The following is a 288,358-nucleotide window of genomic DNA, read 5'->3' on the forward strand; positions in this document are numbered from 1 at the left end:
CTCTACTCAATGATTCTGATACACATGAACAGCTCAAGAAAAATCATACTAATAGTTACAAAAAGGTTATAGACTGCTTGAAACAACTTTAAAAGGCTTTGCATTGTTGCCTCTACCCAAGGAAAGCTACTCCATGCCTAAATGGACTCCCTAAGATAAGGAGAAAGGACAACTGTCAGTAGCATCAGATCTGTAGCTTATTACTTGACCCCTTTAGTTTGTAACAAAGTACACCACATCCATGAACTCCATGTCAACTCCTTTGTCAACAAAGTGAATGAAGTAAAACTGGACTGACTGATGAGACATGTTATTGGTATTCTCCCTTTAAATGGTGTCCAATGATGTGACATCCCTATTCACATGCATATACATGAAGGAAGCAATCAGAGATCACCCTCTGCAGCAGAATAAAGCTGAACCTAAATTAAGTTTTTCAGACCTATGTCTTAAGGTATAAATCCCTTAGACCAATTCGGCAGCTTATCGGCCCGTGTATGGGCACTAATGAGAGGCCTTCCCGACTGACATCTGGCCTGAAATTGGCTAGATATAAATCAAAATTTGCTGGATCGGGGACCGCATCGGCTCGTTGATGCAGTCTCCAAAACAACAGACGTCTATACCCATCGTTATAATTCAATATCACCCACCCACCATCTTAGCATGTATGGCCACCATTAATGCCACTTACTTCAAGCACAAGGAAGTTTTTTTATAGACAAAAAAATAGTTGTGCCTTTGGTTCACCTGTGTCTCCCATCGTAACAAACCTTTATATGGAAGAAGTGCTTGTAATAAAATACACCACTGGGACAAACCATGGTGCCACAGCAAAGCTAGCTCATTGGATGAGACTTTCTTCTCTCTGTGAGTTCCTTGTCTGATAAGTTCTTTATCCACAAATTCATAATGTTTTGAGATATCTTGTTCTGATCTTTCCATCTCCCTGTTCCCATGTCTGTTCTCTCTGGCTCCTTGCCCTTGGTGTGTTGTGCTAGCTATGTCTGCTCTGTGAAATCAACCACTCATAACAAGTAGTTGGGCTGCCAGCTCCTGCCGACATTGAGCTTCTGATTTAAGGTCTCAAGTCAGTCTCACACATTCATTATCCAGTAGATTCTGTAGGATCAATTTGGCCCCTTGGCCTTTTACCGAAGAACCTAGGTGTAGGCTGCAAGGAGTGATTCCCTGATGTTGGCATCACAGGTTAAATTGTAGATGGTTTCTGTCATCTGCAAGATTTCTTGTTAAATGATTCTCAATATGTCTACAAAGATTCTCATTAATCCAGGTCTTGATAAAGAGTATATAGTAGAATGAGGTCACACCCAATACTGTTTGCCTTTTCATCCACTTCAGCAGCAGTATAAACATCTGTCCCTCTGTAGGCGCCATCTAGTGGCCATGCCACCACCTTCAAGCACACGCTAGCCTACCTCATATTTGATCCTCTTCTAAAATTGGAAAGCTCCCTACACATTTCTCTGATCACTTCTTCAGAGCTCATGTGTGATTTCTATGGTTTCTAACTCCTGTCTCCTGGGTGAAGTTTTCCTGATTTTGTCCTTTTTCTTACTTCTACTTTGAATCGATCTTCCTAAGTCTTTAGCGTGATAAAGAATGTCCGTGCTAGCTTATTTCTCTAGAAGAGTAATATCTGCATATATCCACTAGATGTCGCTGCCAGCATATAAATGGAAAAATGCATTGCTAAACTATCTCAGTGACAAGGGAATGATATGGAAGAAATATCTGATAAACATTTCATATATGGGCAGACTTGTTTATTATATTATATTTTCAATACATACTTCCATAATCCAAAAAAAGAGTAGTCGTCTATTGCTGGTATAGTTTATCTCTGTATCCATAACACTTAAAAGAAATGGCATGTTTTGTATTTTTCATTTCTGAGACATTTATAAATCTGGCGCTAAGGACAGGGTCCTGAAGTGGGCTGTGCCTCCTGCTGCACCGTAGTACCTTGCACTTTAAGATGTCTTTTGACATCTGCACTGATTGTGGCTACAGACTGACAGAGGAAGCTGACCCTAGGGTTGCAGAGGGCCCAGGAGAGTAGAAGGTCCTAATTAAAGGGATGATTAACCTTTATGTTAACTTTTAGTTAATGTAGAATGTCCTATTCCTTTACAACTGTGCATTTGGTCTTCATTTAGCTTCCACTTCTACATCTTTCCAGCTTTCCAATGGGGGTCACTGACCCCAGCATCCAGAAAACAATTCTTTCTCTTCAGTCCCTTTCCTATTCATATTCCAGTCTCTCATGTAAACCACTACCTGGTTGCTAGGATAAACAAAACCCTAGCAACCAGATAGCTGCTTAAATTCCAAACTAGAGAGCTGCTGATCAAAAAGCTAAATAACTGAAAAACCACAAAAAATTAAACATACAAGCCAGTTGCAAATTGTCTCAAAATATCACTGTCCACATTATACTAAAAGTTTATTTAAAGCTTATCAACCCCTTTAATGAGCAATTTCAATATATATTGGTGAAATCGGTCAACTTATTAATGATTTTGGACCTTAAATTGAATTTGTTGTGGGGCCCATTAATATCTCTTTGTGAGTCTGTGGGTGTCTACATTCTGATACGGATAGCCTGCACACTGCATGAAGCCTACACATATACAGATTACAGATTATAACAAACAAAATATAAGGCCTTTACTTTACCTTTACTTACCTTTGTCATACACAAACTCTACACTACAATGCAGCGGTTTGAAATAATTTTATTGGAAAATGAAGCAACAATGGCCATTTTTTCCCTTTCTTGCACATGGTAGCTGTATATGTTACATTTCATTGTCGCCATATGCTACTGACAATCACAAATGACATGAATTTAGATATTTTGTCTCAACAACAAAAAGTTTGTGTTTTAGGACTTTTATCTACAGAAGAGCAAAACAAATGAATTACATTTTATTAACATAGGGAACAGGTTAATTTGTGCTCAGGGTACATTTGACTGAATGACTGCAGATTTTTATGCTACAGTTATGTTATTCCAGCTTTTTGGTTCTTTCGATCGCTTCTTTCACGGCTTTTAATCCCCACGCAGCGGTGCAGATGGAAAATGTGACCTAGAAAATTAAGCATTTCAATATCCAATATTAGATTCAGTGTTTACTGCATTATCAGTCTGAGTACAAAACTTATCTTTTTATATTCCACATTTCAGATTTAATATATAAAGCAGCAACATATTCCGCAGGGCAGAACATTGGGGAATACAAGGAACATATATTGGTTACAGAGCAGGTTTATAATTTGAGATAAAAGATAATATTGACTGAAAAACTGAAAAATCAGACTCAATACTTCCAGTCAGGGTCACCATCAGATTGAAATCACCATAGCTGAAGACTGCTAAAAATGATTTTACATTTATTTGATTAAAATGGAGTCTATGGGGGATGGCCTTCCTGTAATTCAGAGCTTTCTAGATAATGGATTTCCGGATAACAGATCCCATACCTGTATAAAGGGTACAGCAGTCAGAGGTCCCAAGCATTAATAAACATGATTTGCGATTCCCAAAAGGTGTGGGGATTACAAGGGAGTTGGTTGGGCTTCCGTGGATGCTGGGCAGAGTTGGGGAATGGCTGGGGAGGATATGGGTCATGGCAATGCTTTTCAGGATTTTTTCTTTGAGGCTCCATTTTACTTGTTGCAGGGCTGCCAATCAAGGACACATATTACCAGTAGGCCAATAACTGCGGCCCCATTGGGGGAAGCACTGGCAACTGTAGGGGGCTTATAATTTCTGATGGCTTCCAGTTTCAGTAGGCATATAAACCATTCTAAAGACTTAAGGCTGTTTCCATGACCATGAAACACTGTAATGTTTTGCTACATTGTGCATAAAACCAGTAATCACCCCTACACCCCCCAACAAAAAGCCCTTTTAGAAGAGTTTTGTTGATATTCTATCAATACCGAACGCACACACCGAATATATTCCCATGTAATTACCCTTAGCAATACATGTATTACTGCATCGGTCTCAATGCCATTATAAATCTAGCAGTTTTCCCCAGTACTGCACCCAATGTACCCAGAGCCAGTGGCTACCAGCATGCAAAACTACACTATTGTCCAATATGAATCATTTCACTCAAATGTATGTTACTTAGTCTAGAGAACTTAATTGTGTATTTCAAAATACACTTAAGTATTAATCGGCATATGGTGCACAAGTATCTGCCGTGTATTGCACACCCTCATGTGAGACTGGGGGCAGGAAGAGAAGGGAGGTGTCCTGCCTCACCCACTGCCATAGCATTTACAGTGTAAGGATTATGGCACCTTTTTGTCTGCAAAAGTATCAGCAACAAAAAACAGGTATGGGACTTGTTATTCAGAATTCTTTGGACCTAATGTTACCCCTTAGGGGGCTTTCCATAATTTAGATCTCCATACCTTAAGTCCACTAAAATCATTTTAACATTAAATAAACCAATAGGATTGTGTTGCTTCCAATAAGGCTTAATCATATCTGAGATCAGCGAGGTACTGTTTTATTACAGAGAAAAGGGAAATATGTTTTAAAATTTTGAATTATTTGATTAAAATGGCCTCTATGGGAGATGGCTGTCCTGTAATTTGGAACTTTCTGGATGACAGGTTTCTGGATAATGGATCCCATACCTGTAGGAAGCTATTTAAAAGAGCAATGCAGTCTCCTTCAATCATGGCTGTGTTTTCCTTCCCTGGTACTCATGTGAGGTGATGTTGAACTATATTTATTTCTCTAATGATGTGTTTTTATCTTTACTGTCACAGCTTTATTTGATGGAACTGCGCACGGAGTAGAGCAAAATGGTGGGTTATATGGCTGGGGGCCTGATAGCCAATGGCTTGGGATCCGTCACGCTGATAGAGACCCTTTGGGATCGATTGTATTTCGCACCAACAGTCACATGGTTGCAGCAGGCGTAATGTTGTAATATGGTGTCAAGAAAATTGCATATATTATTAATAAAGCTGTGGTCAATTTGTTATCCACTCTAATTAAAATGCGTTTGTGCCATTACTGTGTGAGTGGGGCCACAGCTGATTCCTAATTGGTTCAATCGCAGCCATATTGTAACTCAGCACTTTCCAAGGCAGCAAAAGCATTTGTATATCACAGCCTTATATTTTGGTGCCTGGAATTAAGAAAGAGGGTCAATAGTGAATTCCAGTCAGGGCCTGAAGGCCACAATATGATAACAGAATGAAAATCTCACGTACCCTAAGCCAAATTCCAGAGACTTGATTCACTGTTTTTCCCAAATCTGAACCCACAGACTTAGTCACTAAAATCTGCTGCCTAAGGACTCTGGTTTGACCCGTTCTGACTGTAAAAAAAAATCTATTCCCCAGAATTTTTTTGATTGTTTAATTATTTCATGATACTTTTCTATCAAAGAGGATCTATAATTTCTTTCACAGAGTAAGACAGTAAGTTGGGTTGAAAAAAGTCGTGCGTCCATCACGTTCAACCATAATGCTGATATATAACCTGCCTAACTTCTAGTTGATCCAGAGGAAGGCAAAAAATCCCATCTAAAGTCTCTCTAATTTGCCGCAGAGGGGAAAAAATTCCTTCCTGACTCCACAACGTGTGCAAATATTTCATATTTATCACATCAAACATTATATCTTCTTATATCTTGAATATCTTATATTCAAAATATTCAGTGGTCATTTATGAGGAAGTAAGCCAAGCAATGGCGTAGAAATGGGAGCAAAACTGTGTTTGTCCACATACCAAGGCCCATACATTGGAGCTTACCTGTGGGTAGTCTGGATCCTGTAAACTGCAGTGCTTTGGAGCACAAGGAAACACAGGGAGAATAGGGCTCCCTATGTGCCCCGTCCCCCAGGTTTATGTGCCGCCTTTGTGGGAGTGCACTGCTTACTGTCAGTAACAAATCTTTGCACTCAGACATTTATATTATTATCATGTTAGGATGTCCTATAGGGATTCCAGATTTCCCTGCCCACAGAGCTGAATGAAATTATATGGTGATGCTTCAACAATTCAATTTAGAAATGTTTTAGATTCGAGGTCAAAGTATTGCAAACAGTGACATAAAGACGCATAGGGCTACATTTTAGTATGTTATAGAATGTCCCATTCTAGTAATTTTGCAATTGGTATTTGCCTTCTTGTTCTACATTTTCCAAGATTTCAAATGGGGGTCAAAAAACTATTTGCTATTTATTATTGTAACCTTATAACTTATCTTGCTATTCAGTCCCTCCCCTATTCATATTCCAGTCTATCATTCAAACCACTGCCTGGCTGCTAAGGTAAACAAACCCTAGAAACCAGCTGCTGAAATTCCAAACTGGAGAGCTGCTAGATAGTGATGAGCAAATTTTTTCGCCAGGCATGGACTTGCAGCGGATTTCCGCATTTCGCCATTGGCGAATTGTTTCACAAAACTTCCGCTGAAATTTTTTGCACTTATAAAGGATATCATTGATTTTTTTACAAAGTCCTGTGAGTGCTGTGTACAACTGATGTCTACATTTTGCTACTTACACTTGGCACCCAGGCATTTTTTGTTCTAGGAGTGTACCCTTTTTTACTATGGTATATATATATATATATATATAGCATTCAAGAAATAGACTTCCAGTAATGTCAGAATAATGCAGGTCACACAAGTCCGCAGGGAAGCTCTCAGGCTATACCAGAAGTGCTGGTCGGTGCACCAGTGATGTTATCAGCAGAAACAATGGCTGTGCCGCTGAATGAAGCATAATAATATGACTTAAGTTACAGTAAAGACAACGCCTTGTCAAAAAAGGACAATAATAATAATAAGTGACCGGCTGAATTGAGAGCTGACATACAGATGGAACAAGTCATGCAGGTCATTTTCTTACTATACTGACACACACAACAATTCCTTGTCACGCAACTCAGCACATTTACTGCTGTGACACTACTCACGTTTAACGCTTACAACTAAGTAAAACATTTTAAAAAGCCATGGAGATGTGTAGCAATAGATATGCAAACATATGCTTGTTTTTCTTTTTTACAAGGTGGCATTTGTGTGTGGGGGTTTGTTTTCTGGAAGGCAGGCTTTGTGTAGATTATATGGACTGATGTGCAGCAAACTGTATTAACACTCTATGAATCCTGTGATGGAGCAGTAAAGGAAATATGGGAAAGGGGCTCTAATTGGCTAAAAGTGACACAGAGGCTGTGACATGTGTTTCTACTGTGAACTGTTACTGATGTCCTGATTTATGCAGTCTATAGAAATAAAATGGCCTTTGACCTTATCCTTGTCCTCCCAATGCTAATGCATGCCAGCTCTTGCTGAACATTCTTATATGGCCGGTATTGCCAAACATAGAAAAGTTTCCCCAAGAGCAGTTTTTCAATATTGTTAGTCGCTTACCCAAAGTAAAATCATTAAAACACTAAATGCTTGTTTTCTAAGCCCCTGGGCGCAAGTTCAAGAGCACTCAAGCCCAGGGGTGTGCTGCAGAGAGTACTGGATCAAAAATCCAGAGTTTCCTGTCCTGTCTTTACCTCCTCCTTAGAGAAGCTGGTAAGTACCAAGCCCTGATTCAGTCTTGTCACTCCATACATCTGAATGACGTGCAAGGTATGGGGCACACAGGGGAGAACACTTATGTGCCACCCCCTGCCTGCCTATTTTTAATGTAGCGCAGCCTAATGTAGCTCTTGTCAGGTTAAATGGCCACTATTCCTATCAGCCCCATGGACATATATAAAGACCACCCTCAGCTGTTTAGCCATCATTTAGGCTTGTTGCTGGTTGCCTCTGGATCAGGTGTTAAATCTGATGCAGTCTTTTTATCTAACTTAAGTGTCTACTGTTTCATTTCTTCCACTTACTTGTGCCTTATCAGTATGCAATACTTGCCATCCAAATGATATTTAAATCTGTCCTTACTGTCACCTTCTCCAACCTATGCTACTTGTAGATAATTCTGTCAACTGCAAATATTATTCTTGTTAAATATTAATGTTACAGAGAGTATGACTGGTCACAAATCTCACTCTAACTAAAAAGCCCCAGTAACAGTATTACTAAATCCTAAATAACATAGAAATTTGCTATTGTACGTGCGTAATTATGTGCATTTTACATAAGCAAATACACAATGATGTTAGCACATATTTTAATGACCTGACATTGTCTTATAATTATTTTATTTACCAAGAGTTAACATGTTATTGATATACATGTGAACTACAGTATAAGCTCTGTCTTTGGTATAATGGATGTGCACTAGGTGATTCTCTACATTTCGACTACATTCTGACCAATTTTAAAAACACTCATCACTTAAAATCTAATTTGTGTCTAAATGTTTAATGCTTGTGTAGGGAAATGGAGAAATTGTATTTTTTAATGCTTATCCCAATTAGATCAAGGTTACTTACTATAGATATTGTGCCTGCACATTTAAAGAGATCTGCCATGTTCCTACTTTAGACAACAAATCAGTTTACTGGATGCTTAAAACAGGAATACACATTTGCAGGCTGGCACAATCTGGCCAATAGTTGAAGCCAGAAGCCAGAAGTTTGTTTACAAGAAATTGGGATTTACTTAAGAAAAACATTTCGCATTTCGTGTGCTTTGGTGACACAAACCATGTAAGGCTTTTTTCTGTCTTTATATATATTGTTACATAGTTACATAGGGTTGAAAAAAAGACCAGAGTCCATCAAATTCAACCCTTCCAAGTAAACCCAGCACACACAACCTATACTGACCTATCTATACACTCACATACATAAACTATATATACAACCACTAATACTCACTGAAAAAAACCACCTACGCTGCTTCAAATGGAAGTTCATTTCCTCTAATCTAAAAGGGGGGCCTCTGGTGCGTTGAACGTTTTTATGGGAAAACGTCCCCTTGACCAGTTTAGTTGCAGTCTCTGCACTCTGTCCAGCTCATTAATATCTTTCTTAAGGACTGGAGCCCAAAACTGCACTGCATACTCAAGATGAGGCCTTACCAGGGACCTATAGAGGCAAAATTATGTTTTCATCCCTTGAGTCAATGCCCTTTTTTTTATACAAGACAGCACTTTATTTGCTTTAGTAGCCACAGAATGACACTGCCTAGAATTACACAACTAATTATCTACAAAAATCCCCAGATCCTTCTCAATTAAGGAACCCCCCCAACTCACTATCATTTTAGTATATAACTTGCATTTATATTATTTCTACCAAAACGTATATTGTTTCTATAATCATATTAATATTCTTCCCAGGTTTCAAATGGGGGGTCACCGACCCTGGCAGCCAAAACACGACTGCTCTGTGAAGGCTACAGTCACCTATTCATATTCTAGTCTCTCATTTGAACCATTGCCTGGTTGCTAGGGTAAACCCAATTAAATTATTGAAGGCTTGTTCAACACAGAAAATATGACTATAATTAGTTACTATTCTCTTCTTTCCTTCATTAACAGTTTATATATCTAATTTTGCATTAAGCTCTCATGCCAGTTATTCCTGGGGATGAGATAACATTTATGCCTGGTTATCCGGTCTGTTTTGTTTTATTTCCTCTTCACTTGGAAACCTGGCAGAAGGTCTCAAAAATGCCTTTAGTTCATCACTATCACCCTAAAGATACAGGGTTGATTAATATTTCGTAGACTATACATTTTACATTGGGTTTCTATGGAAACATGAGCAACTCAGGTCATAGGCGATTTCCAAGGGTAACAGAGCTTCATCATCCATTGATTTGGAATGGAAAATGTTTTAATTCAATCCATGCAGTGAGTTTTTGATTTTGTTTGTAAAAATAAAAGGAAAAACTTTGCATTTTGCGTCTCGAGATCTGGATCATTACTACAGTCTCCCCTATGCAAATTTGTAAAGAGAAAAACATCTGTGCTCTTTTCCAATTCAAAAATGACCTCTAAATATGTTTTATAGAAATAGGAATGAATTATTTGCTGTAGGATCAACAGGATAACCTGGTCATGTTCTTATTTTGGATAATGAAAACATGGAAATGATTCAAACATAATTCCTGCACTCATTTTTCATTCTCACATGATGGAGAAAAAGTGGAGGCATCTAATCATCAAATAGGAAAAAAAATCCCCTATATCCCCTATTGAATATATATCCCCATTTGTTATCATCTTATTGCTGTCTCTTTTAATGATATATCAAATTTGTCATAGACAACATGAAAATTCATAGCTTTAACATTATATTTTCTGATTCTCAAACATTTCCTACAGGAAGAAATGCCAAAAGATATCATGCACACAGAATAAAAATATAGAGAAGCGTGGAGGGCTAAAACATGTGCAAGGAACCAGGTGTGTGCATTTACACATGTACAGAGAAAAATATGTTTGTAATGACCAATGTCATATGATGGTAACTTGATATACTAAAAAAAACTTCTAGCAAAGTTTCAGCCATTCACTTATAGGGGTGGTTCACCTTTAAAGTGATACTGACCCTAAAAAAAAAATACTCTTCAATGTACTTTACTACTACTGTACTACTCTTTAATGCACTTTAAAAGTTGCCTATAGGTCATGTTGATCATTTTTCACTGATAGGGCATTTTTCACTAATTGTTACTTGAAGTTCCTAAACCTGACTGTTTTGCCAACCTGACTGTCCCTTCCCAACCTGTCAGTTATAGCTTCTAATGCTAACGGCCTCCTGCTGCACAAATATGGCAGCCCCCTCATAAAGGAACAGGAGGATCTGATAGGTAATGTAAAAGTATTAGGCAAACACTTTTATGGCAAAATTATAAATAGTATGCTAAGACAATTATTATGATAGCTGTAAAAAAAGGTTTACATTTTGGAGACAATTTGCAATTTTAATTGTGATTTCATGGAGTCTCTGCCCAAATGGCCACTGCAATGTTATCAGGTGACACATAAAGCCTTAGTAGTGACCTAGTAGTCACTCCTCACAAGGGTTTTTCAGGAACTCTTTTTGTGGAAATCCAAGGGGGTTTAGGGACAATGGAGCTGGTTATTCCTCATTTGTGAATAAATAACAGAATAGTAGCTATACATAAGTAGAATCCTTTGATAGATTGCCTGTAGTAGTTGGCAAAACCAAAAGGCTCATTTATCAAGATTCTCATTTTTAGTGGTTTTAGAGTCTTTGGAAAACTCAAATAAACTTATTTTCTCTGAAACCACAAATTCCGAGTAATATATCAAAATATCTGAATAGAAAAAGCACAAACAGAAAATATACTATGTGGGCAATTTTAGGCCAGATGTCGTTTGGGTAGGCCCATCGGGGTGCCCATTCACAGGCAGATAAGCAGCCAAATGGGTCTGAAGGACCCGAATCGGCAGCTGAAATCTGCCCATGTATGGCCACCTTAAGGGGATTTGTAGTCAAGGTTCAGCCACAAGACAAAGCAAGCAGAGATAAGGATTGTCAGGAGTCAATAAATCAAGATATCAGATAAGATATCAGATAGGATAGTAATATAGAGCAAAGACCTTAGCAATACAATCAGACATTGAACACTTTTTACTTTTAATCAGTCACCAGTTTAGGGGATAGCCTCTAGGCCACTCAGCAACAAGATTGTTTAAAACTTTTTTATTCATTGGAAACAAGACGGGTAGTTTTAGAGATTTTTCTTCTTATAATTTTAAAGAAATCTTATCTAGTTTACACCTTGTCTGGCAAAAAAAACTATTTTATATGTAATGTTGTCGGAATTATCTAATACATAATATATAATTCCCTGTGCTTTACATAATAGCTCTGTGGCAATATACCTAAAATAACACATTTGTCTGTTGTAATGTTCCTTAGAGGTCTAATGTTGATGTTTGGGCTTTCAGTATAAAAAACCATCAACTTTGATTCATACTAATCCGTAAAATCTATGTCGTACTATATATTAACTTTAGACATTAACCTTGTTTTGCCAAAAATGTGCTCAACAACCTAATAAAACATGACTTATTTTTAAGATATAATTTTGAATCTGAGCCCTTATTGCAAAAATGTCTGTTTTTTTTTTTTTACCATGGATGTTTTTCAACAGTGAAACCAAAGTGAATCATACATTTAAATTATTGTTCATTTTCATATCTTGACAAATAAAAATTACCTTCGACCAGTCAGTTCTATTCATTTTCCTACCCTTGAAACTAAAGGTGGCCATACACATTAAGATCTGCCCATTTGGAGAGGGCACCAATCAAGCAGATTTTCTCCTGACATGCCCACCTAAGGGGAGTGATATGTGGCTAGGGACAAATAATTGAATTACAACAACGGACATAGGAGGTGTCATACCGAGAACCACATCAATGAGCTGATTTGGTTCCAGATCTGATGGGAAAATCAAACCTGCCCAATTGACACCTGGACAATTTTCAGCCAGATATCAGGCAGGCCTGTCAGGGGGGCCCCATACATGGGCAGATGAGCTGCTGAATCACTCTTAAGGACTTGATTCAGCAGCTTAAATCTGCCTATGTATGGCCACCTTAACTGTGACCAAACTAAGCTTCTTGCCATTGTGACTTAAGAGACTCATATATCTCATCCTTCCTACCTAAATCCCATATATGCAATGAATGTGACCATTACATTGCTTGTTCACTAAACTATCCCATGGGGTGAATGGTATCATATGCCAATTAGTTATTGGTTTAATCTTTGGTCTATATCAACAGGAAGCTTGGTTTCCCCTGTGTTTGGTAAACAGGCTAGTTTTGATTCAGCAATGCACTTATGTATACAGTTTCATAGTAGCTGTGGATCAAAAATGACATTAATATCGAGTTCTGTTTGTCTAAGTAAATACTGCGTAACTTTAGTTGATTTGGAAGAAGGCAAACAATTCAAAGATAAAAATATCTGATGCCATTTCCAATTTGCCTCAGTGGCAGAGAAAAATTCCAGCTACAAAATATCAGACTACTACCTGGATTAACCTTACACCAACAGTGTAAACTGCAGCAACCTTGTGTTTTATCACTTTCTAATAAGGCTTCTAAACCATTCTTGGAAGTATCTAAGTACAGCTGCTTTACATTGGGAATTATATAACTTTACACCTGTCACTGTCAAAAAACCTTTTTTTAAACACTTTCAATTGGCCCTGACACCTAAAATGACTATGCATCATTGTGCAAGACTAAGGGGCATATTTATTATGCTGTGTAAAAAACGGCGAGAAAATTCGCCACACATCACCAGGCTTCGCTGTGTAAAAATCAGTGTAATTTTTTTTATGCATTTCTTTCTTCCGCCGGAACTTACGGAAAATAACAGTGTAAAATCTGGCATTCTCCATTTATTTTACACAGCTTTTTATGCCGTTTTTTTGGCGAACTCATTTTACACAGCATAATAAATATGCCCCTAAAAGTGTACAAAACTGTCTGTTACTATTATTATTAGTAATAATTCATCAGTAAAGCGCCAGCATATTGTGAAGTACTGTACAATTAATGGCCATATATATTGAACATGCAGATTACATACAAAAATGCCCATATAAGAAGAAAACAGGGCCCTGCGAAAGTTTCCTCTCAAGGCAACTTCCTCGACTTCGGCAAATTGCAGCGTTGCATATGCCATCCCACCAGCGATTTACATTTTAGTCCGTGTGATGGCATTTTGGGAAGATTAGTCGCCCGCAACAAGGGATATTTGTCACGTGGCAACTAATCTCACAGCCCTTAAGCTGGTTGGGAAGCTCCAGCTATCAAACTAATCCAGTTTCTCCTTTGTTGTGTCAGTTTGTTTATTATTATTATTCTTAAACTTAATCTTTGATAAATCTGCCCCCATGTGTTTGTTCATTGTAAGACGTTGAATTGTGATGGTTTTAATATAACAAGTGTTACATTTTAAGTGTGCGTGTGGGTTAACATCAATATCAATATTGATATATCAATAAATATAATTTACTGCCTCCCAGTATTTATATTTCAAAATGTTCATGCTTGATTTAATCTGGACCCTATAATTACTTTGATTGTGACCTATGTCTCTATTGGAATTTCCAGATTGGGGGTCATATCCTCTGGGCCAGAAGGTTTTTGCAGCAAGAATAAACAATAATAGGAAGTTTAGACTAACAGGACCTCGTTTCTGTGCGGTGGGCAATACCTGGGTGATGTTTTCTGGTGGGAAAGTGCTCTATATGGATTCACTTCACTTAATAAACAATTCCTGCTTCTCTATTTATTCATCTCTCTCTGTCTCTCTCACACATACACACAAACTCACATTCACAATAAGAGAAAGATCTCACTAATTATTTACTTGTTTATTTTCCTTTTTAACTATGCTCTGCACAAAAGCAGTATTCAAATGTAAGCAAATTACAAACATTTACAATTATTCTACGCCTCCTTCCTACTGAATTCCCACACCAGAGCTTAGAGTAGAGAATTTTCTGAGCCACTGAGTAAAGATGTTCTATTATGCTGAAAGTCCCTATGGTAAACTAAGGAAATGATGATGAAGTTTGGAGTTTCTCATGCTCCTTGTTTGGGCACTGAAATTCCACCTCTGCATTAGACATTAGTATACACATTTGCAATACTTAGAAAAAAATAATATTTCTACTGCTGCATATATACTTCCAAAATGCACGTGTTTGCCCAGTTGGAAGGTATACCCTAGCAACAATGTGCATACTGATGGACCGCCAAACTGTCAGATTCACAAACTGACAAATTCATCTGTATGACCATTGTATGGTCATTAGTTTGTGTTTTTTTAATTAATTACCAATGTCCCATGTATCACCCTCCCTGAATTATCTTGCCTGACCAAGCATGTCACTCAAACCAGAACAGTCCCTTTTTATATGCAGTGTGTGTGCAGCATTTAACCAGAATAAAACACTGGAACTGCTGTTCTTCTCAGGGTGACTGGAGTTCATACGTTGCTAATACTGATCCGAAACCTCTGCACTGGTTAATCCTAATAAGGGTAAACTCAGTCTATAGTTTGGCTTCTCATCAGCAACAAACAGGTCTGTGTTTAAAACTAGGGATGAGTATATTCTTTCAGATGCTACAGATTTGTGGCAAAATTTGATGTTGAAAAATTTGCGAATCTAAACGGTGAAAAATTTGCGAAACAGTGAAAATGACTAGAGATGTAGCGAACTGTTTGCCGGCGAACTAATTCGCGCGAACATCGGGTGTTCGCAAGTTCGCGGACTTTTCGCGCATTTTGGGTTCATGTGGCGTTTTTCCGCTGCGTTTTTTCTCGGCCTAAAAACGCCGCACAAGCCACACATGGCGTTTTTCAGCCTAGTACTGGTGACATAAGCAAATCCCGTTTCCATGGTGCTAATAGTGCGAAATAGCAAAAAAACGCAGAGTATTTCCGCTAGGTCTGCCAGCTGCCTTTGTGTATACATAGGAATAGCTTGCGTTTTTACGCAACACTGTGTCAACAACGTATTTTTCAGAGAAATTTTTGCCCTTGATCCCCCTCCTGCATGCCACTGTCCAGGTCGTGGCACCCTTTAAACAACTTTAAAATCAGTTTTCTGGCCAGAAATGGCTTTTCTAGGTTTTAAAGTTTGCCTTCCCATTGAAGTCTATGGGGTTCGCAAAGTTCGCAAACTTTCACACTTTTTGGCGTAAGTTCGCGAACGGGTTTGCGAACTTTTTTTTTGAGGTTCGCTACATCCCTAAAAATTACGCACGTCAAAAAAAAATTGTCGCCCGTGGCTATTCTTTTGTCACGCAGCTATTCTTTTGTCGCGCGGCTACTATTTTGACGCCCGCGGCTATTATTTAGTTGCACGGCTATTATTTCAATGCCCGCGGCTATTCTTTTGTCGTGCGGCTACTATTTTGACGCCTCCATAACCAGCTCTCTAGAAATCATTACTGTCAGCTTTATGTGATATTTTTTTTTCTTGCCTTTAAATGCATTCAGAAATCTGAGCGTGTTTCTCTCACAGCTACTTATGACTGACGCCAAATTTATCAGCCAACATAATATTTTGTGGATACAACATTTAAAAAAAAAAAAATGTTCTTTTGGTGCAATGCTAAACTCTTTGGGATGCCACCATTGAATAATCTATCAATATATAAATGCATGTATATTCATGACTATAGATCTCAGCTTAGCTTTGTATTTACTACTATCCATAACAACATTTATTACTCATGAAAAGGGGGCAGGTCTTTGACATCAGTGGGCAGGTTGGTGACATCAGAGGGCTGTCCAGTAACATTTATGGGCAGGCCAGTGATATTTGGGGATGGGTTATGATATTGGGGGCTGCGCTATGACATCATGCCCATGCCGATGGTAGGATTTTGAGCTGGGGCGTTTTGAATTGGAATTTGCTGATTTTTTGCTACTGTGCAAACCCAAGTGTAAGTATTGAGGCTATGTGTTCGTTTTTTCCATTTTTTCTTAAATGAGCACCGGAAAAAATGTACCAACTAAATTCACTGGGGGCACCCCTTCCCTCAGTGATTTGGGCTTTATTTGTCCCTTAATCAATCGTTCTGCTGAGCTACAATAAGTTCTGTTGTACAGAACTGTGCGATACATTGGCGCTTTATAATTAGGGGTTATTAGTCAGAGCCTGCCTGGCTTTGGAACATACTAACTGCCTGCAGGTACTCGCACAATACTGGGCATCCCTGGGCAGGAAGCTGGCCAATATTGTAAAATACCTGTCACGATAATACCCTTTTGTAATAAACATGCTTAAAACAAACACACAGATGCTAAAATGAGAATTTATTTTCATTAAAACACATTTAACTAGATATAAACACTGATGTGGTTAAAAAAAAATATTTACATGCAATCAGCACATAATAGGTCTCTTTTCAAAACTTTGCAGGCCTGTGGTGTGTCTAAAGCATATCAGGGTGATAAATTGACCACTGCAGCTGTACAAAATGCAGCCATGTGTCTAGATGTTACTATGCTATGCTACTTGGCGTCTGGGGCCTCTATATTGTTGCTCTTGTAAGCACTCATTAGAGTCCTTTCCAAACACTTTATACTTGCATGCAAAGAAAGAGATTCTGTTTTGTTTTTGTTTCTAGATAGCAGATATCATACCAGTACTACTACTAAAAATAATATTGGAAAGACAGGTATTTACTTGGTTATTTATTTAATAAATGATGAGCCATTGAGCTACTAATAGTTTTTGTGTATGGTGTATATGGTTATCATATACAAAACATGTATGGGAGGGTAAAGGTTTCTCTCACCTTTACTTGGAAAAGTCCTCTTAAGAGTTTTCCCCGACATTGGGCTTGTTCTGTTCAGAGCTGGGAGGGATAAACTGTTTCCCTTTCCAGATAATGGCATGGCCATGGCTCTCCAGTGGCCTTATAGGTTAAACCTCCATGAGGTTCTGTCTTTTTAAACCCCACTTTCTGAAGGTTCTGAAAAGTCTCTATAGAAAAAAAGTACAACTAGCAAGTGTGAGGTTAGATCCTGTAATAGCGCAAAAGATTGTACAGTGCTGCGTACCCTTGTGGCGCTTTATAAATAAAATTATACATACATACATACATACATATTCTAGGATTGAAGAGTCAGGTTGAGGATAGTTAACAAAGGAGTCAGAAACTACAGAGGAAAGACAAAATAATGAACTATTTCTGTGAAGTCAATGCGGAAAAACTTTCCTTTATTTATACAGCAAGGGCCCATCTAAGAGAGAGAGTCCGGTGGAATGGATGCTCTGCTGGGTGTTACAGGGAGTTATAATTTACCAGGCCTGTGCAAGAAATAAAAAGGCAGTGCCCTCCTTAGCTCCAAAATAGCATTATGCATTTGTATAGGGCACATAGAAACTGGCACATAGCTCCCTGTTATTCTACACCAGTGATCCCCAAACAGTGGCTCAGGAGCTCACCAACCCCTTGGATGTTGCTCCCAGTGGCCTCAAAGCAGGTGCTTATTTTTGAATTCCAGGCTTGGTGGCAAATTTTGGTTGCATAAAAAACCCAGAGTACTGCCAAACAGTCCACATAGGGGCTACCAAATAAGCAATTATAGCTCTTATTTGGCACCCCTGGAACTTTTTTTCATTCTTGTGATGCTCCCCAACACTTTTTTCATTTGAATGTGGCTCACATCTATAAAAGGTTGGGGATCCCTGTTCTACACCATATCCAGAGACACAATTCTCTGCATAGCCAAAACAAGATCATCAATAAACTCTGGGGAACTGAATCCATAGAAAGACACAAATAAACTCCAATTGACTTTTGCTTTTTTCATTTAACAAAATCATTATGAATTGAGCTAAGTAATAGGTAAGTTGCTTATTTGTTTCCTCTTTTATTCAAAACCCTTTATTAGCAGGATAAGTGTACCATAAGATGTTGTTTAGCAAACTGTTTAAAACTGAACCAAGTAGCAACTCTCAACAGTTTTATTTTATTTTTTTCTAAGATTTTATAAACTATTGCCGAAAACAACACTTTTAAAAAGATCATCTGGTTGGCTCTCTGTAACTTTGGTTCAATGAGTTTCCAAGGAAAGAAGGAAAATTCATTGGTCCCCTGAGCTTAGTAAGTATATTTTTTCTTTTTAGACATTATAAAAAGACTGGAGCTTTCCATGCTCTGGGATTCTCCTATGAGCTGAGAATGCACATTCTTTCCTTTAATTTCCCACAACAGGAAGACAATCATAGGCCAACAAATCAAAGTAGGTAGGCCAAAGTAAAATTAAGCATGTGTGCATATAATGTTCATTTTGGTTTCAGTCTAGACTTACTTCACCAAAACCTTTCACATCTCGCAATTTGTGAGTCATCTCAGGAAACAGAAACATTTAATTTGCTAATTGCTAAGGGGTTTGTTAGCATACTAATTTATCATTAAACGATATTAAATAAAGAATGGAGCTTTAAATGGATTTAAAGATATGTTTTCATATTATAATGTAAGGAAAAACTCTAGCAGAAATGCTTTCAACAGGTTAATAAAGTCCAGGAAAAGACAATAAACCAACTGTTAATTCAGTCCTAGTAAGATAATGGGGAGTAGGTGTTTTGGAAAGGAAGAGAAAGCTCCAGAGAGTGAAACTTTGGAAAGTACTTATTGCAAGAAATGGCTCTTTGACAAATCAGGTAGGTGGGAAGAAATATGTCTAGAGGGTGGGGAGCATTCAAGAAGGTCACAAGTTAAAATGCTTTTGTTAGCCAAAAGGACAATAAGAAGCTGGGAAAAGCAGAATTATGATGAAGGAGTGGGATGCGGAAATATTATGGTTTCATGAAAACTAAGCCATATTTTTTTACTACTTATCTGGAGTGTTTTAACCGCAGTATTTAATGCTATATGACAGGAAAATAATATAAATGCCTTATTTGGGAGAGCTCTTCTTTGCCTCTTGCAGCATACTGTGCCTCAAATAATAGCATCGAAATGGAAAGCGATGTCATAGTAATATAATATAGCAATATGTAATCTATCTTTCTATCATCTATCTATCTATCTATCTATCTATCTATCTATCTATCTATCTAGCATCTATCTAGCATCTATCTATCTATCATCTATCTATCTATCTATCTATCTATCTATTTATCTATCTATCTAGCATCTATCTATCTATCTATCTATCTATCATCTATCCTCTATCTTTCTCATCTATCTATTTATCCACAGAGATATGCTTAATAATGGGTAAACTATAAATGGCTAATTAAATGTCCCATTTATGGTTAAAGAGAAAGAAAACATGAGAAATCTGTCTATAAAAATGTTTTTAACAATTTGACATTCAGTACAACTTTGAAACTGAATCCCAGTGGAGAGAGGAAACTCTCTGTTCTGAATATATGGTTTGGACTGCATCTTTCCCAAAGGACTTAATGCTCATTTTTCTCAAATTGCTTCCTACCGGAAGAGTGAAAATATTTCATAACATCATTTGGGATTTTGGCCATGAGCTTGTATGACTATGGGCATATATGAATATGTTGCAAAGGTTTTCATAGGGCTAAGTATACACTTGAGTGGAGTGACCTGATATAATACAGATGCAATGGCATTTATATTGTGAAGGCAAATACATGTATATGTTACCTGCTTTTGGAATATTCTTAAAACTGAAGGGTTTTGCAATATGCAGTGATAAAAGCTAGAGGCCACACTAAGGAGTGCTCACCTATTAGCAAACTTATAGTATAGCTCAGTCAAATAGTACTAAAGAAAAAGAAAAAAGTGATCAACAGTTCTTAGACTTCCTCACAGAAATGTTAAAACTTAGTAACTTAGCTTTGCCTTTATTTTAGTTTACTAGACATACACTTTTAATCTTAACTCACTAAGTTTTAACATATTGCACCATTTCCAGCAGAAAATTTCACTAAAAGTAAATAGACCTAATTTTTGGGTGCAGACGCATGCTTTTGGATTTGTTTCATATGCTTACAGTTACTATGACAGACACCGTGGGTCACCTTTAAGTTAACTTTTTGTATGTTATAGAATAGCAAATTCTTAGCAACTTTTCAATTGGTCTTCATTCCTAATTTTTTTATACTTTACCTAATGTCAATACAGCCCTTAAATAGCCTTGGCCTTCTTAATGATTCTGACCCACTGTTCTCTATCTTGTTTCTTCATCCACTTACTTGAAGCTACCTCAGTTCAGCCTCTACCTACTCCAGCCACCATTTTCTTGGTTGGTTGTCCAGCACTTCAACTACCTTGTGGGTTGTTATTTATTAGTTCCCTAAAGGTCCTGCTGCTATCTAACCTTCCCATATGTCCTAACCACTGCAGTCTGTGACTTTTCACTTCCTTCACTATATCTATGTTGTTCTATGGCTCTAGAACCTCAGCATTAGTCCTTATTCTCCATATACCATCTTCATATACAGCAGTACCATATATATTTCTCAAAACCTTTCTGTCCCAGGTTTGCAGAAGGTTTTCTTCATTTTTGTTATGTCCGACATTCTGCTCCAAGCATAATTACGGGATTCAGTACCACTTTATAAATCTGCACCTTTAATTTTGTGGTCAGTATTCTTTTTATAGTTTTTGAATGATTTTGACTCATTCCAACTGCAAAATGGGGGTCACTGACCCCGGCAGCCAAAATGCTACGATTTTACTGTTATTGTTACTTTAGTAGCAAACACTACAGCATATTAGCAAATAAAGTACAGGTATGGGATCCATTATTTGGAGACCCATTATCCAGAAAGCTACAAATTACTGTAAGGCCATGCCCCATAGATTCAATTTTAATCAAATAACTCACATTTCTAAAAATTATTTCCTTTTTCTCTGTAATAATAAAACAGTACCTTGTACTTGATCCCAACTAAGAGAAATGAATCCATATTGGTGATTCCAGTTATGGAAAGATCCCTTAAAAAACAATATAGCATCAATCTACAGGTTAACTGTCATCAATGTGTCAACAAAAATTGTTGCTTTAAAAAATCAGACAATTAAATGCTGCCTGCTAATTGGTACCTATGGGTTACTAGAGCTGGTATGCAAACATTGCACCTTTTATTAGATGGTCCCTAATAATTCTGCAATAAGTTACTTTTTCTAAAAATTCTCCTTCATACTACCAAGTTACCAGTGTTAAGCTTGTACATCCCAATGGACAGTATGGGCATCCACAAGCTTGTAATGTAATGTAGTAATCAAAGGGAGTTGTATTAGCAAAATTCAAGCTATTTTTCAATTCAAGATTTTGAGACTAATTTGAAATTTGGGTATGATGGGTAGAATGTGTTTTCACTGCATTTAAGTATTTTTCACATATATTTTTATCAAGTTTTTGAAATGTGAGATTTTTTAATAAACAAGCGCACATTCACGACTTTCAAGTTTGAGATTTTTCGAATGAGAAAAATAGAAAAAATAGTATTACAATATTTATATTCAATTGTAATAAAGAGTAAAATTGTTATAAAAGTAATATAGACCTCCACAAAGCAGTGCAGATTAAGTCTATTAAAATCATTTAAATATTGAATAAACCCAATAGGATTGTTTTGACTCCAATAAAGATTAATTATATCTTAGTTGGGATCAAGTACAGATATGGAATCCATTATCTGGAAACCCATTATCCAGAAATCTCTGAATTATGTAACCCCCGTCTCCCATAGACTCCATTTTAATCAAATCATTCAGCTTTTTAAAATGTATATCCTTTTTCTCTGTAATAATAAAACAGTACCTTGTATTTGATCCCAACTAAGATATAATCCTTATTGGAGCCAAAGCAAGCCTATTGGGTTTATTTAATATTTCAGTAATTTTTAGTAGATTTAAGGTATAGAGATCCAAATTACAGAAAGACCCCTTATCTGGAATACCCTTGGTCCCAAGCATTCTGGATAATGGGTCCTATACCTGTACAAGGTAATATTTTATAATTACAGAGAAAAAGAAAATCATTTTCAAAAATTAGAATGATTTGCTTATAATGGAGTCTATGGGAGATGGCCTCTCTGTAATTCGGAATATTATGGATAACGGGTTTCCATATAATGGATCCCATACCTGTACCAATATGTTCACTGAGATGCAATAGAAAATTAAATCAGTTTTCAATAAATTGGAGAAACATACAGTTTTAGGGGATGATTAATCATGGCATGACTAATAATGCTCTCCCACTGTCCCAACATGTTTAAAGGAGCTTGGAGCATTCAACTTCCTGTCACAGGAATATGGGAAATTATATATCCCCCTTCCCACATTCCCTCCTCTTATTTCAGTTTCAAAGTCTTTTTTTTTTTTTTTTATAATTTCTGAGTAGCATGCATCCCCATACTTTCTTTGCCTCCCTCCATGCTCTATCTTTTATTGCAAAAGGGGCCACCAATAATACTTCTGTGTTATACATACAATGGCAAAAATACATTTACTAGCAAGGCAGTTGCCCTTTTGAATTATCTGATACATAGTTTAATATGCTTGGCAAAGTTCATTATTGGTGTTTTGTAATCCTAGCTCTGTTCTATTAAAATTCTGCATGACATAATTTCTGTTATTGCTGGATCATGGCAGTATAGCAGAAGCTATGTAGGTGTGTGAAGTAGTCTGATCCTTGACTAGTAGCACAGATGTTTTATACATCTTCTGATCACTGCTGTGGAGAATGTTCCCTTTGTTTGGTTTATTATTTTCTTAAATTGGTTGAATATTTCTTCCCTTAGTTGAGAAAAATAAGTCCTTGAATAATAACATTAATACATTATGCAAAATGCAAATCAAATGTAACATATGTTATATATATAAGAGATGATACTGCTGCACTATTATATAATATAGTACGACAAAAGAAAATACATTTGTGGAGAGATGGAATGTGGCAGTTGGCTGTGGCTGAAATCTTGTACTGTGTGGTGTTGCTAGCGCTGGAGGTGTCTGGAATCATTGTAGTGCCTGCATATGGAAGAAGAGTGGAGACTACTTTCCAGAGAATCATGGAAAGAAGAGAGACATGAAATTTCAGAATCCATCACTTGAAAACACATTAAAAATGGGGTTGTGGGCTGCCTCTCTGTAATGCTTTTTAAGGCATATATTCTTTGCTACAGGAACTTGCCTTTTGACTTCGATGTTTAGGGTGGTTTAAATGAATGGTGTTATTTTCAGCATCTGCCATAAACACACCTTTATAAATAAGCTTATTAGCAGTAACCAACGTTTCCATCATGTTTGTGCTGTAAACTATTTACCCCTAATCGTGATGAGCACATTTTTTTGCCAGGCATGGATTTGCAGTGAAATTCTGCATTTCCCCATAAGCAAAAAAAATTTTGCAGAGAGAAAATGCCCACTGACTTCAATGCATTTGGAGTAAGAAAAAAGTTGCATTTGTAAAAATTGTTGCACATGTAAAAAAGTCACTTGGCAGCCGTGACAAATGCATTTTGCACAGTGACAGATTCACTTATCACTGTCTCCTAAATATGCCCCTAAATGTTAACACCCCATTGCTTATCACACTAGTAATATTTGAATGTTAAGACCAGCGTCTGGTCACAGTCAGTGTTTATTATCAAATGAAAAACATAAACATGAAAGGACTGCAACTTAATTCTGTAACATGCGCAAAGGTAGGTATACGGCTGAGAATGCCATTGCAGAAACACTGATAGGATAAAATTCAAACAAACCCACTGATCCCCCTATGAGAAGAATTGAGTTTTAAAAAGGGCTGCACATCAATATTGGTCATTATAATTGGCCCATAGAGCTTATGAATTAGAGTAATATAAGTGGCTGTCTGTGTGTGTATAGCTAGCTATCTTCAACTTTGTCTACTCTGTACCTCTAATATCACAGATAAGCAGAGTTCATTTTAAAGAGTATTAACAGAGAAGGATCTAATGTTGATCCCTAAAATTAATAGTGACGGACAAATGTGTTCCATTATGCTTCGCAGGAATATTTTATTTCAGCACACACTACATTGAAGACTGTACATTTTTTTGCCGCAAAAACGATGCATTATATATTGGTGGCACCTTATAAAATACAGTGTAAAATGCAGAAAAACCTAAAATCAGGGTGTGTATAATTGAGGTTTCACTGTATATAAATTTGGCCAATACTCCAGCTGAGAGGTAAGGGTTAACTCTTTTCTTTTTTTCCTTTACAAAGATGAGTTGCCCTGTTATACCATTGATAATATGAAAATAAATCATTAGGTTTGCAGGCTTTTAAAAAATGGGAACACATACCATATTTAGTTGTGGAACCTGCACCCATATTTTTCCTTTTTTGTAGCATTATTATTTCTCATATATAATATCATTCAGACTGTATTTTTTCCCATTCGGTACAGTTTTTTGGCAGCTGCCACTCTGCCACACGGAACCATTTCTGTTCCAGGCTACTGACGCATAAAAACTAGGGCTGTATAAAATAACATCAGTAACGTTCCCCTTGACCCAAGCAAATAACTACACATTGCCTTTCACATTTGTTTAACTGAATTGACCTCTGTGTCTCTCACATTCTGTCACATTCTCATACAGACGTACTGTACTGTCCCTGAATGTTTAAAGTCAAAAACATTTTGACTTAATATAACACTGTGCAAACAAATGTTTAATACTATTTGTTGACCAACATTACTCCACTACCACTCAGAGGAGGCATTAGGCATCATTTGTATTCAGTCACAGTTCATAGACGTGGGATTGCGTTTTTTTTTTTCCACAATTTAATAAAGATTTCTCTTATAAACCCCTACAATGTCCCAAGTTCTAATATGGCTGCTATAATGAGAAATACCTGGAAATGCTGAACTTTCTTTGACTATGAAAAGTGATATTTATGAGGAAGTACAGCATTTTTTGTTGATAAACGTGATGAATAAAGAAAGGGCTAATGTAAATGAGTACATCAATAATGACACTAAGCAAAACATGTTTTTATAATTGTAGGCTGGTTACTAAATGAACAGCCATTTCAGGAATAGGCCAGCTTTTGTAAATCAACAGTGCCTCACTGTTGTAATGTACTAGATAGTTTTATGTTTCAAGCAGTGCACATTAAAAGTTCATTAGCTGTAATTAAAATGTTCAGCTATTTGTTAAGTTAAACATCATTTAGGTCCCATCTTGTAAAAAAAAAAAATCGACTTATACCTGCTTAAAAATCCAACCAATCTAAAGCAGGCTGTGAATTTTTCATGTTTTTCTAATTTATTTAATCCAGTACTATAATTACTGGTACAGGTTTCTAAATACAGTGAAACATTAACTTATAATGGATGAAACGACTCCACTCGTAAACTACTCATAGTTGTTCATCAAACTTAGCGGGTAACAATGCTTTCTCATGAATTTAGCTATTAAAAAGACAAATGAAATGAAAAAAAGAATAAAACTTGGAAAAAATGAAACAGTGGAACTGATTAGAATTAGCTAGCTAACTATATTTACTGCATTGTCAGTATAAAAATCATTCCCTTTATTTGTGTTTATTGCTGACATTTTACATTAGCATTACAGAAACAGGGCACAAAAGCAGTTGTGGTAATGTTAAAACAATAAATCTATTGTATTTACTCATAGAGGGTCCCCCAAACCAAGTTGTCACTTTTTATAGTACCTGCCTTTATGTCCCCTGCCTGTCACTGGACTTTTTGTATATCCATATGGTTTATATGGTCTGAGCCAGTGATGCACTGTGTAATATTGTGAGCTTACTATTTGCTTGCCTTGGCGCTCTCCACCTCTCTATTCATGAGTGAAGCACATAGACGGGAGGCTTTGACAGGCTTATTGACAGCAGATGAGAGGATCCTTTTAAAATAAGTAACACATGTAAAAGGTGCAATTTTTAATTTTCTGAAAAAAATAAATAAATAACTGGGTGCTGTATTCATGATTTCTTGTTTTTGTGTCAGTTGAACAAACTGCATTTCCACGGAAAAAAAGGACAAGATAACTGAATGGGAGAAGGTTAGAATAAGAACAAGGTAAGAATGGAGGACAAAAAAAATGACATCTAATGGGGGCATTTATTAATGTTCATTAAAACTTTTTTTGCCATTCATTATGCATCAAAACTGCAACAAATCCGAAAGTAAAAATAAGCCACCTAAAAGCTGTTGAGGCCATGTATAGGTCAATGCAAACCTTAATAACAAACAAAAACAGCTACAGTATATAGTGATACAAGGTAAATATTTTACCTTTACTCATGGTGGGTTCAGGTGCTCAAGCCCCAGACCTTCAGCTTAGGGAGTCACCTGGAAAAACATACTGGAAAAGCAGGCTGGCACTCCGGAACACTCAAAAGTATAGTTCAAAGCAGCTCAAATTATATTAAGATATATATTAAGCATTCTTAATTTACTGAATCCATACACAGACAAAGCCTTACGCGTTTCGTACCACAAGGGGCACTTAATTATAGGCTTTGGACTTCTATACTTTTGGGTGATCCAGCCTGCTTTTCCAGTATGTTTTTCCATAAATAAGTCAATGACAGATATCCTTGATTCCAACTGAAAGATCTTTCTTTGCTTTATAGTATTAGAGGTTTTTCAGATTTTTCAGACACTTCATTAGTTTAAATTAGTGATGAGCGAATCTGTCCTGTTTTGCTGTGCTGAAAAATTTGCAAATCTTTTAAAAGATTCACAAAATGGCAAAAATGGCGCAAGTCAAAAAAAAACGTCTGCGTGTCAAAAAAATTATTCTGCGTCTTTTTTTTACTATACTAACGCTTTACAAAAGAAGAATAAAAAGAGGCTCTATTACTATGAATCTGATAATTGTGTTGGATTAAAGTAATATCATATCTTATCATATCATATCTTTAAATAGTGTAATGCCACATATTTGATTTCATTTTTATCATTGTGTAAAGGTCCTATTGTCATGCACTTTGAACTGCAGTAAAATAATGTTGCCTTTAGACACGTTGCCTTTAGAATATGTCTGTTGCACAGAATTATAGCATGCAGGTTATTCGAACAAATTGTGAGGGTAAAAAAACAATTGTTCCCAAAGAGTTTCGGTGCTCTTATATATATGTATTATGTTGCAGTGCCTGTACAACCAACTTTTTAATTGACAAAATAAATATTGTAGTGCTATGTTTTACAACACTACAGAAGCCCACTTACTTCTTGGCTCTAAAATGAGTCTAAAATACTTTTTATTTCTTGGGGGGTTTCATAGGTTCAGTCTTAAATAATGTATGATGTGACTGTAAAATATCGGAAATGGGTAAAGAGAGTAACATAAACACAAAAAGGTACTTTATTAATAAATAATGAAACATCCAATCAGGCTGCTTCTAATGACCTTGCCAGTTAGTACATTGTCGGGTTAAATAACAGATTAATTCAAGCCTTCATTTTCAAGGGTTTTACCTTGAGATGTAATCTTTGTGTTTAATTCCATATGCCTCTAGTCTGAGAATTTTGGAGCATGGGGTAAAATGAAATAATTTAGCATGTAATGCAATTTTCTTTTCAGTTTGTTTCTATACAAGATTTAGACAACATCGAAATAAAGAAAACACTTTCAATGGGTTATGTTTGTGTCCCCCGCCCTTCTTGCTAAACATGGATGTGTGGTCAAAATCTGCTACTGCTTTTTCTGCAACATTGCCAAAATTATATTCATGGGAAGCCATGATGAGGATTTTAGAAGGGGGGGAGCCTGTACCCTCTTGGATAAGAGGAGGAGAATTCTGGAAGCAGTATTTAATACAGACTGTAGTGGGGAGAGATGGGTGTTGAAGAGGCCAGTTAGTATCAATTCACAGTAGTCCAGTTGGGATAGGATGAAAGCATGCATGAGCTGTTCCAGTTGAAAGAAAGGGGCAGAGTTTGGTAATATGGCATAAGAAACAGTTTCCCTTTCATGCTTTCATGCCCATTTAACATGCAACATTTTACTAACTGACATAACTTTCTTACTTAAACTCTACAATCATTTGTAAACTTAAATTTTAGAATAGCATTGCTTTCTATAAACTTCAAACACATTCACACATTTTCTGGCTCCCCATCTACAGCAGTGGTTCTTAAAACATTGAGCTTCTCCCTACCCCAAGGGCTACAGAGCAGTGGCTATAAGGGCCCAGCCTAAAATCCAGCTGGGGAAGGCATTTGGACAAGGTGCCTATTTGGTCCCATAAATACTACTAGAAGCCCAGTTTGAAAGTCAGCTTTCCTAGGAATTCCTATCCCTAGCTTCCCTATTGCTGAATAGCTGATGTAGCAATGATTTCATATGTCTGTACCTTGTCCCTAACTAAATGCTGGTCCTCAACCACTGATCTTCAGTATCATTTTCCTATTACACTAAACTGTTTCAGTCTTACAACATATCCCACTCACAACTCACATCTCAAACCGATGCTCCTATTAGGAGAAAACTGCACAGGGTGTATGTGAGCTAGTGATCCTTTTTCCTGCTTCAGTGAACAGCCGACTTTAACAAAAAATCCAGCTTTTCACTCAACTGCACATGCGTTGGCCTTGGGATTCAGAAGAAAAAAGGCAAGAAGAAGATGAATGCTCGCTCTTATATACCCCGGGCCATTCTACGTGCTTTTGTTGACCTTCGGTTTTAACAGTACAATGCAATGTTTTGGATTATTCTGACTACATACAAATACATGTGGTAACAACCCTTTTGTAGGTGTTTCTGTGTGTAAGATACCAAAGGCTTAAACTTTGTCTTAGCAAATAGCTCTGGTATAGCTCCCAGAAAAGTAAAGGGTAAAAACAGCAAAGACAGGACTGACTTTATATGAATAGACGTTGTTTTGGATTAAGATACTGGAAAGGCATGTGTACATGTAGTTTATATGTATTTAATTTATAAATGGGTTGCTTGGAATACTACATGGTCAAAATACTCAAAACAATCTTGCAAGTTTTGTAATTCTGCCAAATAAGCTCTTTCAGAGTTTATGAACCAGCTTGTAAATGCAGATTTGGGGGGATAGAAAAAAGCTTTCCCTTTATTCACTTAGAATAGTGGGTCAAGAGGGATGTAGCAAAATCTTGTGAAACACATCTAGCCCCCTGGATATAAAACACTACTACTGTAGGTTTGATTGACTATTTTCTGTTGCTGGAAATTATTGCTGCTGAATAATTAACAGATTAAATAGCTCTGTTCCCATTGTTGAGGGTCCAGGGCTAAGTGCACCTGGAGCCCCTACATAACTTCAAAGTTTTTATTTGCCTAGTGCAACACCAAGCAATTTTACCATGAGTTTTGTTTCACCAGAAAGTGTGAAAAACACAAACAAAATGCCCCTTGACCCCAATGCGTTAGATGAGGTTAAAAAAAAGTAAAAAACTGGCCAGTGACTCCAATGAATTTGATAGGAGAAAAAATGTCCATTGACTCCAATGCATTTGGCAAAATTTCAGTAAAATTTTGCCATTTCACAAATTTGTCCCTGGTTTTGCAAAATGCTCATCACTACTCATAGCCTGTAACTTATTATGCATCTCAACTTGAATCACTTTGAATTCCATATTTTGGAGTGGGTCAGAGCACACTGATTGATTAATCTTTACCTAGTTTTTATAGCTGTTTAATGTTTCTAATTTATTTCACTTGGAAAAAGGTGATAGAAATAAAGAAATGCATCCTTCCCATAAACTAAGCAAAAGTGAAATGCAGCAGGTCAAGATGAACATACTAGGCTAACTTATACAGAGATAGTTACAAGCACCAAGTACATACACCCTAGTCTTGATTTGCTCTGCTTAGGCTTTTAAATATTAGTTCAAAATTTCCAACTTTTTATTTTCTTTATAACATTTGTATTACTACTAATCACATGTTGATTGTGTTTTTTTAAAAACTTCAACTCTACTATATCCTCCCCCGACATGCCATTGCTTTAGAGGCAAATTCAGCCTATGTTGCGCTTTGATTTTTTACCCTTATCCTGATAACTGTTCAAGAATCAGTATAAAAGTTTTTTGCTATTAACTCATTCATAAAATCAACTTAGTTCAATACCTGATCTCTTCTGTCTCTACACATATAAATTCTCTACAGAGCTTATGAGCCTCACTATGCAGCTAGGCTAGGTTTGATTAGGGAACACACTTACAAAGAAAAAATTATCATAGTTGATAATAAAAGTGGGCATCTCCATGGACGTCAGTGGAATTGAAGATACCATTCCAAGTGTGACTGGTTGGATTCAACTGATATACTGATAGTCAACAACTCTTTTTGGCACTAACAGTATTCCTGCAAGGTTGCCATAAAGAGATGGGATAATAATTTTAAAACAAATACAGGTATGGGACCCCTTATCCAGAAACCCATTATCCAGAAGTTCTGGATTACAGAAAGGCCATCTCCCATAGACTAAATTTTAAGTAAATAATTCACATTTTTAAAAAATATTTCCTTTTTCTCTGTAATAATAAAACAGTAGCTTGTACTTGATCCCAACTAAGATATAATTAATCCTTATTGGAGACAAACTATCCAATTGGGTTTAATTAATGTTTAAATTATTTTTAGCAGACTTAAGGTATGGAGATCCAAATTACAGAAAGATCCCTTATCTCGAAACCCCCAGGTCCTGAGCATTCTGGATAATGGGTCCTATACCTGTAGTTTGTTCTAAATGAAGAGAACAATGTGTTGTTCATAAGGACATAGGCAGAAGAGAAACCTGCAGTTCTTTTAATTTACTTATGATATAATATATGTATGCTGGCTTTTATATATGAGCCTTAGAAAATTCCACTCAATGTATAAATATTTTTATCTGATTTCTTATTGTCAAGATGTAATCTCAGATTTCTGTGTTCTGTTTTTTTGCAATTGTCATTATTTATATAAATTTTTTTGTTTGTACATTCTGGCAGAAAGTCTATTTAATAGAGGCAGCACATGTATTGACTATGTCTGTTATAGGGTAAATGCTTTTATTTTGCTTTACTATATAAATGTGAAAACGCAAATTTGTATCTTCTTCCAGCCCACATCATTTGCTTACTGTTTCCTATATTTGATCTTCATCATTTGGAAATCTGAATTCCCTCTGGTAAATTGTTGTCTCATGAACTTTATTCTTCTACCCCACCCATGGTTTATTAAAAACACATACTTGCTAGAAATCATTTTAAATATGACATTTCTTTTCACGAATTCGTTGAACAAAAACTTAGACTCTGCCACCTGAATCTGCAGCTGCTGGCTGAGTTTTCCAAAGTCTCACATTTCCACATTCACGTGCAAATCACATCAATGGAAGATATGTCTAATAGATTCCAGAGTTTTTCTCTCTTCAGCTAAAATCAGGAGGCAGGAAGAGGATAATGAGCAGATTTACCTAAGGTGGCGTGTCAGGCTAGCAGTAGGGGAGGGGGTTGAGAAACTGTGAAAGCTTTAGGTGGGCTGCCTTGCCAGAAATGCACAGCAATTTTACAGTCAATTGGCTAAAGCATCTGGACTCATACATCATTGCCTCTAACTGTGAGTGAAGCCAGCTCACTCATTCGCATAAGCTCTAGTAAAGAATGACTGTGCTGTCATGCCTGAGGAAAGATGGAAACAAACGTAATTTTAGCCCAAACTGCATAGTGGCACTTTATTCAGAATACTTTCTTTAGTTGTTTTTTTTAACAAATGGAAGAATGAAAAGTAAATGTAAATACAATGAGAAATGTTGATTAGACAGTGTGAACGCTATACAATGCATTGTTTAAAGTGTCTCTTAAAATCAGAATACGGGCAACTTGGATAATGTCAACTCGGAACCAGCTTAGAGTGACTATTGGCTATCATAGCTGTAAACTTTACATGTACTGATAAACAGAGCCAGACCAAGTAGTATTTTCATGAGGCAAATGGCAACTTGGCTCAGAATATTTGACTAATTTGCACCCCCTGCCCCAATCCCATCCAATTCTCCCCTTTGTTTGTTTAAACCCCCACCTCCCCCCACTAGATCCCCTCAACATTGCACACATGTCTATGCTCTGCCATAATTTAATTTATGGTGTCCACATTTATTCACTGTTGTGCATGCATTTCATGGATTGAGTATCTGCCATTGTGTTGTGTACATAATATACACTTTATTTTTGTGACACTGTATTTTGGTCCCAAACAAATTCTAATATTATATCACCATGATTAACTATTTTATTTCAATTTCAAAGAATTTACCTATAGAACACTTATCTTATTTTGTGGTAAAGGTAGAAAATTATGAGAATTGAGAATTATGTCTAATTTCTGTTATTCCTTTTATACAGTCCACGTGGTAGATCAATTTAAATCAACCTAATTATATAGCATGTTAGTTTACCAAACCGCTTTCCCCCAAATGGACACCTTTTGGTTATCACGGATGTTTCTGATGGTCAGGTGTTCAACATACACACAGACATCTGGTGTCTGTTAAGAGGCTTCTAAATATGCACAAAATACTTAATAGACATTATTTTGAACTTCATTTTGAACTTCCCATAAAAAGTGTTAAGTTTCTGTGTCATCCATCTGTTAATAGTTAGTCCATTCTGCCTGGTTCACTACTCATGCCATGCTGTAGCATTTCCTTAATAAGATCACCTTCACACTCCATCATCAGAGGATGCACAGTGTAACCCCTAAGTGCTGGCTTTGTAGATCATTTTCTAAATAAAACACATCTCACAAATGTGAGATCAAGAATTCACATAAAAAGGGGAAATTTGATTAACACCTATTTTGTAATGGAAGAAAAAAAGTGCAGAAATAAATATGCAATGCCTTAATGATAGGTAAGTAATACTGCACATGTATGTTCTTAAATTGTATTTGTTCTGGCCCAAAACTCGAAACTCGAGAAATAAATTTGTCAGCTGCCTATTATGTTATATCATACACCACCACTTGTCTGTAAGCATTTTACAATTGATGATAGTGGGGCTTTAAATTGGAGTTGCCCAACTAATTACATGTTTTGGACTGATTATTTCTCATATAGCCTGTTTGAGGGCTGGATTAAATTGAAATGATGATGTAATACAGTAAAGTCTATGGAACCTTCTAGCAGTCTGAGGGGGTATAAAAATCCTTTGGAGGAGCACATTGGGCCCATGGGCCTCCAGTTGGCAGCCCTGCTTTACATTATCACTGAGGAGCATGTGGATTTTGTATGCCCCAATGTTGGTCCTGTAGAATATTATGAATAAAAATATGGAATGTAAACACACAAAAAAAGGATGAGCAGCCAAAATAAACAATAAACAATAAACACTAGAATGTTTACAAACATACTATTTCAAAATAAAATGCATTGGTGCTTTAAACTCTGAATTTGGATATCTACTGTAGTTCACTAGATGTCAGTCATAAAAGTGAGCATGAAATTAGGTTCTTCATTGCCAGCCTGATTCATTGTTCCCTAAAGAGAAAAACTTTCCATGGCAAATAACACTCATTTCTTTTTTTCTCTTTAAACATAATCCAGGATACAAAGGACTTATTGTAGTAGGGAAAGTGTTTTATTGCGAAGGAAAGAGTATTTCCTTAAATCACACCGTTTACATTACAAACGCCATAAGACAGGGTGAGCTCATCAAATGCATTATTTGAATGTTAATTAATTCATTGTTGTATAATTGCAGGCATTTTTAGAAGACATTGCAAACAAGCTTTTCTTAAAGCAGTCATCCAGCTGAAATAATAGATGTCAATTGATGTCAATTGTACTAAGAAAATTGTACCACAATATAAATAATTCCACGGGCCCTTAATTCTTTTATATTTATAATAAATAACCCTAAGGAGCAGATTTACTAACCCACGAATCCGAATTGGAAAAATTCCGATTGGAAAACGAACATTTTGCGACTTTTTCGTATTTTTTGCGATATTTTCGTCGCCGTTACGACTTTTCGTAAATTGTCGCGACTTTTTCGTAACCATTACGACTTGCATGAAAAGTCGTGACTTTTTCGTAGCCATTACGATTCGCTCGTATCTTGTCGCGACTTTTTCGTATTGAGCGCTCGTAAGCGGCGGGCGAAACTTTCAGACTTAGCATGATTTTGGAAGCCTCCCATAGGACTCAATGGCACTCTGCAGCTCCAACCTGGCCCAAGAAAAGTCTCCATACTGAAGCTTGAATGAATCCGAAACTTTCATACTCGGCGTGAAAGCTGCAAAAAAGTCGCGACTTTTCGCGCAAGTCGTAGCGCTACGAAAAAGTCGCGACATTTTGTGAGCAATTCGGAATGGCTACGAAAAAGTTGCGTCAATTTCCGAAAAAATCGCAAAATACTGATCATTACGAAAAAAACGCATTCGGACGCTTTTCGGACGTTTGTGGATTAGTAAATGTGCCCCTTAGTCTGTTTGAGAGATGTCATCCATTGGATGATAACACCATCTAAATACAATAAATGGCATTTGAACATTAGGGTAGATTTGTCTTTAGATAAACTGAGCAATTCACTTTTTATATTCTACAAATATTAATAGACAATATTTGGGCAAAAAATTAGATATTCAACCCACTAAAGGATATAGTACATGGCTTTGTTATTAGAAAAAAAATACATATTCAGATTAAGCTGAAGTTGTGATGTACCAGAAGATGGGTTTGAACCCCTGGCCATTTTAGTATTTTTATGTATGTATGTATTAGTATGGTTGAAATAAAGGGAAAAGCCTATACCATGGTTAATCACATGAAAACTCCATTGAAGTCAATGGGAAAGTCTGAATTAGGAGTTTTTTCCTCATCTAATTGAATCTTACCTAGTATGTCCATTTACAGATGAATATGAGTGATGTAGATTTATAGGACCTTGAGCCATTCAGATGGGGCAGTTTGGCACTCCTTAGTGCTCAAGCACTTTTGTATGGGGTTATGGTAAATGATCCCTTTTTCCCTAGTACAGAAGGGCTTAAAAAGGCTTGAAAAACTGGCAATAAAATGTAGATAAGATTTAATGTAGGTAAATTTAAGATTAAAAAACCTAAACCATGGTAATATTTATTCTGTTTACACAGTGAATTGGATACCTTTGAGGAAAATCGAATTTGAAGGGGATTTCAGATCTGTAGTAGAGAGGAAGCTGAATAGCAGTAGCCAGTACCAGGAAGCAGTTGCAAGCCAATAAATGGAATGTGTAAATAAATTAAACATCAGACGCAAGTAGTTTTACTACTATATAGGTCACTTGTCAGACCATATATCAAAAATGCAATGAAAATTTGTGTGCCGTCTACAGGAAAAATATAAAAAAATTTGAAAATATTTAGAGGTGAGCTGAGGTTCATAATTATGTCATGTAATACAGATATGACTTGAATAACTTGCCAGTGTATTCCACCTACTCTGTAAGCCAACTTTAATTATATTCTGAATTATGTAATGTAGAACTTAATCCCTTAAAAAATGGCAAAACCGATAGGTTTCTAAATAGTATCCTGGTGTGAAAGAAAGGGAATAACATGCCAAAAGGGTCGAAGGGTCAGGGGAGGAGGGTAAAATGAGTGTCTTCAGAGGATACCATAGCATGGAAGAACTGTATGGTTATATTAAACAGTGGGTCTCTTTTTGGTGAGCCTAAGCTTCTATAAGCTTCATTATCCCTCTGCATATAAAAAGGGTCACTCTATAATTCAGATAATGAGTAAAATTAATATTCCATGCCACATACCACCACCACTACCACACCTCAAGAACCAAAATGTTATTTAGGAATGTCTATTTAGGACTGAAGTAAAGTTCCTTCACACTACACGGTGTAAGAACTACAAGACCACTGGTAAATTGCAGTTCAAATGGTTAGAGTAGTGAAATAACTCCCCTGAAGCATGCCTTGTAGGGTAATAGCGGACAAATAAATGGTTTACTGAAATGGTTTTCAAAACATGTTGGTAGGTGGATTGCTGACTGTGAGTAATAAAGTTTACTGGATATACCAGTAATATAGACTGTAAGATTTTGTTTGGGGGCCAGTAGATGTGTCACTACTGTGTGCAAATATTAGTGTTTGAAAGTCTTCATTATCCCAGATAATCGCAATATTTGTAATAGCATCCTAACAACATATGTACAATACACATTTTATACATTTTTAGGAACATCTGTCTATAGAATAGACATAAATGTAAATGTGTTCAAGAGTCTCTAAATATGTATACATAAATCAAAGCCTTCCCTATAGTGATAGGGAGTAAGCAGGTAATAATAACAGAATGTTAGACTAAAGTTAAATGGTTAGCTTGACTAAAGCTTGAGTAATTAACTTTTCTCATAAGACAAAATAAGGTTTTCTTTATTAAATAGAGCAGTGCTGTCCAAGATTTTCCAGGCAAAGGGCCAGTTATGCACTATTTCACATGTTTAGGGGCAGATGATTATAAAACCATGAAGTCATATAAAGATGTATATGTAAATACTGGACATAAAATCTCTCGGAGGATACTAAACTAGAATTAGCTTATTGCATGGTTTGGTTGGAAGCCACTTTGAATAGAGAATGCCAGGTTATGGCTTTTTTCATGACATGGACTAAATATGTGCAGACCCCCCACACGATAACAAGAAATCTTCTTTTAAATCTTCGTTTTACCATCTGGTATATGCCAGTAGCTAGCAGGGAGAAATCCTCTAGCAATAACAACTACAATGTAGAAGGATACTTACAAATGCCCTGATCAGTCTATATGTGAGATAATTCAGGGAGAGTGAATGGGGCCCCAGGGGAGGAAAGTACACATTTCTTAATGTTAAGGCTAATTTGATGTTTGATAACTCAATTATAAATACTGGGGGGGGGGAGGTCAAAGAATGTGTGTAGATCAACTCCAAGTTACTTTTGTAACCCAAGTTATGATTGGAATTGCATGTCTTCTTGTATGATGTATGTACTATTGGTGCAAATAACATTTAAAAAAAAAACTCTTGAAGGGTACATACAGCATAGGGTGCCTCCAGATAGACAGCTTTGGAATAGGGCATGTATTGAAAATGTATGCTACCTATTCTCTAAGTCATATCATCCATGGATTTTTTAGTTTTTATAATGCTGCCTTTCCTGCCCGTCTGTTCCTCCCCTGATGCGTTAAATTTATGTTCACTCAAGGAGGACGTCAGATGGGGGACCCTGCAGGGGTTAGGGGACGCGGCCAGCGGGGGCACCTGCAGGGCCTCTGGGGCGGGAGCCACGGTGGGTCCTGCAACCCCCAGTCTGACCCTGCCTATAATTGTCTTTTCATTAAAACAGTATATTAAAAGGTATAATGGGCCTAAATACAATACTGATGATACTAAAGGTTATATTATCTGCCTTCTGCAACTCAGAGTTACCACCGCTTCCAGTGAAAGAACTGCAGCAAAGACAAAGGTGCAAGGGGCTATTGAATTGTTGCAATTTTCCCCAGTAGAAAAAAATGGAATAATGGATTTGAAACATTAAATACAGTTTAGCAAAAGAAGAGTAATCAAAACAAAGCTATGTTTTAACTATACAATTTTACATCTCATATAGTAAAGGGCTGGTAAAGATGCTCATGGAAATACTTGCTTTGGTTCAAGGAGTAGCGCTTACCCCAACCAAACTCTTGAGGAAAACTGTTTAAGTGAATTTATGGGATACTTGTCTTGCTAATGATTTCCAGTTGAATGGCCTTTTTTTCCTACTGGTTCAGATGAGCACTGCTGATACCATCAGTGACGTTAATAAAAGAATGTGACGTTGCCTTACACTGGTAAAACTGGCGCATTTGCTTCAGGAGCACTGCTATATCTTATATAAATAAGCAGTTCTGTAGCCACAGAACTTATCTGCTATCTGTAACGTGGATTAGTACCCCTCCTGTTTGCATACCTATACTGTCTCAGTGTATAGCCTTTATTATTTTCTTATGTTTCCTATGCCCATTTAAATTGCTGGTAATCATGGTGAGCCTTTAAAAACTGTTTTTGTATATTGACTTTTCTCATTCAGTATTTAAAATACAGAAAATACTATTCCAAAAATGGAAAATGTACTATAGCACAGAGTCCCATTCTCATTAACATAAGAAGGAAATCAACCCTGACATTTTTATCCTGTTTATTCTCTTTGCTGTCAATTGGCATTAGCAAGAGAAAATAGTCCAGTTTCCATTGCTCTTTATTTAGACACAAGACTGAAGGTGCAACAAGTATGAGTAAGTTTAGTCTACGAACTAATTCAAATAATCATATGCTAAAAGATCTGAAGTTTTAACCAAATCTAGCCATTTTCTCTAAACTGCAAATATTCCCAGAAAAAAACTCATGTTGCATTAATTAGAAATTACAGGGTGTTTTGACTGAAAATAATGAAAATTTGCCTGCAGCATGGAAAAGTATGCACATTGTGACAAAAATATTAAGCAGTGACTAGACATTAACTGTACAGTAGGTGTCATTTATGACTGCAAGATAAGTTATGTTTGCACAAATCTCCCCTCAGTCAGTTTTGAAAGGTACTTGCATCAAAATGCACTTACACTTCCATATGGTTTGCTTGCAGCTGTGTCATTCTGCCTGCCTGATTCAAGTGCTGCTGCACCTAATGATGCAGAGGAACTTTGAGGCTACTACTTTCGCCTCCAGGCCTAACAGAAGCTCCAAGTTTCCCTCAGGTCCATGTATTAATAGGTGCAGTGCATACTTTTCATGCTGAACACTGGAAATTAAGTCAACCAGACTTTCCGCTATATGACTTTCAGCCAATAGCAACACCGCTGGAATTCTGGGGGAAAATGTTTTATTATGGGGGGGGGGAAATGGTGATTGCATATAAAATTGCACTTTTCTCACTGCACTTGTAAATGACCCCTTAAGAAAACCAAGTTTTTATGGCAGTCGGGAATGGTACTGGTATTGTACTGAATATTAATTTTCTTCTTTTTTTGTCTTTGACTATGTTGTAGTCAATCATTTTTGTGTTCATGATTGTTCCTGAGACTCTCTAAATTAATATTTCCTGCTCTAAATTAATATTTACATGAATACATTCTATAATAACATTGTGATACAAAAAGAACATCATATGATAAAAACACTGGGATATGACACATATGAAAGGATTTTTTGGGGTATGACAACACCATCTTTGTTGCTCTTGATTACCTATTTAAGGCTACTGTTAAGGAAGCTATATATATATATATATATATATATATATATATACTGTATAGTGTGTTCAAGGGTAGAGAAATTGGCATTAATTTGTTCATATATTTGTTTCACAATATTGATTTCATTTTACGCCATGCAATTTTTAGAAGCATCCTGTGGTTTGGGGGAAAATTGTTGGAAAGAATTCTTTGAAACAGGCACACGTATCCTATACAACTCAGAATTTATTCCACATACGGCTGAAAACAATTGGTTTCCACTTTATAGCTTGCTCTGCATTCATATGACACTTCATAAACTTCTCCAAACTCCATCTTGAAAACCACTATCCTTATACCTGGTAAACACTAGGAGAACACCTAAGAAAGCTACGATGGAGTTTAGACTAGTTTATGAAGTGCCAGGAGAATCTGGAGCGGATCTGTGCAGTGGAAACCAAGTGCAGACTAAAGCAAAGGCTCAGTGAACATAAACATGCCATAAATAGTGGGATAAAAATGGGTCAAAGCAAGCCAAACACTGCAGTAATAACGCACAGCTAATGCATGTTGTTAAGGGAATATTTTAACATTTTAACATTTTGACTCAGTAAAAAGAAAGAACAATGAAGAAATCACAGGCACGGCACCAAAGCAAAATATGACTTTGAATAACAGGCAGCATGAAAACAAAGCATGCATTGTGTTGGAACTAGGCTTACATAACCAGCAAATGTGTCAAACATGTTGGCCTATTCTACTGAGTTCCAAAGGTGATCATCCCTTTGTATAATCACTGTATGAGAAAAATGGGTAGCATTGTTCCAGTATAGTTATACTGAAATAAAATCGGGTTTATACAAAAGACACATTTCTTACCTCGTTTATAATTCTCAAATATGGAACGTCTGTTGTCATATAATCATATTTTTGAAGGAAGAGGAAAAGAAGGCATCGTATAGTCTCCAAAAGGGCAGCTTTAGGTCTATGGGGAAACAGAAACACTTTATAATGTGCAAACTGTTTTGTACAATGATGAGTGCATGTAGTTGTCCTAAATAATGGAATTTAGAGTGGAGCTTAGTAAATAAATGTTAAGAACTTCCTTGTTATCAGTGATGCTTTAGTAAACCTGACTTAGTATATTAAACAGATCTACATATCTTGTAAGCTAGATACATTGTGACAAAATTAATAGCACAAACATGTTCCACTTACAATTATTTAACTGAAAAAGCACTTACCTCTTATCAAAAATAAAACCAAGAGATGTCAGTGTTAGCAGAATGTACCCAATCCTCAATAGAAGTGTTGCAGGTGTTAATATCTAGTACAACAAAAGTAAAATATATAAAACTATCAGGGGCATGTTGTTCAAAGTAGAAAATACTAAACCATTCATCTATTTAGATAACAAAAACTCAAAAAGTGATAATTATTTTTTTGCACATACAATCTGACAGCATATCTCTAACCATAGCAATTATAAAATGAGAGCAGATGTATTTAATGACGTATTTGGATTTATTCAATATAACATTTTCACTGCTGCAAACAACTAACTCATGCTGACAACCTGCTCTAACAAACTGAGAGCAAAATGGAGTTGTAGCTGATGCAACTGACTTCTGGTCAAGGGGGCACTGTAATGGATGTTCATCAGTGAAAAAAAATTGTTATCAAATATCGACTACAATGCAGCTAAATATGTATAACTGTAGCAGGGTAAAGGTTTTGTCGACCTTTAATTCTTTAGTTTTCACAGGAGGGTTCTGGGCCAGCTAAGTATGGGCCTGTATTATTGTTGGGGGCACGGGAGTTGTTTTCTTATCCTGGATAAAGGTCTCCTGGCAGTGCAGTAACTGGCACCATGTGATCTGTCTATTTTGGTTCCCACTTGCTGGAGGAATTGGTGCTGGAGTACCTGGGCAGAGGTAGACCCAGTAGGACGCAGTATGTGCAGGATAGATTTGTAACAGCTCTATCTAGGAGTGAGAGGCAGAATCAGGGTATTTAGTAGAGCAGGCAAAGTATCCAACAAGGAGGCCACGAGTTAGTACCCTAGCCACCAGTACAGGGAGTTAGGAGTTAGGCTCAGGGATAGAATGATCCTTGGAGTGTGGGGCCACTGTGAGCTTCACCTAGCACTGGGAATTGTTTCAACAAGGGAGTGAGCACTACAGCTGTGATTGTGAGAATAACAACTGAGGTGAGAAAGTACTTAAAGCAGGTATTGATCTGATCTTGTACCATCAAAGTCAGCACCACTAAGAGAGAGATTGTGGCCCAAGTTATTTGTAAGATCAAGATCTGTGTGTGTAATCAGCGTAGGATTATCCCTTCCTCCAACAGTGCACAGCAAGGGCCCACTTGAAATAGAGTCTGGGACCAGAAAGGAGCAACTAATTTATACAAAGGAACCACACTGGAAAAGGTGTTCATTTGATACTAAACAGGGTAAAGATGGTTTTGGCGATCATCATCATTATTATAATTGTTTAAGAACAATGTGTGCAGCTATCAATCCTTGGCCACAATATCTTGATTTTCTTTTATCAGTGCTTGCAATTGTTTTATTGGATAGGTAGGGGTAGGGGGAGGAAATAAGGTCCTTAAAGGAGAACTAAAGCCTAACTAAATGAAGTAGGGCAGAAATGTTGTACATTATGCTTTGGGTTTCTGTACCAGCCCAAGGTGACCACAACCTTTTAGCATAGAAGATCTGTGCCCCCAAAGATTAGGGACCGACTCAAAATATACTGTATATATAGAATATAAATGTAATGTCACAGTAAAAAGCTGATTAGTAATTCATTCAGATTCACATTACATGACAGATCTAAAACTTGCATCAGAATTTAATTTAGGGTTTAGTTCTCCTTTAACTGACCCTCCCTTTTCCCCATACCAGCTCCCACACTCATTGAAAGTAAATTTAAAGGTAAACAACCCCTTAAAGACAAAAGGAATATTAAGAGACTAATACATTTGCAGAGTCTTTTCAAAAGCCATCACTTTGAATTGTAGAGAAGGTAAAATGGGATACATCAGACATACACTTTCCCCCTTGGCATAGAAGTGCTTTTCACAGAGGCATAGTAAGGCAATGATGACTACTTTTCTATTAAGACTCTGGACTGACTTGGAGACATGAAGCTATCATCCAAAGAAAACAGCTACAAACAAATGTCATACCTAATAAATCAGATACTGTTACTTTATTGTGATATTGTTATATTCCGGCCAACATAGGGATTTAATGAACTAATGAATCTATTTTACAGTTGCAGGTGCATCATACATTCCCCCAGTGTAAGCAGAAAGATTAAGATTATGCTGTAAATCTACATATTGTAGCAGAGCATGTATTCTAAATCTCCCAGACTGTCACTTCCAGAGGGGTGTCCGGCACTATGCATATTGTAAATAAGCTGCACAATATCAGTTTGGGGTACAATTGAGTTAAACAAGAGCTGTTTAGACAAATTACTGTGATAGTGTTTGTAGCACAAGAAAGTCTTATAAAGGGTCCAACTTCGAGGAAGTATCTGATAAAAATGAATCAAAAGAAATTGCCTTTATAAAACAGCAGGCCACTTACATGCTTATAGCTCAAAGACTGGGAACAAGGGTCAAACTGACCTGCAAAGTTCATACATTACTAATGTCAAATAGTACTTACCAGTTTGGCCTCAAACATGTGCACGTAGACAGCAAGCAAGAGTAGGAAGTGCATCATCCCATAGCACTGCAGATATCCTGCTGACTTGGGGTCATAAGGTTTTTCTTCACCCGTGAGCTAAAAGATAGAAATTTACTGTAACTGCTATGTATGTACTTTTCTAATACAATATAAAACCTATATTTTTAAATTTTTTGCTAATGATGAGAATTTTCACATAAAACCTTTAACAGTGCTGTTAATGTTTTCTTATTTAATCTGCAAAAGATCCTAGACCATCTGCATGGTCCTAGTCTGTTCTTTAGTATATGAGCAGGGCCAGAGCTAGGGGTAGGTAGAAGAGGCACCTGCCTAGGGAGCAACGGTGGGGGGGCACTGAGCAGGTACTTTTTCTGCCTACCACGCCACCACTTGGCGCTGCAACCTCCCCCCATGCAGTGGATTGATTAGGGCTGCTCGGCTGGCTTGGCCCACCTCTGTATATGAGAATCTGCACACTGCTGCATTGTGGGAATGAATGTGTTGCATGGACTAAGTTATAGCTGTGTACACAAGTTATATCTGAGGAGGCAGCACCACAGCAAACTCTACAGAGTACAGTATGAGCAACATGTGTTCACATGGCCAATTCCTTCTTGCATTGTATAATTAGGTCATATTTAATGCATTTTAACTTAAAACTTTTTCAATACGCCCTCTATTCCTAATGCACTTTTTGGAACAAACTCAAATGTTTTTCTGCAGCTATTTATTTATTGTAGTAAATAAAAAATAACAACCCTTTCCAAAAAAAAGGTGTTAGGGACATAAAAATGGCACCTAATTTACTGTATTTATGCAAGCAGAGAAATCATGACTAGTGATGAGCAAATTTGTCCCTTTTCTCAAAAAATTCACGAAACTGCTGAAAAATTTTGCTACAACTGAGACTTTTTTTGATGCAACTTTTTTTGTGTGACCATGAGCTTTTGCGACACAACTGCAACTTTTTTGATGTGACCTTTTCCTTCACTCAGCAAATTTTTATTTGCAGTTACTTTTTATGACAAAAAAATGGAATTTCACAGCGAATCCATGTCTGCTGAAAAAATGTGCTCATCGCTAAACATGACCACTGCATTCTGCCCTGTTTCTGCAAATGCACAGCACTGTCAATACAGATGGGGTGGATTTATTGTGAAAATGCATATTTTCATGGAAGACAGAGTATCATGTGTGCCACATGAAGTAGAGCAATGCAGTAGTAGTAGCAAAGAAACATGGAGCAGTTTAAGTACGTGCCATGCAGGGCTGGAACTAGGGGTAGGCAGAAGAGGCAGCTGCCTAGGGCGCAACGATTGAGGGGCGCCAGCAGGTACCTCTCCTGCCTACCCCTAGTGCTACTTTGTCATTTCCTCCTCCCCTTGTCATTAGCGGCGGAGGCAATGACCGATCTAATCGCACCGCCCCCCCCCCCCCCCCTGCGCTTTGGCGCGCATGCGCCGTTCAGGGGTGTAGGTGGGCGGAGTTGGCCGACCGGGTTTCCTAGGGCGCCCGGTCGGCTTGGCCCGCCCCTGGTGCCATGACAGGATGTTTTGTCACCTGCAACTAGACTACAGTGGGTGACAAAATGCCCCTTGTTCCCTGTCCACCAGCTAAGATGCAAATTGAAGCAGGGGAAACATACACGACGTATTGTAGTGCATATGTTTCTCCAGCATTGATTCACATGTTAGCCAGTGTAGTCATTGCCCTAAGAGCTGTTTATGCTGTTGTTGTTACTTGCCAACTGTTCTGCTAATAAGCTAGCCAGATTTGCCTCTGTTTGCATGATATCAGCTTCAGGCAGGAAAAGGGGTTCATATGACTATGAAGATTTTCACTCATCCAGGTCATGGTATATCTAGTATAAATAAATCTAAAGCAAGTGGATTTGTTAAGTAAGAAGAGGGGTTCAGCATCTCTTCATCTTACATTGCAGCAGTAAAAAGAAACTAAGGGTCATTTATAAAAACTTGGCAAATTTGCACATGGGCAATAACTCATAGCAATCAGTGAATAGTTTATTCTCAGAATGCTGCAGAGATGGAACACTGAAGAAGAAGATATGATTGAAAAAAAGATAGGATTGGTTGCACAAAAGTGCAAATTTGTCCAGTGTTTCTAAATGACCTGAAGCTTATTAGAGGGCAAGTCACATGGCTGAGGGCACTTGGGAATGTCAGAAAATATCTGGCCTTATATGAAATTTAAATTAACTTCAATGTGGTGCATTTCAGTACAGGATGTTTGTTGAGGAGCACTATAAACTGATATGTTTGAAGAAGACAAAAATATATTTCCCCATGACATTGTGTCCTCTGTCTGTACAGCTTCAGAAACATGGTAATTGAGAAATGTAATGGTGAGTGCTACAGCTGAAACACATTAGAAAAGTAACATCTGTATGCCCCAGTTTAAAGGCTCAAGCAGCACCTGTCCTGGTGGTATGCCATATTTTAATGTTCTCCAAAAATTCCCACAATTTTATTTGACCTTACAAAGGTTTTAAATGTTAACTGTACCTGTGGAATTTCCTCAGGGAGGCCAAGTCGAGGTTTTCCCGGTCCCCACCCTGGTCCTTTAAATATAACAGATAATTTATTGGAGAATCCAGGGGTCGCCCAGAAAGTGTTCCAAATGTGGACACAGTGCTGTATCTATGGAAAGACACATAATGTTACATCTTACTGCTGCTCATACAAACACTGTGTCTTTTCTCTTGTAAGAGGTCTCTATTAATGTTTATAAACATCAAGCATATGGAACCATGTGTAGAAAGCCAGCATGAAATGTAATTTATCAAATTCCCCAAAGTAAATGAGGCAGTTTACAAGGCAAGGCATTAGTATTCCAGCCAAATCTACGATAAAATCAACAGGGAGAGTGATGAATCGACATAAGAGAAGTGCACAGAAACTCGTATGAAAATTTGAAAGGGCAATTAAGATGTACTAAATACTTATTTTACACTGCGGTACACAACGCAACCAATGTTGTGCAATTATTTATGATTATCTAATAGTTCCTGTGGTATTGTATGGGGTGGATATTGTCACATGTTTTGGCATTGCTTGGTTATAAATAAGTAACATAGTAGATCATCAATTCATACTAATGCTTTTGTAAGAGATAATACATTCTAATATGTTACTGTGTACTTGACTGGAGAGTGTATGGATTTACTAATACATCCCCTCCATTCCTTCATTAGCAGCTATCAAGAGCATGGTAAACTCGCGCAATGTCTATTCAAGTTGCTAAGGGTATACCAATCTTTATCTGCCTGTACAGGTATTTAGTTTATACTCTTTTTTCATATATGTTTTATTCTTGAGTAAATAAATGTTACCATAAACACCAAGAGAACTATATATATATAATTTTCCCACTCAATGCACCCAGTGTTTTTTGGCACTGCCACAACAATAGACCCTCATATAGCTATCATTAAGCCAGGGCAGAGGGTGAGTGGAAATAATTTCATGAACCTTGGCACTCAGTGTCTCTGCGCTGTTTCCTCACACTTACAAACTCTTTTCTTTATAACAATGGCCCAGTTTTCCTTCGATGTGGGAGTCATTGTTCATGTCTAAGCAAATCCACTTTAAATTTGCTCTCAATCAATAGATTCAAGTGAGAGGGCCCCTCCACACTTAATAATGCCATGTTTACCGTACCTGGACTTGAAAAGGTTCAAATGTGTTTATTGGATGTGTAAGGCCATACAAAACTTTCTCTTTTTCTGGCACAAAAGTTCCTTTAAGAGAGAAAATGAAAACATAAATCATTAAAACAGCTCAAAAGCTCCCTGATGGCACGCTCTTAATTTTAGTAATTAATTTTCCACTCAGAGTCATTTATCCAACTGTAGAATCTCATTTACGGAACTTTTTATTTGCCCTGTGCAAGTGTTGTTACATAAACAAAAAGGTATAAATAGTTACTTTCAAATATATTTATAGGATAAAGTAATCTATCACTTGTATATATAATTTCAGCTTGCTGATTGCAGCTCAGTCAGTCAGGAGCCAGAGGGAAATTCTCGAGCTCTAGATGTGGTAATGCCAAGTATCAGAATCCCAGTGCTTTACAAATGGCTGCTGTTTGTGTTCTGTAAATTGATTAGCTCTTGCATGAGTAATCATATAACTGCACAGAAGTCTTGCATTAAATTGCAACTTAATAGCACATAATTACACCGTGTGCTACTTTTAACGGGGCAAAATTAAAATTCTGTTATTAAATACTAAGTTGCCAAAAGAATGTTGCTATGCAAGGCAGTTAATTGCTCCGGAGAGTTTAACAGTATAATATAAAACTGCTAAGCATTGAATTTCTTTCAAGAGGCATTTAAGATGTTTAACTATCGGCCAGTAAATTAGTAAAGGAATATATAACAGGAGAAATAATGCATTATACACTGCTTAGAAATTGTTTTATACAGTATATTATATCTTAGTTGTTTTATGACTGAAAATATAAAAATGAGATTTTTTTTTGACTAAGGGTTTTAAACTGCAGTTTAAATAATATGTTTTTCGCTTACGGAGGCTATTCCTGGGCCTCACAAATGAAGCACAAATATGTGCCGTAGGGTCAGGGAGACATTCTGTGTCAGGCCAAGTCTGCGTGCCTCCTTTAATGTCAAACTTTGCATGATACAGAAAATAGTGCACTGAGTAGGTTCAACTGGGGTGCATTTTGGGCAAAAGCGTGTTATTTTATGCCTGTTTTTTTTGCACTTTTCAGCTTGTCCTTTTTAGTTAATGAGCCCTTATAAAACTATTTTTCCTCTCTCCAAGCAATTTGCTTGCTGTTGTGAAATATATGGGTATTCAAAGTTACCGTAACTATACAAATGCACAATGCACAAGGCAGCCAGAGGCACATTATTTCTTACATATTTAAAACCTCAGTTATGCAGCTTGTGTTATTCTGTCCTAATAGTAAAAATGCAGAAGTTTAAACAGTTTAAGAGGATTAAGAAAAAACAGTTTATCTTCTAGTGCCTATTAATGAAGGATAATCCACTATATAAAGGTGAACATGTTGACCTTACATGGACTGTAGGTCAAAAAATATAGATATACAGTATAATATTTGTGTTTGTGTTTGTAGCAGTTTAGTAACTGTGGGGCATCTATATGTTGGTTTTGCATAGGGTTTAAATAAAACTGAACTGGGGTAACATATAGCCTATATCAAAAGAGAGATGTTATTGAAATAGATGTAATACAAATGTGCATTCTAGTGATAAGTTAAATTTTTTACCAGTTTTTGCCATGAAAACAAGGCCAGTACTCCAATGGGTACAAAAAAAAGTCACACAGTAAAAGAAAACGTTGTGTGGTATTGAAAAAGTCACCGTGAAAAAACACCCATTGACTTCAATACATTTTGCAAATATTTCCGTTCTACAATTTTGTTTTGGCAATGCAAAATAAGACACATACAGTACACACACAAACGGTAATACTAATAATGAGACACATAAACATTTATATTTAGTTAGAATATAAGCTAATTTTACATAATATTTGCCTGTATATATATTTTATAATATATAGTTTTCCCCTTGTAATGGCCTATTACCTTTTAATCAAATGGCTGTTAATAGCAGCATGTATCTCTTCCAAAAAAGCCACAGCAGAGGCAATTTTGGCACTATTTGTACAATTACAGCTGAAATACAATGTGTGCCTTGGCTGTAATTGCAAATTGGATTCCAGATGGAGTACAATAAATTTCATATTCTAGGTGGTCAGTTTCAACACATTTTTGGTTGGTTTTGTAAATGGGTAAATAAAAGGGTCCTTATTTATTATTTTACTCAGACTATGTCAAGACTGGGAGCGATTATATTCCATAATCAATGTACACGTTTAGCCAAAGAAAGAGTGAGGAACTGGACTCCTTAACCACTCTGACAGAGTTCCATTTTTTTCTACCCTAAAATTATTTATATCTGAAGCTGCATAAAACCTGCTCCAGGTTTTAGCAAATTCTTCTAGCTAAATAGTAAGAAGATGTGGGTGTTCTAATGTGAACCTGTGGATTTTGGGTGACACACCATTACTACTTTGTATGGTATTAATAAGAACAAAAGTTAGAGTCTTCAGTTAAATTCTATAAGTGTTTTGACTAAAAGGCCTTTCTAATTCCCAATGGTATTAATTGCCTTTTTATAGTGCCCTTTTCCAAAATCTGCCTTGAAAAGCTCCGCTATTCTGGATAGAACAGAATAGTTAAACTGTGTATTGGCCAAGTGACCATGTTTCATACTTCTAAAATGTTGGAAGTTCTTTATCCAGGTAATGTATAGAGACACAAGAAAGGCATCATTGTGCCTGAATTACCTTACAATAATACAAGCTCACTTCAGTCTCCAACAATTTCAAGTCTTATTAGGAATTGTTGCAAAGATATAGGGGCCCAATCATTAAAGCACGATGACCACGATTTTTTCTAAAGTTTGGAACTTTTCGTAACGACAACGAAAGTTTTGTTATTCATTCCAGCTTTGGTATTGTGACTTTCTTTTGGCCAGGTTGGAGCTGCAGAGTGCCATTGAGCCCTATGGGAGGCTTCCAAAATCATGCATTGAAGTTTCAAAGTCAGAAAAGTTTTAGCGCCATTTACGATCGTTCGGATACGAAAATTTCATAACTTTCGGAATGCTACCAGAATTTTTCATACGTCCAAGAAAAGAATTTTCGTTACAATTTAGAACATCAGAACTTATCGTGGTTACTACAAATTTTTTCCAATTGTACTTATAACAATCCAATTTAATAAATGGGCCCCATAGTCTCTATATAGTCATATTCTAGCTTGACCCCTGGAACTTTCCTCTTGGTCAATGTGCAGCAAGACACCTCAAAATAAAGATATATTTCCATCACCCTGGACTTCATCCATACACGCTGCATGCACTCACAGCATGTTGTGTTTGGCACTATGTGGGGCCCGCAGAGATGCCTTCCATGAGCATAGGGTAACTTGTACTACTACATGAGCCTTCTGTATATAAGAAAGCTGTCACTGGTATCATAAATATTACTTACCAAACATCCTATCCCAAATGATAAGAGTACCTGCATAGTTGGAATCGATACAATATGGATTTCTGCCTGTAAAAATAACATTGACTGCTAAAAATAAGGAACTATACAGCAATAATATAGCATTCATGCAGGAAATATTAGTGTGTATGTATATATATATATATATATATATATATATATATATATATACAGTATATATATATAAAATAGTCAATAGGGTGCACACCATTTGCAGCAACAAAACCTGGGTGCTAGTACCAAAAACAATTCACTGGAACAAGGACAGCATTCCTAGGATTTCAAGAATTGTGAGCAAAATGTAAATGCAAAAATAGAAAGGTTTATTACTCAATGTTTCTGTCTCATACAGAAAAAGAGTGGGTTTCCCAGTTTCTGGGTGCTAGTACTTTCAAAGATTAATACAGGGTATATAGAAGCCCATTTAAAAAGATGTGTAAACACGGGTGTTAAAAAACACCAAGCCACTCTATGACTGTATAAAGTATAATATAATTACAAAACTGTGATATGCTTTTATGCAAATATGTAGCCTTGGGCAGAAGGTAGATTCAAATAGCTGTCAAATCTCCTGCTTAGTCCCCAGTGCAGCTCCCTCTACAAACGCTATGGAGGGGGGATTGTTGGTGCAAGCAGATCTGGGAGGGTGCAGGCAACTTGGCCTAGGGGTGCACCAAATGGAAATCCACCCCTGTTGATACTCATCTCAAACTAAATAATGTCACAGTAGCAGTAAGCAAAATGCCTCTCTTCACATAGCACTGGGTCATATTTATATTCAAGACTGCATTCTATCTTCAATGTATATGCCTTAAATAGTGAATTTCAAGAAAATGCAAATGTATTAAAATATGCAGATAAATGTTGTGAATAGGTCCTTTGAAGCATTTTACCTTTTGACACAATCTATCTTTATGATCACATTTTATATTTTTGATAAGAAGATTTCACTCTGCAAGATTTTACAATAACCTAGAATTCTTTAACACTCTATGGATATGTCATTGTTACCTTAATAGACATTATCCCACGTTTTATTATTTGGTAAGTAAAGAGTGGCTATGTCTTACAAGAAGATAAAGTAGACAGGAATGATGTTTAGGATCAGTGGAGAGATACTAAGGGGTCTATTTATTATGTTGTGTAAAAAAACAGTGACAAAATGTGGCACACATTGGCAGGTTTTGCCGTCTAAAAAATGGTGTATTTTTTTAACATGTTTTTCTTCCGCCACCAGTAATGCTGAATAACACATATTAGGGTTGATTCACTAAAGTGCGTTAAAACGAGCGCTATTTATAGCATGTGTTAAAAATTTTATCGCGTCTAATTTTTCGTGTTTTAACGCACGATTCACTAGAAGTATATTTGCGTTAATTTAGACGCGATGCTGTTTGCGGTATTTAAGTTGTGAAGACCATTTTCATGCAGTATTTGATGGAATGCACGCTAATCAACGTATCGCGCATAAATAGTCGCCGCGTGCGAAAAAATGCACGCCATATAAGCCATACACGGCATTACTTTAGTAAAACTACTTTTATGAAAATGCCCATTTCCCTGCAAACTGGAGGCTGCATCACTCTAGGGCCAACACATACTTGAATAAATCCCACTGCAAAGTCCATATTGTGTTGCCAAAAGCTCATTAACTGTACTTTTCTATAATTACCGCCTGCCTCAAGTAGGTGTTAATTTTTGCACAGACAAATGCGATATTTAGCGCATCTAAGTGTTTGTGAATCGTGTGTTAGTATTATTTTGGCGCACAAATTAACGCATGCGGTAGTGCGAAATTTAACGCACGTGATATGCGACTTAACGGATGCGTTAATACTTTAGCGAATTGCGCATTTTTTCCATGGCAATTTTAACGCAAAAAAGCGTGCAATAAAACTTATCGACCTTTTAGCGAATCAACCCTATTTAATTTTACACAGTGTAATAAATAGGCCCCTAAAGAGTAGAAGTGGCAGGACAGAGATTTCTAGCATGGTGGAAAGCATTGGCACAAAGAGGGGTCCTGAAGCTTCTGCAAGTAACAAGTAAATGCAGTCAAAGTCTTATCAAAGACTCTTATCAGAAAAATGAGTGCAGATTTGTGACATACCATGATGAACTCTGTGATGACTTGGAGTGTTTAGAATCCATTCTAATGGGCCAAGATTGTTTATTAACTAGAAAGAAAAAGAGGATATTTTATTACAGACTAAATCTATATTAGCTAAAGGTGCACTTAGATGTGGATGTCAGGAGCTCAATTTGTCAGTAGTTAGCTGGCAACCACTTGGCAAACATATGGGCTAAAATGTGTTCAGAGAAACCTTATTTCATATGGCAAAAAAAAACAACAAATAAACACAATATTTATAATTGTTTAAAAAAGAAACTTAAACATAGTCCCAAAATTAAGGTTGCAAATTGCTATGGAAGTTTCTATCATAAAAACCCACTAACACCAGAGCAGTAAGATGACAGTTGTTTTGTTTGGGGACAGCTACCTTACATATGTCAACCAGTCTTTTTGGGGAGGTATTCATTATTCATTAATCTATACCTATAGTTAGCACTTCATTTTATTTTGGTATTATACATGGTCATTTCTATGTTGGTATTATACATGGTGCAATACTGCTGCCTAGAATGTGCCCAAAGCATGTGAGTTTTTTCCTTTCAAACATTATGCAGAAGTCAATAATCTATTATTCTGTCTAGAAAGGTGGCACATACAGTATATAGCTATAATTGGGATAACTAAAAAGTAGTGATTAAGCCATGGAACATTGAGATTTCCACTTTAAAGGGATAGTTTCATTCCAGTGAGACTGAATTGCTGGCTTGTTTGGTGAAAGGATTGATTCACTGCATCAAAGTTTGAAAAGTGTTTTGGCACAGCTGAACTTGGATCTGTTTTGCACTACAGGATGTTTGGATAGAAAGGTTAACTGCAGACCTATACTTAAAGGCAATGACACAAGCACCTTCTTGGAGCACTTTAAGTTCTGTATTTTTTAGTAGCCTATTATATTACTGATGTAAAGTTCTGGATTTTGATTGATTATAGAATGACTTAACTTGTGTCAGGTGCCCCTACAAGATATTACCAATGCACTGTAACTCTCCCCTGTCATAAAAAAAAGTTCTTAACCCATTCCAAGGAAGCTTTGTTATTATTAACACTTGAAAAGAAACATTTACCATATAGTGATTGCTTAAATGAATTCCCATATTCCTTGGTTTTAATGAATTATCTGAATTATAGGGCTTTTTCCCAAAAAGTAACAGACTGCCATGTGAATGGGGTTATATTTGCCCAGTCCCCTGCAGAAAGGGTTGGCTACAGTTATAAGTCAGGCAAGTGAACCAATTGAGCTTATGCTATTTTTCTAGGATTCTTTCAGTTGATTGATTACACTCTTAAAGCAGAGTTTTAGAACTTCCATCACACAATTAAAACAAGAATTACAGTGTTTCCCATAGACAAGCAAAAGATGTGAGAAGAGAGATTATTTAATCACATTACTCTTCCCAGTTAAGGTTGATGTCCCACAGAGCATGTTAGACGCCCGTGACAAAGTTTTCTCCTGCAGGCGACTTAGGAAAACCGAAGTGTTGGAAAGGCTTTGCCACCCGTGACTTCTATCGTTGCCTCTGGAAAGGTATTTTTGAAGTAGTTAGTTGCCTGCGATGATCTAACATGGGCAACTAACTTGCTCCGTGGGGCATCAGCCTAAGAGTCCTTGAATACTAAATCCTTTCTTGTCTGTAAACCTGAGACAAAGGCAACAAATTGGGGAAGGGTGGGGCATGTTTATACATTGCTTAGTACCTCTTTTAAACCAACAGTGCTGATTCCAGAGGGAGTGAGGAGAAGGTAGTATTGGTTAAAATTAAACATCCATTAGTAATGTATAGCAGCGCAGATTGAATATAGATTTACTGTATATTTCCCCTTAATTGAACTGCCAAAACAAATCTGCCAAGCTATGATTGTTATTTTACTTGAATAAAAAACTCTTAAATCAGAGTACCATAAGTGTAGTGTAGACAATATAACTGAATTGGCCTAAGAGGAAAATTGTGAAAAATGAAAAATAGCAGAAATCTGTATTTATATTGGGCCTTTCAAGAGACCAGTCCCAATCACAGAGAGACAGAAACACACACATACATATACACACAGACATTTCTGTATGCAGTAATATATATATATATATATATATATATATATATATATTTATATAGACCTAATACATGCAGACAGAGATAATAGTACTAATACAGTTTGTTTATTTATTACTTCACTACAAACTTTTCCACAGGTAGTGATGCCAGATAAACCCGGATTATAACTGTACATGGTAACTGATTCCAGCTCTTACAGAGTATAATATTTAGTACAGGAAACCAAAAAAAGGCAACAGGAACATTTACATAAGTTTAAACAAAAAGTTATATTAATCCCAAAACTTCCAAGTGGTTAGAATCCCAAGGAAAATGGTCACCCAGGTGAACCAATCAGCTGTGTTTTTTTAATGGTATAAAAAATTAGAATGACTAAAGGCCCCCATACACGGGCCGATTTTTTACTGTCAAACGACCAATTCCCGAACGATCTGATACTATTGTTAAGTTATCGTATAGTTGATGGTGTGCGAATGATCGCCGGCCCACTAATCAACCCGACATTATCGTCCCCAAAATCAATCGGCCAGGTTTAAAAATTTTAGTCGTTTAACGATAAAATCTGCCAGTTGGTGTGAGTGTCAGACATTTGTCTTCGAACGATTGTTCTCTGTGCATGTCATGATTGCCAGCAGCGGAAGTCAACAAACATAAATAAATAAACACCGCTTCCGCCACGACATTGGATCGTACGTAGATGTACGATCGTACGTATTGTACGATAATGATACGATGAAATCTTTTGCAAATTATCGTTGCCCGTGGATGGCATATCTATTGGAAACCCAATCGCCATACGATCGTTTGTCGACATAATCGCTTGTCGCACAACGAGTGAAATCGCCTCGTGTATGGGGACCTTAACACGTAAACCTATAGCTTAGATTAGCTATAGGTTCCAGAGATATTTATCTTGGTTAGTACATTACAGCCATAGAGATTCACAAGAATACAAAATGACACCAAAGTATTTCCTTCACATCCAAAAACTGAATTAGTTCATACTATACAAGCCTAGAGGGTCCAAAAAGCCTGAAGTTCCTAAAAGAGCACAGTTATAGTCTTGCCTATCTAGTAGTGGCAACTACTTTCCAATATGAATATTTGGATCTTCTGCCTTGAATAATTCATTTATGGTTTGCTTGATGCTTTGACTGAAGTATTTGCATTGGTCTTCAAACGTTGTGCATACACAGAGAGCAAATTCATTAGTAAGTAGATGAGTTTAAATCTTCAATATCTAACTCTCATAACTATATAGCAGAAAGCGGGTCATAGTAAGCCTTGACAATCTTGTACAATCTGATCTGTACACCTTTGTTACAGACAGGCATCATGTGGAACAGAAAAGAGCATAAGGAATTATGGTTCTCTTTAATTTCAGAGAGGGTTGAGCCAGGAGACCCTTTAAGAAACCTAATCCAACATTTAACTGGGCATTTAAACAAGTGTAGTAGTAGACTGTATGAAAAGTATGTTAAGTCGGTTCTTGTAGAAGACTCGTGCAAGTCACCATGTGTTGAAAATTGTTACAGTCACTGGACAAATAAATCAATGCAAGAGGGAAAAGGTGGGATTTACTAAATGTTATCTTTTAAGATCAGCATATCCCTAGCAGTTAGCATTAGGACGTACTGTTCTCATTCTGTACAAGACACATTCTTACATTCTTATTCTTATTAATGTAGAAAATGTCAGAAATGCCTTGTGGAGGCTTTAATGCTAGCAATCCACACTAACAAATGCATCTACAGCCAAGGTCAGGTCACATAACTTCTTTTAGGGTTAACTCATTATGGCTCATTTATGTCTTAAGTAAAGTGCAATTTTGAGTACAATCGCCATGTTTTTTCCCCCGTATTCCAACGTCAGTGTGGTTTGGAAGGAGCTTTGAATCTGATGCAATTGCGCTGCACCTGGTCAGCGCTGGATTCATGTTCCGGGCGCCCCTAGGCCGCCCCCGCTGGTCGCCGCCCCCGCTGGTCGCCCCTCCCCTCAACTAGTTTGCATGCGCGAACTAGTGAACCCCCAGCCGCGGCAGAGAGTGCGAGCATGCATGTGCATACCATACATTTAAACTCCCATACGGAGCAGTGGGGAGAGGTCCCCATTGCTCCGTATGGGAGCAAAAGTCAAAAATTCCGTTGCGGCGGGGCGGCATGCCACCAGTAAATTTCTGCCGCCCGTACAATTCTGCCGCTCTAGGCCCGGGCCTTTGTGGCCTTTCCACAAATCCGGGCCTGCACCTGGTGCAACTACTCCTGTTTTGCCTTAATTAACACAACTGCACACACATTTTTTAGCAAATCGGTTGCAGTTGTGCCAACTATTTCTAAAGTTTGCATAATTTCTAGTGTTTGATGTGGGAGTGACATGTACACCCTATTCTTTGGTGCAATTGTGCTGCCGTAATTGTAGCAGGGCACTGTGGGGTCCCTGGGGCTACTGCCTGACCAGGAGGTGTACTGTGTCAATAGGTGCCTGGTCCCTTGTCAACAGGTGCAGCAGGACCTGGATCAGAACAAGTAGGAAGGCCTAAGTGGTGCTGAGTGCAGCTGTACAGAAGTAGCTTTAATGACAGTGGTTTTATGCACAAATCACTGGGGGGAAAGTACAAGTTTCCCACTGAACTTGTGGTGGTAAATAAGCCATAGTGTCTGGTAATTGATGTAGGCTTCTCTAAAGTTCTGAAGAAAAACTATGACTGCCAGATACCCATATCAGCAAATTTCTGATTATATTGTGAGGATCAGGCATAGTCTATAAAGCCTTTACTGTAATCAAGGATCAAGTGGTGTTTAATTATAACAGAGAGAAAGGAAATTCTGAGCTTTCTGAATAACAAGTTTCTGAATAAGGCATCCCATACCTGTACAATTATATGTTGTTTAACTGCAGTACTATCAATACACTTTTTATACTTTATGTATCTATGCATGTAGCTTTAAAGCTAAAGCAATATTGAACATTAAAAATAAAGCAGTGTCCAGTTTGTAAACCTCCCTTTAATATCACATACAAGGGTAAAACATGAAACAGGTGGTGCTGACAAGTGTGGGTGTTAGTAGGGTTCATAACAGTTCTCGTCTTGATTACTGGGCAAGCCTGGGACCTTATATTTCTGGGCAATCAGAATCAGCAGCTGCTCAGTTTGTATGTCTTCATCTTCAAAGTCCTGCTTCTCAAATGTTCTCACTAGCCTCTTTGCTGCTGCACCAGAACTGACAAAGACACACGTCCAGATATTTAAGAGTTATAGTGCTTCAATGAAAAAAAGAATCTCTCAGCATATCCATGAAGTTGGCCTTATATTTGTCAAGTGTTCCGGAAGAAGAAGAGGCTGGCAGGCGTGCAGAATGTGTCAATATGTACAGAAAGCTATTCAGGAAAGTGTTGACTTTATCTCTCTCATCACTAATTTGTTAAAAATGTAAATTATAGCAGTAGCAGGTTGTCAGCTGGAACGTAGGCTAATTATGAGTGTGGGTGCAAGTGAATGGTCGTGGTGATTAGTATGTAGGTCAGATGGCATTGCTATCAACTCAGTCAGCAGCAGCTGACCTTATAATATGTCTCATTCAAGGTCTCAGCTCTCACTGAATTTGTTTAAGCAGACTCAGGTGTTGCTAGGTTAATGCAGTCTAATGGGCTAATTTATCAATTTTCAAGTTTGTGAATTTGAGAGTTTTTCTCTCAAATAAAAAAAACCTAAAATGCTTGCTTATTTATTAATATTAATATAAAAAAACTTGACTACTTCCAATTTTTCAAGTTTACAAATAAACTGATTGAAACTGACCTATAGCACTTACATTTGCCCATTTGTGTCTGTTAGTTACCCCTCCCATATAGATTGTAAGCTCTACGGGGCAGGGACCTCCTTCATCTTGTGTTTCTGACTCTTATTGCAACTGCACCTTGTATTTATTGTATTTATTGTTGTACTTTGTATTTATCCATTATCTTTTGTATTTATCCATTATCTTTAACCCCCTGTCTGTATTAATGAATTCTACTGTACAGCGCTGCGTACATAAGTAGCGCTTTATACATAAAGATATACATACATACAACTATGGCTTGACTTTGCCTAGGGCAACTCCTATTGACTTCTACATAAACTCACAAACTTTTAGCTGCCAAAGTTTTACATATGAGTTTTCTGTTTTTGCACTTAATAAATATCAGACCTTAGAGTTTTTGAACCATAATTTGTACTTTGTGAGTTTCAGCACAAATGTGGTTTTTATGTAGTTTCTTGCAAGTGAACTATTAATACTGCGCCATTTCATGTAAATTTGCGGTAACAACAAAAGCATTCATCTATGAATGACTAGAAATGCTGAAGAAGAGCGGGCTGCAAAATTCTAAAAGAATTTGCAATTTTGTTATTACTTGTGGTTTTTGAATTTGCTTTGTTGAATTCCAGTTTGGAATTTCAATGGCTCTGTGTTTGCTAGGGTCCAAATTTCCCTAGCAACCAAGCTGTGGTGTGAATGGGAGACTGGATTATGAATAGGAAAGGCCTGAATAGAAAGATAAATAAAATGTACCAAAAATAATAAAATTGTAGCCTCACAGAGCAATAGTATTTTGACTGCTGGGACAACACAAATTATTGTCAACTTTTGAAACACCATTTTTATAAAGCTGCTTAAAAAACAAAAGTAATGTCATAATTTTACATCACTCCAGACCTGGCATAAGCCACTGAAATCAATGGGACAAATTCAGGCAGGAAAGAATTTCTGGCATATAATACTGTGTAAGCAGCCGTGACATTCAGTGGCAGTTTGTACTGAGCTTTTTTTTTAAGCTAACACCTCTTTTTATGCCAACATTTCACACTCAGCTACATATTCACTTACTAATCATTAAGCAACTTTATAAAGGTATACTTTTACACAGCATTTCATGGCAATTAATTGGCAGTGTTTCGTGTAGTTCTATGTCTTTTTCTGAACACCTTTATGTCAATATGATTGAGAGATATTAAAGAATATCTATTTTCTTTCTATTTATCTATCTATCATCTATCCCTATCTATCTAATTAATATACATAGGGATAGATTCACATATTGGTAAATTAGTTGGGCATGTCACTGCATACTTATTAAAATAAAATCTATGCCATTGTTTTACTGGATAATTGCAGCTTTTTGTATTCATATTCCTTATACATTATATATCAATGGAGAGCTTCATGGAGTACAATTTTTATGAGACACTTTTGAATCAATCAATTAGTAGCCACTAACAGTACAAAAATCAGTGTCGGACTGGGCCACCAGAGCACCAGAAAACTCCCCAGGACGCTCCCACGATCCACCGTGGATCAAGGGACCCTCGGGGGAGGGGTTCGGAGGGTGTTGGGGGCCTCTGTGGGGGTTGGGAGTGGGCCCTTGTATTTTTTGTCAGTAACTTGTAGGGTCATTTATAAACACTGGGCGAATTTGCACCTGGACAATAACCCATGGCAACCAGTCAGAAGTCTGCTTTTATTGTTATAGCTGCAACTAGCTGGAAAATGTAATTACTGATTGGTTGCTATGGGTTACTGCAAATTTTGCTCCAAAGTTGCTCCAAATTTGTCCATTTTTTTTATAAATAAGCCCCAGTAGTGTGCTGGCATGCAGGATAAATGGGTATATTACCTGGTATCCCTGAGCTGCCACAGGAGGCAAGCCGGGTGCAACATTTGATAATTTAGCCACAAATGGGGTGTACTCAGTAAAGGTAAAGTAAAACTTACATAGAAAAGGCCCCTAGCCCCTATTATTTAGTCCAGTTCAGTGCAGTATTTTATACACTTTTTAGATTGTAGCCATGATACTGTTTGAAAGAATGCTTTCTTTGCTTTATAGGGCAACAACATGAATGTGACCATATTTTGTATTGCAACTAGTTTCAAAGTTTATGTGCGCACAGACCTTTGATTCCTGTATTTTTATTTGTTCTGACATAAATATTGAGCTAGTTAAGCAATAAAAAGCATAGCGCTGCACACAAGAACTGTTGTGTTAAATTTAAGACGCCATGTCAAAATATTTACACAGATGGCGTTTGTGGTCGTATTTTCTATGTAAAGTCTCTACAGGGATTCTGGGTAGCAGAAGAACAAGTGGGATTAATGGCTATTTCCCCAGTTTTACACACTGTAATGCTTCGGATATCCTGATTTATACCATGCCAACTGTTTTTCTATCTGATGAGGCAGTTTTCTACTTCAGTAAGCATGTAACATAGAGGTAGCCAAATTTCTACAGTATACACCAAAATGAAAATATTTTAAGATAGGAAATAAAACACGTTGAAGCAGTCAGTCATCTTATAATAATATCTGACTCCAGAGGGGGGGAAGCTCAAAGCAGCTTGCAATTTATGAATTAAGGGCTTTAATTTTAACATTTTATTAGACCAAATAGCATATGTGTAACGTGGTGTACCATGGGTACTAATACCTTTATTAGTAATGGGCAAATTAACCCTTTAGGGCACACACCACTGTTACAAGGAAAATGAGATTTGCAGTTAAAAATTTACAATAGCATAAACTAGAGTTCACAGGGTCTTGCAAATAAACTTTAGTTCTCATTAATGCACACATTTCACAAGTATTTTATCATAGTAAATCAGTGCAAGGATTCCAAGGCTACTTGGCCCTCTCCTGGTGTCTACCTTCCTGATACTCTTCATTTAGATCTGGTAGTCTTAGAGGCTACCAGGTTTCCAGCACAACATATGGCTCGTATTTAGGGGTGCCTTCTATGCAGCAATAGGGCCTTTCTAGCTCCCTATGCACCTGATCCCAGACTGGCATTAAAGCGATACCGACACATTCCTATAAAATATATAGTGATGCGTCAGTTTTATTTATTAGTGATGAATATGAAATATATATAATGCAGAAATGCATGTTTTTCAACATTGCCCTACATATTGAACCTGTGTGCAATGTGTAACTGTAAAGAGGATGCTGATGTTATCTCATTGTGTTTGTAGACACCACTCAGCTCTGAGGAGCATCCTGCATTCCAAAAAATACCCTTCCAAAGTACTTACCTTCTTAACAAGCAGGTAAGTAGGAGTCGATAGGGAGTCGATATCACAATAGCCTTGGATATTCTGCTTGTTCAAAAACTCATCCAGGCCCCTCTTAAAGGCATTAACAGAATCTGCCATTACCACATCACTAGGAAGGGCATTCCCCAACCTCACTGCCCTCACCGTGAAAAACCACCTACGCTGCTTCAAATGGAAGCTCCGTTCCTCTAATCTATAGGGGTGATCTCTGGTGCGTTGATTGTTTTTATGGGAAAAAAGAACATCCCCCAACTGCCTATAATCCCCTCTAATGTACTTGTACAGAGTAATCATGTCCCCTCGCAAGCGCCTCTTTTCCAGAGAAAACAACCCCAACCTCGACAGTCTAACCTCATAGCTTAAATCTTCCATCCCCTTTACCAGTTTAGTTGCACGTCTCTGCACTCTCTCCAGCTCATTAATATCCTTCTTAAGGACTGGAGCCCAAAACTGCACCGCATACTCAAGGTGAGGCCTTACCAGGGACCTATAAAGCGGCAAAAATATGTTCTCATCCCTTGAGTCAATGCCCTTTTTTATACAAGACAGCACTTTATTTGCTGTAGTAGCCACAGAATGACACTGCCTGGAATTAGACAACTTGTGATCTACAAAAACCCCTAGATCCTTCTCCATTAAGGAAACCCCCAACACACTACCATTCAGTAGATAGTTCGCGTTTATATTATTCCTACCAAAGTGCATAACTTTGCACTTATCAACATTGAACCTCATTTTCTAGTTTGCTGCCCAGTTTTCCAATTTTGTCAAATCGCTCTGCAAAGCGGCAGCATCCTGCATGGAACTTATAGTTTTGCACAATTTAGTGTCATCAGCAAAAATAGAAACAGTACTGTCTATGCCCACCTCCAGGTCATTAATAAACAAGTTAAAAAGCAAGGGACCAAGGACTGACCCCTGCGGTACTCCACTAACCACACTGGCCCAATTAGAAAATGTTCCATTTACCACCACTCTTTGTACTCTATCCTTCAGCCAGTTTTCTATCCAATTACAAAGGATAAGCATAGCTTATTGGCATAATTTAAATACATGTCCAACTGTCATGTATCTCCCCAAGATTGCTGTGTTCCTCTGTGTTAGTCGTACTGTAAGTATTTTCAAATTACTTCCCAAGGCTCTTTAGATTTAGAATTCAAGAATAGCTAAGAATTGCCTATAAGTAATAGGTAAATATAGGTTAAAGCACAGTAGAATGATTTAAACATTGTTGTCCAATGGTCATGTCAGTATCTCCCAAAAGATTTCTGAAGATTTCCGACTTTCTCAGCATCTATTCATGCCCCTGCCTATTGCCCTGTGTTAGTCATACTATAAATATTTTCATATCACTTCCCAGGGCTCTTGAGAGTTTAAATTTATGAATAGCTGGAGGGCTTCAGATTTGCACACCATGCACGTTATAGTAAAAGAGTGCAAGCTTTAAGGGCATCCCGCAACACCCACTGATTGTATTTTGTGAGCTCCAGAATCAGCGAAACAAATGACAGATACAGTATGTATAAGTAAAGAGAGAACCGAGGTGAGCTTAGAAAAAGAACATTTAAGGCTTGAAAATCTCCATTCATAGAAAGCTTTAAAATTATTTTCTTTGGATGACTTTTATAGGTATTACCAGACAAGAACAAATAGATTCAGTTTGCTTAGGGTTAACATGATACTAATAAATAGTGATGGGCAAATTCACCAGGCATGGATTTGCAATGAAATCAGCATTTTGCCATTGACACAATTGTTTGGCAAAACTTTTGCAAAATTTTGCTGCGAAAAATTCACCGTCATGTCAAAAGAGGTGCAGCCATGTCAAAAAAAGTTGAGCACGTCAAAAAGGTCACACGGTTCTCACATTTCGCAAATTTTTAGCTGTTTCGCAAAGCGAAATGGGACAAATTCGCTCTTCACTACTGAAAAGCATAAATGCTAGAGAACAAAAAGGGTAATTTACAATGCACCACGTCGTGCGCAAAGTGCAAATAAAGGTTGCAATCCATTTTGGATGGCACATACCTGCGGCTCCACCACAAATACAGCACTGATTACGTTATTCAGAGCTTTTTTCATGTATTGGCTCATATGACCTAACGTGTATGTGTGTCTTTGGTTTGGTGTGCATCGTAATTGTATGATCCCAGGCAGTGGCGTACCTAGACTGCGCTGGGCCCCCCCACAAAAAAAATGCTTGGAGAGGCCTGGCGTGTAATGCAAGTGCTGACCCACCTGCCCCTACCATTCCCCACCAGCCCCTCCTATTCCCTACCAACCCATATGTGTCCCATCCCCCCGCCTGCTCTTAGGTAGGAGAGTGTTGGGGAGGAGGGTTTCTCTAAAAGAGGAATTACACCCTGCAGTCCAAGTCCCCGGTCCCTCATGCCCATGGTACAGAAAATGGCAATTTTCTATGTAGGAGTACCCAATGGTGCATACTACCAAAAAGTATATTTTTATGAAAATTGTTTATTTAGATGACACAGGGTTTTACATATGAGCTGTTTTCTGTGACATATTTTTATAGAGACCTACATTTTTCTGGGGATTTTAACATATTCTAAAGAAAAAATACATCATCCCCGCTATACAGGCAACCACTCTGTGTTGTTTAGGTTATGATTTCTCTCATGTATGATAATATGAAATATTACACTACTGAAGCACACATTTGTAAACCCATTCATGTAACTGATTTCATTGTCTTGGATCCTTTAAGGTCATATCATGATATTCTAAGATTCCATTGATAACAAAAAGGATGAAAAGTGAGAGATAAGTTAGCTAAGAAAATTAAAGAATTGGTATGAATAATTAGTATTTAACAATTAATGTAATCATTATGTGAATGCAAATATATCATCAAATGACAACTCAAACTATTAAACCAAAAACTAATTGACATCCTAAAATATTATATAGTTAAGATCATAATGCTATTTTATAAAGTTTTTTGGACTTTTTTTGTAGAGAAATAAAAATATTCTCCTATCAAGGTATAAAAAGTTACAAGATACAGACATATGTTACATAAAATAGAAAAGGGTTTGATACTATACAGATTTAACAAAAGAATGTTATCTAATTGAGACCAACTGGTCTCATTGTTTCTTATAAACTCAGCAATATATTCAGTAAAAGAACTAAAAATGAACAGATGGTTTTCTTTAAAGAAGTCAGACAAAGATTTTTCATACACAATAAATCAGTTCCTAGCGGATTTCCAAGACAGTGCCCGAGGCAGAGAGTTAAGGTATGATTTTAAGCATTGTTTACCTCAGTGTGGATCCAGAACTGGTAAAGGAGGTTGAATTGAATGTGGACAGCAAACACTGAAGGGGGAATACAAAATGCCATTGGCCAGTAGAACATCTGAAATGAAAACAAACATTATTCATAAAGGTGTTTAAAAGAAAATAAGAAATGCATAGCATCCATGGCAAAATGTGTTAAATAAGCAGTTTCATTGCTGGTTTCAAAAATATCACTAAGGCTCTCTATGAGACACGACAGAACATAAAAATCAACAAAAGGTGACAGATGAAGAGATGAAATGTATAAAATGACAAATAAAATGAAGGTTTTCAACCTGTTGTACATGTTACAGTTGTTATCTGTTGTTATTGTTGACCTATAAAATGCATTCTAGGGGGCTAAAAAGTTATTGTGTTTTAGCTGCAGTGCCTGGCAGTGGCCACGAAATGTTATGCTACACTATGGGCCAGATTCAGTTAAATGAAAAAAACGTTATTTTATAGTTTATCACTAGTGAAGAGCGTTTTTTTTTTTCGCCATGCATGGATGCACGGCAAAATTCCACATTTCACCATCAGCAAATATTTTCGTAAAAATTTGCAGCAAAAAAATATTTGCCTATACAAAATAGTTGCCTATTGACTTCAACGCGTTTCACAAATTTTTCAAAATTTTGCTAATTTTTTAGCAGTTTCGTGAGTTTTTCAGCTAAGTGACATGGGACAGAATCGCTCATCACTATTTATCACATGAAAACTAATGGTCAAGACTCAATTCTCTTAACTTAGTTCTAGTTTTTCCCATAGACTTCAATAGATTTTTCATGTGATAAAGCGTTAGATTAGTTTTTGTCATTGAATTGCATCTGGATCTATGGGGAAATCAGGAATTGAATTAGGAGATACATTTTCTCATCAAATGAAATCTGGCCTTATGTACTGTATTTTAAATGTAATACATATATTTTTAAAAAGCGCTCAGAACATATCATACTTTAATTCAAGCATTCTGATAAACAATATTTTTAGTTTTTAAATAAAATACAAAGATGAACAAATTATTTACAGTTCCAACTCTAAAACATGCCAGTTTGTAGGTGGACAGAACTGGAAATTGTTTTTACTCCCCAAAGATTTGTGTACTCTGATACAATAGAATTCTGCTATATTATTGGTCAGAGAGGTAGGAATGCCAGTACCCAGCACTGCCAAGTTAATGGACTTCAGAGCAAGTTCATCACTCTTAAAAACTCTGCAATATAAGTCTTTTCCTATGATACAACGCATGAATAAGTAATTCCACAATACTACTGAACAGCATAATGTCACGATCATGTAGGCATTAACCATTAGCACTTTGTCACAATGGGTTTCTGTGTAGTTCTCCAGTGCTATGAAATGGTGTGATATCATTGGTCAGATGAAAAAAAGGGGTGTATTGAAGGCAGGAGTTTGTCTTTTACCTCATTCAGCAAAAGAGGATGGTTCCTTAAAAGTCTTTTCAATTTGGCCACACCCTATGTTCATATAGCATGCAAATAAGAACCCCACGACTCACACAAAAGTTCAGTTTGTGACCAATAAAGTTACTCCTCCCAGTAAATCACACATCATAAGGTGAATCATTTAAGCATATATATGGCCCATTAAAGTAGATCCACCTCTGAAGTCATTATGGGCAGCTCTCAGACACACATCTCTTTATAAGCAGGGTCTGACTGGGATGTTCGGGGCTCACTAGGACTGCCGCCTGGGGGCACCCCACCCCAGTTGCGAGGTCAAACGCTCTCCTCCCCCACCGTGTATCACACTTTCTCCTTGCAAATGCAATCAAGGGGAAATAATCCTGCATCTGCAGTTGGCTAGGCTAGGTCGGTGGGGGCTGTGGGCCTGCCAGGTTTTTTCCCAGTGCCGTCCCCACCCCCAGCCCAGTATGACCCTGTTTATAAGGGTATATTGTTGTGGAGTGAGACCTAGTACAGCATTCGGACATATAGTTGATATGGCAAGTTATTCATGTATCAAGTTGGAACAAAGCTTACAGTCACATGGCAACCACTGTGTAGGGGCCACATACATGCAAATATACAGTATGTATATATATGTGTGGGCGCATGTGTGCACACGTGTATAAGTAAGTGTAAAAGACTTGTAAGTGTAAAAGACTTTTGAGTCTCATAAAACGGCTTAATTAAATTATTTCGAAGGTTCATCAAATGGATATATACTAAATGCTGGGAAACAGATTTAAAAAAAAATTCCCTTGAATTAAGCTCTATTACAAAGAACAGTAGTGATCAAAACATGTTATCTTTGCACAAAGAAAGCCTACATGCACTACACACATCTGGAATATATCCCTAGTGACTACAGATCTTTAGTTGTATACAGTAACCATGTGTTTTGGGCACAAACTACCCTTTAAATATGTCAGATCACATATCAGATCATCAGTCTGTCTGTGATAGTACCAAGGTAGACAGAAGTTCAGGGATATTCAAAAGAAGTATCTAATGTATACACAAATAAGAATATCCTGGCCTGTGAATTTACATGGTTGCACCCTTTAGGAGAGACAAAGGGATTAAAAAGGGTGGAAGGGTGTGTCTTTATCTAAAGCCAGATTTAAAGAAATTACCAAAGACAGCAATGGGTAGGGTGTGGAATCCCTTTGGGTAGAGACTTCAGAAGGGCTAAGGGTTACAGGAGGACCCAGCTACTACTGGAGGATGAGACCAGGCTACTAATGTAAATGGAGGACTAGGTCAAGTTGTTATTATGGGGGACTTTAATTATCCTGACATTGACTGGAGTAATGGGGTGGAAAAACTTAGAAAAAGCTTTTATTTGTCAATATGCTAAATTACAACTTTTTATTTCAGGCAGTTCAAGAACCTACAGTATTTGGAATGATTCTCTTCTAGGCCTGGTGATAACTAAAATACTAAATTCATCTCTAACATTTGTGTCAGTGAGCATTTAGGGAATAGTGATCATACATGGTCTCCTTTAAGATAATGTTGCAGAGACAGCTCTATAAGGGAGTAACTAAAACACTAAATTGTGCACGTGCACTTTGCTGGGATAGGGGGGATGTATCAAATGGGAAAGGCTTTTCACAGGGTTTAATACTGAAGAAAAATTGAATACCTTTAAAATGTTGCTTAACAAGTATACATGTCAGTATATTCCCCTTGTAAACAAGGAAAGACATCACAAAGCAAAACCTTTATGGTTGGATAAAAGTGTCGAGGTTGGTAAGAAAAAAAGTTGGTTGATGAGAACAAGGAAAAACAGAAATTCTAAACACCTATTTTTTATCTGTCTACACAACTGAGCTCTAGTAATATAACTACTGCTGCATGGGTCACTCAGGAGGATTCAAAAGAGATCTGAACATGTAAAGGTAAACAAAAGTTATATGGTTTTATGCATAAAAGATCTGAATTAACTGCCTTTTATGAGGAGGTGAGCAGGAACCTGGACCCTGGAATGGCAGTGGATGTCATCTACTTGTGCTAAAGTATTTCATACAGTACCACAAAGAAAGTTAACAACACAATTAAGGAATATTGGCCTGAAACATAATATTTGTACTTGGATAGAGAACTGGCTAAAGGATAGATTACAGAGAGTGGTGGTAAAAGGACCATTTTCTAATTGGCCCAGTGTGGTTAGTGGAGTACCGCAGGGGTCAGTCCTAGGTTCTTTGCTTTTTAACTTGTTTATTAATGACTTGGAGGTGGGCACTGAAAGTTTACATTTTTTGCCAAAGATACTAAATTGAGCAATACTATAAGTCTGATGCAGGATTCTGCCACTTTGCAGAGTGATTAGAGCAAAGTTATGCACTTTGGTAGAAATAATTTAAATGCAAGTTACACACTAGTGTGTTGGGGGTATCCTTAATTGAGAAGGATGTGGGGATTTTTGAAGATAACAAGTTGTCTAATTCCAGGCAATGTCAACGTGCTTGCATAAAAAAGGGCATTGACTTAAGGGATGAAAATATAATTTTGCCCCTTTATAGGTCCCTGGTAAGGCCTCACCTTGAGTATGCAGTGCAGTTTTGGGCTCCAGTCCTTAAGAAGGATATTAATGAGCTGGAGAGAGTGCAGAGACTGCAACTAAACTGGTAAAGGGGATGGAAGATTTAAACTATGAGGTGAGACAAGGTTATGGTTGTTTTCTCTGGAAAGAAGGAGCTTGCAAGGGGACATTAGAGGGGATTATAGGCAGATAGGGGATGTTCTTTTTTCCCATAAAAACAATCAACGCACCAGAGGTCACCCCTTTAGATTAGAGGAACGGAGCTTCCATTTGAAGCAGCGTAGGTGGTTTTTTCACAGTGAGGACAGTGAGGTTGTGGAATGCCCTTCCTAGTGATGTTGTAATGGCTGATTCTGTTAATGCCTATAAGAGGGGCTTGGATGAGTTCTTGAGCAAGCATAGTATCCAAGGCTATTGTGATATTAAAATCTACAATTATATTGAGGTTGGTATATATAGTTTATGTATGTTAGTGTATAGATAGGTCAGTATAGGTTTATGTGTGTGCTGGGTTCACTTGGAAGGGTTGAACTTGATGGTCTTTTTCAACCCTACTTAACTATGTAACTATCCTATTCATTAAAAACTCAATTTATTTAAATTATTTCTCTACAGGGGACACTGAGACCTGTAGTTTCACAAATTAAGGGGGACAAAGGTTGCCTAGTCAGAATTATGGCTTTAGATATGTCTGTATTTTTTAAACTATTTTACTTCACAGTTCTGCACTGCAATCTATATTTTTAAATAGCCCCTTTACATAAAATACACCACTGTGGTCCAATATGCTCCACGCAGTACACTCATAACCTGCCTACCACATGTTTGGGGACCAGAAAACAACAAAACAACAACAAAATAAAATTTTTGTACATATTACACTGTAAACTTAGTGACTAAAATAACTCCACAGAGAGGAGGAAGGAAAGTATTTAAAAACATAGCAGAATATGTGAAAAAAGGGGTGTGAGCAAGTAGAGAGGAGTTGTCTTTAGAAGTCACACGTAGATTTCTCAGATGGCATGTCTGACTGGTATAATAATCATGTTCACTCAGTAATGCTAGTATTGCAGACCATCTAGTGCGTTGGGTTGTGAGGTTGTTAGCACACTTGAAAATCCTTTTGTAGTGGTTCTTTTGCATTGATTATATATCAGTGTATTATGTGAGGTGGGAATTGGAGTTTTTTCTCTTTTCTATTTTTCAGTGTTATTTTATTACTTGCAAATTTTGTTTTTAAAACTAATTTATATAGCAATATCAGTTTGAATAGCAATATCCTTGAACATCTAATCTGGACACCTGAGGGGTCATTTACAAAAGCACCCTCAAGGTGTTCTAAAAAGCAAGCAATGGGAGTAAGGTACTGTGTCTAAACATGATCCTGCCTTATCACATGGCTGCCAGTGCACTTGCATTCATAAATTGTTGATCTCTTTTACACACAAACACTTTCCAGTTTAGTGTGATAGTTAATGATATAAATGTGCTTACATAGGTGCATTCTGTTCTTGGGTCAAACTTGAGTCCAATATAGTGGAAGTAAACACTCTCTAGAACAGTGATCCCCGACCAGTGGCTGGTGAGCAACATGTTGCTCACCAACTTCTTGGATGTTGCTCCCAGTGGCCTCAAAGCAAGTGCTTATTTTTGAATTTTTAGCTTGGAGTCAATTTTTGGTTGCATAAAAGCCAGGTGTACTGACCAATAGAACTTCCTGTAGGTTGCAGCCCTTATTTGACACCCCAGAAACTTTTTTTATGAATGTGTTGTTTCCCATCTCTTTTGACATTTGAATGTGGCAGGTAAAAAAAGGTTGGGTACCCCTGCTCTAGAAAGTATGAACAATATGTATACAAATGTATGTGGAACATTTTATGTTAGCAGCTTTCAATACGATAGGAACTGGAGGGAGCTTTATTTTCATGGCTTTGAATATATATGGTTTACATATGTCTGCACTTCTGCAATACAAAATGCCAGGTGCCTCGAGGATAATGGTTGCTGCACACAATCAAACATCAATAGGTACTCCCAGACATGCTTGCACAAGCAAGGGGAAGGTATATTTCAAAAGATTTTCTTTGTCCTGCAAGGCTGCATGTATCCTTTCTCATCATTATACATTTTCACTGAGATCGCCGACCTGAGTCTTGTAGAAGGTCACACTTATATCTACAGACATTGTTACGCAGGTTTAAGAATATATGGTGTAAAGCAGTATCGTTAAGATGTTTTGTATCGAGGTGCCTGCGGAGCACAGGGTTCTAACCAAGTTTAAAGTGTTTCCAGGTGTACAGTGTCAAAACAGATATTACTATAAACTATAGGCACAGTTTCCCTGTTTACGTTTTAACCTAAGCTGAAAGAAATAATGGGTTTGGGTATGTGCAGATGAACCCATAGTGAGGTTTCAGATACATTATGCACACTCCAGGTTTAGATACATGAATTCTCTGGGGAAAACAAATTGCTTGTGTAATATTTTACATGTAGCTAAAATGCTACTAATGGTCTACAGGTGCAACGTAACCTGCGATCATTGGTAACATTTGGCCACTTTAAAATGACTTTATGCTTTGCTACCTCTGCATCCAATTTACATGGTTTGCAAGGGATCTATTACTGGTTTCAGGTGTTTTTCTAAAACTATTGAAATTCAATACAATATGCCACTACAGGAGAAAGGCTACAAATCAAAATGCATTAAGATCTCATTTTCAAATTCCTCGATTGGCTAATTATATTGGCTCCCACTGTTCAAATCTGCTTGTGTTTTATCAGTCATATATTTCCTTTTATATTTGGCATATTGTTTGATTTATGATTAAGGAAGTGGCTCACAAATCAACCCCATGGGTTCGGCAGTCAGATATAACCAATGATATAGATAATTCGAATTGCCACAAAGTATGTGGAGTTGGAATACTGACTGATTCCTTGACTACACAGTATATATTTGTTGAGTCATTTCTAAAGATGCTGTCAAGAAGAACTGAGTTTAGTTTCTAAATTTACTAAATAATTATATAAATAAATGTGATTATGATGTAAAAAAAAGGGGCAACTACAAACAAAGAATTGTAAACTTTGAGAAGGCAGTGACTTAGATATGATCAGTTCCGTAGCTTCAAGATTTATCTACTGTAGCCTGTTTGTTAAAGACAGGAAATAAGGACATAAAGTACATTTGTTTTTGGTTACAGTAACAAAATGGGATCCTAAAGCACTCATTTACTCTTGTTAGGAGTAAACATATGCTGTACATCAGGATACATGGGAGTGACTGTTATGCCAGGAGGCATGACTGAATATTGATGGGAAGAAAAAGTAATCCCTAGAAATGTTTTGCTGATACAGGTAAAGGACCTGTTATGCAGAATGCTCTGGATAAGGGTTTTTTCTATAATTTGGATCTCTATAATTTATGGTTACAAAAAATTATTTAAACATTAATAAACCTAATAGGATTGTTTTACCTCTTCTAAAGATTAAATATATTTTAGCAGGTACAAGGTACTGTTTTATTATTACAGAATTAAAGGAAATCACTTTTAAAATTAGAATTATTTGCTTATAATGGAGTCTATGGGAGATGGCCTTCCTGTAATTCTGAACTTTCTGGAAAACAAATTTCTTTATAACGGATCCCATACAGATAAGTAACTAATCCACTATTTGACAATGTGTGTTACCTTTTCCAAAAAACGCACCAAATAAGTATTATTAAAAAAAAAATAATTGCAAGCCAATGGGGCCTAAAAGTCCAATACCCAAAACTCCTTTTGTGGTCAGGTGTTTAATAATTATAATAATGAATATGGCAATGTCCCTACCACCTGTTAGTAAGAGGGGTGCAAAAGTTTTGGGTTTGTTACCTTACCTATTCCCAGATATTCATCTAGATGTGAATGCCACAAATTGCTGCCTATGCACGCTGTGCAGCAGAAGATTTGAGGCTTGTTCTTTCAGGGAGCTTGGGCACAGATGCATTCATCTGATTGTTAGGGATCATTTCTGTAGTTACAAGCATTAAGCTTGTATTATATGCAATGCCAAGTACATGGGCATTAAGAAATTATTCCATGGAAGATTTGGGTTAACACAAAAATGCTGAACCATTAAAATTAATATAGCAATAGCCATACATCACATTACTGGATGAAAGTTAGTGCAGTATAGTTCTTAGATGTATGTTAGTAGAGACTGTAAAAGCATCAACCAGTTCCCTGTGTAACATTCACAAGCAGTAGAAAATATGAAGAAAAGAGGGGAAAAATGAGGGAAAGAAAACCCAACCTGCAAACCCTATAGCCCCGTAACTGTTATTACATATGGGGGCCGATTCACCAAAGGTCGATAAAACGAGTGATATTTATAGCAAAATTTTATCAATTCTTTATCACTTTTTAACGCAAAAAAACATGTGTTATCGACCTTTAGTGAATCAGCCCCATGGTTGTTATGGTGCCTATTTTTACTGCAGTTTGGTGTGTTTTGCCAGAATGCCAGGGCTATGTGCCACCTATATCTTAAATGATACCAGAAAAATTATGGCTAGTTGTCTGGCTTCATGTTTTAAAACTGAGGCAGCTGCAGGTACTGTAGCCAGCTTTCCATTCCCTGTAGGTACCTTGAATAGCCCTACATACCCTGTACAGCCCTAATTACCCTGTATAGCCACTGATAGTTGTCACTGCTGACAAGCGCACTGGAACAGAAACAAGCACATAATATACATTCATCATGAATACACAACAAGTAATGCCATTGTGTCACATCATTTGTGTAGCACATAGCCAGGGAGCTACTTTTTTCAGCAATTGTTCAGTTGTTTCTTTCTTCTACTTCTTTAACAGTGTGGTAAACATAAGGCTGCAAGTGCTGTGCTTGCTAATTGATGTAAATTGCACAAAAGAACCCTATACTTTAAACCTGCCTTGTGTAGGCAGTAAGTACAGGGCTCCCACTGCAGCTTCTAACCACAAATGCCTTTACTAGCACATAATCTGTAGTGCTCTAGTTATGTGGGCATGCATGCCCATGGGACACCCCTAAATGCTGTCCCTTACATAGTCAACTTGAGTTCTACTAGATTGTGAACAATTGACTGTCAGAAGCAAATTTCTGGGTTCAAATATAGGGGAGCATGGTGCATTGAGGAGAAAAACATGGCACTTTTGCACCCTTTTGTAAATAAGCCCTAAAATGTGCGTGCATTTAACATGTGCAGTGCAAGTGACCATCTAATTCATCCCTTTTGCACTTACTTACTAGTTGTTATTTTGTTTGTTTCCATTCTCAACTTTGCCATCTGTATAAAGTTAACGATATAAGGGGAAAAAGCGGATTTTTACCAAATACAATATTGATGCTCTTTTTGGCGCACAGATGTTTATAGCATGTATCACTTTCAACAGTCTGAACTATTATAAAACTTAAAAATGTTTTTCATTCCAGAAGCTTTATTAATTTTCCATTCCCTTCCAACTGATACACATACTTTCCCAGTTGTAGTGCTGCATTTTCACTATGTGCTCATGCTTTTCCTTACACCTTTCCCCATATGTGAAAATAACCTGCTTTGAGTCTGCTCACTTGGAGCATTTGACTTTTACACTGCATATTTTTATTTTAGGCTTACAACTGGTTCCAGCTTACTTGCTGATTACCCTTTTGCTGCCAAATCAAAAGCGGGCAACATTTAGATCAAACTGATGCCATGGACAAATTCAACACTAAAACTTCTTTTAGACTGGTCAACAACTTTATACAGTCTACAGAATGTCTTATTCACAACACGGGTGCACTTTTTACTTATAATTTATTAGGTTTTCTTAATCAATGCCAACCATGCTCTGCCTGCAACTTCATGTAGGTGCTAAACCAACTGACTATTGAATTGTATGGAAAAAATGCCCTTTCTGAGGGCCTTCTTGGTACAACTTAGGTCACAATAGGAGGAAAGCATGTTGGATTCAAAAGCATCATATAATATATATTTAACAACAAGGATATTTATTTTATCTGCATAGTTTTTTTAGTGATCCTGGGATGGAATAACTGGAGGCAGAGATGCCAAGATGCAAAGTAGGTAATACAAGCATATGTCACAACTCATTACATACCATTATATTTTATTTATTTATTTTTCCCTTCCTCTCAACAATGTCAAGCAGTGCTGAGAAATGCTGACATTTCTGGACAAATATTTTCAATCTAAATAACTATGTAATAACTAAAGATAATCTGGTGAGACATTCTTTCTTTGAAAGAAGAGCTGCTTCAGCTAAAAATTCAAAGAAAATAGACTTGGCAACAGTTGCCCCTGTCATGTTTTAACTATGCTCTTTTTGCTATCTGCTTCAATGTGAAAATGCAATCTTCAATAAACAAGTATACTGCGTGATTGATATTTCCACAAAACCTAAAATGCTCCCAGTGCTTCATTGGGAAATTCGGTTTTAGCTACATTCATTGTCTGAAAAAAGCAAAGCAAGCAGTGATGGTTTTGCAAATATGTCCACAAGCGATGACTTTGCAAGTATTGTTTATTAGCTAAATATATGTTGTCCATTAATTGTCAGAGCAGTCACAAAGCTTTAAAAATACTGTAATTTGTGAACAGGGGCAAACAAGGATGTTAAGGAAAGGAAAGAATTTATCTCAAGCAGTTTTAATGTGTGTGTTGAGACACACAACTTAGCATGTTGTAAGATCAGGAAGTGTTTGGAAGCAGACATTCCCATTTCAACACAGAAGGGGGGAGGGGGTTTATCAAAGGTCAAATTGGGAATTGCTGAATGTTTCTTGGCATATTCCCATCAGTTCAACTTAATTCTGCAAGAAATTCTATAAGATAACCAATTTTATTTTTTCAATTAAAAAACAGTGACTGTCTTCATTTTAAGCCATTTCAGGTCAAGGGGTAAAAGAATTGGTAAAATGTTTTCCACATTATTTTATTTTCATCCTAAATATTTTTTTTTTCATTTTCCCAGTGGAAACCACCATTAAAAAAAGAATAGGGATTTTATATCACAAAAGACATTATGGGTCATTTACGTATGCACTAAAGGGCTCAAGATTACTCATTAGTGCTCATTCTAAAAGCAATATGGAAATTCTGGCATAGGTATTTATTTGCTCTGAACCTCATGCTGCATAAAAAAAGCCACAGCCATGTGCAAAGCATAGTGTGGGTTGTTGCAACACAACACTGTACTTACTGTGTGCCATAGGGCAGCCCATAGGGATAGGGCTCCATAGAGTGATGCACTCATGAATGACTTGTATGTTATTGGGCAGGTAGGGGGTGGGAGAAAAACACCTATGTACTTATGTGCAATTGTCAAAGGCTAGCCTATATTTATGGGCAAGACTAAGGTAGAGACCTCCATTTTGGAGCTCACAGACCTGCAGCCAATTAACAACAAGAGTGCAGAAAACATGGCGACTTGCACCCATTTTTTTGTACTTTGCATCCATTTTTCGCACTTTGCACCCTATCCTGCACTTGGTAAATGAGCCCTATTAAACTTAGGCACACTTTTAAAAATAGAGTTTGCACTGGACCCACATTTGTCAATCACTATAATATACAATATTTTTTGTCAACTTAACCTTAAATACTTGCTACTAATTATTATTAATTTAAAATCTACAGTGAATTTCATCAAATATTTTAGTATATATTTGATACATTTTCTAATATTACTGTATATGGGTTGTTTTATAATCCTGTTTCAAAGAAACTTTGAAGTAATGAGAACTGAAATGCACACATAGATCATAGAGAAATAAACAAGAACTTGTTGGGTAGTTCCTAGAGAAAAGGTATATTTTATGCTGTTTGGTTTCATCAAAACACTGGAAGCTACTCATGGCGGAGAGGGTCTGTAAGCAGTCTTTTCCTGTTTTAAATACTAGCACTGATGAAATGACCTTATAGGATTCCAAGGCACCTGCTGCAACACAAACTGTTACAGGCCATAAGAGATGCCGATGAATCTAATCTTCCTTTTCTATGTGGTTCAGATTTTTTTTTTTTGGCACATGAACTTGAACAGGTGTAATTAAGTACAGCTCAGCTTGTTTATGCTTTGCTTAAAGAGATATGCTGTGGTAAGCTAACCCAGAGTTATTACTTTTAAAAATAGAAATTAATTTTGCAGTCGAATAAGGTGATGCTGCAAGAAGTAATACATCAAGTATTTTTTTTTCATCCAAATGAAGGGTTTGTTTTGTATAAAAATTATTTTTTTTATTCTATAAGTTAAAATGCAACTTGTGCATTACTTCTTTTGGACTTGAATATCTATTAACCTCTGTTGAAATTGGTATATTCCTGTACTGTAAAAAATCAGTACAGGTATGGGATCCGTTATCCGGAAACCTGTTATTCAGAAAGATCCTTTTTCTCTGTCATAATAAAACAGATCATTGTATTTGATCAAATCTAAGATATAATCAATCCTTATTGGATGCAAAATAATTATAGTGGGTGTAATTAATGTTTTATTGATTTTTTAGTAGACTTAAAATATGTAGATCCAAATTACAGAAAGACCCCTTATCCAGAATATCTTTGATCTTGAGAATTCTGGATAGCGGGTTCTGTACCTGTACATATATTTTAAATTATGTTCTATTAAAAGAAACCCTTTATAATAAATACTTAACCAACAGATCATTTGTATCATAATAAGTGACCCTATTATAGAATCTTTCCATATTGGCATTTATATCAGTAAATATTGCTCTTAGGCTGATGCCACACGCGGCGTAGGGCTGATTTTTTCGGCAAGCGAAAACACAAGAGAATGCAAAGTCTCGCGTTTTCATGCGTATATCGGCTACATGTGCCTGCACCCTATCTCTACCTGAATCTTTATGCTAAAGAATGATTGGTTGCTATAGGTTACTGCCAAGGTGCAGATTTGCCCAGTGCTGGTAAATGAGCCCCACTCTGAACACCTCAGTTAGGAATAAATAGGCATGATTATAAAGTGTAGATTTTTATTCAGTTTTATAATTGACTACAATTGAATGCCCAGGTGGATCAGATCAGTTTAAAACAAGTACTTTACATTGACTCTGATCATATAAACATGCAAATTACCATAAATAAGCAGCAAATAGTTACAGGTGCACTGAATTAAACAACCTTTTGAAGAATTCCAGCCTACTGTCTGGCACTAATGGTTAAAATTGTGCAAAAACTATATATTGCATTTCAGACCCATAGGAATTAGTTAATTTTTAAGAAATGGGGGCACACACATTTAATTATTGTTAAAAATAATTAAAAAAAAAACACAAATACACAAGTATTGTAGAAATGATACCTATATTGGCTAAGCTTTCGGAGCTCTAAGGCCCCTTCGTCAGGCAAAATATATTGATGTTAAAAGCTTTTCAAAATGAGCATTTGATTACTTACCCAAGAGAAGTATTTTTGAATAAAAGATTGCCTTAAAGCTGTGGTTAAATTATAATCCTCTGAGCTGTGATGGGTTTGATGCCCGGCCCACATGATATTAACCTCTGTGGAAAGAAAACAGTAAATGAATCAACAATAGCAAATAACATAACGGAGCAGAGACAAAAACAACAAAATCAATTTTAAAGTATACAGGTGCTAAGGTGATATGAAATCTTTGAGGATACTTGCTGTCATTCCTTTGGACCTTAAAACTGGGAAAACAGATCTACCTTGCACATGTGCATATGGAGGTCAAGCTATTCCCATGGTTGACAATGAGAGCCGCTGCCTCGATCTAGCATTCTTATGCTTCTAAATTCTAGGCTGAGCACATAATTAGAATAGATGTCCAGCTGGAAAATATGTCCTGAATTCACTTGACCCTGTAATATACAGTAGAATCTCTCTATTTCATTATTTATAAAAAATATTTATAGAGCAAATGCCTTTTCCAAAAGATGGATTAATGGGATTTGCAGTTGCCTTACACCTTTCGGGCATTAGTGTCACTAAATTGATGATCATCAATATAAAAACACATGGGTTATTAACTTAGATGTGAGAAAATGTCCTATCTTTCAGTTCATTAAATAAAAACTATACCCCCAGAATATATACTTAATATAAGCTGTTTTATGCAATATTTTTTTATAGAGACCTACATTGTTTGGGGGGTATAGTTTTCCTTTAATTCTGTACCATGTGACTTATTTCTATGAGGTAGAGCCCTGCAATGAGTCATGTTGCAATATAAGTTTCTTTTCTATTTTTTCATCTCCTCCAGCTTTGCCTGATCTCACTTATGGTCTTCAGTGGCAATACTTCTAGAAGTTATGTCATTGACCATTTTGTGGTGGTCAGCAAATAATAGCATGGGTTGCAGATGCTGTTGCTTGTCTTATTGAATATGAGATCCAAGCAGGTGGCTTTGTGTGTCTGGGGATTAAGTATGGGTCTACTTGAGTCAGGCAGGTCTTTATTATGAGATTTAATCTTCAGTCAGATACTAATTTGTGAGATATTTTCCCATAAAATGTTACTATGGCCTATTAGCCTAGTAAAATAATGCAAATAATGTATATTACAACATATTACTTTAATAATACTATAAAATGGTATAACTAGACCTTTCTGTTTAAACACAAGTACAGCTTATTTAGTGTTTTACCTATTCCTTACTTATGTACTTTTGGATTTGTACACATACTGTAGGCTGCTAATCACAAATAATGTGCTAATGATCAAATGTAATTAAACTGAAATAGTCCTTAAATCAAGTTTTGTGAAACAATACAAAAACAGAAATCAATAAGACCACTCTCTGGTAACTGGAACTTGGACAATGGAGAAATCCCTTAAAAATAGGCAAGACTTTGAGAGTAAAGCTTGTGTTGGGTAAGAAAACTGTGTTTGTGGGAACTGTCTGTGCACTGAGGGAAGCAGGGTCCCTGCACAAAGCACAAAGTTGGAAGGTAGAAGCACAGGACCAGTGAATACCAGACATTAATATTGCCTTTGGCAAATAAATAAACAAATTAGATGGAGGTCTAGCTGCAACAAGTTTTTTAAAGCATGGATCAAAATATTTTCATACTTAAAATAATAAAAGGACTGCTGTTAGCTATCTATCAGCAAGTAGTGCTGTGGAATGATACAAGCTAAACCTCATTAGTAGTCTGTCCACGGCATCCAGAACTAGCTGCAGAGACCAGCTGAGTTTCCAGTGAAGCTTAAAATAAAATGTGCTGCAATAACATAGCCCAGGTACTCTCCAAGTGGGAGTTTGACTTGGAAACAAACAGGATATGACTGCTAGGTGTCGTGAAGGTGAAAGAATTTAAAGTATAAACTAAACCATGAGAAGTATAAAATCAAAGGTTTGCACAAAGTGTGGATACAAAACCACTTTCTGTAAATGATTAAAGCCAAAACAAGCAGATTATCCACTAGCCATTCTCATTTACAACTACCAATCATTTCTGTCTTAGAAATGGTGGGAAAGGGATCAAGTTTGATGGAAATGAATTAGATGAGTAAAGAATTCTCAAAAGACATGAGCAGTCATTTACCATGACCCCAAATGCAAGTTATAGAGCACTAAAGGGTGCAAAAGCACTCCTCATAGTACTCTCTCAAAAAGCAGTTACATCTACAGTCTGGATAATGGTTTTGCAGATAATAGATCTTAAATGTATTTGTGTATTTTATGCATTACAGGTACTGATGTAAAATGTTCAGAGAATATAGATGAGCACAAGAAGAATTACTTATTCTTAGTACAGGTACGAGACATGTTATCCAGAATACTTGGATCCTGGGGTCTTTTTGTAATTTGGATCATTAAATGTCTACTAAAAAATGTTTTTAAACATTAAATAAACCCAATATGATTGTTTTGCCCCCAATATGGATTCATTCAGCTTAGTTATTATCAAGTACAAGGTACTGTTTCATTATTACAGAAAGAAAAGAAAATAATTTAAAGGGGCCATATACACCTAATAAACCTTTAAAATTAACACAATAAAAAGTGCTTTATATTCTTGTTTAGTACCAAAAATAACAGAAACCAGAGGTATTTCTTAATTAAAACAAAAGACAAAAAAGCCCTATTAATTGAGCTAATTTTAAAAGGAGTGTATGCTTCCCCTTTAAACTAATATGCTGCTTTCTGGATAATAGGTTTCCGGATAATGGATTCTATACCTGTATAGATATTGTAATAGGTTATTCATACAGTGATCTTCATTTATCTTAACATCAGGTAAATGAAAGTCTGAACGTTATTCATTCCCTCTGTAAAGGTACAGTGAACCTATACAGACCTATTACTTTCAGAGTTTATATATGATCAATATAATATGTCTTTTTAGCACAGAAAATAACATCTGTGTATGGAACTGGAATCAAACTATTTACTTTTTGCAAATGTTATCATCCTGACAAAGTTACAGTACTATGGTTCTTTAGTGCTTAGTGCACTCAAATGTTCACCAGCACTGGTTGGAAATCGATATGCCTACTACCTGTGGGTGGTGTTTTATTCAAATTATCAAGGCAGCAAGTAAAGCAAATCACCCATTCACAAAAACGTATTTCAATATAAGCATTTGCTGCTGTACTGTAGATGTGGAGACCTTCTGTGTGCAGAAGTTGGAGAGCATTCCGTTTGCAAATGTGTAACAGGAGATGTGAACTGGAAAATTATACAGGTATCCAGTGGCGTCCAAGAGGTCTCTGCTACTGATGAAATATTAAATCAGTGTCTTTTTTTTTTTTGGCGAGCAAGTATAATCCCATGGTATGTGTTCTGCAGTTACCACTTTCCTTAGGGCTGGAAGCAGTGGCTTTGGAAAGTATTTGGGGAAGGAAAACATATCCAGATGCTCTCTTTTGACTACTAAAACTTTACAAATGTCTTATGAACTTAGGTTTTTTTCCAGTGCTAAATGCCGTATCCTTCTTTTATATTACAGGTATATTCATTTTTGTTCCATTCTTTGTATAAAGAACAGAGTAGTATAGATCACTATTGTGACCAGGTGTTAGCAATCTGCTGAGTAATTTACTGCAGTGTCCCCCTGAACTGCAAAAAATGTGGGTGAGTGGCTGAAATCACTCCTTGACTTGAGACACTGGCATGTGAACTTAAGTTTGACTTTTACCTATTCTGTCCAGCGTGTGCCTGTATGTGTTGGGGTGTGTGTATGTGTGTTACAAAATGTTTCTATGCAATATTTTTAAATAAAAAAAACTTACAAAAGATTATTTGAATTAACTATAACAGAGTATACCAAGTGAATACAAGTTTAACTCACCAAGTACACCTGAACATAAGGGGTACCCCATATAACCTACTTGTCTCTATTAGCTAGTTATACAGTATGTATCTAAAGCCAAGTAATTTATAACTGTAACACAAAACCTTTTCACAGCTTTCAACTCATGCAGTGATTGCTTTTAGCAGGCGACCTTGACATAAGTGCGTATCCTTTAAAAACAGCAAATATTATATAGGTAAGTATGCACAAACAATCTCAAAAACATGGGAAAACATCAAGAAATAATGTTATAATAACTCAGAGAAACATTCTTTTTTCCATGATTTTTCAAGGGTTACAAAATTAAATTATATCATTGATTTATAAAATGTCATTGTATCCCATGCTCAGCATTCGGTCATTCATTGTATCTATATAATTATTGCTGATGTACCTCTGTAAGAATATGAATACCTAATAGTAATTAACATATATGAGACAGGTGAGATATCCATGAAATGCCAATTGTATATTTTATTTGAGCTACAACAACAGCATGACATTTGTTGAGGGACTCCATTATGCAGGTGTTTAAAGGAGAAGGAAAGTCATTTTGGCAATTTACTGCCAATAGATTTGCCACATTAGTGCCATCTAGAACAATATATTTATTCTGCAGAAACCATTACTGTACCTGAGTAAGCAGCTTTAGAAGCTTTGTCCATTTGCTTAAGATAGCAGCTGCCATTTTAGAGCAGAGACAAACAGGGAGATTAGTCGCTGCGCGACAAATCTTCGTTGTCGCAGGTGACTAATCTCCTCACAATGCTATCCCACTGGCTAGAATGTAAATTGCCGGTGGGATGGCATACGCGATGCCACGATTTGTTGAAGTCGCGGAAGTTGCCTTGAGAGGAAACTTGGGGCGACTTCGGCAAAGAGAGGAGAGAACTGCGCAGACTCTGGCCATGGAAATTAAGGATGTTTCTGAGAGAGGCAGTCAGACACTAGAAAATCATGTTTACAAAAAAGAGACAAGAAATCCTGTGTTTCTTTTGATAGAGGACTCAGTGCAGCATTACTATAAGTGCTTGTATTTACATGACTGTATTTACATAGACCTTTCTGATAAAGCTTATTAGTTTTTAGTTTTTCCTTCTCTTTTAACCCCCTGCACTGGATACTCAGCCTGTCCTGTGTTAGCCTCTCTTCAGGTTTCTCTACCCTCATGGAAATAGAAAGGGCTATAGTAAATCTGCCACTACCAGATGTTATCTAGTACACAAGCTGCAAAAAAAGGCACAGAAAGGAATTTTAAAAAACATAATATCTTGAAAAACTGAAAAAAAAAGAAAAGTTTCACACAGTCAATGGTTACTCAGTCCTAATATATCACAGTAATATGATAGGATATCAAATATGATATGATCATCTGGCAGAGAAATTTGAATTGTGGAACTGATGAGAGTCCCTGTAACTAAAAGATAAACACATCCATCAGTAGCTGATAAAATAAATCTAGACTGCTTACTGGAAGGATTAATAGCCAAAGATCAGATATTTGGCTGGATAATGCAAAGAGACATAACAAGCTGAACTCGCTAGAGAAGACCTTGATGATAGGTAAAATTGAAGACAAACCGAAAGCTGTGATTATTTTTAGAAGCATGCAGGAGCTAAGGAGCGCAGCTGCTAATGGGCTTAAATTAGAATTGATTGAACAACTGAACAAGCAGAATTAAATAAAAAACGGAACAATCATAGTTTAATAAGTTTTTGTTCATTTTTATAGGGGCCATGGACTTTGGATTAAATTACTGACGGGTGAAACATACACTTAGGAAAATGATTTAGCTACTTACATGTGATCCTTTGTTGGAAATCCCAGGAAAAGTGCACTAAAATAGTGCAACAAAAATGTATTGTACCCTTCAAACAGGACCACTTGTTGCTGGGCAACATGCTTTTCCCATAGAATACATCAGAACCTTGAAACCTGGAATCTTGTGCCTTCCCTTGTAACTGTAACACTGTTTATTTATAATGCTTTATTTAAGTAAACTTCTGCTGTTTATATATCCAGTGTGTATGTATGTCCCATCTCTTCCCACAGCACTGTGGAAATTTTCTGTGTTTGCCTAATAAACATACAGACAAACAGTATGGTCTTTCCCCCCCCCCATGGATAAAACCCTGTTTTACTTAGTTAGGACTGACACAAGGACACTGTCTTGACGAAGAGCATCAGCTTATGCCCACTTTGTATACACAAACCATGTAATCGAACATATTTCACCTTTAACTTGTGGAAGTTTAGATTTTCTTTCCTTTTTGAATCATATAAGTGTCTTGGTTTATTAAGTGACATGCATACAAAGTTATATAGAAAGGCAAGTGCCATCCTGGCATTATGCATAGGGACAAGGGCCATTTACACCATAATAAGAATGGGAAGACATGACAGTCCTTCTGTAGGTGTGTCTGAGATGTCAGGGAGTTTTTTTATTTCCCCATAGGCAGGGTAGCATTTATCTCTGTGGTATATAGGGTATCTTCACAATTCTTAGTTCTAGGCTCTGAGGTTTAATTGAGTATGACATTTCCTATAAATCCTCTGTCTCTGTATATTCACCTTCACTGAGTAATGTGTGCAGCTGTTTGTGCTCCTCTGCCTGTTCATGTTACATTTGCTCTGTGGGAGGCTTTTTTATACTGCGGTTAAACAGAGCTAGCCACATCCTCATATCAATTCTTTATTTCAAAAGTCTCCTTTACATTTCCCATAAGCATCTAATACAAATGTAGGTTGTAGCTTATTCCACATAAACATGATAATTCAGCAGCACTTTTATTATATATTTTGTCTAATGTAATGTGTTGCAGAACACAGAGTACCTAATGGCTCTGTACTAAAGTTGCCACATTGGCCCTGTACTTGCCTTTCTTATCTGTGTTATCTTTCTTCCCTATTAATAACATAGGTTTAAAGTATCAAGCATAAAATACCAGCCAAGTGGAAATATTACCCTGTAATAAGTATTAGGATATACTGAATACCTTGGCAAGCTCAGCGAAAGATAAGGGAAAGCACCTCAGGTGCATTCAGAAATGAATTACCGTACATGCAAGAAGCTCGGCAGATTCTATAATTTAGTGCTTTACTATTCCTAAAAACCTATCCATTTAAAAGTTCTTTTTGTAATGAATTTCCCTTTATCTGAAAGCCTAATGGGCTGTAGCTGGGGGAAGGATTTTTTTTTAAGGCAAAAAGTAGTTTATATGCAAGGCCTATTCATTGATTTAATGTTAAGAAAGGGGGTATACCCTTTAAAAAAAATAACATAATTGTTTTGCCAACAATATGAATTTTTGCAGCTTTGTCACCATCAAGCAATTATTACAGAGAAAAAGGAAATCATAAAATAATAATTGTTTGCTTACAAAAATGGCCTTCCTCTATTTTGAGGCCTTCTGGATAATGTGAATCCAAAAATTAAATCCTATACCTGTACTTCTGCTAATTACTAATGATTCTGACGCTAATCCACATACCAAAAAAGGCGCTAAGTTTGCCCAGGAACTGTAACCCATAGCAACTAATTAAATGTTTACTTTCTAACAGGTGACCAGTAAATAACTCATTAAACCATAATTTTAAATGGGTCTACAAATGCTCAAGACAATTATAAAAACCAGAATTAAAAAAAAAGAAGCACATAAATTTTGCTGGGAAAACTGCCATAGACTTTTTTGATTTTTATGTACTTTCGAGTTTTGGAAACCATCAATTGAATTTGGAAATTTTTGCACAAGAAAAATGTGAACCGCAGAAAAAATTTGAAATCGAACGTTGATAAATCAGGCCCTATGTTTCTTGTAAAGATCATCATATTTAAAACATTGTTCTGCCGATGTCAACTATCATTTTGAGGCTATGAGGAACAAGGATAAAGACATATGTTAAAGACATATGTTTACATTATGGCTGGAGGAAAGGAATAAGGAATTTGGAGAGGAATAGTAGCTAGTGATGAGCAAATTTTTTCACCAGGCATGGATTTGCAGCAAATTTCCGCATTTCACCATTGGCAAATTGTATTGTGAAACTTCTGTGAAAAACATTGCGGTTGCGTCAAAATAGGCACGGTCGCAACAAAAAAATGACATTCGTGACAAAAAACAGATACGTGTAACAAACGCTTTTCACAGATTTTTTTGCCGTTTCACAAATTATCCCTTCGTTTCGCAAATGTTTCGAAAAAGGGGCCCTAATTGGCTGATACACAGTTGCAATATGTATGGGATCATTTTCTATTCCTGCTCAGGTTCCCAGGACTAAAACTAGCCCTACATGCTGCATTCTTATTGGCTTTACCATGTGGTCATGGGGTACCAGGGCTGCCCTTTCTGTCTAGAATAGCTAACTCTAGCATCCACTCCACTAAATCTACCCTGTGCTAGCCATGCAGATGTTAGCAGCCCAAAGAAGTCCTATCTCCATCGCCAGGCCTATGGACCTTCCTAGAAACTTCTAGAATAGGCCTAAGCAGGGCCCAACTTTAGGGGTTGCTGCCACCTATTGACCACTTGGAAATTACACTTTACTATATGTTTAGAAAATACGTTACCTCCTTACTTCTGCAAGTATGTGTTCCATTCAGGTATGGAGCAAAAACTGGCATCCCTTTCAGAAGCAATTTTCAACCTCTGAAATGTCAAAATTATAGGATTTTGAACATTGCAGAAGTTCTCACTTAGTTTCCAGCGCCAGGTGTAGGCGGATAATTGCAAACTGTATAAATGAGGAGAAATTATCCCATCTTACCATTTCTTGCCATAATGCATTGCTATAGCAAAATTGTTCAGAATAACAAATGAATCTCTTATGGGCACTGAGCACAGGGGAAACTACTGCTCAGTGTACTCACCATGAACTCCAATGATCATACTGTACTTTCACTTTGTTTTTTTTAACTGTTGTATAAAATATTACATTCTTTACTTTTCACTAGTAATATCCTTACGTGCCTTGTGATTGTCCAAGACAGGAAACAGTGAAGCTGTGACTGAAATAGTATCTATCTGCTTGTAGATGGCAGCTAAGAGCAATATCCACAGCACAGGAAAATGGTACTTATATCAAATTAAGCATGCTGTGTCTTTGCTCTCCAGCTTGCTTGCTAGCTTTATTTTGCTGTAAGCATTTTAAGGCTCATAAATTTCTCATCATTCTCCTTTAATAACAGAAAAATGTAAGAGCCACTGAAGTGCCCGCATTTGTAATCTGAGCCCTTTGTAATCCTAAAGGAATTAAGGAGGAAATCACTTGTAAAAATAAAAAGACAGAAATACATGGCATAATGCATTCTTTGTTTTTTATTTTATGAGTTATTTTGATTCAGCTGTAATTTGTATTGATGAAAGACTGATATTTATTATCTATAGAATGGAAACCGATTTACGCAGAGCTGCTTTTGAGAAAAACAAAAACTTTGGTTTTCCACTAACTGACATTTAATTTTCCCCAAAGGTCTGCACTTATATCCAGAAATGCTTCTTTATTTGCTGTCTGAGCAATGCAGTACTGGTTGCTAATATGTAGAAGCTGGCATGGGCCAGTGTTAATTAACAATATATAGTGATAAACAACATTTTTTGCCAGGCATTGATTCGCTGCGAAACTCCGCGTTTTGATATCAGCAATTTTTTTTGCAAAACACCCGTTCGCCATTTTGCCGTTTCACGTATTTTTTTGCAGTTTTCCAAATTTTTCGGTGAAGCAAAACAGGACAGATTCGCTTATCACTAGCAACATACAGTTGGTGTCAGTAGGAGCACTAGGCTTTTTGTTGCAGCAATAATCTCTTATGTGAGTCATAGCTGTAGTAAGTGTAATTTCGTAGCGCTTGACTGCAATGGAAACAAATTACAGGACGATAATACTGATTTCATATATAAACTGGCATTTAATCACAAGATTAAGCGTTATTCCAGCAGCAGATGGAGTGTGTTTCCAAGCTGTTGCTTGAATAAAGTGTTCCAATTCCATGTATAGAAGTAGTAGTGTATGAGATTTCATTATCAATATGGGTAAAGTGATTTAATTATCTGTACAGGCATAACAATGTAGAAGACTTCTATAGCCCATCCTGGGTGTTTTGATGCACCCTTGTTAATTCCATTAATATTGTTCTCACCCTAGAGAAGGAAACAGCCTTTTTCCTAGGACATCCTGTATAGAATCAAACACAAAAGGGTAGGGGGCACAAAGGGGCACAAAAGTAAGACTTTTAAAGGACATTTAAACCCTACATTTTTCTACCATGTATATAAGTTGGCACATCTCCCCCACCCACACTGCATCATTTGTACTGCATATATCCCCTGCACCATCAGATTTCCATAAAACAAATAGCAGCTTTCACCTGGTGGCCAATTTCCCTCTGACATCATCAGTGACATTTACATCGGCAAACAGCACATTTGCATTGTAAAGTTCATGCAGTGAAGAATGCAGGCTTACACAGGCAGAATTTACACTGATAAAATGTCCTGTTTTAAATAAGCACTGTAACGGTTAAGTTGAGCTCGGGAGAAAAGGATACGAGAAAAAAACATGTTTCTCCAACAGAGTGCACAGCTAGAGTTTTTATGGAAACCAGCATTGCCACTCTTCTGGAGGGTATGTTTAGTAACCTGAGTTGAGAAGAACTAAGTATGCCCAGTAGCCAAGAGCCAAAGTTAATTCCTAAGGGAGGGGGCCAAGTGGGTTGAGAATTAATCCCAAATGATTAAGGGGATGCTGCAGACTTAAACTTTGAACAACTGGAGTGGCAGGTTTTTAGAGATTTCAAAGAAGCTGTTCCCTGATTACATCTTTTGTGGTGGAGTCTGGCCACACGCCATCTGTAGTGGCAGACTGGAAATTTGAAGCTAGGTGCAGCACTGCCAGTGAGCAAGAAGGAGCCTTAGTCTCAATGACTGAGCCCACTCAAGTGCTCTCTAATTTGCACATCTACCTGTTATGCAAGTTAAGGGACGGATGGGAGACAGTGGGGTGCTTTAACACTGTATTAGCACAGATCTCTGAGTTCTGTTTCTGAGCACAGAGACCTGCAGCAAACATGGTGGATTGTACCCTGTTGGTGCACTAAGAAAAACCCCTTTTATAACTATAAAGAGGAAAAAAGTAATAGAGAACTAGGCAAAGTGTTTGATTTCACCACAATGTATTTTGTATGCTATGGAACATATTGTATGTCCACTCAATAAGAATTCAATGTTCATGTGATTTTATGAGCCCTATATACAGTATGGATTTTATATGCTGAACACATGCTCTAATGAGTATAAAAAACAGCACTTATTCCTGGTACCCACAGCTTCGAAATGTTACAATGGGACTACTTACATTTTAGGATACTCTGTTTATGTAATAGAAGCATGAATATCGATATATATTTCAAATCATTATTGCCATGCACTAGCTTCTGCTCATAGTCATACAGTAAGTGAAATTGTGCTAGGCTTTAGCACTCTTAAGCCTTAGCATTCATATGCCGGAGAAGGCTATACTAAACCTTTGCACCCTTTAAAGTCTATCAGATGTGCCATCCAGAGCTGGAAGGTGTCAGAAATATCATAGTGCTGCCATAATCCTTCTAAAGAAAATTGTATCTAAATCATATTCCAACCAACACCAATAAATGCCACTTCCTTAATGGGAAAATACGAGGTAATCCCTTGACTGTAGCTTGTTATGTCTTTGATATGGTAGAACAGTATTGATTTTGTGGCATAACACTATTTCATTGCCACCTCTCAAAAACCCTCTATATTTACATACCATATAACCACATTTTACCTGTGCCAAACAGCACGAGACAATATTACATTTATAAAGTACCAATATTTCTGCACAGCTGGGTTCTTCTGCTGCCTTTTTTTTATTTTATTTTTGGCGCATTTTTAATTCATTTAAGTATGTAATATTCCTGGCAGGAACAGACAGACTGCAATATAGTTTTTCCATCCATTAATATTATATAAATATGACAGTCTTGGAGCAAAAGCAAGGGCATACCCAGGATTTCTAGAGAGGAAATTCCATGGTATGAATTGCTAATGCTACATTTCAGGGTTATACCTAGAATAAGCGGACCTATTCTATTAATATGACTTTTCTATTTATATGTGCTTCTGTATGTACAGCTCTTGTGATATCACTGCACTGAAGAGAGACTGTATGTAGTAGTGCAACTAGCACTTACTGGACCAAATAGCAAAATCATTTTACCTGCTCCCACTCACACGGGCAGGGACCTCCATCCTCTTGTGTCTTTGACTCTTAACTTATTGCAACTGTATTTATCTTGTATTTATTGTTATACTTTACATTTATCTATTATTATCTTAATAATCCCCTGTTTGTATTAATGTATTCTACTGTACAGCACTGCGTACATAAGTAGCGCTTTATAAATAAAGATATACATACATACATACATACTTACACACACCCTTCAACTATATTGAAGTTACAGATCCCTAATAGGACTTTTTTCTGCTAGAATTAGAAGGCAGGTTTCATATCAGCTGAATATCTAACCTGATCTGTTATGAGACAAACATGAACCTGTCCTTTTGATACTGGAGGATACAGTACTGGTCAGTCTGTGTGCAGAAAAATAATTGTTACTATACTGTTGGTACAAAGAATACCCAAGCCAACAATGGAGGAGTATTGTAACAGAAACTCCCTATGAGTTTGGATTATGAGTTCTAAGTTAAGATGCCTACACATCTATAGTTTTGGTACATTTTTCTTTTCTTTTTTTTTTTTTGCACAACTTTCCATCTGAAAGTTGATTATGTGTTGTGTGTCAGTTTAATATCATCTTCTCTAACTGCATTAGAAAAAGACCTTGAACCACATTCTGTTAACTACAGCTAGGAAAGCTGGGAGGGCCACAAAAAAGTAAAATTGGGGAAAGTGTAAAATGGAGGAATTAAAACTGAAATTTGACTATAGAACTGCACGTAAATATTTTGAAAAAGTAACATTTGCAAACAGGCATTTTTAAGGTAAATGGAACAAAATTTGGGGAATTGCACTCACTGAAATGCATTTGAATTGGAGGGGACTGCAAGAAAAAAACACAGAGTAATATGCAATATGCTGGTATGTAAAGTAAAGGTTTCATTGTAGGTTTTCATTAATTGCCTATTTTTTTAATATTCCCATTTCTATGTAAACAAGCACAAGATGAGTCTGCGCAAGGGTTTCCGATACCCTTAAATTATTTGTAAATATTCAGCTGATCTGAGCTTTAGTTCCCTTCCACCCGAATGTGTCTCCTCAACTATTCCCAGTCTCTATCTAGTCCAGCACTAACCCTGTTTCTATTTTTACAATATTGTGTGATTGGACTTTACACAGCTGCATAGGGATAAACAAAATTGGTAATGGCTAATTTATTGTGCTCAGTGTTTGAGTTTCCCGGCTCTCCATCTTCCGCAGACATAAGGTTGTTGCCAGTCACCCATGCTTGCATCCTCTGCCTGCAGTGATGAGATGTGTATCCTGCCCTAAGCAGGAAGACAGTTTGCTGTTCTCTTTTATGAATTGTGGCTTCTAGGAAGGGCAGGCTCCAATCCTACTAATCATGTAAAACACCTTTTAATAGTTATCCTGCTGTAGCACTAAAGAAAATGGGGAAATTATGAAATGGGAGAAATGTTCTCCTTTCAAACTAGCAATATATAACAATTCAAGATGCAAGTCTTGGCCGATGCCAAAGGCGCAAATACATGTGAATGGAATGTGGACATTGCCCTTTGTTATGTATTGCATTTTTTTCATTATTTATTTCTGTCTTTGAAGTAGCGTTTCTAGATTTTGTTATAATATGAACAAAATACAAACATGATCCTAATTCTTAGCAAATTATTTTCTGATTTTCACCCTGTCTATTAGTCTATTATCCATAAAATGTGATCTGTTCCACTGGGGTTTCTGCTCCTATTAATTTAACTTTGTTGAAACTCTCTAAATTGTTCAAGGTCACAAAAGAACAAGACATTTAAGGGAGCAGTTTTGCCCTTCTTCACTTGAACCTCTAAGTTTAACATTGCACTCAAAGACAAATTATCATGCGTAATCCAGTGAACTGGCCAGGAAAGGATCTCAGCTGTGAAATGAACTGAACCTTAACTTAAAAACTAATGAACTAGAACTTTTCATTTCCTACCACTGTACAAAGGCATTTAGAATAATAACCTTATGTTATAACAACTTTTCAAGTCAAGTTCAGTTACTCATAGGTACTTTTTATAGTATAGAACAGATCTACTGATACATAATTAAAATAGATGGAGGTTCATTAATAAGAACAGCACTGTGGCTTAAACAAACCTTATTATGGGGTAAACAACTGTATCTCAGTTATTTTTCTATGGTAGGGCTAGCTATATTATAATGGTAGGTGTGTTTGTGTCTGTACAGAAGTGCGTATATATTTATTATGTAGTGTCAGTAGACAAGAAATTTTAAGAGAATTGGTTAATAGTTTCTCTGGCCATTAAGTTAAAAATGACTTCTGGATTTTGGAATTGTTATTAATAAGGTAGAGTGTGGAGCCTGCTTTACCATGTGGGTGGCTTAGAGCAAGAAGTGAGCTAAAGGCTTAGGAATGAGGTGGTGGGGAGTCATAAAATGTTTTTTTATGAGGGTGCAAACTTAATTTTATGTGTTTTAGCTCCTGGAAAGATGAAGCAGCTGTCTGTGGTCTGAGGTGCTTTCTATAAGTTATCCACGTTGTTCCAGACCTTGTTAGCAATAGCATACAGTAAACACCCTCTGATCATATATGCATATAGATAACGATAACCTAAGTCATTTTCAGATAGCTGTAAAGACATCAGTGGCATTTTTATATGGTTAAACAATTTTTCCTCATTAAACTTATCAGTCAAAATTTGTTTTTATCGGTCTGCTAGGAAAGTAACAGCCATTCAGAAGCTGACAAATCTCTTATGGTGGCTGAAATGTAGCAATTTTTCTGTCTGTCTATCGAGGAAAGACAGACAGACAATAGTTTTTTTTTATTGGACACCACCTACCATCATTTGAAGATAACTATCAGTGTCATGTTATATAAAAGAAACACAAGATTTATTTTTTTCTTTTTTGGACACATGTTCTTCAGTATCAGACTTCCTGCACTAAGAAAAATCCTTTAGGGCACAGATAAGAGTCTGCTCAGTTTGCTCCTCTCTCTGTCACCCCTTCCCTTCTCCTGCTCCCCCTCCCATCAGAATTTGCTCCCCACTCCTGTCAGAATTGACTTTCCATCCCTAATGTGCTGTAGCATGGAAGTTACTGAGACCAAACTAAAATGGCAGCTGCTCTCTTAAACAAACAGAGGGAGCTTCTAGGGCTGTTAACTCAGGTTTGGTAAAGCTTTATGCAGAATAAATATAGCTCTCTAGCTTGCACTATTGTGGCTAATCTATTGGCAATAAAATGCCAAGATGCCTTTCCTTCTCCTTTAAAATAAAGCATAGTTATAAGATCCATTTTCTCTGTATTTTTGAGACTATGTTGCAACTTTTAAAAACACTTGTTACTGCAGATGATGATAATAATAATAATAATACTGCTCATGAAGGTATTCAACTTTTGAAACAGTGTAAACATCATGGAAATAACTAATGAACAGATGTAAGGTCTCCATTGCGAACTCAATGCAGCGTCATGTAAATTTTTCTCAGAAGCTTGCATTCTTACATATATCAGTTAGCAAATAAATGGGATACCATTACCACAAAAGAATCTTTTTCTCTTCATCTAAAATATGGCTAACACTGTACAACTTCTCTACTACCAAGATAGTTAAAGCAATAGCTCCAAAGAGGAGACAAGAAGTAGAAGTGGTTAGTACCTAGGCATCACCTGCCAGTGTAGAGACTCAAGGGGACTGGCAAATTGATAGAGAGATTGCAAGAGAAGCACCATTTTGAGTGCCTTGTACTTTGGGAAGTGGACACCTGTTGAGCTAGTACTACTAATAGATGTAACTAACACACTGACTTTATACATGTCATTATGACAGTAAATATAATAAGTGAATCTATGAAGTGAATGTACTGTGTTTAATACTGACATAATATCTGTGATTGTTAATAAGATTCTGTCATCATGTTCCAGCAAATAAAAAGTTAACTGAGTTTCTAACACCCATTTGTACAATGTCTGTTAAGTTTAAAAAGTCAGTGGGGAAACCCTTCCTATATCAAGAGCCCACCATAGAGAGAGTAATGATGTATTACTCATGCACCACTGGGAGTTGCAGCTTGCCAGGCCCATGACAAATGACAAAGGGCTGAGGAAAAGGATAGGGTATCAAAAGCATGAACAAGTCTAATGTGCTAAATATCATTACATTAAGATAGTCGTAGAATACAGCTTTTCAAAATAGATGAGAAACAGGGAAGCAGCAACAACTGATTATAATAATGTAGAGTTTAAACGTACAAATCTGTAAAACTAATATTGCAGTTTTATAGCCCTGGACTGTATCTGCTTTCTTTTAATTGGATATGCAGTTTAAAAAACAGTACCTGCAATGCTTTTGGAATACAGCTTTCATTTATTCACAGAATATTCCATAGAGCATTGCTGGCACATTTTCTCCTGGACGGACGTTTCTGCAGACCTTGCTAACACAAGATCACTTTACATTGTCAATATTGAAATACATCTCACAGTCACCCATCCTTATGCTCTAGGTTACTAGCTCCAAACAAATTAAGGCAGAAGGTCACAAGTATCAGCAGAGTGATTTTAGTGAAGATGTATTTAGGTTTCATGCATGCTTGGTCTGTTGATTTTTGTCAACACTGGTAATAACTCTATAGTAATAAGGATTCTAAGGCTACTGAAGACTGCTTGGCAGATAATAAAGACCTGTGGCAATTCTTTAAACAGGAAAGGGAGTGTGCAAATTGCAAAAAAAGTAAAGACTTGCAAACTTGTCCCCCTAAATAAAATACTGTCTGTGTTTGGCAGCTCTGTATTCATGAGGGAAGGGGAGCATGTAGTCCCTTCCCTGAAATGGCATGAAAGTTAGGGAGCAGAACCAGATACAGGCTGCAATGGGGCTTTGTAATTACCACCTGCCCTATGTGGAATTTTTTTAAAGGGAAAGAAATTATTTCAAGTATGCACTAAACTAGTAATACAGACAGGAAAAGCTGGGTCTTAATAAATAACAGAAAATCCCAAATATAATAATAGTAGCATTGAAAATAAAACATGAGTTTTTAAGAAGTAGCACATTTTTCAGCATGAATTTTGTACATTTGCAAGTTTAAAAAAAAGCAGCGTCCTGGAGTAATGTAAAGCTGAATGGGAACCAAAGTTTCTAATCCTGGCTATTGTTATATTATTGTTGCGTCCCTCAGGCAATCCTCACATGTACACTACTGGAAAAAAATCACATCCTGCTTTTTGATTCTTTTGTCCATTCTCCAACCTGCATTGCCAGAAACTTTCAGTCAGAAAAAGATTTATGATGTTCCTACTAACAAGGTCAACAACATTTTATCACCAGAGGGTTTCTTCTCAGAAAATAGTAACATCCATCCACAGCTCTATAGGGTAGTAGATTTGGCTCAGATATTTAGTATTTGTCATAATTACCAATGCACACAAAAGCCTGGGGTTCCATTGGGCTCATTTATCAATTTTGTGAGACACAGTAGCCCTGACTTCTGTTCCATGTGCGATGTGTGACATTTATACTAACAGCTGTACAGAATTAGAGCCTACAGATTTTCAAGTGTGTCTAAAATTCGTTGGGTGGCATGTAAAATACAAAAATCTTGAAAAGAGCTTTTTACAGACAAGTGGAGACTTTGTGTTACAGGACATTATAAATTATATTTAGCAAAATGTTATAGTACTCTGTAGCACAGCCTAGATATATGAAGGGTTAGCTATGATGGCATGGCAATACAGTATAATAATAGTATATGCTGCTCATGGCTTTAAAAGAAAATGACATTCAAACTGAGGATTATTATTATGGAATATTTCAAATACTTAGGTGCTTCACTTGATTTTGTGCCAGTAGCACTTGATTTTGTACCAAGATTTACTTGCACAGCTTGTATATTAACAAAATAATGAAAACCCCTGAGTTAAGAAGTAAGGTCTTAGATCTTAGGAAAATTCTTAGGCAACCTATTAAATATTCCGATGACTTGTGTAAAGGGAGTAAATAGGGTAGGTCGTGCGCTGATTATTGTTCACCTTAGGAACATGAGTCAGTAATCTCGGAGTAAGAATGAGGGGTATTGACAGCTGGTTACTAAATTAGATATTTTTCCATTGGTTCCTCTTTGTTCCCTTGCTTTCCCGTGTGGTGAATATACACCAGAAAAAAGCAAAACAACTTGGCAACTATTAGACAACCACTCCATGAAACATTTGGTAAAAAAACATATCACATCAGACACTCTAAAGATGGAACCCATAACCATAAAAGCTTTCTTAGACACAGTGCTTTAAACCTACAGATACAAGTGATAAACAACATGTAGAAATGACACACTGTGACAGAGAGACCCAGTAGAATGTAGATAATGTAGATAATGACACTGACAGTTTGGTTAGCTGAGCTTTCAAGTTGGCAAACAACAAAATGTTTGGCGTCGCACCATTCATTGAGATACTTTTTTTAGGGAATGATAGAGCCTAGTTCTCTGTTTATTTCCTTAAGGAAGTCATGGAAATATGACATAAAACAATGGGTAACTATACTGCAAAGCACAATAGCATAGTTCCAAACATCTTGATACTTTCACAATTAAAAGTTTTTCCTAATTTTTTTCTACATAATTTAGTGACATAACCTGGGGTTAAATTGTGTATTGCCCCCTTGCCTCGGAGTTCTATTCGTGGGGATAAACAAGATGGCACAGATGGGAATCATTCCATTGAAAAACATGTATTCTATTTTTGCCATGGTTCACAATCCACCTTTCCCAACTGAAATGCTTTTTGGCACATAACATGGCAAAGGGACTACAGACCTCTTATTAAGTATCAAGGCAGTGAGGTGCCAATTTTTGTACAGGTTGTTTGCTATGTATATGTTAGCTCTTTCTGGTCTGTGCATTATCCTTTATAAGTTATAATAATTATTAGCAACATTACAGACATTTTAACGTTATATGGGGACATTTTAACGTTATATGAGGAATTATGTTGTTTTTTTTACTACGTCCAGGTCAGCTTGCATTATCTTGTACTGCATACACTTATGGACACTACCAATGCATTACATTTAATCATCAAGTTGTTATTGGATTATTATGATACATTTAATATGCCCTATTAGAGGTTACATTTTAAGGTTTATAACTTCTGGTAGTGTTGATTGACGGTCAGACTTTTTAATCTTTGCCTAAAAAAGTTTGTTACTTCTAAAGGAGAAGGAAAAGTAGAATAATTGCCAAATATTGGGCACCTCCCAGTGGTTGTAATCACTTACCTGATAACCTGGGCTTGTGCTTGTTAGCAGAAAACTACACTGGCACAGGGTACATGTGAGCGAGCAATTCTCTTTTTCCCTTCTTCTTTCTTCACACTCTTGGGGCTGATACATGCACAGTAAGCAAAAGCCAACAAAGTGGAAGGATTGTACCTTTCCTTTCTTAAAAACTTTTCCTTCTCAAAAACTAAACACAACTCCACCAATATGCACACTATTATATTTGCAAGATATGTTATGTGGTTAAAGGCTTGTGTTTTCTTTTTTTTACACATTTGAGAGCCAATAATATTTTAGTTGGAGCTTTTGATCATAGTAATATTGCCGTTAACTGTGGCAATTAACTACATCAAGTTTAATGTATATGTCTTTACTGTTCTTCATTAAGTCAGTGGTTTTTTTTTACCATTTTTTGACCACTGAGGTCAATCATTTGGCCCTTACCCCCTTAAGTCATACATGGTTACAAATATATAAAAACATTGCTCTATTTAGCAATTCAGCCATAGTTCCAAGAATATCAAGTACAGCAGATCTGGGTTTCTTTTCCAAAAGTATTTAACAAAGCAAAGAGGTATTCTTCCCAAATCTCTTTTTTCTGACCAGGAGGATTGACCCCCAGACGCTTCTCCACCCTTAAATATGCTGACACCACAGTTTTGGAAACACTAAGGGGCACATTTACTAACCCACGAACGGGCCGAATGCGTCCGATTGCGTTTTTTTCGTAATGATCGGTAATTTTGCGATTTTTTTCGTATCTTTTGCGATTTTTTCGGCGTCTTTACGATTTTTGCGTAAAAACGCGAGTTTTTCATAGCCATTACGAAAGTTGCGCAAAGTCGCAATTTTTTCGTAGCGTTAAAACTTGCGCCTTTTAAGTGTTAACGCTACGAAAAAATTGCAACTTTGCGCAACTTTCGTAATGGCTACGAAAAACTCGCGTTTTTACGCAAAAATCGTAAAGATGCCGAAAAAATCGCAAAAGATACGAAAAAATCGCAAAATTACCAAAAAAGTTGCAAAATGTTCGTTTCCAATCGGAATTTTTCCAATTCGGATTCGAAATCGTGTCTTAGTAAATCAGCCCCTAAGCTAACCACTTAACACGTAGACACTAACACAAGAGAGACCTTAAGGGGCTGATATTTTTCTCCTAGGTTCACAAATATATATTTTTTGATACTGCAACCATTTTGTTAAAAAAGTTTTCACCTGGTAAAAACTTATAATGAAAAAATGTTACAGGAAAAAACTGTCAAAAAGCCACTGACCCCAACTGCACTTAGAAGTCATAAACAACCCCTTGCGTTGGAAACGTTTGAAAAAAAATAAGTCTTAACAAAAGTACATGCCATAAAACAAAGGTTTTTAATACAAAAAATATATAATTTTTGTGAATTTGCATTCCACACTTGCAGAATAAAAAACACAGATTAATCAATAATTTGTTTGTTTTTAAAAATTCAGAGATAAAAGCTGAGTTTTCCTACTCTAATCAGCTTTATAAATGTTAGAATTACATTACCAGGTATAATGAAAGTTTAATTCAGTGTCAACAAACATACATTCAGTTGATTTATTCACAAAAAAGCTCGTCCCCACCCTGGGAAGGGAAATATACTGTACTCGTCTTCTGTGTATTTTCCCAGTGGCTCTCTAGAGTAATTCATCCCACTCTTTTTTTGTGGGTGTCATGGGATTGCAAACATCCGCAAACTGACAGGAACTTGGTAACATGCCTTGGGCTGCTAACAATTCTTTAATATTGCAGTTATCCAAAGGAAGCATCAGATTTATAAAATAAAACATTTGCTGGGAAAGAAAGTGGATTGGAACTTCACACATAATTACAAGTTACAATCTTGTATGCCCTAAATATTTTTTTACAGTTACTGAAACAATCAATACAGAGGGTAGATGAGGTCTGAAACGTGGTGGTAGAAATATAATAAATCCAGCTTTTTTATTTTATCTACTTCCATTAAAGTTTTGTAAAAGTCACATCATTACAACATTGAGCCAAAGGTCATTCCCAAAGAGTAACTCTTTCCATTTAGCTAGAGGATTCAAAAAGTGTTAGGTTATAGAAAAACTTAAAACTGTCATACCATTTACAGTATTATTTTAAACCATTACATCTATTTGGAATGTATAGGGGATGGGTGAGCTTCCAGTCTTCTTCAGTTGTACAAGAGGTAATGTTGAACCATTTTCACAACACTTTGTAAGAATAGAAAACTTATGTGTTTGCAACAACGGGTATGGGATCCCATATCTGGAAACCCGATATCTAGCAAGCTCCGAATTACGGTAAGCCTGTCTCCCATAGACCCCATTTTAATCAAATAATTCAGATTTTTAAAACTGATTTCCTTTTTCTCTGTAAAAATAAAACAGTGCTTTGTATTTGATCCCAACTAAGATATAATGAATCCTAACTGGATGTAAAATAACCCTATTGGGTTTAATTAATGTTTTATTGATATCTTAGTAGACTTAAGGTATGAAGATCCAAATTACGGAAAGACCCCTTATCCAGAATACCCTTGGTCCCGAGCATTATGGATAACAGGTCCCATACCATATACTGTACGTACAACATGACATAACATGCCATTTCTCTTAGCTTAAACAATATTATATTATTTTCATGTAATCTAATATTTGAAATCGCCAAAATACTTTGTTTTCTTTTAATTTTAGTGAATGCCTACTGAATTTGTTTAAAACATATGACCATTTTAGTCTTTCCTGTTGATTTTTGTATGATATAAATCATGAAACAATACATATCTGGCAAATAAGTTTCCTTTTCCTTGTGTATTGGGTGCCCTTTTAACTAGAGATGAGCAAATCTGTCCTGTTTTACGTCACCAAATCAAAATCTGCAAAACTGCTGAAAAATTCATGAAATGGCAAAAAGTTTGCCAAATGTATTGAAGTCAATAGGTGACAATTTTTTTTTACGCGCGTCAATTTTTGCTGCGTGACAAATTTTTTTTTACACGTGCAACTTTTTTTTATGCATTTTTTTCTCAATCCAAATGCATTCAAGTCAATAGGCTTTTTTTCCAGTGAAACTGCACCAAAAATTCACAGATGGCAAAATGCGGAATTTTGCCGCAAATCCATGCCTGCCAAAAATCATCACTAGTCACTATGTTTACTTCACCCTTGGTCACTGAAGGTTTATTTTTCATTGTTGTCATCATATCATGAGCATCTTTTTAAAAGATCATGATGCTATCTTTTTAAAAGATATGGAGGACGCTGATAAGAAGGTAATTTGTATGCATTTAAAAAAAAATTTGTGTATATGTAAAGAACCAAAACACCAAAACTATAACACAGCAAGGACTCAAAAACTACAAATTAGTAGACACGTGAATGAGCAAAGCCAGGGCAGCCTGCATCTGGGCCACTTGCTACTGTTTGTGCTCTATTCTGCAAGATCAATTGTGCCTATATTTATCATGTGCAAATGTGCAAAGCCAAATATTATGGTACTTTGTCAAGTGAAAATGTCAGAGTTACAAGGCGCAAAGCCAAATAACATGGTACTTTGTACAATTTTTTAAAATTTGCACTTCTTGCTATGGTTATACAAAAGTTTGTGTATATTCTGGAATTTAACTTTGATCCCATTTTGGAACAGAAGATGGCTATAGAGAATTGTTTAGATCAGGAAATCAAGTTTTGCAGACTAATCTAAATATTATCTTATGGGTTTTCACATTTATTTGACTAGCATCTAGTGTTCTAGATAGGGATTGTGAAAATGACTAACTACTGGTACCAAGGTCTTTCTATAATTCCTCCAAGTAAATATGGTGTAAGTTGTATTTTCAAATTTGGCTCAAATGTAACCCTCCCGTATGTCTTGGTTTCCCCAGAACTGTTCTGGATATTGTTGATTATTATTGATACTTCTTAAAAGAACATGGGCACACATCCCTGTGTTCTAGTATTTAGCATAAGAGAATAAGCAAAGGTTTTTGTGGCCTAAACAATAAGTGAGTGTTTCTGTTTCTTCTCCATGGAGCCGCATCCATTTATTGTATACAATTAAAAAAAACACACAAAGTAAACACCAACATTCTTATAAATCAATGCTGATCCTTGCTGTTCTTTTGGTACTTCATCATATTGCTCACTTATATGGTGGCATGTACTCAGGTCTCACCCATCATAGTCATGAATTTTGCAGGGAATGTTCAACAAAGAGGTCCAACAAACATACGTTTTGTGTAGAACACTACAATTTATGGGTTTTTAATAATTTATATACATTTAACAGTTACTGAATATTAATCCAATTTATATAGTGCTTTTCTCGTTGGAGGAAATTCAATGTGAATTTAATTTTGAAACTCAAAAGCAGAAAAGCTGATATATATACGTGTTTTTGAAAAGTCTTTTAAATGTATTTCCAATTTTCCTTTTTACACCCACTATTTCCCCCAAGACATGAACTCAGTTTCACATTGTTAGCAATTCCTTTTCCGGAAAAGGGATTTGTCTAGTGGGGGGAAATGGGAAGCATACAATAAGAGATCCTTTTCAGCCTTCTGACTTTCCATTTTTCTCTGCCAAGATGTAATAAAGTACACCTCTCATCTCCCGACTAGCTATACTGCATCAGTCCCATCTTCTGTAATAATTCCATTTTATACAAATTCTAATAACCACATATTTCTTTCTTTCTTTTACTTTCTTTTTTTTTTTTTTTTACTGTTGGTTTAGAGAAGAACACCTGGAATTTCTTCTGCATTGCTAGTAATAAAGTTGCTTTAGTTGTGTCCTTTTTAAAACTTTAAGAACTGAAAAGAGCTTCCTAACAACTGTTTTTTCAGTTATAGATAATTGCAGGCAAATAACCTACTGTAAAAAGGCAAGACATTTTTCTTTTTCCACTAAGAGATGAGGTTAACAGAAAACATCCTGTAATTGCCCCCGAAGGAATAGACTGTACCTGCAGTCAAACAGGAAATGATTTTCTACAATATTAAAACAAATACATCTAGAGCGACTATACAAAAAATGGCAAAATTAAATAGTACCTTTCTAGTTTAATATGTGCTTTTAAAGGGAATACTTGTTCCTCCTTTCCTACCTCCTTTATTCATGACACTTATTTTTGGCATTTCACTACACGTTGTTCTATTAAAAGTCATGGCACATGTTCAGCTTCCCACTCGTCTCACGTAATGGGCAATGGTTTTCCTTGATCCAAAGGCTACTCAAGTTTCACAGAATGAGTGAGTCTTTCCTGATGAACTATTATATGTTTTTTCCATAAAAACATTATTAGATTGCAATGAATGTATTTTTTATTGTACTAGTGAAACAGTAGAAGAGATAATTGTGCCTTGAGAAAAATGCCAAGTGAAAGTTTGGCCATCAAAAAATATTTGTACTTATCCTTAGGTTATGTAATTATGTAATTCTGCAATTCTTTTTATTTCAATACTATTATCTTTATTTATTATTCTGTATTTATATAGTGCCAACATATTCTGCAGCACTTTACAGAGATTATAAATCACTGACATTAGTCCTTGCTAAAGTGGAGTAAAAAATGGGAGAGAAAAATGGGAAGAACCCAATCGCATTTACACACTATAATCAATCAAGTTCATCTGTCTGTATTCTTTTGGAGTGCAGGAGGAACATGGAATGCCAGAGTATGAGACAAAACCCACACAAGCAAAGGGAGAAGATATAATTCCTTGCAGATAGTGCCCTGGTTAGAATCAAACAGAGGGCCCTAGGTGCTGCAAGTCAGCATCTATCTATCAATCATGTTATTTATGTTTACAATATTGTTCATTTAAAATCTAGGTTGAAATGTCAGGTTGTGGACAAAGTAAAGAAACACACTCTGTCAGAAGTTCTATGTCTAAATATAAATAAATATTCAACTAATGTTTATTGCTACTTTTTCATTATGTATTTGTAGGAACTTAGTTATGACAACGTTCAGGAAAGGTTGGAAGACATATTGATGCAGGTGCTTTGGGGGAGATGATGGCTAGAGGGTTAGAGGAGATTTTAAACTAGGCGTGGGCGGGGGGTTCAGCGAGTAATTCTGTGGTAGACAGGTTAGATGAGGTAGTGGACAAAGTAAGGGAAAAAGAGAGAGATGGAAACTTGCTTGGGGATACTGATAATGGCAGGGATGACCATAAGTTGTATATGCAAAATTCTCACACTGGTATCAGTATTAAATGTATGGTTACAAATGCAAGGAGTCTGACTGGTACAATTGGAGAGCTGGAGGTGTTGGTGCTGGAGAGGAAATATTATGTGATTGGTGTTGCTGAAACGTGGTTGAATGGCTGGGCAGTCAGTACTGGAGGCCATACGTTGTTTCGGAAGAAAAGAGGCAAAAGAAAAGGAAGGGAGTCTGTCTGTTCATTAAGCAGGAAATAAAAGCAAATATTAAGGAGGAAGATGATGGTAAATGAGGGAGCTGAAGCCTTATGGGTTGAGCTTTTCACAGATAATAAAGGGTCCACCAAATTAATGGTAGGGGTATGCTATAGACCCCCTAATGTAAGCAAAGAGGAAGAGGCTCAGCTTCTGATGCAAATAGAAAAGGCTGCTAGTTTGGGGCAAGTGATAATAATGGGGGATTTTAACTACCTGATATTGACTGGATCAATAGTACTGCTGGGACAGTAAATGGGAACAAGTTTATAAACTTGTTGCATTACAACTTTATGTCACAGGTTGTTTAGGAGCCGACCAGAAACCATGCTATCCTGGATCTAGTGATCTCTAAAGACCCAGAATTTATAGAAAATGTGCAAGTAGTTGAACCCCTGGCTAATAGTGATCATAATGTTATTTAATTTTATTTTTGGTGCAAAAAACAAATATACACTGGGGCAACAAAGACCCTGAATCTTAGAAAAGCTAAATTTAGCTCCATAAGGGTTATGCTTCAGAGCATAGATTGCGGCATGTGTTTTCTGCTTAAAACACAGAACAGAAACAGTTGTCATTTAAGATTATATTAAATCCCTACTGTTCTTAGTTTATTCCATTTAGAAGTTAATTCAGAGGTAAAGAAGTTAATAGGGAAAAAAAAGGAAAGCATTTAAGAAAAAAGTCAGAAGGGACAGTTTGCATCTGTGGTGGGCAAGTCATTTGAAGGCTTGTTAAGGGATCACATACAAAATTATGTACTGGAGAATACCATTATGAGCAGTAATCAGCATGGTTTTATGAAGGACAGGTCATGTCAGACAAATGTAACTGCTTTTTATTATGAGGTTAGTAAGAAACTGGACAGTGGACAGTGGAAACTGGCAGTAGATGTGATCTATTTGGATTTTGCTAAACAATTTGATACCATTCCCCACAAACGACTGCTTTCTATATTAAGGGCTATTGGTCTAAGTGAAGTCGTTTGCACACTGGTTACAGGATCGGGTACAGAGGGTGGCTCTTAATGGTAAATTCTCTACTTGGAGTAGAGAAGGACCTTGGAGTCCTTGTAGATAATAAACTTTGCTGTAGCAAGCAATGCCAGGCAGCAGCTGCAAGGGCAAACAGAGTTATGAGCTGTATTAAAAGTGGCATAGATTTGGGGGAGGGGCTATTCTTCCACTTTACAGAGTGCTGGTAAAACCCAATCTAAATTATGCCATTCAGTTTTGTTCCCCAATGCTCAAATGGGACATTAATTAGTTAGAGAGGGTACAGAGAAGGGTAAATAAGCTGGTAAAGGACGTGGAAAGTCTTAGTTATAAAGAAAGACTGGGGTTGTTTACACTGGAGAAGAGGTGCTTAAGGGGTGATATGATAACTATGTATACATAAATATGGGGATCTCTAAGGCTTTATTTACCAGTAGGTCCTTACATGTAACACAAGGTCCATTCCGATTAGAAGAAAGAGCTATGAAGTTGTGGAATTCTCTCCCCGAATCAGTCGTACTGGCTGATACATTAGATAGCTTTAAGAAGGGGCTGTATGGCTTTTGAGGCAAGTGAGGAAATACAGGATTATGGGGGATAGCTCTTAGTACAAGTTGATCCAGGAACTGGTTTGATTGCCATCTTGGAGTCAGGAAGGAATTTAGGAAATTAGAGAGGCTTCAGCTGGGGTTTTTGCCTTCCTCTGGATACTCTAGCAGTTATATATAGGCATTAAGGTTGAACTTGATGGTCAGGAGTCTTTTTTTCAACCTAACTTACTATGTTACTATGTAAGAACTCTAATTAAAAAGCTGAATTAAGTGAATATATAATTCAGCTTTGTAAATAATTTATAGATTGTAATCTCCTAGTATTTAATAGGAGAGACTGTATAATGAACACTTTCTTCCCTGACAGAGTCTCTGTATATCATATCTGTGATATTTCCTATGTTCCCAAAGTACCTTTGAATGAAAGCTATCTAAGCTTAGTTAAGCTAAACTATTTTCCCTTGAAACTCTTTGTAATTGGGAGCCAAAATCTTACTATTTACAGCTTTTTAAATTCATTCATAAAATATGAAACAGGTTTTGAGAGGCTAAATATAACAAAGGTGGCATTACTCATACAGACACATTGAAGTTCTCTTTTAATCCAGAGCCAATCACAGTTTGTGTTAAATGCATCTTTGATTGACTGTGGTTTAAACTGTTTAATTACAGCAAGCAATCAAACCTTTGTTTTAATTTTCTAACTTGTAGTACACTGATCAAAGCTCAGTGCTGATTGGTTGCTCAAGTAACCAAACTGGAAAGATTATGCACCTATGTTACCAAATAAACCCTATTTTTGTGAACAATGCAAATGATAATACAGGTATGAGACCCGTTATCCAGAATGATTGGGACCTGGGGTTTTCCGTATAAGGGGTCTTTCCATAATACAGATCTCCTACCTTAAGTTTGCTAAAAAAAATTATTTAAACAGTAATTAATCCTTATTGGAGCCAAAACAATCCTAGTGGATTTAATTATAGCTTAGTTGGGGTCATGTACAAGGTACTGTTTAATTATTACAGAGAAAAAGGAAACCCTTTATAAAAATGTGAATTATATGATTAGAATGGAGTCTATGGGAGATAGCCTTTCCGTAATTCGGAACTTTCTGGATAATGGGTTTCTGGATAAGGGGTCCGATACCTGCATATAGATTAATCAAGTAGATTTGAGCAGGACATGAGATAGTGAAGATGCTCTCAGGCTATTTGTGCATTTAAATCATTCACTTACAAATGGTCATTTTGTTTGTAATGCACAATGTTTGCTGCACTTAGTTTTAGAAGGCATAAACAGTATGCAGTGGGTCATACTATGAACACATTAAAAGATGCCCCAAGTTGCAAGAGCACTAACGGTTACAAGAACCCATCCCTTAGTGCTTATTCTAAGAGCACTTGCACCCAGGGGTGTGCTACTCTTTGCAGAGAGTGCCAGCTTCAAAACCAGGTGGTGCGCTTCAGCCTTGTTCTTTTAATTTTTGAAATTTTTATTGGGTTTTATAAACAATCCAGCTTTTGAATGACAAGAATATCAAAACAGTGTTTCAATCATGACAGAGTAACATATTGAGCATAGATGCAGAGTAAAATTGCAGTGCTCCTTGTCATTTATAGTACTAAGCCAGGGGTGGGTAAACTATGGCCCGCAGGCCACGTCCGGCCCCTTGGCCTTTTTAATCCGGGCCCACCGACGACGCCAAGTCTCATCACGCGAGACTTGGTGTCATTGGCGGGCCGGAATTAAACAGACTAAGGGGGCGTAACGCTGGCCTGGCCCTGCCCGCCCTGGCCCGGTCTGGCCCGGGGGTAAGTAAATGTGGCCCGTGAGCCAAAAAAGTGAAAGGGAAAATCAAATTGTCCGTTTTTCAGAACTGCTTGTGATTAATGGATTGGATTTTAATAACCGGGGGAAAGGGGGGAAGGGAATGTTCCAGGCGGTAAGATGTCTAAAATTAAATAAAAAAACAATAGCCAATAGGACACAACTGACAATATTTTCTGTTTGGCGAGGGCCTGATCAACATCAGCCCTGTTCTTACCATGTGCCTTAAAGAAGGTGGTAAGGATGGGGCCCTGATGTGGCAAAAGCACAAACGCTCGAGCGTTCATGGGAACGCTCCGAGCGTATTTTCGCCGATTTTTCGGGGCGTCCGCACAACTTTTTCGTACGGCGCACGACTTTTTCGGACGTTTGCACGAAAAAATCGGAAAGGTTTTACCGCTGTTTACAATTGTTCGGTACGAAAATTTCATGACTTTCGGATCGCCAATACGATATTATCGTGACTAATACGATTTTTTCGTAAGCATTTTCATGATATTTGCGATCTTACGAAATTTTCGTTTCCAATACGATTTTTTCCCATTCGTGATTCGGATTCGTGGATTAGTAAATGTGCCACTTTGCATCTGAATGTAATGATTTCTGTATGTTCATATACAAGAAACACAATTCTATTCTTTATTTGACATTAAATAAATCTATTATTCCTAAAGAACCACTGGCCACCTAATGATGCCAATAATTGAGTTACAGTTCAGCTACAATAATCTTACTCCATTCATACTCCATTAACCCAGTGAAAGCACAGCTAAGAAAGAGGGTCACGTGTAACAGATGTTCTACTCAAGCAGCTGTGGCAAGAATTGATATCATTTTACACCCCCCTTTAAGGTTGTTACATTGTTTTTTGATTTAATGTTTAAAATGTGTTAAGTTTTTTCCCCAACATGTTGCAGGACTTCTTCATGATTTTAAGACTTCATAGCTTTGCATTATGTTTTCCTAATTGTGTCTGATGTCCCAAAGCACACAAATAATAATTAGGAGCTGCTCAGTCATTATAAAGGAGCACTACACCCCCCCCCCCCCCAGGTATAAAAGCCCCCCTCACCTCTCCCTTTTTTGGTTGGGTTTTTCTATAGAGCCAGTTTTTAGAGTTATAGACTAGGTGAGAACGGAGAGGTGAGGGGGGTCGATACAGGCCAGTTAAGGGGGCTTTTATACCTGGGGGAGGGGGGGGCTGTAGTTCTCTTTTGATGAATGAGAAATTAAGTTCATACTCCCTATCTTCCTATCCTTTTTATTTCTGCTGACTTCTATATATTGTCTTTTTGTTCTGACAGTGTAGCCTTCATGCTTCTTGCAAAGGGATATAACACAATAGGAGGGCTATCGGTGTTTATAAGGAAGCGGTGGCCAGCCAGCTTTTAACAATGATCATTTTTACATTTAAAATTGCATAGAAATTAGGAAAAGTTTAAATAATTATGCAATGCAATGAAATTAAAAAATAAAAATTGGTAATAATATATAAGATATTTTATAAGCATTTTGTTGTAACATTCCCTGCAATAAGGGGGTCAGCCAAATATCATAGAACTTGTTTCCCTTACCATATCCCAGTTGGTTAGATGGATTTAAATTGAGATGAACAAAGAAAAAAGTCTACAAAATACCTAAAAAATACTGTAAAAGAATTGCCTTTTTTCCAACACCAGTAATAAGTCAGGATTCCCCATGTTAAAAAAAAATCTTTATAGATACACATCCCATTTGAAAGGCACAGTTAATATTTTATGTATTTCTGAAAATCTAACAATAATACATCTGGCTTCATTCCATGCGGATACTTAATCTAACTCATCATTTCCTTTCAATACGTCCAGAAACCATCCGTTATTTCAGCTGAAAACCCAAGAGAGCTTGGAAAAAGATACATTGCTGTTTTCTTTGTTATTGTACTACTTCTTATGGTTTCCATAGAGTTGTAGGCATGCAAAATATATTCTTTAAATATATTTCCTATACATTGTAATTTTATGTATATGTAAGAAAGTATATTTTTATATAGCAATACAGGAGGAAGGAGGTGCCAGTGCTATAGAGCTCATAAGCGAGTCAAAGTACTAGGTTACATTGATGTACCTAATTCATAAGGATTTCTGTATAAGCCCCCGGGTACACCACTGTTGAAATAACTTTTACCAAAGATTTTTTCTGAGGCAACAAGCTGGTGACAGTTCTATACCAAATCTTGTTAAGTCCTGCACTGGGTTGCTGGCTTGAATAGAAGCAAAACTGGCAAATGTTTTATGAGGATTATTTCAATTGAACTGATTACATTTCCCAGAATTTGCAGAGGTAGACACCTAAAAGCATTTAATATCAAATGAATGGCAGTTTTGCATTTAAGCATTCTTAAAAACCATGCTGTGAAGCACAAAGTACTAAGTAATGCTCACATTATTATATTATTATTAACATTTATTTATAAAGCACCAACATATTCTGCATTACTTAGTACCGTGTGTTATTCATATGGAACAAACCCACAATTTGGAATATTTCCTACCATGAGCCATGCGATGAAACCAGTAGTATCCAAAGTCTACGCCAAGGAACGTCAACCACCATGTCCATGGAGAATCCCAAGGCAGCTCAATCAGTCTGTAGTTGTTCCATATGTAGATGTAAGAGGCCACTTCAACTCCTCTAAATGCAACACTGTATTAATAGAATATAAACACTCTATTAAACATAATCACTTTATTTCAGAAATGTAGCATTTAGTGGTCAGCTTTTTAAAAGCAAACATCTTATTTGTTGCTATGGGTTACTAAACATTTGAAATCTTTGTGCCTTTTATAACATATGGGGTATACACAATGTATTTGAAGAAAGCAAAAATAACCATCACAAGCTACTAGTGGTTGTTTATTATATAAAGGGACATAATGCTTTTTATACAAACGCATTTGAACAACCTTTTCACATATACTCTAAGGGGCACATTTACTAACCCACGAATCCGAATTGGAAAAATTCCGATTGGAAAACGAACATTTTGCGACTTTTTCGTATTTTTTGCGATTTTTTCGGCGCCTTTACGACTTTTCGGAAATTGTCACGACTTTTTCGTTACCAATACGATTTGCGCGAAAAAACACGAGTTTTTTGTAGCCATTACGATGCGCTCGTATCTTGTCGCGACTTTTTCGTATTGAGCACTCGTAAGCAGCGGGCGAAACTTTCAGACTTAGCATGATTTTGGAAGCCTCCCATAATACTCAATGGCACCCTGCAGCTCCAACCTGGCCCAAGGAAAGTCTCCCATAGGGCTCAATGGCACTCTGCAGCTCCAACCTGGCCCAAGGAAAGTCTCCCATAGGGCTCAATGGCACTCTGCAGCTCCAACCTGGCCCAAGGAAAGTCTCCCATAGGGCTCAATGGCACTCTGCAGCTCCAACCCGGCCCAAGGAAAGTCTCCCATAGGGCTCAATGGCACTCTGCAGCTCCAACCTGACCCAAGGAAAGTCTCCCATTGGGCTCAATGGCACTCTGCAGCTCCAACCTGGCCCAAGGAAAGTCTCCCATAGGGCTCAATGGCACTCTGCAGCTCCAACCTGGCCCAAGGAAAGTCTCCCATAGGGCTCAATGGCACTCTGCAGCTCCAACCTGGCCCAAGGAAAGTCTCCCATAGGGCTCAATGGCACTCTGCAGCTCCAACCTGGCCCAAGGAAAGTCTCCCATAGGGCTCAATGGCACTCTGCAGCTCCAACCTGGCCCAAGGAAAGTCTCCCATAGGGCTCAATGGCACTCTGCAGCTCCAACCTGGCCCAAGGAAAGTCTCCCATAGGACTCAATGGCACTCTGCAGCTCCAACCCGGCCCAAGGAAAGTCTCCCATAGGGCTCAATGGCACTCTGCAGCTCCAACCCGGCCCAAGGAAAGCCTCCCATAGGGCTCAATGGCACTCTGCAGCTCCAACCTGGCCCAAGAAAAGTCACCGTACTGAAGCTTGAATGAATCCGAATCTTTCCTACTCGGCGCGGAGGCTACGAAAAAGTCGCGACTTTTCGCGCAAGGTGTAATGCTACGAAAAAGTTGCCAGATTTTGCGCAACATTCGGAATGGCAACGAAAAAGTCGCGACAATTTTCCGAAAAATCGCCAAATACTGATCATTACGAAAAAAACACAATCGGATGCATTCGGCCCGTTCGTGAGTAAGTAAATGTGCCCCTAAGACCGCCACAACAGTGGTATTAAGTCAAAAATACTTTTGTTTTTCTAAATGAATTAAACTTGCATATCGAGTGTTCGCTTATTTATTAGTGGTAAACTTGTGCAACTAAAAGTAACTTGAATACATGAATTGTCAAGTTTTAAACTTGAATACAACTCTTAAACTTGAATACCAAACTCATAGACTCGAATTGACAATATGGCTTGACTTTGCCTAGGACAGCTCCCATTGACTTCTATAAAAACTTGCAAGCTTTTAGATGGCAAAGTTTTACATTTGAGTTTTCGGATTGTTTGTAGTGATGAGCAAATTTTTTCACCAGGCATGGATTCACAGCGAATTTCCACATTTCACCATTGGCGATTTGTTTTGCAAAACTTCTGTGAAAATTCAGCGGAAAAAAATAGCTGCGTGTAAAATTGGGCACAGTCATGTGAAAATAGGCAAAGTTGCATCAAGATGGGGACAAAAAAGTCACACGACAAACGCATTTCTCAAATTTTTCACTTTTTTACCAATTTTTCTGCCATTTTGCGAAGTTTGTCGGCTGAGCGAAATGGGACAGATTTGCTCATCACTAATTGTTTGCTCTTAATACATACAAGACATTTGAGTTTTCTAACCATAACTCGAATTCAAGTTTTTTAAACACAAAAAAATGAAGTGCAGTGTGCAGCAAAACCCTGGATCCCAGTGCTTCTTGAACGAGTACTAAGCAGCATGATTTTTCACCCTAGTATTTGTGTCTGGGGCATCATAAACAGACTCTGATACCTTCTGTTTCAATCACTTTATTTTAAAATAAATATTTAATGAAAATATATTGACATTAAACCTTCTTCTCAGGGAGCCCCAAACCTCTCTAAAATGTTTGTGATATATAAAAGCCGCTCAAAGAGTTAAAAATAACAATTTAACAGAAAAAAAAGGTTGCTTTAGAAAAGAAGTGGCTATAGAGGTAGTCACCATATTTCACAGGTGCTAAAAATACAGTGTGCTTTATCTGGCTCTCGCTTGCGAGTTTAGATTTTTTGCAAACAGCCAAAGCATTAGAAAAAAATGCACAAAAGCTGCAGAAAGGGGAAGAGTCAAGAAAACTACCTATACATTGGCTTATCGAATAATATACAGCTATGGGATCTATTATACAGAAACCTGCCATCCACAAAGCTCTGAAATAGGCATTGCCATTTCCCCTACAGTCCTTTTAAACATGCAAATTATATTTTTTATGGATTTGCTATTTTCTGTAATAATTAGACAGTACCCTTGTGTATTTGATAAAAACTAAGCTTGTACATATACATACTTATAGTAAAACAATCCTCATCCTTTTTTTTATATTTTGATGTAATCATATAGCTTTAAAGACATGGTTCTCCAAATTACAGAAAAAACCCTCATATATGGAAAACCCCAGATAACAAGTATTCCAGCTAACACATTTCATGCACTGTATATTCAGCTTTGCTTCTCATTAACTGGTCAAAATATGCTGGAAAATACTGTTATTCAATGTTGTTAGACAAAATTCTGATCATTAGCAAATGTAGATATCACAACTCATAACAAAAAGAACTACAAAGCCTTTATACCAGAGGAAAATCTGGTTGCAGACAGGGGGAAAGGGTTTTTATAGTATGGTTTCAATTGGCATGAGGGGATAATAGGTAGACATAAGTTTTGCCATTTACAAAATAAAGTAAAACTGCCAGTAACTAAAATCTCCTATTTCCTGCACAGGTGCCAGGCTTTAAACAGACCTTCAATTTACAGCCTTGTCACCGAACATAATAGTGCTGACACAAATCGATCTGAAACATGCCTAACACGCACCAGCTACAGGCTCTGTTTTATCTTGTATTTGCCTTCGGTGGTATGTCATTTTATTGCGCTCAGTAAGTCATGCACTCAAGAAAAACTGGCTTTAAGTAAAACATAAAAGTCAGCTAAATTTTTTTGAGAGGCAATTAAACATCATGATGAAACCTTTTTTTGTGCTTATCTGCTAAAATGAGACATATACATGCACACATACTGCATAGGTAGCATTAAATACAATTTGATCAAGGTTTTAAGATGAATATGCAATATGATGTTCAAAAACTCATCTCATATAGGCACATAGATATTTTAGGGACCTTGTCGCTTTTCAGACAGATATGGACAGATATGAATAGGAAATCCAAATTAATTACACCAGTTAATCTACTGTACATTTACTGGCATCCCACCAACACTTACAAGCACATGTCAACAAAAAAAATATTACCAGGCATGCATCATAGCTTATATCTTTTACAACGTATGTGACTGTCTTTCCTGGGTATCAGTAAGCAAGAATTTAATACCAGGATCACTGTTAAGTGAATGGACATACTTTCCCTTTGTGCTAAGAGTTCTCTATTACATTGTCTGATGGAACTTTGTAAGCTTCACTGGGGTAGGAGAAATGTTTGTGTGGCGCAGCTGTATATATTGGTACTATATAAATAAATAATAACCCTTTTCACCCCTTTATTGATTAGATCTTGCTAAATGGTGCTAGTCAAAACCCCCTGCCCCCAAATAGCCACCTACTATTCTTATAAAGGGGAAATGCACTACTTATGATAAAGCTACCAAGGCCTTTGCCATTGGTGTGAGACTTTGTTACCAGATGCAGTAAACAGTTTGCAAATTTGCTTGCTGCTTTCACAACAGGAAGCCATTTAAACACTATTCACATGTTGAATCTTTATTACAGATCTGTTAGTTAGTTATGTTATACAGAATACTACAGTTCCCAGAATGCACATGCCATATGTTACTATGCAATTTCCTGTGTGTGATGTAAGTGATTGCTATTGGTTCTGGGGGTGGTATGATCTTGATCTTTAGTTCCTGTTCCTGTTACTGTGTGAGAGCTCTCTCTGTAGCTGCATGTTTCTGTGTTTTACTGATTAACATTGCTGATATGCATCTCTCCTAAATAAAGTTTTTAAAAGCAAGGGATTGTGTGGAACTACACAGTGTCGGACTGGCCCATCAGGATACCAGGAAAACTCCCGGTGGGCCCAGGTGTCAGTGGGCCCTCCTGCTCCTGACCATTTGGCCTATTTCTAGTCATTCCCTATTTGTGAATGGGAACAAAGAGGAGAAATAGATAGAAGAATAGATGCTAGCGTGTAAATAAAAGAGACTGGGAGAATGAAGTGGTTGGGTGAGGAAAGGAGGAAAAATAGATTGGAGAGTGGGTCTGTGGTCTAAGGTTTTCTGGTGGGTCCCTGGGGTCCCAGTCCTGGACATTGAAGCTCTGATAAACTCTGCAGAGGAGATTGAGGCAGAGTATGAAACAGTCCAGATCGCATTGTTATGTGGAAAAGCAGAATTACACGTGCAATACAAAGAGACAGGGAGGAAGTGAATAATGCAGCCAGCTATGCTGTCCCCCAATCCAGATCAGCATCTCAGAATAACACAGTGAAACTTCCAACGTTGATTATTGGGACATTTTCAGGAGAGATCAGTCACTGGCAGGAATTCTGGAGACAGTTTGAAACAGCAATTCACAAAAACAGCAGCCTGTCAGAAATTGATAAATTTAACTATTTGAAATCATACATGCGTGGTGCTGCTGCAACTGCTATTTCTGGGCTGCCCGTATCCAAGGAAAATTACACTGAGGCAATAGAAATACTGCAAACCAGATTTGGTCACAAGGACTTAATAATAAGCCAAGGCCTTTGCCATTGGTGTGGGAATTTGTTACCAGATGCAGTCAACAGTTTGCAAATGTGCTTGCTGCTTCCACAACAGGAAGCCATTTAAACACTACCCACATAGGTCAGTTTGTAATTACAGGCAATAAGACTCTTTCTGCAGCAGAAATATCAATCTATTCAATCTTATTCAAAAACCCTTCTCGGCATACGGAAATAGGGATCTGAGACAAACTAGTTATATTGCTGCTAAATACCATTAAGTTGATGGAGGTGGATGTAATCCAAGGTACATCTTTGTCTATAATTACATTTAGCTCTGGATTGTATTTTACAAAAACTGTATTGCAATGACTAGCTTGTCCTACTAAAAACTTTGTAAATAATTGGGTAAATAATTGGTATGATGTGGTTCATACTTTTAATTGTCATTAAATGTGACAATTGCGTTGCCTGCAGTAAGCTGTCTTCAAATTTTAATTAAAGTATTGCTTTTAAAAGTAACTTTTATTCACTTTTTTGAGTGGCATTGGATAAGAGATTACATAGCTATCCAACTTCCAGCCTGATTCGCGCCTAGGCATTTTGCATTCCAGGAGGCTACTGACATTCTACTCTACTGTATCTTCTACAAATATTCCTAACTGTCAGGAACATGAAACCAAAGCAGAAACTGTGGTGTTGGTTGGTATGGAGGATGAATGATATACTGACCTTGTGTGATGAGGTAAATGAATTCCGCTTGCAGTCAGGCTTATATGACAAAGAAGTGTCTCTCAATAAATAACTTGAAAGGGAAATCAGTTACCTTGGCCAAGGCAATAAAATGGAAAAATATACCCAGGAGTATTTCTTTAGAAAATTGCTGGCCAGCTCTGTAGGACATGAACACGGCTACACATTATTAAAACTCTGTATTACTATGCTGCACATATATTGGGGCCATTGTAAAGAAACAAAAAAAAAATCCTAGTACAGTCCTATTTTGACTGATTTCTCTGAATTACTTATAATAACTAAGCCAGTATAAACCCATGGTGATGGTAAAATAATTCCATTGTTTTGTTTTAAATTATTACATTTTGTTTAGAAACCTAAAGGCATGGTGCTCCCATTGTGGAAAAAATCTTTATCCAGAAAACCCCAATTCCCATTCTGGAAAATAAATCTCAGATCTGTAATACAATTTTTACATTAACATTATAATTTACAGACTAAACATCAACTAACATCAAATAATGACATTATGAATTATGACTACATTTATTACATGTATTTGTGTCCCCGTTAGCAAATGGGTATTTTAAATGACTGAATGGAAGAAAGAGCTGAGTGCCTCTTATAGGTGTCATTGCTTCATTGGGCTATAACAGTTCATCTAACAGAGTAACTAAACATGTACCAATGATGTAAAACTGTAAAATATAAAGTACTGATATAATCCACAGAACTGGGTATTACTGATAAACAGAAATAGTGGTGGGTAATGTGGCAGAAAGACCTTCTAATGATAACTCAAACTAAACCCAAAAGAACAGGTTTAAAGGGGTAGTTCACCTTTAAAATACCTTTTAGTATGATGTAGACATTGATATTCTAAGACAAATTGCAATTGGCCACATCATTTGTTTTTTAAAGTATGTAGATGTATTGTTCATCAGATTTTCAGTTTGGTATTTCAGCAGCTATCTTGTAGCTAGGGTGATACTTACCCTAACAACCAGGCAGTGGTTTAAATGAGTGATGGGAATGTAAGGAGGAAAGGGCCTGCATAGAAAGATAAGTAATTCAATGTAATAATAACAATAAAATTGCAGACTCAAAGAGTAATAGTTTTTAGCTTCTGGAGTCCCCAGACCCCCATTTAAACTCAGAAAATGGAGACAAAAAAATTAAAAAACTATCAAAAATAAGTAACGAAGACCACGTGCATAGCTGCTAGGAACAGGTCATTCTATAACATACTAAAAGTTGACTTAAAGTTGAACCACCCCTTTAAGTAGTAAAGCTTAGATATAAAAAAGACATAAGTTCACCAGGTTCAAAATTTATAATGTCCAGAAAGGTCTGGGTGTCTTTTACACTCATAAAATGTGGCCGTCTGGCAGATTTCCTATAAAGAAAAAAAAAACATCAACAGAGTTATCTACTCTGTTACTGGAAAACAGTCAAATTAAGTGTGTCCTTCTGAATGTTCCTGAAGTATAGTCTATAATTCTGTGTTTAGGACTTAGCTATCAAAAGATGTGCTGTCAATTCTCTCATTATTTGGGAGTATGGAGTATGTGAACTTGCTTGGGTAGATCAGATTTAACAGATGTGTACACTAGATAGAAGAAGTGGAGAAAATGTTTTCAATAGTCTGACTTCCAGACGGCTGGTTGCAAGTTCCGGATTTTTTTTACAGTGCTTCCAGATTTCGGTTGATACCATTTTTTTCTAGTTGTTGCCTGTCTGCAAGAAGCTGCCCTCTTTCTATTTGGACTGCTCTGTGGATCTGGTTTTCTATTATTCAAGGATGGTAACCTTTCTGTAAAAACATCCTTCTTAATGACATAATTTGACCTTAAGGTTTGTGTTTGAAAAACACTGATCTAATGGACATGTGCATGCAATTAGTGGTTTAAGGTCTTCACATTTTTCTTCTCTACATTTACATCCTTTACACATGCAATATGCAGGTCTAATGTTCCATATATATATATATATATATATATATTGCAGACTACAGCATTATTGTTGTAATATTTGCAAGGGATGTACTGAAATTAGCTCAGCATACAGTATATATTTTTGTTCTTGATAAATGTCATGAATTATAAATCAGAGACCAAAACATTAACCTTTAAATAGTTTTTTTTTTTTTCAAAGTATTTCCATATTATACCTAGCACATGTTTTTGAAAGTGAACCCCGTGTGTGGGGAAAGTTTTGCTTTTAGCATTCAAAAGTGTACAAAATAAATTTACTGTTAGGCAGCTAGGGAAATTATCTAAATATAAAATAGGGGAAATGTTTCTTTATCTTAATCATTGAAGATATGTTTGCAAAATAAGGTGATCCAAGGGGTCAGTGAATAGACTATTATTGAATCATTATGAGGAATAATTAAGGAAATTTAAACAGCACACAGAAAAGCATGCAAAATTTTAAAAAACTTAATTAATTTATCACCTTTTAAAGAGAAGAAAAGGCTGCAGAACTAGACAAGTCCCAAGGGAAGTTAAAAATAAGCAAGCCAAGTGTGGTTCCCCAATACATTAAAGTGATTGTTTACCTTTTAGTATAATGTAGAAAGTGCTATTCTGCAACAATTTGTGTTTTTTTTTATTTAGCTGCTCTCCAGTTTGGAATTTCAGAAATCAGGTTACTAGGGCCCAATGTAACATAGTAACCAGGTGGTGGTTTGAATAAAGGACTGGCATATAAATTGGATAGGGACTGAATAGAAAGACAAGTAATTGTGTAGCCTCATGGAGCAATAGTTTATTGGCTGCTGTGGGCAGTGACCCCCGATTTGAAAGCTGGAAAGAGTGAGACGAATAAGACAAATAGTTCAAAAACAATAAGAAATGAAGACCAAATAAAAAGACCCTGAGAACTGACCATTCTATTACTAAAAGTTACCTTAAGTGAAATACACCTTTAATTTTCTGTCTGGAACAATGGATTTCAAATTTTTTTCTTGGGGCTTGGAATACAATGCCATGTTCAGTTAATGTGACATCATGTGGAACATTTCCCATTGTTCCAAATGTAAACATGAAATTAACAAAGCAATTCAAAAGTTCGGAATAACCTCAGTTTGGCAAAGTTTTAAAGTTTAATTGTCCAGATGATGGCTTAGCATATGAAACTAACAATACATTGAAGTGAAAAGGGTTCTAATATTACGTGGCTGAAATTAAAAACAGAATAGGTGATTTTAAGATATACAGTGGTGTGAAAAACTATTTGCCCCCTTCCTGATTTCTTATTCTTTTGCATGTTTGTCACACTTAAATGTTTCTGCTCATCAAAAACCGTTAACTATTAGTCAAAGATAACATAATTGAACACAAAATGCAGTTTTTAAATGAAGGTTTACGTTATTAAGGGAGAAAAAAGACTCCAAATCTACATGGCCCTGTGTGAAAAAGTGATTGCCCCCCTTGTTAAAAAATAACTTAACTGTAGTTTATCACACCTGAGTTCAATTTCTGTAGTCACCCCCAGGCCTGATTACTGCCACACCTGTTTCAATCAAGAAATCACTTAAATAAGAGCTACCTGACACAGAGAAGTAGACCAAAAGCACCTCAAAAGCTAGACATCATGCCAAGATCCAAAGAAATTCAGGAACAAATGAGAACAAAAGTAATTGAGATCTATCAGTCTGGTAAAGGTTATAAAGCCATTTCTAAAGCTTTGGGACTCCAGCGAACCACAGTGAGAGCCATTATCCACAAATGGCAAAACATGGAACAGTGGTGAACCTTCCCAGGAGTGGCCGGCCGACCAAAATTACCCCAAGAGCACAGAGACAACTCATCCGAGAGGCCACATAGGACCCCAGGACAACATCTAAAGAACTGCAGGCCTCACTTGCCTCAATTAAGGTCAGTGTTCACGACTCCACCATAAGAAAGAGACTGGGCAAAAACGGCCTGCATGGCAGATTTCCAAGGCGCAAACCACTTTTAAGCAAAAAGAACATTATGGCTCGTCTCAATTTTGCTAAAAAACATCTCAATGATTGCCAAGACTTTTGGGAAAATACCTTGTGGACCGACGAGACAAAAGTTGAACTTTTTGGAAGGTGCGTGTCCCATTACATCTGGCATAAAAGTAACACAGCATTTCAGAAAAAGAACATCATACCAACAGTAAAATATGGTGGTGGTAGTGTGATGGTCTGGGGTTGTTTTGCTGCTTCAGGACCTGGAAGGCTTGCTGTGATAGATGGAACCATGAATTCTACTGTCTACCAAAAAATCCTGAAGGAGAATGTCCGGCCATCTGTTCGTCAACTCAAGCTGAAGCGATCTTGGGTGCTGCAGCAGGGCAATGACCCAAAACACACCAGCAAATCCACCTCTGAATGGCTGAAGAAAAACAAAATGAAGACTTTGGAGTGGCCTAGTCAAAGTCCTGACCTGAATCCTATTGAGATGTTGTGGCATGACCTTAAAAAGGCGGTTCATGCTAGAAAACCCTCAAATAAAGCTGAATTACAACAATTCTGCAAAGATGAGTGGGCCAAAATTCCTCCAGAGCGCTGTAAAAGACTCGTTGCAAGTTATCGCAAACGCTTGATTGCAGTTATTGCTGCTAAGGGTGGCCCAACCAGTTATTAGGTTCAGGGGGCAATTACTTTTTCACACAGGGCCATGTAGGTTTGGATTTATTTTCTCCCTAAATAATAAAAACCCTCATTTAAAAACTGCACTTTGTGTTTACTTGTGTTATCTTTGACTAATAGTTAAATGTGTTGATGATCAGAAACATTTTGTGTGACAAACATGCAAAAGAATAAGAAATCAGGAAGGGGGCAAATATTTTTTCACACCACTGTATATACAATATACAATATATATAGAATGGAATTCACTTATGAAAAAAGCATTTGCACAGTAGCATCGTCTTTTATCTTTGTGGGCTATTTACCAAATCTCCACAAGGACACAGAGCAATACAAGAAGCCCTTAATTACAAAATACTTGAAGTAGCCAATAACTATAGAATTTGAGCTGCCAACTGTTACAACCCCAGGTTGTACCAGAAGGCACAAGGTAGTAGTGTTTCTATCCGTAAAAAAACACCTGTATTATACCCTCTATATTGTATTACATTTTATTATTAGACTCCTGAAACTTAATACTTACAGGCATTCCAATCTGCCACCTTTCACAACTTTAGACTTCTCTAAACAATAGCTACCATTCATACTCAAATGCATTTATTTTAAAACTCACACTCTTTCCAGCCTGTGTGTATTTATACATCCAAGCTCACAACCTAGACTTTGTCTACAAAGCTAAAGGACCGCCCCCCACTTCACCCCAGAACCCAACTCTCACATCCAACTTCCCATAAAAAATTTTTGAACACTGTGTAAGTGTACATCATTTCTGTTGGGGACCTTCAATGCTAGGAGGAATGTATCTGTATCCTCTAGGTGATTTTGTGCATGCACCTTGCTCCAACTTTTAGCATTAGGTCATCAGGGTGACCTCTGCTATAGGCTCTAAACCTCGGGTTTTTCCTATCCATAGGTCCAACACAGTGGCATAACAATAGGGAAAGCAAACCCTGTAACTTGAAAGTGGCCCAGGAATACACAGCCAGGGTTGGACTGGGGAGTGCAGGGCACCTTTGGGGCCCCGCACCCCCCAATGGGCCTCAGCCAGCTGCGTCCAACACTGCAGACCCCTAACCCTCCACACGGCCCCACTCCAGATTATTCCCCTGACCGCATATATGTGAAACACCTCAGGGGCGGACATCGGTGGCCAGGGGAAGCGGCAACAGGGTGGGGCTGGGGCCCACTGGGTATTTTCCTGGAGTCCCCACGCAGGGCAAAGTTGGGCTCTGACAGATAGAGCTCAGTAATATATAGTTAAGGTCCTAATTTAGCATATACCCTTTTTATGTTACAGGCTTGAAATAATAGCTAGCATGCATATTGTAATTAGGGATTTCACTTTGGGTCTCATTAGTCTTAGGGGCACATTTACTAATCCACGAACGTCCGAAAAGAGTCCGAATGCGTAATTATCGATATTTCGCGACTTTTTTGAGCGCTCAATATGAAAAAGTTGCGTCAATTCGCGAAAGTCGTAATGGCTATGAAAAAGTTGCGACAATTCCCGAAAGTCATAATGGCTATGAAAAAGTCGCAACAATTCACGAAAGTCATAATGGCTATGAAAAAGTCGCGACAATTCACGATATTTGTAATGGCTATGAAAAAGTCACGACAATTCGCGCAAGTCGTAACGGCTACGAAAAAGTCGCCAAAAAATACGAAAAAGTCGCTAAATGTTCGTTTTCCAATCCGAAATTTTCCCATTCGGATTCGTGGATTAGTAAAGGGCCATTGAGCCCTATGGGAGACTTTCCTTGGGCCAGGTTGGAACTGCAGAGTGCCATTGAGCCCTATGGGAGGCTTTCCTTGGGCCGGGTTGGAGCTGCAGAGTGCCACTGAGCCCCATGGGAGACTTTCCTTGGGCCAGGTTGGAGCTGCAGAGTGCCATTGAGCCCTATGGGAGACTTTCCTTGGGCCAGGTTGGAGCTGCAGAGTGCCATTGAGCCCTATGGGAGACTTTCCTTGGGCCGGGTTGGAGCTGCAGAGTGCCATTGAGCCCTATGGGAGACTTTCCTTGGGCCAGGTTGGAGCTGCAGAGTGCCACTGAGCCCCATGGGAGACTTTCCTTGGGCCAGGTTGGAGCTGCAGAGTGCCATTGAGCCCTATGGGAGACTTTCCTTGGGCCGGGTTGGAGCTGCAGAGTGCCATTGAGCCCTATGGGAGACTTTCCTTGGGCCGGGTTGGAGCTGCAGAGTGCCATTGAGCCCTATGGGAGACTTTCCTTGGGCCAGGTTGGAGCTGCAGAGTGCCATTGAGCCCTATGGGAGACTTTCCTTGGGCCTGGGTTGGAGCTGCAGAGTGCCATTGAGTCCTATGGGAGGCTTCCAAAATCATGCACAGAAGGATCAAAGTCAGAAAGGTTTTCCCACCGTTTACGATCATTCGGATACGAAAATTTTGTGACTTTCGGATCACCAATACAATATTATTGTGACTAATACCATTTTTTCGTAAGCATATTCTTGATATTTGTGATCTTAAGAAATTATCGTATCCAATCCGAATTTATCCCATTTGGGATTCAAACTCGTGTTTTCATGAATGTGCCCCATAAGGTCCCCATACACCTACCTACGGGTGGGCGATATTGGGTAGCAAGTAGCTAAAAAAAAAAAAAATCTGATTGTTTGGCCCTGGGGCCAAACAATCGAATTACATTTGCCGCCATGGGGCAGTCGGTTCGGGGACCGTATCAACAAGCTTATGCGGTCCCCGATCCGACTGGATAGAATAGAGTTTCCATGTGTTAACTAGTAGCATATATTTTTCTCAGTGAATTATATATCTGGCTCTATGAGAAAACCTAGAAATTGAATTAGGAGATAAGCTTTCTCATCGAGTTGAATCTGGCCCATAGTTGGAACTTAAGTTAGCAAAAGACGGACTCCTGAGATTTAAATTTGCCCTGGTCTAGTTACTGTACATAGCTTTTTATAAGTCACCCCAAATGCATTTTATGCAGGATGTTCAAAGCTGCAATACCTCCTGATTTAAAACAGATTAAAAGGAAATTTTATGATGAAGAGTATTTTACTGATTAATGAGCTAGTAATCTGAAAGATATATAGTATATGCCATAGATTTTAAGGATGTGGCAAACCATTTCTACAAATAGGTAAAATAAAAATGAGTCCCTAAGAGAGGATGCAATCAATGGTGTGTTAATCTAACTTTCAGCTGCTAATGATTTTCACCAGGATTTCCCCTGATGCTGTGGCTTCGGCCAAGATATTGTTTTAACAATTTCTGTCAGGTTTCTCTTATTTTTCTTCATACTGAAATTAGTTTGACTGTGGAAGAAACCTGAGCAGCAGATATTACTAGCAGTTTCTGACAAGATTTCCTCACACCTATGATGGAAAAAAGGTTCTTTTTTCACCTTCTGTCTATTTTCCACTCCATTCTTTCCATTTTCCACAGTTTGTATCATAATGAGGAAGGAAAATGTGTTGAATATAAAGCTCAGCGTTCAAGTTAATTGGTGTTCATGAAACTGGCAGATCTACAATTTGTACTAGCTGCTGTGCACTGCTTCAAAAACTCAAAGGCTTCGAAGGAGTTATGCAATATGACAAAATATAGTACCTGCGGGGTGTTCATCTGCTATAAAATGATTTTCACAGCTAATCAATTAGAAAAAAAGTCATTGTTTTAGTAGAGTCAGTGCAGCAAGGAGAATGAATGCACTTCATTCCATCTCAAGTAATGAAGTGATATTACACACAGTGCATTTTAATAGCTTCAGCAGTCCCCCATCTGAGTGCATTCTTAATAGATGGTCTGTGCACACTGCCAAGTTGGCTGCTTGGATGAAATATCAATGAGTGTCATGTAAGAGCTTTTGTTAGTCTATCCGATGATACTTTCGGTGAAGAAGAGAGCAACATATGTGTTAATAAGTCCACTGTGCATAATGAAGAGCATATATAAAGTATGGGGGAATCTAGCACACCTTGATTTACTGTTATGAATACAGATAAGTCTTTAATAAGACTCTGGTCAAGCCAATATTAACTTTTATTTATGGTGCTATATACAGAATGTTTTCTCAATCCATAAAAAAAAAATAAAGTCTAATACAGTAGCTAATATTATTAAAATGCTCAAAAACTATGAATAGCCTGTAAATTATATACTTATAAACACTTCTTCGTGATGTCATCAATTATAATCAATGCTTAGTGATGTCACTTGTATGCCTGCAGCCTTGTGCTTTAGATTTTGATGGAACTCCTTGGTGTTATTATTACAGAGAAAAAGGAACTTATTTTTAAAAATTAGAATTATTTGCTTATAATGGAGTCTATGGGATGGAACTTTCTGGATAATTGTATCTGGATAAGGGATCCCATACCTGTATCCCAATATTTTTAATTGGGGGTTCAATAGTCTCTATATTGTTTTTTTCTTTTTTTGTAGAACAGACCATTTAAAAACCCAACATGGCTCTGAAACCATTTGAAAAAAAAAAAAAGACTTGGTAAAAAAGCAAATATGCTAAGTACTGGAAAGACATCCACATGTAAAGTAATATATTCCTGCATTTTACAAAACTGTCATATGGGATCAAAACATACTTTAGATACCTTTACAAAACGTGCAAAACTCATCAACCTATCAATTAAACTTCCTTTGGACATCAAGAGCAAAACAATCAAAGCCCATCAGCATCAGGTTCCTGACACTAATTTCCCAGTTTCCCTTCACCCTGCCCAGCAAACCTCAGAGGTCATAATAATAGCACTCAGTATATCATCTCCATAATTGAATGTAGCAGGGCTGTCATGCTGGATATGCAGTTGGGTACTACACTGGCAAACCTTTCAAAATATTTTAACACAAGCATTTAAAATAAATCTTCCCATTCTGGTAATAAAGTTGGACAGTTCCACAAAGCAAGAATGGAAATGGAATATTTTCTAAAAAACAATATTTGCACAACTTGTGTTAACAACAAATGCACTCTTACTTCAGTAGCAACATATATTTGTATTTAAAAAACAAAAAGTTCTGTTCTACTACATTTGAATACTCTAACATCTATTCAAAGCAACAAACATTATTTAAATTCGGAGAGGGAGAAATTATGCATTGAAATAATAAAATGAAGTGGTAAGACTTGGAAATACCAATACCCAGGAGCAGTAACCAATATCAACCAATATCAGTTTCCTGATGATTGGTTGATATGAGTTACTTTTCCTGGGCTAACTTAGTATCTTTTATTACATAACCCCAAATGTCCATATGAGTGAATGAAAATATAATTAAAAAATATTAAAATACTGGCCCATATCAAGCAGTCATAAAAAATATACATTCTCTATTATCGACAGTTCAAGATCTCTTTTTTCTTCTTAGGAAACTTGAAAAAATTTGCCTTCAATTGGCCTATTAAGGCACTAACAAAACTCATTACCGACACCTTTCATTATGGTCAATGACATGTTGAGTTGTACTTGGGGAATACCCCAAGAGCACATTTCAATGCACCAAAAAGTTAATTTAGCTGTGTTTTATTTTTATTTTTTACTGCAATTCAAAAAAAAAACTTTTAATTGTATGTGTTCATTTGCCAGATTGTAATTTATTTATTTATAAAGCTCCATGCAAAACCTTTAATTTCCTGTATTGTCACATAAATGAGTCATGGAAGTAAACAGAGGTAATTTTTTTTTCTTCACAATGGGAAAAATTGCACATGTCCATATTACTTTCTGTAAAAAGCAATTTTTTTGGCTGTCTTTATAAAATTGCATAGATAAAGGAATGTGTATTTTATAAGCAAGTACTGTGTCAAAATTGCCATAGCAAAATAGTCGGCTAAAGTTTATTTATTATTTTGCTCTATATTAATAAATTGATGAGCTGAGAGACCATGTGAATGATGTCATATGACTTGATACATGCAGATATTTTCCTAAGCCAAAGGGAATTTCCAGCAATGGCTTTCTGTCCATCACATGTACAGTGCACTGGCCAGAGCCGTTCCAATTGTGTCTGATTCTGTCTCAATATAAACAACGGGCTTCTTTGGAAAATAGCACAGTGTATATTCTCAGCCCCATAGGATGTCCAGCACAGAGGCTCCTATTTTATAAAATGTTTGGCAGAGAGAGTGGTGATGTCAGAATCAGGTGGTTAGAAGGGATTAAGTCTCAATATTTTCTTTTCAAATATATCTGTTAACAATTTGGTTAGGCTGATGCGGATGAAGGTTTTAATTAAGTTTACAAATAGTGATTTTAAATTTTAACATATGATAGATATATTTTGGAGTAGAGTATATATAAGTTTGATATACAACTGAGAACTGCTTAATTATGTTAAATATTGTCTGACTAGGTTTTTATTGCTCTACAAAGAAGCGTCTTTGGCACTGAAGATTTGCAGTTCTTCCAGTCCACTAACTGAAGTAAGATTTTTCCAACCACAAACCAATTTAACTTACTCTGGCAGACGAGAAAAAACTCCTGCAGAAAGGGAAGTCAGTCCATCATTAATACGAAGTGGTTGCCCCTTCCAAGCCCAGCTGATGATCATTTCGAGTATCAACATAATGAAGAAATAAACTGTGGCCTGCAATATAAAATTTTATATTAAATTCAGCTCTGACAGTAAAAGACTTCAGAAACATATGCACTAATAAACAGCTTACTGTCCTCTACAAGCCAATGGATGGCTAAAATAAGAAAAAAAATATATATATAACTTTTACAGGTTAAATAAGGTCAGAGTATAAAGTATAGAAAATAATTACATTTTGTACCTTGTATGTCTGTATTGAAATGAGTAGGGCCTTCATGGTTAAGCTAATAACGTTTTCAGTATTAGCAGGTTAGGGCCCTTTTTACAACATTAGTTAAAACCTTATGGGGTCATGTAATAAAAGGCATAAGTTTGCCCAGGAGCATTAACCGCAACAACCAATCAGCAAGGAGAGTTTCACATCTCATTGGTTGCTATGGGTTACTACTACTGGGCAAACTTAGTGCCTTTTATTACATATGGGGGTTAGTGTCCAGAACTGACCCCATTATTGCACATGCAAACAGTAGTTCATCAGTTAAGTATCAATAGGCATTATGTAATAAAAGTGTTAAGAATCACCCTATGTGGCTTAACTCTGAGGTAAAGAAGTTAATAGGGAGAAAAAGGAAAGCTTTTAAGAAATATAAGTCAGAGGGGACAGTAGCTGCGTTTAATGAATATAAACACTGTGTTGTAAAACAGCAATCCGGAACGCAAAGATAGAAAATGAGGAGCGCATCGCGGCCGAGGCCAAGACTAACCCCAAAAAGTTTTTTAAGTATATTAATAGTAAAAAGATGCAGGTTGAGGGTGTGGCCCCATTGAGTTATAGTAACAATATGGTTACAGCGGATACAGAAAAGGCAGATGTGCTTAACCAGTTCTTTTCTTCTGTGTATACAGTAGAGGAGCCAGTGGGCCAAGTCCCACCCAATAGCTTCACTGTTGCCTCAGCTCCAACTACACAGTGGTTGGCACAGGATATGGTGCTTAAAGGGTTACACACGATAAATATAAACAAGGCACCTGGGCCAGATGGAATACACCCTCGGGTACTGAGAGAGCTAGGGGCAGAATTACAGTGGCCCTTGTTTCTGATATTCTCAGACTCTCTTTCATCAGGTATGGTACCTAGTGATTGGAAGAAGGCGAATGTCATTCCTATATTTAAAAAGGGAGTAAGATCTCAGCCTGGCAATTATAGGCCTGTAAGTTTGACATCCGTGGTGGGCAAGTTATTTGAAAGCTTGTTAAGGGATCACATACAAAATTATGTAGTGGAGAATGGTATTATGTGCAGTAATCAGCATGGCTTTATGAAGGACAGGTCATGTCAGACCAATTTAATTGCTTTTTATGATGAGGTAAGTAAGAAGCTGGACAGTGGGGATGCAGTAGATATAATCTATTTGGATTTTGCCAAAGCATTTGATACCGTTCCCCACAAACGACTGCTTTCTAAACTAAGGTCTATTGGTCTTAGTGAAGTCGTTTGCACATGGATTGAAAACTGGCTACAGGATCGGGTACAGAGGGTGGTTGTTAATGGCACATTCTCTACTTGGAATAAGGTTCTCAGTGGGGTCCCTCAGGGTTCTGTACTGGGTCCACTTTTGTTTAACTTGTTCATAAATGACTTGGGGGAGGGTATTATGAGTAATGTATCAGTGTTTGCAGATGACACAAAACTCTGCAGGCCAGTCAATTCTATCCAGGATGTGACATCCCTGCAGCAGGATCTTGACCAACTGGCAATCTGGGCAGCTAAGTGGCAGATGAGATTTAATGTGGATAAATGTAAGGTCATGCACCTGGGATGTAAAAATATGCAAGCCCCGTATACCCTTAATGGGACTGCACTAGGCAAATCCATAATGGAGAAGGACCTTGGAGTCCTTGTAGATAATAAACTTGGCTGTAGCAAGCAATGCCAGGCAGCAGCTGCAAGGGCAAACAGGGTTTTGAGCTGTATTAAAAGGGGTATAGATTCACGGGAGGAGGGGGTTATTCTTCCCCTTTACAGAGCGCTGGTAAGGCCCCATCTAGAATATGCTGTTCAGTTTTGGTCTCCAGTGCTCAAACGGGACATTATTGAGTTAGAGAGGGTCCAGAGAAGGGCAACGAAGCTGGTAAAGGGTATGGAAAGTCTCAGTTATGAAGAAAGACTGGCCAAGTTGGGTCTGTTTACACTGGAGAAGAGGCGCTTAAGAGGTGACATGATAACTATGTATAAATATATAAGGGGATCATATAATAACCTTTCTAATGTTTTATTTACCAGTAGGTCCTTCCAACGGACACGAGGGCACCCACTCCGTTTAGAAGAAGGGAGGTTCCATTTAAATATTCGGAAAGGATTTTTTACAGTGAGAGCTGTGAAGTTGTGGAATTCCCTCCACGAATCAGTCGTGCTGGCTGATACATTATATAACTTTAAGAAGGGACTGGATGGATTCTTAGCAAGTGAGGGAATACAGGGTTATGGGAGATAGCTCTTAGTACAAGTTGATCCAGGGACTGGTCCGATTGCCATCTTGGAGTCAGGAAGGAATTTTTTCCCCTCTGCGGCAAATTAGAGAGGCTTCAGATGGGGTTTTTTGCCTTCCTCTGGATCAACTTGTAGTTAGGCAGGTTATATATAGGCATTATGGTTGAACGTGATGGACGTATGTCTTTATTCAACCCAACTTACTATGTTACTATGTTACTATAAACAGAGTACAAATTTGCAAAATTTACAAATATAAATGACTGCTCACATTTTAATTGCTTATTGGGCATTTTTAATACCCCCTTAAAGGTAATGTAATTTTTTTTTGGCACAAAGTAGCTACTTTTTCATTAATGAAAATGCCCTAGCACAAAGGACAAAACAAGCAATCTTTTTTTTTTTTTTGGCGATTGAGTTGCTGGGTGCTCCCAAACATTTATTAAAGGAATACTGCCAATGGGAAAACATGTTTTTTTTCAAAATGCATCAGTTAATAAAGCTTCTCCAGCAGAATCCTGCTTTGAAATCCTTTTTTAAAAAACAAACAGATTTTTTATATTTAGTTTTAATTTCACATGGAGCTAACCATATTCTTCATTTCCCAGGGTGCTACAGCCATGTGACCTGTGCTTTGATAAACTTCACACTGAGCTGAGCTGCAAGTGGAGTGATATCACCTCCCTTCCTTTCCCTCTCAGCAACCAATCAGCAGAACAATGGGAAGGGAGCAAGATAGCAGCTCCCAGTATCAGCACTAAATAGTAAAAAATCAAAGTCCGGCTTGCGACTCCTCCAGTTACATAGAAGTAGGAGAAACAATAGGTTACCTGAAAGCAGTTCTAATGTGTAGCGCTGGCTCCTTCTGAAAGCTCAGACTCAGGCACAATGTACTGAGATGGCGCCTACACACCAATATTACAACTAAAAAAATACATTGGTTGGTTCAAGAATAACATTTTAAATGGTAGAGTGAATTATTTGCTATGTAAACAGTGTAATTAAGAAATAAAAAGAACACCATAAAAATCATGAGCAAAGGAAACAATATGCACATATTGCAAATATTGCTTGTATATTCACTAGAATATTTGTTTTTAACCTTTGAATGCTCATCCGAACCTAATTCAACGGCAGAGATCTTAAATAGCAAACAGAAGCCTATTTAATTTTTGAGTAGTGAAGGTCTAGGGGTACTTTTTAGCTAATTTTAAGCTAAAGTCCCATTCTGTCGATATAGGGTACATCGATGACAATGCCACGAGTACCTATCAACTACAAACCACTGCACTCTTAAGGATTATGCGTAAGGAACTGAGCCCACAAGTGAATTTCCACCCTGCTATCCCAGATACTGTGAAGGTTGTCTGACTAGGCCTGGGGGAAAATAAGGGGGCAGTTCTTGTGAACTCTACCTGGGAACATTCAAATCATTTAAAGTAACTAAATGTGCTTTGTCAATTTTTTGACATGCCACCCATCATTTTTTTAAACAAAAACTATTTCCATTGATAAATGATATGTGTCAAGTTGGCTTGTTCTAATAAGAAGCCCTATGTAGCCCTATGTGAAAATAAAATGCCTTGTTTCTGTGGAATTACCTTTCACTGTTATGCTATGCAGTGTAGCTAATGAGATTGAGAGGACTACAGCTCCCAGAAGGCCTTGCCCTGAAGAGGAAGTGGGAAAAGGTGTACCAGGAAGTGCTTGTGAGGAGAGTGCTGCTGTTTATAAAAAGACTGATCCTAAAGGCATGTGTGTGTGTGTGCAGAGAAAGTTTGGAAGTGAGAGTTTCTGCCTCCAAGCAAGTTGTTAAGCATCAGATTTTCCTGCCAATAGTAAGTGTGCAGCAATACTGGGATACATATAACTTTGTGTAACAGCAGCATCCTAAGATTGACAGTGTAGTTCCCTCAGAGAGACACTAGTTGGAACATTCTGTGCGTCCCACTGGGAGCCAGCTGCTGCTACAAGCACACACAACACCCACAAGTCACTGTGGAATCATTGTTTTTGGTCTGCACAAACCGGAGTGCTCTAAAGGTATCACTTATAGTTACACAACATGGGTCCTTTATATGAAATGGTCATATCACCTCTTTAGGGCTGTCCTACTTGTATGTAAGTATGTATGTATAACTTTATTTTTAAAGTGCCACAAGGGTACGCAGCACTGTACAATCCTACAGAATACAAAATTACACAACCTCATGTAATTAGAGTTAAAATGATCCAATTGTGGATTTATTAAACCTTAATGCCTCTGCTCACTAAATGGTAGTGTAACCCTACACCATTTCCTGGGGAACTGCCCTGCACTAAGTCTCCTTTGTTGGGTCAAAGCTGTTCTTACTTGCTCACCCTATGTAACTCGCTGCTCTCAAGACTGTGCTGTGACAGAAGCTGCTATCCACTGTCTTTACCTAGCTCACTACCCCTGGCCTATAGAAACACATCCTTCCCCAGGGAATAGCTACACTTCCACACACTAGGGATGAATAACTTCTTACATCCGCAACAGTATCATAAATAAGGTCTCGAAAATGCCCAGAGTGAATTATTTTCACCAATGGAATGGGGTTGGTTAACATCTTTACAAAAGCAACTTTCTGACTACTGAAAAAATGAAAATTGATTTTAAATGATATTGGGGAAGTCTGGTTTGAAATTGGCAATGTTTCCATCATAATTTAATGTGCCTCATGTATTTGCATTAGACTATATCGGGATACTTAGATAATACATTCTGGGTGTCACGGTCGGCACCCTAAACCAGAACAGATGCCAAGTTCCCTTGTCTCGGCTCGGCTTCACCAGTAATGTGACCGCCTTTGGCTTCGGGAGGAGCCCTCAGCTACTCAGATGCCACCTGGACTTAACGAGAGGAACTAGGCAGGAGTTCTGGCAAGCAAAGGGGCACGACTGTAGATAGAGTCAGTTAGGCCGAAGATCACGGTACAAATAGGGTTAAACAAGTTCGTAGTCAGGCAGGCTGGGTCGAGGCAGGCTGAAACCAGGGATCGTCAGACAGGCAAGGGTCAACCAGATAATCAAGCAGCGGGGTTAGGCAAAATTGGAGTCAAAAGGTACAAGCCGAGGTCAGGTTACGGATTTCAGAATAGTCAGGAACAGGCCGGGTCAAAACAGGAAAAATACCAACAGGAACAAAGGCACAAAGCTCAGGAAGGCACCAGAATCAAATTCTATCACGGGCAATGATTCTAAAGCAAATGGCCCTTTAAATATTTTGAATTTCGCGCCTTTGCGCGCTGACGTCATGACGTCAGCGCGCATGCGCCTTTAAAATGCGGAAGTGCGCGCGCGCGCGCACCTAGGAGAGAGCCAGGACAGGGAGCAGACGGCGCGGCGGGTGTCCCCGCCGATGGCAGCGCGGCAGGCGTCCCCGCCGTGCCAGTAAGGCACTTTTTGTTACACTGGGGTACCAGTTCTGTAGATCCAGGCAGCAGCAGCTGCTTTCTAGTTGTTTCTTTTTGAAGAGCTAATCAACTTAACATAGTTTTTTTTAGACATCCAGTTTTGTCAAACAGTTGGTTTGCCTTTATTTTCTAGCCCCACCTCATCCCTTTAAAATGAAATATGCCAGAATAAACTAATTAGATTATCCCTTTGTGTAATACACATTTAATGAATTCTGCAGGTTGGCAGAGAGCAAATGTTAAAGTCCCCATAATATGAGAATAATGGGTCAGGTAATTCATTACTCCTTTTTGGGTACTCTAAGGTAGGGCTGCAGAGATTTAAGCATACTGTAAGCAGAACAGCTTTTTTCTGCTTAAAAATGGATCATATGAAGGGTTAAGGGGCATAAAAATATTATCAGAGGTTGTCACATTATCCCCTTAACTCTTTAAAGTGTATAGGTGCAAAACATGTGCAGTAGTGAGGTAGAGAAATAAGCAGTGTCCTACAAGATGCAATTTGTATAAGCAACCTTGCTGAAATTTGCATTAGGTTTATATAGTATCTCACCTGAAATCCACAGATTTAAAGACTGATTAGGAAATAGGTCAAATTCATCATAGGATAGTATAGGTGTCTTTTAAAATGCACCCCAGAGAGGTATTGATCAAACAAGGACACTTTAATTCCAATTATTTGTGGGGGTTTGTTGTTGATCTTTAGAATATGTTTTTTATGTTATTATAATAATTCTGAGAAACAGCTCAACCCTGAACTTTGTGGACTCATCAGTCTAAGTATAACTGATAATAAAGATGATTTCACAGCACAAGGAATTACTGAAAAACACAGTGACAAGCATAATATCATTAACATGAACACAAAGATAACATTTTTGGACTCATTTCAGGTGAGCAACATTTCTCCTGGGATATATGACAGTAGCATAACAGTGAGAATTGCTAGTGGTAAAGTCCCAGCAGGTTGGACATAGGTAGGATGACTGGGCAATCACACGGGAGGGGGGGGGGGTAGGTGTTATTTATATACTTTCTTAACTTAACCTTGTCAGTCATTTTATAGATCATACAGTTAGAAAGCTCTCAGTAGATAATACCAGCCCTCTCTTCTTGCTATGGATGACCAAACTTTTTGGCCAGTACAGTTTTGCAGCGCAATTCACAGTTTGCCAGTGGCAATAATATTGGGGAAACTGCACAAAAATTTGCATGCATTTTGTTTAACTAGTAAAAAAAAATCCAGCCTTTTGCTTCAGAAAAACACTGACATCATTATGCCCCCTTGGACTTCTTTATCAACCGTTTAGAGCCCTCCACCGTGCTCCCCCTGTCTATCTCAGGAGCTGCCTATGCTCCATGTTTGGATGAAATTGGCAACGTGATCTTTTATTGTACTGTAGCCTACTGGAACAAGATTAGCAATGTATATGCTATTGCAGAGCTAAAAACATTGAATGGAAATGGGCCAGGTTCGCTCATTACTAATTCTTGCCATTCCCTACAAGATATGTGACAACACCTTATATTGTCTCCATTAGCTCATGTCACATGTAGTGTTTAAGAAATGGTGTATTTCAGCCAATGGATAAATTCCTTATAGCCCTTCCCATGCCTCAAATCATGCATGTGAATTAATCTGCATGTCACCACTCATGGCAAACACACATTTGACCTTGCACTCTGCCCCACCAATAAAATTAAAAAGGACCTGCAAGGACCTATTCTTGGCAGCCCTGTAGCTTTAAGGTCAGGCTGGCCAGGGCACATAGACACACTCTCTTCTGCCTCTACCAGGCTCAGGGTGTAATGGAACCCTGTACTTACAGCTGGCCCTATCTGATGTGAGGTGCAGCAAGACTCTGGATGCAAGTAATGTTTGAATAATCACTGAGGGGGCCTTTAGTGTTCTAGAACTTATAAACAGTCTTCATATTTAACCCCCTCTTTAGATTCAGTTAAGCAACTTATAATTCCTGACAAGCACTGACACAAAACTCTTTTAATATAAGTCGGTGATGATGTTTCAGGCACTTCAGTGCCATGTTTTTGGGCTACTTAAAATGCAACACTCCATACTAATTTCCCTTAAAGGGAACCTGTCACCCTAAGAAATAATTTCAAATTGTTTTCTCTTGTGTTTGTCAAGAAACTTCACTTACACTAGAAATTTAAAAAAAAAATTTGTTTCTTTCAGTCATTTTGTGGACACTGTTATCAAGATAAGCTTTGCATCATGCCAACATTTTGATTAAGTGCCAGAATGGAAGAGCTGATACACAGGGCATGCACAGGCTACACAATTAGATTGTTAGGAGGGAGGTGGAATGTGAAGAGTGCAGTGACATCTAGGAAGTGCTAAATAGAATATGAAAGTAATTGTCTGCCCCCCAGACAGAGCAGGCAATATATGATTGACAGCTGGGATTTTAAATGCCTTTCTAATAGTTATAGATATGTTAATAAAACATGAATTTGGGTTTAGTTTTGGGTTTAATTTGAAAATCAGAAGTGTCCAGTGTGTGGTCCTTGTGCTTGTTTAATTAATAATCCTGTCAGACTTCTATTGCTGGACAATCTGCAGGTAATTATTTAACTGCACATAGGGTAACACATATTGTTGTATTCACAGGTTACACAGTGCTGTTATTTATAATTTATACCTGACGCCTTCTTTACTGCATGAAACCTGTAAGTGCTCAATTTAAGATTTTGTTAATCAAGATGACTGAAGATTTTGATTCCTCCAGGTCATGGTATATCTAGTATAAGTAAATCTAAAGCAACTGGACTTGTTAACATTGAAGATGTTTTTCACTGAATTCTTCAGTTCAACTGACTGGTATGGGAAGTCCTCAGCATATAAACTCTTCCACTAATCCAGTCACAATAGCACATTGTAACCTTTCAAAAAGGTGACGACTGAAACTCACAGAAGTGTGAATGCTGTGGGGTTACTTTGATAGGATTACCAAAGTATTTTGATCAAACCCCCTGGGGTCATTGGGAAGAGACTTGTGGCAACCTCAGTCTTTTGATACTAACTGTAAGAGCAGAAATAAAAATGTTTGGTGTGCCAAAGCCAAAATGTAATTCTTTTACACAGTAGGAACCTTGATTTTAATAGAAGGGAAAATACATTCAGCCCTAGATTCACAGTTATCTTGTAGGCAGAATTTCTAATTATGATTAAATTGGAATGGAACACATGTAAGTACACCCTTCTTTATATATTAGTACAGGTTTTGTACTAAATCATAGGTGTTTTTTTTGTAGATTCCACAACCATCAAAAACCCACAGACACTCTAATTGTGTATCTTGTACTTAACAAGTGTCTTTTTTTCTGACAATTAAATACAGTTGCTCTTGTTTTTAGGCAGACTATCCAGATTTTAAATACGTTTCCCTAAATGAAACATAGCATTTATATAACTATCATTTATAATTATTTAATACTTTGTATCCGAAATTCTATTTATTTTGCCATTTTGCATATTTTATATACTGTACTGTATTACATTAAAACATTTAACCCACAGCATGCAAGTAATTTCGTTTACCAATAAACTAATTTTTATGGGCTGAAAAAAAAAATCCAAAGATGCTACAAGGCCTACATTGCCTCGCAATAGTAAATGAACTGCTGACAGGAGGAATATTTATTCAACTCTTAATAAACACTATTAGGTGCATAGCAAACTAGCCTTTAGCCTGTAGATTGTATAACAAACAAACCACAGAGTCAACATAAGCATGCACCAAGTGCAAATTCTGCTAAACACATAAACACGTGCAAAGCCATGTAGAATGTGCTAAAAGCATGTGGAGTGCAAAATAGCAAATAAATCTCAGACTCAAACAAATGCTTTGTAAATGTATAAAACAGTAATACAGAATAATATGGTTATTATTATTTATATGTGTATGTTGAGTGTAAGAGTGATTTGTTTGTATATCACCCACACTCACAACAGAGGCAGAAGACACACAGATAGACAATACATTGCTGACCACTTGGAATATAAGAGGTTAACTTCACATCTGCTTATGCAGATCCTGTACATAATGGTTATGGATGATTCTGATGCTTGGGTAGAACTATAGTAACACATTTAGTAATCTGCTCTGTTTAAAACTAGCCACCTGAAAATGATTAGGCAGTTTCTCACCTTTTCCACGTAATCTGGTACATCCTCTACGTTTTTAAAGGAGGTTTCATTCGGATGGAGGACATAAAACATCATCCGGATTCCCTGTGACACAGACACTTCACTTTGGCCTGTGAAACCCCCCATGTTTGCTGGGAGTTTTAAAAAAAGCTAAAAACAAATATGAATATGTTTAGGCAGGTTCCCAGTTCACTCTGATTTATTGTGTATGTGACTTTGTAAAAGCTGAGTATGGAGACTGGTCTGAGACCTATCTAAGGGGGTTCAAGCTGAGACATAAGGCATTGGGATCTCAGTGTGCTGTACGCTCTCTGCTCTTCCTGCTCCAATACACACAGTGAAATCTGATACAGAATGACACTGAGAAACAGCCAACCACGTGACGTGGGTAAAAGTTCAAATACAACAAAGCAGTTCACAAGCAGGCAACAGATTCAGATATCACTTGCTGCATAGAACAAAGATAAGATACTGCAAATTCAGATAAAGCCAAAGAGCAGTAAGTCCAAAGATAGAAAAAAATCTGGGCCTTCCCTTGTAACTATGTAAAATAAGGCTGAAACAAATAACAAGGGCAGAACCCATTCTGTGCCAGTACCTGCAGAGAAGTCACAGAACAGATCGATGTAGGGTGGAAGCTGTTCCAGCACATACTGAAAAATTATCTAAACAGAATGAAAATATTCAAGAGAAATAAATTGGAACATTGTATGACTAAAAAAGTAAAATAAGCAAAGATATTTACTTATTACCAATGCAAGTATAATGTGCAAAGGCAATTTTAGGTGCAAAGTGCTAAATGTTTGGCCACATTGCAGCTTTTTCACAAAAATCCTAGCAAACTATGGGCACCCTCTTAGTACCATGCACCACAACTTGTGCAAGATATCCCAGTGCTGATGCAGAATAACATCCACAGTTGTCTTTGTCTGCTGACCCCAATGAGTGTGTGGTGTAATGTAATTACATCTAGCATAGTGCACAGCAAAGGAATTGGTAGTAAGGACAGGGTTGGCTTGCACCCCAATGCTGTACTGTGAACTTTACACAAGGGTTTTTTATCTGGTGCAAGGGCCACAGTGCAGCTATTCCCCTTGTGGAAGTGCTCCATGGATGAGCACTGCATGTTCTTGCCCGCCTTGGTCTGCTCTTGCACTTTTGCCTAGGGATAAGTAAATGACCCCTATGGTGTTTCGCTCCAGTATTTCCCAGTGCCCTCTTGGCACCACCAACATTGACTTAGGCAATGTGTTTTCAATTCTTGCCAAAAGGCAATAAAAGGTATTTTGACCTCTGTAGCTGTCCCTGAGAGCACCACAGAAGTAAAAAAAACAGAACTTGTGACATAAATTAGAAGAAATAAATTATGAAATTGTTAAAAATAATAGGATGGCGATAAAGAGGTTAATACGTAGAGCTAAACTATTGTTATAGGTATTATTATAATCACTATTTATATTCATATTTATGGACAAACGTATTCTGCAGAGCAGTCTGTCTGCCCCTCCTCTAGGGTGTGAAATGAAATAACAAGATCTTTGACCTTTTTAAGTTACATTTTTGAGTTGTTTTCATTAAAAAATAAGCAATTTTAATAGACTATCATATATAAACTTTTTACTCAACATACTTATGTTCATTTTGACTATAATATAATTTTCTTAAATATCCAAGAATGAATTGTTCTTACAAATTACAAAAACAAGTGATCTTAAACTGGCAAATAATGTAAAATTAACATTAGTTCATGGTAAATGACTTTTTTCTGTTGTTTTAAGAGGCACTGCCTTATATCTAAGATTTAAGCAGTGCGGAAAAAAAAGCAAAATATAAAAATAAAATAACTTTATACCACTCCCTGAATGAATACAGAAAGCCAAGAATTCCACTGCATACTATACCAATCGTAAATCAGCAGCAATAAGTTCACAAAAGTCTCTTTGGTATTTGCTTTGGAATAACTAGACTACTCATTGCCAACGAAATAAAAATATTTGAAATATACCACTATTGGAGGGCTTCTCCTCAATATATAATTTCTGACTGAATATCAGTTCTAAAATTAGTATCTTCTGTACCTATAAAATAAATGTGCCTTCAAGTATACATATTATAGTTGTATGATGTATGTGTCTTTATTTGTATATATACAGGTATGGGGCCTGTTTTCCAGAATGCTCAGAATCTGGGGTTTTCCTAATAAGGGATCTGCAGTTTGAATCACCATACCTTTAAGGTGCCCATACACTATATATATATGGCGATGTCGCCAAGCGAGCGGATCTTCACCCGATATCCCCACCTACGGGTGGGCGATATCGGGTAGCAAGGGACTTAAAAGAAAAATAATCCGATCATTTGGCTCTGGGGCCAAATGATTGGATTACATTTGAGCTTATGGGGCAGTCGGTTCGGGGACCGCATCAACGAGCCGATGCGGTCCCCGATCCGACCGGATTTTCTAACCTGGCCGATCGAGATCTGGCCAATTTCAGGCCAGATATCGGTCGGCCAGGCAGCTTTCTGCCGATATCGGCAGCTATAGTCGGCCCGTGTATGGGCACCTTAATTCTATTATACAATAATTTAAATATTAGTTAATCCAATAGGATTGTTTTGCCTCCAATGAGGAATAATTATATTTTAGGATAAACGGTATTGTTTTATTATTACAGAGAGAAAGGATATCATTTTTAAAAATTTGAATTATTTGATTAAAATAGAGTCTGTGGGCCCTCCCTTAATTCGTATGTTTTGGGTTAACAGGCTATCTGATAAGGGATCCCATACTTGTATATTAGAGAGAGAGACAGAAAGACAGAGGGGGCATAGGGTGGAAACAGTTGTCTAGAGAGGAACTCCATAGCATTTTTATACTTTCTTATGATTTTTAGGGACATATTTAAGAAAGGGTAATGTTTGATAAATATTCCCCTAAAAAAACCTATATCCTTATACCAGTGATTAGACAACTATTAGGTTCCCCTTAGCAATCCGTGGTGAAATCTGCTTTTACTCTTTGATAAATATCCCTCAGAAAGTGAAAGGGTACGCTAGGGATGAGCGCACTTTTTTTTGCGTGCCACCAGCAAAAATTGTCATGTATTCGCTCTAAAATTCAGCTATACATTCTGTTACTCTGAAAAAAACACAGCCTCTTGCACACAAAAAAAATTCAGAAAGACATTGTTATTATGTGCCCCTTTGCCTTCCACATCAACCAGTGGGATCAGAGTCCTCACCAGCCCTCACATTGTCTAGGAGCTGTTGGTGCCATGTTCGGAATATTTTTTTTCTGTGAAGAACAGCTATAGCATAGTAAAAGGAGTACAGTAGCTTCTCTAACAAGGTAGGGCAATGTATATGCAATTGCAGAGGTAAGAAAACCTTGCCTGCAATGTAGTTGGCCTTCCCATGAATTCAAATTTAATTAGTGATATTTTGTTGTTTCACAAATATTTACAAAAAATGCAGCAGTTTTGTTCTAGTGTATAGAAGAAGAAATCATAATAATGAAACCTTGCACCTCTAACATAGACAAAAATCAGCTGACGTGCACCAATTACTGTGTCATCAATTTTTCAAATGATCTGATAACAAACAGTGCAATACATAAAGTACAAACGTTGAAAGCAAATCATAAAATGGTTTTACCCCAATGTAGAATTTTTTGAAAGAACTCCAGCATACTGTAACTGCAGCTACACAAGTTGCCTGCAATACAATTTTCTTGCAATGCACCAGAACTGCCACAAATTGGCATCCAGTTCTGTACATTGTGCTAGCAATTTTCTCTATTTTGTACTGCATTGTTGTTATTTCAGCATTCAGCAAAAAAACAGTATAGGCGCAAGATCCCCGGAATTACCAGCAGGTCCAGGATAACAGTAATTCTATTCCATGAATGTATGCACTTTTGAGTTACCGATTAGGGAAGTTTAATGGAGCGTGTATGAGCAGAGGTACCTTGCAAATCATGGCAATGTTCACTTTTGCCTCCACTTGTATGTTTGTACATTACACTTGTGATCTTAAATGACGCTTTTAATCATAATTTTAACCTTCTGGTAGTAAGATTTTATTCTGTTGATCCAGTACACCTTCTTACTTTCTAACAAATTCTAAACTTATAGATTTTATTACTCCTAACAATAGTTGGATCCAAGCTAGGATTTCCATTAATATGAACTAAACCTTTTGAAAGCATTTAGCAAATGATGGGGGGGCTGAGTATTTTGTTTAAAACCATTGGTACTGCACCAACAGGCTGTCTTACAAACAGAAGGTCTAAAAGCAGATTGTCATTTATATAGCCATAAAACATGAGTCATTAAATTCCTGTAATACAGGACTGTTGAACTGGAGGCCTGTGGGCCGGATGTGGCCCTCCAGCGGATTTAAGATTTAAGACTGCTGTAATAGATCTTCAGCCTCCATTATGAAGTCATGGCTGTTTGAGACCAAATAGTGATTTTGTTCTCTAGTCATGCTATCATCAGTCACTGATTTTAGTTCTTACTCTGCTAATTATCTGTGTACATTTTGTCTAATTGATATTTTGTTGCTGCAGATTTGCCCAAATCCTTAGAGTTCAGATTCGGTTCTGCTAAACACTAATATGTATAAAAGGAGACGCGCACCTACCAAAAGAAGATGGCGGGCGTCCCCACCACCCACAAGATCACCAAGTATCATTAAAATTGGACAGAGCTGGATTGAATTTATCATAATGCTAGATATGTACAATGTTGCAATGTTTCTAGAGAGATGATGTAACTGCAATTCGGAAATAAAGTTGATGAAGAGACAAAAGGTGAATTAGTGTTTGATTAGGAAATCAGTTATTTTATTGATCTTATTGACCTGAATTGATAATTAATTGACAATTTACCAAATATGTAAATAAATGTTACTCATAGAGCAAACTTTATTTTTTCATTTATCTCACATGGCACACACTGCAAACTATTAATTCCAGTATTAAAAAAAATGGTATTGAGATGTGAGCTGTGTGCCCGAAGTCAAAATAATACGTGCTTCATAATTAAGAGGAAATATAATGTTACTTTGGTCACCATAATATGGAAAGTAAATTTGTTTTCTAAGAAGCTGAACATGTAAAACTTGCACGCAAAGCATTCCTAGTGCCATTTCTGCTCTTTCTTCAGTCCTGCTGTTGTGCATTTTCCATCCATTTTTTTTCAACGAATCATTTTTTACATACCTTTCCCCAAAGTACAAACGCTGTGGATATTATATTCTCTCAAACCTAGCAAAAAGCATTGTAGTTGCCTGGTACTCTGATTTTTGCTTTTATTGCAAATCTGTATTTTATAGAACTCCTTTGTAAAGTGAGACAAACCACTGACAAACTCAAACGCACTGCTTAAGTGACCATATTTCGGGTAAACCCCTTATTCTCCTCCATTAAACTGTTGCTGATGTGAACAAGTTTTAATTTTGAGCAATTACTTCAGAATTTAATCTATGTATTTCCTATCTGTAAGAATTTTCCATTATTTCTCAGGTGTGAACAGGATGTAAAGACAGACTTGCGGTTGCCGCCTTACAAACCTCCTGTCAACACATTGTTTTGGGCAACTATAATTTGTTCTAGAATTTTACACAATAACTGTCCCTGTCACATGCACATTTTATTTCAATTGATTTTCACATTGCATTTCCTTTGGAATTTATACATAGCTAAATTTATGCAGCTGCATATACGATTTGCTGTCTTAACAATGTGGTACTATTCAAATATCAGAGTATTAAAAATGATTTCTGCAATATAAAAAGAATGTTATTACTGGACTTGTGCATGAATGAAAATACCAAGGGAAATAATCTGTCTGCAAATATTAAAAATGACCCAATTCCTTTGGTATTTACGCAAACTATTTCTAAAATAAGCTTCTGAATCTGAATTTCTTAGACCACTTTCTGCTGTAAAATAATTTTTTAATTAGAGCAATATAAATGAATATGAGGTCATGAGTTTTTTATGTACATCTACATATATGTCTAGGCTTACAAAAAGCTCTTTACTAGCATATGGGACAGTGACAAATGTTTTTCAATTCGAAGATGTAGCAGTTAGGCTAAAAGAGGCTATGTATCAAAATTTTTGTATAAATCCCCACATATACATTTTTTTCTAGCATTTACTTGTTTGGTAAAAAAGTTGTACAAGTTTCCCAAAGGCTTGCATTGTGTTTTTTTTCACATTTAAACATTCATGAAATGACATTTTTATTAATTTATGTTGAAGTTTGTGCAACTTAAGATATAATGGTTTTTTGAGAATTATTTTTGGTAAAAAAAAAAATTGGGGCAGTGGGGAAAATACCTTGATAACCAAACCAGATGCCTACCTTGCCAGATGCTTACCATGGAATTAGTAAACTTCAGGAACAACTGGAATTACTTAAGTTCAGAAGGTCCACACACTCCAGTGCAACTTGAATACCCCACTGCTATTTAATGCGACATTATAGCAATCTTCAAATGCACACCAGGAAATTTAAAAGAAAAAGAAAAAAGCCAACATTTTGGTCCACATCTAGACCCTTTACCATGTATCATGTAATGTGCTCAAAACTGCATCCTATAATCAAGATGTAATACAATCAGTTCATAACCATTTATAGAATTTTTCATCCCTAGTCTGCATTTGTTCAATTGCTAGGATGATGCCACGGGGCGGGTCAATGACATCACAGGGCAGGGCTATGGCGTGGTGATCAGCAATTAATCTCAGCAAGTCCTGTCTGGTTTTTCTGATTTTGACCCACACAGCCCTTCTGAAAACTGGGCTGTCCAGGTCAAAACCGAGCAGGTGGCAACCCCAAGATTGACCACAATCACCCCTGTCCTCTTTTCACTCCACTACTACAGAATCACAAAGAGGGCACCTTTGTAGAGGGAAGAAGCACACCAATATAAAAACATAGCGCAAGCTTTGCTCACCTGAAGAAGGGGCTATCCCCCAAAAGCTTTTGCTATTTGTTTCTGCAATACATGAGTTAAAGGCGTTGCCGGCATATTGGTGTGCTTCCCTCTACAAAGGTACATGGAAGAAGGCTTGGGAGCGGCTAAGGAATTCAAGCATCCTATGAGAGCACCCTATGTATGTAAGTGGTGTGCTGGGGGCACATTTACAAAAGCACGAACGGTCGAGCGTTCATGCGAACGCTCCAAGCGTATTTTCGCCGATTTTTTTGGGCGTCCGCACGACTTTTTCGTACAGCGCACGACTTTTTCGGACATTTACACGAAAAAATCGGAAAGGTTTTACCGCTGTTTACAATTGTTCGGTACGAAAATTTCGTGACTTTCGGATCGCCAATACGATATTATCGTGACTAATACGATTTTTTCGGAAGCATTTTCGTGATATTTGCGATCTTACGAAATTTTCGTTTCCAATACAATTTTTTCCCATTCGTGATTCGGATTCGTGGATTAGTAAATGTGCCCCATAGAGTAGACTATTTCAAGACCATGGTTTTGCATGACAGGTGCTTTGGTTATGTTAAGCCTGATTATTTGTGTATTGCAGTGCTCTCACATCTACTTAATTAAAACAAAGGGATTGGCAATTTGATCAATGCTTAGTGGCAAGAAATAATTAATAAAAATTGTTGCAGTGCTATTTCTGATCAGTTTGTCCTAAAGAAAGAGCTTTTCTTTACAATGCAGAAAAGAAAGTGCTACAGACAATTAATTACACAGATTTGTGCTAAAGATAAGTAAGCTGATCTTTGAAACACAATAACTATTGAATGAAGTTTTTCGCATCGGGGATAGCAATACAATACGTCAGTTTTATGAAGACCTAACTTATTGCAACTGTACCTTGTATTTATTTGTATTTATTGTTATACTTTGTATTTATCTATTATTATTTTAATAACCCCCTGTTGTATTAATCTATTGTCCTACTGTACAGCGCTGTGTACATAAATAAAGATATACATACATACATGCAGGAGATTTTATTTTTACAAATGCAAGTGCAATGTGTAAACTGATACAAATCGTTATGTTTGTTCGACCTATATTGCAGTGTTTCCCCATAATTCTAGCATAAATATATCTGCTGCAGTTTCATTTGATGGTTCAAAATAATCTCAATAGCTTTTGCATTTTGATGCAAATCTGGTGCAAGTTGAATCTAGCATATTCAGAGGGGGGTTTGCAGCAATTTCAGAGCACATATTCGAAACAACTTTTGCATCCAATTCACTGGTGGGCATATTGACGCAACCTGTTGTGGGAAACCTAGAGATACCACTGTATCCAGGGTGGCGGTAGCTCCAAAATTTCCCAGTGCCAATAAACACAGTTGCCCACTGTTTATAAAAAGAGGCAGAATGGATGCATTGGCACGCATGTGAAAGTGCAGGAGCATGTTTGGATGTAAGTACCTTAATGAAGTGTTTCAGGATGGATGCCCTTTGCATTTTATCTACTTTACCCATATTTTTGGGTGCATCCATAAATGATTCCTATTTTCAGCCAGTTTTCACCCAAACAGATTGACAGATGTAGAGTTCAGTACTTACCTAATTTAAAAGTCCTTAAATACCATATGAATCTGCTGATCATGCAGATTCCATCTTAAAATGTTCATAACTTTGTCACAAATCATGTCAGCACATCTATTAATTCTTCCACAGAATAGATTTTTGTGCACTTATCAGATTTGATCACTAATTTAAAGGGCACCTATCACCCTAAAACTGCTTCCCCCACCAGAGGTGTGGGCTAATAGAGTTAGCACTCCGACTGAGTGAAACAATAGTCTTTTTTTTAAAAAATAGTCCCCTACAGTGCTAGACATCCCACACCAGGAAGGCACTCGCATGTGCATAAGGAGTGAGTGCTACAGTTCACTAATTATGCACATGTGTGTGATGTAGGCGGGTAGTAGCATCCACACATACGCATAGTGAGCAAGCAGGGGGTCTCCTTTTAAAAAAAAAAAAAAAAAAAAAAATATATATATATATATATATATATATATATATGTGTAAAAAATGCTGATGCACACCAGTAAAATTTAATCAAAAAAAGATACTTATTTTATTTAGATCGACGTTTCGGTGCTCACCCAGGACCTTTATCCGAGGAGGACCGAAATTTTCCTAGTGTGCGTCAGCATTTTTTACATATTGTTTATCTGATTTGCACCCAGGTTGTAATCCCTATAAGTGTGTGCCTCAGCCTTTTTCTATATATATATATATATATATATATCCCCACTGGGACTTTCATAAGGAAGCAAAAACTGAAGCACCTGAAGCAGTTTTTGCTTCCTGATGAAAGTCCCGGTGGGGACTGAAACGTTGACGCTTGCTATGTTTATTTTGCTCTTTTTTTCTCAATAAATATCATTTTATATACATTTGTATGAAACCCTGTGTGTGCTGGCATTACTCCTGCAATATTTTAGTTTATATGGCTCTTGCACCCAGGTTGTATTTTTTGTTAGTGGCGTGCACCATTATGATCTCTCTCTCTCTCTCTCTAAAAGCAATTTTAGCATGATAGGTGCCCTTTAAGGTGCCCTTTAAGGAAAAACAACTGTTCAGTTTAAATAAGCAGAGCAATTCATGAAAATACACGGGCATTTTTAATGTCTAAAGTTAATCAAGGTTTGCAAGAAAAATATCTATCCGTGAGTGTCCCTTTAAAAGTGAGGTAAGTAAACAAAGAGAATGGATGGAGCTGCAAAGAGTGGTTTGTATAACTGATGTCTAACTACATCTATTAGATAATGTTGGCAGTATTTATGGAAATTTGTGATAATGGATTTTAAACCTTGCTTCCACTAATAACTACATCTAGTGCTAAACTGCTTCCAAATTCCGGTGGTTTTAACAGATGGCTCTGCCAAAAGCTTTAGTTCTTTCTAGATGGTTTATTAAAAGCAGCTTTATGTGGCAATTAAAGTGTTAAGCACTGTTCTTCGTAAAGTACCACTGAAACAATGAAAAACTAGCAGTTTTCTGTACAAAAAAGGAAGTTGTGTTTTTATACCAGATACCCCGCTACACTCCCTGTAATTTTAGTTTCATTTAATACTCTTTTTCCTTCAGTTGATATATATATATATATTATATATATACACGGCATGTTTTTAGTGAGTTTTTGGTCCAGATAACCTTGTAATCTTAGTCAAAATCATGAGCCCTGTACATTTGTTTAAGTTAAGATAAGCTCGCTCAGTCACCCAATCATTACAATTTAAAAAAAAAAAACTACTATTGCTTTATATGTTTGTATTTCCCCTGCCATATTAATTCACACAGTAAGCATCTTGATTTGTTCCTCGTGGCTTCTGCACCTGCTGACAATTTCACATGGGCACTGATTGGTTTAAACATTTGTGGCTTGTAGCTACAATTTTTGGTGTGGTTATTCTGTAGAAACAAAGTACTCGATGCGTTTTCACATTGTAGGGAGTTAGAGAGTACTTACCTATCGACGGGTTAAAAAAAGCAATATATTCATGAAACACTGGTGAGATTAGGATCTCTCTTGCATTTTATTATTTAGAATTGTCCCAACTTGAGGTAGATCATTAATAAATCAACACCAAGGGGCACATTTACTAATCCACGAACGTCCGAAAAGCGTCCGAATGCGTTTTTTTTGTAATGATCGGTATTTTGCGTAAATTGTTGCGACTTTTTCGTAGCCGTTACGACTTTTTCGTAAATTGTCGCGACTTTTTCATAGCGTTACGACTTGCGCAAATTGTCGCAACTTTTTCGTAGCCGTCGCACCGAGTATGAAAGTATCGGATTCATTCAAGCTTCAGTATCGTGACTTTCCTTGGGCCGGGTTGGAGCTGCAGAGTGCCATTGAGCCCTATGGGAGACTTTCCTTGGGCCAGGTTGGAGCTGCAGAGTGCCATTGAGCCCTATGGGAGACTTTCCTTGGGCCAGGTTGGAGCTGCAGAGTGCCATTGAGCCCTATGGGAGACTTTCCTTGGGCCAGGTTGGAGCTGCAGAGTGCCATTGAGCCCTATGGGGACTTTCCTTGGGCCAGGTTGGAGCTGCAGAGTGCCATTGAGCCCTATGGGAGACTTTCCTTGGCCAGGTTGGAGCTGCAGAGTGCCATTGAGCCTATGGAAGACTTTCCTTGGGCTGGGTTGGAGCTGCAGAGTGCCATTGAGCCCTATGGGAGACTTTCCTTGGGCCAGGTTGGAGCTGCAGAGTGCCATTGAGCCCTATGGGAGACTTTCCTTGGGCCAGGTTGGAGCTGCAGAGTGCCATTGAGCCCTATGGGAGACTTTCCTGGGCCAGGTTGGAGCTGCAGAGTGCCATTGAGCCCTATGGGAGACTTTCCTTGCCGGGTTGGAGCTGCAGAGTGCATTGAGCCCTATGGGAGACTTTCCTTGGGCCGGGTTGGAGCTGCAGAGTGCCATTGAGTCCTATGGGAGACTTTCCTTGGGCCAGGTTGGAGCTGCAGAGTGCCATTGAGTCCTATGGGAGGCTTCCAAAATCATGCAAAGTCTGAAAGTTTTGGCCGCCATTTACGAGCGCTCAATACGAAAAAGTCGCGACAATATACGAGAAGATCGTAATGGCTACGAAAAAGTCGCGACAATTCGTGCAAGTCGTAACGGCTACGAAAAAGTCGCATCAATTTACGAAAAAGTTGTAATGGCGACGAAAAAATCTCAAAAAATATGAAAAAGTTGCAAAATGTTCGTTTCCAATCCGAATTTTTCCCATTCGGATTCGTGGATTAGTAAATGTGCCCCCAAGACTCTTTTAAATGCACATATAGTAATAGAGAGCTGCTAGATAGACATACTTCACTATTTCTATGTGGTTTGATAAAGAGAACCAGTTGCGGTCTACCAGCTGGTTAGTGGAACTGGTAGACCTTCTATGTTCCCACTAGGTTCACTCAAGATCCTAAGGATGGTCTGTAAAAAAGTCTTAAAACAGACAGTCTAACATAAGGTACTATGAAGTATGGGTATTTTATGGTGAAATAAATATGACTCCTAAGGTAGGCACTAGCTGAGGAGAACTGCGTACCATCCCACAATTAATGTGCAGTATGCTGTGTCTTCATCCTGTTAGGGTCTCACACCCCAGGGCACTGGTCCAGGAGTCACCATCAACCATGTTATCAGTAATAACTTTTTAATAAATTTTCCACCAGGAATGAAAGACTCCTCATTATAGAATGGCCCTGTGTTACCTTTAAAATTATTTGCATTGCTTTTGTTTTGTTTTTACTTTGTTTTTTCAGAAAAATAATTCAAGCAGGACAGGTTAATTATACTTAGTGCTAGAACAGGCCCTACAAGGCACGTGGAATGAGTCTATGAAATATGATTTCTTTTTTCTTTCTTTACTATTTAGGGTTGTCTTTTTCATCATTACATATACTTGCATTATGGTTGGGAGTCCATTATTAACAATAATAGTAGTAATAATGATACTATGATCAAAAGTAAAGCTATTAGGTTGAGTTAAGGGCAGTCAACCACAACAACGTTGGTCAGTGGGGTCTGCTAGGTTGCACTGATGGGATCTTTGCCCACTGGTGCCTTTAAGCAGCCCTGCTCACACTTCTCCCCCATCTTTGAAACCAGCATTAAACTTGGTGACCAGAGATCACGACAGCTTTGGCAAAATAGAAATATTGTTTTTGAAGCACAAATATGTTCACAAATATGTTCACTACACACACTTTTCAAACACAAAAGGAGAAACTTTTTAAAGAAACTATAAAATGTCTATACAACTTTGAAATAACTATACCACTTTTGTCATTTAGATGAAACCATGAAGTTTAATGATAAAACTGCAGTGTATGGTAGTTAAAGAGAATTTTATTAAACATTTTTTACAAAGTAAAGACAATGCATTGCTAGCTTTTATTTTGGCTTTGTTCTTTCAATCAGTACACATTAATAAGTGCAACCTTAATTGTTTTGTATCCGCCTTTATGTAAACAAAATGAGTAGTTTGGGTACTTTTCAACTACTTAGACTAAGTGGGACCTCAAGGTTCTGCTGGTTTTCCTTGTGAATGGGAGTCACATGGAATATTATGTATTCATAGATCTTTCGAATCCCAGTTTAGTCATATCCTGTCTGTCTCCCCAGCCTGATCCCCTGTTTGTTTCCTCAGCTGAATACCCCCATCTTTCACACAAATCACCTGCTAATTTCCCTCGTCCAATGATACCTGTCTGTCTCCCCTTCCTGATCTCCTGTTTGTTTCCTCAGCTGGACCCCCAATCTGTCACACAGATCACCTGCAAATTAACCCAGCCCAATAATACCTTGTCTGTCTCCCCTAGCTGATCCCTCTGTTTTGTTTCCTTAGGCAGTCCCCTGTCTGACATACCGATAGTCCCAGTTTAGTTCCCCCTCCTCACAACCCAACAGTCATCTAACCTGTCTGGCCACAGCTGCTGCAGATTCTGTGTGCGTATAAGTGGGTGGGGGTCCAGGATGTGGAATAGACTGATTTTTTTGTATTGGCTGCACTGTAAATTTAGTAAATGAGTGACAAAGTATAATCACTGTGTTTTGAGCAAATGTCTTTTTGTGCTAGTGCGAAATAATTGTCAAGAATATGCTGGTTGAGCTTGTAAATTTGACACTCACTGAACATTCCGATCTCTTTTCCTAGTCATAAGTGAATGTCTTTTTGGCTTCTGCTTGCTAAATGGGCACATTTATAAAGCTGTGTGAAATATTCTACACCCCAAAGAGGTGTCAATGTGATGTAGAATATGCAACAAGCTCCTTTATAATACTTCCTGGTAAATTAACACCATGTAATTATGGAGATAATCTACTATAAAAGGAATAATCATTGTATTTGAAAGGTCTGTATCTTCTTTACACCAATCAGACTTGGCATAAGCCAGTGAAGTCACTGGGAATTCAGGCAGCAATGAATTCTGGTTTGAAAGATGGTATAAAATGCTGTATAAAAAAGCAATGGCACTCAAGCTGATTTTCCCGATTTCTTTTCCAAGTTAACACCTTCTTTTATGCCACAATATAGCTACACATTTGAATGCAATAATTACATCTGATATTTTACATAGGGTACCATGGCTTTAATTGATTGAATTCCAATCCTGGGTTTTTAAAAACACTTTCATAAATATTCCCCTGAGTATATGTCTTTAAAGGTAGCGCTGATTAATGGCCATGCATGAAGACATAATATTCTTCTTGTCTCAAACTTGGTCTGGATAATGGAAAAGTACTTTCAACCAGTGATGGAATTGGGGAGGGATGTGGAGGGGTGCCATCCCTCCACTTCTTTATTAGTTTGAAATAGCATCCATTCAGGGGAGATACAAAAGTTTCAGATCCTAAAACTTTTTTTTTTTTGTTATACCAGAGCTTTCTTTTGCTCCACTGCACTTCTGTATGCAAGAGGTTAAAAAAGCACAAGGAGGAAGAGCATATAAAAGATAAGAGGGGAGAAAAGATTGCTGGGAGTGAAGTAGAAAAGAGAAGGGAAAGGTGGACTCGGTAGTGGATTGAGAAATGGTTAAAGGTAATTTATATATTAAATAATGTGGGGTAAAATAGAATATGCTGGGGTTGTGCTGTGTTATGATGCACAATACACCGACAGGGGGCTGTGGTTGCAGAACCTGAACTGCCAGCCAAGGACAGTCACACAATTTTCAATTTGGGGTCCCTACAGGCCAAATCTCTACTTATTGGGTTCAAACTGTTCAATAAAAAGTCATAGCAAAATGTAAATAGCAAAGTGGCTTCGCTTTAAAGTAGGTGAGACCAGAAAGCGTTGTTGAAGCTTATTGTAAGTGTGGGTGTGTCTTATACTAGTAGGAGGGGCTTTTTTCACACTATGAGTGGCACACACAGCATTTCTCCACTTTTTTTTTGCCCAAATTCAAGCACTGCTTTCAACTCTATGCAGCATTAACCCGAACAATAGTATTGAATCTGCATTTTCTGTGGCAACTCGGCCACGCTTTTACATGTTCCTATGCAGCGACCACAGCTTGCCATTATTACATTTTATTTTGCTTTTGTTTGCAATGAACTTTAGGGCAAACAAAGTAGGATTTTCAAGTCTCAGTAACATGCAATAAACAGATGTTAAAGCTGCAGCTATGCCATTTAGATAAATGGCTAAGGATGATGGACATTTTCTTTTTATAATTCAAGGCACTAAGTGTGGACATCCCTGACATCACAAGAAAGATCTACATCTCCTTGAGGAAGCAAATTTAATAATATAAATATTTCCAGGCTGAACTTTATGTGCAGGATGTTGTTAAACAGAGAAGAATACAAATCATATTGCAAATCATTGTCTTTTTTGGTTCAATGCTTACTTCATACATGAATGCATTGCAAAAGTAGTAAACGTAGTGATACTGCGGTATGAATATTTACAGAGCTAAAATCGATTTTTTTTTTGTTGGTTTTAGTTTTGCTTATAAAATAGCGGATTTTTGTCACTGCCTTTTTGAAACTGAAAACTATCTTTGTATTAAGTAAACTGTTTTCTGAGTAAACGTCAGTGCAAGCTAAAGCAAGTATACCTGCCCATAGTCATCAGCTTTGTAATCATTTATGTATTGGAATGTTCCAAACCAGTTTTCCTTCTTCATAATCTTTTAAGACATTAGTGTCATGTTTTAAGACATTAGTGTGGTATTTAAGTAAACTCTTCAAAAAGAAAAATACAAACAGATTAGTTCACCAGAATATCTGTGTACATAGACATTGTTTGTATAAGTCTTGCCATGTAGCAATTTCTTCCTGAGAACAAAACTGCTTGAAAGTCTTTTATTTTTTTGGAATCACAAATGTGCATGTTCAGAGCTTTGATCACTATCGTGGCTATCATCATTGGTTAATGAGTCAGCTGTATGCTGAAGGCTACTTGATCTGATCCCAGAAAGCTCGGAAGGTAGAAGAGTTCCTTTTTTTACATTCCCCAGTTCCTTTTCTCTAGCGGCAGCTCCTTGTTGGCCCCCTTTTACTCGCTTCCATTTCATTCTTCGGTTTTGGAACCAAACTTTAACCTTAAATACAAACATTTTTTTTTTTAGAAATGTATTCATTAAAAATGAAATCATTAGCAAACACAATGGAATCTCTAACACACACAGCCTATTTAATTATGTTACACTAGTTTTTCTGTCTTGGATCAGCAGCCTCTAAACTAGTCCCTTTAGTCTTTGCTTATTTTAAATATGCCCTTTAACATTTTTATTTACTATAAACCTTATCGACTCCACTGCATTCTTTACTGCCAATTATTTACACTACCCCCCAATCTTTAGACCAATCTTTTCAAATGCTGTATTAAACCTGTATACTAAATGTATATACACTGCCATGTGTTCACATGCCAATCTTGTGTTTTGCAAGCTTTTTGGGGTTTATTCAAAATGGTGTTAAAAACAGCAAAAAATGATTCTCCCCAAAATTCTACAATAATTGCCATTCTCACTGGGCCATCCCATTTTCCTTTTTGGTCCCCTACAATAATGAGCCCTAGTTTTGAAATAAATGCTTTATAAATAACACAATATGCTCATTTTATACCAGCAATTGTCTCTGTATGTGACATATATCACCACTTTCATGTACTACACAACTCTTTGAATAAAATGTAGTAATTTGGTTAACTAGCTTTTCATGTATATTGTGCCAGTCGTTGCTTTGAGGGTATGAATGAATCAATAAATACACCAGTGCTCTACTACATTTGTAGTTACTGTAGAAATCTGCTATTGGACTGTAACCCCTGTATATGAGCTGAAGAATCTTAGGGCATGACCAGTGCGTGTCTTGGCCAACTCCCCTGTGATGAGAATCACAATGGTACAATTGCTGATGGTGCCATCTGCCCTCTAACAGGAAGATTAATGTCTACAGGAAATCCTAAGGAAAGCCTTATGAAATCAGGCTTATTCAAAACAATGTGAACAAGCAGAGGATATAGATAAAGCCACCCTTGGCGTTCATATAAGGAAGATATATTTTCGACTCAAGCATATCCATTAATGCAACAATTTAGTGTAGCATTTAGATTCTTTTCAGTACATTTTTTGATACTTCCGATACATGTAAATGTAGATTGTGGGTAGGCCTCTTTAGAGAATATGAAGACTAATTTTAGCAAATACAAACAATGCTGATGATGGAGCTGCAGAAGAACAAATACTGAAGAGTCAGTGCAGTGCGCTAAGGGCAATTTTGGACACAATTTTACATGTTTTTTTTTTATCAATAATTCAGCATTTTCCCCAATTCCAGCTGCAGTGTTGCATTTATGACAGTTGTGTTTGCCACAATTGCCTTCACCGCATTTGCATCTGATACATCTACAAATGCAATTGTGCAAGAATCGGGCACACATTGTGGCTAACATTTTTGAAGGAGAGAAGGTATCACTGCTGATGCAGTAAAATGCATATTTGTGAGTGATTCTTTGTGTATGCACTTGTGCAAGATTTTTGTTATGACATTAATATAATTAATGAAATGTTGCTTCAAACTGTGGTTCAGTTCATAGGCAAATCAAAATCTGATTGAGTCCTAATATTTAAATAATGAGTTATATACAATGCAGATATTGTTCGGTATTGTACCATCGCATTTGTCTAAATGGTTTCATTAGGGGCCCACACAAGGTCAACTGAGAATAGAGTTTGCTTAGAAAAGACCAGATTGCTTGAAACTATTGACCCATCTACAACCACAAAGTATCAATGAAGATCTAAATTGTCTACTTTTTAGTTTAATAATTATAATAATATAAAAAACAATAATCTGAAAATAATAATAATTCCTTTTTCCTCTGTAATAATAAAACTGTACCTTGTACTTGATGCCAACTTAGATATTATCAATCCATATTGAGGCAAAACCATTCTATTGGCTTTAATGAATCTTTCAATTATTTTTTAGTAGACTTCAAGTATGGAGATCCAAATTACGAAAAGACACATGTACTAATACCAATTTCTGTTACACCCCTTGTTGTCTGGGTCACTGCTCAGTATCTTGTAGGGTACTTTTATTACTGTATGAGACTTGTTATCCAGAATGCTTGGGACTTGGAATTTTCCAGATAAGGGATTTTTCTGTAATTTGGATCTCCGTACCTTAAGTCCACTCAAATATAATTTAAGCATTAAATAAACCCAATAGAATAATTTTGCCTCCAATAAGGATTAATTATCTTTTAGCAGGGATCAAATACAAAGTACTGTATTATTATAACAGAGAAATTTTTTTAAAAAAAATTAGATAATAAATTAGCCTTTCTGTAATTTGTACCTTCTTGGATAATGGGTTTTCTGGATAAGCGATCCTATACCTGTGTAGTGCTGCAAAATATAGTATTGTGCATTGGTTTATGCTTGTAAATTAAATGTAAGAACGTTAATTCAAGTATTATTATTAGTTTAAATAATATTCGTAGTGAAAGTGTACTAAGATATATCTGTATAAATATATCTGGCAAGCTACAGTCTTGTGCAGTTACAGTACTTTAATCTCAAATATCAAAGGATACATTCCTAAATTTAGTGCTTGGGTTACCTTGCCAACATTTACTGTACCATTCCATAGTAGTAAATGGAAATGAAATACACGTTGTCAGTGACAGTAAAGATGGCATTAAAACGACTTCTAAATCAGCATTTGCAGGCTGATCTATTGCGCGCATCTGCTAACTAGCATGTTTCCCTTAGTCAGCAATCTGGGTTGGCATCCTGTCCTCAGATTGATGATTAAGCTGTTGCTTAAATAGGTTGTGGAATACGAATGCACTACCTTGCATACAAGTGACAAGTGTTTTTATTTATGGAATCCTATTTTTATCATTTAGCTGGAAATCACTCTGCAAATTTCTTCCTTTTCTAAGAATGGTATCATTATATTTCTCTACAGAAAATACAAATATTTTCCTATTGCATATGGTAGGGCATACACAGTTGGGACTCAGTTACAAAGACTAAACAAGTTTGCACCTGGGCAGTAACCTATAGCAACCAATCAGTGGTTAGATTTTTCCAGCCAGCTGCAGGCTGAACCTTAAAAGCAGTCATATGACTGGTTGCCATGAGTTACTGCCCAGGTGCAAATTTGCCTAGTCTTTATAGATGACCCTCAGAGGGATATATGTCAGCAGTCTGTAAGTCTCGGATGTTCATCCTGAGCTTCTCCAGGTATTGCTTATCTGTACCTGCAAGCATCATTCAACAGTTTAAGACTGTTAAGGGATGCTGGGAGTTGTAGTCATACAACTCTTGGATTGCGGTGGACTAGACATCCGTAGTGTAATCCAATCTAAAATAACGGCATGGTTAAGAAATGTGAAGGTTTCAATTTATTCAAACAGACGAGGTGGGTTGAGGGGGGGCTAGAGTATTACATTTCTTCTTTCTCTTGGAAAGCTCTGTGTTTCCATCACTTTCCTGCCGGCCAGAAACGTTATTGTTTATAAAGGCACAATGATTACTACAGAGTAGTTTTCTTTAAAAGAAATTCTTCTTGTGACTCTTTCCTTGCCAGTCTCCCCTGGTTAATCATATCTATATAAATGTATGAATTGACCTTAAAGGGAAAACATACCCCAATTTAAAGTAAGGTTTCTAGTAAATGCTGAGTAAACCATATGGGCTTATGTTACTGTGCACAGCAGATTTATATTTAATTACAAGAGGCAGAGCAGTGATAGTTTCTCTTATAAGAAAAAATCAGAAAAGGGTGGGCCCTCTAGTGGTGAAATTGCTTGACCTTCAAAGCAAATCTTTTAAAATAATGCCTTTGCAATGCTTTTCTTTTATTCATATAAAATATGTTTTATCCAGGAAACCAGTCATTGTTCAATGTAATGTTCTTTATTTTTTCATTAAACCCCAGTAAACCCCAGTGAACCCCAGTTTCAAATGCCAGCCCCAAACATACACAAAGTAGAAGGGGTTAGAGCTAGAAGGCCTCGTTTTACCAGTTTTATTTCTCTTTAACCCCTAATAAAATAAGTAGCGGAATGAGGAGTTCTTCAGTGGTCATAGGGTGACTATTGACTATTTCATTTCTGCTCTTTCACCTGGTGATCCAAAAAAAAAAGGGGGAGCACAGTTGTTGCTAGTAAAGGTGCGTAAAGGTGCCCTAGATGGATGCTTGTCCTGGCTACCATTTGTCCCAGGCTTGGCAAACAAAAAGTTAAATGGAGAACTGGAAATACTTGTTTTCATCACTGTAGCAAATGGTGGGAACTCCCTCATTTCTTGGTTCTGTGCCTTTTCTAATTCTTTTTTAAGGAATTTTTTTTTAAAGCATGGATCATCTGCTTTACATTTGCAGTTAATAATTTGCACATTCCTATAGACAGCATAATGATTTTCCCTTGAAAATGTAAGCTATGACTACAGTGATTGTGTCAGACCCTAGCTTGCTACTCTTTTCTTCCACAATTTATTATGCAATACCGTCACTGATTTACAAACATATATTATTAGCTCCCTAAATTATTCTCTAACTTTACTTGAAATTCCTTGTTGTTCTATTGTCTAACATTCAATTTTATGTTATTTTATTATCTTATTCCTCTACTCTGTGGGTATTATATGACCTTTATTCTGGGATGTATAAGAACCCACACAGTGCACACTGATCTCAAGACCTTACAGTTTAAAGAGGTGATAGGCTGCCTTTACCATTCTGCTACCCAAACTACACTAGAGTAAGAATTCTGGGAAACTATTCTTTAGTATCTGGGTGATCTCTATCCATAAGTAAGAGGATAACTTATAAACATGTAGAAGGCCCTGTCCCAAATCATACAACTATAAAGAAGTTTTCCATATGTGGTTTCCCTATTCACTCTAATGTTTTCAGTTTATACATTTCATTTATTCATATAATCATATATGACCTCTGCTTGGGGCATCTAGGAAGAGATTCCCAAATTTGTATTAATGTCTCAGTAAAGACATCTTCAATACATATCAGGCCTTGTCAATGTAAACACTATATAAATTATATATATATATATATATATATATATATATATATATATATATATATATATATATATATATATATATATATATGTTGAGGCTGACAGCAGGCCTTGAATGGCATGTTCAAAGTTATGGGCATTTATATGAGATCCCTCAACTATGGAATGAAGGGACATTAACTATATGGAGAAGGGAGATGACTAATTTAACTTATTTGTTTAGTTATACTTCTTCTTCTCTATAGAGTGGAATGGAATCTATGGTAAATACCTGTCTTTCTGTAAGATCCAAGTTCACTGCTATCTCATATCTTCTCAATCTCGTCAGGTAGTTGTGGTGGGCAAATTCAGCCTCTAGCTCTCTGATTTGTTCTTTTGTAAATGCTGTTCTTTCCTTCCGAGGTTTACTGTTCACATCTGACTTGTAGCTTCCTTCCTGGGAATCTGCAATAACAAGGACAAGTGTATATCATTTCTTTTTTCCTATTGTGAAAGAAATTGAAATAAATTCCATACCAGCTCAGTCTCAACAACAGACTCTTTAGAATGAAAGTCATTAAACAAGAATGCACATTTTTATCAAAAACACATGCTTTGGGTAAAATCCAGGCAAAATAAAAAAAAAATCAGTTTTGCCAATGACAATAAATAAAATACTTAATAAATGATTATATGAACAGTAAAATGAATGTTTCAAGTTTCTCTAATGACTGAATTTAGTTTACAGCAATTTGTTCATTGCTGTCTAAATACAGTCCAACCAACAGGGGCACACAAGTATATAGCATGTATTAGTATTTGCCTTTTGCAAAGGAAAAGTTTTGATCTTCTCTCTATAACTACAACATATCCATTTCATAGATAAGTCATTCTTTTAACTTGTAAGTCTTTAATTTGATATATTATTCTGTCTCTTTCATAAACTATTAAATTCATGTTGATAGAGTCTCTTTGGATTAAAAAGTGACACAGCTGTCTAGGAAAGTCCAGGCTAGGCAGTCATCAAGTTTAAGATTTCAGAAACAGTATCCAGTTCTGTACAGTTAGTTGAGGGTGGTAAGTTATCATGCACATGTGCATTTCTGCTGCTGTATTAAGTGAAGCAGTTTATCTAGGGTGCTGATAACCCTTCTACCCCAACAGTAGTTGTCATTAAAATACACATGACCTTGAAATGATAAGAATCTAACATCCAGTTGGCTAGCTTTATGGAGAGATGGATCCTGCAACCACCTACATTACATGTCAAGCTACACGGGAAGACATAATAATCTACTTGCCCTTCAGTGCCCATTAAAAAGTACCAACAACTCTGCCAGAACCCGATATTCTAGGGAATTGTTTGCTTAATGTGTTTGGCATATTAACTAAATTGTAATAATTGTAAATAGGCTTCTATTAATCTTTTATATAATCAGGCCCACCCATTTCCAAAGCAGTTTTCTCAGTTTAAGCTCTGGCTGTCAGTGTATGCTGGGAGTTGTAGACCATTAAAAGCTAAAATTTGCACTTTTCCTAAGATATTTTCTGACTAAGGGGCACTCTGTGAGGTTAGGGGTAAGATTTCTTACATTTTGCTTTGTTAAACTGACAAGCTGCAAGTGGAAGAGGACAACCGACATTATTATAAGAGACATAATAAAGTTGCAATCATTTTGTTCTGTATAAGCAGTTAGTTATGCCATCATTAAAGGGATTTTATTATTCTGCTTCATTTGCATCACGCGCAATTGGTTTTCAAAATATGTGGTTACCCATACTCTGCCCATTAAATAGGGAATTTAAGACATACACAACACACAGCCAGACATACATAACACACAGCCAGACATACATAACACACAGCCTTTGTATCCCAAGCCTTTAAAAAATATGTTTTAAAGCGTCATCTTACAACAATTGTTGAGATATGCACAAGTCATCTCACCACTTTAACATCATTTACAGACCTGATGCTTATGGCTATTACAAACTATAAGTTAATTCTCTGTGACCCAAATTTACATCACTATTTCCTGAAGCTAAGTAACACCAACAAATGTATTTATATAAATCAAAAGAGCCACAGCAAAAACAATTTATATACAAATTCACATTAGTCTGATGAAATGTATTGAGCCTTGACAAAATCTTAGCCAAATCTTTTAGATTTGCTGATTGTGTATAAGATTGTGCAGGACTGATTATTCCTGTCGAATTAACCACATTTTACTTTAAAACCGCAGCATCTTGTGACAACTAATTCAGTCTACAAATTGATGTACTAGATAATAATATGTATTAGATAAGAGAAGCATCAGAGAGGAATGAATTCATTGCGCAATACATTCGTTTGTGAATAGTTCATAAACACTCCCTAATATATTGGCATGAGCAATTACACACATATCAGCCTTATCTATTTCATCCAGTGTTTATACACTGCTGAAGTGGTGTAATTAAAATGTCACATTAGCAAGCCATTTGAGAGAGGGGGACAAAATTGCGTTAAGCAAATCATCCAAGGTCCAAAATCACAGCAATTTATCTGTGATTTTGGACGTTTAATGGCTTGCTATAATGTCTGGGGTCATGAGCTTGATTCTGGATTGGGCAGTATTTGTGTTGTGTTATATGTGTCTGTGTGGGATTCCTCTAGTAAATCTGGCTATTTACTATACTCCAGAAACATGCAGGCAGGTTTATTGGCTCCTGATAAAACTGATTCCTATGTGTGTGTGAAGGTCTTAATGACCATTGTAAGCTCCACAGGAGATAGGACCGACATGAATGATAATCTCTGTAAAGCACTGTGTTAATGTGTCAGCCCTACAGAGTTAAACATAATATGTAGTTGTAGTATATAGTTCATCAGCCGTGAGAATGATACAGTATGTGGAGATTTTGCCAAATTTGGACTGCAATATCCTTTTTGTCCTTGGGCTAGAAGTAGCAGCTTTCATTTGTTCCTTCCCAAGCATTTTAAGAAGGAAGCTACTGCCCAATAACTGTTTATCGCAGTTCTAGGGATCTGGGTTTGACTTGAGCCAGGATGTGGAGTTGTATTTTCCCCTTGTGTCAGAGTTTTTTTACTTTCAGTCCACAACCATACTGGTCAGCTAACTGGCGAGTGTCCCACTAGACTTAAACACAGTACAATGGCTGATAAACACTGTGTAATAATGTTGTACTACAATATTTAGAACATTATCATAAGCAGCATCATTACATTGATAACACCCTTTTTATAGTTTAAAGATTTTTTCAGTTTGCTTTTACCCCTCTTGTTTTGAGACACTGATTTTCGCCTTTGTTCATTTACCTTTGTCTCCTTACCAGATATTGCACTTTGTTTTAAATAGCATGAAGTTAATCCCAGTTTTTTTCTATTTGTTTCTGGAAATATCCTGACTTAACAGCCCTTCGGGGATTCGGGCTGGGAGATACCATCCCTTTCTGACCTTTTTGTCTTTTTTCACATCATTCGAAAGAAGGCCCTCATGGTTTCTCTCTGGTGGAAAAAGGGTTGAAAGGCCCAAAAAAATGTTGGCAGGTTTCATATCCATTTGCATCTGTTCAGCAGATGTTACAACTTACTCAGAAGTCTTGTTATGTTTTATAAGGACTCTTTCCTGAATGCCCTATGATCGATGTTAAGACTAAAAACTTTAGCCATATGGGATTTAGGGAGATGACCCTCTGTCCTCTTTTCAACTAAAATACATTTGGTATAGCATATGCTAATACTGTACATATATTAAATTATATGATTCAGTCAAATAAAATGACACATTCTGAACACAAAATTGGTAAAATTCCAATTTCTCAGGGAGGATTTTCATTATGAGTGGATGGTTTTGACTGTGTAAGTAGAGTATGTATATATGGTTTATTATCCAGCAAACAACAAATATGTGTAATTGTGCTCTCTACGTGTATATCTATAAAGGTTTATTTACTATGCAGTGCCACTTTGACAAGTACATAACATGAACACTTTCTTGTGTTAAATCAAATACATTTGACCTGCTTTGAATCATATCTTATGCCAAAAGAATTTAGAGCTTTACCCGGAAATTTGGCTTTCATGTTAGATCATGTTGTTTAATAAACAAGTTTTAACATATTTTGTAATAATATTGTCTCTGCCTTATCAGTTTGCTAATATCTGAAGCATTTTAATAAGGTTTACAATATTACTTCTTCACAAAAAACATGTATTGGCTAGGAACATACAAGAAATACTTGTCATATTAGGATGTTACTAATAAAGCTTAAGGCATCCATCTTAATCTTAGGCACACATGAAAGTGTGAGTGCATTGCTATTCACAGTAGATTACTACTAGGGAGGAGCATGGGGCACCTGGCACCTATTCTAGTGCTTGAAATCTCATATTTTTGCGCAGTGGTAGAAAGTGCTGGAAGACCCACAGAGTCTGACTAGTCCAGCACCAGGAAAAAAATGGTGGGCCCCGCTGGCCCAGACCTAATCCCCATTGGGGCTCCCCTGGGATGCTGATTTCTCTCCCCCGACATGCCAAAGGTAAGCCTTATGCACATGTGATTGGGGGTTTAATGGGTGTGGGGGCCCCAAGGGGGGTGTGAAGGCCCTGCATCCCCCAGGCCCAAAGTTCTTCCCATTTAACTGAATAGATAGATGATAGATAGATAGACAGACAGACAGACAGACAGAAAGATAGATAGATAGATAGATAGATAGATAGATAGATAGATAGATAGATAGATAGATAGATAGGTTGGTTTGTGGGGGAGTATACATATCTTTTGATCCTATTCCCCAATGTTGGAGCAGTTAGAGCAATGCAGAAAAATCTGTTTGACTACTAAAGACTTGGAATCTCTGCTCGATAGAAATTCAGAGATTCAATCAATATGCATGTAGATTTTGGCGCATGAAGATGAATTTCAAAAGTTTGAGAACACTGCTAAAAAGACATCTGTTGCACAAATACAGAAGCTTATGTTAGGCAATGTTTGGTAATTGCAACAACTTTCTTTAGTAACACAATGAAGTTGTTCCAAACCATATGGTACATCGCTTAATCATTAATTATATATATGTATCTACTGTACTTGGAAAGTAACATCAGCTGTTAGTTTGACCTGTACCAAGTGAAGACAGAGAGCTTTAAGTCACACTGGGTCACAAGTACTTCAAGATGTGCTTCTAATGGTAAACAAATAAGGCAGGAACTAGAATGCCTGACAATTGATCATTAAAAGAAGAAAAGCTATAAATGCAAACAACTGTCAGTTGTAAAAGAAAAAAATAGATGAAGGGCTTGTTTAAATTAGTCTCATTATAAACTCCTTTTAAAGTTTATAACTATTTATACAAAATTATGTCATGAGAATTTGCTTCTGCTGGGTGTGAAATGCTTTACAGCCAATGTTTTCTTGGTTAAAGCCACATCTGCTGCATTACAATACTTAGAAGCGGCTGAACAGACAAACTGTTGTAATCAATTATGTTCGAACTGCATGTACTCAATAACTTATTAGAATCAAATAACAGCTATTTGGATTTAGTGTACGTTGATAATTTCTATAATCATAAGTACCCTTAACCCCTATCCAACTGCAGGCAGGCCAGGCATGGCCCTTCTAGAGATTTTTATGGCACCGACTCTGTAAAAGAATTGGGCTGGTGCTCCTGTTGGCTAAAAATTGTACTGGTCAGGGTATTTTTGCAGAAGATCCTCTTCACCATCTTCTTTGGATGGTCACATACTCTGTGGTGCTTTTCAAAGATTATAATAGATATCTTTCCCTGCCCCAGTGGCGCTGATATATAGTTGTCCTGCCCAATCATGTCTCACTGAGAGAGAATATCTGTAGGCTTTCACTCTTGCAAGAATAACAAAGCGATGAGTGTTGAATAGCATTAGCTTGCAAAGTTCATCAGTTCCTTTGGGGGCAGAACAAGCAAAGCAAAAATGCACAGTGTAAAAACTAACAAACACAAGTGGTCCTTTGAGGTGGTAACTTAATAGCAAAAAAAAATGGTGTGAACTAATGAAAGAGCCCTATTACACATTCACACACCCAACCTGAACAAGCTTTCAAGCAAGAGAACAAAGTGGGATTTTCAACTTGATCTACTGCAATGTCCCTTGATCATTCTGTAGGGGTTTAGTTTATGTAAAGTTGTGATTCACACAGTTCTGATAATACTTAACATCGTCCATATATGTTACTATACTACTAAGTGTATGTTCTTTAAAGAAAAGCCACAACACATTTTTAAAAACATCTTTTAAATTACCCATTGAACTTAAATTGAACATACTGGTGTATAATGTTCCTTTATGTCACACGTATGTGGGTATATTGCTTGCCTCCAATCCTGCAGTGAAAATACTGTGTAATTTATGGGCTGCTGCATCTCAGATTATTCCTGCTGAATTGTGTTTAGTAGAGAGAAATGCTTGTGCTATGTCTAATTCTGTATAATTCTATTACCTGTTTTTATGTACCCAAGGATCACAGACCATAACTCACAAACATAACTGCAAAGCTATAAAATGGATGCTAAATTGATGCTGCCAGCAGCCTGGATCTGGTGGTAATTCCAGTTTTCCTTATGTGCAACTGACTTGTGCCAATTGAATTAGATGGTAATGCTCTCATTGATGCCACACACCAACATGAAAGCATTTGCACACTAATAGAGTAAATATTATTTGCACTACAACATAGGGATTTTCTATGTTCATGTTGGTGCATTGTGTGGAATAAACTACCTAGTGGTCGCCCACACTGTGTATAAAAAACATGGTTGCATATTCATAGCATGTGTGCCTCCTTATGGCTTCTTGGATGTGGATTAGAACACTTGTTCTAGAAAGGTGATATGAAATTTGCAACCACAAATCTGATAATGATTATATTTTATTTAGACTCTGATTTTGTTCTTTAAGCATCCAGGGTACCAGTAATCCCCTCTGATTGTCTGACTTCTGACCTTAATTTTGAAGTTACAAGCCCCAAAAATGTAACTTCTGTGTGCCTAATGTCCTATGCATAACAATGTGAAGTGTGTGACACTTGTAGCATGTGGTTTAGAGATTGGTTACACCAAGGAATGCATGTTAAACTGCCTGGTATGTCGAAAAAATGACTGCATTCAGAGGGCCGAATAATAAATGGGGAGAAGACAGCCCCCATGCTGATTCACAATATGCATTGTTTTAGTGAGAGGGAATCCAAATATATTGGTGTAGTAATGGGGGTGGGGGTCCTTCTATTACATGTGTTACACTTATAAGCACAAAGTACTTCCAATGCTGTGCCACCCATAATAGCTTTAAATCTTTTATTGTAAACTAGAATACAAAATATATTAAGTTGGATGAATAGGAGAGATTTCGCTAGATCCGAAACACTAAACTCTCTCCCTGCTTTCCCTTTGTGTACTTCCCAGTCCTGTTCTCTCCTTACTTAACCCTGCCATATCCTTCCCACATTTCATTATCAGCTAAACTTGACACTGTCAGGCTTTAAACATAATCAGTTTCATCTGGCTGCAGGTCATTCAAATCCTTCTTCATTTACGCCTATAACACTACCTTCCCCATCAGGAAATATCTATTTTAAGATAAACATAATGCAACAGTGCACTATGAACGGCTCCTTTTTCTTTTTTTTTCTAGGTGATGCTATAAAAAAAACAAGTTTTAACTCTTGTGGCGGGTTTTTTTTCCAGACTTCCGGAATGGTCTGAAGATGGTGTTTCACTTCACTGATCTCAGAGTACAATAAAAGCAGTTGTGCTCCTATAAAGTTTGGAATTACTATGGAATCTTTCTGCCATCACTGTAGGTACCAGCCAGCAGAAGCTGGATCTGCAGTGCATGGAACATTGCTTATGTGTGCATTTACACCACTTCCCTACCTATTTCCGGACCTGCTAAACTCTCAGCTGCTCATGTGGCAACTAAATGTAAATCCACCCTCGCAGAGTTCATGCTTGGCACACTCTTTGTATGCCACGCTCAATGGGTGACCGGCTGCACTGGGAATAACATGTTAGGGTGGGGCTGGTGTTGCACCACAAAGATTAAAATGGAAATGTGCAACACAAGCAACCATATTATATACTCATGCTTTTATGACTCGCTCACCACCTAATATTCAAGAGCATTTATACAGCATGACACATTTCTGCACTTATTGGCACAGCATTAGAACAGTTTATCTGCTCAAACAGTGCAGCAAAACCATTTCTAACCTGTAATATTAAGTGGACTTTTCTTGGGTATTTTTCTAAAGTTGGGATAATATTGCTAACTAACACAGACCTAGGTATCTTTTAGACAACTATCAGCAAAGCTGTAGTCAACAAGAAGTCAATAAGCACAAAAAAGCATAAATAAATAAGGACTCCAAAAATCAGATATGGTTTGGTCGCTAGTAATAAGCAAATGTTTTCGACAGGCATGGATTCGCAGCAAAATTCTGCATTTTGTCATTGGTGAATTGTTTGCAAAACTTCCGCAAAATTTCACAACAAAAAATTTGCAGTTATTTCAAAAAGGCGTCATTGCATAAAAAAGTGTCAAAAAAGTCATGTGGTACCAGCATTTTTTGCTAATTTTTCGATGTTTCGACAATTTTTTTGCAGTTTCATGAGCGAAGCCAAATGGGACAGATTTGCTCATCACTATTGGTTGCACAATTAAACAAATTATGTGTTGGTATAGGAAGTTATAGTTATTTAGTTTTCCTTCACTGCTTTATAATCTTTTGCATCTATTCTTGCCTTTAAAAAGTTGAAGCTCAGCAGGATAGAGATTGGTCTGGATTCAAAATTCTGTCAATGCTGCATCTGGACAGGGGTGTGGTTCCCTCCCAGCAATTCTGCGCAGGCTTCTAAAGTGATTTGATCATTTACCCTCTGGTCAAATGATTGGGACAACCCAGTTTTATCAGCTAGTTGGCCAGTCGGGCAAAGACGCACTTGCTGGATGTCATCATCCTACATCACCAGCTTTACACTAGCTCTGTTTGCTACATATTGAGGCAAGTTATAAAGAACAGAATTGTTCTTAAAATGTTTCATTTGTCTTATATAATTTCCTACCCAAGTGTTCTCAGATCCTAACCCCAATATACTTACTATATTACTACAATATACTTTTACTTACCCCATACTAAGTTTGCCCAGTATGTATGTATAATTTTATTTATAAAGCGCTACAAGGATATGCAGCGCTGTACAGTCTTACAATAAGCACAATTGCACACAAGGAGGACAAGTGTCATAATAAATACAATAAATAAGTATAAATACAGAGAGATTAAGTGCCATGTGGTATGAGACAGTAGGAAGGAGGTCCCTGCCCCTTAGAGCTTACAATCTAAGTAGCATTAACCAATAGCAAACAATAAGATGCTTGCTTTAAAACAGGTGACCAGTAAATTCTACCTGCTGATTGGCTGCTATGGGTTACTGTTCTTGGGCAAACATAGAGCCTTTTATTACATAACCCCTAATAATGCAAGTTCAGTAAACATTAAACCTAACAAAGGCTTGCAACCTGCATTACATTTCTCATGTTGTTACGTATTCATATTGCCTTTGGATAAGGCTTAGAAATTATTTATTGTCATACATTATCATCTTGATTTTGACAGCTAAAATGTAAAGTATGCAGGTACTAATACTGATTTAAAGGTTATGGATGATTTGATAACATGTTCAGCAATATTTACTGTAACATTATTGATTTTCTAATACAAAATGACTTGCTTTAATATTAGTATGGCTTGATAGTACTTAAAATAGTAAATATACTATCTTAGTCAGATGGGAAAACAATTTTTCTTTACACTCATTTCCTAGTCAGGAAGCTGTGAGAAGTGCAAAGGAAACTGTATATCCCAGCCTGCTGAAAAGCAGCATGTGCAATATAAGATATCCCTAAGGGATGCTAACAGTAAAATATAATTTCACTGAATGAGCAATGATTTGCTTTGAAAGAACATGTGGTAACATTTACAGTATTTAATATTTGGTGCTTGCTGTGGCTGGGACAGGCAATTTTCTTTTACGCACCTTCCTTCCTGGTTAGGAGGCCTTGCTGTGCAAGACATCTAAGAGAATGAAAAGACAAGGTAACAAGTGGGATACATGAACTTTATATCAAGACATGTGTTGAATATATTTTATTGGCAGTTTGCTCTCTGAAGATTTAAATCAAGAATGGTCTACTTTCATTGTGACCAGATTGGCCTAGTTCTGTGACCATTCAAAGGCTCTAAGTGGCTTAAGGTTGTTTCTAGCCCTCTCTAAAAGTTGGTAACACTTGGACCCACAGAGCAAAACATGATTTCAAAAATGTCTTCTAGCCTGCTGAATATGTAAGTAAATATGTATTGCCCTGTAAATTGTATATTATACTACATTATACAATCTATTTTTCAATGCAATACATTACTTTATATTGCATGGGACCAACACTGATAAAAATGTACAATTAATTGGAAATTGCTCTAGTCAACTTGAGAATTGTTTGTATACAATCAGTGTCTGTGGTACTATTATTATTCCCAACCATCTGCCCAATTTGGCCCAATGTGAAGAGATAATTGGCCAATGATCTGGTTATTTTCCATCAGTTAAAATGACTGATTTCCACCAGCCTATGGCCAAAATCATACTAATCATATTCTACAAAATCAGAAAGAATTGCATTTTCATTTAAGTTCATATGTAATTCTCAACTAGTGATACAAAGGTATATATAAAGAATAAAGATACATATATATACATATATATATATATATATATATATATATATATATATACATGTACATATACATATATACATACATATAAAGATACAAAGAATAACCCAGCTGCATACACAGTACTGATTCCTACTTCAAAGTTGACAGAAAACTGATGACATGCCATGGTGAACCTGCATTTGGTTTCCTAGATTAATCAAGCAACATTTTGTTAAATAAGGATAAGGATATGTGGCTTATTTTTCATCTGTACCAGGCATCCCCACCCATATAACCACGGAGAAAAAATAACTTAATCTGTTTACATTTCTTTAGCTTACAGTTCTTAAACTCTAGTACGAGGAATGGAATTTAAAGATTATTGGTAGTGTTTAACAATGTTGATAGACACATACAGTTTCCCTTATTCATTGCTGTTTACATTGAGTCACCCCTACATATTTTATATATATATCCCTGCCTTTGTGTATTATTTCTGTCTTAATTCATGCTGTAGTTAGACTTTCCTCATTTCCTTTGGAAAATATGACATGTTTAATTTTCTACTTCTCTAATTTCTTAATGTATTTGCTGAAAGAATGAAATTAATCTTCATTGACAAGAAGTGTACACATAATAAATTACCCATCCATGCTTAACTCCCATCTTGTATGAGAAATAGTTAATAAATTAACAAATGGAGAGCATGTATATTATTAGGAATTGCTCATTGCATTTTCTTGGCAGTTAAGTGCAATTTCACTTCCATGCCTCTTTTTCATTTCATTAATATTATTTTTTTAAGGGTATGTACTGTAATTCTGAATTAAGTAAAGTTTTCAGGGAAACAATTATTTACTTTTACAATGAAAACAATATCATTAACCTTTTGAGCAGATTCTCTGGTGGGTCCTAGGGGGCCCAGTCTCAGACGAGACGGGTACTTGCAGGTTTTCTTGCTACTTCCTTTAATATACCCTGTTTAGGAAAAACCCTTCTTGTCATACATTTTTTTAAGAACCAACCAGTAGTCATGGCAAGATAAATGATCTTCTGACTCTAAAAGAATTGAAACTGTGTAAACCACTAAAAATAAAAGCATAAGCTGTGTGAATAAGCATCTTGACTATCGTCCTTGTTCCTTCCACCCCCCCTTCCATAATTTGTTCCTCCTCCTCGAGTCTCTCCTTCTAAAATGAAGAATGACACACAAATGTTTTTCTTAATGTTAAACAAGGGCTCTTACATGGGACTTTATCATCTGCCCAAGTTACTACACATTCTTTTGCCATAGCAGACAGAAAGACAAGAAAAAATAGGAATCATTGATCCCCATGGATCTTTACACATGCAGACACATCCGGATATGCATATATCTTTGAATACATCTGTGAATACAGGAAAAGTAGAACAAGTACTAATATTTTTGTCTTCTTAAATATCCTGGCATTGAAATAAGTCTTTATATATATAGATTAATAAGTCCGAATGATCGCAATTTTCATTGCCTTGCCTTTTGCTGAGTGGCAAAAGCAAACAAAAATAACTAGGGCATGTCTGAAATGGCTACAAGTGCATAGCTCTAAGCTGGCTACAAACATTTTTTGACTACCATCAATCCACAGCTAGGATTACCCATAATCATTTTGACATTTTAACTCACTGGTTGAGAGTAGTCAATCATTCCTGAAAAGCCTACTGACACCATCACTTAAATATAGGGGGGGTCATCATCCATGAAATGAAAGGGACAAAATGTATATACTGTATAAATTAGGCAGTCTGTAAATTCCAATCAATAGGATATACATATTATAATTTCATCACATCCATCTTAGATTTAGGGGCACATTTACTTACCCACGAACAGGTCGAAATGAGTCCGATTGCGTTTTTTTCGTAATGATCGGTATTTTGCGATTTTTTTGTATTTTTTGCGATTTTTTTCGGCTTCTTTACGAATTTTTCGTTACCAATACAATTTTTGCGTAAAAACGCGAGTTTTTCGTAGCCATTACGAAAGTTGCGTAAAATCTGGCGATTTTTCGTAGCGTTAAAACTTGCGCAAAAAGTTGTGCTTTTTTCGTAGCGTTAAAACTTACGCGAAACTTTGCACCTTTTAAGTTTTAACGCTACGAAAAAGGCGCAACTTTTCGCGTAAGTTTTAACGCTACGAAAAAAGTGCAACTTTTTACGCAACTTTCGTAATGGCTACAAAAAACTCGCGTTTTTACGCAAAAATCGTATTGGTAACGAAAAATTCGTAAAGAAGCTGAAAAAATCGCAACAAATACGAAAAAGTCGCAAAATGTTCGTTTTCAAGTCGGAACTTTTCCAATTCGGGTCGGATTCGTGGGTTAGTAAATCAGCCCCTAAGGGTGGGTTTTTTTTTAACATTCATAATGAAGGTTATGTTTTAACACCTACGAGGTTTCAACATTATTTGACATTTAAAAAGACACCCTACCCCAGATTTAACACAAAGTGCTAATTTGTTTATCCTTAATGTATCTATTAAGAGATCTGAGCAATTGCACACTCAGCAACTATAAATGAATGATGTATATAAGAGGTAAAGTAGAAGAGTTCTTTTCATTTTCTTTTCATTTTCATTTAATTATCTTTTGCTTTCAGTTAAAGCCACTAGTTCATGAATCCTTCTAGTGTATCAGCATCAGCTCTAAATAGCTCTATATGCCTTGCCAGTAATGGTACTGGAGATGCACATTTGCAGTCAGGTGACTGATTGCTTAATAATGAATCAAGCCAGGAGCCCGCAGGGAAAATGAGAGGCCTCCGTGTAATTAGAGCCAAAATTGCTTTCTCAGCATATATGAAGTTTGGTTGTCATACTAAAACTCTTCTCAAGTGTACTCTATGGGATGGGTCCAAGTTTGGTTTGAGTGTTCACACTGGAGTGTAAATACAAATCATTATTTTAAAAAAAAAATGAAACTAATACAAATTAATTTAGGCTAGATCTGGTTTGTATCGACGACAGTTGGCACTGCTAACCATTGCTGTGTTCACAAGTAAGTCATTCTGAGATATACAGCACTTCTGTGCTAATGATTGATCCAAATATTCTCAAACCATGGAATGTTCTTGTGAGCTTAAATGTGGAAACATTAAATGGGTATAGGGATGCCACTGTTTCTGGAAAAAAATATCAGCCTTCCTAAATTTGAATCTTTCTTCCCTGTTGATAACATTGGCATCAAGCATGATTTTTACTTTCCAGGCCAGTAAAAAAAAACCTAAATGGGCAGCTTGAACAAAAGGTTACCTTCATTATCCTGAGGTTAGATGTAATTGTCTGTAGTGTTTTACATTAGACTATAGGCTAATTTTGATTAAAACTTGACATCTGAAATGGACCAAAGGAAAAATCAGGAACTGCTTTCACAGCAACTATAGGTTCCCATGTTTGTATTGCATTCAAGTGAATGTTCTAGTGACTGGGATCTCTTATCTGAAAACCCTATATTCAGAAATCTTTGAATTACATCAAGGCCATTGCCCATATAGTTGATTCTACACAAATAATCCTATTCTAAACAAATAATCCTATTTTTTCATTATTTTTTTAATGGTTTCCTCTTTCTCTGTAAAAATAAAGCAGTAGCTTGTACTTAAGGGTAACCAAGCTGCATGAATCCATATTGGTGACAATAATAATGTTATTGAGTTTATTTACTATTTAAATGTTTTTTTTATTAGACTAAAGGTATGATGAATAGTGATGAGAAAAACTGCTTTGCTTCTCAAAAAAAATTTGCAAAATGGAGACATTTCACATGTGCATTTTTTTCTTGCACCAAATACATTGGAGTCAGTAGATTGTATTTTTTTTTTACATTTAAACAAAACACATGGCAAAATTCTAGCACAGATCTGCAAAAAATTTGACACTGTCGGAAATGTAATTTCACTGCAAATCTACATCAGGTGAAAACATTTGTTCAGCCCTAATGGTGATCCAAATTACAGTAAAACCCCTTATCCAAGATTTTCATAAGTATATAGAATGAAAGAATTTGTTTTGAATCATTCCATATTAAGGCTGTTTTTATTTGCAGGTTGATTGAAGTGGTGGTCCCTTGACATTTAGTTTGGAGAGATTAATATAAAGAAATAAGAGTCATGATTAATATAAAAAATATGTTACGGGTCGGTAACCTATAGTCAATGCCATGTAGCTAGATAGATAGATAGATAGATGATAGATGATAGATAGATAGATAGATAGATAGATAGATAGATAGATAGATAGATAGATAGATAGATAGATAGATAGATAGATAGATGATAGATAGATATATAGATGATAGATAGATAGATAGATATACATATTGGGGGGATTGATTATGTTGCATAATAATATTTTTTTTAAAAAATGACCCAAACTGGATATACAACTGGATTTGTTTTTGTATACAGATGCAGCCATGACAACACTACTTTAAATTTGACACCATTTTTAACTTAAATGGGAGCGGGTTTTTTACTGAACACCTTATGTATGTTTTTTTTTTAATGTCATATATAGTAACCAAAATATTGGGCAACCAATACATATTTTTGATTAGAATTATCATTAGTAGGACCATTTGAGTGCTATATATTTTGTTTTTCTAATTAGATATGTAGATATACACTATACTGGCATAATACATATACATAATACATATTAACACTCATCAATACAAATGTTTTAACACAATGCTGACAATTAAGCACCTTTCCACATATGATCATCTTGTTATTTAGTGACACATTCCCTTTAAGCACCAGAGTTACCATACTGGAGTCTGAGATACTATATCACCCTCTCCAGTGTAATAAACTACAAAGCTATCACATTCCAACCCTTGGACCAGACATGAAAGGGCTACATATACATTCATCGACAGATATGCATTACCTAAAATAATAAAGACAAGGAGAGAAACATGAGTAGACATTCTGCTGATATTGTGCATATTACCCACAAGTATTTTGGGACACATTTCTATCTGTCGGGATAGATTATATTCTATTATAACTACCTTTTTATTTTGCAATCATTTTATAATTGAGCTTTTTAAACGAATGTAATTGCTGCTCATTTTAGAGAGAAATAGAGAATGATAAATGTACGGTGTGCATAAATGAATCTCATACAAACAGACTAAAATCTTCCCAGCGTGTCACCCTTAACCAAGCTTTCTAAAGTTTTCTCTCCATGTCTGCCCCCCCATCCTACAAATTCAGCTGCGTAGAGTCTTTGCTATCACACAAGGCATCTGACTCACAGAGAATATTATTCCACCAATCCTTATTTTTCACGCATGACAAGCTACAAAAACCGCATAACCAGAACACTTTAAGATGCAGGAATAAGAAGGCATCTGTACTGGGCCCACAGATTTGGGGTACTGGGGTCAGAAAATGTACTTTGTAAAAATACAGAAAGTACTAATTGGTATAAAAGTATATATTTTTTTTATTTATGTCAGTGATGTTATACTACCGACATTCTCTGAAAGTCAATCTGTACTCCAACCTGGACACAGGTTAATTATTTAAATTTTTGTTATTAGGTACTATATCTTTCCAAGATAGGTTAATGCTATGGGCGGCCATATAACCCCATTAAAGCATAACACAGGTCAGCAAGATACAAACGAATTGGCCTTTTGGCAGCAGCACTCCTACAGCAGATTGCTAAAAATCACCAGTTTCACAGTGTAAAAAGGGGCCGTTCAGCCAGGCCCGACTAGATTGTGGGCAATGGGCACAAAATCCAAACTGATCAAATTAGGTTATTAAAAACTAACGGATAATGTTTACTTTTGAATTTGATTGGCCTTGGGGCTAATGGTTGGATCATCTTGATTTGACCCAGCATGTGTGTGGCTAAATCAGGCAGACTTCAGCTCATTTGGTGACTTCTCCAAACTCCAAGTGTATGGCCAACTTACAACAGTAGCTTTTTAGTGTTAAAACAAATGCACAAAAAGTACTTAAATAAGGTTCCTAGTCAGTCAATACAAACGCACCATGAACTTTTTTCTTCTTAATTATTTATATATGTTTGTGCCTAGTAATTGTGGTTTTATCTTCCTGATATCCATGCAAAGCATAATCATGTGACATACTGTATATTCTATAGTCATTATTTCAGATACACAGTTAGTCACTGCATTCTTTTACAGAAATTTCACAATCGCTTTATGTTGGCCTTATTAAAGTGCTATGCTATGTCCATATTTTTTAAGTGAATTTACTGTACATTTGTGGACAAAGGTCACAAAATATATTCTTTTTACAATACACAGATGTTATCTGTGGTACAAAGTACAGACAAAGTTGCTTTAAGATAAAACGTATTAGAGTTACATAGTTACGACAATTGTCCATCAAGTTTGACCCTTCTTTGTCTCGGAAAACATCACTTAAATGTAGGGGCAGATTCACTAAAGTGCGAATTACGATAACGATTTGTGACAATTCGCATTAAATATGAAAATTTCTGATGTGCGTTAAGTTTCCAAAAAGTCGTCGTGCTTGTACAAAAATATTGTGATACAATCCGAAAGTTATGAAATTTTCTTATCCGAACAATCATAATCAGCACTAAACCTTTCTGACTTTGAACCTTCAGTGCATGATTTTGGAAGCCTCCCATAGGTCTCAATGGCACTCTGCAGCTCCAACCTGGCCCAAGGAAAGTCTCCCATAGGGCTCAATGGCACTCTGCAGCTCCAACCCAGCCCAAGGAAAGTCTCCCATAGGGCTCAGTGGCACTCTGCAGCTCCAACCCGGCCCAAGGAAAGTCTCCCATAGGGCTCAATGGCACTCTGCAGCTCCAACCTGGCCCAAGGAAAGCCTCCCATAGGGCTCAATGGCACTCTGCAGCTCCAACCTGGCCCAAGGAAAGTCTCCCATAGGGCTCAATGGCACTCTGCAGCTCCAACCTGGCCCAAGGAAAGTCTCCCATAGGGCTCAATGGCACTCTGCAGTTCCAACCCGGCCCAAGGAAAGTCTCCCATAGGGCTCAATGGCACTCTGCAGCTCCAACCCGGCCCAAGGAAAGCCTCCCATAGGGCTCAATGGCACTCTGCAGCTCCAACCCGGCCCAAGGAAAGTCTCCCATAGGGCTCAATGGCACTCTGCAGTTCCAACCCGGCCCAAGGAAAGTCTCCCATAGGGCTCAATGGCACTCTGCAGCTCCAACCCGGCCCAAGGAAAGTCTCCCATAGGGCTCAATGGCACTCTGCAGTTCCAACCCGGCCCAAGGAAAGTCTCCCATAGGGCTCAATGGCACTCTGCAGTTCCAACCCGGCCCAAGGAAAGTCTCCAATAGGGCTCAATGGCACTCTGCAGCTCCAACCCGGCCCAAGGAAAGTCTCCCATATGTCTCAATGGCACTCTGCAGCTCCAACCCGGCCCAAGGAAAGTCTCCCATATGTCTCAATGGCACTCTGCAGCTCCAACCCGGCCCAAGGAAAGTCTCCCATAGGGCTCAATGGCACTCTGCAGCTCCAACCCGGCCCAAGGAAAGTCTCCCATAGGGCTCAATGGCACTCTGCAGCTCCAACCCGGCCCAAGGAAAGTCTCCCATAGGGCTCAATGGCACTCTGCAGCTCCAACCTGGCCCAAGGAAAGCCTCCCATAGGGCTCAATGGCACTCTGCAGCTCCAACCCGGCCCAAGGAAAGTCTCCCATAGGGCTCAATGGCACTCTGCAGCTCCAACTTGGCCCAAGGAAAGTCTCCCATAGGGCTCAATGGCACTCTGCAGCTCCAACCCGGCCCAAGGAAAGCCTCCCATAGGGCTCAATGGCACTCTGCAGCTCCAACCCGGCCCAAGGAAAGTCTCCCATAGGGCTCAATGGCACTCTGCAGCTCCAACCTGGCCCAAGGAAAGTCTCCCATAGGGCTCAATGGCACTCTGCAGCTCCAACCTGGCCCAAGGAAAGTCTCCCATAGGGCTCAATGGCACTCTGCAGCTCCAACCCGGCCCAAGGAAAGTCTCCCATAGGGCTCAATGGCACTCTGCAGCTCCAACCTGGCCCAAGGAAAGTCTCCCATAGGGCTCAATGGCACTCTGCAGCTCCAACCTGGCCCAAGGAAAGTCTCCCATAGGGCTCAATGGCACTCTGCAGCTCCAACCTGGCCCAAGGAAAGTTACAATACCAAAGCATGAATGAATCTGAAACTTTCATACTCATTACAACAAATTACAACAACTCATTACAACAAATGCGACAATTTGTTGCACAAATTGCCGCAAAGTACAAAAAAGTTGCGCAAATTAATTAAAAAAATCGCAGAAAATACACACAGTTCTAAAATATAGAAAAAATAAGAATTTGTTGTATTCGGTCACAATCGTACATTGATGAATGTGCCCCTTAGGGTCACTTAAATAGTATGAAACACCTGTGACAACTGTCTTTCATAGACTTTCCCTGTAATTAAATTATTCAATTCCTTTAAACAGCTTAGATAAGAATCTGAGTACTCTCTCCAGCAAATTAATATCCAAACTGTGGACTGGTGCCCAAACTACACTGCATATTTAAGGTGATGTTATACCTTTTATGTCAAAATTTTTATTTTGTCGCTTGAGTCAATGCCCTTTTTTACACAAAAGAGTAGTTTATTGGCTTTATCAGACACTTGTAAGAGGTTGAAATAGAAGTATTACTATTTATAGAACAATTCGAAGCTTGTCCAACGCTGTGGCCTATCTTTCCCCAAGTTGACAGATTTCCCTCTACTAATGGCCCAAGTATGCCCATTTCCTTTCCCCTAATTGCTTTCATGGAATATTGTATACTGTAAAGTTGCTTAGAATTATATTTTCATTCTTTAGGCAATTTTTTTATTTTGTTTTTAGGCCCCCGTTAAATAAAGACATCCCAAATACCTTACACTCAACCTTAGTATGATAGATTTATACGCGCTTATGCCCAGTAAATTGTTCATCATAGAATAATCAAACCCCTGGAAGTGCAATGTAATTATTAAGGCAGATATGCTACCATGTTAATGGTAAGAGACTGGTAAAATAACATATGTCAATTCAACAGATGTCAATTCCAGAGAAATAACACAATCATTTAGCACAGGTATGTCAAGCTTGAAAGAAATGAAATGTAGGGCCAAATAGCGCTTAAATAGGATTCTAGAGTGATTAGGGAGAACACTTACTGTTGACAGACCTAAGCCCAGTAATGACTTATCAACTAGACTTTTGCCAATCACTTGCTAATGGTACAAAAGTATAGGGTAGCAGTACTGAGTACTACCTTGAAGCCAAAGGAGTCATTAAAAAGAAAAAAAAAACATGAGAGCATTGTTCGGTGCAGGAGTAAATATACCTGTACGTAAACTTAACCTGAATTGTGATGTCCCAGAATACCAGAATGCAATGATTAAATAGTATATATATATATTTATATATTTTTTTTTTGTGCCCAACATCCTCTTACAGCCAAGTAAGCCGGCTCTATCAGCATTCGGTAGAGAACTTCAAACATCAGAATGGACAACTATTCTGACTTTTTCTTACTAAGTCCATAAGAATTGTTAACTTCTATGCAAACATGTTGAAGTAAACTCCAAAAATGACAGTAATATAAAGCCTGGCTATAAAGATTGCTACGTCATATATAGTAGTTGATATTGTAATTCTTGAGTTCATAATTGAAATATAGTAAGAGTCTTAATTTATTTCCCTGTATATTTTTGTATCTCTATGCTTTGTTTTTTTATTGGGCTATATACTGATTGTGATAGCTACTAGCTAGTAATAAAATGCCATTTTCTCACTACTTCTTGACATGCAGAAATGCAACTTTAAACTCCAAAAGAGACACATTTAGCCTAGTAATAATGGTTATATCAGTAGCAGTTGAAATGGTGAGGGAGGATCAGATTGAAAGATTCATTTAGGTTTATTGACAGTTTTTATATGGTGAGAAAGTGTCAGGAGGGGAAGTAATTAGGAATTATACACAGAAAGGTTGTTTTAAGTAGCCCTGTATTTTATGCTAATATTGTCAGCTGATATAGAAATAGTAGGAGCAATGTCATATTGTTTGGAAAAATGTAGAGAGACAATAGCAGGGCGTTGGGACATACAGTATATGATATGAGGCAGTTGTGGCAAACATTATCTTGGCCAGCAGAAGTAAAACAGGGGTTAGAAAAATGTATGAAAGCATGCTTTGTATACCATCTGCTTAAAGGATTTTGTGAGGTCACCTCGTAAAAGGGTGTATAGAGAAAACAGAAGTGGTCCCGGGGCTGATCCTTGGAGCACACTGAAATGAAGGTCAAGAGTATCAGAGTGGGTGTTAAGCGATGAAACAATGTTAGAAATATTAGGAGGAAGTTTAGTCTAGGTATATAAGCTATATATGAGAAATATAATCTCTACTTTGCCAAAAAGTCTGAGGCGAGTAAGCACAGTACAATGTCATTTGCTTTTAGCAATGTATATGCTCCTAGTCTCCATCAATGGAGGAGTTTTAATGGAATGTACAGAAGGGAAGCCTGAATGCAAAGGATCAAGCAGAGGGTTAACGCTAAATATAAAGTCAACTCAAGGCTAGATTCTTCAGGAGTTTATAAACAAAAATGCACAGTGGGTATGAGAGATGTGTAGGATCAAATGAACTGAGCTGAATATGCACAAACAGTTAATGTGGGAAACACCTGATTTAAGGGTAATATCATTTTGGATAAATATATTTAGAAGTTGAATGAACAAGAATGAAAAATGTCACAAGGACCTATGTAAATTGAACTTCTTTTTTTATGACTTAGGTACATATTTATAATCGGACAACAAACCAGCTGAACATTGAGATTATGTATAGTATTTACAGTGGCTGACATATGTACAACATGTGCTGTTATGTCAAATGGGATTCGAGACAGTAAAATAAAGAGGAAATAGAGCTTAATATTAAGAGACTAATATTAGAAGGATAGTATTGCTGGTTTGTGAATGGCCATGTTGCTTAGTAAATTCCTAGATCTGACTGAAAGGGTTTACATACTGTACATGTGTAATCATTTTGCGATTAAATTTGCTTTACTTCCGTGTTCATGTAACCAAAAGTCATGTGATTTTAAGGATTCCGATTCGCTTAGGCCAGACACTTGGATTTGGGGCCAATTTGGATTCTGCTGAAAAAAGGCCAAAACTTCACAGAATCCTGAACCGAATCCTGAATTTGGTGCATCCCTAATGTTAATATTGTTCTATTCTAGGGATCCCCAACTATTTTTACTCGTGAGCCATAATAAGATGTATAAAATAGTGTTGGTAAGCCACACAAGTATGAAAAAAGTTTTTTGGGATGCAAAATAAGGGCTGTGATTGGCTATTTGGCCGCATGTGGACTTCTAGCCTCTCTGCTTGGAGTAAAACTGTGTTTCTGTGCTTCCAAAACTTGCCTCCAAGCCAGAAATTTAAAAATGGGCATCTACTTTGAGGCCTCTGGGAGCAACATCAAAGGGGGTGGTGAGTAACATGTTGCTCACAAGCCACTGGTTGGGAATCACAGAAATTGATATAATCCATATACAATACAGATACGTTTTGACAGACAGAGAGCCAATTTACATGCCTTTATGCTTGTAGCAGAACACCAGATTATGCCTGTGCAATCACTGAGATGATAAATAATCTCGTTGCAGATAGTGCTTTGGTTAGAATGAAACCCACAACCCCATCTCTACACACCAGTTAAATTCTAGGAGCAGTAGGATAGTACAGTCATATAAAAAACAATAACTGCAAAGTTTAAACTACAGATGTTAAAAGTGAATTCCTAAATTTAAATAATTAAGCAAAAAAAAAAACGTTTTATATATATATATATATATATATATATATATATATATATATTAGATATTATGTTATTATTGGAAAGTTAGTAGTTCCCCTTGCATATTGCAAAGTTGGAAAGTGACATAACAGTCTGCTAAAAAGCCTCTAGCTAGTTCAGGAACCATCGTCTTCTCCTCACACACTTGTACGTAGACACTTTTTTCCAAGCACATGTTATTTATGTTGGAAATCAAGTGTTAAACGAGGCTCATGATAGATATTTTTATAACCCCCTCCCCCATGTTCCTGACGTTACTACAAGACCATGGAGCCATGCGTCGGATCATTTCCTTCTTCCTTCAGTAAACACAGCGTCTACATACTAATCTAGGTGCTCCAGAATAACAGCAGCAGGGTGCCAGACATGACAATATAATCCAGGTAAAGGTACTCCAGCAGAATCAAAAGAGTAATCAATACCATCTGACAAGAAAACTCATGTGATTGCTACCACCTTTCCCAACAAATGGTTAATCCCCATTGCATATATGTGAGGTCTAATATAAACTTATCAGTCTTGCCAACTGCTAGCTGCTGGGAAGTGCTGTAAATCAACAGTAACTACACAGAAGTACAGTATTTCTTATGTAATGAACTGATTTGCTCAATACACATATAATAATATTCCAACAAATCAAGTCAGTTGGCAGCGTGAGCATACTTCATAAAATTGGTTCTGGATGCTATGTCCACATTGGAGCTTAGTAAAATGTTATTTTTAGATAATTAGTACACTTTGAGGACACACTAAAAGAGGAATATTTATCAGAAGGTGACAGTTTCCCACAAAATTCTTAAAAAGTCAGTACTGTCACGGCCCAACAGCCTTACCGGGGATTGAAGTCAGGGCCAAGGAGGAAGCAGCAGTACAGACCAACAACAGTAATCCAATACATAGTATACAAGGAGTTAAGAGAGTCAAGGTTAAGATTCAGGCATAAGGTCAGGGCAGGCAGCCATCAGTGAAGTCAGAATCAGAGCAGAGAGTCAGGAACCGGAGGGTCAAGTAGAAAATAGCACCCAGGAACTTGGTATGTAAGACCTATATTCGGGCATTGAACCTGGGTCTCTGGCATCTATTTATTTTGAATTGTCTTGCCCAAGTGCAACACGATGACATCAAACAGCGGCATGTAGCTACACTCCTTAGGGCTCTGGTACACGAGGAGATTAGTCGCCCGCGGCAAAACTCCCTGCTCGCGGGCGACTAATCTCCCCGTGTACCAGAGCCCTTACAAGTACACATAGAGGAGCGGAGTTGTGTTTGCCTGTATTTTGCACCTATAGTAGAACACCCATCCTACATTTATCAGGGGAGAAGAAAAATAAATAGTGTAAAATCCAGGAAAATGTAAAATCAAGTAAATGAAGTATCCATTATATATTGGTGGGACCACAGAAAACCATGCACTGTATATGCAAGAAAACTCCAGGGTATGAAAAATTGATTTTTCACTGTAACCATCACTCTGTAATGTTTGGCAGACATGGTTTAATGCACCTTTAGTTATAGGAGAAGGAACAGTAAAATCACTGGGTGAGGTGCCAAGGTGCCCCAATGATCCTAGCTTACCCACTATACCTGGCTGACTGGGGGCATCTACAAACTCTTCATCTCCAGTGATACCTTCTTCTCCTTAATATACTATAGGACTAACTGAATAAGAAGTATCAATGCAGCACTTCCTATGGCATAATTCAGTTTTCAAAGAAATGATATATGATTTATATAATATAGAATTAGGGTCTGATTGAGCTAAGCTTTATTTGGGAATCCAGAGAGTTTCCTATTTATTTTTCTATTTATTATTGGTCCTTTCTTCAAAATATTTTTTTCCCGTTAATTGAATAAATGTCAATGTGAAAAGATATATATCAAATTAACATTTGAGTGGATATTTTATTTGGGATTAAAGATCCCCAAATAATTATGGATCAATCATAATCAAGCAAACCACATTTTTGATAAATCAGTTTCTAAACTTAAAGCCTAGATATAAAAGGCTTGGATCAACATGAAAATAAGTTCTGGAGGTACGGTAATAATGCCTTCACTGGCTACTGAACTGGAGTCATTTGAAATATTCTTAGATAACCAGAAAGCTACAAGAGCATTATATCTACTTATGCAGAGAGGGATCATATAAATACAAAGATGCCATTTAGAATAAAGATAACATGTTGAAAAGCCTGTCCAGGATGATTCACATATATATGTAAGCTGAAAGGGTAAATAGTGCAACATTTGGCATGGGGTGTGAAGGGAGACCCCCAGGGAACACTCTTTGAAATGGTAAATATTTCTTAGCAGTTTGTCTTCTGTTTTGTCTGTTAGTGCACTTTAATTCTGTACATACTGTGTATTATAAAGAGATACCTTTCTACCTATGAGTAGTTATGTTCTGAGGCTACAGTATTTCCAGGCTTTTCTTTACTATGCAGCAACAAGATGAGTGGCATTATTATTATTAACATTTATTTATAAAGCGCCAACATATTCCGCAGCGCTGTACAATAAGTGGGTTTCATACATTGGACATACAGAGTAACATATAAAGCAATCAATAACCGATACAAGAGGTGAAGAGAGCCCTGCCCAAAAGAGCTTACAATCATGGCAATATATTTCACATTGTAATCTGTGGGAGACACCATGTACTTGGAGATGTATCACATGAAATCTCATAGTGTTACTGATTTGACTCATGTGCCAGTAGGGTTTCCATCTCACCCCTTTAATACCGGCCACATATTGAATCCACATTCTGCATGACTAATTAGCAATACATTTAGATGAATTTTTGGGCAGCTATGCAGTTTGCATCTGAATGAATTGCTAATTAGCCATACAGGATGTGGATTTAATATGTGGCTGGTATTAAAGGGGTGAGGTGGCAATCTCATGTGCCAGATATACTGTGCTACTCTTGGGATAAAATAGGAAGAGATTCACTGTGTTTGCCTGTGAAAGATTTAAATACAGTGGAATCACCCTCTGTGCCTAATACCTTACAGTGTTCACATATTTGTGAGAATCTATATTTCTCTTTGAGTATCATGAAAAATGTCAGTGCTATAATGGTGGTTAATATAGAGTCAGATGGGCCTCTTTTATGAAATTTAAAATGCAGAGCACTTCAGCTCCTTATGCATAGCAGTGCATTGTTCATATATGTATTTATTTATATTGCACTGTAAAGTACGCAGTGCTTTAAATGGCATAGACACAAACAGGGATATCATTATACTAAATTAGACTGAGAGTAAATAAATCTATGCTTATGTGCTTAGGTGATTTTAATTCACAGTTGGGACAAGGTCCCTGCCCGATAAGCTAACAATCTATTAGGAAAAGGAGACAGAAACAAAAAGGGTCAGGAAACAAGTTCAAAGATCAAGAGTTTGTTACTTCAGAGGGAAAGTAGCTAAGTGCTTCCGCAGTATAGTCTCTGTAAAGTACTGTGGAATATGTGGCGCAGTATACATAAAGAATCTATGTGCTGCCCCTAATAAAATAGCCTCCACATTGCCTTAATTGCATTAATATTATCTATTATACGAGGAAATCTGATACCCTCCTATTGGCCCCCATGTCCATCTCTTTACTGTGTGCATGCTGACTGGAAGAAGTCTCAATATAAAGTTACAGAAGGCAGGGGTTGGAAAGAAAAAAACAGGATGATAAAGAAAGAAAGGTAGAAGAGAACAGCAACCTGAAAGAGATATACCAGAAGATAAGAAGGCAGAAGTGGGAATGTAATTAATACTGCAAAGTTTTCATCAAGTCTAGCAGCCCGCATCAGCCAATCAGCAGGTAGCATTAATTTGTCACCTGTTTGAAAAATATCTCATAGGTTGCCTTGGGTCACTAGACCCACGGCAAACTCTGGGACATTTATTGCATTAACCTCAATGTATCTTAAATTCTTCCTCTTGAAAACAACTGAATTCAATTAAAAATGTTCCTTTACCTTAATGTTTCCTTTTATTTCTATAGCTAAATGATATCACCCTCATCCAAATAATACAATTTACAGGGGAAGGGGGGAGTAATCCAGACACAACATAGGGTAGCAAAAGTAAAAAAAGGGACTATGAGCCTTATTGTAGGATCCTCAGACCACAGGCAATAGGTGAGACAAAGCATATTGGGGGACTGGGTTGTGGCAGGTACAATACATAACAGACTGGCAGGTAACTGGGTGATTAAACTGTGTATGTACATCACAAACAGCAGAGAACATTTGCCATTTCAAAGTATTTGTCCCTAGGGGTCTTCATTCACACCCCGTGCCAAATGTGTGCAGTATTTACACTTCCAGTTAACAGATTTATGAGAATTCCTCTAGTAAATCACTTTTTTCCTTTTTGTGTGATTGCACAGTGCCTCTGTTAACAATGGCTAATTCCGCTATAAATGAATTTCTACAACATCAAAAGTCATTTTGAATAAATCATCCCAAATGAGTGCTTAAACCTTGACTCATACACAAATCATTTTCTCCACATACTTTCCTCTGCCCCTCGTATGGGCATTGGGTATGAGAATAATAAGTTAGAGGAACTTGTTTACTAAGACTGGCACATTTCCCTGGCAACAAATAAGAGATTTGATTTAATAACAAACCAGTTGGTAACTGGTTGCTATTGCACTAGAACAAATTGCTCAATGTTGCTCAGTTGCAAAGTTCTGGTAACAGCAGCCTTGTACTTTAGATCCTTTGTTTCTGAAATTAATTTTTGGCAGTTTTCTTTATCTCTAACAAAACAGTTTATTAGCGTAGGTCAAATGAGAGTCAAAAAAAATTCCTATGCACATAAATATAAGCAAGTATATTTGTCAATGTTATACCTAATGCACGGTACAAAAAATATAATAAGCTATGCCAATGGGACCCCCTTAAGTTCTAGGATCTGGTTGTGGTTACAACACTGGTAGCTATGCCTCTTGTAGGCAGACAACTATAATGAAAACAAGAAGAGAAGTTAGGTGATATAAAAATGCATACATATGTATACTCAAAGTGCAATCAGTAAGTCACTGAACTAGTACTCAGGGCCAGAACTAGGGGTAGGCATAAGAGGCACGTGCATAGGTTGCAATGGTTGGGGGCACTTGGCATGTACCTCTTCTCCACGTGGCGATGGAGCGCTTACATGGGCCAGTAACTATATTAGTATATGTATATATGTTAGTGTTCACACATACATAATAATTATTCTTTGTGCTAATATAGTACTAATATAATATATTATAATATAATACATATGTATTATATTATAATATATTATATTAGTACTATATTAGCACAAAGAATAATTATAATGTATGTGTGAATACTAACAATATACAGTGATGGAGAGGTCTTCAGTCATTCAAAGTATAAACTGTTTATATCCTGTACATCTGCACACAGAATGATCATTGACAAAACAAAAGACAAGTCATTAAAGGACATTTGCCATTTCAAAGGGTTTGACCTTTACTTAGTGAGTCCTTTCACACTTCACACCAAATGTGTTCACTAATTACACACCGAGCTAACAGATATGTGAGAATCACCCTGTCTAGTTTGTGTTTCCTTGTTATTCTCCCACTTACACTGTGCCTCTGTTCATCAAAACAGGTATTAATCTAGTAGATTGTAAGCTCTTTTGGGCAGGGCCTTCACCTCTTGTATCAGTTATTGATTGCTTTATATGTTACTCTGTATGTCCAATGTATGAAACCCACTTATTGTACAGCGCTGCGGAATATGTTGGTGCTTTATAAATAAATGTTAATGAATAAATAATCTACAGTAGCTTCTATTTGGTATAATGACACTAATAAGATATTTACTTGAAAGAGTAAGCTGTATATCTAGAACTAGCATTGCAGAAATATTTCATAATAACAAATGTTTTTTCTACGTCTGAGTTAACATTTACATTTCTTTCTCTCTCAGGATGTCAGTGTTAAAAATGGCATGTATAAAATCAAACTCTAAAAACAAAATGTTTCACCTGCAATTTGTAATTCAGTGCTTCAGCACCAAAGTATTGGAAACGTACTTGAATTTATGGGAATAAAATAACATTCTGATTTACCCTATAGGGTAAGTTATCTTTTTTAAATATAATATTCATATAAAGTTTTCTTAGTATTTTTTTCGAATGAACTGTATTTTAGACTTTTCAACAGACCTGTGACAATCATTTTAATAGGGAATAAGTGAAATTAACGAACACTCTATGGCAATTAATTAAAACTTTTGGCAATGAAAAGTTCTGGGAAAATAGTTTAAAGGAAAACTATACCCCCAAACAACGTAGGTCTCTATAAAAAATATATTGTATAAACAATGTTGGAATAAAAAAAAAAAAAAGCACTATTTATTTGTTTTTAAAGATTCTTAAATACAGGTTTGGGATCCATTATTCAGAAACCCTTTATCTAGAAAGCACCAAGTTATGGAAAGGCCATTCCCATAGACTCCAAAAATGAATTCCCTTTTTTCTGTAATAATAAACACTAGTTTGTATTTGATCCTAATTAAGAAATAATTAATCCTTATTGGAGGCAAAAAATTTTTATTGGGTTTAATTAATGTTTAAATTATTTTTTGTAGACGTAACATATGGGGATCCAAATGATGAAAAGTATCCTTATCCGGAAAGCCCCAGGTCACAAACATTTTGAATAATTGGTCCCATACCTGTACAGCTCTTAACATGAGGGGAAACCTGACCTGCTGGTACTGACCTAGTGGATAAAATATGCTTATATGAATGTCTATGGTGTATATTTCAGATCTAAGTTAATTAAGAAAACCAAATATCTGATTTCTGTTTATTTATATTTATATTTATATTTTCTATGATGTATAGTTTACATTTAATTTTTTGTAGATTAAACTGAATATCTAACTTATATGATGTGCATTTCATAGCTAATATTTAAAATGATCAATGTTTAAATTGGATCTGCAGAACTGCACTCAAATCTGTCCCAGTTGTAACGCATTGTGGCAGCAATTAAACTGAAATTGCGGGGAAGAACTGCTGCATTATAGGAGACCTGTGCCAAAAATGCACTTTGCATATTCTTGAGCTGATATTTTTTCCTCCATTTGAGCACCCAGAATACGAGTGCTGAACTATGATACACTTTTAGCTGAAGAGAATATTGCAACTGACCAAAATATAAACTCTAAACTGTATTTGGTTACAGGATGTGGCAGGCGAGATGTTGATTTTTATTTCCCTATTCTAGCGGTGACAGGGGACATTGAAATGAAACCCTTTGGGATGGCATGTCTTGCAAATGGTGGGAATTTTATTTGTAGCAACAAATGGCTTGTGACTGTCTCTGTGTATTCCCATGCAAGGTACACTGTATGCCAGAAGTCATATTCTCAACATATTTCCAAGTGCATTCAGCTATAAACCATCCATTAGTTGACATTTAAAACTTCAGATTTTTTTTTTTATAATATACATGCTAAATATGTTACAATGCATGAACCCAGTCTCCCTGTAACAATCTTTATGCAAACCTCACTGCATCATTGGCCTCTAATAATACTTTATAAAATTATTAAATATCAAACATTCCATATTCTACACAGATATAAACAGTTATAAAAAAGTGGAATTGAGTTATTTATTAAAACAGATAAATTTGTCAGATCATTAGAATGTGTGTGACTGCTTTGTTCAGTGGGGTGTTAGAGCTTAGTGATAGTGCTGAGCTCTAACATCTCTCCAAATTGTTGATAGAGGATGATGATTTGGATGAATATTATCCACACTATAAAATTAATTGTTAATGTGGAACATTCTGTAACCATTGTCATGAAAAGAATTCAAAAGTCTTTGACCCCTAAAGAAAAGCTTTTTTATAAATGGCATTTTTATTATAGTTTGTAAACCAACATTACCAGTGATGTTGGCCATAGCAACCAATCAGATCTTTGCTTTTGTTTTCTGACTTGTAGTTGACCATTAAATTCTAATCGCTGATTAATTGCTATGGCCAACATCACCAGTGATGTTGGCTTACACACTTTAATAAATATATAACAGGTTTTGCTTTCTGTAAACTTTTGGCACTTTTGAACCTGTGCATCCATAACTAATTAAGGAGTTTCTGTATTATCATAAAACTGTGTATGTGACCCCTCCACAGTGTAGGAGTGTAGGAGTATAGAACTAAATTGCAAAATATTTATTTAAATGCAAACATCCTATCACATTTCTTTTAGAAGAGTGAATGATAGAGAGCCTTGTAATTATTTTAATTTGGGCATTTTTAATTATTTTAATATTTGTAATATATATATATATATATATATATACAGTATATAAAGAGAGAGAGAGAGATTTGAGAGAGTTGAGTATGTATATATTTCACTGTATTATATATATTACTGTCATATCTTGATAAAGGTCCCGGGTGAGGACCGAAACGTCGATCTAAATAAACTAAGTATCTTTTTTTTGATAAAATTTTCCTGGTGTGCATCAGCATTTTTTACATATTTACATTGTTTTTCTGATTTGCACCCAGGTTGTTATCCCTATAAGTGTGTGCCTCAGCCTTTTTCTATATAGATATATTACTGTATATATCTATATATATATATATATACAGTATATAAAGAGAGAGAGAGAGATTTAAAAGACTTGAGTATGTATATATAGAGATGTAGCGAACTGTTCGCCGGCGAACTAATTCGCGCGAACATCGGGTGTTCGCGTTCGCGAAAATTCGCGGACTTTTGCCGATGTTCGCCACTTTGGGTTCGCCGCGTTTTTTTTTGGCGCCGCGTTTTTCCACCGCGTTTTATCGCCTATGCATATACATAGGAATAGCTTGCGGTTTTTTTTTGGCGTTTTTTTTTGGGCGTTATTTTTTGGGGGTTTTTTTTTGCGTTTTTTTGGGGGGTTTTTTTAACAAAGTATTTTTCAGAGAAATTTTTGCTTGATCCCCCTCCTGCATGCCACTGCCCAGGTCGTGGCACCCTTTAAACAACTTTAAAATCAGTTTTCTGGCCAGAAATGGCTTTTCTAGGTTTTAAAGTTCGCCTTCCCATTGAAGTCTATGGGGTTCGCAAAGTTCGCGAATATTCGCGAGTTTTGGCGAAAGTCCGCGAACGGGTTTTCGCGAACATTTTTGGCGATGTTCGCTACATCTCTATGTATATATTTCACGTCCATACTGAATATTTCAAACACTCTTATACTATACCTTAGGCTTTGGATTCTTACTTTATTATTAATTGTTCATTAATTTGAAATAAACGAATGCACGATGAACACAATGGGGCTCATTTATCAACACTGGGCAAATTTGCCCACAGGCAGCAACCCACAGCAACCAAACAGTGAGTAGCTTTTTTCAGCCAGCTGCAGGTAGAACAATGAATGCAACATCTTGATTGGTTTCTATCAGTTACTGCCCATGGGCAAAATTTGCCCAGTGTTGATAAATTACACCAAATGTGTGGGAGCTGAATATGAATTTAAATCTTTGCTTCCTCAAATATATCTGCAGCACTAAATGGAGTCCTTAAAGCGTATCGTTGAATTTTAGCAAGAAATAGGCATTGTAATTAATTTGTGTGGACAGTGTGTTTTATCCCCTCCTGCAGCTGTTTACACCTGTTCTGCAAACATAATAGTTCTAATGTTTCATTTTACTGTAGGTCTAAAATACTGCTAAGATATAGTAGAACCACAGCGCTGCCAAGCTTTCATGGTGCTTGGCAACGAAAACCAGGAACTGTGCATAAATAGCTGAAGCATGGGTATGGTATTGCTTACATTTGTGCAGTCTCTCTTACGGTTTCTATTTCATGTCACGTTAGAAAGAACTTACTGAAATGATTTGATAGCGACATTTTTAGTAACTGTTTACTGTTAAATATGATATTTGGTCAAAACGTTTTTTGATAAAATGTGTAATCTAGTACAGGCACAGGGACCTGTTATCCAGAATCCCGTTATCCAGGAAGACCATGACTCCCTTTTTTTTAAAAAAGTACAAGGTGCTTGGGGTCAAAACAATTCTATTGGGTTTATTTAATGTTTAAATTATTTTTTTGTTATTAACTTAAATTATGGTGATCTGTAATATGGAGGGCATTCTGGATAACGGATCTCATACCTGTATATTTTGAGTAAATGCAAGTAAGTGAGCTAGAAAGTATAAATTGATAAAATTCAAATTCTTAATGTCTGTTGTTCTCATTTGCTCCCTAAAAATAAGTAACTGGCATGTTTCTAAGTAGAAATTCTATTTACCTAAAACACAGCTTATATATACAGGTATGGGATCCCTTATCCGGAAACCCATTATCCAGAAAACTCTGAATTACGGAAACCCCGTCTCCCATAGACTCCATTTTAATCAAATAATTCAGAATTTTAAAACTGATATCCTTTTTCTCTGTAGTAATAAAACAGTACCTTGTAATTGATCCCAACTAAGATATAAATAATCCTTATTGGATGTAAAACAATCCTACTGGGTTTGATTAATATTTTATTGATTTTTTAGTAGACTTAAGGTATGGAGATCCAAATTACGGAAAGACCCCTTATCCGGAATAATCTTGGTCCCGAGCATTCTGGATAACGGGTCCTATACCTGTATTTTGTTTTCATTTTTCTATTTATAATATACTTTTTCCAGCCCACATAGCTGGTTCACCTTCAGCTTCCATTCTGTGTCACTTTTACATCTACCAACTTACATCTAGCACTTAATACTCCTCTTTAATGCTGGGTTTAGAGAAGTAATGCAATGCTGGAAAAGTCTGGAATACCGATATACAATTTACTCAAGTCTACATCTCACCCCAGCATTGAATAAAGGGTGAACAGACAAATCTAGCAACAGAACTGTAAGAAGACCAGATGTAAGCATGGGACAGGAAGATAGACATTATTTAGGAAAAATACTTTTGTGTTAGAACATGCTGATATGATTTCTGCTTGAGCAACATGTCAGCATTGCCATGATAACATTGTCAAAAATGATTGTGTAGTTGTTTCATATGGCAATCATCACTAGGACATGTGCTGTATTTCAGAAAGCATTACTAAAGTCACGGGATCATAAATCATTTCTCTTCCTGGCATATTCTTCTCTTTGCAGAAAAAGGGATATCATATAATCAATAACATGTCATGTCAATTCAGTTAGTTTTAGTATAATAACTTTAGATATATTGATATATTGCATATGATATTGGTCCAAGGTTGAATCCAGATTCACATTAACTTAGTAATACAGGAATACAAATACTTTTATTTTATTATTAATTTCATGCAGAGTTATATACATTATAACATTTTTATGAATATATAGTGAATCAACCCAATTAAAAAATACAGCTCCGTTCTGGACACTGGAAATAGGGCAGAAGTGAAATATTCAATATATATTTAATTATGGATTTTCAGTATTCCTCAGCAGTTCTTTTACTGTATGTACCCATAGAAAAAATAAGATCTCATTTTTGTCTTTTTTTATTAGTTTTTCTTAATTTAAAATTGGATATGCAGGCATAGGAAATGGATTTAAATGTATTTTTACTGATATACACTCTACATTTATACTTAGACTCGGTGAACATTTTACTTTTATATTTATGCAGAGCATTACAATAAATAGTGTTATCATGGAAATTCAGTGATACCAAGCAATTTACATTAACAAACTCTTCAGCTCCAGCACCATCATAATTTGATAAAGTGCGTGCTTATTGTACAAAGAGACTTGTATTCTTAAAGCACAGTTAAATGGAGTATAAACATTCTTCCGTAGCTTTCATTGTCTTCTTAAGGGGTGATATCACTGTTGTGAACACCCCCCTTCCACACACGCACAGAAATAGGCCAGAACAATGAAACATTGCACCAAATTATTCCACATCCTATTTGCACCCTCATTTTTTTTTTTTTTTAAATAAAGTCCCCCCACACACATTTCTGCTGCTCTAGGCCCTGGCTTATGAGACCTTTATACAAATAAGGGTATGTTCAAATACATTGTATCTCTGCTATATTATTTTCTCCCATTCTGTGGCCCTATTCTTTGTTGGTGGCCCATTGCCTGGTCTGTGAGTACTGGGAAAGAGTAAATGTTCAGTATACTTAACAGGGATTGAAGCCCTCTGTATATGCATCACCATGCAGATGAAGGGGGGGTCTCTGTAAGTATGGGACAACCTTGAGGGTTAGGGTTAAACAAAGTCTATATTTTATTTCTAGACTTTTGTTGCCTTTAATTAATATTTATATATGCATATTATGCTCAGTAAAGTCAATATATATTTTACATGCAGGCCAACCATTCATTTCCCAAACAGGTGACCTCCATCAGGCTAGAAAACCCTCAGGCAATCTTTCCATGCCTAAATATTCCATGGAAAGGGGTAATCTATAATCCTTTGCATACATATATTATCTTATTCCTAAATAATGTTTTGTTTTTTTTTAGAAATTACAGGAAGGGCTAATTTTCTGTCTGAAAAGTTACTGGAACACCCTGCCCTAGTCTATCCCAAAAAAATACGCTGGTTAATAATTTAATAAAATGGTTTGAAAAAAAAGTAACAGGATTGGCAACCCTGAATGACCTTGCGAAAAACCTTAATAAATGCCCTTGTGCATGATGTTCCTCTGCAATGTGAGCTACTACAGACATAGCATTCACTGGCCTAGATGCCCACCATACTATAAGCCTGCTAAAAATCCTAAACATGAAATAAACCCAATAGGATTGTTTTGCCTCCAACATGGATTCATGCAGCTTAGTTACCGTCAAGTACCAACAACTGCTTTCTTATTATAGAAAAAAGGAAATCATGTAAAAAATAAGTTTGCTGAAAATGGTCTCTTTGGGGAGATAGCCTCCTGTAATTCAGAGCATTCTGGATAATGGGTTTCTGGATAAGTGATCCCTTACCTGTATATTATTTAAGTCTGTAATTTTATTGCATATATTAAAAATCTAATTTCCTGTGTATAACATTATACAATTATTTAAATTCAATATTTTATTAGTATTTAAAAAAAATCTTTAGAGTTATGTTATACAAAAAGAAAATATTATTTTACATTTAGACAAACAATATACAGGTATGGGACCTGTTATCCAGAATGCTCAGGACCTGGGGTCTTCCAGATAAGGGGTCTTCCCATAGTTTGGATCTCCATACCTTATATCTACTAAAAAATCATTTAATCATTAAATAAACCCAATAGGATTGTTTTGCCTCCAATAAGGATTAATTATATCTTAGTTGGGATCAAGTACAAGGTACTGTTTTATTATTACAGAGAAAAAGGAAATCAGTTTTAAAAATTACAATTATTTGCTTATTATTGAGTCTATGGGAAATGGCCTAGCCCTAATTCGGAACTTTCTGGATAATGGGTTTCCGGATAACAGATCCCATACCTGTATTACAGAGAAAAAGGAAATCATTTATAAAAATTGAAATTGATTAAAATGGAGTCTATGGGACATGGCATTCCCATAATTCAGAAAAACGGGTTTCTGGATAAGCGTCCTATACCTGTACTAACATTTCTGAAATTGCTTTCTGACTGTATTAAAACACTAAAAACTGGAGGAAGAGTTTTTTTGCAGGGAAAATGGGAAAGCATTAAAGTAATCCCATCCTTTTTTTTCCTATCACATTTGTGCTTTGTAGGATTTTGTGCAAGGACTGGCTAGATACTCATAATTAATATTTTATAGGGAAGGAGAATCTACAAAAATGAGAAAATATTTATGAAACACAAAGGCTTTCTTTTTAAGAAGCGCCATTTCAGACACTTTTTGCAGACTGGATTAAATTGATCTATTTTACAGGGAGACGTATGAATTGCTATTTTCCTCATAAAACTATTCACCTGTGCTGGGAAAGTCATCAGAAGAGCAAGGGGCACAGTACTTATTTCATTCATGCTGGATGTTTGCAAGCAGTAATTCTGGTCACAGGATTTAGCTTTGGCTGTTCCAGAGCACTCTCTCTTAAAGTATTGACTTAGGATTTTGTTTGAATTCATGCTGTATGGAAATCTTTTTGCCTATTTTCTAGCAGGTGTTGGAGGATAGAGGCTCGTTCAGTTGCAGTTGATTGCCATTTTCAAACTAACTTATCTGAAGGGTTGAAGCACAAGCGAGGCTTGTGTTTCCGAGCAGTCTACTGCGCTAAAGGACCTAATAGTAATTTGTTTATTTCATAGGAAATGGAAACCAGTCAGCGATGACAGATTTATTGGTTAAGTGGACATCTCTTATTTTTTCTTTTCAAGCAAGGCAGACTGAATTATAATCACGCCATAAGTGTTCCTGTTCAGATTTGATGGTATATTAAAAGTGAGCGGAATGTACATAACTTTGATTTTAAGCCATGAAATACTTCCACAATGTCACTTCCTACCACTGGCCTTAAGGGGTTATGAATCTGTCAAGTAGTGTTGAACCAATGCAGTATCTAACTGTAATGCAGATGTCTATCAAGCTTTACTGCATTCAAGGAAAACAGGGGAGATTTGTCAAACAAGAAAATCTGTGGACAGTTTAACATAAATCATCAATTATAGCACGTTTCATGAATCAAACTAATTCATATATTTTGGACCTTGCGAGTAAATATTCATGAAAGACTTAAGTGTAAGTTTTCAGTAAATCAGTCAGTTATTTTAGATGCAAATAAATCATTTAATATACCCACAAATGCAATTAGGCTGTTTAAATCTAACATACATATTTTGTATCTATACATTTTTCTGGATCACAGAAAATAGAAGCCATTTTTAAACATGGGTAAAGTTATGTTGTATTCGAGTCTGCATTTTTGAAATGGCTTGGAAAAATAGTCAACTTCTATATTAGATAATTATCTAATACCTTGTATATGAAACCACTGATAAGCATATGTCAGCCACCAAATCATATTGTACCATGATCCTTGTAAGTTTATGCTCTGCATTTGGCATAGTTGGTTTATCCTGGGAGGTCTTTGTGTATTAATTGTAAATGCAGGCTGTGGGACAAAATGTATTGCCTGTAGTTGCCATTCCCTTGGGACCTTAGGAGGCCTATTTTTGTTTTTACATGTTCATTATATACTTAATGCCATGCATCTCAGTTCTAACAACTAACATCTGTACCTGTTTTTTTTAGGGTGAACTAATGAATACCAATGATGTAGGCTATAAATACTACATATTACATTCCTATTGGCTTCTTTATTAGTGCAAGGTGAATGTGGTCCTTTGACAGTGAAGGTCACATCTGTGCCTCTGAAGATGCTCCCCCAGTAGCTCCTTGTCTTCTATTCTGCTGATTCACAGCACATGCTATGGGCAGTCAGTTACCTAAGCTTAGGGACCAGCTCACAATTTACTGTATTTATAGTATGAGATCCATGATGCAATTTTTCTGGTTCACAGAAAATAGAAGCAATTTTTAAACATGGTTATGTTGGCCTGGTTATTAATTCAGATTCCCATTACATTTCAGCCTACAACATCAGCTTCTATGACAAATTAACATCATTTTCTGCATGAAGATTTCCAAAGATTTCCCCTAATCTTAGCTGCTCACAGCAGCCAGGAACACACTGAGCATGTGCACTGTCAGTGGCACTGAAAAGATGGACTAAAAAGATCCAAGATGGTAAGTTCTGGGGAACTTGAAGGCCTGGATTGTTACTGTAAGTGGGCCGCTAAATCTAATAGTACAATAAGGTTGGTGTCTATAATATAATAAAATGTCTATATTGCTCACCTTAAATTAATGCTATAAAGAGTTTTGATTTAATTATAATAGCAAGTTGGTGTCTTACATCTGATGAACACTCACATTGATGCAATGGTGAGTCTTGGCCCTGTTCCTACAAACACATTACATTCTGTACCTAATATCAGTTATTTGAATTTCATCCCATATAGTCCCTACCCCACAGCAGTTTCTGTAATCTTTGTAATATAATATTTCTTAGTACAGGTATGGGATGCCTTATCCAGAAAGCTCCAAATTAGGGACAGTCCGTCTCCCATAGACTCCATTTTAATTAAATAATTGAGAATTTTAAAACTCATTTCTTTTTTCCCTGTAGTAATAAAACAGTACCTTGTAATTGATTCCAACTAAGATATAAATAATCCTTATTGGATGCAAAACAATCCTATTGGGTTTAATTAATGTTTTATTGATTTTTTAGTAGACTTAAGGTATGGAGATCCAAATTACGGAAAGACCCCTTATCCAGAATACTCTTGGTCCCGAGCATTCTGGATAACAGGTCCTATACCTGTAGTAGTAAAAACCTAATGTAGAGGGTCAATCTAGTTTAGATTTTAATTGAATTGCGGTTGCTTTGGTTATGCTGATCAGCAAATTTATACACCCAGAAAAAGAATTTGTTTAATTTTATTTTCAAATGCCATGTGGCCTCTTTAACTCAAAAAACACTTTTTATGAGTAATTTTTGTCAGCCTAGACAGCAGTCTAGAGAAGCCCTTCCCTTACATCAATGAAATGACAGTTAGCACTCAGTTTCAGAGAGTACATGCAGGAAATAAAATGCAGGATTTGGATAACTATTCCTTAACATTTAAATATTAAATAACATTAGGATTATTTTACCCCTACACATGGATTTACGCAGCTTAGTCACCATCAAGTTCAAGCAACACAGAAAATGAAAATCTTGAAAAAAAAATAGAATTATTTGCTTATAATGCCTATAATGGACTCTATGGGAGGTGGCCTATTGATATTTGGTTTCTGGATAAGAGATCCAGTCCCTGTACCAGCCAGTTTTCCTGGGCAAGTTACAAAAATCCTTGGGAATGATACCAAAATGCAATTTTTTTTCTTTTTTGTTTTTTAATTTAATTTTGTTTTTCATTTATCAGGCAATTTTTTGTTAGATGTATCTACCTACAATTTTACACTTTCCTGATTGTAATCATTTTATCATTACATTTAGAAACTACAGCCAAATCCTTAAGAAATAAAAATGTAATTCTGTTTCTACTGGTCTCTAGTCAGGGTTGAACTGGGGGGTGCAGGGCCCACTGAGGTTGCCGTCCCAGGGGCCCCCACACACTCCCAGCGCCCCCCCATCCACCCAACCCCCTCCCTCAAGCACACGTACAATATAGTTACCTTTGGACACATCAGGGATCAGCAGCCCAGGGGAGCGCAGCTCTGATCTGGTCTGGGCTGGCTGGGCCCACCGGCCCAGTCCGACCCTATTTCTAGTTAATGGATATATATTTAAACAGTGCCAGGTCATGTAGTACAGGTATAGGACACATTATCCAGAATCCTCGAGACCAAGGGTATTCCGGATAAGGGGTCTTTCCGTAATTTGGATCTTCATACCTTAAGTCTATTAAAAAATCAAACATTAATCAAACTCAATAGGATTATTTTGCATCCAGTAAGGATTATTATATCTTAGTTTGGATAAAATACAAAGCACTGTTTTATTTTTATAGAGAAAAAGGAAATCAATTTTAAAAATCTGAATTATTTGATTAAAATGGAGTCTATGGGAGACAGGCTTTCCGTAATTCGGAGCTTTCTGGATAACGTGTTTCCGGATAACGGATCCCATACTTGTACTAATGGTTTTACTTTTTCCTGGTTGTAAAGCTAAATCTAATGCCTAAACACATAACAATGTAATTATTGTTACTACTGGTTTCTAGATCATTGATACGTATTTACACAGTGCCCAGCCATATAAATGGTAAGTTTAATCTTTATTCTATCGGGGAGGGGGCTAATTCAGACAATCTCATATGCAGTGAAAGGGTTAAAAGCTAGAGAAATATGTGTCCTCACTTTCAAAAACTCTTTTGCCATTTCTGCCCTCCTTTTGGAGACATTTATAAATGATCCCACACTTCTCCTTAGATTACTGGGGCTACTTTGCATTAATAGGTTCCCGCATGCATCCATATAAAATTCTATTTTTTACTTTTCTCCACTGACCTAATAGTGTACTTTTCAAATTTTATGTGTTTGCTTCTGTCTAACTATTTTTTATTGCCATACAGTTTTATGCCACCTCCAATATTTCACATCAGTCTCAGTAAAATTTGTCCACCGACTCTAAGCCGCACACTTTATTTCTCTTGCAGCGCAGCCAATTTCATATATTCTACCTAGCTACATTAATAATAAATGTTACGGTAATCACCTTTAAAAAGCCCCAGGGCTAAAAATATAAGGCATCTTGTGTGAAACAATATTTCACATTGTAACATATAACAAAATGTGGATATTTTACTACACGTTCTGTCATTTGTTTTTTAAGTGGACTTGGCGGCAAAGGTTCTTATCATATGTCTGCCTCCTACTGTTTGTAACAGGGGCAGGAATTGTTATTATTGTCTATTTATATAGTGCCGGCATATTCCACAGCGCCTTTCATGCAAAGAAATGATTCAGTGAGACCGGGGGGAAATCAGGCAATATTTGCCTGTAATTATTACAAGAAGTTCTTGTAAAGTGGCACAGACAGGTACCCTAGTCCTATAAACTGGCTCTTTCATATTAAAAGTAATCAATAACCTATTTATTAAAGCACATATGTACTGTGTATAATCACATGGCCCCTTGAAATCCTAAAATAGATGAATTATGTGTCCTAAGATGACTCTTTTATGGCTGCAATTGCTACTATGTGACTGTTCAGCATTTTAGGTTTGTGAGTAACTCACTTCAGACAGAGCTGTGAACATAACTCATTTACTAACACAGGAGCAGTTGCAGTGACCTGGTTAACTGCTTAATTAGCATCAAATAGAGTCCATTTCTAATTGGTATGAAGTGCTGCACTTATGCATAGTTGCTTAATGATAAAATTGAGGCTGTTTAATCCAGATGAAGGGGAAAACATTTGTTATTAAAGGAAGACCAAATCCCATAGGAATGAATGGAAAGTGGGTGAATATTTCTGTGGAGGGCTCTAATCTCACATTTTGATAAATCTGCCCCTTGGTCTCTTCAATAATTAGAGGGTTGGCAGTTTTATATGCATATAGATATAAATAACTTGAAAAAAAAGTTTTCAAGCTCAAACTTCTGATATTTCCAAGAAACTCCAATCAGGATATGGCTTCCAAACACTTAGGGGGGGATTTACTAATACACGAATCCGAATCCCGAAAGGGAAAAAAATTGTATTGGAAAATTTTGCGACTTTTTCGCCGCCGTTGCGATTTTTCGTATTTGTCACAACTTTTTCGGCGCCGTCGTGCTTTATTGTATTTTGCACAATTATTTTGTCACCGTCGCGGTTTTTTCGTATTGCGCGATAGTAAACGGCGGAAAAACCAATCCGATATTTTCGCGCCGGCGATGAAAAAGTAGCGGAAAATATACGAAAAAGTCGCGACGACGACGAAAAAATCTCGGGACATATGAAAAAGTCACGACAGAGGCGAAAAAGTCGCAAAAATACCGATCATTACGAAAAAAACCCATTCGGGCGCCTTTGGACCGTTCGTGGATCAGTAAATCTTCCCCTTAGGTCTGCCAGGTGATTTAGGGTTAGGTTTACTAACATTTGAACTGGGGAATTCAGACAGGACAGTGTTTCGCAAATTATCATATTAATTCAAGGTAAATGTGTCAATTGACCCAACTGTGAGTGATTGATTTGAGCAATATAATATAATTCTGTTCAATTGGGGAGTTAGAGCTCAGTGGCAGCACTGAACTCTAACATATCACTTAATCAATAATCCCAGAAAAATAACAAGCATTGCCCAGTTTTGAACAATGTGATTTTAAAGGGCAGTTTTTGCCAAGCTGCTTCTTGTATTGAGGCATCCACAGCATATGAAGGCAAGGGGTAATGAAAATGAAGGCCACTCCCATAAGGTTACTAAAAGGTAGTAGGTAGTGTTATTAAAAATGTATCAGCAATGGAATTCTAATTTCATGCTAATTAAAACTATGTATGGATTAGAAAATTACTCTTATAGAGACTAATCACCTAAACCATTTGTATAAGCATGTATTTGGTTGACTTATTTTGTGCTTGGCACTGCCCATTTATACATGTTTACTGTAAAACCTGGATAATAGGAGAAATCTAAAATAGCAGTTTGTATTTTACTTATTTTGCCAATCTCTTGAAAGTATCATGTGACAGAAACAAAAAAAAAATGCTATTAGTTTAAAATGCAACATGCATGTACCCCAGCTCCCAAGTAAAAAAGTGCCCCTTCTGCAATAAGCATTGCTAACCTTAACCCTTCTCAGCAGTTCAGCGATCTCTTTCTGTCATACTGCGCTAATCAGAAAATAGTGATATGTGATCCTTTCTACAAACATTTGTACCCCCAATGTAGGGTGTCATTTTTGTGTTAACAGTGCAGGCCACAATTTAATCCCAGTACATGGCAGGTGTAATCCATGGGGTTCCCTTGTGCTTATGCCATAAAAGGCATAAAAGCAATAGTAATGCCAGATACTATGGTGGCACAGGACAAGTGATATGTATAGTATATACATGCTTAGTACTGTAACCACTCTTAGTAAATAAGATGCTAACCCCCATATGTAATAAAAGGCAAAAAGTTTACCCAGGAGCAATAAACCATAGCAACCAATAATACGTTTGTTTGTAAACAGGTGACCGGTAAATGCTACCTGCTGATTGGTTGCTATAGGTTACTGCTCCTGGGCAAACGTAGTGCCCTATATTACATTAACGTAAAAATCTTGTTAACAAATATTTAGTAGTTACATTGATTGCAGTGCCATATTTAGAGCTGCCAATGATCCACCCCACACAGGATAGAGAGAACATGAATGTTCTTGCATGTAAAATATTATATTTGTTATTGTGTATTAAAAATGGGTTTTCTGTAGAGCTGTGCACCTTTGTCATGTGTAGTATCAGTTTCACAAGGGGAATTATTGAAGGTAACGTCTGTCTCTGCTTTACTTCTGTCACAATTCAGACACTGGATCCCCGGCATTTCAGGAACATATCACAGCTAAACTGGAGGTTTAAGTGCCTTCTGTGCTCGTTTAACAACTCAGCATCTGACACATATTCAGGCATATTTCTTTCCCCCTCTGAAACACTTGCTTTTTCTGCATCTTGCGCTGAAGCTGCCCGAATGAAAGAGAACCTATTTGTACTGTGTCGCGGTAACAGCGGAGATTTGTGAGGTGTTATTTCAGAAGGTATTGTGGAATTACCTGATACACATAGCAGAAAGGAATCAATCAATTTTAGGCTCTTTTCCTGGTGTTTCAGGTTCAAACATCGCTGCCAAGTATTTTATTTACAATTCTTTGACTAATGGTCTGCTTTATGTATAAGGCACTTTATTAACACATTTTTATGCTTGCACAGATGCTAGTGTGTTTTAATTTGATTTTGCACATATTATTTCTGGGTTTCACACGCGCATACAGTAGCACACCAAACAGTCAGGTGTTTGAATTTCAGAGCAGAGATTTTATTGGTTTATTTATTAATACCCAACCTCGGCATGATGGAAACGGTAGGGATGTCAGCATCATCAACCTGCAGGAGAGCTTAATGGTTGGCAATCCCAAAGTAAATTATTCAACTTGGTGCCATAAAGCTCATTTTTAAAGAAAGGTGTCATCAAAGCTGGAGCCATAGCTTTCAAGTCCAAGAGACAACTGGACCAATTTAGTTGGTTCAATCTAATTACGTCTATAAAAACTGGATAAGCTGAGCAGACTGTATGATAATATGCAATGGTTCTAGTAGTAGTCACAACATTTTCATCAAAGTTGGACAAAACGTTGCAGCACCATTTATCCCAGTGTAGGTACACAATTTCCATGCACTTACATTGCCTCAATGCATTTATATTTTTGCATGTTACATCAGTTTTCCTAAGGCTAATGGCACTGTAAGGAAATTTTGCCCACCGAGGATTTTTCCTCACAAAAAATGAGTTGTCAAAAAGTTACATTTTCCTTTCCATTACACAAAAACACAGATTAGGTGCCCTTGAGTCTTTTTAGGCAAGAATCATGTGACAATTACAATAAACCATTTGGTGAGTTAATATACAGAAGGTAAAATGACAATAACCACTTTGTGTGCTGTTACAGCCCGTACTGAAGACTACAGAGTTCAAAGTGGTTACCTTGTAGATATTGGAGACTACAGAAGGTATAGTTGTTACCCTGTATTTATTGGGAACTACAGAGGTCACAGCTAGAACCCCGTAGAACCCTGTAAATATTGGAGGCTACAGAGGTTACAGTGGAACCCTTGTAGATAATGATTATAAAGACTACAGAGAGTACAGTGGAAACCTTGTAGATAATGAAAACTACAGAGGTTACAGTGGAAACCTTGTAGATCATAAAGACTACAGAGGATGCAGCGATAAGCCTTGATAATGAAGACTACAGAAACCTGTAGATATTGGAGACCACAGAGTATACAGCCGTAACCCTGTAGATATACTGTGGACTACAGAAGGTACAGCCGGAAACCTGTAGATATTGGAGACAACAGATGGTTTAGCCATAACCCTGTAGATATACTGGGGGCTACAGATGGTACACCAGGAACCCTGCAGATATTGGAGACTACAGAGTGTACAGCTGTAACCATGTACATATTGGAGACTAGAGGGGGGTACAGCTGGAACCCTGTAGACATTGGAGACTTGAAGGATCTGTTAATTCCAGAGATCACTTCATTGTAATTCATGCAGTTTGTTGCCAAGTTGTTTCATTGGGTAAAGCTTTTGATAATATACCTGCAATATCTTGAGGAAGCTCAGGCTTGCAAATAGTTTTCATGTTGTATTGCATGGGGCCAACAGGCTTGGACTGTGGACTATTGCCATAATTCGTGCAATTCAAAACAACTGTACTGTGCCCTTTCAATTCAACACCTTGCTTTTAATAAATGCAAGAATCAGGCACTTTAGTTTAGAAATAAACCCTGCTGTATTTTTCCTCTCTTTCTTAAGTTTTGGCAAGAAAACACTTTTATTTTTAGGGTATTACATTTTTTCCGGACCATTTCAACAGTCTGTATTAATCAAATTCATCATTTTATATATTTTAGAAAGAGAGTTCCACTTGGATCTTCCTTTGCCAATGAAATATAAATATACATTTGTAACTGGATACCCACTAGAATGGAAGCCAATCCCTATACACTGAAAGTATTTCGTTTTTTTTCTTTTCATTTTTAAAGATGATGTGGCTGCAATATATATATAGGGATGTCCCAAATGGTATATATTACATAAAATGTAATTAAGTTTGCAGTAAAATGGGCCTCATTATGAATTTTAACCCATGATAAATTATGAGTGAGCTTTGAAATATTTTCCTAAAAATGTAATATTCTCAGAAAGGATTAATATGTTGGAAGTAAACTCAGACACATTTTACAGTTTCAGTCAATTAAACAGAAACGTTGCCAAAGAGTAGGCCTGTCTTTTTATGTACTTTTCAACTTTGTGTCTCATAACTTAAGAAAAATATCTCCCTCAAAGTCTCCTTTTTTCTATTTCCTTTATTCTCCGGGGGCATATTTATCAAAGGTAGAGGTGTTTTGGATAAACTGTGTTGTTGGATTCTCATCAACTGGAATGGTGTATTTTTTCAGTAAATGTGTGAATTTATAGCTATGAACAGACCCGGTGGTACTCATTTATTAAGACAAGTGCCAAACTGCACCCATGCAGTAATCCATAACAACCAAACAGCAGTTAGTTTAACATGGATAAGTGCCATTTGAATAATAACATGGTTTTTAATTGGTTGCTTCGGATTACTCCACTGCTGCAGTATTTCACCTATATTTATGAAAAAGAGCTTGAACTGCAAATTGCATAGTAGAAAGTTAAATGGTGATGCAGCATGGGCATGGAAGTAGGCCAACTGGGGAGCATGGTGGGCATAGTACCTATAAATGCAGAGAAAATAAGGATTTATTATTAGGGATGCACCAAAACCAGTTTTGCGGGTTCAGCTGAACCCCCGAATCCATCGTAAGGGATTCGGCTGAATCCCAAACCGAATTTTAATTAGCACAGCGTGATGAAAAATTTTTCACTTCCGTGTTCATGCAGACATTTAACCCTCCCAAATTGTAATTAGCACATGCTAATTCGGATTTGGTTCTGCCAGGATCGTGGATTTGGCAGAATCCGAACCCTGACGAAAAAGGCCAAATCCTGGCTTCGGTGCATCCCTATTTATTATAAGCTTTTCTGTCTAAATGTTTTAGGAGAGCTAATTTATACAGGTATAGGACCCATTATCCAGAATGCTCAGGAGCAAGGGTATTCCGGATAAGGGGTCTTTCCGTAATTTGGATCTCCATACTTTAAGATTGCTAAAAAATCAGTAAAACATTAATTAACCCCAATAGGATTGTTTTGCATCCAATAAGGATTATTTATATCTTAGTTGGGATCAAGTACAAGGTACTGTTTTATTACTACAGAGAAAAAGGAAATCAGTTTTAAAATTCAGAATTATTTGATTAAAATGGAGTCTATGGGAGATGGGCTTTCCGTAATTCGGAGCTTTCTGATAACGGGTTTCCGGATAAGGGGTCCGATACCTGTACTAAAAGGAGAATAAACAAATAACCAAGATTAAAGAGGGATTTCACTTTCACATTAATTTTTTTAGTAATTTACACAGGAAAGTTGTCAAAATGAAGTTGCAGTTTTTCAGTAGTCTTTCTCTTCTGTCTCCAAGGTCTTTGGGAACACTCGACCAGAAACCAGAATCAGTGCAAGGCAAGACTTTGTTGTTATGGATATTTTATTGCTAGTTTTTATGTTCAGGTGATTCATCCAAAAATTCTAGAAAACTCCCATTTTCTAGGCACTGTCACCTTAAGCAAGTACTGAAAAAATATAAAACGTGAAGATGTAAAATATCTTAAAAAGCCGTTCTCTGTGTCACACCGACTGTTTAAGGTTGTTGAGCACTGCAAGTAGGCCTCAGAATGGCTTCTGATTTATATGCCTTTCAAGTGCCACAAGGAGTGAATCAGCCTGCCTAGAGGTGTCAGTTGCTCTCAGTAGTACTGTCTCCAGTAGATTATTTTATAGAGAAAACTGTTCCATTTGTTTTTTCTCCTGTATTTGCAATGGAATCTTTGTTCTAGAGAGCAGAAGTGTTAATAGCTAGAGACACCCCTTCCTGTGATCATCACTTGTGTCCCTGTACATTCAATGAGTTCTCCAGGGGCAGACATAACATTGCAGCAGAAGTACTGGGGCCAAGACACTTTCAGGAGTTAAATGGGGCATTTTAAGAAATTGTTTTTGAATTTTGAATTGAAACAGGTCAAAATATGTCCCTCGCTTTATATGACAGAATACAAAATTCTTTAATTAAAATAAAGGAAACATAAAACATAAACTAGTTTGAGGAAACCCTAAGCATAAGGTTAATATACTACTGATTCATTTCCCTTTCTATTGTTAGCTTTCTGTAGATGCTTTGTCTTGTGCACAGAAGCCGCTGTGTTGCTGGCCTAGTTTATTTTATTTGGCCACAAATTCTTATTCCTAGAGTTCCACGTACATTCCATTTTGAATGCACCCTGTACCTGAAACTTCCTACTGACAAAACATTCTCGCTGTGTTTTGCATTATATTGTGGATATGAAACCTTGTACGATAATTGAGCACATCTATTTCCTAGCCATTTCTGAATCCAAGAAAGTCACCATTGCACGGTTCCGGATAATAATACTTAAAAGACGCATTAAGTCTAGTAATTACTTAAAAGCAAAGATCGGGTTTTACAAATTTCCCCAGCCTTTTCTTAAAAGCCGAATCTGGAAGCCATCCCACACTTACACTGCACAATCTGGATGTTTTACTGTGATAGTGAATCACTGTCTTGCAGCCTTCAAAGCTTTGTATTCGCTGTATAACATTTCCAGAAGGTTTCTTTTTAATATTCGTTTCCTCTAATAAATGACAAAAACAGCATTTATGGCAATGGGCTTGGAGGCAGTCTAAATATAATTCTCTGATTTCAACTCTAACTTGTCATATAAGATTAGATTAAACATTATTAAAACACTGGTCTGGCTTTATATCGCTGAATATTGAGGAAGGAGTAAGACACTCTGATTAAGTGATTCATTATTCAGTGTCTTTAGGTGTGAAGAGCTCGCAGCAAAGTTACAGCCATAGGTACTAAGAATTTGTTTTTTCTTTCTATTAAAAACAAAAAAGAGAAGAAAATCTGTATCTAAGCCTCTCAAAAGAATAATATCCTAAATGTTATACAGCTCCACAAATACTCTAGAAATGCATAGTATATTATAATAATAAACTGGACTGGACCCTTAGGAGAGAGTACTGGGCCTCGTTTATCAACACTAGGCAAATTTGCACCTGGGCAGTAACCCATAGCAACCAATCACTCATTAGTATTTATCAGCCAGCTGCAGGTTAAACATTGAAAACAACCATTTGATTGGCTGCCATGGGTTACTGCCCAGGTGCAAATTTAACCCCCTTCTTGAACATGTGGCACGTTCAGCCTCCACTCCTGCAGTTGATGCTTGTTCAGAGAAATGGTAGAAATAGCAGGAGGTCACATTTTCATTTTATTACCCTACTCAGTCCTGAGGTTTTTACATATCACAAAAAACTACTACTGATCCCTTTTTCTGGCTAAAAATTAGAGTCACTATTATCCTTCATTCATTCCATCTACTTCCACTGGGTTGGGAGCAGTAGAGAAACTAGCTATACAGCAGACACCATGGTAGCGCGCGGGGGGGGGGCACACGTGATAGAGAGGGGGCCCAAGTGCGGGGTTCCCTCTTTTTCCGCCTTTTTAAAAAAATACCTGCAAAGCGCGTTGCAGCCCGGGAGGTGTGGCAGGAGTGGGCCGGGAGGAGGGCCGGGAGGAGGGGTGGGAGGGGAGGGACTGTTTGCTCCAGGTTCCCTTAGAAGATTAGTTTGCAGGGGGGCCCAGACCGACCAAGTTACACCACTGGCTGGGACTTCTGGATCCCCCATCAACCTCTACAAGGTTGGAGTGACCATCTTATATATTATTCATTAGTTTCAACTTCACATTGCATGAGGGAAAGAAGAGTACTAGTAACAGCTAAAAAATGTGCAAAATGGCAACAAATTTGCGAAATGAGGCTACTGCATGACTTTTTTTTTACCAGCACAACATTTTTGCCACAACTATGCCTTTTTTATGAGACCACAGTTTTGCAAATAAATTCACCAATGGAGAAATGTGGAATTTCACGGCAAATCCATGCCTGGCGAAAAAATTCGCTCATCGCTACTTATAAGTGTGTGTAGAGAATCCATACATTACTTTTTCCATTTTTTTGGCTGTAGACACTGGACCAGGGGGAGGGGAGATAAAGGGCATGAGTCCAGTATAAAAAGGGTCCAGATGTGTCTAAATCACATATAAATGGATAGATTGGCTTCAGCCTGTATTTCCATGCAGTGTCGTATGCTACATATGATGATACCTCATATGACATTGAATCATGCCCTGCATGTATAATATGGGAAGATTACTTGATCCGTGAACATTTTATTATTGTGCTAAAAATGAATGCTGTGTGCATTATATTAATTATACTGTATGCATCTATGGAGTGCAATTCTGAGCATTGCCCCAGTTCTGTTAGCTTGTGCTACTTAACATGTAGAATCCATTAAGTAATGTTAGTGAATTAAGCTTACGCTCGCATTGTCTGTGCAGCTGTTCTTTCCTGTTTCCATGGCAATTTGGTGTCATTATCAGTGACGTTCCTACTATATAAGCTGATTATGTTATTATAGTTGTCATATTAGACACTAGATAGGGCTGGCTGCTTTATAAAACTTACATTTCATATCATATGAATTATTTTTCGTTACACATAGACGTTTCCCAAGTCTTGCCATATAGTTTAGCATCAGCCAGGTCACTATTTTGACCCCTGCAGTAAATAAATATTTTAGCATATGTGCAAATAGCAATAGCATCACCCCAAAACAAGGTCAGACCAGTCATAAGTATGTTATTTTAAACAATAAATTGCAATTAACCATTTCGATTTTGTATATATTACGTACCCTGTTTTACACAGCTAATAGGAAGCTTTTTCTATAGGAGCTCTGACCTGCCTTGCTGCCTGTCAGAGGTTAAATGACTCTGGAAGCTTTAAAATTAGAAGGACCTGAGGAAGAGGGAGATACTATGAAAAAATAAATGCTGCCTGCGCCAGTCATTAAATGCTATGGCAGCCAGCATTGCAACTCAGAGCTGCTGCAGATAAAGCAAATTACTAGCTGGGTGAAAAGAAAATAGAAAGCTAATATAATTTGTGAAAGTGCTCAGAAAAGCACATTTAGCAGTTTTACATTAATTTGTTGGGGTTTGATTCCCTATTAAGCCATTTTTAAATGCAATGGTGTGTTTCTTGCTACTGTTTGCACTACTGGTCCTGACTAATGAAACACTGTAGCAGCCTGCAAAGAATCACCCAAGGGATTGACGAGACCTGACTTATAGAAAGAGGCAAAACAGAATTTAATGACTGTTACATTATTATTATTATATGTGTAGTGCCATAGTCCCCAGCATTGGTTTACAGACAAGCATTTCATCAGATTTTATGCACAGCTACAGTTGGATATTGTTAGGAGACAATAGGGGGAAGGCCTTGCACAGAGGGAGCTTATATTTACAAAGAACTTTAAAAGAGGCTCATAGGAGATACTTCAAAGGGTGAGTTTCTTCTAGAACTCTTCTAAATGGGAGTGGAGGGTGTCATGGAATATCTATACCTGGGAATGGGGGCTAGGAGGGGATAGCAGAGAGTTCAGGGCTGCATTCTAGGGACTTGGCCAAAGCACCTATAGCTTACAGCACTCGTGGTCTCCCAAAAGAATGACACTTTATTTGCATATATATTCATTTATCTACTAACCACCAATTAACTCACCATAAAATGGCAACACCTACATAAGTCACCTTTTGTCCCTCACATTAAATATATAAATATTATAGATGCATGGGGTCTTATTTATGTGCTGATTTGTTATCTCACACTTAAACTACTTGCCGTATGGGTCTTTTAGAATGGGTATTTTACTTGAGCAATGTCCATTAGGGCTAATGTATAAAGGGAAGCCATATTTAGAGTCATCTCCTGTAAACAAGTTTCTCCGAACTAGTACATGGTAGAGTGATTTTAATATGGCTATGCTAATCTTGTTAGCAGCGTTGCAAGGAATGAGCAAATGGGAAGACTTTTGCTACTTCAGATGCTGATTGTGATTCTAAAGGAGACAGGAGCCTCATTCTAGGTACCAGTTTATCATTAATGACAGACAGACACTCCCCATTTTCACCTGTCAGTAATTTAATAATTAATTCCAGTATTTATATCTTAAGGTGGCCATACACGTGGCGATCTGACGATGTTTCGTACGACCATCGGTCGCACGAAACATCGTAAGATCCGCCACACACCATTCAGGGCTGAATCGGCAGGTAAGGAGGTAGAAACAATAGGATTTCTACCTCCTTCTGCCGATTCAGCTCTGAAGGGAGAATTTTGGTCAGGCGCCTTCTATGGCGCCCGATCAAAATTTTCAAACTTGTCCGATCGGCGAGTCGTCCGATATCGGCAGCTTCCTGCGATATCGGTCGACTCGCCGACGTGCCATACACGCACCGATTATCGTACGAAACGAGGTTTCGTACGATAATATCGGTGCGTGCATGGCCACCTTTACCAACAGAAGTGGGTAAGAAAGAAAATCAGCAAAATACTGCAGCATTCATAGGATTCTTCATGGTTAAACAAAATAACATTTACTCCTAAATACCCCCACAGTATAATAATAACAGTTTTTTTGCAGGCAGTGTGCTACTTTAAGAAAATAAATAATAAGAAAAAGGTTGTGTATGTACTGCCATTTGGGAAGTATTGTCAATATAATTTCACATTTTCCTATAGACTTTCTTTGCATTAAAATACAGCACAGATAAGCACAAATATTAAAGTTATTATCTGAAATGTTTGGGGCCTGGGTTTCTCTGGTTAAGGGGTCCTCCAATAATATTGAGCACCATTTCTTAAAGCTACTAAAAAGATCAATATTGTTTTGCCATTGGTATGGATTAATTATTATGAAGTACACAAGGTTCTGTTGTATAACGATAGAGTCCAGGTATAGGATCCCTTATCTGGAAACTTGTTATACAGAACACTCTATATTGCAGAAAGGCCATCTCCCACAGAGTCCATTTTAAACAAATAATTCTAATTTTTAAAAATGATTTCCTTTTTCTCTGTAATAATAAAACAGTACCTTGTGCTTGATGCCAACTAATTTATAATTAATCCTTACTCGAGGCAAAGTAAACTTAAGTATGGCGATCCAAATGACAAAAAGATCCTTTTTCCAGAAAATCCCCAAGCATTCCAAGTAATAGATCCTATACTTGTATAAAGCAAATCCTTCAAAAATAATAGGTTGTTTGTTTTAATAGGACAGTATGGAAAAGGACAATGCCATATTATAAGCCTTTTTTTGTATGATATCCCTTAACTTTATATAGTTAAAGATGAATACTTACCCAGCATTTCAATTATATTAGCTAGTGAAACAGCCAGATTTTAATGCAAAGAAAACGGTTTAACTGTGACCTAATTAAATGCATTAGAATAAAATTATATGGCCTTTTCATTGGAATTTATATTAACATTTCTGGAATGTAACAGTTTAATAAAAGTGCAATTGAATGCACAATTCAGCATGAAAGAGCAAATTTAATAAAATGAAAAATGTAACTAAGCTTTGCAAAACTCAATATTCTATTATATCTCTTGATATTTGCGAGTTATTCAACTTCATGACAGCCTGACATAATATGAACTGATTACAATATTATATAAGCAAATTACACAATTATAACAACACATTCTCTTTATTTGTTGCTTATGTGATTCAAATCACTAATAAACAGGTAAAACACATATATTATGTAATGTTAAATAAGAACAATATCTGTTATACAAGCCCTATTTTCTCAACATTGTAGAAGCCTGGGCACTGCTATCTGCCTTCTCTTCTCATAAAGGCTACTTTTGGCCACTCTGTTTACTTTTCCCTTTATTCACTGAATGAAAGGATATTTTTAAGATCCCTAATATTTCTTGCCTAAAAAACATGCCTTGTGTGTCTTTATCATTATTTAAATCTAGTGGTTTCATTTACTACAGGGCGATATTGTAAAAATATAACTTAAAATACCAACATCAGCTAGAAAGGACATTCAACATAGTCTATGGGAAAAAGGGGCAGATTTAAAAAAAAATGTTGATTCTAAGCAATTTAAATGTTATCATAGTTATTAACACTTTCCTAATTTTTCTTAAAAAATTCCCTTGCAGTCAAAAAACAGTGCCTGTTTGTCAGAATTGATTTGACTGCTTTCTGATGTGTGTTAGAGTTTAGCGGCATTGCTGTACTCTAACAACTAACATACTGATGCAGCCCCTAACAAAGTACCAGCATGCCTCATACATAGTCTTTGGGGCTCATTATTAGCAGGTTACCAGCCTCCAGATGTTACACTGACCAAACCCCAGTTAATTTTAGTGTTATAGGAAGATCCCTCTACTAACATCTTTTGTTTTTACCGATATGCCACTAGCACAAGGTTCATAAAGATTTTATCCATATTTTGTGCATAAAGACCCAAATGCGTTGCCTTTTTTCCTGGTTTGCTGTGAAATATCATGAACATTTTGCTGAATTTAACAGACTGCTTGCAATATACAGTAGAAGGCACACGTATGTGAATGCCATTCAGTTGTAACAGGAGGTAAACCTTTGGACTGCTAATAGGATTCAGCAGGAAGATTAATGGCTCCTGTTAAAATTGACCATAGATATATGAACCTTAGATTATAAGCACCACTAGGGCATGGACAGATCTGAATAAGAGCTGCGTTAATATATGTTGGCACTAAGTCAGTGAGATTACCCATCAGTAGCAAATATTGGTTGCATTGATCCTGCAAGGTTCTTTAGAGTTATCAGAATACAAATACTGTATTGTATTATCTGTGTCTATGATTAGATGTATTTCACTTTATGTATTAGGTCTACAGTCTTAATATTACACACTGTTGTTTGAGGTTTTATACAAAAAACAATGCAGTAATATCTAAAAAGGAATTCTAAAGTAACCAATTATGAACATAGACTTCCCCGAAAGCTTTATAGTCTATAAGGATATGCCTGTAATATGGTTGGATTTTAGGTATGGCAAATAGTAAAAAAAGTTACTTTATTCAGAATCAAAAGTAAGCGTATCTTCAGCTCTAAGTGGTGATTAACACTGAAACTGATATATATTGCCAACATATTCCACAGCTCATTACAGAGATTATACATCATTATACCTTTACACACATACACCATGGTCAGTTTTATGAAGAGCCAATTAACCTGCATGTATATTTTTGGAGCGTGGGAGGAAACCGCAGTACCTAGAGGACACTCATGCAAACATGGGAGAACATACAGTTCCTTCCAAATAGTGCCCTAGCTGGAATCGAACCTAGGACTCCAGCCCAGCAAGGTATTCACACCTTTTCAAAGCCTATGTTTGGAACATCCATTCTGGCCCATAGAACCTGGTCCTTTTATTGATTGTATGGTGTTTTTACACAGTACTTTGCTTTGTGGTGCTTCAATACAATTAATACCATATCATTTTTTTTATAAAAGTTCTATTTTGGTCTAATGCTTAAAAGCTAGCAAACAAAGACAATAAACCACCACTGGCTATTAATCATGGATATACACTATACACACAGTTGTTTATTATACATGAAGAGATGGTATTTGCTGGTATTTGCAGTTTTTTTTATTTAACATAATGACATTTTTTCTTACTGCGTTTTAGCTGAACTCAAGGAAACTATATATGTAAGAGTGAGCAAGTTATTGTCTGCTAAAGTAGAATTTATCTTTAACTTCTTTCGGAGCAACGCCTCAATTCAAAGAATACACCTAATAGCACTTCTCCATCTGGTATAATGTGTATTGATACAAACACACAAACATAAACTGTACACAGAGAAATCTGCATAGCGAGCACAGTCTCCTACAGTCCATACACTGCACAAGCGCTAATATTTAGCTGGCAACACATTACCAGTTGTTTGTTATGTCAAATATTTGCCTAGCATCATCCATTCCCAAAACTTGAATATTGCCCTCAAATCTGCAAGTTAATAAGTAGGCGACTGTGCTTTAGATTCAATAAAATCCTGTTTTACCAAGCCATTCTATCTGTCACTGGAACTGCAAGATTTAGGCACATTTTGGCTTAACTGACCATTTGTGTCTGAATTTAACTGCATTTGGTCCAAACATTACAGCACCATCTTATTAGCTAAAGGAACAACAACAACAAAAGACAAACTGACTTGTGCCATAAAAACTGAACTTTGAGGTTAAAGTTTAAAATATTGAAGTAAGACCCCTGAAACCCCTATTTAATGCTAAAACAATTCAATCAGTGAAATGATTTAATGGTATAGTGTGTCAGTCTAAGACGCATAGATATCCATTCTTAATGCATATGAACTTTGCACTTTAGCTAGATGAGGTGTTATTTATAACAACACATTGTGGCCACCTAATGAGTAATAACCATAATAGTATTGACAAAGTCATTAAGTCAATTGGCCTTCAATTTTTTGCTCTCAAAATGCTTTGCAAAAACAAAAACCATAGCACAAATATTTTCTCTAATAATGACTGGAAAAGGGTCAAGGTAATAAATAAATGGAGGAGGCAATGTATATCGTTAAATTTGTTTTAGCGAAAGAAAACCCTGCAACAGTTTATCACCTTGCATCAAACAGATACAAGGCTGGATTTAACAAAGCAGCTGATTTTTATTTTAATTGATTCAATATATTTTATTTAACTCATTGCTGTTCAGTTATTATTTAGTCTGTATGTATTTAAAAAAGAGAAAACTTTTTTGCTAAATTTGATTTTGTGCAGAAAAATAGGGATCTATGAATAAAGCTAAAGCAGAAAAAAGACAGGTAAGGGTATAGGCAAAGTAAGGTTGAGATCCCTCTGCTGTTTGCTATTGATTTCAGCAATCAAGTGGGAAAGTAACGTAAAGCCCGCACTTGTAGGAATAATTCAATTTGAGCACAGGGAGGTTGTTAGGGAGAGTTTAGAAAACATTTAGTACAGAAGGAAAGAATATGCAGAATGCAAAGGCCCCTTTATCCACTGTCCTCACAATATGTGTAAAATTATATATGGCCATTGCACTACATTCAATGAAAAAATATACAGTATTATTTATCAAACTGTTAACCTCATTTTTGCAGCACTTAAGATAATGTAATATAATATTGTAATTTAAAAAAAAAAAAATCAGCCTAACAGTTATATGTTAAAATGACCAGTGTATGATTTTCAGAAAATTAGTATTTTTTCCTATTCTAGTATTTTATCTTTCCAGTGCAATATCCCTGCCTATAATCACTTTTATGCATAGGGTGTAGACAGTTAAATGTTTACTGTCAGATACAAGGGAATATTATATGTTTGATTATTTTGTTGCTATATATACATTTATTGCACTGTAATTGTTTCAGATTTAAAAGCGTTTCAGTTTTTTTATTATCTTTTTCAAGTTTTCTGCTATTTTTGTATTATACTTTACATATATATAGAGAGAAGAAAAGAAATATATGTTGTAAAACTTTATACAGAGGTCTCATATGTTCGACACATTTACGATTAGAACAGGTTCATACTAACGATGATGGTAAGTTCTAAAACCAATAAATTACCAAAGCAGATGAAATTTCTTATACTGCTATCCTTATTACTTTGAAAATGGGAATTATTTGCTTGTATTTACATACATATTTCATTAATATGTGAAGATTTGAAAAACAAGCTTATGTAAAAGTGAAAATCTAGTTAATCAATATATGCCTTTTTGCACTTACATACACTAAAAAAAATATGTTGTTCCCAAGAGCATAGAAGTAAGAAAAAGGGACTGGAAACATTTATGAATTTAACAGAATGCAGAAAAGGCAAATAATCTAAAATTACAATTACAGAATAATCTAGTGGAACTAATTTTATTTTAAAAGTCTGAATTAAAACGAGACTGGTTATTGATTCAGTAGTTAAGAATTTAAGGGACACATTAAAGCACGGGACCAAAGAACATTCCCAGTAAATTCTCTAGTCACTGCTACACCAACCTGTGAAGTGGCTATTGCTGTGTCTGTGGGAATATATGTGAAATGAACTAATTTCTGACTTTAACATAAGGAAATCATATTTTTTTAAATCTAAGTAATGAATCAATGCCTGTTTTGAAACTAATGCAGGGTCAGTGATAATAGAAAGAAAAAGATACTTAAATCCTATTAAGTTATTCTAAAGCTCAGAAATAAATTGTCCTTTTGCTCATTTTTAAGTGTAGAAAGGGAACTATATTTTTTGGTCTAAATTGTATTGTGGCAGGAATGTGTAGATATAAAAAATATCTGTTGTTTTTTTTAAAAAAATGAAATAGCACAGGGGACTGTTAGAATTGTGATCACTGGAAATCCTAATTGGATAACAGAAACCATTACAGATGAAAAATGCATATCAATGTTTATATAGCATATTGCACACCGCTTTTTTAAAATATTGTGAAGGGCAAAGTACTAATTTCCTTATTGGTCCCAGAGGAAAGCCCTTTGATTGTAGCTTGTAATGTTAGACCACTAACCTAATTGTACATGATTCTGCAGACAGAATGCACAACAGTCAGAAGTGCGCACATGGCTGAAAGGGTATGATAAGGATTATTCTAATTGCACTTTCTCTAGGTGCTATTCTGGTGGTCTGCTGAAGGGTATCACTAGCCAAAGTAGGCTTAATTATAAGTACCAGCTTTCTAACATCGCTTGTGAAATTCTCATCAAATCCCCCCCCCCCCCACCCCACAAAAGGTAACTTGAGTGATAGACGAGGCTTAAAAGATACAGGAAAATAGTGTTACAGGACTGACATCCAACCTGGGGCCCTCCTGCTCTTGATAAACTACAGCATTCTCGTCACAGCCTAAGGCTAAAGGCTGATGATTGCAGTTCAGCAACCCCTAGACGCCCATAGTTTAGATTTTTCTATGTCGAAATATGCACATATAATGGATAGGACACGGTCCGGGCCATTAACTTTGACTCTAGATTGTATAATTTGGATAGGTATACTGTTTCACAAAGCCATCCTTTCATTTCTCCAGAAACCAAATGCCCTTAAAACAATTGTTTGTGAAGTGACTCTAAAAGAAAGAACAGCAGTTTCTCAAATTCGCCAGGACCCAGTTATTGGATACACCGTGGTTAATGAAGCTAGTTTGTCATTTTTGCTCTGTGATTAGGTATAGATTTCCTGGTAATTTATTTTCTTTAAACGCTTGCCAATGTTATCTTCCCTAAACAGACAAAACAGAAGGGGGGGGAGAGGTTTAAAAGCATTGCAAGCCTAGACAGACTAATTAAACACTGGAATAATAACTTTTGAAAAGTTGTCTTGTTTAAAGCCCCAAGCCTGGAAGAAAAAATAAGGTCAAACATATGTCACGAATTACTCATTTGTCATTCATGTCTTATAATTATTGAATAACCATTCATCCCAATCAGAATATCTCATAAGACTTAATTAGGAATGGTAAGCAGGTCATCTCCAATTATGACTTCGCTTTCACTTATTCCACTGACCACTTGTCTGATTAGTGAGTTAATATAGTTGCACTTATCTCTCGCCATCATCTAATAGCAGGATAAAGCTACTCCACTTTATATATATAAATATATATATGATAAGCATCGAAATCACCAATGAACTGGAACATATAATACATATTTCAGTTATGTTTATATTCAGTGTGATATACTATGTTCATTTCTTATGCTACTGATATGCAAGTATCACGTATATTGTATTTCTTTTACTAGAATTTGCCATTTTAAATGGAAATGGAAAAGAGGATTTTAGTGTTCATGTCTGTTTGGGGTATTTCAGGTATGACGGAAGGTGTCTGTTATGAATCATTTGACTTTTTCAGTTCTAGATATTGATTGGTAGTTATTCATATCACTATTGATATGCAGCGGATTAAAAATGTATATATTATTATGGTCTGCCAGAGATTCTGATCAGTGAAAGTGATGTAATAGGCTCAAAAGAACTGATTTCACTGAAGTGGCTTATGTGACTGAATTAAAGCAAATATTACCCATCACTTTGCACTTTGTTAATTAAACTCTTAATTTGATGCAGACTGTGTATATGGCTTTCCCAGAGGAGGTGTTAGCTGATAATATAATTAACACCTTTCTGCAGTTGCTGGGACGGGCAAAAAAGGCTGCCCTCCCTGGGATGAAATCTCTCTATTTTATTCCTGCAGGAAGGGGGAATGGGCAGTCTAAATGTGCCAATTGTCTTTTTATCTGCCATAAAATTGCATTTGTAATAGTTTGGCTGCTGAGAGAAACAGGAGTCAACAAGTGATCTCCATTTCTTGTTATAATACTGCAGTGATACTGGATCAGGCTGAATAAGGATGGAGTGCAGCACGGGTTTCTGAAGGATTGTGTCAATAAATAGATTGTAATTTCAAATGAAAAAATGATACTTGGATTCAATCTTGCTTATTAAAGGAATTTGATATTCTTTTGACACTGACAGGATTGTTACATAGGAATACACCAGGAAAGACTTGAAAAGAGGGAACTATTTCTGCCCGTTCGTATTGTAATGTAATATACAAGTATTTCCTGTTTAAATAGAAACTTTTTACTTATAATATGTCTTGCATAGCGTTTATAACATTCCTATAGTGTTAGCAAGCTGCACATGTCTGAAATATTGTATACATGCTAGTTAGCAAGTGTCTAACTAGTACTTTTTACACTGCTAAATGCATTTGCCAGTGAGTACGAACACAAAGCTTTGAGCAACAGAAAAACCCCTCTCTGCTCAATTTGAACTGTCAGAAGAAGCTGCCGTATGCATGGATGCTAATGGCATATCCTAGGCATACAGTTGCTTAGGTTTGCACCACTGCTGTGCCACTTTCTGCAATGCAGTGCTAATCCAATACAAGGCATCACAATTACCAGCTAATATATATTTCCTTTTTGCTGCATGCTCAGACATTGTAAACACAAATATCCTTACCTGAACTGTCACTTTTTCTTTTGCCAGTCCTCTTTTCTGCTTCTGCCGGGGAGAGGGTCTGTCTGCCATAGTCCCCTGTCACACAAGCTGCACCCGTTGAGCTGTTAGTGCCCAGGCTGGATGTGTTTGAACACAAAATAGAGGGGCTGCCACTTAGATCTGGAGGTCCAGATTCCTGCTGAAGGCAAAGGCTATGTCTGGTGGAGGCAGGAGGAGATGACATCTGAGGAATGTGCCAATTTGATTGCAAGGTCTGGTGCTGTTGTTGCTGGTGATGATGATGATGGTGATGATGGTGATGATGTCCTCTGTGATGCTGGCTCCCAAACATGCCCTCCTCATTGGGATAGCCAGTTAATATGCAAGAGGACGAAGAAGAGGATAAATCAGGATAGGACATGTGGTCGGATCTTCCATGGAGGGCAAGAGAAGACTGGGCAAAGGGGTGTAAGCCCTGAGAGGTGGCATGGGGGCTGCGCAGGCAGCCAAACAGTGTGTGTTCCATGGCATACAAGTTTCAAGTTGCAGGCTTGAGATTCTGGCAGGATTAAACTCCACAACGCTGTCACTTTTCACTGTAAAATGATATTTTTCCCAAACAGTAACGGCACACTTTCAGTACAGATCAGATAATCCAGGTCTTCAGCCTGGTGGCCAGTCTCCTGTGCTTAAACAGTTTGCTCTGACCAAGATGAGCTTTTGCAGAGCTGCTCAGATGTCAAGAGTAGGAGAGGTTAAAGCCAACAGAAGGTGGTCCCAAGGAGCTGCTTTAATGGGGGAACAGCTAAGAGAGGATATAAATAGTGTGTAATGTGAGCTGGGGGCTGGCTTAGCAACACAGTACTGACCACAAACTCTCTCCAAAACTTTAGCACTCACAGATCCTTCCAAGTTGCGACAGCATCACTGCACTGTCTATGTACAACTTAAACCGGTTCTGCCCATTGCTAATATGGATATAGAGAAACTGCACGCAGGTCTTAGTAATTCATATACTGACACAATGACAAAAAGCTCATTCTACCGTAAGAAATCAATTGGAAAGTATTGTGCCATGCCAAGCAATACATGCCATTTTATTTCTTTTTTAGTGTTCTGTGTAGTGAATGTGATACAATATAAATAGCTTTAACTAAGGCACCATTAACCTACTGTTACTGAATCTATAACTCCCAGAATCCCCTGCCAGCTGCACTAGGTTATAACTTTTTACCAACATAGGACATATATGTGCAGTTTTATACAGCGGGAAGTAAGCAGTATACATTGTTCTCTTTTGGCGAGAGTAACGCAGAACCTGAGTAATGTTCTCCTCAAATTGTTTTCAGAAATAGGAAGATGTAACATCCTCTTAGTAAATAGGAAACATGTGTGTTTTCCCAACTAAAAGTCACACCTGTGTTTTTCAGATGTTTGTCCCTAAAATCTGCTCCAGGTACTGCTTACTGCACAGTAACACAATATTGTTCTATTCATCAGCATAAATACTCATTAACCCCTTCACCTATGGCACAGAAGCCTAGTTTGTTGTACCAGCATAGAATCTTTTATCTAAAATGCTTGGGATTTGAGGTTTTCCAGATAAGGGATCTTTCTGTAATTTGAATCTCCACACCTCAAGCCTGCTAAAAATCATTTAAATGTCAAATAAATCCAAAAGGATTGTTTTGCTTCCAATATGGATTCACACAGCTTAGGTACCATCAAGTACAAGGCACTGTTTGATTATTACAGAGAATGAATAAATCACTTTTAAAAATTAGAATTATTTGCTTAAAGTGCAGTCTATGAGAGGTGGCCTTCTCATCATTCAGAGCATTCTGTATAATGGGTTTCTGGATAAGAGATCCCATTTAAGCAATTCACTGTCTGTAAAAGACTATACAATCCACCTGTATAGTAAGTATACCAATTTATGTAGTGTAGTGTTTTATTTTATATTAATTTTAGCAATTTTATAATGAGTTTTAAACCCTGTAATCCAATTGCTCAGTTACCTTGTGCGTTGCCAAAAAGTTATAATGTAAGTTGCTATATCTAAAATATATTTGAGACGGGCTTTCTACATGACCTAGCTCTTCTTAGGACTGTATTTTAACCCATCAATGTATTCAGGGGAATTAAGAGTGCTTGTGCTGTGCTTCTACTTTTGAGAGAATTGTACATGGCCATGGGAGATATCAGAATACTAGAGGAGGTCTTTGCTAACCAAATACAGATCAAAGATGAACTTAATTAGGTGCCGGGGGGGAGTCACAGTCTATGTAGGCTCTGGAGCAGGACAGGTGTCCTCTGTTAGTTTGATACCACCTGTGCACATTATTCAGCCCCTATGTCTTCAAATGAAATTCAGCGTACAATCACCCACAAAGCCCAAAGAGATATCAGACACATTCATTCAGCATTTAAAACAATAGTTCAGTAAGTCTTGTATTCCTTATGTAACACAACTTTTTTGGTATAATTTTTCAAATGATACAGTATGAGGACCAACTGGCATATGGCAGAATTGTATCTGTTGCTGCTCGATAAAGAAAGGGTATGCGTGCAGTGAATACAGTGTTAGTGGCGGCTTCTGCAGCAGAAAGGGTCACGCTCTTAAAAACAGAGAGTGGCAGGAAACGTGACAAATCACTGCTCCAGGGAAACAGTAGGCGCTCCATGGAGTCATCTCCCAGACGTTGTGGGATTAGGAGGGAGGTTGAACAAGCTAAAGTATCTCAATATCCTTATAATATTCTGTTCAGATGAAATGGAAATGGACTAAACAAAGCAGGGATGGATTAAGGGTAGGGAATTAAAGGCATTTGCCTTGTGTTACCAGCATAACAAGGGGGCCTTGTCAGAAAAAATATTGATGTAAATTGAAATAACATATAATATAGGTTGAATATGGGGCTCTCTTGATGTTGCTAAACTACAACTCCCAGAATTTCTCAAACAGCTTAAGACTTTTTAGGGGCACTTTGGGAGTTTCCATTCCACCCCAGCTGTATGATAATAGCTTTGACATGCCTGATTTTTATTTCTTTTCATTGTGATCTCAACTTTCCAGCAAAGAATGGGTCCATCTCACTATGAACTAAATGCAAAAAAAATAATTGAAACTGAGCAAATTTCCCCTCTGGCAAACAGCAGGTCAGTGATTTCTTGTTTATTGTAGCCTGAGCTTGGTTTCAGTGCCAGCAACTGTAGATGGGTTAGATCTCCTTCATCCAAATACTGATATGTAATGTACCTTGCTATATACTGTAGTGCACTAAGGTCTCTACTTATTGTAATGCTTTGTTACACACACATATATATATATATTATATATAAATGAGTCTCTACTGTTTACAAACCTAGTCTATTTGGATTCAAAAGATAATTGCTACAGCAGTTTCTGCAGCCAGAACGGGATGGATCTCTAGGGTGTAGGTGACAGCAGAGAGCAGCACATTGCCGGGGGCTTGTTTAATGGGGAGTCAGTTTAGACTGCCAAAGCACAGCCGTGGTCTCTTTTTTATTACCATTATTTGTGTTGGAGCAAATTAACATGCATTAAAAAGCACTGTAACCCTCCAAAGACGCCAGCACACAGAAGGCCCCTGGGGAGCAGAGCAGCAAGATATTGAGTGCAACATTTCAGTAACTTGCAGGAGTCTATATATGAATGTTGGTGATTCAGTGTATGCCTCTGATACTAAATGTACACATTCAGTAAATATTCTATTTGCTCTTATACCATAGCAAGTAAATGATAATTAAATCTAAATTATTTATAGTGATAGACTAATCACTCATGGAGAAAACGTTTTCATATAACAGAACAGAGGTCTGAGCTGGGATATCTAACAAGTTGTTCAGTTTTAAACAGCTAATTCCATGTATCTGCTCTGGAGTGGGATTCCAGCCATGTGTAACCCCCTTCACACCATGCCCACACATATATACTTGCTTATGACATATGTTTCACCAAATCCATTTCTGTATGAGGAAGGCAGATAATAAACTCATAAAGGTTCCTCTCACTTATTACTCCACTCAAATGCCTTCTTTTTATTTCTGCACTTCCCAAATCAACAACAGAGTTCACAGGAAGAATCACCCTACAATATAACTTGTTTGAATCCTTTTCTTTTAGATTTTGGGGAATAGTCAACTATTGTTCCTATTAAGAAATACTTAAGTCTACTAAGTGCATTAACATTTTAGAAGGGCACGGGGAGTGCGTTATCCAGTGGCTTTAATTTAAATGCTAATGAATGATATTTGTAACTACAGTGCTAAGTCCTTTAATGATAATTAGTCAGGCCCTTGAAAAAACCTTTACAAAGGGTAAAAAAACAACTTGAAAAAGATTAGGTGACAGGTTAACTTACATATCTAGGCTAGCCAGATGGGCCACTTTCCCATGGTAATTAATCACCAAAGTAAAGGCACCCGGAATGGGTCCAGTTACCCCCCCCCCTGGTAACAGTTATCACTTTAGGATTTAACTCAAGAATCCAGCTACCTGAATTTTTACCAGGAATGGGTCTCAGTTTTGTTGCAGGACAGTTACTTAAGTGAAATGTAGAATTATAGTATATAATTAACTGGATAGGTCAGGTGGTCTACTAGTTATCCCACAACGTGGCCCTGCATGTCATTCTGACCAGGGCATTATCTGCAAATACACAAATACTTTGTTTGTTCTCCCCATGTTGACATAGGTTTTCTGCCATACTTCAAAATATACAGGCAGGTTCATTGGCTCCTGATAATATTCACACCGGTAGGTGAATGCAAGTTCTTGCAAGCAGGGCCCCAATCATATTTTTATTCTCCAACCCTTGTTTCTTAAGACTTCTGCTTCCTTTTTTGAAAGTGCTGCATAACTTGATATATACAAATACATAATTATAAATGTGATTGGAACCTTAGATCATGAGCTCCACTGGGGCAGAGACTACAGGGAATGAAGAACAATATCTGTAAAGCTTTGTATAAATGTGTCTGCCCTGTATAAATTAAGGATGATGATAATAACAATGACCAACCTGCTATCCAGCACATTGGAGGGGATGACTGCTTACACTGCCCAGATAATTTCATTAATTGTGTGACACAGATTCAACCTTGGCCCTCCTTACAACTGATTGGCCAGTCTTGCTCTGATCTCATTGCAGATGATTACCCACCCACAAAAAAAGGATTTGGTACTTTACAAAGTTATCACAGTCCAACCCAACCCAACCGACTTTCCCATTGGCCTATTATTCAAATCAGTCCACTTTGGCCACTTACACACATAGTAAGATTGTACAAACCAGCATTATTATTAAATAGCACATCAATGACTAAACAACCTGAAAATAATAACAATAATTTATAAAAGAAAATAATGGGATTTTGCCAGGTCTAAGGTAGCAAAGTAATTTTAGTGATATTTTGGGACCACAGTTGCAAGCTACACTCAGTTCCTTGTGCCTAGTTTCTAGCCCAGCTTTTCCATGGGGCACTGACATAGGGAACCAGCAGTGCAAATGTACAGACTGAATAATCCTCTCCCTATTAACTGCAATAGGTTCTTTATGATAATAAACTTGTGTTATTATTAGCATTCCCTATTTAATATAAATGTAGGTGAGCCAAAGCAATTCCCCACATTCAGTTATAAAATAAGTGTTGTAAGCATAACATTAGCATTGCTTAAAGTTATTGCTTGACTACAACTCCCATCATTCCCAGTTAGCTTTGATTTCTGCATTTAAGAGGGAGACTTCAAAGCAAACAGATGTTGTGGGATTTAACTGACTCCCAGTGACTTCACTAGAATGTAATGCAGGAGTGTCCGGCTTCTGACACTTCATCTGGACATTCCTTCTGTCGTTTACCATGCACTTTAAATCACTTATGAGTAAGTGGCATTAGCAGTGAGGACTACAGGTCTTTGGTAATTGATGTTACATACAAAAAAGAAGAGGGGATAAGAGTATCTCCTTACAACTTTTAGTTCCTGTGTGTGCAAAACATACAAATATTACAGTTTTTGAATGTATTTACTTTTATATGCCTTGGTCAGTCTGACAGTAATGCTGGCTTGCAGTGGCCCAGGGTCCTTGGAACCAAATTAACTTCGAGCCACCCTCCTTGTCACCACTAACCTTCATTCCAAAAATACGGTTCAGTTTCTACATTTACACTGTACATGGACTTTTCTACATTGTGTCTGGGTCTCAATTCTGCAGTAAAGAGCAAATTTATTTTAGCCTTAACCTCCTGCAGTAACAGCCCAGCTGGCTTGTAAAGATCAAGCAGTGGAAATGGCCATCTAACAAGTTGATGTTGATTTTTGAAGCAGCCCGTTCCATATTTCTACTCAGGGATGGAATGCCGGCCATGTGTAACCCCCTGCATACGATACCCACCCACACATACACTCTTGCTTATGACATATGTTTTGGCAAAACCATTTCTGATTGAGGAAGGCAGATAATAATGGATAAAGTCCCCTCCCTCTAATTACTCCCCTTGGATCCCTTCTCTTTATGCTTTTATTTCTGCACTTCCCAAATCAACGACAGATTTCACAGGAACTCAGGAGATAACTTACTGCCAAACCTTCCTCCCCATGTGTTTATATTGTGATAAAAATGACACAACTTGTCTGCATAGTGGGCTGACAATTAGTTACACTGTGGCCAAAGAGCCACATGGCAGGCCCGCGGCTAAACCAGCACGGCAGTCATTATTAGTGCATAGAGTTATGGGAGGGTGCGGGCTTGTGGGTTCTTTCCTTTCTATCTCTATATATGTGCCTATAAGATGCACAAACACATTTAAAATACCTTAACCCCCTAACTACCCCCACACACACAAAATTTAAACAAAACTAAATATGAAGTAATCAGTTTTGGAAATATTTTACCTGCCTGAGGCTATACAGATGGTTATGCAGAGGGGGTGTGGTGTAATCCAAAGTATCACTTCATGCATGTTGTGTAGGTGCTGGCAGATTTCTGATAAAATGCAGGGCCTCCCTGACCTCTGTGATATGCCAATCTGTCAGCTTTTATAGCTTATACAGACAATTAGATAGATAGATACACAGATAAACACTGACAGACAGATAGATGATACATAGATAAAAAGATACATATAGAACAGCTAGATAAATACTGTAAATAGATGAATAAACAGTAGGTAAATAGTCAGATAGATAGATAGATAGATAGATAGATAGATAGATAGATAGATAGATAGATATATAAAGAGACAAATAGATATAGATAGTTCAAAGGTAGATAGACAGGTACATAGATACAAAGATACATATAGAACAGCTAGATAGATACAGAAGATAGAAAGATAGATGATAGATAGATAGATAGATAGATAGATAGATAGATAGATAGAGACAGATAAATGATCAAAGGTGTAGATAGACAGGTACAAAGAAACAAAGATACATATAGAACAGATAGATAGATAGATGATAGATAGATAGATGATAGATAGATAGATAGATAGATAGATAATAGATAGATAGATAGATAGATAGATAGATAATAGACAGACAGATAGATAGATTAATAGATAGGTAGATAGATAGATAGATAGATAGATAGATACAGATAAATGATAGATCAAAGGTGTAGACAGGCAAGTATATAGATACAATGATACATATACAACAGCTAGATAGATACAATAGATGACAGATAGATAGACAGATAGATAGATAGATAGATAGATAGATAGATGATAGCATGATTGCATGACTGAGCACAGTCTCTTCCATCCATTGAGCAGTGTTTGAACAATTGTGAGCCAACATTTGCTCTTAGTAGGAACACAGAACATATAAATAAGTGCAAAAACTTAAAGACTCAATATTTCTCAGAGGGCTAAAAGTTCTGCATCCAGACAAACAGACGCACACTTGAAGACAGATATACACATATTCCTGCTGCCGCAAAGTATTCCAGGCATGCGGATATAATAACCCTCAATCCATTTGCACACTTAACCCACTGATAAATAAACAAGCTCTTTATAGTCATAAACCCATAAAACAGCCGGAGTGTCAATACATGAAAGCAAATACCTAGGTCCTTCCTCAGACTCTTTATAGCAAGCTATAATCAACCCCAATATGTGGTGGGAAGGGCAGAAAGCAAATGGTATAGAAGTGGTACAGATTTTTACTACTTAACTACAATGAGGTTAATTTAGCACAGTCAGGTTTTAAATGGTGATTAAATTGCTGTTTCAAATCACTCAGAGTGTGACAAATTGGAGACACATCAGCCAGTGTAAGGAGACACACTAGTGCTCACCATCAGTGTCTCCTTGCTATGCTTCTACTTGCTTATCCACCTGTGCTGCTGCTTTGTTATCCACTAAATACACAGTATTTGTGTTTGTAAAAGTCTTGCGATACATGAATTTGTCAATATTACACCAACAGTGTAATTAAAAATAAAAAGTACACCATAAAATCATGACAGAATCCCTTTAAGAGTAAAAATTTTAAATAAAAACAATTGGATTGTTTTGCCACCAATATGGATTTGTGCAGCTTTATTATCATGATGTACAATATACCATTCCATTATTACTGAGAAGAAGGAAATATTAAGAATAATAAGAATTATTTGCTTAAAATTGAAACATGGGAGATGACCTTCCCACATGTCTGAACTTTCTGGATCTGGGTTAAAGATACCTGTACCAGTAAGGCATGTATATCATACCAGTAATTAGCTTTCTGTCATCTCTATTTCTGAGACTCTCTTGTCATGGCACAAACCTGAAAGAAAGTAAGCCCTTGGTTAAATTTACTCTGCAGAGGATTTTTAACTATTATCATTTAAAGGTATACAGTAGTGCAGGGGTCCCCAAACTTTTTTACCCATAAGCCACATTCAAATGTAAAAAAAATTGAAGAGCAACACAAGCATGTAAAATGTTTCTGGGGGTTCTACATATGAGTTATGCTTGGCTATTAGTAGTCCCCACATGGGCTGGCAGCCTATAGGAGGCTCTGTTTGGCAGTACATTTGGTTTTGATGCAACTAAAGCTTGCCTTGAAGCCAGGAACTCAAAAATAAGCACTTGCTCTGAGGCTACTGTGAGCAATGTCCAAGGGGCTGGTGAACAACATATGTTCCATTTCAACTTTTAAAAGTATTAATATTGTTAATATTGTTGTCCATTGACATTAAGCAAAATTTTCTGATTTTTGTAATGAATATTTGGAGAATCGAAACTTTATAAATTCACTCATCAGTAATAACCAGAGCTGGGCCTAGCTGGCCTGGCTCCCTAGGCAACCCGGCTGGCCACCCAGCCGTGCTCCAGTGCCCATTCCCCCACCCCCCTGCAGCATCACCGCGCCTGTGCACCCTTTCATGTACTCACAGTGATGCTGCAGGGGGTGGGGGAGCGCACACTGGAGCAGCCCTGACCAGAGGCAATGGAGAACAAGAGCACAGACAAGGGGTAGACAGAGTAGATATGTGCCCTGTGCCCTCCCCATAGTTGCGCCCTAGGCGCGCGTCTCTTCTGCCGACCCCTATTTCTGGCTATTTTAAACGCAAAGGACAGTTGCACAGTTGCTAGTATTTCTGCCTTGCCTGTACTCAGGAAGCTTATATTAATTTCCCTTAATTAATGCTTGTGTTACTGGAAAGCTAGATGGCAATCATCCCATAGTTATATTGTTAACATGGTTTGAAAAAAAGACATCTGTTCATCATGGGCAAACTTTTAGAAATCTTTTGCAGACCGTGTCTCACTTCCTCACTTTTTTTGTCTTTCCCTCTAGTGCTTGAAAGGTTGTGAATTATAAAATTTTGAAAAATTCTTCATGAAAAAGGCAGGGTATCCATCTGTGAACTGAAGCTCAAGAGAGAGAGGGTCATGCAGCAAGGAAACCACCCTAAACACTCAAGTTGATCTACCAAAGGAAAAAATGTGAGCAATTCATACAAGGAAGCCCACTAACATCTCTGAGTTTAAGCTGTTCTGTAAGGTGGAATAGGCTACAGTTCTTCCAAGCCGATGTGCAGGACTGATTTAGTCAAGTTATTACTGCCAAAAAGGGTACATAAAGATATTCCATAAAAATATTCACAAAATTTCAAGCCCCTCTGTATATATATATATATACCCAAAGACACAAATATACAGTACATACAATACCAACTGCAATCCTCATTAGCCAAGTACACATTGCTTTCCAAGAAGACATCCGAGCTGCTTTATAACATTGAGGGAGTTTGCCATCACTCATCATTCCAAAACCTAACCTCCTTCATGGTAAGGAACATTTTAAATTAGATGAAAATATCTTCTACAGTTTTTTGAGAGGAAAAATCCCTACTATTTGCATAAAAATATTTCAAGCATATTTGTTAATTTTTTAAAGAACATTTTTTTTGCATCTCTTCTCATAGTTTAAATCTTCCATTCCCTTTAGCAGTTTAGTTGCAGTCTCTGCACTCTCTCCAGCTCATTAATATCCTTCTTAAGGACTGGAGCCCAAAACTGCACTGCATACTCAAGGTGAGGCCTTACCAGAGACCTATAAATGGGCAAAATTGCTTTAATCAAAGGACCTCTATATACTATGCACTATGGACCTTTATATACTATGCATTACTTAATTAGCTTTAGCAGACAATGTCTGACACTGCCTAAAGTCTGCTATCTACTATAAATTCCAAATCTTTTCAAAACACCCCAAAAAAATGTTATATTTTATGTAATGGAATGTGTAGAGATGTGTACAAATAATTAAGATTTTTAAAACTGATTTCCTTTTTCTCTGTAATAATAAAACAGTACCTTGTACTTGATCCCAACTAAGATATAATTAATCCTTATTGGAGGCAAAACAATCCTATTGAGTTGAATTAATGTTTAAATTATTTTTAGCAGACTTAAGGTATGAGATCCAAATTACGGAAAGATCTGCTATCCAGAAACCCCCAGGTCCTGAGCATTCTGGATAACAGTTCTCATACCTGTACTATATCAGCACTACATAAATAAAAAATAAAAAGTTATGTTATGCTATGCTATAGAAGAAAAAGTAGACTGCATGGGGACCAATGGTGCTGTAGCTGGCTTAAATCACTAATATTGTTTATACAAATTTCTGGAGGATGAATTGTTCTCTCTATTTGATTTTTTTCTTGTGTGATTATAATTCAATGTATTATACAGTGATGCTTATGGATACCAACAAATAATTATTCAGTGTGATTCCTATGTGAATGGAGTCCATATGTTCTCCCCTTTTCAGCAAATTGTCATGTATGGGTTTCTAAACTTTTGGTACTAATGGAGTATCAAACCTCAGATTCTGCCAAATTCGCCTAAAAAAATGAGTAGTGTTCCATATGCTTAATATTTTACCATACAAGCTAAAACTACAAATGAGTCAATTACTGAAATCTAATATTCAGATTGCCCCACGTCCAGACAAATTTGGTTGGAATAATTTAAGCATAATCCATGAATCACAGCTGTGCAGTATAAACTGAATCTGGAAGTTGCAAAAAAAGGATTTCTGCAAATTCGTTTGCAACTCATCTAATACTTTGCTATAAATGAATTTAAAATACAGTGGTAAACAAGCTGAGTCAGAGTCTAGTGAGCTTGCTCCATATGTAGAAACGTAGCCCCTTCCATAGTAATCAGTGGAACACTTTAGGAGTAGTGCCTGCGCACCAGAAGCTCACCGAGTATATACAATCTACTGCAAAGAATTATTTTCTGATTAAAGCTCATCCATCAAAAAAGTTTTGACAAGTCACAAAGAACCAAGAAGCATGTGTTTCTTAAAGTCTTTAAACTAGAATTATGGTTCAGGGTGTCCTCAAATGCGCCGCAATAGAGAAGAAAAAAAAAAGAAAGAAAATAAACAGGTCTTATTCTGCACTTGAAATGCAGCTACCAACCAGTCAGTAAATGAATGCTCTTTTTCTGAAAAGCAAGTTTGTTGAAGGAAATTGAGTTTTATTTTAAGGGAAATTGGTTTTGCAGACCTTTGTAACTTCTAAAAATGCATCTGCTCCAGCTTCCTTATACGTGTAATTTCCTTGAACTTTTTAAACTGCAAATATTAATACAGATGTAGGAGCCGCTGCTAGAACCTGTAATGCATAGCATTTTGTGAAAGCTAGGGTGGTAGTTAACTGTGGCCTTATAGCTCTGAGATGAATGAATTCATCGTTCCATAAAGGCACAATGAATGATATGTATGAAAGTCGAGTAATTCTGCTGCAAAATGATTGTGTCATGTTTATTAAGAAAACAAATATGTTTCTTTTACACACGCAGAGCAATCACTCTATGCCAGAATTAACTCCCAAATATGCACAATCTGGGGATTGTTATTGCATTTCTCTCTATTACATTATATTGCTGATGAAATGTACCAGAATGGATAGTGTTAGGGATGGAGGAGTGTGCTGGAACTTATATGGTGATGCCAAACTCAATGGCTCATCCTTTACATTTTTATTCACACACTATAATATGTGCAAAATTAAAAATAATTTGAAGAAGCACATTTTATATTTCTTTGGTAGGAGTTGGATAGAATGTTAACCTAGCTATGGGAGTTTGCAAACCACAGGAATTAATACTGAAATTGAATCATTTTTTAAATCAAATTTTGAAATAAATTATCGTGGGTTTCTCATCTAATTTGTAAATATTCACTAAAATGGGCCCATAGTTATTCAGGATGGCTTTGCACACAAGCAGTTGCTTTTTGTCGGAAGAGCTGTGCAAATATACCTTGATGCTTTTGGGCCTGAAAGTTCGGTGTTCTGGAGGTTAAGTAGCGATAGCTTCCTAGACAGGACTAAGCAGGAGAAAGTAGAAAGATGTAATATAACCATTTCCCTTCTGACATAGAAGCACTAGTGCGCCATTTCCAACAATTAAACATTTATAGGTTTTCTTGTTATTTTTATTTATCCAGTACTCAATGGAGCAATTGTTCTTTTGAACAGATATAGGTGAGTAAACTAAAGTAAACTGACCAAAACTATAAGGAAATGTTCCATCTTTAGCATATTCTCAATACATTCAAAATTTGAATTTTGCGCTGCCACAAAGGGATATGGGAGCAGATGTGCAACTAGCTAATAACCTTTGCTTCGATTTCCCATATCTGTGTATGGTATATATGTGCTTTGTAATGGGAAAATATTTCTAGGCCAGAATAAACTGATGGAGCTTTCTTTATTCTCTGCCTCTGATTTTCTCCCCTCTTCTCTTTCTTAGCACCTTCCGTGGATACTCTACAGGTTTACGCATTCAACTAAACAAAATATTTTCTTGGAGATGCTTTGTTAGTGACTATGTGCTAAATAGGAGTGGAAGCAACAACATCATATACAACAAGCAGCTCATTGCAGTAACACGAGAGAATTTCCTGGAGTTGCAGTTTCCTTTTAACATATGTAGAGTTTGCATTTTCTTTCAGTGTCACTTGCTAACGACGTGCCCTGAAACTGCTTTCCAACCTGCCCCTGTCAATCACCCACTCGATATATAGGGCTTCATGCTGTAAGCAAAAGCACTCACAGCCAAAGGATATATCATTTATTGGAACCATTAAGAGGGTATCTTAAATTCTGTTTTAAATATGGAAACATTCACAGAACTGTGCTCTTGTGAACGTTTCATCTTATTAAAGTTTATAAAGCTCTGAATAAGGTGCAGACCGATATAAAAAAAGTGTGTTCCACAACCAAGAATTTAAGTTGTTTTTTTTTAAGTATTTATTTTATCTGAATTTTATTATAGCCATGGGCAGTTCTTATTATAAGCTTGGATCATTTAGATCATTTACATCTTACGCAGCAAGAATGTTTCAAACGCTCCTGGCTCACAATTTGTTAAACATTAAAGGGATCTATTTAAATATTTGGAATATTTTTGCACATAAACAGTTTGTATAGTTACATTGTTAGGCAACAGATCCTGGTGGTTTCAGATGTTAGTCAACGTCAGGGAGACTTATTACCCTACTTTATACAATGTCCATGACAGGCTTTGATACAGCTCCTTCCATGATTTCGTTTTGACAAGAAAGCCATGTGCATAGTTTGGGCTTTTCCATGTTCCCAGATGATTTATGCAGTATTAGTTGCAGCAATATTTATATTGTAGTATCTTCATAAAAACACTTTGCATTTGAGATTTCCTGTCAAACGAACAGTGCTTTAAGCCTCTGCCAGAAAGCCATGCTCTCAAGATTGAAAGCCTCTTGTGACACATAATAGAATGTTACGTATACTAAAAGGGATGGCAAAGCCTTGATCAGATGATAGAAATGTACAACAACAGCTACTATTTTTGTCGTTGTGATGTTTCATTATTTACATTTTCTTTCAATTTGAAGCAAAGTAACTGGCAATTTTTCTGAATCAAATGCATTTCTTTGTCCATCCAATAGCTGCCTAATACACTACATTGATGCCGTAATGCTCTGTAAGGGAATAGGACAGTTCTCTCTTTCCTCACTCTCATTAATCACACGTCAATTCTGCCAAAAACTTGTGACACTGAAATTTCCTTGAAACTTTTCTTTTTCTGGTAATGCCGGTAAAAATATAAAAATAACTGTAACGCAGTAGGTATAGGCATGCCCTTTGGGGGGGGGGGGCATTTAAAAAGTTATAAACTGGAAAAAACATTGCAGAAATAAGAACAAAAACTTTCACAATTGCTCAATTTTTTGGTTTGGGTTTGCTGACGCCAAAAACCCGAATTTGTCGCGGAAAAATAAAATTCGATTTGTCACCGGGGCAAATGATAACATTCACAATCTCTCTTGCACTGGTGGACGATGTTGCTAAATAGTTTTCGTGTTCGCAAAAGTTCACAAATTAGAGAGAAAAATCAGTTTGCACAAAGGAGTCATTTCTGCTTTATGAATATTTTTTTCATTAACAACTTTTATTACATTCCCCCTCACCCACCCCTTGGTCTAAATCCAGAATAAGGCTCTAGTGATGAGCGAATCTGTCCCATTTCGCTTCGCCAGAAAATTTGCGAAATGGCAAAAAATTCGCGAAACGCTTTTGTCGCGTGATTTTTGTCGAACGCATCTATTTTTGTTGCTCATGTCAATTTTGAACAATTTTTGTTGTCCGTGCTTTTTTGATAAGACCGTGCCCAATTTTGACGCGTCTGCGCCAAATTTTGACGTGTCCGTGCCTTTTTTTATGCAATCATGCCCAATTTGACATGTGAGAAAAGAAATTCTGCGCAACAAATTTTTCCGCGCCCACTTTTCACAGAAATTTCGCGAAACAATTCGCCAATGACGAAATGCAGAAATTCGCTGCGAATCCATGCCTGCTGCAAAAATTTCCTCATCACTATAAGGCTCCTCTCATATTTTACATACTTAATAGGCAGGGAAAGAGAGAAAGAGAAAAACAAATATTTTCCTTATGTTCATCCCTTAACTCTAACCATGAGTTGTTATGAAGTTCCACTCTATGACTTTAAACCATTTAAAAAAAAGCAAAACAGGTATGGGACCTGTTATCCAGAATGCTTGGGACTTGGGGTTTTCTGGATAAGGGGTCTTTCCATAATTTGGATCACCATACTTTAAATCTACTAAAAAAAATTTAAACATTAAATAAACCCGATAAGATTGTTTTGTCCCCAATATGGATTCATTATTTTAGTTGGGATCAAGTACAAGGTACTGTTTTATTATTACACAAAAAAAGCAAACATTCTTTAAGGAGGAGTCTATGGGAGATGACCTTGTAATTCAGATCTTTCTGGATAACAGATACTATACTTCTCTCACTCACCGGCCTGCAATATTATTGGAGTAATGTAATAGAAGTTTCAAATTCATGCTTGGTCTAATAATCCACATCAACCAATCAAATATTTTCTGAGACAGATAAGCAGTAAATGCTACCTGCTGATTGGATACTATGGGATAATAAACCTGTGGAAAATCCTGTGACATTATAGTTTATATGCTGAAACTTGAGATGATTAGAATTTTTTTTTTTTTTTTTCAAATGCTGAAGAATTTTTCCAGTCATTTATGCATAAATTGTTTTACCAGCAGTGAACCTCCAAACTTCATAGAAACATGAAACATGCCAAACTGTTTAGCTCATCTCTACCGAAACTCCTTAGAGATCTGATCTCTCTCTCATTCTAGTCTCTCTCTAGAAACAATCATTGGCATTGCAGGTAAAGATACAGTGAGTATATAACTGTAGGGCAAACATATCTGAAAAAAGGAATAGCCGGATCTTTTTTATTATACAGGTATGGGACCCATTATTCAGAATGTTCAGGACCTGGGGTTTTACAGATAAGGGGTTTTTCTGTAATTTGGATCTCCATACCTTAAGTTTATTAAAAAATAATTTAAATATTAATTAAACCCAATTAGATAAAACCCAGTTAGATTAATTATATCTTAGTTACGATCAAGAACACAGTTTTATTATGAATCTATTTTTTTATTATTAAGGTTTTATTATGACAGAGAAAAAGGAAATCTTTTATTTATTCATTTTTAAACGTTTGAATTATTTGATAAAGTGGAGTCTATGGGAGTTGGCCATCCTGTAATTCAGAGCTTTCCAGATAATGGATCCTATACCTGTACAAATAACAATGTAATAAAAGTTGCATAGTTTTTTAGTTACTAGTGAGAGAGCCAGGTTTCTAAGCAGCAGATGTGAACTTTAGCTCCCGGTGTCTCTCTGCCCTCATAGTTATTTAGCTCTGTTTCTTACTATTGCTGCTTAGAACTTTGTGAACTATTTTGGATGGAAGTATTGATACGTTAAATTATCAATTAAAAACTGCTTAATTGATGTACAGCTAATATTGAGCTCTCATAAAATAGAGTTTATTGGTAGCCTTCACCTGCATCTAATTCCACTGACTATTATTATGATAAATAAGGTAAGTAAAATATTTGGTGTAATTGACTACAGAAAAAAATGTTCTTCTTATAACTATATAACTAGGATGGACATTGATCTGTTCCCTGTAACCTGGACAAGCTTAAAAAAAAAAATCAATCATTTCAATATGGGGTTTCACACCTGTCATTTTTGGAATCTGAAACCTTGTAATATGTACATTTTTACATCCCAGGAAATCTGCATTACTGGTCTGAACAGTAATGGCAGCAAGTTTATATATTTTTTTCTTTAGAAAATGTGTGTTTTAGAGGGTAAAACAAATGTATTACATAAGCAATATTTAGGTAAGATATAAGCAGTGCTACCGGCATGCAAATGAAAAATACCAAATGTGTTTTGCAGGTGGTAAATGTCTCGAAAAGTGAAACACTACAATTCTGTTTCGGAAGTGGGATTGTGTAACCGTGTCTGGTTCACGTCTTCAGGAATCCATTAAAGTTTTCGTAATTTTTTCCACTTTTCAGTTGTAACTGCGAAACTGAAGGTTTGTTCACAGGAAATGAAGGACATGGCTTGGATTTATCAAACACTGTAACTTTACCTCAGATTGGAGTATCGCTCTTTCCCATCATTTATCATTTAAAAAATAAATAAATAAATAACAATAAAAAGAAAACTTGATACATTGTTCCATTAAGTAGCAAAGGCACAAGAGACAAATGATGAGATTTGAATAGAAATCTATAGTTTTTTTGTTTAAATCTAAAATATGCCAATATCTGAGATGTAATATTCATTTTGCATTACAAAATAATTCCCATTTTCAAATCAGTGCAATTAAGGAATGACTTTGGTTTATGGACTGTGTATTCCTCCCACCAAGTGGTCAAATGTGTTATGACATATTTCAGAACAGAAAAATTTATATGATATTAGGTAAAATGTAAAAATGATTAATTCTTCCAGAATAAATTTGCAGTTGCTGAATTTTACAGTACAGGTATGGTGCTTGGTACCTGGGGTTTTCCGAATAAGGGGTCCATAATTTAGATCTAAGCTGATAATGTTAACATTAAATAAACCCAATAGAATTGTTTTGCCTCCAATAACAATTAATTATATCTTAGTTGGGATCAAGTACAAGGTACTGTTTTGTTATTACAGAGACAAAGGAAATCATTTTTAAAAATTTGTATTGGTTGATTACTGTATAATGGAGTCTATGGGAGATGGTCTTCCAGTAATTCAGAGCTGGATAATGGATTTCCGAATAAAGGATCTTTGTCAGAATTCTGTAAGTACCTGCACAGTGAGAATAAAGAGAGATGTGATAATAATCTGCCTATCAACCATGGGAGTCAAGGACAATTTGGAAAAGGCAGCCTGACGAAACAGCTGCTGAAAAGAGAGAAAGCAAAAGATCTATATCTTGGCAAAGCAGCATTACATGGATGGCAAGGAGAGAGAGAGAGGCCTGTATGAACCCTCTATAGGAGTGCAGACTCCTAGGCGTCAAAATATCAGTAACCTGTTCAATGCCCAACGCCTACGGAATAAAAGCCGCTGCTGTTGAAAGTGCCAGCACTGCAGAGTTGCCTGTGAACCTAGTGCCATACTTATGGCACTGAAATGATTATAAAGGTGATGGTCTATGAAAATCATGACTCCTGTATTTCTTGATGATGCAAATGAGATGGGTGATGGGAGATGGTGATACTCTTGCACCCCAGTGGCAAAACCACAAAGTGTACAAATAAGGCTGTTTAACACCAGATAAACAGTCAGGTAAGGGGTGCAGCTCTGATTAGAACGACTGACCTATAAAGAAAGCAAAATTTTTTCCAGCAGAGATCTTCTCACCTTGGGAGAAGACACGTGTAGAAGTTGAAGATGTTCTATACCGGTTCCAGTGGGAAACCGACATGGCGCCAAAATGAGAATGAAGATCATAGGGAATTTTCTCAGTGCAGCTATTAACATTTTCAGTTTATCTAACTGGGCTCACAGTGTCAGAAATTCTACAACCTGTCTGATATTCCAGAAGGGACATACTGCCTTCTGCTGTGTCTTCCAGATATAAAACAAGGACAAAATTAGATGGATTTTGTACTAATTTACCACCTAAGGCACTGGACCCTATCTACTGAATTGCTATGCTTTTTAGAACTTTCTACCAGAAAAATATACCCCCTTGGTATGTTGTACTAAAGGCAAGAGTTTGGTGAAAAGAAGCTCCACTGTAGAGAAGCAGGTATTCATGTTATTATCTATGTAAACTGGTACTCTTAGTTTTCTGGACTCCTAAATTAAATATATATGATGATAATAGCCATCTATACCCATCTGCACATAACCAAAATGTGCATACAACTAAAAGTGTTTTCTGTCATACATTAAGCTAGCTTGGTTAGGAATATGTATGCAAACCTATAGCTGGGCTGGTATTCTGTTGTCCTGCACCCCCATAAACACATACATACCACGGTGACTAAATGGTTCAGTTAACCATTGCAGCCTGGCACCGAGCGATCCAAGCCCAGAGTTAGGGTGGCATAGAATTCAAAGGGGCTTAGTGCTAGACTGTACAGTGGGTAACCTTATACTTGGGTGGCCTGGGAAGTAATGAAATATTAGAGAAATAATCTGTGAGCCCAGCAATACACCATTTTTAGGGTTAGCTTTATTAAAAGCATTGTTTCATTTTATCACATCAACAGGATGTGATGTAACAATCCTTCCTGCGAAGGAAGCATTCAGCATTAACAATTGTTACAAAACCAAAGTGCAGTCGTACGGATTTGGGCTGTGGTTCAGGTGAACCCCTGAAATTTTTGGTTGTTGACATTTTAAAGAAGCAAATTTGGTCCAAATTTGGTTCCTAAATATTTAAATATATCATATTGCCCCTTCTGAGGCAGTGTTTCTCGCTCTGTTATCTCTGATATAGCCTGGTTCATTCTAGCTGTACTTTAGGGCTTAGTTTATAAACTTTTTGCTAAATATTGTTTATAAAATGGCCTTGAAAAAGTAAATGTATTTAAGTAAAAATGACTGCATCTGTACATTTTTAGACAGTACACATGAGAGAAAGGTACTTATTTGTTATAGTAACATTACATGTACTGTTGGAAGATTATAAAAAAATAATGTCCTGGTAAAACTGTTTATACATAAACAATACAGAAGCCGTGTTCTGTGTACATCATGGAATGTAATCCTTACAATGGTTATTTCCATAGTACAAAAATGTTATGTAAACTGTATAATTGGAGACAAGATTATGAAAATAAATACAATGTTTCTGTTATGTTCTGTTCTAAATAAATAACAAACACAGTAAAACAACAGTATTATTTTAGCTTAGTATTTCTACAAGAGTTTTTAAGCTAGACTGACCCATTTGGAATAGTTAGTTTCAAATACGGTATATTTTGACATGAAGCATTTACTAGATTAGCAGTTTCACATAGAGCCTTTAGTAAGAACATTTAAGGATATTGATTGGCAGCCGGCATCAAGGCTACATACCCAAGTCAAGGGCCAGCATCCACTGGCATGGTGTCATGGTAGCATTACATATGAATAGACGAAACAAAAAATTAAATTAAAAAAAGTACTTATACACCCAAGTGTTTAGGCATATATACTAATACTATGTACATTATTGTGCAGTTAAGGACATGGGAAATATCTTTTAAAGCTTGTCATTGGTCTACTTACATATTTATGATCACAAATATCCAAGCCCAATTTTCACATCACCCTTTGTTTGTGGGTGCTGTTGTATAAACCCCTGATGCTGTAATAATTTATCAGGTACAGGGGATCCCTAGATCCAAGCACACTCTTAGATGTTCTGGAGAATTTATTAAGAAATAAGATATAAAGAATAAAGGGAGGGCTAAACTTCTGGGGGACCTATGTACTCTTTATCCCTTTTGCATGACATGCTCTTTTAAATAGAAACCTTAAGCCTAATACTGGGCAGTGGTCTGGGAGCTTTAAAGGGTACTCGTACCTTTCACCCACACATAATAAGTTGTACAGGTATAGGACCCATTATCCAGAATACTCGGGACCAAAGGTATTCTGGATAAGGGGTCTTTCCGTAATTTGGATCTCCATACCTTAAGTCTACTAAAAAATCAATAAAACATTAATTAAACCCTATAGGATTGTTTTGCATCCAATAAGGATTCATTATATCTTAGTTGGGATCAATTCAAAGTACTGTTTTATTATTACAGAGAAAAAGGAAATCATTTTTAAAATTCAGAATTATTTGATTAAAATGGAGTCTATGGGAGACGGGCTTTCCGTAATTTGGAGCTTTCTGGATAATGGGTTTCACGACAAGGGATCCCATACCTATATAATAAAAGGCCTTTGAACATTAAACATCAAACCGACATTCTTTCTTTAGTAAATAGTCCATACTTGTAATAAATGTATTTTAAAATATAATCTGTCAATCTTATATTGCTTGCCCCACCTCTATGTCTTAGGCCTAAAGCATAGAGGCGGGGCAGGCAATAAATGATTATCAGATCAGATTTTTAAAAAATGAGCACCTACTTTGAGGCCACTGGGCATCCAAGGGGTTGAGGAGCAACATGTTGCTACTGAGTCACTGGTTGGGGATCACTGTCATAAGGGTTCCTTTACAACATGGAAGGCATTGTGCAAAGTGCAAAAAACGCATGAAATTTGCCATTTTTTCACTTTGCACCCTGCGTTCTACGCTTGCTGAATTTCCACAGCCATACAGCGACTGCACCCATGAATATAGCACTGACTGCATTCAGCAGCAATGGAGGCACACAGGCACCCCCACCCCAGTCCCATAACTGGAGTCATTCAAACACACAAATTAGAGAGCAGAAGTGAGGTTCGGAGCACAGACAGACCCAAGACAGAAGTTCTCTCCCTCAATCTATAGCATTCAAGGGAGAACTAAACACTAAAATCTGTTTGAATATGAACATCCTACTTATGACACCCTTTTTTTAAATTTTGGCCTTTGATGTATTAACTGTTAAAATAATACAAATAAATAACTCTCTTCTTAAAATTACAATCAGCTGTTGTAGTTCAATCCAGTTCTTGTCTGCCTGACTTCATAGGATTAGTTGTAGCTGCTTCGAAATACATCACAGGCAAAAGAAAAATATGGTTACCATGTTTCAAAATCATACAGGCAGATCAATTGGATCCCAATAGAACTGAGCCTACTGTTTGTGAATGTGATAGGGACGTTAGACAGTAAGCTCCACTGGGGCAGGGACTGATGTGAATGATGAATCTGTAAAGCACTGTGTAATTGTGTTAGTGCTATAGAAATTACAGATAATAATTCTAATAATATTAATATTTGGGTAGTGACTTGGCTAATCCACAATAATCGAAGCTGAGAGGGTGCAGGACCATGAAAAAAACTAAATCTAACTAAACCTATTGCTACAGGAATTCTTCCCAACCACCCATAGCCTCATTCACCTTGAGACAAGAAAGGAGAATCTAAGTTTTGGGATAAGGAAGGCAACAAATGTAGTATAATTGATATTATACCTTAGGATAAGGTTTAAACTTCTAATAGACAGAGAACTGAAAGAAACACCCCACAAGACTGCTTGCCCTATAACCCAACACATGCCCCTGCAGGCCGCCTGTCATGTCAATCACCCAACCCAATGGGCTGAATGGACAAGTAATTACCACAACCATATGAGTCCCATGTCCACAAAAAACCCAATCATCTAAGTTCCCAAAATGCACACTCCTTGTGCTGTTACAAAGCCTTGATTCATTCAATGGTGCCAGACTCTCACTTGCAGCAGAAACTTGCTCTGTTCTTCTTCCCTCTCTCTTTTCTCTCTTTCTGGATGCAGAGGCTATTCCCTTCCTAATCCAGGTGAAACTCCCCCTCCCCAATTATTATCACCACATTCTGGGTTGCCAGTTCAGGGGACCCCCGTATTGGCCTCTAAATTTCTGAGTTACTTACAAATCATAGTGCGGCTAATTCCCACCATACCCATCACATTATTTTTATGTCAAATTTGAACAAAGTCGTTTCCATGAAATGTCTTACATATACTAAAAAGTGGGCACTGAAAAAGTCCTTGCGAGAAAAGTCTTCAAAAAATCTGAATTTTTTTTTAACTTTTTTGTATTGTCGCACAAAATACCAGCATTAAAAATATGAAACCTTTCAGGTTTTGAAGCCATTGACTTCAACATTATCTCAACAAATTTTAGCGGGCAAATTGTCAGATTTGGATTTTTAGCCATTTGGACTAAATTTGGAGTAAATTTCGTAAAAGTCGAAACTTTTTTCCTGTGACTTTTAGCACTAAAAATACAAAAAATCAGACGGTTAGTAAATGCCCCCTAGGGGCCTATTTATTATGCTGTTTAAAGACCTGCAACCAAATCCACCACCTATCGCCAGGCTTCGCCATGTAAACAACAGCTTAATTATTTCCTCTGCCTGAACTAAAATAAGGCCGTAAAATCTGGCATTCAGATGGCAAAATTTGGAATTTATTGTACACAGTTTTTTCCTTGAATTTCATTTTACACAGCATAATAAATAGGCCTTACAGTATACAAATAAAAAGGAAAAAGATATACAGGTATGGGATCCATTAACTGGAAATCCGTTATCCAGAAAGTTTCAAATTACAGGTCATCTCCCATAGATTTTCTCTGTAATAATAAAACAGTACCTGTACTTGATCCCAACTAAGATATAATTACCACTTATTGGGGGCAGAACAGCCCTATTGGGTTTATTTAATGGTTAAATGATTCCCTTTTCTCTGTAATAATAAAACAGTACCTGTACTTGATCCCAACTAAGATATAATTAATCCTTTTGGAGGCAAAACAAACCTACTGGGTTTAATATATGTTTAAATGATTTTTTTAGCAGACTTTAGGTATGGGGATCTGAATTACAGAAAGACCTGTTATCCAGAAAACTCCAAGTCCCTAGCATTCTGGATAAAAGGTCCTATACCTGTACTAAAATCTATATCTAGTATAGATATTGGCAAATATAGTTTATATGTGCAAGAGAAAGGTATAGATAGGTCGGTATGAGTGTATGCGTGTATATGTGCAGTGGGGCACACTTAAAAAGGGTTGAACTTGATAGACTTTGGTCTTTTTTCAACCCAACATAACTATGTGACTATATTTCCAACAAACAAAAACATGATCTATGTACAGTAGTGGAACCTTTTCAAAGAACATATATTTATGTAGTACCTGTAAGTTCTACAGTCTATGTCTATATAGAATATTAAAAAAAATTTGTTTTTAAAAACTAGTTTAAAAATGACGTTTGCTCTGAATATTGACAACCGGAGCATTTGTATCTCAGAGCAAAGAGAAAATTTGGAGAAAGTATTATCCAGAAATGTAAAAAAAATCATTGGTTATGCCAATTTGCTGAAGGACATAATGTACCTTTTCTTGGCACATTTTATTTGAATACCACTCTCTACTCACCAGAAACCGTAGCAAGAACAGAAGAAAATGCCAGTTTTCACTTTTAAAATAAGATTTTTACAGGAGAAAATAAGCAATAAATATTTCACCACTAAGGCAGGGAATTTCCATTATATTCCAAGGGAAGGTTGTTTTAACTTTGCTTAGGTTGATTTTAGGAGAAAGAGTTGGGTTTATAAGTGCATTGGTTCTATGCAACATATCTGTATGCTCAATGCAATTAAAGAAGCTCATGTTTCTCCAGAATCCTGTGTTAAACAAGGCAACACTGATTCTTTTTCCATGATTGTATGATTTCAACAAGTAACAAGCTATTTTATACTATACATTGCATATACTATATTAACATTGCAATTAAGTTTAAAAATCTTATCTTTGATTTATAATGTCCTTTAGCCAGGATCAAGGATCCCCAAACCTTTTTTTTTACCAGTGAGCCACAATAAAAGGACATTCAAAAAGATTTTGATTCAACTCAAAAAGAGTTGGGGAGCAACACAAGAATGAAAAAATACCATAGAGAGTGCCAAATAAAGGCTGTGATTGCTTATTTGGAAGCACAATGTGGGCGTGCAGCCTAAGGACGCTCTCTTTGGTAGTGCACTTGTTCTATGTGTCTCAAAAACTTGCCTTTTATCAAGGAATTAAAAAATAAGCACCTGCTTTGAGGCTTCTGGGAGCGTAATTACTGATGAGCAAATCTGTCCCATTTCACAGCAATTTTTTATGGGAGTTTCTCAAAACAATTTACCAAATTTGCATTCAGAATAATTATGGCTTTGTCGCATAATAACTTTTCGCAACAAAATCAAGTTTTTTAGCGACAAAAAACCCAAACTGAAAAAATCAATTAGAAAATCCCCCAATAAGTGTTGAACTAATTTCCATATGAAAGAAATTCATGTAAATGTGATAGGAATAACTAACCATTCCGCAACAACACCAAAAGTTTCATTTTGTGAATGACTAAACTGGACAGAAAAAGGTGGGACAGCCCAGGAAGATACAAAAAGGGATGCCAAGAAGATTCAAGCATTTACACTTATCCTATATGGAGGTTGGGGGACCTCTATTTCTTAATCATCTGATAAAAAAAAATGCTATTAATTTAAAGTGCCTTGTCTTGGTCACAGGGTTCAAGCACTTCAGATAATAATAAATACATTTTCATGCTTTCTGAATCATGTTCATGCAGGAAAAGGTCTGTCAGCAGAGTAGATGAAGTAGCAAACAAAACCAGTGGCTTGAGATGGTGATGGAAATGGGGAGACAGAGTGGTCTGCTGTAGGCCAGAGGCTTTATCTGCAGGGCTTTTAGTTCTAATGTACTGAATGGAGAACTAGGGAGTCTTGCAGTGTGTCAAAATGACCGTGCAATTTAAATAAGCTGCCAAGAGCATTGATTTTGTATTGTGTGTATCCTTGTGTGTATCCTTGTGCAAGGAGGAACGTCATGTCCAGAGAATCTAAAAGCAGCTAAAACATAAAGTAAACCAAAATTATGCCTTGGCACCAACTCTGGAAATCACAGATGAAAAGGTTCTTCTAATTAGACACAATTGGCTTCATATTTTGCCTTGGGTTTAGTAATGGACTACATTTATAATTCTCACTTTTGTATCCTGATAACCTTCCTGTGAGCAGGGGTATGTCATTTCCATGTACCAATCGCCTGCCCCTACTTTACTTATATAGCATTGACATGTGCTGCAACGGCTTACATTCTAAGATCCCCATAACCTACAAGCACAAACACTATCTTGAGTCAATTAACCTGCCTGTTTAAACTTATTCATGCGCAAATGCACAAAGCAGATTTTTTTCTTTTTCTTTCTGCTGTTTTTTTGAATACCTTTGTAAGTTGTTGTTTAAGGCAGTAAAGCTGCCCATACATGGGCTAAATCTGCAGTTGGGTTTGTACCTTATGACAGGCCATGTATGGCCAGCTTTACTTGCCGTTATGGTTGACAGGTGCTTAAGTAATTGTGAATACATAGGTCCCATGCACAAAGAGTCCCAGTAAAAACTTTTGATATGACTACTACAAAAATGGCTTGGTATAGATAAATCAGTGATCCCCAACCCCAACTTTGATGTTGCTCCCAGTGACCTCAAAGTACGTGCCATTTTTAAATTTCTAGTATGATGGCAAGTTTTGGAACACAGTTTAACTCCAATCAGAGCCTCCTATAGGCTATGACTCCACATGGGGCTACCATTACAGCTCCAAAGAACTTTTCTCATGCTTGTGTGGCTCAACAAGACTTTTTACATCTGAGTGTGGCTCACGAGTAAAAAAAAGATAAGGGAACCCTGAGATAAAAGCTCCTAGCATGCTGATCATGTCCAAAGATTTTGGACAATATAAGAAAGGAGAAACATTATTTGATTACCTCCAAACAGCTGAATGAAGAGCTAAATGGCTGCCATCCAGTTATTGTTAGATTGCAATTTTCACCACGATTCCAACTGAACGAACTCTATTTGCATTTCCAGTTCAACAGCTTAAATAAATTATGGGAGAACTTAAACAGATATGCTCCTAATAATTGGTGCTAATATTGGGTTTTTATGTGTGGATCATTGTAATTTTTTTTTTTTTACTCCTAAATTTGTTGATTATATTTTCAGTAAAACTAAAGAGTACATCCCCTAATCTGCAAGAAGCCTCGTGGGCTTCAGTTCAATTATAGTTCCAAGTGCTGCTCTTGTTAACCTGTGAACATTTCACACTGTTAAGTCACTGACTCGGGGGTGTAATTATGCTTCCATTCATTATGCACATCGGAAATCAAAGTTCCTAACCTTTTTTGAGCGCAAATATAGAACAGGCACTCCCCTATCACAATGAGATGCCAATGAATTGAAGCTTGGGACTTCTACATTTCACTAGAATCTCTCAGTGACGCATGTTTTCAACAATTGAAGGATATTAAGTCAAACAGTTATTTTCTAAGTAGCGAGGCACAAGGGATTTCCAATAGGTGAAATCTTATAAAGTGGAAACGGGTGCATATGCCTTTACAATCTTTTGTTCTAATCAGAGAATTTCTTCCTCCTGGAATGTGAGATTGCTAAAGCTCTGCAGGAAATAGTTTTAATTCCTTTATATTTTAAGCTAGCAGATCACACGATCGTAGCCTGGCATAGAATATTAGCACATAGCGTGACTTAACAAAATAACAGAATACGTATTCCATGGGGACTATACAGTACTGGAGAAATATTTACATCTTACCCTTCAAAGTGTAGGAAATACTTTATTTTAGATATTCCCTTGTTGAACTTTTTTTTTTACTTACATGCTAATGGGAACGATTGACATTTTAAAAGATCATTGTATTATTGGGTATTGGGCAAACCAACCTGTGTATTGGGCAAACCAACCTGTGTATTGGGCACACCAACTGGTGTTTTGGGCACACAGACCTGTGTATTGGGCACACCAATCTGTGTATTGTGCACACCAACCAGTGTATTGGGCACACCGACCTGTGTATTGGGCAAACCAACCTGTGTATTGGGCACACAGACCTGTGTATTGGGCACACCGACCTGTGTATTGGGCAAACCAACCTGTGTATTGGGCACACCAACTGGTGTTTTGGGCACACAGACCTGTGTATTGGGCACACCGATCTGTGTATTGCGCACACCAACCAGTGTATTGGGCACAACGACCTGTGTATTGGGCACACCGACCTGTGTTCTGGGCATACAGACCTGTGTATTGGGCACACCAACTGGTGTTTTGGGCACACAGACCTGTGTATTGGTCACACAGACCTGTGTATTGGGCACACTGACCTGTGTATTGGACACACTGACATGTGTATTGGGCACACACACCTGTGTATTGGGCACACCGGTCTGTGTATTGGGCACACTGACCTGTGTATTGGGCACACCAGCCTGTGTATTGGGCACACCGGCCCGTGTATTGGGCACACTGACCTGTGTATTGGGCACACCGACCTGTGTATTGGGCACACACACCTGTGTATTGGGCACACAGAGCTTTGAGCTTCTGTTTTTGACAAATCATATTGAAATTTCTTAATAAAAGCTAATTGGTTTAAAAATTAAAGAAAGAAAGAAAGTGGTAAGGTTCACAAGCTCACTGATAAAGTCATTAAATCTTCTCATTTAATAGAATATTGTGCACTTAAAATCAGCTCCCATGTTTTGATGATTATAAGAAGTGATAAGCTTATCATCTGCGATGCAACTGGTGAACTCAAAGGTAAATTAATATAAAAGTAATATTATGATGTGATGGTTTCCTACCCAACCAATCATTACAGTGATCACCTGCACACACTTGTACTATGACTCCACCCACCTCATTTTATCAGGAGTAGCCTCAAATTGCTTACCAAAGATTGCAAAGGGTCGTGCTGTGAGTGGTTCTAATTTTTGCCCAAGATTGCACAGGTTTGTTGACATTAGTGATGGGATGATGGCTACTTATGGTACTGGAAAGCCAAGAAGAAGTGACCCAGGACAATAACCAACCAGGTGGAGAAAAACATACTGTATTTCTACATCAGATTGCCGTGTAGTAAAGAAGTGGCATGGCAAAATAAGGTTTCTGTAGTATAGAGAGGTACATGACATTTTTTTGTACATTGTGGAATCAATTCCATTTCAGCTGAGTAAAAAAATGAATGTAGATTGCAATATTTGTGTCAATCATTCCAAAAAATAATGGTGACATGCACAATCGGCAACATTAGGCTTAGTTCACAAAATCAGTTTGTTCATTGAAGGAGTGGGATTCCTCAAGCATAGATGCTTAACAGGACATTCCAGGGAAAGCAGCAGGCCAAGGATGGTTATTGAGTTAAAGATGGCTAATAGTTCCTTGTGAATGCTATTATTGCTCAGGCATCAGTTGACTTTTAGCTTTCCATTCATTGCTAGTGATGAGCAAAATTTTTCATCAGGCATGGATTCGCAACAAATTTTCACAAATGGCTCAATGCAACTTCCATTTGTGGCTTCTAATGTAGCCTGTATAATGCTTATTGCTCACTATCCTTTTGATCAAAATCTCTATTTTATAAACCTCTCTGGAAATTAATTAAAGTGAATGTCCTCCATTTGTGTTATTTTGTATTTATGCTTTCAGTTGCAATTATAAATTAGTTTTGTTTAAGCATTACATTTACTTTCATTATGCAAAAGCTTCTGGATCTTCAGCATACTGCTACCCAGCTAAATTGAAATTTCACACAGGAAAGGACCTAAGGGTTTCTGTGGTCCCCACTGCCACTACCCACCCTACTTCAATACCACATCAAGCAGGCCCTTTGGGAGCGAAGAGGGGGACCACATTTCGGCTTCTGCATCTTTTTCTGGACCCAACCAAATTCTTGGTTTTTCCTTTCTATGTTCTCTCCTGTTTACTATATCACATCCATACATCTGGGACTAAGACATATATAATTTACCCCATCCATTGCAACCATCCAAACATGTGGAGGAAAAGACGTGGGCTGAACAACTATTTCCCAGTGCAACTAGGTTGCCTCTATTTGTGATGGACGCATTTGATTTTAACCATATGTAAGTGCAATACTTTTTAAAATAATTCATTTAAAAATGGTTTTACACTATTGACGTACTGTTCCTGCTCCTGCTTGGAGCTTGCTTCCTATAAGGTTGACTTTATGTATTGGGACCCCTTATTGATTTATATCTCCAATCTATGATGTGTTTGTGAGTACCAATTCACTATACCAATTCAATACATTTTGCATAGGACTTAGTGATACCCATATATTTTATATTAATGTTTTTGGATTCTGGTCAAGTGCTTTGATCACTGGATTTTCTCTTTATAAGTGTGAGCATGTTTTTCACTTGGGTGATGCAAATTGAGCTACACTACATATCTTGGTAACCTGGCAATATCTTAAGTGAAGTTCTCTGACCCCCAGCATCTGCACCTCAATGCTTTTTCTCTAAAAACTAGCTTCATTCATTTGCTGTATAGCATTTAAATTAAATCAGATGATCACAAAAATAAAATGTTTCAATATTTTCAATAATGCAACCAACATAAAATGTTAAAACTGATGGAAGGGGCATAGGGTTGGTGGCTTGGTTTTATTTTCCTTTAATGTTCATCAATAAATTATAATCCTGTAACAGGACCAACCATGTTCCTATAGGCAACACTAATTCAGGATTTCTTCTTACTTTGGTGTAGGGTCCCTATAACTATAAAGTTTGGGTGTAGTAGTGCCTCCTTTCAAAATTAGTTGTGGGGCTGTCTTCTGGCTTGTATTATGAACCCCATTTCATTGTGTATCTGTGAATTAATATGTGTTTGGGGGGGGGGTGGCATTGTAGAAGCTGAATCAGAGTGGCTCGAGGGTAAAGGTGGCCACACACGTGGCGATCTGCGATCGGTAAATCCGCCACTAACGTTCAGGGCTGAAACGGCAGATAAGGAGGTAGAAACAATAGGATTTCTACCTCCTTCTTCCGATTCAGCCCTGACGGCAGATTTTGCTCAGGCGCCTTCTATGGCACAAAATCTTAAATCTTAAATCTTTTAACCCGCCTGATTGGCGAGTTGTCCGATATCAGCAGCCTCCTGCGATATCGGTCGACTCGCCGACTTGCCATACACGCACCGAATATCGTACGAAACGAAGTTTCATACAATATTATCGGTGCGTGTATGGCCAGCTTAAGAATGGCCCTTGACTGGACCCTATCACATTCACACAAAGTAGGATCAGTTTTATAAAGAACCAGTGAATCTGCCTGTATGGCTTTGGAGTGTGGGAGGAAACATGTTACTTTTGCTGTTACTTTAGGGAATAGAATAAATACATAAAATGTGTTCTAAAATAAAGACTATATATGTATTATTTTATATTATTTATAGTCTTTCAAAAATAAGAAAATGGAAGACCTGGTTTTCTGGGTGATTTCAAACCCAAGCTTAATGTGCATTAGAGTATGCCCCAGGGAGTCCTTGTGATGATCTGAAACAGAATATGCAAGGGAAAAACACTGAAAATTGAGGTGTGAATGTTTCAGACTGTGCTGTGTTGGACTACATTGTGAATAAGTTCTGCTGCAGCTGGCAGCGGCTTGGAGGTATATTCCTGCCTCCCCATTTTCTATGTTCCATACACAGATTTTCTTCCTCTCACATCTCCTCATACCTTTTCCTATTATAAGAATAACTCTTTCTAATTCCTCCATTTTTATGGGCAATTGTTTCTAATATAATAGAGTTATTATCCTTATAAAGCACTAGTGAGCTCAGAGAGGTATAGAAAGCCTGCGGGAGCTGATAAACTGTCAGATGTAGAAAAAGAAAACAGAAATAAATGCCATAATATTCATGGGAAGAGGCATGGATACAGGGTAAATAGGCTGTACAAAAACATCAATATCGAATTTATTGGATTGAATTAAGAAAATAGACTGAATATAGACAATATGTCAAGGTTAGTGATGAGCGAATCTGTCCCGTTTCGCTTCGGCATAAAATTCGCAAAACGGCGGACAATTTGCGAAACAATTTGTCGTGTGTTTTTTTTGCCGTGCTAATTTTCACTGAAGTTGTGCGAAAGAATTCACCAATGGCGAAATGTGGAAATTCGCCATGAATCCATACCTGGTGGAAAAATTTGCTCACCACTAGTCGAGGTGCATCTTGAAACTAAAAGGCTGAAAATTGTTTGCCCCATAAAAGGTGTGTACTTGACAATCCAGTCAGGGGCAAATGTCTGGCTCCCTTAGCATAGAGGGAATCAAAAACCAACAGCTGTGCATATGAACAGTAGACATAGCAAAGCAAGATGCCTAGTACACTATAAATTCTAAATACCACCCATGCAATTATTCATAGCAACCAAACAGATCTTAGTTGCAGTTGGTTTATCAAAACTTTTTGCTCATTGGTTGTTACTGGTAATGGCACTAGTGCATTTATAACCTGCATGTTGGTTCTCCCTGTCTCTGTGTGGTCTTCTAGGTACTTTGGTTTTCTCCAACACTCCAAAAATATACAGGCAGGTTAATTGGCTTCTAATAAAATTGTCCTTAGTGTGTGTAATTGTGAAAGAGACCTTAGGTTGTAAACACTGCTGGAGCAGTAACTGATGTAAATGTTGTATAATCTCTGTCAAGTGCTGTGTAAATGTACTGGCACTATATAAATAAACATATTTTATACATATAATATACATGTACAAGAGCCATATATATCCTAGTTATATCCTTATAAATGGTGTTTAGTGAAGTAATTTCTGTCACATGACTCACTGAAACTTGTGCATTGTAATAAATAATGTACCCCCTGTTGTAAAATATATGGATATTACAATAGGGGCTACATTATTAACTATATATAAATAGCTTTAAAGAAGCACATGTAATCCTTTCTTCACTGTATTTCATAAAATCAGCTGCTCTCAGGCTGGACACTATACAATTTACAACCCTCTTTCTCAGATAAGTCTTTACAGTAGGTGGAAAAAGGGGTAAGATGATGGTGTAATAATATAGGGCACTGGTGGTTATTGAATCAAACAATGATAGACGAGTGTAAGAAATATTTCTTATTGATGCCATGCCACTTCCCATGTCCCTGCTGCTCCCTTGAATTCAGTTCTCACTTGTAGCTGATATAAACATATAAATCTATAATAAAAAGAAGGAAGTGCACATGGGGCAATGTAGTACTCAACCGTATGTAGAGAGGAGAGCCCCAATGTTACAGTTGTTAAAATGTATAATGAGTTTGATTTACCCACTGGTTCACTGCTCCTTTTGGGTGTTTACTTACAGACAGCCATAATATAGTGCATATATCAAGAGGTCTAATACTCAATTACTCACCCACTGGTGCAAGGCTAAAAGAAAACAATAGTATAATACTGTTTATTAAATGTTAAAGACAAAGACACACCAATTGCCTACTCATGCAAGGTTCAGTAACATAAGCAAATCATACATGAGATATAGTCTGGGTTTCTCAAGTGGTTGCACCATTGTACCCAAGTATGGATCCTTTCCAGGAGTACACTAAGCATAAGGCCCTGCTCTAACCTTGAGCTATTTATTGGGCTTGGCTTGCTTGCTGCCTACCCGGACCTAGGCCTGTTATAAGACTACTTTGTTCATCTAATCAGTTATGAGTGATTGGTTACAGGACAGATAGCCACATATCACACCAGCCAACCCTTGTAAACACAGTAATTCCAGATGCAGGTAGTGCCATCGTAATCGTTGTTGGCTCTCTGTGCCCTGCCATGTGTTCAGAGTATATTTTTAAATTCTTCTTACAAAAAAAGCTCAAATCTTCTGTGACAGTTAATGCCATTATTATACTGTACATAAAGTAAATTGGCCTTAAGGGGACTGCAATCTACTTTGCTATAAAAAGTGTAGCAGCTGGGTATATTACTGGACATCTACAAACCTTAACTAATGCTGGACACTCATTAAAATATCCAATCATTTGAGGAGTTTGTCAAATGTGCAGATCCTTTTCTGATATCAGGCTGATCACTGCAGTGGGAATTTTCAAACCTCTCGATTTTTTGCCAGATATGGACCATTTTTTCCAGTTTACTTAAAGATATTACAAAGTGCCGGGAAGAGTGCAAAAAACAGGCACAAACCGCCATATTGTACATATGCACCCTGTCCTGCACTGAAAAATGCTATTGGCTATGCTGTCCTATGTGGACTGTCAGCCTACAGGAGCCTCTGTTTGGCATTACACCTGTTTTTTATGCAACCAAAACTTTACTCCAAGCCAGAAATTAAAAAAAAATTAGCACTTGCTTTAAGGCTGCTGGAAGCAACATCCAAGGGGTAGATGAATAACAGGTTGCTCCCACGCAACTGCTTGGGGATCACTGATTTAGAAACAAGTAATTTTTTATGTGGCGCAACATGCAGAGCACAGCAAGACCTGGGCACAAATGCTTCTTAAAGAGAACTTAGGAGTGTTATTTTGCTCTAGCATTTCTCTGTAAGTGACCCCTTTTTATTCCCAAGAGCACCAAACTAAAACTACAGTAGGTGCAAATAAGATATTTGTCTCAACTATGTACCTTACATGTATACTGTATGTAAAGGGCCAATTAGCACACAGCAATGGGTGGAGACTCTTTTGGTTATTTCTTCTCTTGCCTTTTTTAAGATCTAATCATTTCTAATAGGCAGTAGTAGTACACTGGTGTGGGGTGGGGCTATAAAGATGGTATCGTACATGTAAGCAGTTATGCAGAGTGGAAGCAAAGTACTGTACATTACTGATTATGTGGAGATGGAGATGTGGAATTAGGAGTAAAATAGGAGACAAACAAAGAGTTTTATGTGAATAAATAAACTCTTTTAAGGTGGATTGTTGTAACATTGTGTAAAGAGCATTACAAGGAAAGGATAAGCATGAGAAGAACCATTGAGCTATGGGTGAAGTTCTTTACTAGAAAGAAAGAAGAACAGAAGATAAAGAAAAAGCAGATGGAAAGAACGAATGCCAAACAGAACACATCTTTAAAAGGGTACTCTGGAAAATATCTAGAATGTATACTTTTTTTCTATACATCTTAATGTATTGTGCCGCAATAAACTGTCTACCAAGCAAAGAACTTAAAAATGAGTTGGATTAAATCCAAACCTTGTTGAGTTTTGCCAATCTAGGTTGATATGAGGACTGTGAATCTTGTGAATTAAATTACAGAGTATTTCAATGCCTCTCACTTCCATTGTCTCCATATTGCTGAGCATTAACATTCAATGTTCATTCCAATCCATACGACTGCTACATTAAATCTGTTTAAAAAAAAGGGGGCCGCATCAAAGTGCAATGCTCCTATTCCTGCCCATGCACACACGCACATTAAATGCCGTGACATTTTACAACCTTTCTAGAATTTTAACTGCAACAGTTTGCAAGCTGATGAATTAGAAATATTGGGATATCTGTAGCCTGTTAAGTGAGTTACATCTGTAATATATTTCCTTGTCTTTGCAATAAACCATATACTTTAATTGCATGCAGAAAGTGATGCTGTATTTGCCAACTTTCCTAGAACATTACAGTCAGTGTAAATAGAAAGGCTGCTTATTATAACGCCTTGTTCTTAGTAATCCAGGTGTTTTGTAATTAGAACAGGATCGTTTCATTCAAGTTCACTCGCTTTACAAATTATTTCGGGTGGATATTAGGTGATTTATGGCTAACTGAATCCTAAATAAACATGCAATGCTGCTTTCTGAAATATCAGCTTCAGTCATTTTTCAAACTATTCCTTTGGTTTATTATTCATTTTTCTGATGAATTGGCCTAATCTAGACCTGTTTAAGAGCTGTACCGTGCAGTAGCATTATAGTTTTTATTCCTGTATAGTACAATTCAGTGACAATGAAAGTGATATTTATGTTTCAGTGGATATTCTTCATAGTGTGGTTTATGTGCTTCTATGGATTATTAAGAGTATAATGCAGACTTCCACACAGAACTGCCAAATATTCTTTACAAGCCTTTTCCGCTTTGAATCATTATTAACTTAATAGCCTTGGAAAACTCGGCAAAATGCTCTGCATTTCCTTTTTTTCTCGTCTCTATCCTTCATCGTTATTGCTTTTATTCTTAGAAAGTGATTAGAAATGGAGAGAAAATACTTCCAGGATACATGGTATTTTAGAAACACGATTCATATTTTTTTGTGTGTGTTAATGCCTGAAATAGAAACTCTCCTCATTACTGGAGATGGATTTGGCTCGATGGGATCAATATACCTGCATGGTTCCAGTAGGCTGGTCACAGCTCCACTCTGGCTGTTGAATGAGATCATATACAACAAGAAATGTTTTTCATTTAGTGGATTTTGTAGAATGTCTCTTCCCAGTCTGGAAACCCCTGTTGTAAATCTGCCTTTGAAAAACACCAAACATGCACATGGCCAATTTAACAGACTTTTGTAGTACATATAATCTCCCGTATGGTACTAGTTGGATTTTTTTGTTACCTTTGCAGGTGCAACGGAAAACCAATATTAAAGCATTTTTAATGGCTCCATTCTTCCATAGATATTTCTCCAAGGTATAAAGTAGCACTGATCCTCCTTTCTCAATCCCTGTGTACTTCTAATGATTTTCCTTATATAAATATGTGTATATATTGAAGGAATGGCTAAATACATCCCCCAAACTTTGTTGATGGCAATATCATTTGAAGAAATTGTTATTACTATATAAATATAGTATTTTGGATATTCTTATTATATAAAATTGTTGGGTTAATAGAGTATAATAATATTCTTTTCAACAGTCGATTAGATTGAACTCAGGTTGTTGAATCTGAAAGACCATAAATAACTCCCTTTGCACTTTTCTTGAAAGGACCGGTGCCTGATTCAGCAATGAAACAGCAATATGCTTCACAATAGGATATTTTTCCCTGTATTGCAATTCTGTTGTTCCAGAATGCATGATTTAAACAAAGACCAGGCAATCCCAAGAAGCTCTATGATGTTTATGTGCTTTTGCTGAAGCTCAATATCAAACTTAACACATGTTCTGCAGTTTCATTAACAGAAACTGGCACCTCAAGGTTACCATATGTTTCTCTCTTTGTGGATCTGCACTTAGAACAAATGGATATTTTCCACTATAAATTCCTCTTTAAAATTTGGACTTTGAAGTCCTGTTAGCAGAAATAACCACCTTACACTTTTTAATAGTCTTTGTTTTGGAAACAGCGGCACACATGCATCCTGTTTGGCTTAAAGTTTTCTTGAAGGTATAAAATAAGTGCCTTACAGGTGCTTGTGCTGATGGCATCTTTCACCGATGCTTACATTTCAGCTTGAAAATTCTCTTATATATTTATTCCCTAAACACAATTTAAAGACTCTTCCTGGAATGAACCACATTTTTGCTTTGATCTTGTGCTTTTGCCAAGGACCTAGTCAAATATAATAAGTGATTGCTACATATATAAGTCTACGTCCCAGAAAGTGCATTCAGCCCAATTATTATCCATAATGAACGAAATGCAAAGCTGGCAGAGTGTATAATAACTCAATTCATGGTTTTACCCACAATGCGTCATTCCAACAAATGTCTGCCTCAAAAATTACAAGTAAGCAACCTCCTACAAATCAGGGGATGTTGCAAATATCATGGATTCCAATTCTGACCCTCAACTTTGTGCATGGGGTGCTGTCTAGAGGGGGAGCACACCCTTGACACCTCCTTTGTTTCTGGATTTGAAATCATTTGCAATTATGGCATACACATTTACATGTACAGGTCTGAATTACAGGAAGACCATCTCCCATAGAGATCATTAAAAGCAAAAAAATTATTATATTTTTTAATGATTTCTTTTTTTTCTCTGTAATAATAAAACAAAACCTTGTATTTGGTATGGGAAGGCATTCTGGGTAACAGGTCCTATACTTGTATTTTAATTTCCAACCAATATCTTTTCATTGGAGACAGCAATTCAACCCTAAGTTTTTTTTATTAATCTGGAACATTTTCAGCCTGGAACTTTACAATGCTAAAGAAAAGACCTCTGAACAAGAGTTCTACATCGTTTCTAGCTGAGGAATATACCCTGTTACCAAATAATGCTCTGGTATGCCAAACTTGCATATTTTCTAGGGGGCTGCCACTAATGTACCCTCACCTTTTAAACCACTCTGGTTGTAAGGTAGTGCCTCCACTACCCCAGCCTAACATGGCAGTGTTGAGACTAATGTCCCATCCTTGCCAGCAACAGTGGACAAACAAATATTAGGTTAAGTGCTTTCCTTACTCTATGTGCAAAATGTGAGAGATTTTACATACTATATACTGCTATATACTATTAATACCATGGGGGTTCACTCAAATGGTAAAAATAGCAATATCTTTTTCAAATGATGACAAAACACCCAGTGTGACCTCAAGCAGGTACACACCTGTGTTTTATTCTCAGCAGGGTTTCCACAAGAGAGGGCGCATTTCATTTTTTAAACAGCATATGCACACACACACAGTTTTTTTTATTCCTCCAAAACCAGAGCAGACTGATTCACTGGCAGTCTCCATAGTCAATCCTTTCCCCCTTCCTGGACAGACAGCTTACCCCTATCCCTAACCCCTTCATCAGGTGATCACTCATTAATTTCAGCACCTGTACTGGCTTTTCAGCTTGAGTGAACACAACTCGCTGTTATTCTGTATATCCGATCCGTCTCGTAGAGCAATCTGTGAGAGACACCTGTGGACCCTTTCCTGTCTCTTTCCCTTGACTACAAGTCCCTTGGATCAGACCTAATATTATCACTTATTTTTTTATTTCTGTGTAATAAATACAAGTTTACAGTTGTATGTCATGACAGTGGAAACTGACAGGGCTTTTTGCTTCAAATTCCACAATGTTGGCCTCCCTTGCTACTGCTAGTTTAGTGTATATAATGAACATTCTTTTGATCCCACTTTTATTCCAGGCTGGTCTCCTATGTTACTGTGTCTAATAACACATAACACATAAGCCCAATAACAAGTCTTAACCTTCTTGTCCTTTTTCCTAATTCTAATACTATTCTTAACGCAGCCAAACCTGCTGGTCACTGAAGTTATAGGCACCTTCAAATAATCCAATTGTTTTGCCTGGGTCATTGATTAGACCATATAGAGTACTTGTGGCAGACCTTCTCTCCATGATGTGGTCTTCCCTGAAGGTCTTTAGCAAGTACCCTATATATTCATTCAAATTTCTTGGTGAGGCCATAATTTTGGCCCCATACACAGGCAAATATGTTGCCAACTGTGTTGAGTACTATTAAATCAGTTACCAATACCAGCTTTATATTGGTTCCCATTTATAAATATAGAAAAAATTATAAAATAAATACAATATTTGGTTGTTGTTCTATGCAAAGAAATACAGTGCATAAAGAGGTGCCAATGGTTTAGCACTGTACGAACATATACACATTTATAAAATTATAAAATTTAGATATGTATTTATAACACTAAACTGGGCAAAATGTATTAAATATAAAGTTTCAAAGTGCGCTTATTAGAGCTTTGCAGATATGCCATTCGCCGTAAAGTGGAAAGTTTTAATAAAACGTTATACATGCAATGGTGTTTTATGCTTGAATGTATATTTCTATTTTGGGAGTTCAGGCTGTTTTCATTTACTTAAAATTGTATATTTAATAAATGGCCCAACGTAATTCAAGCCAAATGGTCCTTTAATAGGGTGGTGGATATTATTTAGGGCATTAAAAAGGAACCACTTGTGTAACAAATTTTTATTTTATAAGAATTGAAACGGTTAATTTCCTTCTATTTCTAAGGGGGACGCACAGAGAACTTTACCATTGATGCTGTGATTTTTTTTTTTTCTTCTGTTTTCATCTTTTTTATTGGCAGTCACTAAAAGGGGTTAAACAGGAGGTTTGGAAGGAAAGGAGAACTTCAACTCCAGGATCCATGCATTCCCCTGAGTTCCATTAAGGAAGGGGGAAGGGTTTCCTGCTAAAACAGCCATCTGCAAGAATTTGTAAGCCACAAAAATCAAAGGCCTATGAAAAGAGAGACAACACAGCGTGAATAATCTGTCTGTTAAACTGTGAGCCTCTTGCATTATCATCCAGCTATCCAGCCATTCACATAGTTGGGCAAAGTAAAATAAGAATTGATGATGTTGTGGTTCCTCATGTTTTGTGTGGCTTCTCTTATCATATGGCATCCATTCTGGTATCTGGCACAGTAATACTGTGTTGGTTTGGGCTGCATATGTTTCTTTGCTCTGCAATATTTGTGGTGTGTTTGCATTCAAGACAGGTAAGAAAAATAAGGTGTTATGAATAAAGCACAGTGGGACATTGCTTCATTGTTATTTGTTATTGTGTTTGTTTTGCTTACTATAAATCAGATAAAAGGGGTAATTCTTGACCCCAGGGAGGGGGGGGGGGCAAGGGAAAATCACTAAGGGGTGCTAAAGGGGAGCACTTACATCCCCTTTAGCACCATTCTGAATGATGCACAAGGTACAGGGCAGGTAGGGGGAGGCCGGATGGACTTCTAAATCCATTCAAAGCACATTCTGCAAGACTCTGTGCTCCAAATTGGATATATACCCAATGCCCCAGGCAGTGGGTATTATGCAAAAAAGGCAGACAAGGAATTATTCTGCATTTTAAAGCACCGTACCTTAACCCACCTATAATTAAAAGGCACAAACTTACCCATAGCAACCAATGAGGTGTTCTCTTTTGAAGAAGAAGGAAAGTTACAGTCACTGCGAAATGTTCCTCTTTAGAAGAAAGATGATCACTCGCCTGCATAACCTGGCTGGTACAGTACCAAACTTCAGTACCAAAAGGAAACCCATCCAGACACACAGAGACACACGCTGCTTGCTCACTGTCTGACCTGGTTGTCTGGCTGGAGTCAGCAGTAGTGATTAGAGAAGTTGTTTGCCAAGTATGGATTTGCTGAGAAATTCTGCATTTCACCATTAAAGATTTTTTTCATGAAACTGCAGCAAAAATTGGGACAAAAATTTGGCAAAAATTTTGCAGTTGCGTCAAATAAGTTGTGGTTGCGTCAAAAAAATTGCTTCAAAAAAGTCCTGGTTGCAGCAAAATATGTTGCACGAATCAAAAAAGTTGTGCAGTAGCCACATTTCATTGAATTTTTCCCCATTTGCCAAATTTTTCAGCAGTTTCTGAGCTTTCTGCATCATGAGCAATCCTTGCAACAACATTTTGAGATTTTCCCAATTTTCCAGGGTGAAAAAATGATAGGACTTTGTTCTAATGCACTTCAACAGAAGTTATTTGGGCAAAGCATTGCTTTCCCTTTTGAATTGTGTTAGCAATAATTTATTGGGAACAAAACACTATTTCACTAGATTAAGAGATTGCATCAATTGCAATAAGCTACGTACTGACAGAGCAGCCACATGACTTTCTATAAGCCATGCATATTTAAAATGACTTGAAGAACAACTTGAACAGGTGCCTGAGTTTCAGGGTTTTGCTACATCCTACTGCCTCCCTCTGGTCTAACTTGTTACACGTAAGCAACATACATGTACAGTATACTCTCACCTCCCTAAAGCCAATTATGCACTGCAGTATCCAGCAGCATAAAGTACAGGTATGGGATCTGCTATCCAGAAACCCGCTATCCAGAAAGCTCAAAATGACAGGGAAAGCATCTCTCATAGAGGCATTTTTAAGAAAATAATTCTATTTTTTATGATAAAACAGTACCTTGTACTTAATGCTAACCAAGTCACAAAAATTCATATTGGAGGCAAAACAATCCTATTTAGTTTATTTTATGTTTAAATGTTTATGTTTAACAGACATAAGGTATGGAGATCCAAAATAATGTAAGAGCCTCTTTTCTGGAAAACCCCTGTTTCCAAGCATTCCAGACACTGGATCAGGTACCTGTATAACCTGACTAAGATATGGCTTTGTCTTGCATTGAGATTATGTACCCTCCTCCAGATAATGTTTCAAAAAATATTTCCTGTAAGTCTAGAAATCTGATTGATGTGGTTAAACACTCCTGTTAAGAATGCAGACTATTGCAGTTTATGATATATTTTAAGCCTTACTACTGCCTACTTTTCTTTAAAATCATCAGCAGGGAATGCCATTATCCTTGGAGCAAGTGTTATGAGCAGCAAGAAAGAAAATGATACCCAGCCCACAGAGAATGATACCCAACCCACAGAGAATGATACCCAGCCCACAGAGAATGATACCCAGCCCACAGAGAGTGATACCCAGCCCACAGAGAGTGATACCCAGCCCACAGAGAATGACACCCAACCCACAGAGAATGATACTCAACCCACAGAGAATGATACCCAGCCCACAGAGAATGATACCCAGCCCACAGAGAATGATACCCAGCCCACAGAGAATGATACTCAACCCACAGAGAGTGATACCCAGCCCACAGAGAATGACACCCAACCCACAGAGAATGATACTCAACCCACAGAGAATGATACCCAGCCCACAGAGAATGATACCCAGCCCACAGAGAATGATTCCCAGCCAACAGAGAATGATACCCAGCCCACAGAGAATGATACCCAACGCACAGAGAATGATACTCAACCCACAGAGAATGACACCCAGCCCACAGAGAATGATACCCAGCCCACAGAGAATGATACCCAACGCACAGAGAATGATACTCAACCCACAGAGAATGATACCCAGCCCACAGAGAATGATACCCAGCCCACAGAGAATGATACCCAGCCCACAGAGAATGATACCCAACGCACAGAGAATGATACTCAACCCACAGAATGATACCCAGCCACAGAGAATGATACCCAGCCCCACAGAGAATGATACCCAGCCCACAGAGAATGATTCCAGCCAACAGAGAATGATACCCAGCCCACAGAGAATGATACTCAACCCACAGAGAATGATACCCAGCCCACAGAGAGTGATACCCAGCCCACAGAGAATGACACCCAACCCACAGAGAATGATACCCAGCCCACAGAGAATGATACCCAGCCCACAGAGAATGATACCCAGCCCACAGAGAATGATACCCAGCCCACAGAGAATGATTCCCAGCCAACAGAGAATGATACCCAGCCCACAGAGAATGATACCCAACGCACAGAGAATGATACTCAACCCACAGAGAATGATACCCAGCCCACAGAGAATGATACCCAGCCCACAGAGAATGATACCCAGCCCACAGAGAATGATTCCCAGCCAACAGAGAATGATACCCAGCCCACAGAGAATGATACCCAGCCCACAGAGAATGATACCCAGCCCACAGAGAATGATACCCAGCCCACAGAGAATGATATCCAGCCCACAGAGAATGATACCCAACCCATAGAGAATGATACTCAGCCCACAGAGAATGATACCCAGCCAACAGAGAATGATACCCAGCCCACAGAGAATGATACCCAGCCCACAGGGGCATTCCGCCCCTAAATTTGTGCCACCCTAGGCCCGGGCCTCGCCACAAATCCGGGCCTGGTTGTGCTAGCAGATATATACTGTACAAGTGGTTGTACTGGTAGATAAGAGACTGGCACATACTGGTAAATATATACAAGTAGTTGCACTGGCGGATAGTAGTGATGAGCGGAATTTTTCGACAGGCATGGATTTGCGGCGAATCTCTGCATTTGGCATTGGCGGATTATTTTGCAAAACGGCACACAAATTTGCTGCAGAAAAAAATTGGCCCGCACAAATAAGTTGTAAAAATAATGTTGCGCAGCAAAAAACATTGTCACATGCGTCATTTGTTTGATGCACGCAACAATTTTTTTAGACGTGCAACATTTGCCGCGTTTTGGGAATTTTCCACCATTTCGTGAATCTTTGCATACAAACAATTTTTGCCACAGCAATACGGGACAGATTTGCTCATCACTAGCGTATCCACGAGTTTCATGAAAGTAATGTATGCATTTTTCATCCTCATCTACTACATAATAGCAGCATTGTCATCATTTATTGTTATACGGCAGTATTCATTATTATTAGTCATTATACACCGCTGAGTAAACAGGGTAGCGGGTTTGTATGTTGTTAAGAGATAACATTATCACAAATGAAAGGGGACATACTTTGTATAAATATAGTGTATTATACTCCTGTAAATATAGGAATGTACTTCAAAAAGATGTGTTTCTGGCTGATTTATTGAAAATGTCTCAAAAACTGTACTAGTCTTTCCCATCTGTTCCACGTCCTGCTGCCTCCACAGTGGATAGGAATCAGCAGCTAGATGGACCTGATAAGGAACTGAGCCCTGTCTGCTTGTGTGACTGCTGGGCTCTGATTGGCTATCCCCGTCCTACTGTGCTTCTGTCAGGGACTGTTAGAACATGATCACCCCTACGGACAGAACTATAGCAAATCTATAGGAAGTTTCAATAAAGTTAATTAATTATTTAATTCAGTTTTATTTAATTATTATTATATAATTTATTAATTATTGACTAGTGATGAGTGAGTCTGTCCTGTTTCGTTTTGCCGAAAAATTAGCGAAACTACCGAAAAATTCATGACTTTTTTTCGCACAACTTTGCAAGTGCAAACATGCAAGTGCCTATTTTGACGTGACTGCTTCCATTTTGATGTGACCCATTTGTACGCAACTTTTTTTTTGACGCAAAACAATTCGCCAATGCAAAATACAGAAATTCGCTGGAAATCCATGTCTTGCAAAAAAAAATTTTTGACTCGATTAAGGAGGTGGAGTTCTCACTCAAGCTATAGATCTCCTTTAAGTCAGCCTTGCTTAGACTTTTAATTATTGCTTTATTTTTCTACTGTCTTTTCTATTAGTCCAATCAATCTGTCCCTGACTTTATAAATAAAATTAGATATTTTTCTACAAATGATGGTGTTATTTTGCCCCCACCCTTTTTAAAAGCTTCAGGGACCTCTGTGTTCATTGGCAAAAATGAGTCACTGACGAACAGGAGCCAAAAAAGCTCTAAGCTGCACTTTACGCGCACTGGCTGGTGTTGGCGAAGACCATGCCTCAGGCCGCACATGAGAGCTACAACTATGAGCCAAATATGAGTGCTTAGAAACTAAGGAAAAGCAACTAGAACTTTGTCATGGAAAAAAGAAAATGGCAGCTTTGTTCCAGATAAAGCAAAAAAATGTGGTTTTAAAGAAATTGTAATTACAATGAAAGGCACTATAAATCGAATGCTGGCATGTTTATGGGTCTGTACCAGAAAATTGCAATGAACACATATAAATGATATTTAAACATAAGTACATAAGCAAAGGAGAAGGAAATCACATAATAAATGTATATATTAAATAGCTTATCCTTTGGGGAAACATTTGAACAGATACAAAAACAGTAGTATATACCAGCGATCTGCCAGTATTTGGAGCCATTTTTACTGCCCAAAGCACAAGTCAGATTTTCCCTAAAAATGTATTCTTTTTGCTAATCTTATATTAAGTACATTTGTGATAGGCTGCTAGGGCAATTTCATATCTAATAGTGGGGGTACAATATGCACAGTGGGTACATGAATGGAAGCCCCTTGATTCTTCATTGGGTAGAAGTACATTAAAGAGAGTCCAAAGGTGCTGGTGCATCATTTTTGGTAATTTTCACTGTAGACATCCTGGTGTTATATAGAAAAGTTACTGAAAATAAAGCAATGATAAATTACATTGGCATGAGTATTTCGACTGGAAGTAGAGCAAATGACTTTATAACTGCAAGGCACACCTTCAGTGAGTCTCCTAAGGCAGAACTGTCTTTCTGCAATATAATATTCTGCTACATAGGAGCTTATGAATCAGGTCAGGTAAGGAAATTAAACATGGTTAACAAACCAAGAGCTATGTATTTAAATATCTTGCATGTGCAAACAACGATCCTGTCTCAGCTACATAGTGTATTGAGCTGCTACTCACAAACAATAATTAGATCAGTCTGTCTTTTATGTTTGTCATGTGGAGGCAACCCACAGAGCTGTTGTGCATGGAAGGACTTTTATTGCATTTATGAAATACATTATTAAAGAGTTACCAGATCTCCTTGTAAACCACTACTAGTAAGCAGTGCATAGTGGTGTATTCCTCTACAGACTGATACTACAAATATGAATAGTGTATATGGCCATATGTAAAGTTTAGCTCCTCCTTAAGGTAAAATAATGGAGTCCGTTAGAGGGGTTCAATGTAATACTGCTGTATTTAACCCTTACTAGAATACGAATACTGAATTCTGAATGCCCATTGTAACACAGGGATGGGTTGTTCCTTGAGCATCCCTATGATTATTCGTATTTCCCCACCACAAAACCAGGGTTGTAGGGTAGAGGTAGGTTTTATAGAGTCCTAAATTGTCTTCAACTCCCTTAACAGATTGACAGAAAGTTGACCTTAAGGATATAATTTAAATTCAGTGTTTTAATTACCCCTTACCTAATTTGAAGAGACTCTTGCAAACCAGCCTAAGTCATAAGTGTCACCAGAGACCACTCCGTTACAGCAATGGAACTATTAAACATTGGTTTGACCTCGACAGACAAAGTTTGGTTGGATTCCACTGATAATAGAGGGGAGAAATTAAGATAATCCAGGCATTCTTCATTAACAAAAATATGTGGTACTAAAATTTATATCAAGCATAACTTTGCATTTTATATAACCATTTCATGTACTATATATTTTTCCAAGATACCTTTTCCTCCTTTATATCTAAATCAAATATATAACTTTTTTAAAAAAAATATTGGACAGGGATAGTACATAACTTTTCAAATGAAACATTTCAAGGGTTTGACTTGAGTAATGAATATTGTTCAGGTCAGAAAACAGTGAGTTCTTTTTTATATGTCAATTTGTACCAAATAGTTATACGATAACAATACCAATAAAAGATTCATATGTCATGATAGAAATCATTATAAGTGAACTATAATGACCTCTTGTAATTCTGAGTTGGATGCTGTAACCAAACTGTGTATAAAGTGATTATTCCAAAGAAATAAATTCAAGTTTTCACATGGTAAATACAAGATGACTTGAATCAGAAACCTTAAAACTACTCAGGGCCTATCAACCAACATTGGGGATTGTAAATGAGCCCTTAAGCCTCTTGTTATTTGGCCTAGTGTGCAGTGCAGTGTAATAATATTTCAATTTACAATTCAGTTATAATTTGCAAAGTATTCATATTTCTTATTTTTGTAATCCATTAACTCTATTTATTACAAATCCCCATAAGTTCCCTTTGACATTAACACAAAACATTATAGTCCAGTTAATCAGGAGTCTGTATGCTATTGGAGTGTGGGGCAAACCCAAATTATGGGGAAAACATACATACTCCTGCTGCTCCTCCATACTGCTGCTAAGCAGTACTTCAGTTGGTACTCAAAACATTGAAAAAGCAATTTTCAAAGCAATACTCTCTGCGTACATAAGGCTTTAAGGCTAGGTAAGGCCTAGGGGTAATTTATGGAGCATGCTGAATATAGTAATACATTTATATGTGTATATATAGGCCTTTGTATGTTCATTTTTGTTAGGAGATATAACTATCTAGACAGCAGTGTTCCTACAGGTTATTTATTGGCCCATTTCAAGCATTACTTATATCTATTAACAATAAATGCTAAAGTTGCTTGGAACAAATCATTTTTCTGAACTCTATACCTTTTTTTTCTTCGCTTTACAATTAGATAATCATTTTTTGCAGATCTCTCCTTAAAAAACCTAAGGTTAAATGAATTCAGGCAAATGAAGTCATTGTTTTTAAAACAATTGAGTACTGTTTAGAACTTCAATGTGCTTGGCGAAGAGCTGTTTTAAACACAAAAAATGTTTTAACGGCACTAATAAACAGAAGTGCTAGTTTCCTTTCATATTCTCCTATTTCCAATAATGGATTCTTCCAAACATTTCTACTAATAAGAATAAATCATATCCTAGCACAGATATTCATCTGAGGGACTTAATATCAACGAGGACATTTTGTAAAGGAAGCAGTATGTCGTGGGGCAATATGAATAATCTATGCACTATAAAAAATGATCAACTAGAATTTAAAAAGCTGATACAATTCATATAGGGTATCTTTTTTATGTGAGAGTATTTTGCCTTGATTGGTGCAGGTATATCACATATAAATATGTATACATAGAAGGGAGGTCTTGTTGAAAACTCAAACAGTTATCTTTGGAATAAGTGGGTTGTGTTTGGCTAAATAAGCCTAAAAACAGTGGTAAGAATCCACACACTTTGGTCACAGTAACGCTACTTTGGGGCTACGTAAAGCCACAGTCTCAGAAATAATTATTTTATTTTCACTTAGGGCACTGGAAGAGCTAGTAGCCTCTACCCAGTTTTAAGTATTTCCACCTCCCTGCCATATCCCAATGGCCAGCTTTGGGGACATCAGGAAGTTCAATGCTGAATCTCAGCAAAATACATACCCTTCAGATCAGGTTTATGGTCTACTATTAATGCCCATGTTCTTTCATTTTCTACACCATTGAGCATGGAAAGACGGCAAGTAGTGATTTAGCTGCAAATGGGGCAGGGTATAGTGTTCTATTGGTTAGTCAGTAGTTAGATTAATTAACTCACAGGAGTTAGCGCTCACAAATACAACACTGCTACAATTAAAATCAACCAATTTATGTTTATTAAAAAGTGCTGTTCAGTGAATTGATGAATTAAAAAATCCAATTCATCATATATATGTACATTAAATCACACAAATAGTAGTTAGATTAAATCTGAATCATGCTTTGCACACAGAAGACTGAAGATATGGCCGTCCTAAAGCTTAGAGCAGGTCCTGATTACTATGGATATATATTTCCATAAGAAAGGAGGCAAATTTCTTTCGAGGAAATAATCATGTTTTGGTCAGAAGAAGACACTTAACTAATCCACGTCTCCTCACCTTTCAGTTGTTTGATAAATATATCTCTAATTTTGATTTGGAGACATGTTCTCTCTTATTTCCCTTTTAAAAATCTGTATTTATGTTTACATTGCAGATAACAATGCATGCTGATTCATGCTACACTTGTCATACTGTCATTTTGTATTATAATACTTTCAGTGTAAGAAAAGATTTTCTAATTCTAGTCTGCTACCTTATCAAAAAGTAAGAAAATAAAAATAAACCATAAAAGGCACTTGTATTCCTAGACTATTACTTCCACATAGAGACCTATATACTGTATGCTATGCTCGTTCAACTTAAACTATATGAAAATGTTTTAATTCATTTTGTTTTCAAATTTGAGTATGAAAAAACTCAGAGAACTGATCCCTTCGTCCTACATGAGTTTTTTTCACAGAACTAAAGAACAGTACAGAAAAAATATACACAAATCCACTTGAATGTGTAACTTGCTGTCAACTTGTTATTTTATATCAGCCATTTAGGATTACTCTGATTTCTGTCAAGCCAGTTTGCTGAAATAGTGGGGATATCATAAGATCCAGTAGCAACTCCTTTAGTGATACCAAAAGTGGTTAAGATAAACTGTTCATGGAGAAATAAATGTGTTTCTCCCTCCGAACCCTGGATAATCAAGCCATTAGCAGCTTTATATATGACTATTTACAGTCTCCCAAAATCCTGCCAACACCTCATTTATAACAATCAATACTTCATTGGGTTTCACAAGCAAACAGTCCTTCTGCCTCCCAGACCACATAAACTGCTAAATCCAGTGCTGAGCAGAGCTCATTCCATTACACCTTGAACTTCACAAACTGGCCTTGGCCAAACTTATGTATAAAAGAAGTCCAAAACACATTTCAAATTTAGGTTTTCTTGCATATAGTACATAACCCACCATACAAGAAATATGGTTATTTTAAAGATAAAATAGGCAGGAGTAGATGGATCTTTCCATTCCAAAACCAAGGGTATTAATATGAAGTTGTTTGTTACTAAAACAGCCTTTTATTCTTGTGGAAAAGACTTGCCTCTAGAACTGGAGGCATTGTTGGTGGGATTTACTTCAATTCATGTCTAGGAGGATGGGCACAGATGTTGGGCAAATCGGGCCTGACTTGCATGTATTCATCCCAGTTTAAAGTTGATGTGAGGTCTGTGCAGACTAGTCAAGTTCTTCCATTCCCATCTCTACAGACCAGTTCTATATAGACCATATTTTGTGCATTGGGCTATTAAGTGAGAAGCAAGAATGAATAATGTAGTTGCTTAATGGGCAATTCCAATAATTAGAAGGGGTGTTTACATACTGTACTTTTGGCCATATAGTGTACTTCTTTTTACATAACAAGTTATGCATACTTCAGTGAACTTGGGCATGTTCAAGTGTAAATCAGCTCAGTGTGCAGAGCGATGGGCAGTTCCCATTTAAGTCAGTTGCAGAGTGTGCTGGCAGTAATGAGGAGAACCTTGTTTGGCATTACCCTAAAGGGACTATAAGGAAAGGGTTTCATTATGTAATGACATTATCAATTTAATCAAATAAACCACCCAGGACTAAAGAAATAAATGTATATTATAAACGCTACAGGCCAAAAACATATTATTCCTGAATAATTCCATGAACCCTGTACAACATTTTGCATTTCAAGTTCACCACTTTTATTTATTTCTTTTTAGGAAAAAAGCGTGTTTCTTTTAAATGAGGGCTACAAAGCGGAAGAATGATTTTTCACTGAAAACTTTCGAATGTACAGCTGTGCGTGATTTTACCAACGCCAAATAATGTAGGTATACAAACATCAATGAAATGTAATTGCCCAGGCATTAGAAAGTTACTAAGTTCTACATTGTATATGCTTGGTGTTTATGTATTACTAGGCTGTATTAGCATGCAGTAAGCAACTTTAGTCTAAAGCTTTTTTAGCATTAATTCCCTTTAGATTTAGGTATGGATCCTAAGTAGTGATTAGTAGTAGTGAATTTGCGCATTTTGTCATTGGCGAATTGTTTCGCAAAACGTCCGCAGAAAATTGCCGCAGGAAAATTCATCGTACGTAAAAAAAAGATTCTCGGCCCCATCAAATTGGGCGCAGACACGTCAAATTGGGCGCGGACACGTCAAAATGAGCGCAGTCACAGCACAGTGGCAGCACAGTTCGCAAATTTTATAGCGAAGCAAAATGGGACAGATTAGCTCATCCCTAATCCTAAAGGGGGTATTTAATAACATTCATTTTTTATTCATGATTCATATTTTTTAGTGCAAAAACTAAACATTTTTTGTAAAAAAAAGGCAAATCAATGGCAGCTGTCCCTTTTACAACTTGAAGATCTCTCTTTGCTTTAAATTTTTAGAGGTTTTCTGATTTTTGACACTGGCTTTTGTGCAACAATATTGCACAACAAAAGATGCGGTTATCATGTGACAATCAATAAAGTTTTCATGATGTTTTTTGCTACTTTTTCCCACACGTGCTTCTTCAGTTTAGATTTTTTGATAAATGTCTGACAATCGTGGAAATGAGTTTATTCGTAGTTTCAAAAAAAAAAATAAAAGTAAAAAAAAAAATTGAGTTTTAGTAAATCTGCCTCCACATGTATGGAGTCAATAATCTGCTCATTAAAGGGGAGAAGATTTTGCCCATTTAGTAACATAGTAACATAGTAACATAGTAAGTTGGGTTGAAAAAAGACATACGTCCATCAAGTTCAACCATAATGCCTATATATAACCTGCCTAACTACTAGTTGATCCAGAGGAAGGCAAAAACCCCATCTGAAGCCTCTCTAATTTGCCGCAGAGGGAAAAAAATTCCTTCCTGACTCCAAGATGGCAATCGGACCAGTCCCTGGATCAACTAGTACTAAGAGCTATCTCCCATAACCCTGTATTCCCTCACTTGCTAAGAATCCATCCAGCCCCTTCTTAAATAAAACATTAGAGAGGTTATTATATGATCCCTTTATATATTTATACATAGTTATCATGTCACCTCTTAAGCGCCTCTTCTCCAGTGTAAACAGACCCAACTTGGCCAGTCTTTCTTCATAACTGAGACTTTCCATACCTTTACCAGCTTAGTTGCCCTTCTCTGGACCATCTCTAACTCAATAATGTCCCGTTTGAGCACTGGAGACCAAAACTGAACAGCATATTCTAGATGGGGCCTTACCAGCGCTCTGTAAAGGGGAAGAATAACCCCCTCCTCCCGTGAGTCTATACCCCTTTTAATACAGCTCAAAACCTTGTTTGCCCTTGCAGCTGCTGCCTGGCATTGCTTGCTACAGCCAAGTTTATTATCTACAAGGACTCCAAGGTCCTTCTCCATAATGGATTTGCCTAGTGCAGTCCCATTAAGGGTATACGGGGCTTGCATATTTTTACATCCCAGGTGCATGACCTTACATTTATCCACATTAAATCTCATCTGCCACTTAGCTGCCCAGATTGCCAGTTGGTCAAGATCCTGCTGCAGGGATGTCACATCCTGGATAGAATTGACTGGTCTGCAGAGTTTTGTATCATCTGCAAACAATTATCCTTCTGCAGGTTCACCTACGGAAACCTTGTTACGACTTTTACTTCCTCTAGATAGTCAAGTTTGATCGTCTTCTCGGCGCTCCGCCAGGGCCGTGGCCGACCCCGGCGGGGCCGATCCGAGGACCTCACTAAACCATCCAATCGGTAGTAGCGACGGGCGGTGTGTACAAAGGGCAGGGACTTAATCAACGCGAGCTTATGACCCGCACTTACTGGGAATTCCTCGTTCATGGGAAATAATTGCAATCCCCGATCCCTATCACGAACGGGGTTCAACGGGTTACCCGCACCTGTCGGCGTAGGGTAGACACACGCTGATCCGTTCAGTGTAGCGCGCGTGCAGCCCCGGACATCTAAGGGCATCACAGACCTGTTATTGCTCGATCTCGTGTGGCTGAACGCCACTTGTCCCTCTAAGAAGTTGGACGCCGACCGCCGGGGGTCGCGTAACTAGTTAGCATGGAGGAGTCTCGTTCGTTATCGGAATTAACCAGACAAATCGCTCCACCAACTAAGAACGGCCATGCACCACCACCCACAGAATCGAGAAAGAGCTATCAATCTGTCAATCCTTTCCGATTACATAGTGGTTTATTCATGTTACTGACTAACCAGCTCAAGTTCTAATCGTGGATGTTGGTTATTAGATGTTTGCCTCAGGCATATCATAATTTTTTCAACAGTGCTTTTGAAACTCTGCACCTTCTGTATAACTATACTGCCCTCTAGTTAGTACATCCAAGTGCATCACAAGAAACCAACAACTAGAAAAAATGTATGTTAAATCGAACTGGTTCTCCTGTTGAAATTTAGATTGAATTGAATTGAAATTACAATCGGATCTAGTGTTATAGGCAGCCACCCAGCCCCCTTGGCTTTTTATTGGTGTATAAGAAGCACCTGCCCTGAACTACACTATTTACATTTCATATACTATTATTGTAAATATAATAATAATAACTATTATTATTAGTTGTTGTTATTATCATTATTATCAACAATAATAATAATATTTAATTCTAAGACCAGCTTACAAAGAAATGTATGCATACACAAGTACAAATAGGATATCTAATCACCTAATGTAAGGATATTACTATGCCTTCCCTCTTACAGTGTACACTAGTGAGTAAAAGGGATAACAAAACTACCAACCAGGATGTTTAATTAAGAAGATATTGAGTGAACTTCTGTCTGTGAATGTCTAGGGTTTCATATAACAGGTAAGACAATATGACCCCACTTTAGCATAAACAGTATGGCCTGGGGGGAAGTCTATATTTATTCTTGGATCCTATTTATGGTGGAGAGTAGGTACAGTGGTCACAAACCTAGGAAAGTCACGGCTCCAACAAAAGCTTAGGAAAGGGAAGGTGACCCTCAAGTGAGCATTTGAAAGCATCTGAGTATTAAGCATGTTCTACTGTATAGCCAGTTGGAGATGATTCTTAGAGAACCTGTTAGTGGTAACTTTACAAAGACAAAGGGTCATTCCATAAGTTAAGAGGAAATAAGATATGACAGGCAGCAATGGAAACCATTTTTCACAAAGAGAGCAGTTGAATAATGGGATTCTTTGCCAGAGGAAGTTTTGTTGGCAGATACATTAAATGCAGTCAAAAAATGTCTGGATACCTTTTTGGAAAAGAAGGATATCCAGGGTTACAGACAGTAACTAATGTCAATACACATAGAATGTTGATGCAGGGAGAAAGCCAATTGCTATTTAAAAGTCAGGATTTTTTTTTTTATTGAATTCCTTAATTTACTACAGTTTAAAACTAAAGAGCAAAGGTGTTCTTTAATTGCTGAGATGGATTGTTAGCAAAAAATGGGCTAATTTACCAATGCTATAATTATTGAGGTTTATGAAATAAAATACTAAATTTTCCCCCGGTGAAGCAACCCATAGCAACCAATCAGGAGAAAGCATTTACTGGTTACCTGTTTTAAAATCAAACAGCTTATTGATTGCGCCTGTATAGATGTAGTGCCTTTTATTATATATATATATGCACTACTGGGCTAAAAACTGTTTGAATCAGCATACAATATACATAGTACAGGTATGGGACCTGTTATTCAGAATGCTCAGGACCTGGAAGTTTTTCGTGGTTTTTGGTAAATTTCCACGAAAAAATCGTATTTTGTCCAAAGAATACGAATCGGAATTCGTTGACGCCTTGGTTACACTTTCATCGGGACAATATTTTCACCAGGTTTGATCTGTCGAGTGCCATTTAGTCCTATGGAAGGCTTCCAAAGCCAGAAGTGTTTTCGGGGCATTTACAAACTTTTCGGCCAGAAAATTTTGGAATGCATTTGCAATATTTTCGTACAAATGATAAAAGCATCGTCGAGACATTTTAGAACCTCAGAAATTATCGTGGTTACTTCAAATTTATACCATATCAAGTTTCAGGGCTAGAAAAAACGCATTTTAGTAAATCTGCTAAAAAATATCACATAAATATTAATTAAACCCAATAAAGATTATCTTAGTTGGGATTAAGTACAAGGAACTGCTTTATAATAACAGAGAAAAGGAAATAAGGAAATATTTTTTTATTAAAAAATAGATTTCCTTAAAATGGGACTTTATGGTAGATGGGCTTCTCATCACTGGGAAATATATAAAGGTATGTGCAAAAACAATGCTAGTTTATTTTAGCATAAAATAAAAATGCACTATAACTGGTACTTATGGGTTTATTTGTTAATTGTCAAGTTTGTGAATTGGAGAGTTTTTTCTACTTCAAATAAACTTGCATTAAAAAAACTCAAATGTTTGCTTATTTATTAAAAAATATTTAACAAATCAGAAATTTGTTTAAATAAAATACTCAGATACCTTGAATCTGCCAGTTTACAAAATAAAAAAAACTTGAAAAGCATATCAAAATTTAAAAAAAACTTTAACTGAAAATACGGCTTGATTTTGCCCAGGACAACTCCAATTGACTTCTACATAAACTTGCAAACATTTAGATGCTGAAGTTTTTTTTGCACATTCAAAGATTTGAACCATAATTTCAATATTGGAAAAAGTGCAAAAATAAAAAACAAATCAAAATTTGAATTCAAACGTTGATAAACCACTCCTTTAGTTATAAGATTGCACAAACTACACGTAGGGGCAGATTTACTAAATTTGTTTCCCCGAATGACTAATATTCACTAAAAAAGTCACAAGGAAAACTTAAATTGACGCCGTGGAAATCCCGACTTTATACAATTGTCACCACAACAATTCGAAAAAGTTGAGTTTTTGGACAAAACCCAGCAAAATCTCTAAAGTTTCAAGACAAAAGAAAGAACTTCAAGGAAAGGGTAGGGACCTTTCCCATTGACTTCTACACAAACTTGCCAAGTTTAATCTGGGGAATTGTCGAGTTCAGATTTTTAGCCGTTTAGAGGCATAGTAAATCATGGAAAAGTTGCAGTTATTTCTCTGCGACTTTTTTTAAAAAAATCTGAATCAAGTTTAAAATAAAAAATCAATGGTTAGTAAATGAGACCCTAAATATCTAGTATTTACATAAGCATACAGGTTATGCTGGAATCATTTTAGTTGCCTTTATATGTATGGCCTCAGACTATACACTATTGCCAAGTCATCAAGTCCAGGGACCCACAGCACTAAAACCAAAGGACTGTGTGGGGTGAGGCATCTATTATAATAGCTGTAAAGGCCAAAAGGAAGACTTACTTGTCTACAAACAAAAATGTCAGTTAGGATCAACCTGAATGTCAGAATTCACCAATAGTATACTAAACTGTGGTTCTTTAGTTTAAATAACAACCATGTATTATTGTACAGCTCAGGGTCCCGCACTACACCAAGTGCCTGGACAAAAAGCTGCAAGTATTTATTAAATGCCTCCCCATAGCAATTGTCGTGCATCCACTGCCTTAAAAAAACACAAATCAGAAGCTTTGGCAAAGATCAAGCCAGGAGGCTATTTCAAGACCAGAATATGAGTCTGAATTGGATTCATGGAGGTGATATTTATTTAAATATAAAAGCATCTGGCCAAAAAAAACTCAGATGGCAACTTCAGTAGAACGTACATTAAAGCACAGCAAAGTACTTATTCCCTGTAATTGAAAGAAACGAGTACATAATTCTGAGACCCTCAATTATCGCTACTAAAATAATAAAGTAATATACAAACATCAATATCAGATTAAACCCGCGCAATCTGAAATATCAAATCACAGCCAGAAAGCAAAAAAAAATATATATATATGTGCTTTTTTAAATACTAGATCTCAGCATCAATCTCAGCTCAGTGTTATCTTTGAGGGTGCCAACTCATGAATCACATAAGCCTCAGTAGAACGTAGTTTATTGCATAAGCCCAGTGTTGGCTTCAGTGTTTCGGTATATAACTAGTTCCAGATTTTTTTTTATATGTAAAACCATGTAAAGGGATTTGATAATATAAATGTAAGAGTTCCACTGGTCCACTTCAACTGGCTTTTGGTCTCCTTTTTTTCATGCCCGGGCCCAGTTTCCTGGCTTTCACATCCCCCATATTTATTATTAGACATTCCCAAATGTTTACAGTGTCTCGTATGTGTTAGTTCAATCAAAACAGTCCAAATTACACAAACTAAACACATAAAATATGCATGCTAATTTCGTTTGTAGCTACAGTGAGTTTGCAAAAACAACCATTTGAATTTGGGATAAACTCAATTTCAAGCTAAAAAAATAAACTTGACAGAGGCAAGCAGACTTGTAGCGCACATGACGACAATAGCAAATTATCAAGCAAGATTAAACAATGTGAGCCCACTGAAAGCTTTTTCTGTTTCTTTAATGTAGATCTGTGCAGTCTCAGAGGTTTTTTCTCATTAAACTATGCCTTATAAAAACTCCAGTCTCCTTTAACATCTCAGACTAGGGTGGGACAAATTTCATACGACATAGTTTACAGGCAATTCCAACTCATTTGCCTATTATTTCCTATAATTCTGCACTTTCTCTCTTTTGCCATAGTCTTTTTTATTTTTTGGCACCTCTCACAATACAAATTTCATGGGTGTCATCAGGACTAAACTGTACTCTGTTCAATATTTGTGAGCACAAACCACACAACATCTACTTGCAGTAACACTTAGGGGCACATTTACTAACCCACGAACGGGCCGAATGCGTCCGATTGCGTTTTTTTTCGTAATGATCGGTAATTTTGCGCGAAACGTTGCGCCTTTTAAGTTTTAACGCTACGAAAAAGGCGCAACTTTGCGCGCAAGTGTTAACGCTACGAAAAAATCGCGACTTTGCGCAACTTTCGTAAAGACGCCGAAAAACTCGCGTTTTTACGCAAAAATCGTAAAGACGCCGAAAAACTCGCGTTCTTACGCAAAAATCGTAAAGACGCCGAAAAAATCGCAAAAAATAGGAAAAAGTCGCAAAATGTTCGTTTCCAATCGGAATTTTTCCAATTCGGATTCGAAATCGTGTCTTAGTAAATCAGCCCCTTAGTAAAAGGTAGGTTTTAATGTATAGACACAGACACTAGTGATGAGCACATTTTTTCGGCAGGCATGGATTCGCAGCGAATTTCCACATTTCGCCATTGGCAAATTGTTTTGCAAAACTTCTGTGAAAATTCACTGTGGAAAAATTTGTCACGTGGAATTTTTTTTTGCTGCGCATCAAATTAGGCGCAGTTGTGTAAAAAAAAGGCGCGGTCGCATAAAAAAGCGCACGCAACAAAAAATAGACGTGGACAACAAAAAATAGACGCGGGCGACAAAAAAGGCGCGGGCGACAAAAAAATCACGCAACAAATGCGTTTCACGAAATTTTCACTGAATTTTCTTGCTGTTTCGCGAATTTTATGGCGAAGCGAAATGGGACGATTCGACCATCACTAATAGAGACTGAGCTTATCAACTAAAATTGAAAACTGTACCTAGTCACAAAGATGGTGGGGTGAAAGGGTAAAAACAAGTCAAGCTATGAAAAAACAGTGGAGGCAAAAGAAAAAGCATTTTATTAGTAATAGCAATTGCTTTTTTCCTGCTTTTTTGTCCTGTCTTTGTCCAGTACCCACCTTAAAGTTCCAGCCATTAGTTCCCCTTTAGTCATTTTTTTTAATCATTTCAACATATTGGAAGGCAGTGTGCAAAGGGCAAAAAACATCCACAAACAGCAATTTTTCGCCATTTTGTACATTGCGTTCCTCTAGTCCTTGATTGCCACAGATCTCTGTACCCTGCTTTGCAGCACTGGGAGATACAGTTGCTCTGATAAATACTATGCTGTCTGCACTGGGCAGAACTGTATTCATGATGGATGGGGGGCACCCTCATCATGCCTCCTACCCATCTACTAAATGAAATGATGTGCAAATTAGAGAATGACAGAGCACAGGTCACAAGGACACGGTTGGCCTGCACCCTTTGACATTATGGTCTGCACTTTGTTGTTTCTCTTGTGTGAGGTACAGAGTGCAGCCAGACAAGAGGAATAACTGATACCTGTATGAGCACTAAGGGACACCCTGTTATTTTTGCACTTCTTCCCTTAACCTTAGTGAATGACCCAATTCAAGAATAGTTTCAAGAATAAGTAGGACAGCAAATACAGATTCCCCAATCCACACTTTAAGCTTGGCTTTCTATTGTATCACAGAGAGTAAACAGCGATTCTCCCATATTTCCCTTTTTGGTCTTCAAGTTGATCCTCCCCTGTGACAAAATCTCTTGGTGGGGGGGAAGCCCCACAGTTTGGGAACCACTGCCCTATCCTTCTGAACAAATGTGGACATGAAGAAGCTGCCTGAGGGAAGGATTTACCAAAATAGCAATTTTGCAGGGCTAGAAGCATTGCAAGACATGATATGATATCTGGCTACATGAAACCAAAATCATTTTTCTTCCTTTTCATGCAAGTTAATACAGCTTTTAATACTGAATTCAAAACAACCATTTCAGAAAAGAAGTGCAATTCAGTGACACATTCAGTGATTGTGTGATACATTCTGTTCACAGTGTCATAAACAGTAGCCATGAAATGAATACCCAAATAAGTAGCTGCGCTTGTACACAAAGGAATCAACACCACACATAGTAAAGGTGGCCATTTACAAGACTCCTGTCTTGATGCACCACAAAGGTTATCACCATGCTTTGGTTCCATAGTGTGTCAGTTGCAGCCTCACTGGTAAACTGTCAGCTTTATTAAAAGTGGGTGCAAACATAAACATAATCAACATAAACACATGAGCTGGCAGGGATTTTGGTGTCCCCATTTGCTGACAAAGCACCTGCACAGATGTGCATTAGAGATGCCTGAACCTATCACATTAGCAGCTGTGAGTACCAGCTGGCAACGCTCTCATAGATTGCAAGCTCTTGTGAGCAGGGCCCTGCCCCTATTGTCTCTTATTAATATGGAATTGTACCTATGCATTTATTCTGGTGAAATGTGTGTCTTTATATGTACTGTTATATCTTGTGTTTGTTTCCCTTTTCTTGAGAAAATGGTGCTATAAAAATAAAAAAAAACTATATCTGCTTGGTAGGGCCGTATTTATATATAGACATCCGAGGGCCTGTACCTAGGGGTGGCCCTTGAGTGCCTATATTTTAGATTTATAATTAGAAAAAAATAATAAATATGCCCTCAGCCTCCGCTGCAGGTTTTCTTCGAACTGGGGGGTGAGGGGTTGGGGGCCGGGTCGCAATGCGATGTGACATCACTTTCGCAATGTAGGTCACGCACAGCATGCATTTCTAGCTAGACTGCCTAACTCACACCTCCTAGGAGTGTGCTATGACAAAAGCTAATTTACACTGTCTACAACATTCTTTATAGAGGCCCTTCTTCCCAACTTTACTATGGAGTTAGTCCCATTAGGGCACAATCTTTTTACTGCCCCAAGCTCCCCATCATGTGGAGTCCAAAAAGGAAGAGCCACGTGCTCCCTACCCTTATACAACCAGCACAGGAATAACTCACTCTACCATCATCCGGACACATCCCCAGGGGGTAGGGTACAGATAACAGCATTTCCTATATGAGCCCTAAGGGTCCCTAGGGACAAAGTGTTCTATTTAGAGATCTTATCTTGTTTGATTTTCTGAATCAGAAAGCCTGTAAGTTAAGGTGTCCTTATAACAGGAGGACAGAGGGTGGGCACACCAAAGAAATCTGCCAGTGACTGAGGCCACAGAAAACTTGATTTAGCATGTCCTGAAACTCCTAAATCCTGCATTAGGGAGGTTCTATCTAATACCTGGCTTGGTATTCAAGGAGTTAACTGTTTTTCCACAAACTGAATTCTCTTCTTTAATTAAAGTAATTAGGAAAACCTATACTACAAAAGAAAAGAATTCTACACCGACAGAAGAAAATATAATGTATATGATAATTATAATGTTTTGCTTGTAACTTCTCCCAGCAATAAACCTAATTTAAACTAAATGATTAAACAGCTACAGACACAATGGATATAAAATAGCTCTGGCACCACATTAATTATAAATGTACTGCAGATTGCAAGCAAAGTACTTGTTAGTGCAGCAGTAAGCAGCTTTTTTTGTTAACATAAATCCCTTTTCCACCCTCTGTGCAAAAAGCAGCTAATTTGGATGTTTTAAAAAATATAATAGCAAATCCTTTACAACAATGAAAATTGCTTAGAATGTTGTAAAGTACTTTTCTTTATATATATGTATGTGTGTGTGTATACCATTAACTCTGCAATAGTAAAAGAGAAGGAGCATGGTTATTCTGATACCTAGTAAAATAAAGGACAAAAGAGGCATTGGGCATGAAATCATGGGGTTCTTATACCAGTTCAGATTTAGTAAAAAGAGACAGGGCACTGTCAATAGCCTGTAATATACACATTTTGCGGCCAAATATCTATTAGTAATTACTACAATTGTATAGTCCATGTTTGCAGGTAGTATTGGTCACAGCAGGTATTTGAATGGATCACTGTTTAACATGTGTAACATATAGAAGACTGATCAGGTCAACCATCTGCATTGGCAGCAGTAATGTGGATGAACATATGGAGCACTAGTATGATTTTCAGCACATGCATGTTGGGCACAAAATCCCAACCAATAGTCTTGTACAATGGATGTTGGTTGTATGTTTGTTGATGTACCTGCTGCTGCATCTGCCATAGTATAGTACATTAGAAGTAGTGATGTGCAGATCATCTGAAAACTGTGTGAGCCGGGAGTTTGGGCCCACCAATTTGCCCCATAGGCAGGTACAATAACCTCACTGCTTTGTGCTAGCTTTTCTAATGATTCTGCAGAACCTATTTGTGCTCACCCAACTCACTCCAGTGCCATAAGAGATAGGGTGGATATGGTTTAGGGTTTGCTTAGGATCTGGAGCAGGTTGAAGAATCATAGACCCACACATCACTAAGTGGCAGGCTTCTTCCTACAGTGGGTTGGCCTGTGGGTTGTACTATAGGGCAGTGTATGGTCTACAAACATCACTAGCCCGGTAAGATATCATATATCTGCAATTGATCCTTCAGCCAGTAGATCTGTATGCTGCAGCTATATACAGTTAAACTAACTGGTAACATTCAGCTTCACAAAGACTAAGATCATAATTTTTATAATGGTATAGTATGTTTTCCAGTAGGAGCTGGTAAGGTCTGTATGTCTAGCTGCGAGTAAAGGGCAGGGTAAAACTGAAACAGCCCCTAGACAGTAGCGTGACGGCTGTCCCAGAAAACAGAAGGGAAAGAAGGAAAGATAAAGTTTACTTTTACTTGTTTCTTTTTTTCAGTGATGGAAATCAGAACAGCATGTTTATTATGACTCCTACACTAACCCTCCAAAATCAGCTTATGGGTTTATGAACATTCATTTCAATTTAAGAAATCAACGTATTTAATTATTTAAGTTAATGCCTGACCACATAGTGTAAATAGGGTATATTAACATAATCATCTCATAGGAGAACTAGAAACATAAATATACCTTCCAGCACAAATCTTTTGAAATTCAGAAAAGATTTAAAGCCTCGGCAGACCAATTAGCAGTACCCACAGTCAAGGTTATCTATTGAATCCATCTCTAGGGATTGCCTGTGTTGAGTGAATGGCGTTCTTGTTTTCCTTTCTGGTTATCCATTATGAGCCTTTAGTACTCAGAGAAGGCAAGTAATCTAGCAGCACATTTTAAATCCTGTCAGCTACATGAAAATGAGTCAACTCAAAAGTTTAAAATTTGGATTGTGTCTCACATGGAGACGTGCCCATGCTTCACCTCTGATTGCACTAGTCCTAGCCTGTATTCTACCCTCTCCTGTACAGTATCTCCTGAATATAGGAGGAAATACCTGGCTCCACCATTAAGGTAAATATACCTGTACGTGTTCCTGGATATATTCCATAAAGGTATCATGCTAAACCTAAATGTATTCATTTGTCTGAAGTAAAACATAGCAGCACTCACTAATATCAAATGCAGAATCTTATACAGGTATAGGATCTGTTATCCAAAATGCTTGGGACCTGGGGTTTTCTAGATTACAGATTTTTCTGTAACTTGGATCACCAGGCTATAATTCTGTTAAAAATCAATAAAATATTAAATAAACCCAATAGGATTGTTTTGCCACCAATAAGGATTAATTATATCTTAGTTGGGAAAAAGTACAAGGTACTGTTTTATTATTACAGAGAGAGTTATTTGCTTAAAATGCAAGATGGTCTTCCTGTAATTCAGAGCTTTCTGGATAATGGATTCTACACCTGTAATATAACAATTTTAGAGCTTACTATGTACCCTTTATCAAGCCAAACAGATTCATCAAGCAAATAGCATATACAGGTATAGCGTTTGTAAAACTTTATTGTGCTGATGGCCATATTCGTGTGTTCCCGGAACGTTATATGACAAAAATCAGCAGGGTTTATCCCGCTTAAATAAGTCCTGTTGTGCCAGTATTTTTGTGCAATTTGGAATGTGGTGGAAAGTGCCGAAGTCTCTCCAAATACTGTGCACCAGGTGGAACAGAGTGGAAAGGCCAGGGTGTGCTGGTGAGTGTGGATTGGCATATTTGCAGCACCATATAACACCATGAAGATACTTTAAGGAGAAGAAAAGGCATGACCATAAGGGGGCACTAAAATATTCGGCATCCCCCAGTGATTAAAATCACTTACCTGTGACCCCGCCAGTGCTACTATTCACTAAAGCTGCACCGGCCCGGGGTATTATTGCCAATGCAATCTTCTTCCTCTTCTTAGATAATCCCTGTGCCCCCCCCCTAAATTTAACTTCTTACAAGTGCACCTGGACCAGTTGCAGAAGATGAAAAAAGTGTGGTGCTCCTGGGCAAACAGAGGCACCAGCCTGGGGTATCAAGTAAACAGAAAAAAAATTGCGATTTTTTTTTTTTTTTTTTTGGCAGGATTAAGTATAAGTTACTGTTTTATTACAAAAGGGAGCAAGACAGGACAAGGCAGAAGAGGGCATAGAAACAGGACAGACTTAGAACAGGGGGAGGGCAATGCAAGGACTGGAGCAGGAACAGGACCAAGGCAAGGGAGCTATAGGCTAGAGCTAGGGGCAATCCACAGTACTCAAACCAAAACTAACTTAATGCTCCTGTATGAGGTATGGGAAGTGGGCACACCTGTTTCTAGCTGGCTGGTCTTAAATAACCGGGGATGCAGGAAAGGCAGGTGAAAGAGTCAGAATTATCATGAAATTGAGGGATTTTCCCAATTCAAAGGCAATTCCTATTCAGAGCTTTGTGGATAGCAGGTTTCAAGATCAGTGATCACATTCCTATTCAAGGTACTGATTCACAATTTGGAGAAGAAAATCATTAAAAGATGATTTGTTTAAGATGAATTTTATGGGAAGTGGCATGCCCATATTTTGATTATGGGTTTCTGGATAGTTGATTGCGTAACTGTATATAAATGATATGGTCAAACGTATGCGGGCACATCTTCTAATTATTGTAATTGGCTATTTAAGCCACTATTATTATTAACATTTATTTATAAAGCGCCTACATATTCCACAGCGCTGTACAATAAGTGGGTTTCATACACTGGACATACAGAGTAACATATAAAGCAATCAATAACCAATACAAGAGGGGAAGAGGGCCCTGCCCAAAAGAGCTTACAATCTACTATATCATTCAATGACATTCTTGCTTTCTACTTTAAGGTAATATTAGCAAGATAATAACCGCATGCATAAAATACAGGCCCTACGCAGAATAGGTTTGCAAAGATTGGAGTGGAAGAACCTGACTGGCCTGCAAAGAGTCAACCTATTGAAATACCTGTGTAACATGAATACGAATACCATTGCAAGCTAGGCCTAAGCCACCAACAACAGTGCCCAACTTCTTGTACACAAATGGAAGCTATTCATGGCAACAGCATTCCAACATCCAGTGGGAAGCGTTACAAATGGAGTAGAGGCTGTTATAGCAGCAAAAGGAGGACCAGCATCACACTAATACCTTTGATTTGGAAATAAAATGTTGGACTGGCAGGTGTCCATAGGCATGTAACCATAAAGTGTATATATATATATATATATATATTGTATATATATATATATATATATATATATATATATATATATATATATATATAAAATGGAGGGATGCACACTCAAATACAATACCATTCTAATTTACCCCTGTACAGTGCAGTCTTTTATCACTTTTCATGTTTTCATAAAACATTTAGAATGTGATGATAAATTTTACACAAAATGTTGAATATTGTTTATTACTACAGTTCCATATTATTATTTCTTAAATAAAATAAATTCAGTAATAAAAGTGAAAGACTGGGCTGACCGTATTTCAGTAACTAAATATTTAAGGGTTTATATTGCCTTTCCACATCTCGCAGAGCTGATCCTAAGGTTGAACTATAGTTTGACATAGTAAAGGGGCCACATGAGATAAGACTGAGCTGATTTTTGACTTTCAAGGAAAACCGCAGGATTGCTGTGGTGACAGGCGTATCACAGTCAGTCAATTAAGGCAGAAAACAGATGTGTATCGACTTTAGCTTTCAGCATCCAGCAACCTGGAGATATATTTGAATTACAGTCTTTGATGTCTGAAGTAGAAATAATTATATATTTCTTCCTTTTGTCCTTTTTGGGCACTGTGATGCCACCTAAATGTGCTCCTTCTCATACTTCCTTTGCTACTGTTGTGTGGGAGCACCTACTTCTTTATCAGTGCCACTTCTATTAAACATACAGTACATGAAAAGAAATCATATGTGCATATGGGTCTGCCTTTGTATATACCCAGCAGGAACCCAGGGATGACATTATGCATATGTATATAGCAGGTTTGTGGGACTTGTTGGTTTATTTATCAATTTTCAAGTTTTTTAATTCGAATAAACTCACATTTTAAAAAAAAAATCATATGTTTGCTTAGTTATTAATATGGAAAACTCAAATTTTCAAGTTTACAAATTTGAAAAAACTCAAAAATCTCGAATTGAAAATATGGCTTGACTTTGCCTAGGACAACTCCCATTGACTTCTATAGAAACTTGAAAGTTTTTGTTTATTTTTGCTCTTAATAAATATTGTAGAAAAAAAAAATCAAACTCGAACGTTGATAAATCATTAAATCATTAATCTTTCATTAAAAGGACCAAGAAATACAGTAAGGGAAAGGTTACTGAAGTGGTACTAAAAATCAATGACATTCATGGATGAATTGCTGTAAGATGCAACGTTTAGACTTTATTGTCATTGGTTTTTGTTGCAAAACCATTACAGGAAAGCAAAGATGTGAATAAGCCCTAAACCTGGCCATACACGTGGCGATCTGACGATGTTTCGTACGACCATCGGTCGCACGAAACATCGACAGATCCGCCACACACCATTCAGGGCTGAATCGGCAGGTAAGGAGGTAGAAACAATAGGATTTCTACCTCCTTCTGCCGATTCAGCTCTGAAGGGAGAATTTTGGTCAGGCGCCTTCTATGGCGCCCGATCAAAATTTTCTAACCTGGCCGATCGACGAGCCAACCGATTTCAGCAGCTTCCTGCGACATCGGTCGGCTCGCTGACATACCATACACGCACCGATTATCATACGAAACGAGGTTTCGTACGATAATATCGGTGCGTGTATGGCCACCTTAAGTCCTTAGATGGAATGGTTTTGTAACAGCACATAACCACTGGTTTAATAGCAAAGTTGCAGCATTAAGAATCAGAGTAATAAACTCAAATATGAAGATAGCCTGTTCAATTTCATCTCCAAATGGACAGATAGGGCCTCATCTACTAAAGTTCATATTTTGTTCATACTTTTTAGCTCTAAAAATCACAAACTGAGGTCATGTAGTAGTCAATAGGAGCTGCCCTAGGCAATTGTAACAATCTTTATTTAATTTGTGGTTTAGAGTTTTTCGTGACTGTTTCGTTTGTAAGAGCACAAGCCTTCTTACAAAAATAAGGATTTTGAGGTTTGTGTATCTGAATTTGGTTTCTTTTTGCATTATTTTCCATTCATACTTTTTATATTAGGCTGTTTTAATAAATTGCTTGGCATGTGTGTTTTTAGTGAAAATGATTTTATTTGTGGTTTCAAAAGCCACTAAAACCACTAAGAGCAAAATGTTTATAAATGTGCCTCTTAGTGGGCAATGAGCATAAACTGTATGGCCACATTTCTATTGTTTTGATCATTTGGGGCAAACTAATGAGCTCCTCTTCTCTCCCTTATCTGCTGATAAATTATAGAGTGACAGATAAGGTGTGTCTGCAGATGAAATATACATAGTATATATATTACTATGTACTGTACATATGTTTATACATTTAGTACATAGATATCAGCTAGGATTGGGGGGGCTGCCATATATGCACCAAAAATCATACCAAACGTTTTGTATAATGTTATAGGTACATGTATGGCCAGCTTAAGTGACAACCTGTGCATAACATATAGCATATACAATTCTACTGCTAACATTTATTCACTTTCCATAGGTTTCTGGCATCACTTTATAAAATGACCCATTCTTTCGAGGTATTATGTAAAGTTTGCTAGTCAAACCTGATGTAAACTCAAATGTAAAATGGAAGTTGTCCTAGACAAAATGTATGTGTGAGAGTTTGTGGACCCATTGAAAATGAAGTGTAGAATACAATTTTGATGCATTAAAGTTTTTTTTATGGTTTAATTTGATCACTTTTTTTATATTCAATTTTTTTCATAAATAAGCAACATTCGAGTTTGATAAAATTTCGAATTTATTCAAATTGAATACAAACTCTAAAATTCACAAATTAGAAACAATTGCTAAATATGCCTCTAGGGGGTTAGGTAATAGAAGGCACTAAGTTTGCTGAGTGGAGTAACCCATAGCAACCATTCAGCAGATAGAATTTACTGGTCACCTCCAAAAGCAAATATCTTATTGGTTGCTATAGGTTACTGCTACTGGGCAAACTTAGTGAATTTTATTACATATGGGGGTAGATATATTATTGTGCCAATTAATAAATAAAAGCAGTAAAGTGTGTGACCATTGATATCTAAACACCAACTTAGAATCTAATAATCATAAGGATACGTTCTAACTTATGTCTCTAGTTTATTCTTTGAAATGTGCAATATTTTTGCAGGCTACCAATGTGTCTGATTAAAGGATACCTGTACTAAATTAACCATTATTAAGACAGTTTTAATTACATTTCTGCTTTTCAGTAATCAGTATAATAACATACTGTGGGAGGCAATAGGCAAATAGATTACCCATAGGAAACCCACACAAGCACAGGAAGCCCATAGTGTTCCCTACAGATAGTGTCCTCACCAGAATGAATTCCAAGACCCCAGCACTACCAGAGAGCATTATTAATGACTATGCCAAAAGAATAAAGAACATTTTAAATGTTTTTGTCCTGTTGAATTACATTTTCCCTTGCCCAGTTTCCAGTTTGGAGTAAAAGGAGTAGGTTAAAAATGGTCGAAATAGATCTCCACATTAACAAACAGAAATCCGACAAAAGAAGAAACACTACAACCGTAACAATATAAATCCCAGACATTTTTAAAATGGAATAAAGTTCACTGTAGGGATCCCATATTAACAAAGGACACTGATGTGACCACTACATATAGCATAAGGGGTTCATACTAGCCGCACACATAATTGTAGATTGTAAGCTCTTTTGGGCAGGGCCCTCTTCCCCTCTTGTATCGGTTATTGATTGTTACTCTGTATGTCCAATGTATGTAAGCCACTTATTGTACAGCGCTGCGGAATATGTTGGCGCTTTATAAATAAATGTTAATGTAATAATAAAAAAAAATGTAATGTGTAAAAAAAAAAAGCACAGATGCAGTAATCCTTTTGGTTCCTTGTGTCGTATATGAAGCATTTATACAGCACTATGTCACATCCATTGATGTTGTTTCTATTATCATTAAGGGGATAGAACAAGTAGCTATTGGCA

General features: G+C 37.1%; 2 protein-coding genes across 2 annotated transcripts; both read right to left on the minus strand.

The window, feature by feature from the left end:
- Positions 1 to 2,741: 2,741 nt before the first annotated feature.
- Positions 2,742 to 137,803, minus strand: agmo (alkylglycerol monooxygenase). The gene is given in 13 exon segments (NM_001011313.1): positions 2,742 to 3,113; positions 40,509 to 40,614; positions 40,874 to 40,956; positions 43,312 to 43,428; positions 45,855 to 45,989; positions 47,010 to 47,089; positions 50,397 to 50,462; positions 52,525 to 52,591; positions 64,966 to 65,061; positions 78,436 to 78,539; positions 110,137 to 110,288; positions 127,308 to 127,435; positions 137,484 to 137,803. Coding segments are annotated over 13 exon segments (1,341 nt in total). The 5' UTR covers positions 137,610 to 137,803; the 3' UTR covers positions 2,742 to 3,032.
- A 14,923-nt stretch (positions 137,804 to 152,726) lies between these two features.
- On the minus strand, positions 152,727 to 220,086 carry meox2 (mesenchyme homeobox 2). Its single transcript, NM_001123426.1, has 3 exons — positions 219,432 to 220,086; positions 158,775 to 158,947; positions 152,727 to 153,545 (listed from the first exon to the last, which is right to left on the minus strand). The coding sequence occupies exons 1-3, from the start codon at positions 219,934 to 219,936 to the stop codon at positions 153,321 to 153,323; spliced, it is 903 nt and encodes a 300-aa protein (NP_001116898.1). The 5' UTR covers positions 219,937 to 220,086; the 3' UTR covers positions 152,727 to 153,320.
- Between the last annotated feature and the right edge of the window lie 68,272 nt (positions 220,087 to 288,358).

This window comes from Xenopus tropicalis, chromosome 6 (assembly GCF_000004195.4).
Source record: "Xenopus tropicalis strain Nigerian chromosome 6, UCB_Xtro_10.0, whole genome shotgun sequence".
Classification (NCBI taxonomy): domain Eukaryota; kingdom Metazoa; phylum Chordata; class Amphibia; order Anura; family Pipidae; genus Xenopus; species Xenopus tropicalis.

What these genes read in the sequence shown, in the direction of transcription:
- meox2 (NM_001123426.1), bottom strand. Translation starts at nt 219,936, where the DNA reads ATGGAACACACACTGTTTGGCTGCCTGCGCAGCCCCCATGCCACCTCT. An exon ending in AAGAAAAAGTGACAGTTCAG is followed by an intron (nt 158,948 to 219,431) that starts GTAAGGATATTT and finishes TTGTTATTGCAG; the next exon opens with ATTCCCAGGAAGGAAGCTAC. An exon ending in TGGATCTTACAGAAAGACAG is followed by an intron (nt 153,546 to 158,774) that starts GTATTTACCATA and finishes TTTGTATTTAAG; the next exon opens with GTTAAAGTTTGGTTCCAAAA.